This window comes from Oryctolagus cuniculus, chromosome Y, assembly GCF_051225735.1.
Source record: "Oryctolagus cuniculus isolate XC-2025 breed Fujian yellow rabbit chromosome Y, ASM5122573v1, whole genome shotgun sequence".
NCBI lineage: Eukaryota > Metazoa > Chordata > Mammalia > Lagomorpha > Leporidae > Oryctolagus > Oryctolagus cuniculus.
Window position 1 is genome coordinate 2,986,854 of NC_142889.1, and position 285,562 is coordinate 3,272,415.

General features: G+C 54.6%; 3 protein-coding genes across 3 annotated transcripts; 2 read left to right on the top strand and 1 right to left on the bottom strand.

The window, feature by feature from the left end:
• The first annotated feature begins 4,258 nt into the window (after nucleotides 1–4,258).
• LOC149119113 (heat shock transcription factor, Y-linked-like) lies at nucleotides 4,259–190,519 on the top strand. The gene is made up of 3 exons (XM_089325271.1): nucleotides 4,259–4,771; nucleotides 5,201–5,699; nucleotides 190,512–190,519. The coding sequence occupies exons 1-3, from the start codon at nucleotides 4,259–4,261 to the stop codon at nucleotides 190,517–190,519; spliced, it is 1,020 nt and encodes a 339-aa protein (XP_089181397.1).
• A 719-nt stretch (nucleotides 190,520–191,238) lies between these two features.
• On the top strand, nucleotides 191,239–241,624 carry LOC149119114 (heat shock transcription factor, Y-linked-like). The gene is made up of 3 exons (XM_089325273.1): nucleotides 191,239–191,751; nucleotides 192,181–192,684; nucleotides 241,604–241,624. Exons 1-3 carry the CDS (start codon nucleotides 191,239–191,241, stop codon nucleotides 241,622–241,624), a joined length of 1,038 nt encoding a protein of 345 aa, XP_089181399.1.
• A 31,523-nt stretch (nucleotides 241,625–273,147) lies between these two features.
• LOC149119115 (heat shock transcription factor, Y-linked-like) lies at nucleotides 273,148–278,770 on the bottom strand. Its single transcript, XM_089325274.1, has 3 exons — nucleotides 278,258–278,770; nucleotides 277,325–277,828; nucleotides 273,148–273,153 (listed from the first exon to the last, which is right to left on the bottom strand). Exons 1-3 carry the CDS (start codon nucleotides 278,768–278,770, stop codon nucleotides 273,148–273,150), a joined length of 1,023 nt encoding a protein of 340 aa, XP_089181400.1.
• Nucleotides 278,771–285,562: the final 6,792 nt, after the last annotated feature.

Genomic DNA, 285,562 nt, shown 5'->3' on the forward strand with positions numbered 1-285,562 from the left:
GGGACAGGCCGCACTGTTCCTCCTCATCCAGCAGAGCCACTCAGGGCCGGGCAGAGGGCGAGGTTCTGAACCTAGACCTGCGCCTCACTCGTCCAGGGAGGCCAGGCAGCCACCGGCGAGGAAGGAGGTGGCGTTCTGAGCGCGCACTGGAAAAAGTCATTAGCGGCAGTGCAGAGGGCGGGAGGAGGCGCCCTCCGGCAGCTTCCGGGTCGCGTTAGGGGCAGCAGGAGCGCTAAGGGGGTGGGGTGCTGGCGGGAGACTGACAGGTTCCCGGTCCAGTCAGGGGCAGAAGGAGCGCCAAGGGGGTGGGGTTTAGGCGGGAGAGTGACAGGATCCCCGTCCAGTCAGGGGCAGAAGGAGAGCCAAGGGGGTGGGGTTTAGGCGGGAGACTGACAGGATCCCCGTCCAGTCAGGGGCAGGCAGCACCGCCAAGGGGGTGGGGTTTAGGAGGGAGACACACAGGATCCCCGTCCAGTCAGGGGCAGAAGGAGCGTCGAGGGGGTGGGGTTCAGGCGGGAGACTGACAGGTTCCCCGTCCAATCAGGGACAGAAGGAGCGCCAAGGGGGTGGGGTGCTGGCGGGAGACTACAGGATCCCGGTCCACTCAGGTGCAGCAGGAGCGCCAAGGGGGTGGGGTTTAGGAGGGAGACTGACAGTTTCCCCGTCCAGTCAGGGGCAGCAGGAGCCCCAAGTGGGTGGGGTGCTGGCGTGAGACTGACAGGATCACGGTCCAGTCAGTGGCAGGCAGCACCGCCTAGAGGGTGGGGTGCTGGCGGGAGACTGACAGGTTCCCCGTCCAGTCAGGGGCAGAAGGAGCGCCAAGGGGGTGGGGTGCTGGCGGGAGACTGACAGGATCACGGTCCAGTCAGGGGCAGGCAGCACCGCCAAGGGGGTGGAGTGTAGGCGGGAGACTGACAGGTTCCCCATCCATTCAGCGGTAGAAATAGCACCAAGAGGGTGTGGTTTAGGCGGGAGACTGACAGGTTCCCCGTCCAGTCAGGGGCAGGCATGCGAACGCTAAAGGGGTGAGGTTTAGGCGGGAGACTGACAGGTTCCCCGTCCAGTCAGGGGCAGAAGGAGCACCGAGGGGGTGGGGCTTACGCGGGATACTGACAGGAACCCCGTCCAATCAGGGGCAGGCATTGAGCCTAAAGGGGTGGGTTTCTGGCGGGAGACTGACAGGTTCCCGGTCCAGGCAGGGGCAGGCAGGGGAGCTAAGGGTGTGGGCTTCTGGCGGGAGACTGACAGGTTCCCCGTCCAGTCAGGGGCAGAAGGAGCGCCGAGGGGCTGGGGTTTAGGCGGGAGACTGACAGGATCCCGGTCCAATCAGGGGCAGGCAGGGGAGCTAAGGGGGTGGTTTTCTGGCGGGAGACTGACAGGTTCCCCGTCCAGGCAGGGGCAGGCAGGGGAGCTAGGGATGCGGGGTTCTGGTTGACTACGGGCAGCTTTTGGTCCGAGTCAGGAGCTGGCAGGGGAGCCAAGGAGGTGGGGTTCTGGCGGGAGACTGACAGGGTCCCGTCCAGTCTGGGGCAGGCAGGACCGCCAAGGGGGTGGGGTGCTGGCGGCAGAGTGACAGTTTCCCGGTGCAGTTGTGGGCCGGCAGGGGAGCTAAGGCCTTGGGGTTTGGGCGCAGACTGACAGGTTCCTGGTCCAGTCAGGGGCAGGAAGGGGAACCAAGGAGGTGGGGTTCTGGTGGGAGACTGACAGGATCCCCGTCCAGTCAGGGGCAGAAGGAGCGCCAAGGGGGTGTGGTTTGAGCGGCAGACTGATAGGATCCCGGTCCAGTCAGGGGCAGGCAGCACCGCCAAGGGGGTGGGGTTTAGGCGGAAGACTGACAGGTTCCCCGTCCAGTCAGGGGCAGGCAGGGGAACGCTAAAGGGGTGGGTTTCTGGCGGGAGACTGATAGGTTCCCCGTCCAGTCAGGGGCAGAAGAAGCGACGAGGGGGTGGGGTTTAGGCTGGAGACTGACAGGATTGGGGTCCAATCAGGGGCAGGCAGTAGAGCCTAAAGGGGTGGGTTTCTGGCGGGAGACTGACAGGTTCCCGGTCCAGGCAGGGGCAGGCAGGGGAGCTAAGGGGGTGGGTTTCTGGCGGGAGACTGACAGGTTCCCCGTCCAATCAGGGGCAGAAGGAGCGCCAAGGGGGTGGGGTTTAGGCGGGAGACTGACAGGTTCCCCGTCCAGTCAGGGGCAGAAGGAGCGCCGAGGGGCTGGGGTTTAGGCGGGAGACTGACAGGTTTCCCGTCCGGTCAGGGGCAGAAATAGCGCCAAGAGGGTGCGGTTTCTGGCGGGAGACTGACAGGTTCCCCGTCCACTCAGGGGCAGAAGGAGCGCCGAGGGGCTGGGGTTTAGGCGGGTGACTGACATGATCCCGGTCCAATCAGGGGCAGGCAGGGGAGCTAAGGGGGTGGGTTTCTGGCGGGAGACTGACAGGTTCCCGGTCCAGGCAGGGGCAGGCAGGGGAGCTAGGGATGCGGGGTTCTGTTTGACGACGGGCAGCTTTTGGTCCGAGTCAGGAGCTGGCAGGGGAGCCAAGGAGGTGGGGTTCTGGCGGGAGACTGACAGGGTCCCGTCCAGTCTGGGGCAGGCAGGACCGCCCAGGGGGTGGGGTTCTGGCGGCAGAGTGACAGTTTCCCGGTCCAGTTGTGGGCCGGCAGGGGAGCTAAGGCCTTGGGGTTTGGGCGCAGACTGACAGGTTCCTAGTCCAGTCAGGGTCAGGAAGGGGAACCAAGGAGGTGGGGTTCTGGCGGGAGACTGACAGGTTGCGGGTCCATCAGGGGCAGGCAAGGGAGCTAAGAACATGGGGTTATGACTGAAGATTGACAGGGTCCGGTCTAGTAAGGCCAGGCAGGGGAACAAAGGAGATATGGTTCTGACTGCAGACTTACATGTTCCTGGTCCTTATGGCCTGGCAGGGAGGCTAAGAGTGTGGGGTTCTGGCCTCAGACTCACAGGTTCCTGATCCACTCATGGGCAGGCAGGGGAGCAAAAAGTTGGTGTGATGGCCACAGACAGACAGGTTTCCAGTCCCATCAGGAGCAGTCTGCAGACCTAAGGATGTGGGGTTCCTGTTACAGATTGACATGTACAGTCAATGCTACTCAGCACAGCCACAGGAAGTTGGGTTCTGGGCACAGGCTGTCAGGTCTAGGTACCATCAGGGCCACACAGGGCAGCCTCAGGGAGTGAGGTCCTGGCAGCAGACTGACAGGTTCCCGGTGAAGTCAAGGAAGTGGATTCTGGCTTCAGTACAGTAGAGATTGCTGAACAAAGTAACTCCCTGCATCCAAAGCTTCTGTGCTGTAAGCCCCCCTGTGACTCCCTGTATCCAAAGCTTCCATGTTGTATGTAACTCCGTTTTCCTGCTGATGTAGCCCTTTTTCCCTTTAAAAACTCTCCCTAAGAAAGATCGGGGCCTCACTCCTTCCTCTGCTGTGCTGGTTGGTTGGATGGGGTCCCTGTCGCGGCTTGTACTCCTGAATAAACCTTGCTTTTGCAGTTCGGTGTGATCGACACTCTGGGGGTCTCTGCAGGGATCTAATGATCTGGGCACAGCATACTTTTTGGTACCCAGCAGTTGAATTATTAATAAAGACCCTCCACGACATTGAGAAACTGAGGACTGGATGACTTCAATGCTGAACATGATCCAAAGAAAAATTGATTCCAATTGTTCTCAAGCTTTTGAAAACATGGATATTATCCCAGACTCCTTTTATGAGGCCAGCATCACCTAATTCTAAAACCAGACAAAGATACAATAAGGAAAGATAATTATAGAGCAATGTCTGATGAATATAGATGCAAAAGTCCTCAACAAAGTACGATATAATTAAATCCAACAATGTATCAGCAAGAATGTGCATCAGGACCAAGTCAAATTTATTCCTGGCATGCAGGAATCATTCAACTTATGAAAGTTTAGTAAAGAATGTAGCTAGAAAGAAGGGAAAACTTCTAATTTAGGCATTTTATCCATTTTATTTAACCAAAATATTTGCTGCGACAAGACTTTGCAACATGTGTATTGTGTAAATTATCTGTGAATGTTTTATTTTAACTTGTTTTGCAGGGAGGAAAACCAACATTAGGCAGAAAGTCATATTTGCATTGCTAAGAGACAAGTCCTCTTATGATGTCACAGTAACTCAGGACCATGGTGATGGCTGACATCAGCTAGTCTTGTGTAAGTCTACTAAAGCAACATTTGAGGCCTCAGTTCTCAAAACCAGGCAGAAGCCAAAGAAAAATTTATTTGAGATGGCCCAGGTTCCCTCAGAAGTTCAAGGTGTCTCTCCTCAGAGTGGAACAACTGATTCAGAAAACACCACTGAAGCTCCAGGCTGGTATCCCACAATTGATAATGACTTGGATTTAAGGTCTGTAGTTGAAGAAAATGCCTTTCAAGCTTTATCTGAAGGACCCTTGATAAAAAGACCACGCTATACACTTTGTATGTCTGACACCCCAGAAGGGAATGATTTTGTTTCTCTGACCTTTCCTGTAAAACTTTGGAAGATAGTTGAAAGTGATCAATTTAAGTCAATTTGGTGGGACGAAAATGGGACTTCTATTGTGATAAATGAAGAATACTTTAAGAAAGAAGTGTTGGAAAGAAAGACCCCTTTTAAGATATTTGAAACAGACAGCATGAAAAGTTTAGTTCGACAGCTTAACCTTTATGGATTTAGAAAAATACGACAAGATTTCCAAAGCTCTGCATCCCTGACTGACTTTCTGGAAGAAGAAAACAACATACCTGTTTTTAGCAAGGTATTCAACATATTCACTTACAACTAATGTAGGCATCACAACTAAGTTTAGTTTGTACCTCACTTAATATATTTATTTATGGAGTAAGACACAAAGTTTAAAATTAGCTGGATCAACATTAAATTTTTATGAGAAGAAAGTTTGAAATTCAAAAATATAAGCAATGTTACTAGTTATTTTGAATCTTATCAATGAGCTCCACACAAAGAAGTTAAGGTCAGTTTAGTGGAACGGTTATCATATTTAAATGTTTGCTAACTTTTACATTTAGGAATAATCAAGTTTTATTTGTTGTAATTATGTTGAACCTGATATTTTAGATTTAATAATTTTATCTATTCATTTATTCATAGATTGCATATATTCATATATATTAATTTGTGACTCTTGGTTTGAAGTATCACTAAATGCTTTCTCCTTTGGTTTCAGTTACAGTTCTATCAGAATCCAAATTTTAAGCGAGGATGTCCCCAACTTCTAGTAAGAATGAAGCGCAGAGTTGGGATTAAACACACATCTCCACCATCTGCTTCTTTAGTTCACAATCTTGACAAGACATACCACAGTGCAGGCGAGTATGTGCATACTCAAAATCCTAGCTCATCTACAGAAACTAATGAAGAAAGGTTACTTTCAACTTCTACAAATTTAAATGTGCCTCCTACTAGCCACAGAATTGCTAATTCAAATGATCCAGTGACAAGTAATATTTTGACTCCATCATCAACTTTAATTGCACCATCAGTACAATTTGTAACAAATCAACATGCTCTTTTAAATCAAATGACCACTTCTCATAGGCATTCATATAGTACCTACTCTCAAGCACATGGCCATATCCTGAATGTTGTGACAACTACAACTTCTATTTCCCAATTTCAAATATTGTCTCCTGTACAGAATAATTATTTTGGACTGATGGCAAACCGTCCTGTTTTTGCACCTAGACATCCTTCTTTAGCAACAATTGTGGGTCCTTTTTCTAGCACGTTAACAGCAAGCAATCCATGGTTCACTATGCCAATGATAGCTAGTAGAACTGCTGCCTCCCCGCCAATGTCAACTAATCAACCATCCTCAATATACCAATATCCTAATTTTAACTGACCTTCGACTAAATGAAAATTAGACACGGAAAGGTGTTATGTTCATCAGTTCTGAAAAAATAACTGAAATTCTATTACTTGAACAATAAAATGACACGTTCAACTTTATGATTTTTTTTCTTTTCAAAATATAGTTTTATAGTAAATATTTTATATTGACAGGAGGCTAGTCTGCTATTAGTTGTATAGTTTATGAAGTTCCAGTCATTTGATATGAAACTTCACATTGAATATTTGAAAGTTAACTTTATTTCATTTTATATTTTATAAAGAAATGTATTAATACATTGCATTCTCAGGGTCAAAGCAAATGCATTAATAATTGCTAGAACATAATTCTATTCAATTTTTTTAAGTTAGTCTGTTTTTTTTTTTGTAGCTTTTATTTAATCAATATAAATTTCCCAAGTACAGCGTATGGATTACAATGGCTTCCCCCCCATAACATCCCTCCCACCCGCAACCCTCCCCTTTCTCTCTCCCTCTCCCCTTCCATTCACATCAAGGTTCATTTTCGATTCTCTTTATATACAGAAGATCAGTTTAGCATACATTAAGTAAAGATTTCAGGCCAGCGCCGCGGCTCACTAGGCTAATCCTCCGCCTAGCAGCGCCAGCACACCGGGTTCTAGTCCCGGTCGGGGCGCCGGATTCTGTCCCGGTTGCCCCTCTTCCGGGCCAGCTCTCTGCTGTGGCCAGGGAGTGCAGTGGAGGATGGCCCAGGTGCTTGGGCCCTGCACCCCATGGGAGACCAGGAAAAGTATCTGGCTCCTGGCTCCTGCCATCGGATCAGCGCGGTGCGCCGGCCGCAGCGCGCCAGCCGCGGCGGCCATTGGAGGGTGAACCAACGGCAAAGGAAGACCTTTCTCTCTATCTCTCTCTCTCACTGTCCACTCTGCCTGTCAAAAAAAAAAATTAAAAAAAAAAGATTTCAATAGTTTGCTCCCACACAGAAACATAAAGTGAAAAATACTGTTTGAGTATTAGTTATAGCATTAAATCTCAATGTACAGCACACCAAGGACAGAGATCCTACATGAGGAGTAAGTGCACAGTGACTCCTGTTGTTGACTTAACAAATTGACACTCCTGTTTATGGTATCAGTAATCACCCTAGGCTCTAGTCATGAGTCGCCAAGGCTATGGAAGCCTTTTGAGTTTGCCGACTTCGATCTTGTTCGGACAGGGTCATAGTCAAAGTGGAAGTTCTCTCCTCCCTTCAGAGAAAGGTACCTCCTTCTTTGATGGCCCATTCTTTCCACTGGGATCTCACTCACAGAGATCTTTCATTTAGGTGTTTTTTTTTTTTTTTCCAGAGTGTCTTGGCTTTCCATGCCTGAAATACTCTCATGGGCTCTTCAGCCAGATCTGAATGCCTTAAGGGCTGATTCTGAGGCCAGAGTGCTGTTAGGACATCTGCCATTCTATGAGTCTGCTGTGTATCCCGCTCCCCACATTGGATGGTTCTCTCCCTTTTTGATTATATCAGTTAGTATTAGCAGACACTAGTCTTGTTTGTGTGATCCCTTTGACTCTTAGACCTATCAGTGTGATCAATTGTGAACTGAAATTGATCACCGGGACTAGTGAGATGGCATTGGTACATGCCACCTTGATGGGATTGAATTGGAATCCCCTGGTATGTTTCTAACTCTACCGTTTGAGGTAAGTCAGCTTGAGCATGTCCCGAATTGCACATCTCTTCCCTCTCTTATTCCCACTCTTATGTTTAACAGGGATCACTTTTCAGTTAAGTTTCAGCACTTAAGAAGAATTGTGTGTTAATTACAGAATTCAACCAATAGTAATAGAACAAGAAAAGAAAAAATACTAAAATGGATAAAGTATTACATTGTACATCAACAGTCAGGACAAGAGCTGATCAAGTCACCGTTTCTCACAGTGTCCATTTCACTTCAACAGGTTTCCTCTTTGGTGCTCAGTCAGTTGTCACCGATCAGGGAGAACATATGATATTTGTCCCTTTGGGACTGGCCTATTTCACTCAGCATGATGTTTTCAAGGTTTCTCCATCTTGTTGCAAATGACTGGGTTTCATTGTTTTTGACTGCTGTATAGTATTCTATAGAGTACATGTCCCATAATTTCTTTATCCAGTCTACTGTTGATGGGCATTTGGGTTGGTTCCAGGTCTTAGCTATTGTGAATTGAGCTGCACTAAACATTAATGTGCAGACAGCTTGTTTGTTTGCCAATTTAATTTCCTTTGGGTAAATTCCAAGGAGTGGGATGGCTGGGTTGTATGGTAAGGTTATATTCAGGTTTCTGAGGAATCTCCAGACTGACTTCCATAGTGGCTTGACCAGTTTGCATTCCCACCAACAGTGGGTTAGTGTCCCTTTTTCCCCACATCCTCGCCAGCATCTGTTGTTGGTAGATTTCTGAATGTGAGCCATTCTAACTGGGGTGAGGTGAAACCTCATTGTGGTTTTGATTTGCATTTCCCTGAGTGCTAGTGATCCTGAACATTTAGGTTTTCTGTCTTCCTGGTTCAATTTAGGTAGATTGTATGTGTCCAGGAATCTCTCCATTTCTGATAGATTTCCCTGTTTGCTGGCATACAAGTCTGTGAGTCTAATTGGAGATCCTCTGAGAGTAATCTGACGTTTCTCTCTTGCACATTTTAGGATCTTTTCTTTATGTTTCACTGTGGTGAGTTTAATTACCACGTGTCGTGGTGAGGATCTCTTTTGGTCATGTTTATTGGGGGTTCTATGAGCTTCCTGTACTAGGATGTCTCTGTCCTTCTCCACACCCATAAAGTTCTCTGCTAGTATCTCACTAAAAAGGCCTTCTAATCCTTTCTCTCTCTCCATGCCTTCAGGAACTCCTAGAACTCGAATGTTGGTTTTTTCAATAGTATCCTGTAGATTCCCAACAATATTTTTTAGATTTCTAATTTCCTCTTCTTTTCTTTGGTTTGACTGTATGTTTTCCTGTGCTCTGTCTTCTAAGCCCAATATTCTCTCTTCTGTTTCACTGACTCTGTTTTTAAGGCTTTCTAATGTGTTTGTCATTTGATCTATTGAGCTCTTCATTTCATTTTGGTTTCGCCTCACTATCACACTTTCCTGTTCTACTAGTTTCTGTGTTTCATTTTGATTCTTCCTTAAAATTTCATTTTCATGAGAGAGATTTTCAATCCTGTCCAGTAAGGATTTCTGTAGTTCAAGGATTTGCTTTTGAAAACTTCTAAATGTTCTTATCATAAATTTTTTGAAATCTCTATCTTTCATTTCTTCTATCTCATCATCTTCATAATCTTGAATTGGGGTGTCTTGTTCACTTTGGGGGTGCCATAATGTCTTCCTTGATCTTGTTTCCTCAGTTTCTGCATTTGTTGCTTGGCATTGTGGATACTCTTTGGATGCTTCTTCCCTTGCTGTGGTGTTTTTTTCTTGTTATACTATGACTGTATTAAGTGGACTGTCTGCTTTTGATGGAGCCTTAGAGGCTTGAGATAGGTGTGGCCTGAGAGCCTGTTTGGTTCCTCAGGGTTAAGGGTATGCCAAAGGTGACACTCCCAGGTTAGGCATGGTAAATCTCTCTCTTTTTTTATTTATTATTTTTTTATTCAGAAGGGAAGTAATGCTGCACAGCTAAGCAGAATTGAAGGTAGTCAGCGTCCAATCTCTGGCTCCTGTGGGTATAACATTCATCTGCTCTTTCCCAAGGACCACACAGGTAATCAGTAGAGGGATTTGTCTGTGGAGAAAATCCTGAACAATCATACAACATTGAGTGGGAGAGAGGACCATCAGTACACACGGGTTGGGAGTAGAGCCACTGATGTTAGAGTAGAGGCTGTGATTACAAAGGAATGAGGCCCCAAGTGGGCTAGACAGGGTCTAGAAGAGTTACTAGTGGAGGACCTAAGGAAGCTGCTGTCTAAGCCACAAATAAGTTCTCTGATTGAGAGGCAAATAGAACCTGACAGAAGGGGCTTGATAATCTGCTGGGCTTTATGGTCCTGTCAGTTATGAGGCCCAGACTCATCTATCTCTTTACATGGGGTACATTTTAAGAGAGGTGTGAACCTCCTTGGGGAAGGCACCCTGTTGACTTCCATTACCAGCTGGCCTGGGAGGAGAGTTGGCCAGGTAAAGGCAGATGGCATCTCCAACAGGAAATTTACAGTTCTGCCTGTAATGTTGCAGACCCTGCTTGGCCACCCCTTCAGCAGCAGTGGTCACCTTGGAAGCTGGGCTGAGTGAAAGACTTTTCAGCTTAGAGCCAATAAGATCCATGACTCTCACCTGGGTATCCTTCAACTCCAGGGCAGGTCCATTTCCAGTGATCCAACTCTTGGCTGGCAGAGCTGCCAGGGCTCTTAATGAGCTGATTTCTATTAAAGTCCAGGCTTACCTCATTGAAAGCCACTGTGGTGGGCTGGCGCCGCGGCTCACTAGGCTAATCCTTCGCCTTGCAGCACTGGAACACCGGGTTCTAGTCCTGGTCGGGGCGCCGGATTCTGTCCCGGTTGCTCCTCTTCCAGGCCAGCTCTCTGCTGTGGCCCGGGAGTGCAGTGGAGGATGGCCCAGGTGCCTGGGCCCTGCACCCCATGGGAGACCAGGTTAAGCACCTGGCTCCTGCCATCGGATCAGCGTGGTGCGCTGGCCGCAGCGCGCCAACCGTGGCGGCCATTGGAGGCAAAAGGAAAACCTTTCTCTCTGTCTCTCTCACTGTCCACTCTGCCTGTCCAAAAATTAAATAAATAAAAAAAATAACTTATAAAGTGTTACTCAGGTTCTATGTCAATTTCTCCAGGTTTAACTCGTCAACTAATTTTCTACTGCCAAATTTTATGTGCCTGGAGAGCAGGCACTGGGTCTGCTTCTACACCAAAAGACAGTGTATGACATTAGAAAGATAGATCATTAATTAATGTTCAAAAATACACAAGGGTCAATGAACTCATGGGATAGTAGGACTGATGGATAGTTGGACTAGTGGGTGGATGGAAGGATAGTTGTGTGGATGAATGGGTGGTTGTATGTGAGTGGATGAATGGGTGGATAGGTAGGTGACTGGTTGTGGATGGATGGGTAGTTGTTATGTTTGGATGAGTTGGTATGTTCATGAGTGTATGAATGGGTGGATAGGTAGGTGACTGGATTCTTGGATGACTTGATCAGATGGACTGAGAAGAAGCCAAGAAGTCTAGGAGGCTTAGGATTTCATGGAGATGCTTGACAGGATTCTGTGAGAATTTTTCCTCAAGTGGCTAAATGCAGATTTTCTAATCATCACTTAATATATGCAGAGCATATGTATAGAGGGTATTATCATGATCTAAAAGGACTAGAGTAGAAATGGAAGCTTCTAGTACATGTCATAATATGACTGTATTGTAACTTCAAATGATGATCAGAGGGCCCTGGAACAACCTGTCATAAAATAGGCACATCAGATGGCTTCTGGATCTTTAAAGTGGCTTGCTGTAAAGGCACTCTCCAATTGTCAGTCATATACAAAAGTCATACCATGGAATTATATTGAAATACCCTAGAGACCCCAACAATTATCAAGCTGAATAATCTCACATTAACATAGTACTTAAAGAGTTGGAAATGTCTTTCTATATGTATTTACTCATTTAATTTTCCCACCTTTTTGTGAGGCATGCACTAATCTCATTTTACAATGAAAATCGAGCATCAGATAGGTTGAGAGATATGCTTTAATAATGGATAAAACTGTTTACATGAATGAAGTCAAGGGCCATTTGTGTCTTTTCATCCTATATTGAGTGCCTTTTCTCTTTCCTGATACCTGTGGGTAGAGGAAATGTATAGTACAAAGTGCACACTGCAAAATCAATCCATGCAGGACTGATAAGTCAATGGGCAACACTGGGAACTTAAGTTTTTTGTCATACATTGTCTCATGTACAACACATCCCTATTTTTTTCCAGAGAACACACAGGAATGGAGAACAAAGTGTTCCATCCCAACCTCATTATTCTTTTGGCAAACCCAATAAAATTCTCTCCTCCTACAGAATCTGACAGGCACACAGATGAATGCACCAGTTCCTAAAGAAATTCTTTCTTTACTGTTCTGACATACTGAGTGTCCAGGCTTGCAAAATACCAGAGTGGAATGTACCCTGGCCCTTGCCTATACTGCTGCTGGCTCCTGACTTCAGAGCAGCACAGCACCGGCTGTTGTGACCATCTGGGGAGTGAACAAACGGTTCTCTGTCTCTCTCTCTAACTCTGCTTCTCAAATAAATAAAATCTATAAATTAAAAAAAAAAAAAGAAAGAAACCTGACAGAGTACTACAACCAAACCCACAGTCAGTCACAGGCAGGCATGGTCAATGAAAACTTAGACACAGAAAGCTAGAATTAATCAAACCCATACACACATAGCCACTCGAACCTGAGACAGACAAGTCAGAACAAATCTAAAGGAGAGAAAACAGCTCTGAGAGGCAGTAACACAGACGCAGCCATGGGCAATAAAACCTGAAACAGAGAGAAGGTAGAATCAGTTGAACCCACAGACTAACAGACGGGGGTAAGGCCAATGAAACCTCAGACAGACATACAGAAGTCAGAAAGTGGCACAGAGGCAGCCATGAGCAATCAAACTTGAGACAGTTACAGAGAGAGGTAGAGACGGAGAGAGAGGTCTTCCATCCACTGGTTCACTCCCTAGATGGCCACAACAGCCACAGCTGAGCAGATCTGAAGCCACGAGCCAGGAGATTCCTCCGGGTCTCCCATGCGGGTGCAGGGGCCCAAGGACTTGGGCCATCTTCTACTGCTTTCCCAGGCCACAGCAGAGAGCTGGATCAGAAGAAGAGCAGCTGGGACTAGAACCAGCACCCATATGGGATGCCGGCACTGCAGCGGCGGCTTTACCCACTATGCCACAGCACTGGCACCATAAATTTATATTTTTCATTTCATTTCTTATTAATGTTGTGAAGTACACTGCCATTCTGCTGGGTATTTCAATTCAGAATAGTGTTACAATCCCAAGAGAGGCTCTCAGGGAAGTTTCCTGCTCACCCATCCATTCATTAAGCTGCTCAAGCTGCAACCATAGCAAGTTCCTGGGGACACTACAGGACCTTGTGCACTTGCTGCAACCACCTGGGAGACACACAAACCACATGGCTGAATCATATTTGTTTGCCAATCAATGGCAGAAAACTTTAAACAGTAAAATAACATGAGAGAAAACTGTTTATAAAGTTTTTCTCAGAGAAAATGCCTATGACAACTTGTAACCATGCATCTTCCAAATATTCCAAATGAGAACCGGTATGTTCTGAAGACTGTTTGAACTGTGAACACGTGATATTTTTTGTATATCATGGGAGAAAACTTCCTGTAGCAAACGGATAAATGGTACACAGATGATAGAAAAATATCCATGAATGAAAGATATTTGCACTACTATGAGTATGACAGCTCAATTTATGATACCTCACATATAGAATCAATCAACTTATCCATCAACTCATGCTGAATTTTAAAATTCTGTTAAATATACACTATGGAATACTACTCATGCATAAAAAGGAATGAAAGCCTGTCTTTTTAACAAAATGGATGTGACTTGAGATCATGTTGCGTAATGAAATAAGGCAGTTCCTAAAAGACAAATATGTTTTCTCTGATATACAGTACTCAGTGCAAAAACAATGCATAAAAATGAAACTTACATGTTTTTCATTGCTTTTTGAAGCAATAAGGAAATGTCCATCTCAAGCTCACCTTTTAGCTTTGGGTGGTTTGGGAATGGAATACAGGTGAATTCTATAGCAGTATATTATCATTTCAAATCCTTTCTTCTCAGCACCTGCAATCCTCAACTATTTTCTCCTCTCTCCTTGTCTCCTTTACTTCTGCATGTTTCCAACCATGGAGTCCCTCACCTTATTAACAATTCTGTCATCACACCCTGCCTTCTGGGGTTGGGCAGTTCCCTTGCCCTCTGGGAAAAGTGATGCCTTACTGCATTCTGAGATAATAAAGCTCCATTGTGTTCTTGGAAAATGAGGTTCCAGTCTTCTTGTGAAGACTGATGTCCCATTACATTGAAAATGACAGGAAGTTTTGTGTACACAGGAAGAATACCATACTCCAAGTTCAGGAAAAGATTTACAATTTTTTGGTTTAAAAAATTTACTAAGAAGTTAGTTTTCCACTTAAATACTGGATTCATCTGTTTATGAAGCTTAAAACTGGATTACAATGGATGACTGTTATAAATAAAATTTCACCTTTTAACATACTTTTCATAGAGTAAAAAATACTCGATGTACCTTACCATCTTGACAATTTTTCCATGCATGCTAAAGAAAATGGCATCAATTACTATGCTACTTCTTCCAGTTTCAATATACTATTTCTGGAGCCACAAGTCTTATAAATTCAAAACTGTAACATACATCCTTATTTTGAAAACTGCATTTTACAAATGGACTTACAAGGATGAAAACAAATAGTTACAAAAATATAAAAGGTAACAAACTCAGTATAAAAATACTTAAGCTGACACCATTCCAAAGTATATTTTGATCATTCTTAAATGTTATAGAGACCATAAATATATTTCTGAAAGATACAGAACAAGTCCATAGACTATAGAAATTAGTTAAATACTATTCCAGACAAATCTATGACTTTCAATTTTGATTTTCAATTCTGATTAAACATCAATTTCTTGCAACTGTGACTGTCAATGGTAGAAAAGGCATTTCTTTCTCTTTTTTAAAAATGTTTTATTTCTAAGTCTCATTATATAAAAAATAAAGAATTAATATGTCACCTAAGATGGTTCAACATCAATTTTTAAAGAAATATAGTATAGTAAATACATTAAAAAAAAAACGGAATTAAGACAATTTGTTTTAATAAACAATACTCATGGTAAATAAAGTTCTATTCTTCTTAAGTTGATGGTCAAAATTCCCAGTTAATGTCTTCAGAAAATGAAAACTAAATTCAATTTAGATCTGTAAATGAAAAGAAAGAGACCCATGAAGAAATAATTATTGTAACATAGGAATCTCTTCAGGATTACATGTCAAATTCCTTTTAAATGAAATAGATTATACATTAGATTTTCTCAATTCCTATCTACTATTAGTAAAATCTTTCTGTTTCAGATGTTCTACTATGGGAAATATCCTTAAAAGTTCAGTATACCCTTCTGTCCTTTAACAATTAGATGAGGCACAGTCCTACCCAAATCTGTTCTCTGAGTGATTAGTCACAGGAGCAAAATTATATAACCTATAAACCTCCCAGAAAAATGATCCAGAAGTTGTTAGGATTTTAGGTAATGAAGGAAAAGTAAAATCTTATAAAAATGCACAAATCTACCCTGAATCCATGATAGTTACACTTTTGATGCTTGACAAAGAAATTAACTGTTAATACTTTCTACCCTTGGGAATCCATCGTATCTAGGATCTGCAAAGGAAGTTCTGTATGTTTTAAGATAGATTAAGATATATAGTATAAAGTATATATTAAACTTATATAAAACCAGCAGATTACTTTGTGTTTAAAATTTTTTAATGCACATACACAAAGATACTAGCCTTCATAATTTTTGGAAACTCTGGTTATTATATTGCATGAACTTGGTCAAAAACAACTGCAAAAAATCATTTTGTGTTTTTCTATGTGTGCATTGTTTGTGTGTGCAACTATGCAGATTTTTTTTCTGAACTATTTTTGTTGCACTGTGGTAAGAAAAAATCTAGATTGAAATGTAAGCTATATAGTTATTTTAATAGATAAACAGAAAATCAGGATGTTTCATTTAAATTGAGTTAACAACAGAACAGTAGCAAGGCATTCAGTTCTGTGTCCTCATCACTTTTTTAAGTTTGCACAAAATAAGCATGCAACAAGACCAAACCAAGGATCTGGGCAATAACAATGCCTCACAAAGAAATTAGTATTTTCCTATTACATGCTCCATAATATCTGTCTCCACAATCAGGCTTTAAGAGTCTGCAGTAGGGCCAGCACACTGTGGAATAGTGGGCTAAGCTTCTGCCTTGAAGAGCAGTATCCATGCTGCTCCGTATCTGATCCAGCTACCTGCTAATGGCCTGTGAAATCCAGCTAAAGATGGCCCAAGCAGAAGGCCCTGCCACCCATATGGGAGATCCAAATGAAGCTACCTAGACCAGCACTGGCTGCTGCAGCTATCTGCAAATGGAAGATCCTGTCTCTCTCTGTCTCTCTTCACATCTCTTTCAAAATAAGTAAATTAGCCCCTGCACCACATGGAAAAAGCTCCTGGCTCCTGGCTTCAGCTCAGCACAGATGCAGCCATTGCAGACATTTGGGGAGTGAACCAGAAGATGGAAGACCTCTGTCTCTCTCTCTCATACCTCTCTGTAACTCTGCATCTCAAATAAACCTTTAAAAAAATGCAGCAATTTCAGTATCACTAAGTTAGTTCAAACAAAAATCTTCTACTATTTTATTTAACAGAAATATCTATTTAGATACTCTGCTTATACAAACTGTAACCATGCAATATCCACTGGGAAAGTTAATAATTACTTTTCAGAAAGTGCTTGTCCAAGTATAAACACCTAGATTGGCTAGATTGTTTCTAATAATATATTCAAATTCACAGCATTTCCATTATGCATTAAGCACTAAACATTATTAGCAAACACACCCCCTCAACTTTTAGGGTCATGTACTTACATCATCAATGTCTTCATCATCATCTCCAATATCATCAAACTGGATTTCATCATCATCTCCAGGACCAAATGTATCAGTTTCATTGATTTTAGCTAAATAAATAATAAATGCATAAAAAACATTCATTACACAATTAAAATGTTATTAAAATGAGTAACCGCAAGAGTCTTATTATAGGCCAACCTTCCATTCAACCAAAGTTCTGCTATTAGGAGCAAAATATATTGCTTTATGAAGCTATATAAAGCAATCTAACAACAAAATCCCCCAGAAATTCATCTATTCCTAAGTCATTACAACAGAGAATATATGTGCTGCACTTTTGTTCAGTGCAACATAATTTTAATAACATTTTAAAAATTTAACAATTTTAAAAACATCAAATGAGTATGACTAAACAACATGTAGTCACATGAAGTATAAAACATCATGAGATTAAAACAACTAGTTCTACAACTACTGGAGAAACTTAGCAAACCAGAGCAAGATTTAGTCAAATCATGTTTATCATTTAAGAAATAACAGTGACGCACAGCTGGTGCTGTGGCATACTGGGCTAAGCATCTGCCTGCAGCGACACCATCCCATATGGGCACCAGTTCGAGTCCTGGCTACTCCATTTCTGATCTAGCTCTCTGCTCTGGCCTGGGAAAGCAGTTGGAGATGGCTCAAGTCCTTGGGCCCCTGCACCCACATGGGAGACCCAGAGGAAGCTCCTGGCTCCTGGCTTCAGATCAGCACAGCTCTGGCCATTGCAGCCAATTGGAGAGTGAACGAGTGGGTGGAGGACCTCTCTCTCTCTGTCTCATCTCTATGTCTCTCTGTAATTTTGTCTTTCAAATAAATAAATAAATCTTTTTAAAATAAATACATAATAAAAGAGAAAAGGAGGTGCTAGACTAATTCACAGACATCGGCACTTCCTCAAATGCAAAGAATTTCAATTGATTTTCAGATCTTTCTCTGTGTCTCTCCCTCTCACTGTCTGCAACTCTACCTCTCAGATAAATAAATAAAATCTTTTTAAGAAAATGAAAACTATGAGTCGGCTGAGAAATGTTAAATGGAAAAATGCTAATAATGTGTTACTTTGACAGACGTTTATACAAATCCAGGTTTCAAAGTTTTGCAAACTTACAAACTCACCAGAAAGTGTATATATTTAATGTCACAGACAACTCCATGAAAATTCCTTCAACTAAACACAAAGAATGAAAATATCTATGACATAGCCGGCACCGCGGCTCAGTAGACTAATCCTCCGCCTTGTGGCGCTGGCACACCGGGTTCTAGTCCCGGTCTGGGTGCCGGATTCTGTCCCGGTTGCCCCTCTTCCAGGCCAGCTCTCTGCTGTGGCCAGGAGTGCAGTGGAGGATGGCCCAGGTGCTTGGGCCCTGCACCCCATGGGAGACCAGGAAAAGCACCTGGCTCCTGCCATCGGATCAGCGCGGTGCGCTGGCCGCAGCGGCCATTGGAGGGTGAACCAATGGCAAAGGAAGACCTTTCTCTCTGTCTCTCTCTCACTGTCCACTCTGCCTGCCAAAATAAATAAATAAATAAATAAATAAATAAATAAATAAATAAATAAATAAAATAAAAATAAAAAAAGAAAATATCTATGACAGAGTAGATTAATAATAATAGACATTACCATGTTCAGGAAGCTCGCCATATGCCTTCAGACTTCTAGCTTCATCTGCATTGTATTTTAAAATTACGTCTGCTTTGTTATCCTTAGAAATAAACAAACTTGTAAAACTCATAACACTGCACTGCTTTTCTTCCTTTACCCACCCGTACTCTAGTAAAAAATTCTAAAACAAATAGAAAAAAATATATAATTTTAAATAATTAAAAATATAGGACATCTGTAATTTCATCTGAATAAAGTAGGACAGGGAAACAATCTTCTATTTTTCATAAATCACTAAAAACAAGCAGTAGTAACAAAACATCATAATGACATACAAAATATTCAGTTTCAAAAAACAACAAATTATGACTTAAGAACAGGTTTTTGGAAAACTAAAGAGGCTGGGACAACCCTCAAATCCTATAGGAAAACTAGATTGAGTTTCAGGTTCCTGGCTTTGGCTTATTCCAGCTTTGACTGCTCTGTGCATTCTGCGAAGTTTTTTTCTTTTTTTTAAAGATTTATTTTATTTATTTGAAAGACAGATATACAGAGAAAGAGGAGGAGACAGAGACGTCTTCCAACGTTGGTTCACTGTCCAGTTGGCTGCAACAGCCAGAGCTGCACCTGGCTCCTGGATCGTGGAGCTCTGGCTGTTGCAGCCAACTGGACAGTGAACCAACGGATGGAAGATGTCTCTTTCTCTGCTTCTCTCTGTAAATCTTTCAAATAAAGGCCTTTCATTCTCACTCACTGCTTCTGTCTCGGGCTCTCTGTAACTCTGCCTTTCAAATAAATAAATAAATATTTAAAATAAATACATATATAAATAGAAACTGTATTGACCAAGTCTTCTTACAAAAAATAAAAACAAATACACGATTAATAAATTGTAGTAAAAACACTATAGTGTTAAACAAAATGCAAACAGCAGAATGGTTAAAAACACACTGGCCTAGAATTGCCCAACAATGTTAATTCTGTGTTTCCTAACAATTAATGACTTGCTATGGAGGCTGCAACATAAATTTAAACTTAGTTTTTACCTGATACTCTCGGAGACCAATCAAAATAATGTCTGAGGTATTTATCCAAACCTATGAAACAGATTTTACAGCATATTATTTTCATTTGAAGATGATTTTAATGTTAAATGAATCTTTCCACAAAACACATACTACAAAGGGTTTTCCAACAGTTCAGAAAGAAATTAAAAAAGAAATTCTGGTACCCAAAATATGAAATCCACACATAGGAAGTCTCTTCAAAAGTGTTCAAGTGAAATGGATACTATCATTAAACAATGTATACATTTCAAAAGGAATCTATAGGACTTCACATTCAAATTTCTCATACCATTTGCAGTTCTATTTAACTAAAATGTAACACATATACTGAATGAATTACCCATCTCTTTTGTCACTTTTAAAACTAAAAAATTGTTTTTTTCACATTAACATTTAGTTGAATGTAGTACTGTAGAAATCATTTATCATTTCTATATTAACTATCCAGTAAACATTTACAGCTACAATATATAATTCTTTATACAAATAGAATCTTTTGAGAAGTTTAATTTGTGTTCTCAAATAAATAACTGTTTCGTTTTAAGTCTTTGGCAATTTACAAAATTGAACTGCTTGGCAAACAGTTGTATACCTGAAGTAAAGTAATTCTTTGCAGCAAATTTTATAATAAAAGAAATCTATACACCTACCTTCTTTCTCAATTTTCCTCTAATATGGCATAATCGCTTTACACCATCAAAGCACATTGCTTCTAATCGTCCATTTCCCAGCATTTTGATTACTTGTGCATACTCTGAGGAGAATAAAAGAGTTGCAAAAAATGTTCTTTGTTCTCATAAAAATCTCAGTGATTTTTTTCAAGATTTATTTATTGAAAAGTCAGACTTACAGAGACAGAGAGAAACAGAGCCAGACAGAAATACAGAGAGATTGCGCTTTTGTTGCTTTATTTCCCCAAGGGCCACAAAAAACTCTAGGCTGAGTCATTTTCTACTGCTTCTCTCAACCAACAACATCGGGCCCAATTTCAGTAGAAACAAGCCTAGGAATAAGCAATCTGATACAGTGGGCTGGGTTGCCTATATCACATGCCAAAGTCATCACCGCTCCAGTTCTGATGCAGCTTCCTGTTAATGTACCTGATGACCACACAGGAGAGCTAAATGGTGTTCTTGGCTGCAGGCTTCCACCTACCCAAGCCCTGGCTGTTATAACCACTTGTTGAAAGAAGTGGTGGTGGAAGATGTCGTTCTCCATGTCACCCTCTCTCTTTCTCTCTGTGTTTCAAAGAAATCTTTAAGAACATGAGTGCAACAACAAATGGTAGCTCTTTCTCTTTTTCTCAAAAAAAAAGCCATTCTTTAAAAAAATCTGAGCCTGATTTAATTATTGCACATTTGTATATATGAATCTATTACCATACTATACCACAAAAATATGGGCAATTAAAACAATAATTTTAAAATAAAGAAAAAATAAAAATATGAATGATAGCACACAGCAATCTTCTAGAAATAATCAATAAACAAATAGAAGGGAAACAGATTACAAAATCCTCACAAGAGTAAAATTTCAGAACTCTATGACACAATATTGATGAATTTATAATTATATTTTCATTAATTTGAAAACCTAAATTGTGAAGTTTTCACATGTTAGCTGGTCACTTTTCCTGATTTCTGAGTTAACTGTCCAATGTGCATTTTTTTTAAAGATTTTATTTATGGGGCCAGCGCTGTGGTGCAGTGGTTTAACACCCTGGCCTACAATGCTAACATCCCATTTGAGCACCGGATTCTGTCCCGGTTGCCCCTCTTCCAGGCCAGCTCTCTGCTGTGGCCAGGAAGTGCAGTGGAGGATGGCCCAAGGGCTTGGGCCCTGCACCCCATGGGAGACCAGGAGAAGCACCTGGCTCCTGGCTTCGGATGAACGCGGTGCGCTGGCCGCAGCAGCCATTGGAGGGTGAACCAACGGCAAAGGAAGACCTTTCTCTCTGTCTCTCTCTCACTGTCCACTCTGCCTTCAAAAAAAACCAAAAAACAAAAAACAAAAAAAAACTTAAAGATTATACATTAGCTCATAGCTTCTTGTGAATAAAAACTTCTGTGTAACCCTTTCAAATACATAAATCTTTAAAAAAAAGATTACATTTATCTGAGAGGCAGAGTTATAGACCATGAGAGAGACACAGAGAGAAAGGTCTTTTCCGTTGGTTCACCCTCCAGTGGCCAAAGCGGCCAGCGCACCGCGCTGATGCGATGGCAGGAGCCAGGTACTTCTCCTGGTCTCCCATGGGGTGCAGGGCCAAGCACCTGGGCCATCCTTCACTGCACTCCCGGGCCACAGCAGAGAGCTGGCCTGGAAGAGGAGCAACCGGGACAGAATCCGGCGCCCCCACCGGGACTAGAACCCGGCGTGCCGGCGCCGCTAGGCGGAGGATTAGCCTAGTGAGCCGCGGCGCCGCCTTTTATTTTTTTGACAGGCAGCGTGGACAGTGAGAGAGAGAGACAGAGAAAGATCTTCCTTTTGCCGTTGGTTCACCCTCCAATGGCCGCTGCGGTCGGTGCGCTGTGGCCAACGCACCGCGCTGATCCGATGGCAGGAGCCAGGTACTTTTCCTGGTCTCCCATGGGGTGCAGGGCCCAACACTTGGGCCATCCTCCACTGCACTCCCTGGCCACAGCAGAGAGCTGGCCTGGAAGAGGGGCAACCGGGACAGAATCCGGCGCCCCCACCGGGACTAGAACCCGGGGTGCCGGCGCCGCTAGCTGGAGGATTAGCCTAGTGAGCCGCGGCGCTGGCCTTCTCTCTTTTCTTGAAAATAAAAGCTCTATGATCTAATTTTCCTGACCTAAGTTATCATTTTTCTTTTATCATCTGTGGGCCATATTCCCTGGTCTCACATTGTCCAGCCACGCTCGGCTTGCACAGAGCGGGGCGGGGAGACTACAACTCCCAGAAGCCTCAGCGGCGGCGGCGACGCTCTACGTGTGGGCCGTACTGGTCTGAGTGACAGGTAGCCGACCCAATGGCTTCCCCGGTCTCAGACTCCGGACCGCTAAGACGCGGGGTGGGTGTGTGCTTCCTGTTTCGGAGGCATCTGCTCGGGGCGGAAATTCTATATGTAAGAGCTGAGAAAGCTTTCTTTTCTTTCAAAAAAAAAAAAAAGCTGTGAGGCCTAATTTTCCTGACCTGAGCTATCATTTTCCTGTTATCATCTGTGGGCCATATTTCCTGGTTTCACATTGCCCAGCCACGCTAGGCTTGAACTGGGTGGAGCGGGGAGACCACAACTCCCAAACGGCTCAGCGAGAGCGTCGCTTTGCGTCTGGGCTGGACTCGCCTGAGTGACAGGTCCGCAAGCCAATGGCTTCACGCGTCTCAGACCCGGGGGCCAATCAGATGCTGGGTGGTTGCGGGCTTCCTGTTTCTGCGGCTCCCGACGGACGTGGTCTTGAAACAAACCACGTTCAACCCAACTCACTTCTCTCTTTTCTTGAAAATAAAAGCTCTATGATCTAATTTTCCGGACCTAAGTTATCATTTTTCATTTATCATTTTTGGGCCATCTTTCCTGATTTCAAATTGTGCAGGCACACTTGCCTTGTCTGAACGCAGCCCTGAACTACAGCTGCCAGGAGCCCTAGCGGCGGCGGATGCGGCGCTCTACGACTGGGCTGGGCTCGTACGAGTGACAGGTAGCACAGCCTATGGCTTCTCCGGTCTCAGACTCGGGGACCAATCAGAGGCTGGGCGGGCGTGTGCTTCCTGTTTCAGCGGCTCGGAGCGGAAGTGGTGCTGAACCGCATTTCACACAGCTCTCTCCTCTCTTTTCTTTTAAAAAAAGCTCCTTGATCGAGCCGGCGCCGTGGCTCAATAGGCTAATCCTCCACCTTGCGGCGCCGGCACGCCGGGTTCTAGTCCCGGTGGGGGCGCCGGATTCTGTCCCGGTTGCCCCTCTTCCAGGCCAGCTCTCTGCTGTGGCCAGGGAGTGCAATGGAGGATGGCCCAGGTGCTTGGGCCCTGCACCCCATGGGAGACCAGGAAAAGTACCTGGCTCCTGCCATCGGATCAGCGCGGTGCGCCGGCCGCAGCAGCCATGGGAGGGTGAACCAACGGCAAAGGAAGACCTTTCTCTCTGTCTCTCTCTCACTGTCCACTCTGCCTTCAAACTAAGAAAAGAGAGAAGTGAGCTGGGTTCAAGACCATGTTGCCTGCCCCTGACTGGACCGGGATCCTGTCAGTCTGCCGCCAGCACCCCACCCCCTTGGCGCTCCTTCTGCCCCTGACTGGACGGGGAAACTGTCAGTCTCCCGCCTAAACCCCACCCCCTTGGCGCTCCTTCTGCCCCTGACTGGACCGGGAACCTGTCAGTCTCCCGCCAGCACCCCACCCACCCCCTTAGCGCTCCTGCTGCCCCTAACTCGACCCGGAAGCTGCCCGAGGGCGCCTCCTCCCGCCCTCTGCACTGCCGCTGATGACTTTTTCCAGTGCGCGCTCAGAACGCCACCTCCTTCCTCGCCGGTGGCTGCCTGGCCTCCCTGGACGAGTGAGGCGCAGGTCTAGGTTCAGAACCTCGCCCTCTGCCCGGCCCTGAGTGGCTCTGCTGGATGAGGAGGAACAGTCCGGCCTGTCCCGCCCGTGCTGGGCGCGGGCAGGCAGCGTGGCAGAAGACAGGTTCTGGGCTCCTCCTGCGCGTTCCTCCTCCCAGACAAGGGCAGGCAGGGCCAAGCTACAGGGCGAGGTTCTGGCGGACGGACAGGCGGGTACGCGCCCGCTCAGGGGCTGCCAGGGACGTGCGGGACCCAGACCCGAAGCTGCCCGGTCGGGTCCGAGCTGGACATGGGCGGGACGACTGCCGCGTGGTGCGCGCAGACGTCACTTCCCGCGTCCAGTCAGGAGCTGCGAGGGGCGTGGCTCGAGGCGGTTCCTTTCCACACCATTTCCGCCCCGAGCCGCAGAAACAGGGCGACACAACCACTCAGCATCTGATTGGCAACGGAGTCTGAGACCGCGTGAAGCCAATGGCTGCCCGACCTGTCACTCAGACGAGCCCAGCCGCAGAGCGCCCTGCCGCTGAGGCTTTGGGGAGTTGTAGTCTCCCCGGTCCACCCTGTCCAAGCAGAGGGTGGCTGGGCAATGTGAAACCAGGAAATATGGCCCACAGATGATAAAAGGAAAATGATAGCTCAGGTCAGGAAAATTAGGCCTCACAGCTTTTTTTTTTTTTTTAAAGAAAAGAAAGCTTTCTCAGCTCTTACATATAGAATTTCCGCCCCGAGCAGACGCCTCCGAAACAGGAAGCACACACCCACCCCGCGTCTGAACGGTTTGGAGTCTGAGACCGGGGAAGCCATTGGGTCGGCTACCTGTCACTCAGGCCAGTACAGCCCACACGTAGAGCGTCGCCGCCGCCGCTGAGGCTTCTGGGAGTTGTAGTCTCCCCGCCCCGCTCTGTGCAAGCCGAGCCTGGCTGGACAATGTGAAACCAGGGAATATGGCCCACAGATGATAAAAGAAAAATGATAACTTAGGTCAGGAAAATTAGATCATAGAGCTTTTATTTTCAAGAAAAGAGAGTAAACCCCACCCCCTCGGCGCTCCTTCTGCCCCTGACTGGACGGGGAACCTGTCAGTCTCCCGCCTAAACCCCACCCCTTTAGCGGTCCCCTGCCTGCCCCTGACTGGACGGGGAACCTGTCAGTCTCTCGCCAACACCCCACCCCCTTGGCGGTGCTGCCTGCCCCTGACTGGACCGGGAACCTGTCAGTCCCTCGCCAGCACCCCACCCCCTTGGCGCTCCTTCTGCCCCTGACTGGACCGGGAATCTGTCAGTCTCCCGCCAGCACCCCACCCCCTTAGCGCTCCTGCTGCCCCTAACGCGACCCGGAAGCTGCCGGAGGGCGCCTCCTCCCGCCCTCTGCACTGCCGCTAATGACTTTTTCCAGTGCGCGCTCAGAACGCCACCTCCTTCCTCGCCGGTGGCTGCCTGGCCTCCCTGGACGAGTGAGGCGCAGGTCTAGGTTCAGATCCTCGCCCTCTGCCCGGCCCTGAGTGGCTCTGCTGGATGAGGAGGAACAGTGCGGCCTGTCCCGCCCGTGCTGGGCGCGGGCAGGCAGCGTGGCAGAAGACAGGTTCTGGGCTCCTACTGCGCGTTCCTCCTCCCAGACAAGGGCAGGCAGGGCCAAGCTACAGGGCGAGGTTCTGGCGGTAGGACAGGCGGGTACGCGCCCGCTCAGGGGCTGCCAGGGACGTGCGGGACCCAGACCCGAAGCTGCCCCGTCCGGTCCGAGCTGGACTGCCGCGTGGTGCGCGCAGACGTCACTTCCCGCGTCCAGTCAGGAGCCGCGAGGGGCGTGGCTCGAGGCGGTTCCTTTCCACACCATTTCCGCCCCGAGCCGCAGAAACAGGGCGACACAACCACTCAGCATCTGATTGGCAACGGAGTCTGAGACCGCGTGAAGCCAATGGCTGCCCGACCTGTCACTCAGACGAGCCCAGCCGCAGAGCGCCCTGCCGCTGAGGCTTTGGGGAGTTGTAGTCTCCCCGGTCCACCCTGTCCAAGCAGAGGGTGGCTGGGCAATGTGAAACCAGGAAATATGGCCCACAGGTGACAGACGAAAAATGATCATTTAGGTCAGGAAAATTAGGCCTCAGAGCTTTTTTTCAAAGAAGAGAAAGAAGACAGCTGGGTTGAAACACGGTTCCTTTCCACACCATTTCCGCCCCGAGCAGACGCCTCCGAAACAGGAAGCACACACCCACCCCAGGTCTGAGCGGTCCGGAGTCTGAGACCGGGGAAGCCATTGGGTCGGCTACCTGTCACTCAGGCCAGTACAGCCCACACGTAGAGCGTCGCCGCCGCCGCTGAGGCTTCGGGAAGGTGTAGTATCCCCGCCCGGCTCTGTGTAAGCCGGAGGGAATCCATAGACTCGGATGGAGCCTTAGGAACCCAGATAGAGCCTTAGGAACTCGGATGGAGTCTTAGGGACCCGGATGGAGTTCAGAGACTCGGATGGAGCCTTAGGTACCCGGAATGAGCCAAGAGACCCGGATGCAGCACAGAGACTCGGATGAAGCCCAGAGAACCCGATGGAATCCAGAGACCTGGAGGTGGCCCTGTGGACCCGGATGTGGCAATGGGGACTCGGATGTGGCCCGGAGACCCTGGTGGAGCCCAGAGACTCGGATGGAGCCCAGAGACCGGAATGGAGCCTTAGGGACCCGGATGGAGCCCAGAGACTCGGATGGAGCCCAGAGACTCGGATGGAGCCCTGAGACTAGGATGGAGCCCAGAGAAGAGGATGGAGCCTTAGGGACCCGGATGTAGCTCAGAGACCTGGAGAGAGCCCAGAGACTCGAATGGAGCTCAGAGAGCCCGATGTGGCCCAGAGACCCGGATGGAGCCAATGACCCCGATGTGGCCCAGAGACCCGGATGGAGCCCAGTGACCCGGATGGAGCTCAGAGAGCCTGATGTGGCCCAGAGACCCGGATAGAGCCCAGAGACTCGGATGGGGCCCAGAGACCTGGATGGAGCCCAGAGACTCTAATGGAGCCAGAGACCCAGATGGAGCGCAGTGATCCGGATGTTGCCCTGGAGACCCGGGTGGAGCACAGAGACCGGAATGGATCCTTAGCGACCCGGATTGAGCCCAGAGACCCGGATGGAGCCTTAGGGACGCGTATGGAGCCTTAGGGACCTGGATGGAGCCTTAGGGACCTGGATGGAGCCCAGAAACCCGGATGGAGTCTTAGGGTCCCGGATGGATCCCACAGACCCTAATGGAGCCCAGAGACTCGGATGGAGCCTTAAGGACCTGAATGGAACCTTAAGGACCCGGATGGAGCCTTAGGAACCCGGATGGATCCTAGGGACCTTGCTGGTGCCCAGAGACTCGGTTGGAGCCCAGACTCGGATGGAGCCTTATGGACACGGATGTAGCTCAGAGACCTGGAGAGAGCCCAGAGACTCGGAGAGAGCCCAGACACCCAGATGTTGCCCAGAGACCCGGATGGAGCCCAGTGACCCGGATGGAGCCCAGAGAACCCGATGTAGCCCGGAGACCTCTTGGTGGCCCTGGGGACCCAGATGTGGCCCTTGGGACCCGGGTGGAGCCCTGGGACCCAGATGTAGCCTTGGAGGGAGCCCTGGAGACCCGGATGTGGCCCTGGAGACCTGGATGTGGCCCTGGACCCGGATGGAGCCCTGGAGACCCCAATGTGGGCCTGAAGACCCAGATGTGACCCTAGAGATCCTGATGTAGCCCTAGAGACCTGAATGTAGCCCTGGACACCTGAATGTGGCCCTGAGGATCCGGATGTGGTGTGGAGACACGAATGTTGCCCTGGAGACAGGGGTGGAGCCCTAGAGACCCGGATAGAGCCCTTGAAACCCGAATGTGGACCTGGAGGGACCCTGGAGACCCGGATGTGGCCCTGGAGACCCCTATGTGGCCCTGAGGAACCGAATGTGGCCCTGGAGACCAGGGTGGAGCCCTGGAACCCAGATGTGGCCCTGGAGGGAGCCCTGGAGATAATGGATGTGGCCCTGGAGACTCGGATATGGCCCTAGAGACCCGGATGTAGCCTTAGGGACCCGGATGGAATCTTAGGGACTCGGATGGAACCCAGAGACCCGGATGGAGCCTTAGGGACCCCGATGGAGCATTAGGGACCCGGATGGAGCCCAGAGACCCGGATGGAGCCCAGAGACCCGGATGGAGCCTTAGGGACCTTGATGGAGTCTTAGGGACCTGGATGGAGCCCAGAGACTTGGATGGAGCCTTAGGAACCCGGATGGAGCCCAGAGACCTGATAGAGCCCAGATATCCGGATGGAGCCTTAGGGACCCAGATGGAGCTCAGAGACCTGATGGAGCCTTAGGAATCCGGATGGAGCCCAGAGACTTGGATGGAGCCCAGAGAGTGAGATAGAGCATTAGGGGCTCGGATGGAGCCCAGAGACCCGGATGGAGTCTTAGGAACCTGGATGGAGCTCAGAGATACGGATGGAGCCCAGAGACTCTGATGGAACCCAGAGACTTGGATAAAGCCTTAGAGACCTGGATGGAGCCCTGGAGACCCGGATATGGCCCTAGGGACCTGGATGTGGCCCTGGGACCCGGGTGTGGACGTGAGGACCCGAATGTGGCCCTGGGAGAACTGGATGTGGCCCTGGGGACCTGATGTGGACCTGGATGGAGCCCTGGGAGACCCCGATGTGGCCTTGGCAACCCGGATGTGGACCTGGGGGACCCGGATGGAGCCCTGGGAGACCCAGATGTGGCCCTAGAGACCCGGGTGTGGCCCTGGAGACCCCCATGTGACTCTAAGGACCCGGATGTGGCCCTGGGAGCCCGTATGTGGCCCTGGAGATCCGGATGTGACCCCGGAGACCTGGATGGCGCCATAGAGAGCCGGATGTAGTGATGGAGACCTGGATGTGGCCCTGGAGAGAGCCCTAGAGACCCGGATGTGGCCCTGATCATGCTGATGTGGCCCTGGAGACCCAGATGTTCCTGGAGACCTGGATGGAGCCCTGGAGACCTGGATGTGGCCCTAGACCCGGATGTGGCCCTGGAGAACCGGTAATGGCCCGAGACACCTGGATGTGGCCCTGGGGACCCCGATATGTCCCTTGGGGAACCGGATGTGGCCCTGGGTCCCGTATGTGGAGCCCTGGGAGACCCGATGTGGCCCTGCAGACCCGGATGGAGCTCAGAGACCCGGATGGAGCCCAGAGACTCGGATTGAGCCAAGAGACCGGATAGAGCCTTAAGGACTCGGATGGAGCCCAGAGACCCGGATGGAGCCTTAGGGACCCCGATGGAGTCTTAGGGACCCGGATGGAGCCCAGAGATCTGGATGGAGCCATAGGAACCCAGATGGAGCCCAGAGACCCAGGTGGAGCCCAGAGACCCAGATGGAGCCCAGAGATCCGGATGGAGCCTTAGGGACCCGGATGGAGCCCAGAGACCCGGATGGAGCCCAGAGACCAGGATGGAGCCCTAGGGACCCAGATGGAGCTCAGAGATATGGATGGAGCCCAGAGACCCGGATGGAGCCCAGAGACTCGCATTGAGCCCAAAGACCCGGATGGAGCCTTATGGACCCGGATGGAGCCTTAGGGACCCAGATGGAGCCCAGAGTCTCGGAAGAGCCTTAGGGAACTGGATGGAGCCTTAGGGACCCGGATGGAGCCTTAGGAACCTGGATGGAGCCCAGAGACTTGGATGGAGCCCAGAGACCTGGATGGAGCCCAGAGACCCGGATGGATCCTTAGGGACTTGGATGGAGTCTTAGGGAATTGGATGGAGCCCAGAGACTCGGATGGAGCCAGGAGTCCCGGATGGATCCTTAGGGACCCAGATGGAGCCCAGAGATATGGATGGAGCCCAGAGACCTGGATGGAGCCCAGAGACCTGTATGGAGCCCAGAGACTCGGATGGAGCCAGGAGTCCCGGATCGATCCTTAGGGACCTGGATGGAGCCCAAAGACCCGGATGGAGCCCAGAGACTCTAATGGAGCCCAGAGACTCAGATGGAGCCTTAAGGACCTGGATGGAGCCCAGAGACCCGCATGGAGCCTTAGGGATGCGGATGGAGCCTTAGGGACGCAGATGGAGCCCAGAGACTCGGGCAGAGCCCCGAGACCAGGATGGAGCCCAGAGACCCGTATGGAGCCCAGAGACTCAGATGGAGCCAGGAGTCCCGGTTGGATCCTTAGGGACCTGGATGGAGCCCAAAGACCCGCATGGAGCCTTAGGGATGCGGATGGAGCCTTAGGGACCCGAATGGAGCCCAGAGACTTGGGCAGAGCCCCGAGACCAGGATGGAGCCCAGAGACCAGGATGGAGCCTTAGGGACCCGGATGTAGCTCAGAGACCTGGAGAGAGCCCAGAGACCCTGGGTGGAGCCCTGGGACCCAGATATGGCCCTGGAGGGAGCCCTGGAGATCCGGATGTGGCCCTGGAGACCCTGGTGTGGCCCTGGAGACCCTGGTGTGGCCCTGGAGATCCGATGGAGCCCTGGGGAACCGGATGTGGCCCTGGAGACCCGGATATGGCCCTGGGGACCTGGATGTGGCCCTGGAGATCGGGGTGGAGCCCAGAGACTCGGATGGAGCCCAGAGACTGGATGCAGCCTTAGGGACACTGTTGGAGCCCCGAAACCCGGATGGAGCCCAGAGACCCGGATGTGGTCCAGAGACCTGGATGGAGCCCAGAGACCTGGATGGAGCCTTAAGGACTCGGAAGAAACCTTAAGGACCCGGATGTAGCCTTAGTGACCCTGAAGGAGCACAGAGACCCGGATGGAGCCTTAGGGACCAGGATGTTTCCTTAGGGACCCAGATGGAGCCCAGAGATACAGATGGAGACCAGAGACCCCGATGGAGCCCAGAGACCTGTATGGAGCCCAGAGACTCGGATGGAGCCAGGAGTCCCGGATGGAGCCCAGAGACCCGGATGGAGCCCTTAGGGACCCAGATGGAGCCCAGAGACCCGGATGGAGCACTTAGACCCGGATGTGGCCCTGGGGACCAGGATGTGCCCCTGGGGACCTGGATGTGTCACTGCGGACATGAGTGGAGCCCTGGGGAGCCGGATATTGCCCTGGAGACCCGGATGTGGCCATGGGGACCCGGATGTGGCCCTGGGATCCTGGTGGAGTGTGACTGGCTGCCAGTGGAGTCGGGGAGAACCCCCCCAGTGTCACTCAGGGCTGATTGACAGCCACCAGATGACAGAGCCCACCCCCTTGTCAGTGAACGGTGACTGACAGTGCAGGGAGACCCGGAGGTAGCCCCTGGGTTCCTCCACCAGCTCACTCTGTCTTTTGACGGAACAATAAAAATCGTTTAAAATAAACGACTGATACTGTGCCTGGGATGAGTTTATTCCATGAACAGGAAGCAGAGAAAGCTGGGGACGGCCGATTCTAGAATGTTCCGAAGCTTTCTAGAAATTCTGGAACAATCCAGACCATCTTGGATCAATCCAGAATGCTCTAGAATGTTCCGGAGCATACTAGCGCGTTCGCAGGTGGGAGGAGATGGTGAGGCGATCAGGGGAGGAATCATTGTGCAGGAGGGGCGGTTCTGGAATGGTCTAGAACGTTCTGGCACCTTCTCCAAGGGAGGCGTCCTCAGGGTGGACAGGTGTCTGTTGGAGAGAGAGGAAAGCCGAGTCAGCGCCGAGTCAGCGCCAAGTCAGCCCGGAAGCTGCCGCAGCCTCACCTGTGTCGCCCACACGCCGGATGTACTTCTGCGGGATCCCATTCTGCTCCGTGAGCCTCGCGTAGTCCTCCAGCCGGTCGTCATTTATGACTCTCAATTTGACTGTGGCAAGAGTGGGTGCCGACTGAGTACGCTTGATTTAGTGTGAGCCTACTGCATACACTCACTTTAGTGGCTGTATACGCTCACCCCATCTAGCGAGCGCCAACTGTATATGCTAGCGTTAGTGGGCACCGACTGTATATGCCCACCATGTCTAGTGGGCACTGACTGTATACACTCGCTTTATCCAGTGGGCACCGACTGTATCCCCCCTTTCCCTGTATACAGTCGGGCTCAGACTCTCGGGTCGTGGTGCGTATCCCTAGCGGGCACCGGCAGTGTACATGTGTGTGTGAGGGGGGCTCACCCACAAGGAAGCTGAGGCGGCTGGTGGTGCCGCTGGACCCCATGTTATTGATGAAGACGAAGAGCCTAGCGGGATCCAATACGTGGAACTGGAAGGAGGTCTGGCCCTCGACTGTAGGGAGAGAGGTGGGTGTTCTGGATGTGCCGGGGCATGCTGGGACATTCTAGCGCATTCTGGAACATTCTAGAACACTGAGGAACTGGAGCATCCTGGGACATTTGCAGCATCCTGGAACATTTCTGGGAACATTCTCGAACATTCTGGAACACACCGGACATTCCCTGGGGTCGTCTGGAATTGTCTGGAACTTTCCGAAATGCTCTGTACTCACAGTCAGTGGTGTAGATGCCGTCTGCGTTCTTCTGGGCCACAACCGTGTGCGGGGTGCATACCTCGTTCTTCCTGAAGGAGAGACCGGGAACATGGCCACTCGCTGTGGGCTCAACTGCTCCTGTCTGCTCTCCCTCTGGGCTCGCCTGGTCCACCATGGCCTGCTCTTTGACTCTGGGATCGGCTGGTCCTGTCTGCTCTCTCTCAGCTCCATTACTCCCCTCTAGCCCACCTGTTCTCTGACTCTGGGCTCAACTGCTCCTGTCTACTCTTTCTCTGGGCTCGGCTGGTCCACCATGGCCTGCTCTTTGACTCTGGGATCGGCTGGTCCTGTCTGCTCACTCTCAGCTCCATTACTCCCCTCTAGCCCACATGCTCTCTGACTCTGGGCTCAACTACTCCTGTCTGCTCACTCTCCCTGGGCTCGGCTGGTCCCCCCTAGCTTGCTCTTTGTCTCTGGGCTCAACTACTCCTGTCTGCTCACTCTCAGCTCCATTACTCCCCTCTAGCCCACATGCTCTCTGACTCTGGGCTCAACTACTCCTGTCTGCTATCTCTCTCTCTGGGCTCGGCTGGTCGCCCTGGCCTGCTCTGTCTCTCTCTCTGGGATCGCTTGGGCTTGGCGGCGCCTGTCTTCCCCGCTCTGTGGGCTCGATTGCTCCCCCCCCCTGGCTCTCTGTCTCTGGCCTCGGCTTGTCTCCCCTGGCCCCGCCCCTCACTTGACATAGAAGAAGACGTTCAGGGCGTTGCAGTCCTCGTTGCACTCCATCTCGCGGAACAGCATCCGGAGTGGCCCATCCTCCAGGATCATTTCCAGGATGTTGGAGGCCATGGCGGAGGTGCGCCAGGGCCCGGAGAGCTGGGGAGGTGAAGAAATGACGCGCATTAATGATACGGCTGAAGAAACAACGCAAAGTAGTGATGCGAATTAGTGATGCGAAGTAATGATGTGAAGAAATGATATGAATTCATGACGAGAATTAATACTGGGAACTAATGATGCAAATTTATGATACCTGGGCGGGGTCGATGTCCGCACAGGCCACGCCCACCGTGAGGGCGAGGAGGAGAGCCTTCGTCACCGTCATCTTCATCACCATCGTCTTCGTCGTCGTCTGAGCCGGCGGGGACCCGGCGTCTATTTATTGCCAGGGCTGGGGGAGGAGTTGGCGGGGCCGAAGGTTGTGCAAACATCCTGGTGGACACCAGGGACGTTCCGGAACGGTCAGTGCTCCCAGGGAATTCTGGGAGAATCTGTCGTGCGTTCTTGGGCCTTGGAATTTTCCAGAACCCCTGGTGGGTGTTTCCAGGATTCCAGAATGTTCTAGAATGCCCAGGGAATGTCCTTGGAATCGCGAGGAATTCTGTGGAATGTTCCAGAATGTTCTAGAGAGCCCGGCGCACGTCCTCGGGGCCTTAGAATATTCTAGAGCGCCTGGTCTTGGAGTGTTCCGGAATACTGGTGGATGACGTAGAATTTTCTAGAATGTTCGTAGGATGCCCTGGACCGCTTGGAGAGTGTCTTTGGGGTCTTGGAATGTTGTAGAATGTTCCAGTATGTTCCAGAGAACCCAGCGAGCGTCCTGGGGGGTCTGAGACCCTCTGCCGACGTGCTGGAAGTTTCCGCAGCCCCGGTGGGCGCCGGATGTCACGTCAATGTCCGCAGGGCCAGGCCAGCACCAGGACACCCGTCACACCCAGCCGGGAAACTTCTACTCAGACCCGTATCCCAGAATCCCCCCAGACTCACTTGCTGATGTTCTGGTACATTCCAGAACACCTCGGAAAAATTCTAGGGATCCCGGAACATTCTAGAACGTCCTAGAATGTTCCAGAACCTGGAGATATATATATATGTATTTTTTTTTTTACCTTTTTTCGTGCCCAGGCACCCAGATGTGACCTTGAGAGCTCCAGGGAGGTCACTCTAGTTTCTGTCTCTCGATAGGAAAAACCGACTTGACCCGTTCTGCGTTCTGTAATCCTTTAATCTGGTTTTCTGCTCCACTCACTCCACGGCTCAGGCTGGCTCTTCTCTCAGGGAGAGGAGGGTCATCAACATGGCGTGTAGAGCACGCTGGACAAGGCAGATTCATAACTACAAAGTTTGCTCATCTTCTAATACCAAGACCCCCAATATCTCAGTTTTTTTTTTTTAATTTTTTTTTTGACAGGCAGTCAGATCCATCGGAAATGCCTTGAAAACATGGTCGTGTATAGACACGACTTCTTGAAAGGGTTTGCAGCTTCGTCGTCAGTACTGTCTCCTCAGTGACTTTAGAGCAGGAGAGAACAGGACACAGCAGACACTCTGAACAGCAACTTCAGTGAGTGAGTGATGAAGTGCCCAGACGAGGGAGGCGCAGTGGGTGACACGTCGATTCAGAAACGAGAGCAACTAGCCTGGAATTACCATGAGTGTGTTGGCAGAAGAATTAAAACTTGAAATAAGACTCCCGAAACGTACGCGCGGTCTTCACCACCTTGAACGAGTCTTGGTTTTTGCTGATAGGCTCTTTTTTTTTTTTTTTTTCACAGGCAGAGTGGACAGTGAGAGACAGAGAGACAGAGAGAAAGGTCTTCCTTTGCCGTTGGTTCACCCTCCAATGGCCGCCGCGGCCGGCGCACCGCGCTGATCCGATGGCAGGAGCCAGGTGCTTTTCCTGGTCTCCCATGTGGTGCAGGGCCCAGGCACTTGGGCCATCCTCCACTACATTCTCTGGTCACAGCAGAGAGCTGGCCTGGAAGAGGGGCAACCGGGACAGAATCCGGCGTCCCGACCGGGACTAGAACCCGGCGTGCCGGCACCGCAGGTGGAGGATTAGCCTGGTGAGCCGCGGCGCAGGCTTGTATGATTATTTTCATAAACTATGCTTTGAACAGGGACACAAGTGATTGAGCACAAGCCATGCAGTGTCCTCTGAGCCACTCAGTGAAAGCTGAGGGTCTCCGTCCTTTATAGACTTCAAGTTGTGAGCCAGGGGTTAGTGTCTGAAGGCACGCTACATGAAGACGTAGGGAGAGATCACCTGTTGTGGGCCACTTTGTAAAGCACCTTGAATGTCACACACTTGCCATCTGACCAGATGTGTGCACTGTCTGTTCTTCCCTAGTTTCTTCACCCAGCTGGACTTTCACATTCAGATATGGCGGAGAAACCACTCCCTTAGGATCCACTGAGTGCCCCTGACTGGATCAGGAACTGTCGCAGAGTGACAGGTTCTGGGTCAGTCAGGGGCAGGCAGGAGAGCTAAGGACTTGGGGTTCCTGCCGCAGACTGACAGGTTCCCGGTCCTGTCAGGGGCAGGCAGGGGAGCCAAAGACGGCGTTTCTGGCCCTAGACTGGCAAGCTACCAGTCCCATCAGCGGCAGGCAGGGGAGACAAGGAGGTGGGGTTCTGGCCCCAGACTGACAGGTTCCCAGTTCCATCAAGGGCCGGCAGGGGATCCAAGAGGTGGGGTTGTAGTCCGAGACTGTCCGTTTCTCAGGCCAGAAAGAGGCAGTCAGGGGAGCCAAGGAGGTGGGGTTCTGGCCGCAGAATGACAGGCTCTGGTTCCAGTCAGGGGCAGGCAGGGTAGTGTAAGAGGATGGTGTTCCTGCCACAGACATACAAGTTCCCTGTCTAGTCAGGGACAAGCCGGGGAGCTAAGCACGTGGGGTTCTGGCCGCACATGGACAGGTTCCCGGTCCATATGGCCAGGCAGGGAAGCTAAGGCGTTCTGGCTAAGGTTCTGGCAGCAGCATGACAGGTTCCTGGTCCCATCGCGGGCAGTTAAGGGAGCCAAGGAGGTTAGTTCTGGCCACAGACTGACAGGTTCAGGTCTATCAGGGGCAGGCAGGGGAGCTGAGGACATGGGGATCTGGCCACAGGCTGACAGGTTCCCGTTGCTGTCAGGGGAGCCCAATGAGGTGGGGTTCTGGCTACAGAGTGACAGGTTCCTGGCCCCCTCAGGGAAAGTCAGGGGAGCCACGCAGGTTAGGCTCTGGTCGAGACTGACAGGTTCCGAGTCCCGTCACAGGTAGGCAGGGGAGCCTAAGGAGGCGGGGTTCTGGCCACAGGTGACAGTTGCGGGTCCATCAAGGGTAGGGGGGGTGCTGATGGGGTGGGGTTCTGGCTACAGACTCACAAGTTCCTGGTCCAGTCAGGGGCGGGCAGCGTAGCCTACGGAGGTGGGGTTCTGGCCACAGAATGACGACAGGTCTCTGGTCCCATCAGGAGTAGGCAGGGAGCTAAGGACATGGGGTTCCTTCCGCAGACTGACTGACAGATTCCAGGTCCAGTCAGGGGCAGGCAGGGGAGCTAAGGGGTGGAGTTCTGGCCACAGACTGACAGGTTCCCGGTCCAGTCAGGGACAGTCAGAGGAGCCAAGGAGGTGGGGTTCTGGCCACAGATTGACAGGTTCCCGGTCCTGTCAGGGGCAGGCAGGGGAGCCAAAGACGGCGTTTCTGGCCCTAGACTGGCAAGCTACCAGTCCCATCAGCGGCAGGCAGGGGAGACAAGGAGGTGGGGTTCTGGCCCCAGACTGACAGGTTCCCAGTTCCATCAAGGGCCGGCAGGGGATCCAAGAGGTGGGGTTGTAGTCCTCGACTGTCAGGTTCTCAGGCCAGAAAGAGGCAGTCAGGGAGCCAAGGAGGTGGGGTTCTGGCCACAGACTGACAGGTTCCTGGTCTAGTCAGGGGCAGGCCTGGGAGCTAAGGGGTGGAGTTCTGTCCGCAGACTGAAAGGATCCCAGTCCCATCAGGGGGACTCACTGGAGCCTCAAGGTTGGGGTTCTGGCTGCAGACTGACGGGTTCCCGGTCCCATCAGTGGCAGTCAGGGGAGCCAAGGAGGGTGGTTCTGGCCTCAGAGTGACACGTTTCGGTCCAGTGATGCCAGGAAGGGGAGTTAGCTACGTGTGCTTCTGGCCACAGACTGACAGATTCCTGGTCCGGTATGGTCAGGCAAGGGAGCTAAGGGGGTGGAGTTTTGGCCGCAGACTGACTGGTGCCCGGTCCTGTCAGGAGCACTCAGCAGAGACTAGAGGGTGGGGTTCTGGCTGCAGACTGACAGGTTCCTGCTCCAGTTAGGGGCAAGTCAGGGGAGCAAAGAAGTTAGGGTTCTAGTGGCAGACTGACACATTCCGGGTCCATCTGGGGCGGGAAATGAGCCCAGGAGCTGGGCTTCTAGCCGCAGACTTACAGGTACTGGGTCCAACAGAGGCAGGCAGTGGAGCTAAGGATGTGGGGTTCTGGCTGCACACTGACAGGTTCCCGGTCCAGTCAGGGGCAGGAAGGGCAGCTAGGGACATGGGGTTCTGGCCGCAACTGACAGGTTCCCAGTCCCGTCAAGGGCAGGCAGGGGAGCCAAAGTGGGTGGGGTTCTGGCCACAGACTCACGGGTTCCATTTCCAACAGGGGTAGGCAGTGGAGCTAAGGATGTGGGGTTTGGCTGCACACTGACAGGTTCCTGGTCCAGTCAGGGGCAATAAGGGGAGCTAAGGACATGAAGTCTGCATGCAGACTGACAGGCTCCTGGTCCCATCAGGGGCAGCCAAAGGAGCTAAGGATGTGGGGTTCTGGTGGCAGACTTTCAGGTTCCATGTCCGTGTGGAGTAGGACAGGGAGGCAGGGTGGTGGGGTTCTTTCTGCAGACTCCAGGTTCCAGGTCTATCAAAGGCGGGCGGGCAGCTAAGGACGTGGGGTTCTGGCCACAGACTGACAGGTTCCCGGTCCTGTCAAGAGCACTCAGTGGAGCCAAGCTGGGTGGGGCTTTGGCTGCAGACTGACAGGTTCCTGGTCCAGTCAGGGGCAGGCAGGGGAGCCTAAGGAGGTGGGGTCTGGCCACAGGATGACAGGTTCCCAGTTCTGTTCAGGGCAGGCAGGGGAGCTAAGGACGTGGGATTCCTGCCGCAGACTGACAGGTTCCAGGTCGAGTCAGGGGCAGACAGGTGAGCCTCTGGTCGCAGACTGACATGACCCGGTGCTGTTAGGGGCAGGCAGGGGAGCCTAAGGAGTTTGGGTTCTGGAGTCAGACTGGCAGGTCCCGGTGCAGGATGTCCAGGAAGGGGAGCAGATGGAGTGGGGTTCTGCTCAGAGACTGAGAGGTTCCTGGTCCCATCAGGGAAAGGCAGAGGAGCTAAGGAGGCGGGGTTCTGGACGCAGACTGACAGGGTTTCAGTTTTGTCTGTGGCAGTCAGGGAAGCCATGGAGGTGGGGTTCTGGTCGCAGACTGACAGGTTCCCAGTCCAGAACGGCCAGGCAGGGGAGCTAAGGGGTGGGGTTTTGGCGGCAGACTGACAGATTCCAGGTCCCATCAGGGGCAGGAAGGGGAGCCAAGGAGGTGGGGTCTGGCCAGAGGCTGAGAGGTTCTGGGTCCATTAGGGGGAAGTCAGTGGAACCGAGGATGTGGGGTTCTGGCCGCAGAGTGACGGATTCCACCTCCATCAGGGGCAGGCAGAGGAGCTAAAGCGGTTGGTTTCCGGTCACACACTGACAGGTTCCCATCCTGTCAGGGGCAGTCAGCGGAGCCAATGACGTGGGGTTCTGTCAGCAGGCCGACAGGTTCCCGGTCCCGTCAGGGCCACTCAGTGGAGACTAAGGGGGTGGGCTCTGGCTGCTGACCGACAGGTTCCTGGTCCCCTCAGGGGCAGGCAGGTGAGCCAAGGACGTGAGATTCCTGCCGCAGATGGAAAGGTTCCCAGGTTTGGCCACAGACGGAAAGGATCCTGGACCAAAATGTCCAGGCATGAGAGCTAAGGGGGAGTGTCTGGTCGCAGGCTGACAGGTTCCCTGTGCACTATGGCAAGGGGTAAGGTGAAAAGGTCGTTAAGGTGAAGAGGTCCTTTCAAGATAGCCACTGAGGGAAAAAGGTCATGCCAAGATGGCCGCCGAGGAGAAAAGGTCATGCCAAGATGGCCGCTGACCACAGAAATTGCCTGGCACCAGGCCGTGATTGGATGGCTTCTGAAACCACATGGCAACAGAGGAAACCACATGACAACAGAGCCTGACTGACAGCCGGCCGGCCGTGATTGGATGCTTTCAGAAACCACATGACAACAGAGCCTGACTGATGGCGGGCCGTGAGTGGATGGTTTCAGAACCTGCCTGGCACCAAGAGCCTGCCTGGCCACAGGCTGTGATTGGATGGCTTTGGAAACCGCCTGGCCACAGCCTGTGATTGGTCAGGGCCTAGACCGCCCCTTGACTGGATGGGCTGTCTTGGCCATAGAAGCAGCTGTAGCAACTGAAATAAACGAGTCAGTCTGCTGGCTGCCCGCCTCAGGACTGCTCTCACCCGCCTCCCGGCGTCCGTGCGGTGACTCCGCACCTCTTGCCCCCACCACGCTCCTCCTCTCAGAACGCATCCTCTCAGGAAGAAGTAAACGTCCACAGTTTCTTGGCTCACCCGAGTGCCCCTGACTCGACGAACGGGACCCTGTCAGTCTGTGGCCAGAACCCCACCTCCTTATCTGCTCTGCCTGCCCCTGCTGGACGAGGAATCTTTCTTTCTGCAGCCTGGACCCCACCTCGTCTCCTCTGCCTGCCCCGATGGGCCCCGGAACCTCCAAGTCTGCAGCCAGAACCCCACCTCCTCAGCTCCCCTCCCTACCCCAGTGGACCTGGAACCTGTCAGTCTGCCGCTCAAACCACAGCTCACTGGCTCCCCTGACTGCCACTGACGGGACCGGGAAGCTGTCAGTGGACGACCAGAAACCCACTACCTCAGCTCCTCTGCCTGCCCCTGATGGACCCGCAACCTGTCAGTCTCCCGCCAGAACCCCACCTCCTTGGTTCCCCTTCCTGCCCCTGACTGGACCAGGAAGCTGTCAGTCTGCGCCCAAACCCCAAGGCCTTAGCTCCCCTGCCGGCCCACAACTGCACCGGGAAACTGTCACTCTGCCGCCAGCACCCCACCCCCTTGGCGGTCCTGCCTGCACCAGACTGGACGGGACCCTGTCAGTCTCCCGCCAGAACCCCACCTCCTTGGCTCCCCTGCCAGCTCCTGACTCGGAACAAAAACTGCCCGTCGTCAACCAGAACCCCGCATCCCTAGCTCCCCTGCCTGCCCCTGCCTGGACCGGGAACCTGTCAGTCTCCCGCCTAAATCCCAGCCCCTCGGCGCTCCTTCTGCCCCTGATTGGACGGGGAACCTGTCAGTCTCCCGTCAGAAACCCACCCCCTTAGCTCCCCTGCCTGCCCCGCCTGGACCGGGAACCTGTCAGTCTCCCGCCAGAACCCCACCCCCTTAGCTCCCCTGCCTGCCCCTGCCTGGACCGGGAACCTGTCAGTCTCCCGCCAGAAATCCACCCCTTTAAGCTCCACTGCCTGCCACTGATTGGACCGGGATCCTGTCAGTCTCCCGCCTAAATCCCACCACCTCGGCGCTCCTGCCCCTGACTGGACGGGGAACCTGTCAGTCCCCCGCCTAAACCCCACCCCCTTGGCGCTCCTTCTGCCCCTGACTGGACGGGGAACCTGTCAGTCTCCCGCCTAAACCCCACCCCCTTGGCGGTCCTGCCTGCCCCTGACTGGACCGGCATCCTGTCAGTCTCCCGCCAGCACCCCACCCCCTTGGCGCTCCTTCTGCCCCTGACTGGACCGGGAATCTGTCAGTCTCCCGCCAGCACCCCACCCCCTTAGCGCTCCTGCTGCCCCTAACGCGACCCGGAAGCTGCCGGAGGGCGCCTCCTCCCGCCCTTTGCACTGCCGCTAATGACTTTTTCCAGTGCGCGCTCAGAACGCCACCTCCTTCCTCGCCGGTGGCTGCCTGGCCTCCCTGGACGAGTGAGGCGCAGGTCTAGGTCCAGAACCTCGCCCTCTGCCCGGCCCTGACTGGCTCTGCTGGATGAGGAGGAACAGTGCGGCCTGTCCCGCCCGTGCTGGGCGCGGGCAGGCAGCGTCGCAGAAGACAGGTTCTGGGCTCCTACTGCGCGTTCCTCCTCCCAGACAAGGGCAGGCAGGGCCAAGCTACAGGGCGAGGTTCTGGCGGACGGACAGGCGGGTACGCGCCCGCTCAGGGGCTGCCAGGGACGTGCGGGACCCAGACCCGAAGCTGCCCCGTCCGGTCCGAGCTGGACATGGGCGGGACGACTGCCACGTGGTGCGCGCAGACGTCACTTCCCGCGTCCAGTCAGGAGCCGCGAGGGGCGTGGCTCAAGGCGGTTCCTTTCCACACCATTTCCGCCCCGAGCCGCAGAAACAGGGCGACACAACCACTCAGCATCTGATTGGCAACGGAGTCTGAGACCGCGTGAAGCCAATGGCTGCCCGACCTGTCACTCAGACGAGCCCAGCCGCAGAGCGCACTGCGCTGAGGCTTTGGGGAGTTGTAGTCTCCCCGGTCCACCCTGTCCAAGCATAGGGTGGCTGGACAATGTGAAATCAGGAAAGATGGCCCACAGGTGACAGACGAAAAATGATCATTTAGGTCAGGAAAATTAGGCCTCAGAGCTTTTTTTCAAAGAAGAGAAAGAAGACAGCTGGGTTGAAACACGGTTCCTTTCCACACCATTTCCGCCCCGAACAGACGCCTCCGAAACAGGAAGCACACACCCACCCCGCGTCTGAGCGGTTCGGAGTCTGAGACCGGGGAAGCCATTGGGTCGGCTACCTGTCACTCAGGCCAGTACAGCCCACACGTAGAGCGTCGCCGCCGCCGCTGAGGCTTCTGGGAGTTGTAGTCTCCCCGCCCCGCTCTGTGCAAGCCGAGCCTGGCTGGACAATGTGAAACCAGGGAATATGGCCCACAGATGATAAAAGAAAAATGATAACTTAGGTCAGGAAAATTAGATCATAGAGCTTTTATTTTCAAGAAAAGAGAGTAAACCCCACCCCCTCGGCGCTCCTTCTGCCCCTGACTGGACGGGGAACCTGTCAGTCTCCCGCCTAAACCCCACCCCTTTAGCGGTCCCCTGCCTGCCCCTGACTGGACGGGGAACCTGTCAGTCTCTCGCCAGCACCCCACCCCCTTGGCGGTGCTGCCTGCCCCTGACTGGACCGGGAACCTGTCAGTCCCTCGCCAGCACCCCACCCCCTTGGCGCTCCTTCTGCCCCTGACTGGACCGGGAATCTGTCAGTCTCCCGCCAGCACCCCACCCCCTTAGCGCTCCTGCTGCCCCTAACGCGACCCGGAAGCTGCCGGAGGGCGCCTCCTCCCGCCCTCTGCACTGCCGCTAATGACTTTTTCCAGTGCGCGCTCAGAACGCCACCTCCTTCCTCGCCGGTGGCTGCCTGGCCTCCCTGGACGAGTGAGGCGCAGGTCTAGGTTCAGATCCTCGCCCTCTGCCCGGCCCTGAGTGGCTCTGCTGGATGAGGAGGAACAGTGCGGCCTGTCCCGCCCGTGCTGGGCGCGGGCAGGCACCGTGGCAGAAGACAGGTTCTGGGCTCCTACTGCGCGTTCCTCCTCCCAGACAAGGGCAGGCAGGGCCAAGCTACAGGGCGAGGTTCTGGCGGACGGACAGGCGGGTACGCGCCCGCTCAGGGGCTGCCAGGGACGTGCGGGACCCAGACCCGAGGCTGCCCCGTCCGGTCCGAGCTGGACATGGGCGGGACGACTGCCGCGTGGTGCGCGCAGACGTCACTTCCCGCGTCCAGTCAGGAGCCGCGAGGGGCGTGGCTCGAGGCGGTTCCTTTCCACACCATTTCCGCCCCGAGCCGCAGAAACAGGGCGACACAACCACTCAGCATCTGATTGGCAACGGAGTCTGAGACCGCGTGAAGCCAATGGCTGCCCGACCTGTCACTCAGACGAGCCCAGCCGCAGAGCGCCCTGCCGCTGAGGCTTTGGGGAGTTGTAGTCTCCCCGGTCCACCCTGTCCAAGCAGAGGGTGGCTGGGCAATGTGAAACCAGGAAATATGGCCCACAGATGATAAAAGGAAAATGATAGCTCAGGTCAGGAAAATTAGGCCTCACAGCTTTTTTTTTTTTTTTTTGAAAGAAAAGAAAGCTTTCTCAGCTCTTACATATAGAATTTCCGCCCCGAGCAGACGCCTCCGAAACAGGAAGCACACACCCACCCCGCGTCTGAGCGGTTCGGAGTCTGAGACCGGGGAAGCCATTGGGTCGGCTACCTGTCACTCAGGCCAGTGCAGCCCACACGTAGAGCGTCGCCGCCGCCGCTGAGGCTTCTGGGAGTTGTAGTCTCCCCGCCCCGCTCTGTGCAAGCCGAGCGTGGCTGGACAATGTGAAACCAGAGAATATGGCCCACAGATGATAAAAGAAAAATGATAACTTAGGTCAGGAAAATTAGATCATAGAGCTTTTATTTTCAAGAAAAGAGAGTAAACCCCACCCCCTCGGCGCTCCTTCTGCCCCTGACTGGAAGGGGAACCTGTCAGTCTCCCGCCTAAACCCCACCCCTTTAGCGGTCCCCTGCCTGCCCCTGACTGGACGGGGAACCTGTCAGTCTCCCGCCTAAACTCCACCCCCTTGGCGGTGCTGCCTGCCCCTGACTGGACCGGGATCCTGTCACTCTCCCGCCAGCCCACCGCCTTGGCGCTCCTTCTGCCCCTGACTGGACCGGGAATCTGTCAGTCTCCCGCCAGCACCCCACCCCCTTAGCGCTCCTGCTGCCCCTAACGCGACCCGGAAGCTGCCGGAGGGCGCCTCCTCCCGCCCTCTGCACTGCCGCTAATGACTTTTTCCAGTGCGCGCTCAGAACGCCACCTCCTTCCTCGCCGGTGGCTGCCTGGCCTCCCTGGACGAGTGAGGCGCAGGTCTAGGTTCAGATCCTCGCCCTCTGCCCGGCCCTGAGTGGCTCTGATGGATGAGGAGGAACAGTGCGGCCTGTCCCGCCCGTGCTGGGCGCGGGCAGGCACCGTGGCAGAAGACAGGCTCTGGGCTCCTACTGCGCGTTCCTCCTCCCAGACAAGGGCAGGCAGGGCCAAGCTACAGGGCGAGGTTCTGGCGGACGGACAGGCGGGTACGCGCCCGCTCAGGGGCTGCCAGGGACGTGCGGGACCCAGACCCGAAGCTGCCCGGTCGGGTCCGAGCTGGACATGGGCGGGACGACTGCCGCGTGGTGCGCGCAGACGTCACTTCCCGCATCCAGTCAGGAGCCACGAGGGGCGTGGCTCGAGGCGGTTCCTTTCCACACCATTTCCGCCCCGAGCCGCAGAAACAGGGCGACACAACCACTCAGCATCTGATTGGCAACGGAGTCTGAGACCGCGTGAAGCCAATGGCTGCCCGACCTGTCACTCAGACGAGCCCAGCCGCAGAGCGCCCTGCCGCTGAGGCTTTGGGGATTTGTAGTCTCCCCTACAAATCCCCTGTCCACCCTGTCCAAGCAGAGGGTGGCTGGGCAATGTGAAACCAGGAAATATGGCCCACAGATGATAAAAGGAAAATGATAGCTCAGGTCAGGAAAATTAGGCCTCACAGCTTTTTTTTTTTTTTTTGAAAGAAAAGAAAGCTTTCTCAGCTCTTACATATAGAATTTCCGCCCCGAGCAGACGCCTCCGAAACAGGAAGCACACACCCACCCCGCGTCTGAGCGGTTCGGAGTCTGAGACCGGGGAAGCCATTGGGTCGGCTACCTGTCACTCAGGCCAGTACAGCCCACACGTAGAGCGTCGCCGCCGCCGCTGAGGCTTCTGGGAGTTGTAGTCTCCCCGCCCCGCTCTGTGCAAGCCGAGCGTGGCTGGACAATGTGAAACCAGAGAATATGGCCCACAGATGATAAAAGAAAAATGATAACTTAGGTCAGGAAAATTAGATCATAGAGCTTTTATTTTCAAGAAAAGAGAGTAAACCCCACCCCCTCGGCGCTCCTTCTGCCCCTGACTGGAAGGGGAACCTGTCACTCTCTCGCCTAAACCCCACCCCTTTAGCGGTCCCCTGCCTGCCCCTGACTGGACGGGGAACCTGTCAGTCTCCCGCCTAAAGCCCACCCCCTTGGCGGTGCTGCCTGCCCCTGACTGGACCGGGATCCTGTCACTCTCCCGCCAGCCCACCGCCTTGGCGCTCCTTCTGCCCCTGACTGGACGGGGAACCTGTCAGTCTCCCGCCTAAACCCCACCCCCTTGGCGGTGCTGCCTGCCCCTGACTGGACCGGGATCCTGTCAGTCTCCCGCCAGCACCCCACCCCCTTGGCGCCCCTTCTGCCCCTGACTGGACGGGGAACCTGTCAGTCTCCCGCCTAAACCCCACACTCTTGGCGCTATTTCTGCCCCTGACTGGACGGGGAACCTGTCAGTCTCCCGCCAGCACCCCACCACCTTGGTGGTGCTGCCTGCCCCTGACTGGACCGGGATCCTGTCAGTCTCCCGCCAGCACCCTACCCCCTTGGCGCTCCTTCTGCCCCTGACTGGACGGGGAACCTGTCAGTCTCCCGCCTAAACCCCACCCCCTTGGCGGTGCTGCCTGCCCCTGACTGGACCGGGATCCTGTCAGTCTCCCGCCAGCACCCCACCCCCTTGGCGCTCCTTCTGCCCCTGACTGGACCGGGAATCTGTCAGTCTCCCGCCAGCACCCCACCCCCTTAGCGCTCCTGCTGCCCCTAACGCGACCCGGAAGCTGCCGGAGGGCGCCTCCTCCCGCCCTCTGCACTGCCGCTAATGACTTTTTCCAGTGCGCGCTCAGAACGCCACCTCCTTCCTCGCCGGTGGCTGCCTGGCCTCCCTGGACGAGTGAGGCGCAGGTCTAGGTTCAGATCCTCGCCCTCTGCCCGGCCCTGAGTGGCTCTGATGGATGAGGAGGAACAGTGCGGCCTGTCCCGCCCGTGCTGGGCGCGGGCAGGCACCGTGGCAGAAGACAGGCTCTGGGCTCCTACTGCGCGTTCCTCCTCCCAGACAAGGGCAGGCAGGGCCAAGCTACAGGGCGAGGTTCTGGCGGACGGACAGGCGGGTACGCGCCCGCTCAGGGGCTGCCAGGGACGTGCGGGACCCAGACCCGAAGCTGCCCGGTCGGGTCCGAGCTGGACATGGGCGGGACGACTGCCGCGTGGTGCGCGCAGACGTCACTTCCCGCTTCCAGTCAGGAGCCACGAGGGGCGTGGCTCGAGGCGGTTCCTTTCCACACCATTTCCGCCCCGAGCCGCAGAAACAGGGCGACACAACCACTCAGCATCTGATTGGCAACGGAGTCTGAGACCGCGTGAAGCCAATGGCTGCCCGACCTGTCACTCAGACGAGCCCAGCCGCAGAGCGCCCTGCCGCTGAGGCTTTGGGGATTTGTAGTCTCCCCGGTCCACCCTGTCCAAGCAGAGGGTGGCTGGGCAATGTGAAACCAGGAAATATGGCCCACAGATGATAAAAGGAAAATGATAGCTCAGGTCAGGAAAATTAGGCCTCACAGCTTTTTTTTTTTTTTTTGAAAGAAAAGAAAGCTTTCTCAGCTCTTACATATAGAATTTCCGCCCCGAGCAGAGGCCTCCGAAACAGGAAGCACACACCCACCCCGCGTCTGAGCGGTTCGGAGTCTGAGACCGGGGAAGCCATTGGGTCGGCTACCTGTCACTCAGGCCAGTACAGCCCACACGTAGAGCGTCGACGCCGCCGCTGAGGCTTCTGGGAGTTGTAGTCTCCCCGCCCCGCTCTGTGCAAGCCGAGCGTGGCTGGACAATGTGAAACCAGAGAATATGGCCCACAGATGATAAAAGAAAAATGATAACTTAGGTCAGGAAAATTAGATCATAGAGCTTTTATTTTCAAGAAAAGAGAGTAAACCCCACCCCCTCGGCGCTCCTTCTGCCCCTGACTGGACGGGGAACCTGTCAGTCTCCCGCCTAAACCCCACCCCTTTAGCGGTCCCCTGCCTGCCCCTGACTGGACGGGGAACCTGTCAGTCTCCCGCCTAAACCCCACCCCCTTGGCGGTGCTGCCTGCCCCTGACTGGACCGGGATCCTGTCACTCTCCCGCCAGCCCACCGCCTTGGCGCTCCTTCTGCCCCTGACTGGACCGGGAATCTGTCAGTCTCCCGCCAGCACCCCACCCCCTTGGCGGTGCTGCCTGCCCCTGACTGACCGGGATCCTGTCACTCTCCCGCCAGCCCACCGCCTTGGCGCTCCTTCTGCCCCTGACTGGACGGGGAACCTGTCAGTCTCCCGCCTAAACCCCACCCCCTTGGCGGTGCTGCCTGCCCCTGACTGGACCGGGATCCTGTCAGTCTCCCGCCAGCACCCCACCCCCTTGGCGCCCCTTCTGCCCCTGACTGGACGGGGAACCTGTCAGTCTCCCGCCTAAACCCCACACTCTTGGCGCTATTTCTGCCCCTGACTGGACGGGGAACCTGTCAGTCTCCCGCCAGCACCCCACCCCCTTGGCGGTGCTGCCTGCCCCTGACTGGACCGGGATCCTGTCAGTCTCCCGCCAGCACCCTACCCCCTTGGCGCTCCTTCTGCCCCTGACTGGACGGGGAACCTGTCAGTCTCCCGCCTAAACCCCACCCCCTTGGCGGTGCTGCCTGCCCCTGACTGGACCGGGATCCTGTCAGTCTCCCGCCAGCACCCCACCCCCTTGGCGCTCCTTCTGCCCCTGACTGGACCGGGAATCTGTCAGTCTCCCGCCAGCACCCCACCCCCTTAGCGCTCCTGCTGCCCCTAACGCGACCCGGAAGCTGCCGGAGGGCGCCTCCTCCCGCCCTCTGCACTGCCGCTAATGACTTTTTCCAGTGCGCGCTCAGAACGCCACCTCCTTCCTCGCCGGTGGCTGCCTGGCCTCCCTGGACGAGTGAGGCGCAGGTCTAGGTTCAGATCCTCGCCCTCTGCCCGGCCCTGAGTGGCTCTGCTGGATGAGGAGGAACAGTGCGGCCTGTCCCGCCCGTGCTGGGCGCGGGCAGGCACCGTGGCAGAAGACAGGTTCTGGGCTCCTACTGCGCGTTCCTCCTCCCAGACAAGGGCAGGCAGGGCCAAGCTACAGGGCGAGGTTCTGGCGGACGGACAGGCGGGTACGCGCCCGCTCAGGGGCTGCCAGGGACGTGCGGGACCCAGACCCGAAGCTGCCCCGTCCGGTCCGAGCTGGACATGGGCGGGACGACTGCCGCGTGGTGCGCGCAGACGTCACTTCCCGCGTCCAGTCAGGAGCCGCGAGGGGCGTGGCTCGAGGCGGTTCCTTTCCACACCATTTCCGCCCCGAGCCGCAGAAACAGGGCGACACAACCACTCAGCATCTGATTGGCAACGGAGTCTGAGACCGCGTGAAGCCAATGGCTGCCCGACCTGTCACTCAGACGAGCCCAGCCGCAGAGCGCCCTGCCGCTGAGGCTTTGGGGAGTTGTAGTCTCCCCGGTCCACCCTGTCCAAGCAGAGGGTGGCTGGGCAATGTGAAACCAGGAAATATGGCCCACAGATGATAAAAGGAAAATGATAGCTCAGGTCAGGAAAATTAGGCCTCACAGCTTTTTTTTTTTTTTTTTGAAAGAAAAGAAAGCTTTCTCAGCTCTTACATATAGAATTTCCGCCCCGAGCAGACGCCTCCGAAACAGGAAGCACACACCCACCCCGCGTCTGAGCGGTTCGGAGTCTGAGACCGGGGAAGCCATTGGGTCGGCTACCTGTCACTCAGGCCAGTACAGCCCACACGAAGAGCGTCACCGCCGCCGCTGAGGCTTCTGGGAGTTGTAGTCTCCCCGCCCCGCTCTGTGCAAGCCGAGCGTGGCTGGACAATGTGAAACCAGAGAATATGGCCCACAGATGATAAAAGAAAAATGATAACTTAGGTCAGGAAAATTAGATCATAGAGCTTTTATTTTCAAGAAAAGAGAGTAAACCCCACCCCCTCGGCGGTGCTGCCTGCCCCTGACTGGACCGGGATCCTGTCAGTCTCCCGCCAGCACCCCACCCCCTTGGCGCTCCTTCTGCCCCAGACTGGACGGGGAACCTGTCAGTCTCCCGCCTAAACCCCACCCCCTTGGCGGTGCTGCCTGCCCCTGACCGGACCGGGATCCTGTTAGTCTCCCGCCAGCACCCCACCCCCTGGCGCTCCTTCTGCCCCTGACTGGACGGGGAACCTGTCAGTCTCCCGCCAGCACCCCACCCCCTTGGCGGTGCTGCCTGCCCCTGACTGGACCGGGATCCTGTCAGTCTCCCGCCTAAACCTCACCCCCTTGGCGCTCCTTCTGCCCCTGACTGGACGGGGAACCTGTCAGTCTCCCGCCAGCACCACACCCCTTTAGCGTTCCACTGCCTGCCCCAGACTGGACGGGGAACCTGTCAGTCTCCCGCCTAAACCCCACCCCCTTGGCGGTGCTGCCTGCCCCTGACTGGACCGGGATGCTGTCACACTCCCGCCAGCAACCCACCGCCTTGGCGCTCCTTCTGCCCCTGACTGGACCGGGATCCTGTCAGTCTCCCGCCAGCATCCCACCCCCTTGGCGCCCCTTCTGCCCCTGACTGGACGGGGAACCTGCAGTCTCCCGCCTAAACCCCACCCCCTTGGCGGTGCTGCCTGCCCCTGACTGGACCGGGATCCTGTCAGTCTCCCGCCAGCACCCCACCCCCTTAGCGCTCCTGCTGCCTCTAACGCGACCCGGAAGCTGCCGGAGGGCGCCTCCTCCCGCCCTCTGCACTGCCGCTAATGACTTTTTCCAGTGCGCGCTCAGAACGCCACCTCCTTCCTCGCCGGTGGCTGCCTGGCCTCCCTGGACGAGTGAGGCGCAGGTCTAGGTTCAGAACCTCGCCCTCTGCCCGGCCCTGACTGGCTCTGCTGGATGAGGAGGAACAGTCCGGCCTGTCCCGCCCGTGCTGGGCGCGGGCAGGCAGCGTGGCAGAAGACAGGTTCTGGGCTCCTACTGCGCGTTCCTCCTCCCAGACAAGGGCAGGCAGGGCCAAGCTACAGGGCGAGGTTCTGGCGGACGGACAGGCGGGTACGCGCCCGCTCAGGGGCTGCCAGGGACGTGCGCGGGACACAGACCCGAAGCTGCCCCGTCCGGTCCGAGCTGGACATGGGCGGGACGACTGCCGCGTGGTGCGCGCAGACGTCACTTCCCGCGTCCAGTCAGGAGCCGCGAGGGGCGTGGCTCGAGGCGGTTCCTTTCCACACCATTTCCGCCCCGAGCCGCAGAAACAGGGCGACACAACCACTCAGCATCTGATTGGCAACGGAGTCTGAGACCGCGTGAAGCCAATGGCTGCCCGACCTGTCACTCAGACGAGCCCAGCCGCAGAGCGCCCTGCCGCTGAGGCTTTGGGGAGTTGTAGTCTCCCCGGTCCACCCTGTCCAAGCAGAGGGTGGCTGGGCAATGTGAAACCAGGAAATATGGCCCACAGATGATAAAAGGAAAATGATAGCTCAGGTCAGGAAAATTAGGCCTCACAGCTTTTTTTTTTTTTTTTTGAAAGAAAAGAAAGCTTTCTCAGCTCTTACATATAGAATTTCCGCCCCGAGCAGACGCCTCCGAAACAGGAAGCACACACCCACCCCGCGTCTGAGCGGTTCGGAGTCTGAGACCGGGGAAGCCATTGGGTCGGCTACCTGTCACTCAGGCCAGTACAGCCCACACGTAGAGCGTCGCCGCCGCCGCTGAGGCTTCTGGGAGTTGTAGTCTCCCCGCCCCGCTCTGTGCAAGCCGAGCGTGGCTGGACAATGTGAAACCAGGGAATATGGCCCACAGATGATAAAAGAAAAATGATAACTTAGGTCAGGAAAATTAGATCATAGAGCTTTTATTTTCAAGAAAAGAGAGTAAACCCCACCCCTCGGCGCTCCTTCTGCCCCTGACTGGAAGGGGAACCTGTCAGTCTCCCACCAGCACCCCACCCCCTGGCGCTCCTTCTGCCCCAGACTGGACGGGGAACCTGTCAGTCTCCCGCCTAAACCCCACCCCCTTGGCGGTGCTGCCTGCCCCTGACTGGACCGGGATCCTGTCAGTCTCCCGCCTAAACCCCACCCCCTTGGCGCTCCTTCTGCCCCTGACTGGACGGGGAACCTGTCAGTCTCCCGCCAGCACCACACCCCTTTAGCGTTCCACTGCCTGCCCCAGACTGGACGGGGAACCTGTCAGTCTCCCGCCTAAACCCCACCCCCTTGGCGGTGCTGCCTGCCCCTGACTGGACCGGGATCCTGTCAGTCTCCCGCCAGCACCCTACCCCCTTGGCGCTCCTTCTGCCCCTGACTGGACGGGGAACCTGTCAGTCTCCCGCCTAAACCCCACCCCCTTGGCGGTGCTGCCTGCCCCTGACTGGACCGGGATCCTGTCAGTCCCTCGCCAGCACCCCACCCCCTTGTCGCTCCTTCTGCCCCTGACTGGACCGGGAATCTGTCAGTCTCCCGCCAGCACCCCACCCCCTTAGCGCTCCTGCTGCCCCTAACGCGACCCGGAAGCTGCCGGAGGGCGCTTCCTCCCGCCCTCTGCACTGCCGCTAATGACTTTTTCCAGTGCGCGCTCAGAACGCCACCTCCTTCCTCGCCGGTGGCTGCCTGGCCTCCCTGGACGAGTGAGGCGCAGGTCTAGGTTCAGATCCTCGCCCTCTGCCCGGCCCTGAGTGGCTCTGATGGATGAGGAGGAACAGTGCGGCCTGTCCCGCCCGTGCTGGGCGCGGGCAGGCAGCGTGGCAGAAGACAGGTTCTGGGCTCCTACTGCGCGTTCCTCCTCCCAGACAAGGGCAGGCAGGGCCAAGCTACAGGGCGAGGTTCTGGCGGACGGACAGGCGGGTACGCGCCCGCTCAGGGGCTGCCAGGGACGTGCGGGACCCAGACCCGAAGCTGCCCGGTCCGGTCCGAGCTGGACATGGGCGGGACGACTGCCGCGTGGTGCGCGCAGACGTCACTTCCCGTGTCCAGTCAGGAGCCGCGAGGGGCGTGGCTCGAGGCGGTTCCTTTCCACACCATTTCCGCCCCGAGCCGCAGAAACAGGGCGACATAACCACTCAGCATCTGATTGGCAACGGAGTCTGAGACCGCGTGAAGCCAATGGCTGCCCGACCTGTCACTCAGACGAGCCCAGCCGCAGAGCGCCCTGCCGCTGAGGCTTTGGGGAGTTGTAGTCTCCCCGGTCCACCCTGTCCAAGCAGAGGGTGGCTGGGCAATGTGAAACCAGGAAATATGGCCCACAGATGATAAAAGGAAAATGATAGCTCAGGTCAGGAAAATTAGGCCTCACAGCTTTTTTTTTTTTTTTTTTGAAAGAAAAGAAAGCTTTCTCAGCTCTTACATATAGAATTTCCGCCCCGAGCAGACGCCTCCGAAACAGGAAGCACACACCCACCCCGCGTCTGAGCGGTTCGGAGTCTGAGACCGGGGAAGCCATTGGGTCGGCTACCTATCACTCAGGCCAGTACAGCCCACATGTAGAGTGTCGCCGCCGCCGCTGAGGCTTCTGGGAGTTGTAGTCTCCCCGCCCCGCTCTGTGCAAGCCGAGCGTGGCTGGACAATGTGAAACCAGGGAATATGGCCCACAGATGATAAAAGAAAAATGATAACTTAGGACAGGAAAATTAGATCATAGAGCTTTTATTTTCAAGAAAAGAGAGTAAACCCCACCGCCTCGGCGCTCCTTCTGCCCCTGACTGGACGGGGAACCTGTCAGTCTCCCGCTAGAACCCCACACTCTTGGCGCTATTTCTGCCCCTGACTGGACGGGGAACCTGTCAGTCTCCCGCCTAAACCCCACCCCCTTGGCGGTGCTGCCTGCCCCTGACTGGACCGGGATGCTGTCACTCTCCCGCCAGCAACCCACCGCCTTGGCGCTCCTTCTGCCCCTGACTGGACCGGGATCCTGTCAGTCTCCCGCCAGCATCCCACCCCCTTGGCGCCCCTTCTGCCCCTGACTGGACGGGGAACCTGCAGTCTCCCGCCTAAACCCCACCCCCTTGGCGGTGCTGCCTGCCCCTGACTGGACCGGGATTTTGTCAGTCTCCCGCCAGCACCCCACCCCCTTAGCGCTCCTGCTGCCTCTAACGCGACCCGGAAGCTGCCGGAGGGCGCCTCCTCCCGCCCTCTGCACTGCCGCTAATGACTTTTTCCAGTGCGCGCTCAGAACGCCACCTCCTTCCTCGCCGGTGGCTGCCTGGCCTCCCTGGACGAGTGAGGCGCAGGTCTAGGTTCAGAACCTCGCCCTCTGCCCGGCCCTGACTGGCTCTGCTGGATGAGGAGGAACAGTGCGGCCTGTCCCGCCCGTGCTGGGCGCGGGCAGGCACCGTGGCAGAAGACAGGTTCTGGGCTCCTACTGCGCGTTCCTCCTCCCAGACAAGGGCAGGCAGGGCCAAGCGACAGGGCGAGGTTCTGGCGGACGGACAGGCGGGTACGTGCCCGCTCAGGGGCTGCCAGGGACGTGCGCGGGACACAGACCCGAAGCTGCCCCGTCCGGTCCGAGCTGGACATGGGCGGGACGACTGCCGCGTGGTGCGCGCAGACGTCACTTCCCGCGTCCAGTCAGGAGCCGCGAGGGGCGTGGCTCGAGGCGGTTCCTTTCCACACCATTTCCGCCCCGAGCCGCAGAAACAGGGCGACACAACCACTCAGCATCTGATTGGCAACGGAGTCTGAGACCGCGTGAAGCCAATGGCTGCCCGACCTGTCACTCAGACGAGCCCAGCCGCAGAGCGCCCTGCCGCTGAGGCTTTGGGGAGTTGTAGTCTCCCCGGTCCACCCTGTCCAAGCAGAGGGTGGCTGGGCAATGTGAAACCAGGAAATATGGCCCACAGATGATAAAAGGAAAATGATAGCTCAGGTCAGGAAAATTAGGCCTCACAGCTTTTTTTTTTTTTTTTTTTTGAAAGAAAAGAAAGCTTTCTCAGCTCTTACATATAGAATTTCCGCCCCGAGCAGACGCCTCCGAAACAGGAAGCACACACCCACCCCGCGTCTGAGCGGTTCGGAGTCTGAGACCGGGGAAGCCATTGGGTCGGCTACCTATCACTCAGGCCAGTACAGCCCACATGTAGAGTGTCGCCGCCGCCGCTGAGGCTTCTGGGAGTTGTAGTCTCCCCGCCCCGCTGTGTGCAAGCCGAGCGTGGCTGGACAATGTGAAACCAGGGAATATGGCCCACAGATGATAAAAGAAAAATGATAACTTAGGACAGGAAAATTAGATCATAGAGCTTTTATTTTCAAGAAAAGAGAGTAAACCCCACCGCCTCGGCGCTCCTTCTGCCCCTGACTGGACGGGGAACCTGTCAGTCTCCCGCTAGAACCCCACACTCTTGGCGCTATTTCTGCCCCTGACTGGACGGGGAACCTGTCAGTCTCCCGCCTAAACCCCACCCCCTTGGCGGTGCTGCCTGCCCCTGACTGGACCGGGATCCTGTCACTCTCCCGCCAGCACCCCACCCCCTTGGCGCTCCTTCTGCCCCTGACTGGACCGGGATCCTGTCAGTCTCCCGCCTAAACCCCACCCCCTTGGCGGTGCTGCCTGCCCCTGACTGGACCGGGAATCTGTCAGTCTCCCGCCAGCACCCCACCCCCTTAGCGCTCCTGCTGCCCCTAACGCGACCCGGAAGCTGCCGGAGGGCGCCTCCTCCGGCCCTCTGCACTGCCGCTAATGACTTTTTCCAGTGCGCGCTCAGAACGCCACCTCCTTCCTCGCCGGTGGCTGCCTGGCCTCCCTGGACGAGTGAGGCGCAGGTCTAGGTTCAGAACCTCGCCCTCTGCCCGGCCCTGAGTGGCTCTGATGGATGAGGAGGAACAGTCCGGCCTGTCCCGCCCGTGCTGGGCGCGGGCAGGCAGCGTCGCAGAAGACAGGTTCTGGGCTCCTACTGCGCGTTCCTCCTCCCAGACAAGGGCAGGCAGGGCCAAGCTACAGGGCGAGGTTCTGGCGGACGGACAGGCGGGTACGCGCCCGCTCAGGGGCTGCCAGGGACGTGCGGGACTCAACCCGAAGCTGCCCCGTCCGGTCCGAGCTGGACATGGGCGGGACGACTGCCGCGTGGTGCGCGCAGACGTCACTTCCCGTGTCCAGTCAGGAGCCGCGAGGGGCGTGGCTCGAGGCGGTTCCTTTCCACACCATTTCCGCCCCGAGCCACAGAAACAGGGCGACACAACCACTCAGCATCTGATTGGCAACGGAGTCTGAGACCGCGTGAAGCCAATGGCTGCCCGACCTGTCACTCAGACGAGCCCAGCCGCAGAGCGCCCTGCTGCTGAGGCTTTGGGGAGTTGTAGTCTCCCCGGTCCACCCTGTCCAAGCAGAGGGTGGCTGGGCAATGTGAAACCAGGAAATATGGCCCACAGATGATAAAAGGAAAATGATAGCTCAGGTCAGGAAAATTAGGCCTCACAGCTTTTTTTTTTTTTTTTGAAAGAAAAGAAAGCTTTCTCAGCTCTTACATATAGAATTTCCGCCCCGAGCAGACGCCTCCGAAACAGGAAGCACACACCCACCCCAGGTCTGAGCGGTCCGGAGTCTGAGACCGGGGAAGCCATTGGGTCGGCTACCTGTCACTCAGGCCAGTACAGCCCACACGTAGAGCGTCGCCGCCGCCGCTGAGGCTTCGGGGAGTTGTAGTCTCCCCGCCCCGCTCTGTGCAAGCCGAGCGTGGCTGGACAATGTGAAACCAGAGAATGTGGCCCACAGATGATAAAAGAAAAATGATAACTTAGGTCAGGAAAATTAGATCATAGAGCTTTTATTTTCAAGAAAAGAGAGTAAACCCCACCCCCTCGGCGGTGCTGCCTGCCCCTGACTGGACCGGGATCCTGTCAGTCTCCCGCCTAAACCCCACCCCCTTGGCGCTACTTCTGCCCCTGACTGGACGGGGAACCTGTCAGTCTCCCGCCTATACCCCACCCCCTTGGCGGTGCTGCCTGCCCCTGACTGGACCGGGATCCTGTCACTCTCCCGCCAGCACCCCACCCCCTTGGCGCTCCTTCTGCCCCTGACTGGACCGGGAATCTGTCAGACTCCCGCCAGCACCGCACCCCCTTAGCGCTCCTGCTGCCCCTAACGCGACCCGGAAGCTGCCCGAGTGCGCCTCCTCCCGCCCTCTGCACTGCCGCTAATGACTTTTTCCAGTGCGCGCTCAGAACGCCACCTCCTTCCTCGCCGGTGGCTGCCTGGCCTCCCTGGACGAGTGAGGCGCAGGTCTAGGTTCAGAACCTCGCCCTCTGCCCGGCCCTGAGTGGCTCTGATGGATGAGGAGGAACAGTGCGGCCTGTCCCGCCCGTGCTGGGCGCGGGCAGGCAGCGTCGCAGAAGACAGGTTCTGGGCTCCTACTGCGCGTTTCTCCTCCCAGACAAGGGCAGGCAGGGCCAAGCTACAGGGCGAGGTTCTGGCGGACGGACAGGCGGGTACGCGCCCGCTCAGGGGCTGCCAGGGACGTGCGGGACCCAGACCCGAAGCTGCCCGGTCCGGTCGAGCTGGACATGGGCGGGACGACTGCCACGTGGTGCGCGCAGACGTCACTTCCCGTGTCCAATCAGGAGCCGCGAGGGGCGTGGCTCGAGGCGGTTCCTTTCCACACCATTTCCGCCCCGAGCCGCAGAAACAGGGCGACACAACCACTTAGCATCTGATTGGCAACGGAGTCTGAGACCGCGTGAAGCCAATGGCTACCCGACCTGTCACTCAGACGAGCCCAGCCGCTGAGCGCCCTGCCGCTGAGGCTTTGGGAAGTTGTAGTCTCCCCGGTCCACCCTGTCCAAGCATAGGGTGGCTGGACAATGTGAAATCAGGAAATATGGCCCACAGGTGACAGACGAAAAATGATCATTTAGGTCAGGAAAATTAGGCCTCAGAGCTTTTTTTCAAAGAAGAGAAAGAAGACAGCTGGGTTGAAACACGGTTCCTTTCCACACCATTTCCGCCCCGAGCAGACGCCTCCGAAACAGGAAGCACACACCCACCCCGCGTCTGAGCGGTTCGGAGTCTGAGACCGGGGAAGCCATTGGGTCGGCTACCTGTCACTCAGGCCAGTACAGCCCACACGTAGAGCGTCGCCGCCGCCGCTGAGGCTTCTGGGAGGTGTAGTCTCCCCGCCCGGCTCTGTGTAAGCCGGAGGGAATCCATAGACTCGGATGGAGCCTTAGGAACCCAGATAGAGCCTTAGGAACTAGGATGGAGTCTTAGGGACCCGGATGGAGTTCAGAGACTCGGATGGAGCCAATGACCCCGATGTGGCCCAGAGACCCGGATGGAGCCCAGTGACCCGGATGGAGCTCAGAGAGCCTGATGTGTCCCAGAGACCCGGATAGAGCCCAGAGACTCGGATGGGGCCCAGAGACCTGGATGGAGCCCAGAGACTCTAATGGAGCCCAGAGACCCAGATGGAGCGCAGTGACCGGGATGTGGCCCTGGAGACCCGGGTGGAGCACAGAGACCGGAATGGATCCTTAGCGACCCGGATTGAGTCCAGAGACCCGGATGGAGCCTTAGGGACGCGTATGGAGCCTTAGGGACCTGGATGGAGCCTTAGGGACCTGGATGGAGCCCAGAAACCCGGATGGAGTCTTAGGGTCCCAGATGGATCCCACAGACCCTAATGGAGCCCAGAGACTCGGATGGAGCTTTAGGGACCCGAATGGAACCTTAGGGACCCGGATGGAGCCTTAGGAACCCGGATGGATCCTAGGGACCTTGCTGGTGCCCAGAGACTCGGTTGGAGCCCAGACTCGGATGGAGCCTTATCGACACGGATGTAGCTCAGAGACCTGGAGAGAGCCCAGAGACTCAGAGAGAGCCCAGACACCCAGATGTTGCCCAGAGACCCGGATGGAGCCCAGTGACCCGGATGGAGCCCAGAGAACCCGATGTAGCCCGGAGACCTGTTGGTGGCCCTGGGGACCCAGATGTGGCCCTTGGGACCCGGGTGGAGCCCTGGGACCCAGATGTAGCCTTGGAGGGAGCCCTGGAGACCCGGATGTGGCCCTGGAGACCTGGATGTGGCCCTGGACCCGGATGGAGCCCTGGAGACCCCAATGTGGGCCTGGAGACCCAGATGTGACCCTAGAGATCCTGATGTAGCCCTAGAGACCTGAATGTAGCCCTGGACACCTGAATGTGGCCCTGAGGATCCGGATGTGGTGTGGAGACACGAATGTTGCCCTGGAGACAGGGGTGGAGCCCTAGAGACCCGGATAGAGCCCTTGAAACCCGAATGTGGCCCTGGAGGGAGCCCTGGAGACCCGGATGTGGCCCTGGAGACCCCTATGTGGCCCTGAGGAACCGAATGTGGCCCTGGAGACCCGGGTGGAGCCCTGGAACCCAGATGTGGCCCTGGAGGGAGCCTGGAGATAATGGATGTGGCCCTGGAGACTCGGATATGGCCCTAGAGACCCGGATGTAGCCTTAGGGACCCGGATGGAGCCCAGAGACTCGGATGGAGCATCAGGAACCCAGATGGAGCCCAGAGACCCGGGTGGAACCTTAGGGACCCAGATGGAACCTTAGGGACCCGGATGGAACCCAGAGACTCGAATGGAGCCCAGAGACACAGATAGAGTCCAGTGACCCGGATGGAGCCCAGAGACCCGGATGGAGCCCAGAGACCCAAATGGAGCCTTAGGGACCCTGATGGAGCCCAGAGACCCGGATGGAGCCCAGAGACCTGGATGGAGACCAGAGATTTGGATGGAGCCCTGGGACCCAGTTTTAGCGCTGGAGGGAGCCCTGGAGACCTGGATGTGGCTGTGGAGAGCCGGGTGGAGCCCTGGGGAGCCAGATGTGGCCCTGGAGACTCGGATGTGGCCCTGGGAAACCCAGATGCGGTCCTGGAGACCCAAATGTGGCCCTGGAGACCCAGGTGTAGCCCTGGGATTCAGATGTGGCCCTGGAGACCCGGATTTTTACATGGGGACCAGGATGTGGCCCTGGAAACCTGGATGGAGCCCTGGGGACCTGATATGACCGTGGAGACCCGGATGTGGCCCTGGAGATCCGGATGTGGCCCTGGAGACCCTGATGTAGCCCTAGAGGCCCGGGCTTGCCCCTGAGACCCCTATGTGGCCCTAGAGACCTGGGTGTGCCCCTGAGACCCCTATGTGGCCCTGGTAACCCGGATGAAGCCCTAGAGACCCGGATGTGTCCCTGGAGACCTGGATGGAGCCCTAGAGACCCGGATATGGCCCTGAGACCCGGATGTGGCCCTGGAGACTTGGATGTGGCCCTGGAAATCCAGGTGTGGCCCTGGAGACCCCGATGTGGCCCTGGAGACACGGGTGGGGCCCTGGAGGGAGCCCTGGAGACCCAGTTGTGGCCCTAGAGACCCGGATGTGGCACTGGAGACCCGGATGTGGTCCTGGAGATCCGGATGGTGCCCTAGGGACATGGATGTGACTCTGGGGACCGAATGTGGCCCTTGGAGACCTGGATGTGGCCCTGGAGACCCGGATGTGCCCCTGGAGATCTGGATGTGGCCCAGAGACCCGGGTTGAGCCCAGAGACCCGGATGTGGCCCAGAGACCTGGATGGAGCCCAGAGACCTAAATGGAGCCCAGACCCGGATGGAGCCCAAAGACCCGGATGGAGCCCAGAGACTCAGATGGAGCCCAGAAACCCGGATGGAGCCCAGAGACCCAGATGTGGCCCTGAGGAACCCGATATGGCCCTAAGACCCCGATGTGTCCCTGGAGACTCAGATCTGGCCATGGAGACCTGGATGTGGCCCTGGACACCCAGATGGAGCCCTGGGGACTCGGATGCTGCCCTGGGGACCCGGATGTGGCCCTAGAGATACGGATGTAGCCCTGGGGGACCCGGATGTGGCCCTGGGGGACCCGGATGTGGCCCTGGAGACACGGATGTGGCCCTAGAGATGGGGATGTGGCCCTGGAGACCCAGAAGGAGCCCTGGGTACCCGGATGTGTCCCTAGAGACCCGGGTGGAGCCCTGGGGACTCGGGTGTGGCCAGGGGACCGGATGTGGCCCTGGGAACCCGGTTGGAGCCCTGGGACACAGAAGTGGCCCTGGATGGCGCCCTGAAGACCCAGATGTGGCCCTAGAGACCCAGAAGTGGCCCTGGAGACCCGGAATTGGCCCTGGGGACCCGGAATTGGCCTTGTGGACCTGGATGTGGCCCTGGAGACTTGGATGTGGCCCTGGGCACACGGATGTGGCCCTGGGCACACGGATGTGGTCCTGCGGACCCGCATGTGGCCCTGAAGACCTGCGTGTGGCCCTTGAAATCCGGTTGTGGCCCTGGAGACCTGGATGTGGCCCTGGGATACCACAATGTGGCCCTGGAGACCCCAATGTGGCCCTGGAGACCGGGGTGGGGCCCTGCATGGAGCTCTGGAGACCCAGATGTGTCCCTAGAAACCCGGATGTGGACCTAGAGACCCAGAATTGGCCCTGGAGACCCGGAAGTGGCTCTGCAGACCCGGATGTGGCCCATGAGACCCAGATGTCGCCCTGGAGACCTGGATGTGGCCCTGGAGATCCGGATGTGGCCCTGGAGACCTGGATGTGCCCCTTGGAGACCTGGATGTGGCCCTGGAGACCTGGATGTGTCCCTGGAGACCTGGATGTGTCCCTGGGGACCCGGATGTGGCCCTGGAGACCCGAATGTGGCCCTGGAGACCCAGGTGGAGCCCTGAGAAACAGATGTGGCCCTGGAGGGAGCCTTGGAGACCTGGATGTGGCCCTGGGGACCTGGATGTGTCCCTGGGAGACCCAGATGTGGCCCTGGGGACCTGGATGTGGCTCTGGAGTCCTGGATGTGGCCCTGGGGGACCTGGATGTGTCCCTGGGAGACCCAGATGTGGCCCTGGGGACCTGGATGTGGCCCTGGAGTCCTGGATGTGGCCCTAGACACCTGGATATGAACCTGGGAGACCTGCATGTCGCCCTGGATACCCGGATGTGGCCCTGGGGATACGGATGTGGCCTTGGGGATCTAGGTATGGCCCTGGAGACCCGGGTGTGGCCCTGGAGGCAAGGTTGGGGCCCTGGAAGGAGTCCTGGAGACCCGGAGGTGGACCTAGAGACCCGTATGTGGCCCTGGAGACCCTGACGGAGCCCTGGGTCCCAGATGTGGTCTTGGAAACCCGGATGTGGTCCAGGGGAAACAGATGTGGCCCTGGGGACCCGGATGTGGCCCTGTAGACCCGAATGTGGCCCTGGAGACCCAGGTGGAGCCCTGAGAAACAGATGTGGCCCTGGAGGGAGCCTTGGAGACCTGGATGTGCCTGGAAACTGGATGTGGCCCTAGAGACCCGGATGTGCCCTGAAGACCCGAATGGAGCCCTGGAGACACAGATGTGGCCCTAGAGACCCGGATGTGGCCCTGGAGACTCGGGTGGAGCCCTGGGACACAGATGTGGCCCTGGAGGGAGCCCTGGAGGCTCAGATGAGGCCTGGAGACCAGGATGTAGCCCTAAAGAATCGGATTTGGCCCTAAAGACCCAGATGTGGCCCTAGAGACCCAGAAGTGGCCCTGGAGACCCGGAATTGGCCCTGGGGACCCGGAATTGGCCTTGTGGACCTGGATGTGGCCCTGGAGACTTGGATGTGGCCCTGGGCACACGGATGTGGCCCTGGGCACACGGATGTGGTCCTGCGGACCCGCATGTGGCCCTGAAGACCTGCGTGTGGCCCTTGAAATCCGGTTGTGGCCCTGGAGACCTGGATGTGGCCCTGGGATACCACAATGTGGCCCTGGAGACCCCAATGTGGCCCTGGAGACCGGGGTGGGGCCCTGCATGGAGCTCTGGAGACCCAGATGTGTCCCTAGAAACCCGGATGTGGACCTAGAGACCCAGAATTGGCCCTGGAGACCCGGAAGTGGCTCTGCAGACCCGGATGTGGCCCATGAGACCCAGATGTCGCCCTGGAGACCTGGATGTGGCCCTGGAGATCCGGATGTGGCCCTGGAGACCTGGATGTGCCCCTTGGAGACCTGGATGTGGCCCTGGAGACCTGGATGTGTCCCTGGAGACCTGGATGTGTCCCTGGGGACCCGGATGTGGCCCTGGAGACCCGAATGTGGCCCTGGAGACCCAGGTGGAGCCCTGAGAAACAGATGTGGCCCTGGAGGGAGCCTTGGAGACCTGGATGTGGCCCTGGGGACCTGGATGTGTCCCTGGGAGACCCAGATGTGGCCCTGGGGACCTGGATGTGGCTCTGGAGTCCTGGATGTGGCCCTGGGGGACCTGGATGTGTCCCTGGGAGACCCAGATGTGGCCCTGGGGACCTGGATGTGGCCCTGGAGTCCTGGATGTGGCCCTAGACACCTGGATATGAACCTGGGAGACCTGCATGTCGCCCTGGATACCCGGATGTGGCCCTGGGGATACGGATGTGGCCTTGGGGATCTAGGTATGGCCCTGGAGACCCGGGTGTGGCCCTGGAGGCAAGGTTGGGGCCCTGGAAGGAGTCCTGGAGACCCGGAGGTGGACCTAGAGACCCGTATGTGGCCCTGGAGACCCTGACGGAGCCCTGGGTCCCAGATGTGGTCTTGGAAACCCGGATGTGGTCCAGGGGAAACAGATGTGGCCCTGGGGACCCGGATGTGGCCCTGTAGACCCGAATGTGGCCCTGGAGACCCAGGTGGAGCCCTGAGAAACAGATGTGGCCCTGGAGGGAGCCTTGGAGACCTGGATGTGCCTGGAAACTGGATGTGGCCCTAGAGACCCGGATGTGCCCTGAAGACCCGAATGGAGCCCTGGAGACACAGATGTGGCCCTAGAGACCCGGATGTGGCCCTGGAGACTCGGGTGGAGCCCTGGGACACAGATGTGGCCCTGGAGGGAGCCCTGGAGGCTCAGATGAGGCCTGGAGACCAGGATGTAGCCCTAAAGAATCGGATTTGGCCCTAAAGACCCAGATGTGGCCCTAGAGACCCAGAAGTGGCCCTGGAGACCCGGAATTGGCCCTGGGGACCCGGAATTGGCCTTGTGGACCTGGATGTGGCCCTGGAGACTTGGATGTGGCCCTGGGCACACGGATGTGGCCCTGGGCACACGGATGTGGTCCTGCGGACCCGCATGTGGCCCTGAAGACCTGCGTGTGGCCCTTGAAATCCGGTTGTGGCCCTGGAGACCTGGATGTGGCCCTGGGATACCACAATGTGGCCCTGGAGACCCCAATGTGGCCCTGGAGACCGGGGTGGGGCCCTGCATGGAGCTCTGGAGACCCAGATGTGTCCCTAGAAACCCGGATGTGGACCTAGAGACCCAGAATTGGCCCTGGAGACCCGGAAGTGGCTCTGCAGAACCGGATGTGGCCCATGAGACCCAGATGTCGCCCTGGAGACCTGGATGTGGCCCTGGAGACCTGGATGTGCCCCTTGGAGACCTGGATGTGGTCCTGGAGACCTGGATGTGTCCCTGGAGACCTGGATGTGGCCCTGGGGACCCGGATGTGGCCCTGGAGACCCGAATGTGGCCCTGGAGACCCAGGTGGAGCCCTGAGAAACAGATGTGGCCCTGGAGGGAGCCTTGGAGACCTGGATGTGGCCCTGGGGACCTGGATGTGTCCCTGGGAGACCCAGATGTGGCCCTGGGGACCTGGATGTGGCTCTGGAGTCCTGGATGTGGCCCTGGGGGACCTGGATGTGTCCCTGGGAGACCCAGATGTGGCCCTGGGGACCTGGATGTGGCCCTGGAGTCCTGGATGTGGCCCTAGACACCTGGATATGAACCTGGGAGACCTGCATGTCGCCCTGGATACCCGGATGTGGCCCTGGGGATACGGATGTGGCCTTGGGGATCTAGGTATGGCCCTGGAGACCCGGGTGTGGCCCTGGAGGCAAGGTTGGGGCCCTGGAAGGAGTCCTGGAGACCCGGAGGTGGACCTAGAGACCCGTATGTGGCCCTGGAGACCCTGACGGAGCCCTGGGTCCCAGATGTGGTCTTGGAAACCCGGATGTGGTCCAGGGGAAACAGATGTGGCCCTGGGGACCTGGATGTGGCCCTGTAGACCCGAATGTGGCCCTGGAGACCCAGGTGGAGCCCTGAGAAACAGATGTGGCCCTGGAGGGAGCCTTGGAGACCTGGATGTGCCTGGAAACTGGATGTGGCCCTAGAGACCCGGATGTGCCCTGAAGACCCGAATGGAGCCCTGGAGACACAGATGTGGCCCTAGAGACCCGGATGTGGCCCTGGAGACTCGGGTGGAGCCCTGGGACACAGATGTGGCCCTGGAGGGAGCCCTGGAGGCTCAGATGAGGCCTGGAGACCAGGATGTAGCCCTAAAGAATCGGATTTGGCCCTAAAGACCCAGATGTGGCCCTAGAGACCCAGAAGTGGCCCTGGAGACCCGGAATTGGCCCTGGGGACCCGGAATTGGCCTTGTGGACCTGGATGTGGCCCTGGAGACTTGGATGTGGCCCTGGGCACACGGATGTGGCCCTGGGCACACGGATGTGGTCCTGCGGACCCGCATGTGGCCCTGAAGACCTGCGTGTGGCCCTTGAAATCCGGTTGTGGCCCTGGAGACCTGGATGTGGCCCTGGGATACCACAATGTGGCCCTGGAGACCCCAATGTGGCCCTGGAGACCGGGGTGGGGCCCTGCATGGAGCTCTGGAGACCCAGATGTGTCCCTAGAAACCCGGATGTGGACCTAGAGACCCAGAATTGGTCCTGGAGACCCGGAAGTGGCTCTGCAGACCCGGATGTGGCCCATGAGACCCAGATGTCGCCCTGGAGACCTGGATGTGGCCCTGGAGATCCGGATGTGGCCCTGGAGACCTGGATGTGCCCCTTGGAGACCTGGATGTGGCCCTGGAGACCTGGATGTGTCCCTGGAGACCTGGATGTGGCCCTGGGGACCCGGATGTGGCCCTGGAGACCCGAATGTGGCCCTGGAGACCCAGGTGGAGCCCTGAGAAACAGATGTGGCCCTGGAGGGAGCCTTGGAGACCTGGATGTGGCCCTGGGGACCTGGATGTGTCCCTGGGAGACCCAGATGTGGCCCTGGGGACCTGGATGTGGCTCTGGAGTCCTGGATGTGGCCCTGGGGGACCTGGATGTGTCCCTGGGAGACCCAGATGTGGCCCTGGGGACCTGGATGTGGCCCTGGAGTCCTGGATGTGGCCCTAGACACCTGGATATGAACCTGGGAGACCTGCATGTCGCCCTGGATACCCGGATGTGGCCCTGGGGATACGGATGTGGCCTTGGGGATCTAGGTATGGCCCTGGAGACCCGGGTGTGGCCCTGGAGGCAAGGTTGGGGCCCTGGAAGGAGTCCTGGAGACCCGGAGGTGGACCTAGAGACCCGTATGTGGCCCTGGAGACCCTGACGGAGCCCTGGGTCCCAGATGTGGTCTTGGAAACCCGGATGTGGTCCAGGGGAAACAGATGTGGCCCTGGGGACCTGGATGTGGCCCTGTAGACCCGAATGTGGCCCTGGAGACCCAGGTGGAGCCCTGAGAAACAGATGTGGCCCTGGAGGGAGCCTTGGAGACCTGGATGTGCCTGGAAACTGGATGTGGCCCTAGAGACCCGGATGTGCCCTGAAGACCCGAATGGAGCCCTGGAGACACAGATGTGGCCCTAGAGACCCGGATGTGGCCCTGGAGACTCGGGTGGAGCCCTGGGACACAGATGTGGCCCTGGAGGGAGCCCTGGAGGCTCAGATGAGGCCTGGAGACCAGGATGTAGCCCTAAAGAATCGGATTTGGCCCTAAAGACCCAGATGTGGCCCTAGAGACCCAGAAGTGGCCCTGGAGACCCGGAATTGGCCCTGGGGACCCGGAATTGGCCTTGTGGACCTGGATGTGGCCCTGGAGACTTGGATGTGGCCCTGGGCACACGGATGTGGCCCTGGGCACACGGATGTGGTCCTGCGGACCCGCATGTGGCCCTGAAGACCTGCGTGTGGCCCTTGAAATCCGGTTGTGGCCCTGGAGACCTGGATGTGGCCCTGGGATACCACAATGTGGCCCTGGAGACCCCAATGTGGCCCTGGAGACCGGGGTGGGGCCCTGCATGGAGCTCTGGAGACCCAGATGTGTCCCTAGAAACCCGGATGTGGACCTAGAGACCCAGAATTGGCCCTGGAGACGCGGAAGTGGCTCTGCAGACCCGGATGTGGCCCATGAGACCCAGATGTCGCCCTGGAGACCTGGATGTGGCCCTGGAGATCCGGATGTGGCCCTGGAGACCTGGATGTAGCCCTGGAGATCCGGATGTGGCGCTAGACACCCTGATGTGACCCTGGGAGACCTGGATGTGGCTCTGGACACTGGGATGTGGCCCTGGGTACCCAGATATGGCCCTAGGGACCCGGATGTGGCCCTGGAGACCTGGATGTGACCCTGAGGACCCAATGGGGCACTGGAGACCAGGGTGTGGACCTGGAGACCTGGGTGTGGCCCTGGAAACCTGGGTGGGGCCCTGGGTACGCGGATGTGGCCCTGGGGACCCAGGTGGAGTCCTGGGAGACCTGGATGTGTCCCTGGGAGACCCAGGTGGAGCCCTGGGAGACCCAGATGTGGCCCTGGGGACCCGGATGTGTCCCTGGAGACCCGGATGTGGCCCTGGGGACCCGGATGTGTCCCTGGAGACCCGGATGTGGCCCTGGGGACCCGGATGTGTCCCTGGAGACCCGGATGTGGCCCTGGGGACCCGGATGTGGCCCTGGAGACCCGGATGTGGCCCCGGAGACCTGGATGTGGCCCTGAAGACCCAATGGGGCACTGGAGACTCAGGTGTGGACCTGGGGAACCGAGTGGAGCCCTGGGAGACCTGGATGTGGCCCTGGGGACCCGGATGTGCCCCTGGAGAACCGGGTGGAGCCTTGGGACACAGAAGTGGCCCTGGAGGGAGCCCCGAAGACCTGGATGTGGCCCTGGAGACCCGGATGTGGCCCTGGAGACCCCGATGTAGCCCTTGAGATCCGGATGTGGCCCAGGAGACCCGGATGTGGCCCTGGAGACACTAAAGGAGCCCTGGGGACCCCGATGTAGCCCTGGGGACCCAGATGTGACCTGGGGACCCGGTGAAGCCCTGGGAGACCCGGATGTGGTCCTGGAGACCCGGATGTGGCCGTGGAGTCCCGGATGTGGCCCTGGAGACCTGGGTGGAGCCCTGGGACCAAGATGTGGCCCTTGAGTGAGCCCTGGAGACCTGGATGTGGCCCTGGGGGATCGAGATGTGTCCCTGGAGAGCCGGTTGCGGCCCTGAAGACCCGGATGTGGCCCTAGGGACCTGGATGTGGCCCTGGGACCCGGGTGTCGACCTGGGAACCCGGATGTGGCCCTGGGAGAACCAGATGTGGCCTTGGAGACCTTATGTGGACCTGGATGGAGCCCTGGGAGACCAGGATGTGGACTTGGGATGTGGACCTGGGGGACCCGGATGGAGCCCTGCGAGACCCGGATGTAGCAATGGAGACCCGGATGTGGCTCTGGAGACCCGGATGTGGACCTGGAGGCACGGAAGTGGCCCTAGGGACCCAGATGTGGCCCTAGAGACCCGGGTGTGGCCCTAGAGAGCCCCATGTGACTCTGGGGACCCGGATGTGGCCCTGGGATCCCGTATTTGGCCCTGGAGACCCAGAGTGACCCTGGAGACCCGGATGGTGCCCTGGAGACCCAGATGTGGCCATGGAGAGAACCCTAGAGACCTGGATGTGGCCCTGAGCATCCGGATGTGGCCCTGGAGACCCGGATGTGGCCCTGGAACCTGGGTGAAGCCCAGAGATCCGGATGGTGCCTAGAGACATGGATGGAGCCCAGAGAGTGAGATAGAGCCTTAGGGGCTCGGATGGAGCCCAGAGACCCGGATGGAGCCCAGAGATATGGATGGAGCCCAGAGACTCGAATGGTGTCCAGAGAGTGAGATAGAGCCTTATGGCTCGGATGGAGCCCAGAGACCCGGATGGAGCCCAGAAACCCGGATGGAGGCTTAGGGACTGGATGGAGCCTTAGGGACCCGGATGGAATCTTAGGGACTCGGATGGAACCCAGAGACTCGGATGGAGCCTTAGGGACCCCGATGGAGCATTAGGGACTCAGAAGGAGCCCAGAGACCAGGATGGAGCCCAGAGACCCGGATGGAGCCTTAGGGACCCTGATGGAGCCCAGAGACCTGGATGGAGCCCAGAGACCCGGATGGAGCCCAGAGACCCGGATGGAGCCCAGAGACCCGGATGGAGCCTTAGGGACCCCGATGGAGTCTTAGGGATCCGGATGGAGCCCAGAGACTCGGATGGAGCCCAGAGACCTGGATGGAGCCTTAGGAACCTGGATGGAGCCCAGAGATCCAGATGGAGCCCATAGACTTGGATGGAGCCTTAGGAACCTGGATGGAGCCCAGAGACCTGGATGGAGCCCAGAGACCTGGATGGAGCCCAGAGACCTGGATGGAGCCCAGAGACCCGGATGGAGCCCAGAGACCTGGATGGAGCCTTAGGAACCTGGATGGAGCCCAGAGATCCAGATGGAGCCCAGAGATATGGATGGAGCCCAGAGACTCGAATGGTGTCCAGAGAGTGAGATAGAGCCTTATGGCTCGGATGGAGCCCAGAGACCCGGATGGAGCCCAGAGACCCGGATGGAGGCTTAGGGACTGGATGGAGCCTTAGGGACCCGGATGGAATCTTAGGGACTCGGATGGAACCTAGAGACTCGGATGGAGCCTTAGGGACCCCGATGGAGCATTAGGGACCCAGAAGGAGCCCAGAGACCAGGATGGAGCCCAGAGACCCGGATGGAGCCTTAGGGACCCTGATGGAGCCCAGAGACCTGGATGGAGCCCAGAGACCCGGATGGAGCCCAGAGACCCGGATGGAGCCTTAGGGACCCCGATGGAGCCTTAGGGACCCCGATGGAGTCTTAGGGTTCCGGATGGAGCCCAGAGACTCGGATGGAACCCAGAGACCTGGATGGAGCCTTAGGAACCTGGATGGAGCCCAGAGATCCAGATGGAGCCCAGAGACCTGGATGGAGCCCAGAGACCCGGATGGAGCTCAGAGACCTGGATGGAGCCTTAGGAACCTGGATGGAGCCCAGAGATCCAGATGGAGCCCAGAGACTTGGATGGAGCCCAGAGACCCGGATGGAGCCGAGATATCTATGGAGTCCAGAGACTCGGATGGTGTCCAGAGAGTGAGATAGAGCCTTATGGCTCAGATGGAGCCCAGAGACTTGGAGGGAGCCCAGAGACTTGGAGGGAGCCCAGAGACCCGGATGGAGGCTTAGGGACTGGATGGAGCCTTAGGGACCCGGATGGAATCTTAGGGACTCGGATGGAACCCAGAGACCCGGATGGAGCCTTAGGGACCCCGATGGAGCATTAGGGACCCGGATGGAGCACGGAGACCCGGATGGAGCCCAGAGACCCGGATGGAGCCTTAGGGACCTTGATGGAGTCTTAGGGACCTGGATGGAGCCCAGAGACTTGGATGGAGCCTTAGGAACCCGGATGGAGCCCAGAGACCTGATAGAGCCCAGATATCTGGATGGAGCCTTAGGGACCCAGATGGAGCTGAGAGACCTGATGGAGCCTTAGGAATCCGGATGGAGCCCAGAGACTTGGATGGAGCCCAGAGATTGAGATAGAGCATTAGGGGCTCGGATGGAGCCCAGAGACCCGGATGGAGTCTTAGGAACCTGGATGGAGCTCAGAGATACGGATGGAGCCCAGAGACTCTGATGGAACCCAGAGACTTGGATAAAGCCTTAGAGACCTGGATGGAGCCCTGGAGACCCGGATATGGCCCTAGGGACCTGGATGTGGCCCTGGGACCCGGGTGTGGACGTGGGGACCCGAATGTGGCCCTGGGAGAACTGGATGTGGCCCTGGGGACCTGATGTGGACCTGGATGGAGCCCTGGGAGACCCCGATGTGGCCTTGGCAACCCGGATGTGGACCTGGGGGACCCGGATGGAGCCCTGGGAGACCCAGATGTGGCCCTAGAGACCCGGGTGTGGCCCTGGAGACCCCCATGTGACTCTAAGGACCCGGATGTGGCCCTGGGAGCCCGTATGTGGCCCTGGAGATCCGGATGTGACCCCGGAGACCTGGATGGCGCCATAGAGAGCCGGATGTAGTGATGGAGACCTGGATGTGGCCCTGGAGAGAGCCCTAGAGACCCGGATGTGGCCCTGATCATGCTGATGTGGCCCTGGAGACCCAGATGTTCCTGGAGACCTGGATGGAGCCCTGGAGACCTGGATGTGGCCCTAGACCCGGATGTGGCCCTGGAGAACCGGTAATGGCCCGAGACACCTGGATGTGGCCCTGGGGACCCCGATATGTCCCTTGGGGAACCGGATGTGGCCCTGGGTCCCGTATGTGGAGCCCTGGGAGACCCGATGTGGCCCTGGAGACCCGGATGGAGCTCAGAGACCCGGATGGAGCCCAGAGACTCGGATTAAGCCAAGAGACCGGATAGAGCCTTAAGGACTCGGATGGAGCCCAGAGACCCGGATGGAGCCTTAGGGACCCCGATGGAGTCTTAGGGACCTGGATGGAGCCCAGAGACCCAGGTGGAGCCCAGAGACCCAGATGGAGCCCAGAGATCCGGATGGAGCCTTAGGGACCCGGATGGAGCCCAGAGACCCGGATGGAGCCCAGAGACCAGGATGGAGCCCTAGGGACCCAGATGGAGCTCAGAGATATGGATGGAGCCCAGAGACCCGGATGGACCCCACAGACTCACATTGAGCCCAAAGACCCGGATGGAGCCTTATGGACCCAGATGGAGCCTTATGGACCCAGATGGAGCCCAGAGTCTCGGAAGAGCCTTAGGGAACTGGATGGAGCCTTAGGGACCCGGATGGAGCCTTAGGAACCCAGATGGAGCCCAGAGACTTGGATGGAGCCCAGAGACCTGGATGGAGCCCAGAGACCCGGATGGATCCTTAGGGACTTGGATGGAGTCTTAGGGAATTGGATGGAGCCCAGAGACTCGGATGGAGCCAGGAGTCCCGGATGGATCCTTAGGGACCCAGATGGAGCCCAGAGATATGGATGGAGCCCAGAGACCTGGATGGAGCCCAGAGACCTGTAAGAGCCCAGAGACTTGGATGGAGCCAGGAGTCCCGGATCGATCCTTAGGGACCTGGATGGAGCCCAAAGACCCGGATGGAGCCCAGAGACTCTAATGGAGCCCAGAGACTCAGATGGAGCCTTAAGGACCTGGATGGAGCCCAGAGACCCGCATGGAGCCTTAGGGATGCGGATGGAGCCTTAGGGACCCAGATGGAGCCCAGAGACTCGGGCAGAGCCCCGAGACCAGGATGGAGCCCAGAGACCCGTATGGAGCCCAGAGACTCAGATGGAGCCAGGAGTCCCGGTTGGATCCTTAGGGACCTGGATGGAGCCCAAAGACCCGCATGGAGCCTTAGGGATGCGGATGGAGCCTTAGGGACCCGAATGGAGCCCAGAGACTCGGGCAGAGCCCCGAGACCAGGATGGAGCCCAGAGACCAGGATGGAGCCTTAGGGACCCGGATGTAGCTCAGAGACCTGGAGAGAGCCCAGAGACCCTGGGTGGAGCCCTGGGACCCAGATATGGCCCTGGAGGGAGCCCTGGAGATCCGGATGTGGCCCTGGAGACCCTGGTGTGGCCCTGGAGACCCTGGTGTGGCCCTGGAGACCCGGATGGAGCCCTGGGGAACCGGATGTGGCCCTGGAGACCCGGATGTGGCCCTGGGGACCTGGATGTGGCCCTGGAGATCGGGGTGGAGCCCAGAGACTCGGATGGAGCCCAGAGACTGGATGCAGCCTTAGGGACACTGTTGGAGCCCCGAAACCCGGATGGAGCCCAGAGACCCGGATGTGGTCCAGAGACCTGGATGGAGCCCAGAGACCTGGATGGAGCCTTAAGGACTCGGAAGAAACCTTAAGGACCCGGATGTAGCCTTAGTGACCCTGAAGGAGCACAGAGACCCGGATGGAGCCTTAGGGACCAGGATGTTTCCTTAGGGACCCAGATGGAGCCCAGAGATACAGATGGAGACCAGAGACCCCGATGGAGCCCAGAATCCTGTATGGAGCCCAGAGACTCGGATGGAGCCAGGAGTCCCAGATGGAGCCCAGAGACCCGGATGGAGCCCTTAGGGACCCAGATGGAGCCCAGAGACCTGGATGGAGCACTTAGACCTGGATGTGGCCCTGGGGACCAGGATGTGCCCCTGGGGACCTGGATGTGTCACTGCGGACATGAGTGGAGCCCTGGGGAGCCGGATATTGCCCTGGAGACCCGGATGTGGCCATGGGGACCCGGATGTGGCCCTGGGATCCTGGTGGAGTGTGACTGGCTGCCAGTGGAGTCGGGGAGAAATCCCCCCAGTGTCACTCAGGGCTGATTGACAGCCACCAGATGACAGAGCCCACCCCCTTGTCAGTGAACGGTGACTGACAGTGCAGGGAGACCCGGAGGTAGCCCCTGGGTTCCTCCACCAGCTCGCTCTGTCTTTTGACGGAACAATAAAAATCGTTTAAAATAAACGACTGGGACTGTGCCTGGGATGAGTTTATTCCATGAACAGGAAGCAGAGAAAGCTGGGGACGGCCGATTCTAGAATGTTCCGAAGCTTTCTAGAAATTCTGGAACAATCCAGACCATCTTGGATCAATCCAGAATGCTCTAGAATGTTCCGGAGCATACTAGCGCGTTCGCAGGTGGGAGGAGATGGTGAGGCGATCAGGGGAGGAATCATTGTGCAGGAGGGGCGGTTCTGGAATGGTCTAGAACGTTCTGGCACCTTCTCCAAGGGAGGCGTCCTCAGGGTGGACAGGTGTCTGTTGGAGAGAGAGGAAAGCCGAGTCAGCGCCGAGTCAGCGCCGAGTCAGCCCGGAAGCCGCCAAGGCCTCACCTGTGTCGCCCACACGCCGGATGTACTTCCGCGGGATCCCATTCTGCTCCGTGAGCCTCGCGTAGTCCTCCAGCCGGTCGTCATTTATGACTCTCAATTTGACTGTGGCAAGAGTGGGTGCCGACTGAGTACGCTTGCTTTAGTGTGAGCCTACTGCATACACTCACTTTAGTGGCTGTATACGCTCACCCCATCTAGCGAGCGCCAACTGTATATGCTAGCGTTAGTGGGCACCGACTGTATATGCCCACCATGTCTAGTGGGCACTGACTGTATACACTCGCTTTATCCAGTGGGCACCGACTGTATCCCCCCTTTCCCTGTATACAGTCGGGCTCAGACTCTCGGGTCGTGGTGCGTATCCCTAGCGGGCACCGGCAGTGTACATGTGTGTGTGAGGGGGGCTCACCCACAAGGAAGCTGAGGCGGCTGGTGGTGCCGCTGGACCCCATGTTATTGATGAAGACGAAGAGCCTAGCGGGATCCAATACGTGGAACTGGAAGGAGGTCTGGCCCTCGACTGTAGGGAGAGAGGTGGGTGTTCTGGATGTGCCGGGGCATGCTGGGACATTCTAGCGCATTCTGGAACATTCTAGAACATTGAGGAACTGGAGCATTCTGGGACATTTGCAGCATCCTGGAACATTTCTGGGAACATTCTCGAACATTCTGGAACACACCGGACATTCCCTGGGGTCGTCTGGAATTGTCTGGAACTTTCCGAAATGCTCTGTACTCACAGTCAGTGGTGTAGATGCCGTCTGCGTTCTTCTGGGCCACAACCGTGTGCGGGGTGCATACCTCGTTCTTCCTGAAGGAGAGACCGGGAACATGGCCGCTCGCTGTGGGCTCAACTGCTCCTGTCTGCTCTCCCTCTGGGCTCGCCTGGTCCACCATGGCCTGCTCTTTGACTCTGGGATCGGCTGGTCCTGTCTGCTCACTCTTAGCTCCATTACTCCCCTCTAGCCCACCTGCTCTCTGACTCTGGGCTCAACTGCTCCTGTCTACTCTTTCTCTGGGCTCGGCTGGTCCACCATGGCCTGCTCTTTGACTCTGGGATCGGCTGGTCCTGTCTGCTCACTCTCAGCTCCATTACTCCCCTCTAGCCCACATGCTCTCTGACTCTGGGCTCAACTACTCCTGTCTGCTCACTCTCCCTGGGCTCGGCTGGTCCCCCCTAGCTTGCTCTTTGTCTCTGGGCTCAACTACTCCTGTCTGCTCACTCTCAGCTCCATTACTCCCCTCTAGCCCACATGCTCTCTGACTCTGGGCTCAACTACTCCTGTCTGCTATCTCTCTCTCTGGGCTCGGCTGGTCGCCCTGGCCTGCTCTGTCTCTCTCTCTGGGATCGCTTGGGCTTGGCGGCGCCTGTCTTCCCCGCTCTGTGGGCTCAATTGCTCCCCCCTGGCTCTCTGTCTCTGGCCTCGGCTTGTCTCCCCTGGCCCCGCCCCTCACTTGACATAGAAGAAGACGTTCAGGGCGTTGCAGTCCTCGTTGCACTCCATCTCGCGGAACAGCATCCGGAGTGGCCCATCCTCCAGGATCATTTCCAGGTTGTCGGAGGCCATGGCGGAGGTGCGCCAGGGCCCGGAGAGCTGGGGAGTGTAGGACCCCAAAAGCGGTGTCCTCTTGTGACGACCCCAGAAACACAGACTCCAGACCAGACGATGCAATAGAGCAGGAGGTAATTTTTATTTCATTTGCGCAAATGGGCCCCCTACTGCTGCAAGCAGCAAGCAAGCGAGAGGAGCCCCGAGCAGCTATCTCACACAGCTTTTAAGGGGCAAAACCACAAAATTAACATACCATAGGGTGGCGTAAGTTTATTGGGTAACTACAAGGGGAGGAGGTCGTCGAGGAGGAGGAGAGAACAGAAACCGGGGCTACGTGCCCTACGTGTCTAAGCTTGGACAAGGGGAGGGGGTCCTTGAAGAGCAGAAAGGGGTGGCTACGTGCCCTACGTGTCTCGCGGTTTCTTTGTTAAGCTTGAACAAGCACAGGGGAGGGGGCTTATGTGCATACCAGGATGTTCTGTCGCCCTTATCTCTGGCTAGTAGCCCTTATCTCTGGCTAGTAGCTATCTGCTTTCTCTGTGAACTTAGTTTACTCCCCATTTCCCAGGACTGTTTTATTAAGGCCATTTTATGGCGGCTCTCGGCCGCTCCTTTCAGGGAGGTGAAGAAATGACGCGCATTAATGATACGGCTGAAGAAACAACGCAAAGTAGTGATGCGAATTAGTGATGCGAAGTAATGATGTGAAGAAATGATATGAATTCATGACGAGAATTAATACTGGGAACTAATGATGCAAATTTATGATACCTGGGCAGGGTCGATGTCCGCACAGGCCACGCCCACCGTGAGGGCGAGGAGGAGAGCCTTCGTCACCGTCATCTTCATCACCATCGTCTTCGTTGTCGTCTGAGCCGGCGGGGACCCGGCGTCTATTTATTGCCAGGGCTGGGGGAGGAGTTGGCGGGCCGAAGGTTGTGCAAACATCCTGGTGGACACCAGGGACGTTCCGGAACGGTCAGTGCTCCCAGGGAATTCTGGGAGAGTCTGTCGTGCGTTCTTGGGCCTTGGAATTTTCCAGAACCCCTGGTGGGTGTTTCCAGGATTCCAGAATGTTCTAGAATGCCCAGGGAATGTCCTTGGAATCGCGAGGAATTCTGTGGAATGTTCCAGAATGTTCCAGAACACGTCCAGAGAGCCCCGCGCACGTCCTCGGGGCCTTAGAGTATTCTAGAGCGCCTGGTCTTGGAGTGTTCCGGAATACTGGCGGATGACGTAGAATTTTCTAGAATGTTCGTAGGATGCCCTGGACCGCTTGGTGAGTGTCTTTGGGGTCTTGAAATGTTGTAGAATGTTCCAGTATGTTCCAGAGAACCCAGCGAGCGTCCTGGGGGGTCTGAGACCCTCTGCCGACGTGCTGGAAGTTTCCGCAGCCCCGGTGGGCGCGGGATGTCACGTCAATGTCCGCAGGGCCAGGCCGGCACCAGGACACCCGTCACACCCAGCCGGGAAACTTCTACTCAGACCCGTATCCCAGAATCCCCCCAGACTCACTTGGTGATGTTCTGGTACATTCTAGAACACCTCGGAAAAATTCTAGGGATCCCGGAACATTCTAGAATGTCCTAGAATGTTCCAGAACCTGGATTTTTTTAGCTTTTTTCGTGCCCAGGCACCCAGACGTGACCTTGAGAGCTCCAGGGAGGTCACTCTAGTTTCTGTCTCTCGATGGGAAAAACCGACTTGACCGGTTCTGCGTTGTGTAATCCTTTAACCTGGTTTTCTGCTCCACTCACTCCATGGCTCAGGCTGGCTCTTCTCTCAGGGAGAGGAGGGTCATCAACGTGGCGTGTAGAGCACGTTGGACAAGGCAGATTCATAACTACAAAGTTTGCTCATCTTCTAATACCAAGACCCCCAATATCTCAGTTATTTTTTTTTTATTTTTTTTTTGACAGGCAGTCAGATCCATCGGAAATGCCTTGAAAACATGGTCGTGTATAGACACGTTTGCTTCTTGAAAGGGTTTGCAGCTTCGTCGTCAGTACTGTCTCCTCAGTGACTTTAGAGCAGGAGAGAACAGGACACAGCGGACACTCTGAACAGCAACTTCAGTGAGTGAGTGATGAAGTGCCCAGACGAGGGAGGCGCAGTGGGTGACACGTCGATTCAGAAACGAGAGCAACTAGCCTGGGATTACCATGAGTGTGTTGGCAGAAGAATTAAAACTTGAAATAAGACTCCCGAAACGTACGCGCGGTCTTCACCACCTTGAACGAGTCTTGGTTTTTGCTGATAGCCTCTTTTTTTTTTTTTTTGACAGGCAGGAGTGGACAGTGAGAGACAGAGAGACAGAGAGAAAGGTCTTCCTTTGCCGTTGGTTCACCCTCCAATGGCCGCCGCGGCCGGCGCACCGCGCTGATGCAATGGCAGGGGCCAGGTACTTCTCCTGGTCTCCCATGGGGTGCAGGGCCCAGGCACTTGGGCCATCCTCCACTGCACTCCCGGGCCACAGCAGAGAGCTGGCCTGGAAGAGGGGCAACCGGGACAGAATCCGGTGCCCTGACCGGGACTAAAACCCGGTGTGCTGGCGTCGCAGGTGGAGGATTAGCCTGGTGAGCCGCGGCGCCGGCTTGTATGATTATTTTCATAAACTGTGCTTTGAACAGGGACACAAGTGATTGAGCACAAGCCATGCAGTGTCCTCTGAGCCACTCAGTGATAGCTGAGGGTCTCCGTCCTTTATAGACTTCAAGTTGTGAGCCAGGTGTTAGTGTCTGAAGGCACGCTACATGAAGAGGTAGGGAGAGATCACCTGTTGTGGGCCACTTTGTAAACCATCTTGAATGTCACACACTTGCCATCTGACCAGATGTGTGCACTGTCTGTTCTTCCCTAGTTTCTGCACCCAGCTGGACTTTCACATTCAGATATGGCGGAGAAACCACTCCCTTAGGATCCACTGAGTGCCCCTGACTGGATCAGGAACTGTCGCAGAGTGACAGGTTCTGGGTCAGTCAGGGGCAGGCAGGAGAGCTAAGGACTTGGGGTTCCTGCCGCAGACTGACAGGTTCCCGGTCCTGTCAGGGGCAGGCAGGGGAGCCAAAGACGGCGTTTCTGGCCCTAGACTGGCAAGCTACCAGTCCCATCAGCGGCAGGCAGGGGAGACAAGGAGGTGGGGTTCTGGCCCCAGACTGACAGGTTCCCAGTTCCATCAAGGGCCGGCAGGGGATCCAAGAGGTGGGGTTGTAGTCCGAGACTGTCCGGTTCTCAGGCCAGAAAGAGGCAGTCAGGGGAGCCAAGGAGGTGGGGTTCTGGCCGCAGAATGACAGGCTCTGGTTCCAGTCAGGGGCAGGCAGGGTAGTGTAAGAGTATGGTGTTCCTGCCACAGACATACAAGTTCCCTGTCTAGTCAGGGACAAGCCGGGGAGCTAAGCATGTGGGGTTCTGGCCGCACATGGACAGGTTCCCGGTCCATATGGCCAGGCAGGGAAGCTAAGGCGTTCTGGCTAAGGTTCTGGCAGCAGCATGACAGGTTCCTGGTCCCATCGCGGGCAGTCAGGGGAGCCAAGGAGGTTGGTTCTGGCCACAGACTGACAGGTTCAGGTCTATCAGGGGCAGGCAGGGGAGCTGAGGACATGGGGATCTGGCCACAGGCTGACAGGTTCCCGTTGCTGTCAGGGCAGCCCAATGAGGTGGGGTTCTGGCTACAGAGTGACAGGTTCCTGGCCCCCTCAGGGAAAGTCAGGGGAGCCACGCAGGTTAGGCTCTGGTCGAGACTGACAGGTTCCGAGTCCCGTCACAGGTAGGCCGGGGAGCCTAAGGAAGCGGGGTTCTGGCCACTGGTGACAGTTGCAGGTCCATCAAGGGTAGGGAGGGGTGCTGATGGGGTGGGGTTCTGGCTGCAGACTCACAAGTTCCTGGTCCAGTAAGGGGCGGGCAGCGTAGCCTACGGAGGTGGGGTTCTGGCCACAGAATGACGACAGGTCTCTGGTCCCATCAGGAGTAGGCAGGGAGCTAAGGACATGGGGTTCCTTCCGCAGACTGACTGACAGATTCCAGGTCCAGTCAGGGGCAGGCAGGGGAGCTAAGGAGTGGAGTTCTGGCCACAGACTGCCAGGTTCCTGGTCCAGTCAGGGACAGTCAGAGGAGCCAAGGAGGTGGGGTTCTGGCCACAGACTGACAGGTTCCCAGTCCAGTCAGGGACAGTCAGAGGAGCCAAGGAGGTGGGGTTCTGGCCACAGACTGACAGGTTCCTGGTCTAGTCAGGGGCAGGCCTGGGAGCTAAGGGGTGGAGTTCTGTCCGCAGACTGAAAGGATCCCAGTCCCATCAGGGGGACTCACTGGAGCCTCAAGGTTGGGGTTCTGGCTGCAGACTGATGGGTTCCCGGTCCCATCAGTTGCAGTCAGGGGAGCCAAGGAGGGTGGTTCTGGCCTCAGAGTGACACGTTTCGGTCCAGTGACGCCAGGAAGGGGAGTTAGCTACGTGTGGTTCTGGCCACAGACTGACAGATTCCTGGTCCAGTATGGTCAGGCAAGGGAGCTAAGGGGGTGGAGTTTTGGCCGCAGACTGACTGGTGCCCGGTCCTGTCAGGAGCACTCAGCAGAGACTAGAGGGTGGGGTTCTGGCTGCAGACTGAAAGGTTCCTGCTCCAGTTAGGGGCAAGTCAGGGGAGCAAAGAAGTTAGGGTTCTAGTGGCAGACTGACACATTCCGGGTCCATCTGGGGCGGGAAATGAGCCCAGGAGCTGGGCTTCTAGCCGCAGACTTACAGGTACTGGGTCCAACAGAGGCAGGCAGTGGAGCTAAGGATGTGGGGTTCTGGCTGCACACTGACAGGTTCCCGGTCCAGTCAGGGGCAGGAAGGGCAGCTAAGGACATGGGGTTCTGGCCGCAACTGACAGGTTCCCAGTCCCGTCAAGGGCAGGCAGGGGAGCCAAAGTGGGTGGGGTTCTGGCCACAGACTCACGGGTTCCATTTCCAACAGGGGTAGGCAGTGGAGCTAAGGATGTGGGGTTTGGCTGCACACTGACAGGTTCCTGGTCCAGTCAGGGGCAATAAGGGGAGCGAAGGACATGAAGTCTGCATGCAGACTGACAGGCTCCTGGTCCCATCAGGGGCAGCCAAAGGAGCTAAGGATGTGGGGTTCTGGCGGCAGACTTACAGGTTCCATGTGCGTGTGGAGTAGGACAGGGAGGCACGGTGGTGAGGTTCTTTCTGCAGACTACAGGTTCCAGGTCTATCAAAGGCGGGCGGGCAGCTAAGGACGTGGGGTTCTGGCCACAGACTGACAGGTTCCCGGTCCTGTCAAGAGCACTCAGTGGAGCCAAGCTGGGTGGGGCTTTGGCTGCAGACTGACAGGTTCCTGGTCCAGTCAGGGACAGGCAGGGGAGCCTAAGGAGGTGTGGTTCTGGTCACAGTCTGACAGGTTCCTGGTCCTGTCATGGGCAGGCGAGGGAGCTCATGGTGTGGGGTTTGGGCTGCAGACCGACAGTTCCCCTGTCCAGTCAGGGGCAGGCAGGGAACCAAGAGGTGGGTTTCTGGCCGCAGACCAACAGGTTCCCATTCTCCTCGGGGGCAGGCAGGGGAGCTAAGCAGGTGCAGTTCTGGTGGCAGACTGACAGGTTCCTGTGCCAGTCAGGGGCGGGCAGGGGAGCCCAGGAGGTGGGGTTCTGGCGGGAGACTGGCAGGTTCCGGGTGCCGTTAGGGGCGTCAGGAGAGCTAAGGGGCTGGGTTTTGATAGCAAACTGACAGATTTCTGGTTCAGTCAGTGGACCCGCGAGGGAGCAAAGGGTGTGGGGTTCTGGCTGCAGACTGACAGGTTCCCTGTCCAGTCAGGGGTACTCAGTGGAGCTTAAGGGGGTGGGGTTATGGTGGCAGACTGACCGGTTCCTGGTCGTGAATGGATAGGCAGGGGAGCTAAGGGGGTGGAGTTCTGAACAGACTGAGGTTTCCTGGTCCCATCAGGGGCAGGCAGGGGAGCTGAGGATGTGGGGTTCTGGCCACAGACTGACGAGATCACAGTCCTCTCAGGGGCATGCTGGGGAACTAACAAGGTGGGGTTCTATGTGCTGACTGACAGGTGTCCGGTCCTGTCAGGGGCACTCAGTGGAGCCTAAGAGGGTGGGGGTTCTGGCTGCAGACTGACAGTATGGACGGCCCAGTATGGACAGGCAGGGGAACTAAGGACCCTGGTTTCCTGCCGCAGCCTGACAGTTCCAAGTACCGTCAGGGGCATGTGGGGAGCTGGCGAGTGGGGGTTCTAGATGCTAGCTAACAGGTTCCTCATCCAGTCAGGGGCATTCAGTGGATCCTAAGGCAGTGGGTTTCTGGCTGCAGACCGAGAGGTTCCCCGTCCCATCAGGGGCAGGCAGGGGAGCTAAGGGGGTGGGGTCCTGGCGGCAGACTGACAGGTTCCCCGTGCAGTCGAGAGCAGGCAGTGGAGCCTCAGGGGGTGGGGTTCTGGGCGCAGAATGACGAGTTCACAGCCAATGGCTCCCCCCGTCTCAGACGCGGGGACCAATCAGACGCTGGGCGGGCGTGTGCTTCCTGTTTCAGCGGCTCGGGGCGGAAGTGGTGTTGAACCGCGATTCCACACAGCTCTCTCCTCTCTTTTCTTTTAAAAAAAAAAGCTCCTTGATCTAATTTTGCTGACCGAAATTATCATTTTGCTTCTATCATCTGTGGGCCATATGTCCTGGTTTCACACCGTCCAGCCACAGTAGGCTTGGACAGGGAGGAGCGGGAAGACTACAACTCCCAAACAGCTCAGCGAGAGCGTCGCTTTGCGTCTGGGCTGGACTCGCCTGGGTGACACGTCGGGCAGCCAATGGCTTCCCCCTGTCTCAGACCCGGGGGCCAATCACAGGCCGGGTTGGTGTGTGCGTCCTGTTTCTGCGACTCGGTGCAGACATGGTCTTGAAAGGAACCCCGTTTCAACACAGATCTCTCCCTTTCTTGGAAAAAAAAAAAAAAGGCTCTATGATCTAATTTTCCTGACCTAAGTTATCATTTTTCTTTTATCATCTGTGGGCCATATTCCCTGGTTTCACATTGTCCAGCCACGCTCGGCTTGCACAGAGCGGGGCGGGGAGACTTCCACCTCCCCGAAGCCTCAGCGGCGGCGGCGACGCTCTACGTGTGGGCTGTACTGGCCTGAGTGACAGGTAGCCGACCCAATGGCTTCCCCGGTCTCAGACTCCGGACCACTCAGACGTGGGGTGTGTGTGTGCTTCCTGTTTCGGAGGCGTCTGCTCGGGTCGGAAATGGTGTGGAAAGGAACCGTGTTTCAACCCAGCTGTCTTCTTTCTCTTCTTTGAAAAAAAGCTCTGAGGCCTAATTTTCCTGACCTAAATGATCATTTTTCGTCTGTCACCTGTGGGCCATATTTCCTGATTTCACATTGTCCAGCCGCCCTATGCTTGGACAGGGCGGAGCGGGGAGACTACAACTCCCGGAAGCCTCGCCGCCGACCTCGCCCTCCGTCTGGGCTGGACTCACCTGGGTGACACGTCAGGCAGCCAATGGCTTCCCCCTGTCTCAGACCCGGGGGCCAATCACAGGCCGGGTTGGTATGTGCGTCCTGTTTCTGCGACTCGGGGCGGACATGGTCTTGAACCCAGCTCACTTCTCTCTTTTCTTATTTTTATTTTATTTTATTTTTTTAATTCTATTTTATTTTATTTTATTTTTTGAAGGCAGAGTGGACAGTGAGAGAGAGACAGAGAGAAAGGTCTTCCTTTGCCGTTGGTTCACCCTCCAATGGCTGCTGCGGCCGGCGCACCGCGCTGATCCGATGGCAGGAGCCAGGTGCTTTTCCTGGTCTCCCATGGGGTGCAGGGCCCAGGAACTTGGGCCATCCTCCACTGCACTCCCGGGCCACAGCAGAGAGCTGGCCTGGAAGAGGGGCAACCGGGACAGAATCCGGCGCCCCGACCGGGACTAGAACCCGGGTGCCAGCGCCGCTAGGCGGAGGATTAGCCTAGTGAGCCGCGGCGCCGCCTTTTATTTTTTTGACAGGCAGCGTGGACAGTGAGAGAGAGAGACAGAGAAAGGTCTTTCTTTTGCCGTTGGTTCACCCTCCAATGGCCGCTGCGGTGGGGCGCTGTGGCAGTGCACAGTGCTGATGCGATGGCAGGAGCCAGGTGCTTAACCTGGTCTCCCATGGGGTGCAGGGCCCAACACTTGGGCCATCCTCCACTGCACTCCCGGGCCACAGCAGAGAGCTGGCCTGGAAGAGGGGCCACCGGGACAGAATCCGGCGGCCCGATCGGGACTAGAACCCGGTGTGCCGGCGCCGCAAGGCGGAGGATTAGCCTAGTGAGCCGCGGCGCTAGCCTTCTCTCTTTTCTTGAAAATAAAAGCTCTATGATCTAATTTTCCTGACCTAAGTTATCATTTTTCTTTTATCATCTGTGGGCCATATTCCCTGGTTTCACATTGTCCAGCCACGCTCGGCTTGCACAGAGAGGGGCGGGGAGACTACAACTCCCCGAAGCCTCAGCGGCGGCGGCGACGCTCTACGTGTGGGCTGTACTGGCCTGAGTGACAGGTAGCCCACCCAATGGCTTCCCCGGTCTCTGACTCCGGACCGCTCAGACGCGGGGTGGGTGTGTGCTTCCTGTTTCGGAGGCGTCTGCTCGGGGCGGAAATTCTATATGTAAGAGCTGAGAAAGCTTTCTTTTCTTTCAAAAAAAAAAAAAAAAAAGCTGTGAGGCCTAATTTTCCTGACCTGAGCTATCATTTTCCTGTTATCATCTGTGGGCCATATTTCCTGGTTTCACATTGCCCAGCCACCCTCTGCTTGGACAGGGTGGACCGGGGAGACTACAACTCCCCAAAGCCTCAGCGGCAGGGCGCTCTGCGGCTGGGCTCGTCTGAGTGACAGGTCGGGCAGCCATTGGCTTCACGCGGTCTCAGACTCCGTTGCCAATCAGATGCTGAGTGGTTGTGTCGCCCTGTTTCTGCGGCTCGGGGCGGAAATGGTGTGGAAAGGAACCGCCTCGAGCCACGCCCCTCGCGGCTCCTGACTGGACGCGGGAAGTGACGTCTGCGCGCACCACGCGGCAGTCGTCCCGCCCATGTCCAGCACGGACCGGACGGGGCAGCTTCGGGTCTGGGTCCCGCACGTCCCTGGCAGCCCCTGAGCGGGCGCGTACCCGCCTGTCCGTCCGCCAGAACCTCGTCCTGTAGCTTGGCCCTGCCTGCCCTTGTCTGGGAGGAGGAACGCGCAGTAGGAGCCCAGACCCTGTCTTCTGCCACGCTGCCTGCCCGCGCCCAGCACGGGCGGGACAGGCCGGACTGTTCCTCCTCATCCAGCAGAGCCAGTCAGGGCCGGGCAGAGGGCGAGGTTCTGAACCTAGACCTGTGCCTCACTCGTCCAGGGAGGCCAGGCAGCCACCGGCGAGGAAGGAGGTGGCGTTCTGAGCGCGCACTGGAAAAAGTCATTAGCGGCAGTGCAGAGGGCGGGAGGAGGCGCCCTCCGGCAGCTTCCGGGTCGCGTTAGGGGCAGCAGGAGCGCTAAGGGGGTGGGGTGCTGGCGGGAGACTGACAGATTCCCGGTCCAGTCAGGGGCAGAAGGAGCGCCAAGGGGGTGGGGTGCTGGCGGGAGAGTGACAGGATCCCGGTCCAGTCAGGGGCAGGCAGCACCGCCAAGGGGGTGGGGTTTAGGCGGGAGACTGACAAGTTCAGCGTCCAGTCAGGGGCAGAAGGAGCACCAAGGGGGTAGGGTGCTGGCGGGAGAGTGACAGGATCCCGGTCCAGTCAGGGGCAGGCAGCACCGCCAAGGGGGTGGGGTTTAGGCGGGAGACTGACAAGTTCCCCGTCCAGTCAGGGGCAGAAGGAGCGCCAAGGGGGTGGGGTTTAGGCGGGAGACTGACAGGATCCCGGTCCAGTCAGGGGCAGGCAGCACCGCCAAGGGGGTGGGGTTTAGGCGGGAGACTGACAGGTTCCCCGTCCAGTCAGGGCAGAAATAGCGCCAAGGGTGTGGGGTTTAGGCGGGAGACTGACAGGATCCCCGTCCAGTCAGGGGCAGGCAGGGGAACGCTACAGGGGTGGGGTTTAGACGGGATACTGACAGGTTCCCCGTCCAGTCAGGGGCAGAAGGAGCGCCGAGGGGGTGGGGTTTACTCTCTTTTCTTGAAAATAAAAGCTCTATGATCTAATTTTCCTGACCTAAGTTATCATTTTTCTTTTATCATCTGTGGGCCATATTCCCTGGTTTCACATTGTCCAGCCACGCTCGGCTTGCACAGAGCGGGGCGGGGAGACTACAACTCCCAGAAGCCTCAGCGGCGGCGGCGACGCTCTACGTGTGGGCTGTACTGGCCTGAGTGACAGGTAGCCGACCCAATGGCTTCCCCGGTCTCAGACTCCGGACCGCTAAGACGCGGGGTGGGTGTGTGCTTCCTGTTTCGGAGGTGTCTGCTCGGGGCGGAAATTCTATATGTAAGAGCTGAGAAAGCTTTCTTTTCTTTCAAAAAAAAAAAAAAAAAGCTGTGAGGCCTAATTTTCCTGACCTGAGCTATCATTTTCCTTTTATCATCTGTGGGCCATATTTCCTGGTTTCACATTGCCCAGCCACGCTAGGCTTGAACTGGGCGGAGCGGGAAGACCACAACTCCCCAACGGTTCAGCGAGAGCGTCGCTTTGCGTCTGGGCTGGACTCTCCTGAGTGACAGGTCCGCAAGCCAATGGCTTCACGCGTCTCAGACCCGGGGGCCAATCAGATGCTGGGTGGTTGCGGGCTTCCTGTATCTGCGGCTCCCGACGGACGTGGTCTTGAAACACACCACGTTCAACCCAACTCACTTCTCTCTTTTCTTGAAAATAAAAGCTCTATGATCTAATTTTCCGGACCTAAGTTATCATTTTTCTTTTATCATTTTTGGGCCATCTTTCCTGATTTCAAATGGTGCAGGCACACTTGCCTTGTCTGAACGCAGCCCTGAACTATAGCTGCCAGGAGCGCTAGCGGCGGCGGATGCGGCGCTCTACGACTGGGCTGGGCTCGTACGAGTGACAGGTAGCACAGCCTATGGCTTCTCCGGTCTCAGACTCGGGGACCAATCAGAGGCTGGGGGGACGTGTGCTTCCTGTTTCAGCGGCTCGGGCGGAAGTGGTGCTGAACCGCATTTCACACAGCTCTCTCCTCTCTTTTCTTTTAACAAAAGCTCCTTGATCTAATTTTTCTGACCGAAATTATCATTTTGCTTTTATCATCTGTGGGCCATATGTCCTGGTTTCACACCGTCCAGCCACAGTAGGCTTGGACAGGGAGGAGCGGGAAGACTACAACTCCCAAACGGCTCAGCGAGAGCGTCGCTTTCCGTCTGGGCAGGACTCGCCTGGGTGACACGTCGGGCAGCCAATGGCTTCCCCCTGTCTCAGACCCGGGGGCCAATCACAGGCCGGGTTGGTGTGTGCGTCCTGTTTCTGCGACTCGGGGCAGACATGGTCTTCAAAGGACCCCGTTTCAACCCAGATCTCTCCTTTTCTTGGAAAAAAAAAATAAAAGCTCTATGATCTAATTTTCCTGACCTAAGTTATCATTTTTCTTTTATCATCTGTGGGCCATATTCCCTGGTTTCACATTGTCCAGCCACGCTCGGCTTGCACAGAGCGGGGCGGGGAGACTTCCACCTCCCCGAAGCCTCAGCGGCGGCGGCGACGCTCTACGTGTGGGCTGTGCTGGCCTGAGTGACAGGTAGCCGACCCAATGGCTTCCCCGGTCTCAGACTCCGAACCGCTCAGACGCGGGGTGGGTGTGTGCTTCCTGTTTCGGAGGCGTCTGCTCGGGTCGGAAATGGTGTGGAAAGGAACCGTGTTTCAACCCAGCTGTCTTCTTTCTCTTCTTTTAAAAAAAGCTCTGAGGCCTAATTTTCCTGACCTAAATGATCATTTTTCGTCTGTCACCTGTGGGCCATATTTCCTGATTTCACATTGTCCAGCCACCCTCTGCTTGGACAGGGTGGACCGGGGAGACTACAACTCCCCAAAGCCTCAGCGGCAGGGCGCTCTGCGGCTGGGCTCGTCTGAGTGACAGGTCGGGCAGCCATTGGCTTCACGCGGTCTCAGACTCCGTTGCCAATCAGATGCTGAGTGGTTGTGTCGCCCTGTTTCTGCGGCTCGGGGCGGAAATGGTGTGGAAAGGAACCGCCTCGAGCCACGCCCTTCGCGGCTCCTGACTGGACGCGGGAAGTGACGTCTGCGCGCACCACGCGGCAGTCGTCCCGCCCATGTCCAGCTCGGACCGGACGGGGCAGCTTCGGGTCTGTGTCCCGCGCACGTCCCTGGCAGCCCCTGAGCGGGCGCGTACCCGCCTGTCCGTCCGCCAGAACCTCGCCCTGTAGCTTGGCCCTGCCTGCCCTTGTCTGGGAGGAGGAACGCGCAGGAGGAGCCCAGAACCTGTCTTCTGCCACGCTGCCTGCCCGCGCCCAGCACGGGCGGGACAGGCCGGACTGTTCCTCCTCATCCAGCAGAGCCACTCAGGGCCGGGCAGAGGGCGAGGTTCTGAACCTAGACCTGCGCCTCACTCGTCCAGGGAGGCCAGGCAGCCACCGGCGAGGAAGGAGGTGGCGTTCTGAGCGCGCACTGGAAAAAGTCATTAGCGGCAGTGCAGAGGGCGGGAGGAGGCGCCCTCCGGCAGCTTCCGGGTCGCGTTAGGGGCAGCAGGAGCGCTAAGGGGGTGGGGTGCTGGCGGGAGACTGACAGGTTCCCGGTCCAGTCAGGGGCAGAAGGAGCGCCAAGGGGGTGGGGTTTAGGCGGGAGAGTGACAGGATCTCCGTCCAGTCAGGGGCAGAAGGAGAGCCAAGGGGGTGGGGTTTAGGCGGGAGACTGACAGGATCCCCGTCCAGTCAGGGGCAGGCAGCACCGCCAAGGGGGTGGGGTTTAGGAGGGAGACACACAGGATCCCCGTCCAGTCGGGGCAGAAGGAGCGTCGAGGGGGTGGGGTTCAGGCGGGAGACTGACAGGTTCCCCGTCCAATCAGGGACAGAAGGAGCGCCAAGGGGGTGGGGTGCTGGCGGGAGACTACAGGATCCCGGTCCACTCAGGTGCAGCAGGAGCGCCAAGGGGGTGGGGTTTAGGAGGGAGACTGACAGTTTCCCCGTCCAGTCAGGGGCAGCAGGAGCCCCAAGGGGGTGGGGTGCTGGCGTGAGACTGACAGGATCACGGTCCAGTCAGTGGCAGGCAGCACCGCCTAGGGGGTGGGGTTTAGGCGGGAGACTGACAGGTTCCCCGTCCAGTCAGGGGCAGAAGGAGCGCCAAGGGGGTGGGGTGCTGTCGGGAGACTGACAGGATCACGGTCCAGTCAGGGGCAGGCAGCACCGCCAAGGGGGTGGAGTGTAGGCGGGAGACTGACAGGTTCCCCATCCATTCAGCGGTAGAAATAGCACCAAGAGGGTGTGGTTTAGGCGGGAGACTGACAGGTTCCCCGTCCAGTCAGGGGCAGGCATGCGAACGCTAAAGGGGTGAGGTTTAGGCGGGAGACTGACAGGTTCCCCGTCCAGTCAGGGGCAGAAGGAGCACCGAGGGGGTGGGGCTTACGCGGGATACTGACAGGAACCTCGTCCAATCAGGGGCAGGCATTGAGCCTAAAGGGGTGGGTTTCTGGCGGGAGACTGACAGGTTCCCGGTCCAGGCAGGGGCAGGCAGGGGAGCTAAGGGTGTGGGCTTCTGGCGGGAGACTGACAGGTTCCCCGTCCAGTCAGGGGCAGAAGGAGCGCCGAGGGGCTGGGGTTTAGGCGGGAGACTGACAGGATCCCGGTCCAATCAGGGCCAGGCAGGGGAGCTAAGGGGGAGGGTTTCTGGCAGGAGACTGACAGGTTCCCGGTCCAGGCAGGGTCAGGCAGGGGAGCTAAGGGGGTGGGGTTCTGGCGAGAGACTGACAGGTTCCCGGTCCAGGCAGGGGCAGGCAGGGGAGCTAGGGATGCGGGGTTCTGGTTGACTACGGGCAGCTTTTGGTCCGAGTCAGGAGCTGGCAGGGGAGCCAAGGAGGTGGGGTTCTGGCGGGAGACTGACAGGGTCCCGTCCAGTCTGGGGCAGGCAGGACCGCCAAGGGGGTGGGGTTCTGGCAGCAGAGTGACAGTTTCCCGGTCCAGTTGTGGGCCGGCAGGGGAGCTAAGGCTTGGGGTTTGGGCGCAGACTGACAGGTTCCTGGTCCAGTCAGGGGCAGGAAGGGGACCCAAGGAGGTGGGGTTCTGGTGGGAGACTGACAGGATCCCCGTCCAGTCAGGGGCAGAAGGAACGCCGAGGGGGTGGGCTTTAGGCAGGAGACTGACAGGTTCCCCGTCCAGTCAGGGGCAGAAGGAGCGCCAAGGGGGTGTGGTTTGAGCGGCAGACTGACAGGATCCCGGTCCAGTCAGGGGCAGGCAGCACCGCCAAGGGGGTGGGGTTTAGGCGGAAGACTGACAGGTTCCCCGTCCAGTCAGGGGCAGAAATAGCGCCAAGAGGGTGGGGTTTAGGCGGGAGACTGACAGGTTCCCCATCCATTCAGGGGCAGGCAGGGGAACGCTAAAGGGGTGGGTTTCTGGCGGGAGACTGATAGGTTCCCCGTCCAGTCAGGGGCAGAAGAAGCGATGAGGGGGTGGGGTTTAGGCGGGAGACTGACAGGATTGGGGTCCAATCAGGGGCAGGCAGTAGAGCCTAAAGGGGTGGGTTTCTGGCAGGAGACTGACAGGTTCCCGGTCCAGGCAGGGGCAGGCAGGGGAGCTAAGGGGGTGGGTTTCTGGCGGGAGACTGACAGGTTCCCCGTGCAATCAGGGGCAGAAGGAGCGCCAAGGGGGTGGGGTTTAGGCGGGAGACTGACAGGTTCCCCGTCCAGTCAGGGGCAGAAGGAGCGCCAAGGGGGTGGGGTTTAGGCGGGAGACTGACAGGTTTCCCGTCCGGTCAGGGGCAGAAATAGCGCCAAGAGGGTGCGGTTTCTGGCGGGAGACTGACAGGTTCCCCGTCCACTCAGGGGCAGAAGGAGCGCCGAGGGGCTGGGGTTTAGGCGGGTGACTGACATGATCCCGGTCCAATCAGGGGCAGGCAGGGGAGCTAAGGGGGTGGGTTTCTGGCGGGAGAGTGACAGGTTCCCGGTCCAGGCAGGGGCAGGCAGGGGAGCTAGGGATGCGGGGTTCTGTTTGACGACGGGCAGCTTTTGGTCCGAGTCAGGAGCTGGCAGGGGAGCCAAGGAGGTGGGGTTCTGGCGGGAGACTGACAGGGTCCCGTCCAGTCTGGGGCAGGCAGGACCGCCCAGGGGGTGGGGTTCTGGCGGCAGAGTGACAGTTTCCCGGTCCAGTTGTGGGCCGGCAGGGGAGCTAAGGCCTTGGGGTTTGGGCGCAGACTGACAGGTTCCTAGTCCAGTCAGGGGCAGGAAGGGGAACCAAGGAGGTGGGGTTCTGGCGGGAGACTGACAGGTTGCGGGTCCATCAGGGGCAGGCAAGGGAGCTAAGAACATGGGGTTATGACTGAAGATTGACAGGGTCCGGTCTAGTAAGGCCAGGCAGGGGAACAAAGGAGATATGGTTCTGACTGCAGACTTACATGTTCCTGGTCCTTATGGCCTGGCAGGGAGGCTAAGAGTGTGGGGTTCTGGCCTCAGACTCACAGGTTCCTGATCCACTCATGGGCAGGCAGGGGAGCAAAAAGTTGGTGTGATGGCCACAGACAGACAGGTTTCCAGTCCCATCAGGAGCAGTCTGCAGACCTAAGGATGTGGGGTTCCTGTTACAGATTGACATGTACAGTCAATGCTACTCAGCACAGCCACAGGAAGTTGGGTTCTGGGCACAGGCTGTCAGGTCTAGGTACCATCAGGGCCACACAGGGCAGCCTCAGGGAGTGAGGTCCTGGCAGCAGACTGACAGGTTCCCGGTGAAGTCAAGGAAGTGGATTCTGGCTTCAGTACAGTAGAGATTGCTGAACAAAGTAACTCCCTGCATCCAAAGCTTCTGTGCTGTAAGCCCCCCTGTGACTCCCTGTATCCAAAGCTTCCATGTTGTATGTAACTCCGTTTTCCTGCTGATGTAGCCCTTTTTCCCTTTAAAAACTCTCCCTAAGAAAGATCGGGGCCTCACTCCTTCCTCTGCTGTGCTGGTTGGTTGGATGGGGTCCCTGTCGCGGCTTGTACTCCTGAATAAACCTTGCTTTTGCAGTTCGGTGTGATCGACACTCTGGGGGTCTCTGCAGGGATCTAATGATCTGGGCACAGCATACTTTTTGGTACCCAGCAGTTGAATTATTAATAAAGACCCTCCACGACATTGAGAAACTGAGGACTGGATGACTTCAATGCTGAACATGATCCAAAGAAAAATTGATTCCAATTGTTCTCAAGCTTTTGAAAACATGGATATTATCCCAGACTCCTTTTATGAGGCCAGCATCACCTAATTCTAAAACCAGACAAAGATACAATAAGGAAAGATAATTATAGAGCAATGTCTGATGAATATAGATGCAAAAGTCCTCAACAAAGTACGATATAATTAAATCCAACAATGTATCAGCAAGAATGTGCATCAGGACCAAGTCAAATTTATTCCTGGCATGCAGGAATCATTCAACTTATGAAAGTTTAGTAAAGAATGTAGCTAGAAAGAAGGGAAAACTTCTAATTTAGGCATTTTATCCATTTTATTTAACCAAAATATTTGCTGCGACAAGACTTTGCAACATGTGTATTGTGTAAATTATCTGTGAATGTTTTATTTTAACTTGTTTTGCAGGGAGGAAAACCAACATTAGGCAGAAAGTCATATTTGCATTGCTAAGAGACAAGTCCTCTTATGATGTCACAGTAACTCAGGACCATGGTGATGGTTGACATCAGCTAGTCTTGTGTAAGTCTACTAAAGCAACATTTGAGGCCTCAGTTCTCAAAACCAGGCAGAAGCCAAAGAAAAATTTATTTGAGATGGCCCAGGTTCCCTCAGAAGTTCAAGGTGTCTCTCCTCAGAGTGGAACAACTGATTCAGAAAACACCACTGAAGCTCCAGGCTGGTATCCCACAATTGATAATGACTTGGATTTAAGGTCTGTAGTTGAAGAAAATGCCTTTCAAGCTTTATCTGAAGGACCCTTGATAAAAAGACCACGCTATACACTTTGTATGTCTGACACCCCAGAAGGGAATGATTTTGTTTCTCTGACCTTTCCTGTAAAACTTTGGAAGATAGTTGAAAGTGATCAATTTAAGTCAATTTGGTGGGACGAAAATGGGACTTCTATTGTGATAAATGAAGAATACTTTAAGAAAGAAGTGTTGGAAAGAAAGACCCCTTTTAAGATATTTGAAGCAGACAGCATGAAAAGTTTAGTTCGACAGCTTAACCTTTATGGATTTAGAAAAATACGACAAGATTTCCAAAGATCTGCATCCCTGACTGACTTTCTGGAAGAAGAAAACAACATACCTGTTTTTAGCAAGGTATTCAACATATTCACTTACAACTAATGTAGGCATCACAACTAAGTTTAGTTTGTACCTCACTTAATATATTTATTTATGGAGTAAGACACAAAGTTTAAAATTAGCTGGATCAACATTAAATTTTTATGAGAAGAAAGTTTGAAATTCAAAAATATAAGCAATGTTACTAGTTATTTTGAATCTTATCAATGAGCTCCACACAAAGAAGTTAAGGTCAGTTTAGTGGAACGGTTATCATATTTAAATGTTTGCTAACTTTTACATTTAGGAATAATCAAGTTTTATTTGTTGTAATTATGTTGAACCTGATATTTTAGATTTAATAATTTTATCTATTCATTTATTCATAGATTGCATATATTCATATATATTAATTTGTGACTCTTGGTTTGAAGTATCACTAAATGCTTTCTCCTTTGGTTTCAGTTACTGTTCTATCAGAATCCAAATTTTAAGCGAGGATGTCCCCAACTTCTAGTAAGAATGAAGCGCAGAGTTGGGATTAAACACACATCTCCACCATCTGCTTCTTTAGTTCACAATCTTGACAAGACATACCACAGTGCAGGCGAGTATGTGCATACTCAAAATCCTAGCTCATCTACAGAAACTAATGAAGAAAGGTTACTTTCAACTTCTACAAATTTAAATGTGCTTCCTACTAGCCACAGAATTGCTAATTCAAATGATCCAGTGACAAGTAATATTTTGACTCCATCATCAACTTTAATTGCACCATCAGTACAATTTGTAACAAATCAACATGCTCTTTTAAATCAAATGACCACTTCTCATAGGCATTCATATAGCACCTACTCTCAAGCACATGGCCATATCCTGAATGTTGTGACAACTACAACTTCTATTTCCCAATTTCAAATATTGTCTCCAGTACAGAATAATTATTTTGGACTGATGGCAAACCGTCCTGTTTTTGCACCTAGACATCCTTCTTTAGCAACAATTGTGGGTCCTTTTTCTAGCACGTTAACAGCAAGCAATCCATGGTTCACTATGCCAATGATAGCTAGTAGAACTGCTGCCTCCCCGCCAATGTCAACTAATCAACCATCCTCAATATACCAATATCCTAATTTTAACTGACCTTCGACTAAATGAAAATTAGACACGGAAAGGTGTTATGTTCATCAGTTCTGAAAAAATAACTGAAATTCTATTACTTGAACAATAAAATGACATGTTCAACTTTATGATTTTTTTTTCTTTTCAAAATATAGTTTTATAGTAAATATTTTATATTGACAGGAGGCTAGTCTACTATTAGTTGTATAGTTTATGAAGTTCCAGTCATTTGATATGAAACTTCACATTGAATATTTGAAAGTTAACTTTATTTCATTTTATATTTTATAAAGAAATGTATTAATACATTGCATTCTCAGGGTCAAAGCAAATGCATTAATAATTGCTAGAACATAATTCTATTCAATTTTTTTAAGTTAGTCTGTTTTTTTTTTTGTAGCTTTTACTTAATCAATATAAATTTCCAAAGTACAGCTTATGGATTACAATGGCTTCCCCCCCATAACATCCCTCCCACCCGCAACCCTCCCCTTTCCCACTCCCTCTTCCCTTCCATTCACATCAAGATTCATTTTCGATTCTCTTTATATACAGAAGATCAGTTTAGCATACATTAAGTAAAGATTTCAGGCCAGCGCCGCGGCTCACTAGGCTAATCCTCCACCTAGCAGCGCCGGCACACCGGGTTCTAGTCCCGGTTGGGGCGCCGGATTCTGTCCCGGTTGCCCCTCTTCCAGGCCAGCTCTCTGCTGTGGCCAGGGAGTGCAGTGGAGGATGGCCCAGGTGCTTGGGCCCTGCACCCCATGGGAGACCAGGAAAAGCACCTGGCTCCTGGCTCCTGCCATCGGATCAGCGCGGTGCGCCGGCCGCAGCGCGCCGGCCGCGGCGGCCATTGGAGGGTGAACCAACGGCAAAGGAAGACCTTTCTCTCTATCTCTCTCTCTCACTGTCCACTCTGCCTGTCAAAAAAAAAATTAAAAAAAAAAAAGATTTCAACAGTTTGCTCCCACACAGAAACATAAAGTGAAAAATACTGTTTGAGTATTAGTTATAGCATTAAATCTCAATGTACAGCACACCAAGGACAGAGATCCTACATGAGGAATAAGTGCACAGTGACTCCTGTTGTTGACTTAACAAATTGACACTCCTGTTTATGGCATCAGTAATCACCCTAGGCTCTAGTCATGAGTCGCCAAGGCTATGGAAGCCTTTTGAGTTTGCCGACTTCGATCTTGTTCAGACAGGGTCATAGTCAAAGTGGAAGTTCTCTCCTCCCTTCAGAGAAAGGTACCTCCTTCTTTGATGGCCCATTCTTTCCACTGGGATCTCACTCACAGAGATCCTTCATGGAGGTCATTTTTTTTTTGCCACCGTGTCTTGGCTTTCCATGCCTGAAATACTCTCATGGGCTCTTCAGCCAGATCTGAATGCCTTAAGGGCTGATTCTGAGGCCAGAGTGCTGTTAGGACATCTGCCATTCTATGAGTCTGCTGTGTATCCCGCTTCCCACATTGGATGGTTCTCTCCCTTTTTGATTATATCAGTTAGTATTAGCAGACACTAGTCTTGTTTGTGTGATCCCTTTGACTCTTAGACCTATCAGTGTGATCAATTGTGAACTGAAATAAATCACCGGGAGTAGTGAGATGGCATTGGTACATGCCACCTTGATGGGATTGAATTGGAATCCCCTGGTATGTTTCTAACTCTACCGTTTGAGGTAAGTCAGCTTGAGCATGTCCCGAATTGCACATCTCTTCCCTCTCTTATTCCCACTCTTATGTTTAACAGGGATCACTTTTCAGTTAAGTTTCAGCACTTAAGAAGAATTGTGTGTTAATTACAGAATTCAACCAATAGTAATAGAACAAAAAAAGAAAAAATACTGAAATGGATAAAGTATTACATTGTACATCAACAGTCAGGACAAGAGCTGATCAAGTCACCGTTTCTCACAGTGTCCATTTCACTTCAACAGGTTTCCTCTTTGGTGCTCAGTCAGTTGTCACCGATCAGGGAGAACATATGATATTTGTCCCTTTGGGACTGGCCTATTTCACTCAGCATGATGTTTTCAAGGTTTCTCCATCTTGTTGCAAATGACTGGGTTTCATTGTTTTTGACTGCTGTATAGTATTCTATAGAGTACATGTCCCATAATTTCTTTATCCAGTCTACTGTTGATGGGCATTTGGGTTGGTTCCAGGTCTTAGCTATTGTGAATTGAGCTGCACTAAACATTAATGTGCAGACAGCTTGTTTGTTTGCCAATTTAATTTCCTTTGGGTAAATTCCAAGGAGTGGGATGGCTGGGTTGTATGGTAAGGTTATATTCAGGTTTCTGAGGAATCTCCAGACTGACTTCCATAGTGGCTTGACCAGTTTGCATTCCCACCAACAGGGGGTTAGTGTCCCTTTTTCCCCACATCCTCGCCAGCATCTGTTGTTGGTAGATTTCTGAATGTGAGCCATTCTAACTGGGGTGAGGTGAAACCTCATTGTGGTTTTGATTTGCATTTCCCTGAGTGCTAGTGATCCTGAACATTTAGGTTTTCTGTCTTCCTGGTTCAATTTAGGTAGATTGTATGTGTCCAGGAATCTCTCCATTTCTGATAGATTTCCCTGTTTGCTGGCATACAAGTCTGTGAGTCTAATTGGAGATCCTCTGAGAGTAATCTGACGTTTCTCTCTTGCACATTTTAGGATCTTTTCTTTATGTTTCACTGTGGTGAGTTTAATTACCACGTGTCGTGGTGAGGATCTCTTTTGGTCATGTTTATTGGGGGTTCTATGAGCTTCCTGTACTAGGATGTCTCTGTCCTTCTCCACACCCATAAAGTTCTCTGCTAGTATCTCACTAAAAAGGCCTTCTAATCCTTTCTCTCTCTCCATGCCTTCAGGAACTCCTAGAACTCGAATGTTGGTTTTTTCAATAGTATCCTGTAGATTCCCAACAATATTTTTTAGATTTCTAATTTCCTCTTCTTTTCTTTGGTTTGACTGTATGTTTTCCTGTGCTCTGTCTTCTAAGCCCAATATTCTCTCTTCTGTTTCACTGACTCTGTTTTTAAGGCTTTCTAATGTGTTTGTCATTTGATCTATTGAGCTCTTCATTTCATTTTGGTTTCGCCTCACTATCACACTTTCCTGTTCTACTAGTTTCTGTGTTTCATTTTGATTCTTCCTTAAAATTTCATTTTCATGAGAGAGATTTTCAATCCTGTCCAGTAAGGATTTCTGTAGTTCAAGGATTTGCTTTTGAAAACTTCTAAATGTTCTTATCATAAAGTTTTTGAAATCTCTATCTTTCATTTCTTCTATCTCATCATCTTCATAATCTTGAATTGGGGTGTCTTGTTCACTTTGGGGGTGCCATAATGTCTTCCTTGATCTTGTTTCCTCAGTTTCTGCATTTGTTGCTTGGCATTGTGGATACTCTTTGGATGCTTCTTCCCTTGCTGTGGTGTTTTTTTCTTGTTATACTATGACTGTATTAAGTGGACTGTCTGCTTTTGATGGAGCCTTAGAGGCTTGAGATAGGTGTGGCCTGAGAGCCTGTTTGGTTCCTCAGGGTTAAGGGTATGCCAAAGGTGACACTCCCAGGTTAGGCATGGTAAATCTCTCTCTTTTTTTATTTATTATTTTTTTATTCAGAAGGGAAGTAATGCTGCACAGCTAAGCAGAATTGAAGGTAGTCAGCGTCCAATCTCTGGCTCCTGTGGGTATAACATTCATCTGCTCTTTCCCAAGGACCACACAGGTAATCAGTAGAGGGATTTGTCTGTGGAGAAAATCCTGAACAATCATACAACATTGAGTGGGAGAGAGGACCATCAGTACACACGGGTTGGGAGTAGAGCCACTGATGTTAGAGTAGAGGCTGTGATTACAAAGGAATGAGGCCCCAAGTGGGCTAGACAGGGTCTAGAAGAGTTACTAGTGGAGGACCTAAGGAAGCTGCTGTCTAAGCCACAAATAAGTTCTCTGATTGAGAGGCAAATAGAACCTGACAGAAGGGGCTTGATAATCTGCTGGGCTTTATGGTCCTGTCAGTTATGAGGCCCAGACTCATCTATCTCTTTACATGGGGTACATTTTAAGAGAGGTGTGAACCTCCTTGGGGAAGGCACCCTGTTGACTTCCATTACCAGCTGGCCTGGGAGGAGAGTTGGCCAGGTAAAGGCAGATGGCATCTCCAACAGGAAATTTACAGTTCTGCCTGTAATGTTGCAGACCCTGCTTGGCCACCCCTTCAGCAGCAGTGGTCACCTTGGAAGCTGGGCTGAGTGAAAGACTTTTCAGCTTAGAGCCAATAAGATCCATGACTCTCACCTGGGTATCCTTCAACTCCAGGGCAGGTCCATTTCCAGTGATCCAACTCTTGGCTGGCAGAGCTGCCAGGGCTCTTAATGAGCTGATTTCTATTAAAGTCCAGGCTTACCTCATTGAAAGCCACTGTGGTGGGCCGGCGCCGCGGCTCACTAGGCTAATCCTTCGCCTTGCAGCACTGGAACACCGGGTTCTAGTCCTGGTCGGGGCGCCGGATTCTGTCCCAGTTGCCCCTCTTCCAGGCCAGCTCTCTGCTGTGGCCAGGGAGTGCAGTGGAGGATGGCCGAAGTGCCTGGGCCCTGCACCCCATGGGAGACCAGGAGAAGTACCTGGCTCCTGCCATTGGATCAGCGCGGTGCACCAGCCACGGCGGCCATCTTGGAGGGTGAACCAACGGCAAAAGGAAGACCTTTCTCTCTGTCTCTCTCTCTCACTGCCCACGCTGCCTGTCAAAAGAAGAAGAAGAAGAAGAAGAAGAAGAAGAAGAAGAAGAAGAAGAAGAAGAAGAAGAAGAAGAAGAAAGAAAGAAAGCCACTGCAGTGGACTGGCCTGTTGGGTCTCTAATGGCAGATCACTGTACAGAGCTACATTTAATAGGCCTTCCACCCATCTTTACATTGCTTCTGAAGCCTAGCTCTCTTCCTTCCAGTTTTTGTTAAACCAGGCCAGAGGATGCAAGTCAAAGGGGGTGCTCAAGTCCCATCTCAAATCTGTAATTTACAGTCTGTAATTACAGACATGTTCTGATAAAGGTTTATTTCATGCCCATGAGGAAAGCTATGTCCTTACTTTACAACCTTTCTGGTCTGAAAGGGAGATTTTGACTGTTTACTGTGCTGATGGCAAAGTAATCCAAGCGATAAAATTATAATTTAAGCTTTAATTTTGGGTATGCTGTTACAGAATATATTTGCCATCCCTTTTATTATATGTAAAGATCAAATCGTGCATCCTAGAGAGTCCTTCAGTATAGTCAGTTTCCTACCTTGAAGAGAATAGAGAAATAAGGGAGCAAGTCCCAGATCACTTGCTGATGGTAACAATATCAAATGAAAACTTCTATACATTTTAATGATACTTGTATTTGGAAACATCTCTTAAATATCTAACATGGTATAGCTTTTTTAGCCAGTAAATTCAAGCACAAACATATAAAAATGGTGGGGGCTGGCACTGTGGCACAGTGAGTTAAAGCCTTGGCCTGCAGTGCTGGTATCCCACCAGTTCATGTCCTGGCTGCTCCTCTTCTGATCCAGCTCTCTGCTGTGGCCTGGGAAAGCAGTAGAAGTTGGCCCAAGTCCTTGGGCCCCTGCACCCACGTGGGAGACCTGGAAGAGGCTCCTGGCTCCTGGCTTTGGATGGGCGCAGCTCTGGCTGTTGCAGCCATCTGGGGAGTGATGCAGTGGGTAGAAGACCCTCTCTCTGTCACTACCTCTCTCTGTAACTCTTTCAAATAAATAAAATAAATCTTAAAAAAAAAAAAAAAAAACTGTGTTAGTTTCTTTCTACCACCAAGTTTAAAACATCTGATCCAGACTCAGGTCACATGAATCAAAATGTATCTGATTAATTTAGCAGTTTAAACTTATGAGCAATCTTTTATCTATAAGCCAATTAAAACAGAGTTCTTAATCAATTATCCCATGTAGACAAACAATATGTACACACATGTAACATAACATACAAGATAGGACAATAAAGCAGCTTCAGTAATAGCTTCTTAAACTCTTTGTTTTTTAAATTACTAATTGATTCAAATTACTTTCTGCTCTAAGTAGCCTGTATTAACCATGCTTTCTCTGAATTGGAACCTGTAGTGCATTATTGGCTTCATCTGTTTACAGAACCATCCCATAGTACTGAATACAATAGAAGTAACTGGAAAAAGTCCATCAGAAGCTATGGGAGGGCAGCTAAACACAGAATCAACAATGTTTTAGTTTCATGAGCAGAAAATCTGATATATAAAACTGTGGATGACAAGACTTCAAATAGCCATGTTTAAAATTATAAACACATCAACCAACAAGAGGCACTTGCTAACTCCACACAGTATTTTCAAAAGCACCTGTAGGATTTTAGAAAGCATCTAATCCTTTTAGACCTCAGGGCCTTTCTCATTAAGATGACCATTAATTTAGTAACACAAGATCATTAAACTTTTTAACATTCAGACATTTATATCAGTAGCATTTTATATTATAAAACTTAAAATTTAGCACCACTTCACATCTTGACAGTACTTCTAATATAATCCAAATAGCCTGATTAGTTGTGTCTCTCTATGATGAGACATATGTCTTTGAAATTTCCAGGAGCACATCTGGAATTGTCAAAGTGTAAATTTTTGGAATTTTGATTTTTTGAATGACTGTCAAGGATGTCAAGAAAGCTCAAAATCTAAAATATCTGGTTGAAATAAAATTCTTTAACATCATGACATTATATAGACCAAATCTGATCCTTGTTACAAGGTGACTATTCAAATGCTTGGAAAAAAAAAAAAGCACATATTTAAATAACCCACAGCTCTAAATAAAAACTCAGCTATTTTTAAATAATTAGGATTTAACAGAGACATCAAGGGAACATAATAGATAGCTTTAACTCACTGCTTTAAGAATCATATCCTGGCTGGCACCGCGGCTCACTAGGCTAATCCTCCACCTAGCGGCGCCGGCACACCGGGTTCTAGTCCCGGTGGGGGCGCCGGATTCTGTCCCGGTTGCCCCTCTTCCAGGCCAGCTCTCTGCTGTGGCCAGGGAGTGCAGTGGAGGATGGCCCAAGTGCCTGGGCCCTGCACCCCATGGGAGACCAGGTTAAGCACCTGGCTCCTGCCATCGGATCAGCGTGGTGCGCTGGCCGCAGCGCGCCAACCGTGGCGGCCATTGGAGGCAAAAGGAAAACCTTTCTCTCTGTCTCTCTCACTGTCCACTCTGCCTGTCCAAAAATTAAATAAATAAAAAAAATAACTTATAAAGTGTTACTCAGGTTCTATGTCAATTTCTCCAGGTTTATTTTAACTCGTCAACTAATTTTCTACTGCCAAATTTTATGTGCCTGGAGAGCAGGCACTGGGTCTGCTTCTACACCAAAAGACAGTGTATGACATTAGAAAGATAGATCATTAATTAATGTTCAAAAATACACAAGGGTCAATGAACTCATGGGATAGTAGGACTGATGGATAGCTGGACTAGTGGGTGGATGGAAGGATAGTTGTGTGGATGAATGGGTGGTTGTATGTGAGTGGATGAATGGGTGGATAGGTAGGTGACTGGTTGTGGATGGATGGGTAGTTGTTATGTTTGGATGAGTTGGTATGTTCATGAGTGTATGAATGGGTGGATAGGTAGGTGACTGGATTCTTGGATGACTTGATCAGATGGACTGAGAAGAAGCCAAGAAGTCTAGGAGGCTTAGGATTTCATGGAGATGCTTGACAGGATTCTGTGAGAATTTTTCCTCAAGTGGCTAAATGCAGATTTTCTAATCATCACTTAATATATGCAGAGCATATGTATAGAGGGTATTATCATGATCTAAAAGGACTAGAGTAGAAATGGAAGCTTCTAGTACATGTCATAATATGACTGTATTGTAACTTCAAATGATGATCAGAGGGCCCTGGAACAACCTGTCATAAAATAGGCACATCAGATGGCTTCTGGATCTTTAAAGTGGCTTGCTGTAAAGGCACTCTCCAATTGTCAGTCATATACAAAAGTCATACCATGGAATTATATTGAAATACCCTAGAGACCCCAACAATTATCAAGCTGAATAATCTCACATTAACATAGTACTTAAAGAGTTGGAAATGTCTTTCTATATGTATTTACTCATTTAATTTTCCCACCTTTTTGTGAGGCATGCACTAATCTCATTTTACAATGAAAATCGAGCATCAGATAGGTTGAGAGATATGCTTTAATAATGGATAAAACTGTTTACATGAATGAAGTCAAGGGCCATTTGTGTCTTTTCATCCTATATTGAGTGCCTTTTCTCTTTCCTGATACCTGTGGGTAGAGGAAATGTATAGTACAAAGTGCACACTGCAAAATCAATCCATGCAGGACTGATAAGTCAATGGGCAACACTGGGAACTTAAGTTTTTTGTCATACATTGTCTCATGTACAACACATCCCTATTTTTTTCCAGAGAACACACAGGAATGGAGAACAAAGTGTTCCATCCCAACCTCATTATTCTTTTGGCAAACCCAATAAAATTCTCTCCTCCTACAGAATCTGACAGGCACACAGATGAATGCACCAGTTCCTAAAGAAATTCTTTCTTTACTGTTCTGACATACTGAGTGTCCAGGCTTGCAAAATACCAGAGTGGAATGTACCCTGGCCCTTGCCTATGCTGCTGCTGGCTCCTGACTTCAGAGCAGCACAGCACTGGCTGTTGTGACCATCTGGGGAGTGAACAAATGGTTCTCTGTCTCTCTCTCTAACTCTGCTTCTCAAATAAATAAAATCTATAAATTAAAAAAAAAAAAAAAGAAAGAAACCTGACAGAGTACTACAACCAAACCCACAGTCAGTCACAGGCAGGCATGGTCAATCAAAACTTAGACACAGAAAGCTAGAATTAATCAAACCCATACACACATAGCCACTCGAACCTGAGACAGACAAGTCAGAACAAATCTAAAGGAGAGAAAACAGCTCTGAGAGGCAGTAACACAGATGCAGCCATGGGCAATAAAACCTGAAACAGAGAGAAGGTAGAATCAGTTGAACCCACAGACTAACAGACGGGGGTAAGGCCAATGAAACCTCAGACAGACATACAGAAGTCAGAAAGTGGCACAGAGGCAGCCATGAGCAATCAAACTTGAGACAGTTACAGAGAGAGGTAGAGACAGAGAGAGAGGTCTTCCATCCGCTGGTTCACTCCCTAGATGGCCACAACAGCCACAGCTGAGCCACGAGCCAGGAGATTCCTCCGGGTCTCCCATGCGGGTGCAGGGGCCCAAGGACTTGGGCCATCTTCTACTGCTTTCCCAGGCCACAGCAGAGAGCTGGATCAGAAGAAGAGCAGCTGGGACTAGAACCAGCACCCATATGGGATGCCGGCACTGCAGCGGCGGCTTTACCCACTATGCCATAGCACTGGCACCATAAATTTATATTTTTCATTTCATTTCTTATTAATGTTGTGAAGTACACTGCCATTCTGCTGGGTATTTCAATTCAGAATAGTGTTACAATCCCAAGAGAGGCTCTCAGGGAAGTTTCCTGCTCACCCATCCATTCATTAAGCTGCTCAAGCTGCAACCATAGCAAGTTCCTGGGGACACTACAGGACCTTGTGCACTTGCTGCAACCACCTGGGAGACACACAAACCACATGGCTGAATCATATTTGTTTGCCAATCAATGGCAGAAAACTTTAAACAGTAAAATAACATGAGAGAAAACTGTTTATAAAGTTTTTCTCAGAGAAAATGCCTATGACAACTTGTAACCATGCATCTTCCAAATATTCCAAATGAGAACCGGTATGTTCTGAAGACTGTTTGAACTGTGAACACGTGATTTTTTTTGTATATCATGGGAGAAAACTTCCTGCAGCAAACGGATAAATGGTACACAGATGATAGAAAAATATCCATGAATGAAAGATATTTGCACTACTATGAGTATGACAGCTCAATTTATGATACCTCACATATAGAATCAATCAACTTATCCATCAACTCATGCTGAATTTTAAAATTCTGTTAAATATACACTATGGAATACTACTCATGCATAAAAAGGAATGAAAGCCTGTCTTTTTAACAAAATGGATGTGACTTGAGATCATGTTGCGTAATGAAATAAGGCAGTTCCTAAAAGACAAATATGTTTTCTCTGATATACAGTACTCAGTGCAAAAACAATGCATAAAAATGAAACTTACATGTTTTTCATTGCTTTTTGAAGCAATAAGGAAATGTCCATCTCAAGCTCACCTTTTAGCTTTGGGTGGTTTGGGAATGGAATACAGGTGAATTCTATAGCAGTATATTATCATTTCAAATCCTTTCTTCTCAGCACCTGCAATCCTCAACTATTTTCTCCTCTCTCCTTGTCTCCTTTACTTCTGCATGTTTCCAACCATGGAGTCCCTCACCTTATTAACAATTCTGTCATCACACCCTGCCTTCTGGGGTTGGGCAGTTCCCTTGCCCTCTGGGAAAAGTGATGCCTTACTGCATTCTGAGATAATAAAGCTCCATTGTGTTCTTGGAAAATGAGGTTCCAGTCTTCTTGTGAAGACAGATGTCCCATTACATTGAAAATGACAGGAAGTTTTGTGTACACAGGAAGAATACCATACTCCAAGTTCAGGAAAAGATTTACAATTTTTTGGTTTAAAAAATTTACTAAGAAGTTAGTTTTCCACTTAAATACTGGATTCATCTGTTTATGAAGCTTAAAACTGGATTACAATGGATGACTGTTATAAATAAAATTTCACCTTTTAACATACTTTTCATAGAGTAAAAAATACTTGATGTACCTTACCATCTTGACAATTTTTCCATGCATGCTAAAGAAAATGGCATCAATTACTATGCTACTTCTTCCAGTTTCAATATACTATTTCTGGAGCCACAAGTCTTATAAATTCAAAACTGTAACATACATCCTTATTTTGAAAACTGCATTTTACAAATGGACTTACAAGGATGAAAACAAATAGTTACAAAAATATAAAAGGTAACAAACTCAGTATAAAAATACTTAAGCTGACACCATTCCAAAGTATATTTTGATCATTCTTAAATGTTATAGAGACCATAAATATATTTCTGAAAGATACAGAACAAGTCCATAGACTATAGAAATTAGTTAAATACTATTCCAGACAAATCTATGACTTTCAATTTTGATTTTCAATTCTGATTAAACATCAATTTCTTGCAACTGTGACTGTCAATGGTTGAAAAGGCATTTCTTTCTCTTTTTTAAAAATGTTTTATTTCTAAGTCTCATTATATAAAAAATAAAGAATTAATATGTCACCTAAGATGGTTCAACATCAATTTTTAAAGAAATATAGTATAGTAAATACATTAAAAAAAAACGGAATTAAGACAATTTGTTTTAATAAACAATACTCATGGTAAATAAAGTTCTATTCTTCTTAAGTTGATGGTCAAAATTCCCAGTTAATGTCTTCAGAAAATGAAAACTGAATTCAATTTAGATCTGTAAGTGAAAAGAAAGAGACCCATGAAGAAATAATTATTGTAACATAGGAATCTCTTCAGGATTACATGTCAAATTCCTTTTAAATGAAATAGATTATACATTAGATTTTCTCAATTCCTATCTACTATTAGTAAAATCTTTCTGTTTCAGATGTTCTACTATGGGAAATATCCTTAAAAGTTCAGTATACCCTTCTGTCCTTTAACAATTAGATGAGGCACAGTCCTACCCAAATCTGTTCTCTGAGTGATTAGTCACAGGAGCAAAATTATATAACCTATAAACCTCCCAGAAAAATGATTCAGAAGTTGTTAGGATTTTAGGTAATGAAGGAAAAGTAAAATCTTATAAAAATGCACAAATCTACCCTGAATCCATGATAGTTACACTTTTGATGCTTGACAAAGAAATTAACTGTTAATACTTTCTACCCTTGGGAATCCATCGTATCTAGGATCTGCAAAGGAAGTTCTGTATGTTTTTTTTTTTTTTTTTTTTGACAGGCAGAGTGGACAGTGAGAGAGAGAGACAGAGAGAAAGGTCTTCCTTTGCCGTTGGATCACCCTCCAATGGCCGCCGCTGCAGCCGGCGCACCACGCTGATCCGATGGCAGGAGCCAGGAGCCAGGTGCTTTTCCTGGTCTCCCATGGGGTGCAGGGCCCAAGCACCTGGGCCATCCTCCACTGCACTCCCTGGCCATAGCAGAGAGCTGGCCTGGAAGAGGGGCAACCGGGACAGAATCCGGCGCCCCAACCGGGACTAGAACCCGGTGTGCCGGCGCCGCAAGGTGGAGGATTAGCCTATTGAGCCACGGCGCCGGCCGGAAGTTCTGTATGTTTTAAGATAGATTAAGATATATAGTATAAACTATATATTAAACTTATATAAAACCAGCAGATTACTTTGTGTTTAAAATTTTTTAATGCACATACACAAAGATACTAGCCTTCATAATTTTTGGAAACTCTGGTTATTATATTGCATGAACTTGGTCAAAAACAACTGCAAAAAACCATTTTGTGTTTTTCTATGTGTGCATTGTTTGTGTGTGCAACTATGCAGATTTTTTTTCTGAACTATTTTTGTTGCACTGTGGTAAGAAAAAATCTAGATTGAAATGTAAGCTATATAGTTATTTTAATAGATAAACAGAAAATCAGGATGTTTCATTTAAATTGAGTTAACAACAGAACAGTAGCAAGGCATTCAGTTCTGTGTCCTCATCACTTTTTTAGGTTTGCACAAAATAAGCATGCAACAAGACCAAACCAAGGATCTGGGCAATAACAATGCCTCACAAAGAAATTAGTATTTTCCTATTACATGCTCCATAATATCTGTCTCCACAATCAGGCTTTAAGAGTTTGCAGTAGGGCCAGCACACTGTGGAATAGTGGGCTAAGCTTCTGCCTTGAAGAGCAGTATCCATGCTGCTCCGTATCTGATCCAGCTACCTGCTAATGGCCTGTGAAATCCAGCTAAAGATGGCCCAAGCAGAAGGCCCTGCCACCCATATGGGAGATCCAAATGAAGCTACCTAGACCAGCACTGGCTGCTGCAGCTATCTGCAAATGGAAGATCCTGTCTCTCTCTGTCTCTCTTCACATCTCTTTCAAAATAAGTAAATTAGCCCCTGCACCACATGGAAAAAGCTCCTGGCTCCTGGCTTCAGCTCAGCACAGATGCAGCCATTGCAGACATTTGGGGAGTGAACCAGAAGATGGAAGACCTCTGTCTCTCTCTCTCATACCTCTCTGTAACTCTGCATCTCAAATAAACCTTTAAAAAATGCAGCAACTTCAGTATATCACTAAGTTAGTTCAAACAAAAATCTTCTACTATTTTATTTAACAGAAATATCTATTTAGATACTCTGCTTATACAAACTGTAACCATGCAATATCCACTGGGAAAGTTAATAATTACTTTTCAGAAAGTGCTTGTCCAAGTATAAACACGTAGATTGGCTAGATTGTTTCTAATAATATATTCAAATTCACAGCATTTCCATTATGCATTAAGCACTAAACATTATTAGCAAACACACCCCCTCAACCTTTAGGGTCATGTACTTACATCATCAATGTCTTCATCATCATCTCCAATATCATCAAACTGGATTTCATCATCATCTCCAGGACCAAATGTATCGGTTTCATTGATTTTAGCTAAATAAATAATAAATGCATAAAAAACATTCATTACACAATTAAAATGTTATTAAAATGAGTAACCGCAAGAGTCTTATTATAGGCCAACCTTCCATTCAACCAAAGTTCTGCTATTAGGAGCAAAATATATTGCTTTATGAAGCTATATAAAGCAATCTAACAACAAAATCCCCCAGAAATTCATCTATTCCTAAGTCATTACAACAGAGAATATATGTGCTGCACTTTTGTTCAGTGCAACATAATTTTAATAACATTTTAAAAATTTAACAATTTTAAAAACATCAAATGAGTATGACTAAACAACATGTAGTCACATGAAGTATAAAACATCATGAGATTAAAACAACTAGTTCTACAACTACTGGAGAAACTTAGCAAACCAGAGCAAGATTTAGTCAAATCATGTTTATCATTTAAGAAATAACAGTGACGCACAGCTTGTGCTGTGGCATACTGGGCTAAGCATCTGCCTGCAGCGACACCATCCCATATGGGCACCAGTTCGAGTCCTGGCTACTTCATTTCTGATCTAGCTCTCTGCTCTGGCCTGGGAAAGCAGTTGGAGATGGCTCAAGTCCTTGGGCCCCTGCACCCACATGGGAGACCCAGAGGAAGCTCCTGGCTCCTGGCTTCAGATCAGCACAGCTCTGGCCATTGCGGCCAATTGGAGAGTGAACCAGTGGGTGGAGGACCTCTCTCTCTCTGTCTCATCTCTATGTCTCTCTGTAATTTTGTCTTTTAAATAAATAAATAAATCTTTTTAAAATAAATACATAATAAAAGAGAAAAGGAGGTGCTAGACTAATTCACAGACATCGGCACTTCCTCAAATGCAAAGAATTTCAATTGATTTTCAGATCTTTCTCTGTGTCTCTCCCTCTCACTGTCTGCAACTCTACCTCTCAGATAAATAAATAAAATCTTTTTAAGAAAATGAAAACTATGAGTCGGCTGAGAAATGTTAAATGGAAAAATGCTAATAATGTGTTACTTTGACAGACGTTTATACAAATCCAGGTTTCAAAGTTTTGCAAACTTACAAACTCACCAGAAAGTGTATATATTTAATGTCACAGACAACTCCATGAAAATTCCTTCAACTAAACACAAAGAATGAAAATATCTATGACATAGCCGGCACCGCGGCTCAGTAGACTAATCCTCCGCCTTGCGGCGCCGGCACACGGGGTTCTAGTCCCGGTCCGGGCGCCGGATTCTGTCCCGGTTGCCCCTCTTCCAGGCCAGCTCTCTGCTGTGGCCAGGGAGTGCAGTGGAGGATGGCCCAGGTGCTTGGGCCCTGCACCCCATGGGAGACCAGGAAAAGCACCTGGCTCCTGGCTCCTGCCATCGGATCAGCGCGGTGCGCCGGCCGCGGCGGCCATTGGAGGGTGAACCAACGGCAAAGGAAGACCTTTCTCTCTGTCTCTCTCTCACTGTCCACTCTGCCTGCCAAAATAAATAAATAAATAAATAAATAAATAAATAAATAAATAAATAAAATAAAATAAAAATAAAAAAAAGAAAAAAAAGAAAATATCTATGACAGAGTAGATTAATAATAATAGACATTACCATGTTCAGGAAGCTCGCCATATGCCTTCAGACTTCTAGCTTCATCTGCATTGTATTTTAAAATTACGTCTGCTTTGTTATCCTTAGAAATAAACAAACTTGTAAAACTCATAACACTGCACTGCTTTTCTTCCTTTACCCACCCGTACTCTAGTAAAAAATTCTAAAACAAATAGAAAAAAATATATAATTTTAAATAATTAAAAATATAGGACATCTGTAATTTCATCTGAATAAAGTAGGACAGGGAAACAATCTTCTATTTTTCATAAATCACTAAAAACAAGCAGTAGTAACAAAACATCATAATGACATACAAAATATTCAGTTTTGAAAAACAACAAATTATGACTTAAGAACAGGTTTTTGGAAAACTAAAGAGGCTGGGACAACCCTCAAATCCTATAGGAAAACTAGATTGAGTTTCAGGTTCCTGGCTTTGGCTTATTCCAGCTTTGACTGCTCTGTGCATTCTGCGAAGTTTTTTTCTTTTTTTTAAAGATTTATTTTATTTATTTGAAAGACAGATATACAGAGAAAGAGGAGGAGACAGAGACGTCTTCCAACGTTGGTTCACTCTCCAGTTGGCTGCAACAGCCAGAGCTGCACCTGGCTCCTGGATCGTGGAGCTCTGGCTGTTGCAGCCAACTGGACAGTGAACCAACGGATGGAAGATGTCTCTTTCTCTGCTTCTCTCTGTAAATCTTTCAAATAAAGGCCTTTCTTTCTCACTCACTGCTTCTGTCTCGGGCTCTCTGTAACTCTGCCTTTCAAATAAATAAATAAATATTTAAAATAAATACATATATAAATAGAAACTGTATTGACCAAGTCTTCTTACAAAAAATAAAAACAAATACACGATTAATAAATTGTAGTAAAAACACTACAGTGTTAAACAAAATGCAAACAGCAGAATGGTTAAAAACACACTGGCCTAGAATTGCCCAACAATGTTAATTCTGTGTTTCCTAACAATTAATGACTTGCTATGGAGGCTGCAACATAAATTTAAACTTAGTTTTTACCTGATACTCTCGGAGACCAATCAAAATAATGTCTGAGGTATTTATCCAAACCTATGAAACAGATTTTACAGCATATTATTTTCATTTGAAGATGATTTTAATGTTAAATGAATCTTTCCACAAAACACATACTACAAAGGGTTTTCCAACAGTTCAGAAAGAAATTAAAAAAGAAATTCTGGTACCCAAAATATGAAATCCACATATAGGAAGTCTCTTCAAAAGTGTTCAAGTGAAATGGATACTATCATTAAACAATGTATACATTTCAAAAGGAATCTATAGGACTTCACATTCAAATTTCTCATACCATTTGCAGTTCTATTTAACTAAAATGTAACACATAAACTGAATGAATTACCCATCTCTTTTGTCACTTTTAAAACTAAAAAATTGTTTTTTTCACATTAACATTTAGTTGAATGTAGTACTGTAGAAATCATTTATCATTTCTATATTAACTATCCAGTAAACATTTACAGCTACAATATATAATTCTTTATACAAATAGAATCTTTTGAGAAGTTTAATTTGTGTTCTCAAATAAATAACTGTTTCGTTTTAAGTCTTTGGCAATTTACAAAATTGAACTGCTTGGCAAACAGTTGTATACCTGAAGTAAAGTAATTCTTTGCAGCAAATTTTATAATAAAAGAAATCTATACACCTACCTTCTTTCTCAATTTTCCTCTAATATGGCATAATCGCTTTACACCATCAAAGCACATTGCTTCTAATCGTCCATTTCCCAGCATTTTGATTACTTGTGCATACTCTGAGGAGAATAAAAGAGTTGCAAAAAATGTTCTTTGTTCTCATAAAAATCTCAGTGATTTTTTTCAAGATTTATTTATTGAAAAGTCAGACTTACAGAGACAGAGAGAAACAGAGCCAGACAGAAATACAGAGAGATTGCCCTTTTGTTGCTTTATTTCCCCAAGGGCCACAAAAAACTCTAGGCTGAGTCATTTTCTACTGCTTCTCTCAACCAACAACATCGGGCCCAATTTCAGTAGAAACAAGCCTAGGAATAAGCAATCTGATACAGTGGGCTGGGTTGCCTATATCACATGCCAAAGTCATCACCGCTCCAGTTCTGATGCAGCTTCCTGTTAATGTACCTGATGACCACACAGGAGAGCTAAATGGTGTTCTTGGCTGCAGGCTTCCACCTACCCAAGCCCTGGCTGTTATAACCACTTGTTGAAAGAAGTGGTGGTGGAAGATGTCGTTCTCCATGTCACCCTCTCTCTTTCTCTCTGTGTTTCAAAGAAATCTTTAAGAACATGAGTGCAACAACAAATGGTAGCTCTTTCTCTTTTTCTCAAAAAAAAAGCCATTCTTTAAAAAAATCTGAGCCTGATTTAATTATTGCACATTTGTATATATGAATCTATTACCATACTATACCACAAAAATATGGGCAATTAAAACAATAATTTTAAAATAAAGAAAAAATAAAAATATGAATGATAGCACACAGCAATCTTCTAGAAATAATCAATAAACAAATAGAAGGGAAACAGATTACAAAATCCTCACAAGAGTAAAATTTCAGAACTCTATGACACAATATTGATGAATTTATAATTATATTTTCATTAATTTGAAAACCTAAATTGTGAAGTTTTCACATGTTAGCTGGTCACTTTTCCTGATTTCTGAGTTAACTGTCCAATGTGCATTTTTTTTAAAGATTTTATTTATGGGACCAGCGCTGTGGTGCAGTGGTTTAACACCCTGGCCTACAATGCTAACATCCCATTTGAGCACCGGATTCTGTCCCGGTTGCCCCTCTTCCAGGCCAGCTCTCTGCTGTGGCCAGGAAGTGCAGTGGAGGATGGCCCAAGTGCTTGGGCCCTGCACCCCATGGGAGACCAGGAGAAGCACCTGGCTCCTGGCTTCGGATCAACGCGGTGCGCTGGCCGCAGCAGCCATTGGAGGGTGAACCAACGGCAAAGGAAGACCTTTCTCTCTGTCTCTCTCTCACTGTCCACTCTGCCTTCAAAAAAAACCAAAAAACAAAAAACAAAAAAAAACTTAAAGATTATACATTAGCTCATAGCTTCTTGTGAATAAAAACTTCTGTGTAACCCTTTCAAATACATAAATCTTTAAAAAAAAGATTACATTTATCTGAGAGGCAGAGTTATAGACCATGAGAGAGACACAGAGAGAAAGGTCTTTTCCGTTGGTTCACCCTCCAGTGGCCAAAGCGGCCAGCGCACCGCGCTGATGCGATGGCAGGAGCCAGGTACTTCTCCTGGTCTCCCATGGGGTGCAGGGCCAAGCACCTGGGCCATCCTTCACTGCACTCCCGGGCCACAGCAGAGAGCTGGCCTGGAAGAGGGGCAACCGGGACAGAATCCGGCGCCCCCACCGGGACTAGAACCCGGCGTGCCGGCGCCGCTAGGCGGAGGATTAGCCTAGTGAGCCGCGGCGCCGCCTTTTATTTTTTTGACAGGCAGCGTGGACAGTGAGAGAGAGAGACAGAGAAAGATCTTCCTTTTGCCGTTGGTTCACCCTCCAATGGCCGCTGCGGTCGGTGCGCTGTGGCCAGCGCACCGCGCTGATCCGATGGCAGGAGCCAGGTACTTTTCCTGGTCTCCCATGGGGTGCAGGGCCCAACACTTGGGCCATCCTCCACTGCACTCCCTGGCCACAGCAGAGAGCTGGCCTGGAAGAGGGGCAACCGGGACAGAATCCGGCGCCCCCACCGGGACTAGAACCCGGGGTGCCGGCGCCGCAAGGCGGAGGATTAGCCTAGTGAGCCGCGGCGCTGGCCTTCTCTCTTTTCTTGAAAATAAAAGCTCTATGATCTAATTTTCCTGACCTAAGTTATCATTTTTCTTTTATCATCTGTGGGCCATATTCCCTGGTCTCACATTGTCCAGCCACGCTCGGCTTGCACAGAGCGGGGCGGGGAGACTACAACACCCAGAAGCCTGAGCGGCGGCGGCGACGCTCTACGTGTGGGCTGTACTGGTCTGAGTGACAGGTAGCCGACCCAATGGCTTCCCCGGTCTCAGACTCCGGACAGCTCAGACGCGGGGTGGGTGTGTGCTTCCTGTTTCGGAGGCGTCTGCTCGGGGCGGAAATTCTATATGTAAGAGCTGAGAAAGCTTTCTTTTCTTTCAAAAAAAAAAAAAAGCTGTGAGGCCTAATTTTCCTGACCTGAGCTATCATTTTCCTGTTATCATCTGTGGGCCATATTTCCTGGTTTCACATTGCCCAGCCACGCTAGGCTTGAACTGGGCGGAGCGGGGAGACCACAACTCCCAAACGGCTCAGCGAGAGCGTCGCTTTGCGTCTGGGCTGGACTCGCCTGAGTGACAGGTCCGCAAGCCAATGGCTTCACGCGTCTCAGACCCGGGGGCCAATCAGATGCTGTGTGGTTGCGGGCTTCCTGTTTCTGCGGCTCCCGACGGACGTGGTCTTGAAACAAACCACGTTCAACCCAACTCACTTCTCTCTTTTCTTGAAAATAAAAGCTCTATGATCTAATTTTCCGGACCTAAGTTATCATTTTTCTTTTATCATTTTTGGGCCATCTTTCCTGATTTCAAATTGTGCAGGCACACTTGCCTTGTCTGAACGCAGCCCTGAACTACAGCTGCCAGGAGCCCTAGCGGCGGCGGATGCGGCGCTCTACGACTGGGCTGGGCTCGTACGAGTGACAGGTAGCACAGCCTATGGCTTCTCCGGTCTCAGACTCGGGGACCAATCAGAGGCTGGGCGGGCGTGTGCTTCCTGTTTCAGCGGCTCGGGGCGGAAGTGGTGCTGAACCGCATTTCACACAGCTCTCTCCTCTCTTTTCTTTTAAAAAAAGCTCCTTGATCGAGCCGGCGCCGTGGCTCAATAGGCTAATCCTCCACCTTGCGGCGCCGGCACGCCGGGTTCTACTCCCGGTGGGGGCGCCGGATTCTGTCCCGGTTGCCCCTCTTCCAGGCCAGCTCTCTGCTGTGGCCAGGGAGTGCAATGGAGGATGGCCCAGGTGCTTGGGCCCTGCACCCCATGGGAGACCAGGAAAAGTACCTGGCTCCTGCCATCGGATCAGCGCGGTGCGCCGGCCGCAGCAGCCATGGGAGGGTGAACCAACGGCAAAGGAAGACCTTTCTCTCTGTCTCTCTCTCACTGTCCACTCTGCCTTCAAACTAAGAAAAGAGAGAAGTGAGCTGGGTTCAAGACCATGTTGCCTGCCCCTGACTGGACCGGGATCCTGTCAGTCTGCCGCCAGCACCCCACCCCCTTGGCGCTCCTTCTGCCCCTGACTGGACGGGGAACCTGTCAGTCTCCCGCCTAAACCCCACCCCCTTGGCGCTCCTTCTGCCCCTGACTGGACCGGGAACCTGTCAGTCTCCCGCCAGCACCCCACCCACCCCCTTAGCGCTCCTGCTGCCCCTAACTCGACCCGGAAGCTGCCCGAGGGCGCCTCCTCCCGCCCTCTGCACTGCCGCTAATGACTTTTTCCAGTGCGCGCTCAGAACGCCACCTCCTTCCTCGCCGGTGGCTGCCTGGCCTCCCTGGACGAGTGAGGCGCAGGTCTAGGTTCAGAACCTCGCCCTCTGCCCGGCCCTGAGTGGCTCTGCTGGATGAGGAGGAACAGTGCGGCCTGTCCCGCCCGTGCTGGGCGCGGGCAGGCAGCGTGGCAGAAGACAGGTTCTGGGCTCCTCCTGCGCGTTCCTCCTCCCAGACAAGGGCAGGCAGGGCCAAGCTACAGGGCGAGGTTCTGGCGGACGGACAGGCGGGTACGCGCCCGCTCAGGGGCTGCCAGGGACGTGCGGGACCCAGACCCGAAGCTGCCCGGTCCGGTCCGAGCTGGACATGGGCGGGACGACTGCCGCGTGGTGCGCGCAGACGTCACTTCCCGCGTCCAGTCAGGAGCCGCGAGGGGCGTGGCTCGAGGCGGTTCCTTTCCACACCATTTCCGCCCCGAGCCGCAGAAACAGGGCGACACAACCACTCAGCATCTGATTGGCAACGGAGTCTGAGACCGCGTGAAGCCAATGGCTGCCCGACCTGTCACTCAGACGAGCCCAGCCGCAGAGCGCCCTGCCGCTGAGGCTTTGGGGAGTTGTAGTCTCCCCGGTCCACCCTGTCCAAGCAGAGGGTGGCTGGGCAATGTGAAACCAGGAAATATGGCCCACAGGTGACAGACGAAAAATGATCATTTACGTCAGGAAAATTAGGCCTCAGAGCTTTTTTTCAAAGAAGAGAAAGAAGACAGCTGGGTTGAAACACGGTTCCTTTCCACACCATTTCCGCCCCGAGCAGACGCCTCCGAAACAGGAAGCACACACCCACCCCACGTCTGAGCGGTCCGGAGTCTGAGACCGGGGAAGCCATTGGGTCGGCTACCTGTCACTCAGGCCAGTGCAGCCCACACGTAGAGCGTCGCCGCCGCCGCTGAGGCTTCGGGAAGGTGTAGTATCCCCGCCCGGCTCTGTGTAAGCCGGAGGGAATCCATAGACTCGGATGGAGCCTTAGGAACCCAGATAGAGCCTTAGGAACTCGGATGGAGTCTTAGGGACCCGGATGGAGTTCAGAGACTCGGATGGAGCCTTAGGTACCCGGAATGAGCCAAGAGACCCGGATGCAGCACAGAGACTCGGATGAAGCCCAGAGAACCCGATGGAATCCAGAGACCTGGAGGTGGCCCTGTGGACCCGGATGTGGCAATGGGGACTCGGATGTGGCCCGGAGACCCTGGTGGAGCCCAGAGACTCGGATGGAGCCCAGAGACCGGAATGGAGCCTTAGGGACCCGGATGGAGCCCAGAGACTCGGATGGAGCCCAGAGACTCGGATGGAGCCCTGAGACTAGGATGGAGCCCAGAGAAGAGGATGGAGCCTTAGGGACCCGGATGTAGCTCAGAGACCTGGAGAGAGCCCAGAGACTCGAATGGAGCTCAGAGAGCCCGATGTGGCCCAGAGACCCGGATGGAGCCAATGACCCCGATGTGGCCCAGAGACCCGGATGGAGCCCAGTGACCCGGATGGAGCTCAGAGAGCCTGATGTGGCCCAGAGACCCGGATAGAGCCCAGAGACTCGGATGGGGCCCAGAGACCTGGATGGAGCCCAGAGACTCTAATGGAGCCCAGAGACCCAGATGGAGCGCAGTGATCCGGATGTTGCCCTGGAGACCCGGGTGGAGCACAGAGACCGGAATGGATCCTTAGCGACCCGGATTGAGCCCAGAGACCCGGATGGAGCCTTAGGGACGCGTATGGAGCCTTAGGGACCTGGATGGAGCCTTAGGGACCTGGATGGAGCCCAGAAACCCGGATGGAGTCTTAGGGTCCCGGATGGATCCCACAGACCCTAATGGAGCCCAGAGACTCGGATGGAGCCTTAGGGACCCGAATGGAACCTTAAGGACCCGGATGGAGCCTTAGGAACCCGGATGGATCCTAGGGACCTTGCTGGTGCCCAGAGACTCGGTTGGAGCCCAGACTCGGATGGAGCCTTATGGACACGGATGTAGCTCAGAGACCTGGAGAGAGCCCAGAGACTCGGAGAGAGCCCAGACACCCAGATGTTGCCCAGAGACCCGGATGGAGCCCAGTGACCCGGATGGAGCCCAGAGAACCCGATGTAGCCCGGAGACCTGTTGGTGGCCCTGGGGACCCAGATGTGGCCCTTGGGACCCGGGTGGAGCCCTGGGACCCAGATGTAGCCTTGGAGGGAGCCCTGGAGACCCGGATGTGGCCCTGGAGACCTGGATGTGGCCCTGGACCCGGATGGAGCCCTGGAGACCCCAATGTGGGCCTGGAGACCCAGATGTGACCCTAGAGATCCTGATGTAGCCCTAGAGACCTGAATGTAGCCCTGGACACCTGAATGTGGCCCTGAGGATCCGGATATGGTGTGGAGACACGAATGTTGCCCTGGAGACAGGGGTGGAGCCCTAGAGACCCAGATAGAGCCCTTGAAACCCGAATGTGGCCCTGGAGGGAGCCCTGGAGACCCGGATGTGGCCCTGGAGACCCCTATGTGGCCCTGAGGAACCGAATGTGGCCCTGGAGACCAGGGTGGAGCCCTGGAACCCAGATGTGGCCCTGGAGGGAGCCCTGGAGATAATGGATGTGGCCCTGGAGACTCGGATATGGCCCTAGAGACCCGGATGTAGCCTTAGGGACCCGGATGGAATCTTAGGGACTCGGATGGAACCCAGAGACCCGGATGGAGCCTTAGGGACCCGGATGGAGCCCAGAGACCCGGATGGAGCCCAGAGACCCGGATGGAGCCTTAGGGACCTTGATGGAGTCTTAGGGACCTGGATAGAGCCCAGAGACTTGGATGGAGCCTTAGGAACCCGGATGGAGCCCAGAGACCTGATAGAGCCCAGATATCCGGATGGAGCCTTAGGGACCCAGATGGAGCTCAGAGACCTGATGGAGCCTTAGGAATCCGGATGGAGCCCAGAGACTTGGATGGAGCCCAGAGAGTGAGATAGAGCATTAGGGGCTCGGATGGATCCCAGAGACCCGGATGGAGTCTTAGGAACCTGGATGGAGCTCAGAGATACGGATGGAGCCCAGAGACTCTGATGGAACCCAGAGACTTGGATAAAGCCTTAGAGACCTGGATGGAGCCCTGGAGACCCGGATATGGCCCTAGGGACCTGGATGTGGCCCTGGGACCCGGGTGTGGACGTGAGGACCCGAATGTGGCCCTGGGAGAACTGGATGTGCCCTGGGGACCTGATGTGGACCTGGATGGAGCCCTGGGAGACCCCGATGTGGCCTTGGCAACCCGGATGTGGACCTGGGGGACCCGGATGGAGCCCTGGGAGACCCAGATGTGGCCCTAGAGACCCGGGTGTGGCCCTGGAGACCCCCATGTGACTCTAAGGACCCGGATGTGGCCCTGGGAGCCCGTATGTGGCCCTGGAGATCCGGATGTGACCCCGGAGACCTGGATGGCGCCATAGAGAGCCGGATGTAGTGATGGAGACCTGGATGTGGCCCTGGAGAGAGCCCTAGAGACCCGGATGTGGCCCTGATCATGCTGATGTGGCCCTGGAGACCCAGATGTTCCTGGAGACCTGGATGGAGCCCTGGAGACCTGGATGTGGCCCTAGACCCGGATGTGGCCCTGGAGAACCGGTAATGGCCCGAGACACCTGGATGTGGCCCTGGGGACCCCGATATGTCCCTTGGGGAACCGGATGTGGCCCTGGGTCCCGTATGTGGAGCCCTGGGAGACCCGATGTGGCCCTGCAGACCCGGATGGAGCTCAGAGACCCGGATGGAGCCCAGAGACTCGGATTGAGCCAAGAGACCGGATAGAGCCTTAAGGACTCGGATGGAGCCCAGAGACCCGGATGGAGCCTTAGGGACCCCGATGGAGTCTTAGGGACCCGGATGGAGCCCAGAGATCTGGATGGAGCCATAGGAACCCAGATGGAGCCCAGAGACCCAGGTGGAGCCCAGAGACCCAGATGGAGCCCAGAGATCCGGATGGAGCCTTAGGGACCCGGATGGAGCCCAGAGACCCGGATGGAGCCCAGAGACCAGGATGGAGCCCTAGGGACCCAGATGGAGCTCAGAGATATGGATGGAGCCCAGAGACCCGGATGGAGCCCAGAGACTCGCATTGAGCCCAAAGACCCGGATGGAGCCTTATGGACCCGGATGGAGCCTTAGGGACCCAGATGGAGCCCAGAGTCTCGGAAGAGCCTTAGGGAACTGGATGGAGCCTTAGGGACCCGGATGGAGCCTTAGGAACCCGGATGGAGCCCAGAGACTTGGATGGAGCCCAGAGACCTGGATGGAGCCCAGAGACCCGGATGGATCCTTAGGGACTTGGATGGAGTCTTAGGGAATTGGATGGAGCCCAGAGACTCGGATGGAGCCAGGAGTCCCGGATGGATCCTTAGGGACCCAGATGGAGCCCAGAGATATGGATGGAGCCCAGAGACCTGGATGGAGCCCAGAGACCTGTATGGAGCCCAGAGACTCGGATGGAGCCAGGAGTCCCGGATCGATCCTTAGGGACCTGGATGGAGCCCAAAGACCCGGATGGAGCCCAGAGACTCTAATGGAGCCCAGAGACTCAGATGGAGCCTTAAGGACCTGGATGGAGCCCAGAGACCCGCATGGAGCCTTAGGGATGCGGATGGAGCCTTAGGGACCCAGATGGAGCCCAGAGACTCGGGCAGAGCCCCGAGACCAGGATGGAGCCCAGAGACCCGTATGGAGCCCAGAGACTCAGATGGAGCCAGGAGTCCCGGTTGGATCCTTAGGGACCTGGATGGAGCCCAAAGACCCGCATGGAGCCTTAGGGATGCGGATGGAGCCTTAGGGACCCGAATGGAGCCCAGAGACTTGGGCAGAGCCCCGAGACCAGGATGGAGCCCAGAGACCAGGATGGAGCCTTAGGGACCCGGATGTAGCTCAGAGACCTGGAGAGAGCCCAGAGACCCTGGGTGGAGCCCTGGGACCCAGATATGGCCCTGGAGGGAGCCCTGGAGATCCGGATGTGGCCCTGGAGACCCTGGTGTGGCCCTGGAGACCCTGGTGTGGCCCTGGAGACCCGATGGAGCCCTGGGGAACCGGATGTGGCCCTGGAGACCCGGATATGGCCCTGGGGACCTGGATGTGGCCCTGGAGATCGGGGTGGAGCCCAGAGACTCGGATGGAGCCCAGAGACTGGATGCAGCCTTAGGGACACTGTTGGAGCCCCGAAACCCGGATGGAGCCCAGAGACCCGGATGTGGTCCAGAGACCTGGATGGAGCCCAGAGACCTGGATGGAGCCTTAAGGACTCGGAAGAAACCTTAAGGACCCGGATGTAGCCTTAGTGACCCTGAAGGAGCACAGAGACCCGGATGGAGCCTTAGGGACCAGGATGTTTCCTTAGGGACCCAGATGGAGCCCAGAGATAGAGATGGAGACCAGAGACCCCGATGGAGCCCAGAATCCTGTATGGAGCCCAGAGACTCGGATGGAGCCAGGAGTCCCGGATGGAGCCCAGAGACCCGGATGGAGCCCTTAGGGACCCAGATGGAGCCCAGAGACCCGGATGGAGCACTTAGACCCGGATGTGGCCCTGGGGACCAGGATGTGCCCCTGGGGACCTGGATGTGTCACTGCGGACATGAGTGGAGCCCTGGGGAGCCGGATATTGCCCTGGAGACCCGGATGTGGCCATGGGGACCCGGATGTGGCCCTGGGATCCTGGTGGAGTGTGACTGGCTGCCAGTGGAGTCGGGGAGAACCCCCCCAGTGTCACTCAGGGCTGATTGACAGCCACCAGATGACAGAGCCCACCCCCTTGTCAGTGAACGGTGACTGACAGTGCAGGGAGACCCGGAGGTAGCCCCTGGGTTCCTCCACCAGCTCGCTCTGTCTTTTGACGGAACAATAAAAATCGTTTAAAATAAACGACTGGGACTGTGCCTGGGATGAGTTTATTCCATGAACAGGAAGCAGAGAAAGCTGGGGACGGCCGATTCTAGAATGTTCCGAAGCTTTCTAGAAATTCTGGAACAATCCAGACCATCTTGGATCAATCCAGAATGCTCTAGAATGTTCCGGAGCATACTAGCGCGTTCGCAGGTGGGAGGAGATGGTGAGGCGATCAGGGGAGGAATCATTGTGCAGGAGGGGCGGTTCTGGAATGGTCTAGAACGTTCTGGCACCTTCTCCAAGGGAGGCGTCCTCAGGGTGGACAGGTGTCTGTTGGAGAGAGAGGAAAGCCGAGTCAGCGCCGAGTCAGCGCCAAGTCAGCCCGGAAGCTGCCGCAGCCTCACCTGTGTCGCCCACACGCCGGATGTACTTCTGCGGGATCCCATTCTGCTCCGTGAGCCTCGCGTAGTCCTCCAGCCGGTCGTCATTTATGACTCTCAATTTGACTGTGGCAAGAGTGGGTGCCGACTGAGTACGCTTGCTTTAGTGTGAGCCTACTGCATACACTCACTTTAGTGGCTGTATACGCTCACCCCATCTAGCGAGCGCCAACTGTATATGCTAGCGTTAGTGGGCACCGACTGTATATGCCCACCATGTCTAGTGGGCACTGACTGTATACACTCGCTTTATCCAGTGGGCACCGACTGTATCCCCCCTTTCCCTGTATACAGTCGGGCTCAGACTCTCGGGTCGTGGTGCGTATCCCTAGCGGGCACCAGCAGTGTACATGTGTGTGTGAGGGGGGCTCACCCACAAGGAAGCTGAGGCGGCTGGTGGTGCTGCTGGACCCCATGTTATTGATGAAGACGAAGAGCCTAGCGGGATCCAATACGTGGAACTGGAAGGAGGTCTGGCCCTCGACTGTAGGGAGAGAGGTGGGTGTTCTGGATGTGCCGGGGCATGCTGGGACATTCTAGCGCATTCTGGAACATTCTAGAACATTGAGGAACTGGAGCATCCTGGGACATTTGCAGCATCCTGGAACATTTCTGGGAACATTCTCGAACATTCTGGAACACACCGGACATTCCCTGGGGTCGTCTGGAATTGTCTGGAACTTTCCGAAATGCTCTGTACTCACAGTCAGTGGTGTAGATGCCGTCTGCGTTCTTCTGGGCCACAACCGTGTGCGGGGTGCATACCTCGTTCTTCCTGAAGGAGAGACCGGGAACATGGCCACTCGCTGTGGGCTCAACTGCTCCTGTCTGCTCTCCCTCTGGGCTCGCCTGGTCCACCATGGCCTGCTCTTTGACTCTGGGATCGGCTGGTCCTGTCTGCTCTCTCTCAGCTCCATTACTCCCCTCTAGCCCACCTGTTCTCTGACTCTGGGCTCAACTGCTCCTGTCTACTCTTTCTCTGGGCTCGGCTGGTCCACCATGGCCTGCTCTTTGACTCTGGGATCGGCTGGTCCTGTCTGCTCACTCTCAGCTCCATTACTCCCCTCTAGCCCACATGCTCTCTGACTCTGGGCTCAACTACTCCTGTCTGCTCACTCTCCCTGGGCTCGGCTGGTCCCCCCTAGCTTGCTCTTTGTCTCTGGGCTCAACTACTCCTGTCTGCTCACTCTCAGCTCCATTACTCCCCTCTAGCCCACATGCTCTCTGACTCTGGGCTCAACTACTCCTGTCTGCTATCTCTCTCTCTGGGCTCGGCTGGTCGCCCTGGCCTGCTCTGTCTCTCTCTCTGGGATCGCTTGGGCTTGGCGGCGCCTGTCTTCCCCGCTCTCTGGGCTCGATTGCTCCCCCCTGGCTCTCTGTCTCTGGCCTCGGCTTGTCTCCCCTGGCCCCGCCCCTCACTTGACATAGAAGAAGACGTTCAGGGCGTTGCAGTCCTCGTTGCACTCCATCTCGCGGAACAGCATCCGGAGTGGCCCATCCTCCAGGATCATTTCCAGGATGTCGGAGGCCATGGCGGAGGTGCGCCAGGGCCCGGAGAGCTGGGGAGGTGAAGAAATGACGCGCATTAATGATACGGCTGAAGAAACAACGCAAAGTAGTGATGCGAATTAGTGATGCGAAGTAATGATGTGAAGAAATGATATGAATTCATGACGAGAATTAATACTGGGAACTAATGATGCAAATTTATGATACCTGGGCGGGGTCGATGTCCGCACAGGCCACGCCCACCGTGAGGGCGAGGAGGAGAGCCTTCGTCACCGTCATCTTCATCACCATCGTCTTCGTCGTCGTCTGAGCCGGCGGGGACCCGGCGTCTATTTATTGCCAGGGCTGGGGGAGGAGTTGGCGGGCCGAAGGTTGTGCAAACATCCTGGTGGACACCAGGGACGTTCCGGAACGGTCAGTGCTCCCAGGGAATTCTGGGAGAGTCTGTCGTGCGTTCTTGGGCCTTGGAATTTTCCAGAACCCCTGGTGGGTGTTTCCAGGATTCCAGAATGTTCTAGAATGCCCAGGGAATGTCCTTGGAATCGCGAGGAATTCTGTGGAATGTTCCAGAATGTTCTAGAGAGCCCGGCGCACGTCCTCGGGGCCTTAGAATATTCTAGAGCGCCTGGTCTTGGAGTGTTCCGGAATACTGGTGGATGACGTAGAATTTTCTAGAATGTTCGTAGGATGCCCTGGACCGCTTGGAGAGTGTCTTTGGGGTCTTGGAATGTTGTAGAATGTTCCAGTATGTTCCAGAGAACCCAGCGAGCGTCCTGGGGGGTCTGAGACCCTCTGCCGACATGCTGGAAGTTTCCGCAGCCCCGGTGGGCGCCGGATGTCACGTCAATGTCCGCAGGGCCAGGCCAGCACCAGGACACCCGTCACACCCAGCCGGGAAACTTCTACTCAGACCCGTATCCCAGAATCCCCCCAGACTCACTTGGTGATGTTCTGGTACATTCCAGAACACCTCGGAAAAATTCTAGGGATCCCGGAACATTCTAGAATGTCCTAGAATGTTCCAGAACCTGGAGATATATATATATGTATTTTTTTTTACCTTTTTTCGTGCCCAGGCACCCAGATGTGACCTTGAGAGCTCCAGGGAGGTCACTCTAGTTTCTGTCTCTCGATAGGAAAAACCGACTTGACCCGTTCTGCGTTCTGTAATCCTTTAATCTGGTTTTCTGCTCCACTCACTCCACGGCTCAGGCTGGCTCTTCTCTCAGGGAGAGGAGGGTCATCAACATGGCGTGTAGAGCACGCTGGACAAGGCAGATTCATAACTACAAAGTTTGCTCATCTTCTAATACCAAGACCCCCAATATCTCAGTTTTTTTTTTTAATTTTTTTTTTGACAGGCAGTCAGATCCATCGGAAATGCCTTGAAAACATGGTCGTGTATAGACACGACTTCTTGAAAGGGTTTGCAGCTTCGTCGTCAGTACTGTCTCCTCAGTGACTTTAGAGCAGGAGAGAACAGGACACAGCGGACACTCTGAACAGCAACTTCAGTGAGTGAGTGATGAAGTGCCCAGACGAGGGAGGCGCAGTGGGTGACACGTCGATTCAGAAACGAGAGCAACTAGCCTGGAATTACCATGAGTGTGTTGGCAGAAGAATTAAAACTTGAAATAAGACTCCCGAAACGTACGCGCGGTCTTCACCACCTTGAACGAGTCTTGGTTTTTGCTGATAGGCTCTTTTTTTTTTTTTCACAGGCAGAGTGGACAGTGAGAGACAGAGAGACAGAGAGAAAGGTCTTCCTTTGCCGTTGGTTCACCCTCCAATGGCCGCCACGGCCGGCGCACCGCGCTGATCCGATGGCAGGAGCCAGGTGCTTTTCCTGGTCTCCCATGTGGTGCAGGGCCCAGGCACTTGGGCCATCCTCCACTACATTCTCTGGTCACAGCAGAGAGCTGGCCTGGAAGAGGGGCAACCGGGACAGAATCCGGCGTCCCGACCGGGACTAGAACCCGGCGTGCCGGCACCGCAGGTGGAGGATTAGCCTGGTGAGCCGCGGCGCAGGCTTGTATGATTATTTTCATAAACTATGCTTTGAACAGGGACACAAGTGATTGAGCACAAGCCATGCAGTGTCCTCTGAGCCACTCAGTGAAAGCTGAGGGTCTCCGTCCTTTATAGACTTCAAGTTGTGAGCCAGGGGTTAGTGTCTGAAGGCACGCTACATGAAGAGGTAGGGAGAGATCACCTGTTGTGGGCCACTTTGTAAACCATCTTGAATGTCACACACTTGCCATCTGACCAGATGTGTGCACTGTCTGTTCTTCCCTAGTTTCTGCACCCAGCTGGACTTTCACATTCAGATATGGCGGAGAAACCACTCCCTTAGGATCCACTGAGTGCCCCTGACTGGATCAGGAACTGTCGCAGAGTGACAGGTTCTGGGTCAGTCAGGGGCAGGCAGGAGAGCTAAGGACTTGGGGTTCCTGCCGCAGACTGACAGGTTCCCGGTCCTGTCAGGGGCAGGCAGGGGAGCCAAAGACGGCGTTTCTGGCCCTAGACTGGCAAGCTACCAGTCCCATCAGCGGCAGGCAGGGGAGACAAGGAGGTGGGGTTCTGGCCCCAGACTGACAGGTTCCCAGTTCCATCAAGGGCCGGCAGGGGATCCAAGAGGTGGGGTTGTAGTCCGAGACTGTCTGGTTCTCAGGCCAGAAAGAGGCAGTCAGGGGAGCCAAGGAGGTGGGGTTCTGGCCGCAGAATGACAGGCTCTGGTTCCAGTCAGGGGCAGGCAGGGTAGTGTAAGAGGATGGTGTTCCTGCCACAGACATACAAGTTCCCTGTCTAGTCAGGGACAAGCCAGGGAGCTAAGCACGTGGGGTTCTGGCCGCACATGGACAGGTGCCCGGTCCATATGGCCAGGCAGGGAAGCTAAGGCGTTCTGGCTAAGGTTCTGGCAGCAGCATGACAGGTTCCTGGTCCCATCGCGGGCAGTTAAGGGAGCCAAGGAGGTTAGTTCTGGCCACAGACTGACAGGTTCAGGTCTATCAGGGGCAGGCAGGGGAGCTGAGGACATGGGGATCTGGCCACAGGCTGACAGGTTCCCGTTGCTGTCAGGGGAGCCCAATGAGGTGGGGTTCTGGCTACAGAGTGACAGGTTCCTGGCCCCCTCAGGGAAAGTCAGGGGAGCCACGCAGGGTAGGCTCTGGTCGAGACTGACAGGTTCCGAGTCCCGTCACAGGTAGGCAGGGGAGCCTAAGGAGGCGGGGTTCTGGCCACAGGTGACAGTTGCGGGTCCATCAAGGGTAGGGAGGGGTGCTGATGGGGTGGGGTTCTGGCTACAGACTCACAAGTTCCTGGTCCAGTCAGGGGCGGGCAGCGTAGCCTATGGAGGTGGGGTTCTGGCCACAGAATGACGACAGGTCTCTGGTCCCATCAGGAGTAGGCAGGGAGCTAAGGACATGGGGTTCCTTCCGCAGACTGACTGACAGATTCCAGGTCCAGTCAGGGGCAGGCAGGGGAGCTAAGGGGTGGAGTTCTGGCCACAGACTGACAGGTTCCCGGTCCAGTCAGGGACAGTCAGAGGAGCCAAGGAGGTGGGGTTCTGGCCACAGAATGACAGGTTCCCGGTCCTGTCAGGGGCAGGCAGGGGAGCCAAAGACGGCGTTTCTGGCCCTAGACTGGCAAGCTACCAGTCCCATCAGCGGCAGGCAGGGGAGACAAGGAGGTGGGGTTCTGGCCCCAGACGGACAGGTTCCCAGTTCCATCAAGGGCCGGCAGGGGATCCAAGAGGTGGGGTTGTAGTCCTCGACTGTCAGGTTCTCAGGCCAGAAAGAGGCAGTCAGGGAGCCAAGGAGGTGGGGTTCTGGCCACAGACTGACAGGTTCCTGGTCTAGTCAGGGGCAGGCCTGGGAGCTAAGGGGTGGAGTTCTGTCTGCAGACTGAAAGGATCCCAGTCCCATCAGGGGGACTCACTGGAGCCTCAAGGTTGGGGTTCTGGCTGCAGACTGACGGGTTCCCGGTCCCATCAGTGGCAGTCAGGGGAGCCAAGGAGGGTGGTTCTGGCCTCAGAGTGACACGTTTCGGTCCAGTGACGCCAGGAAGGGGAGTTAGCTACGTGTGGTTCTGGCCACAGACTGACAGATTCCTGGTCCGGTATGGTCAGGCAAGGGAGCTAAGGGGGTGGAGTTTTGGCCGCAGACTGACTGGTGCCCGGTCCTGTCAGGAGCACTCAGCAGAGACTAGAGGGTGGGGTTCTGGCTGCAGACTGACAGGTTCCTGCTCCAGTTAGGGGCAAGTCAGGGGAGCAAAGAAGTTAGGGTTCTAGTGGCAGACTGACACATTCCGGGTCCATCTGGGGCGGGAAATGAGCCCAGGAGCTGGGGTTCTAGCCGCAGACTTACAGGTACTGGGTCCAACAGAGGCAGGCAGTGGAGCTAAGGATGTGGGGTTCTGGCTGCACACTGACAGGTTCCCGGTCCAGTCAGGGGCAGGAAGGGCAGCTAGGGACATGGGGTTCTGGCCGCAACTGACAGGTTCCCAGTCCCGTCAAGGGCAGGCAGGGGAGCCAAAGTGGGTGGGGTTCTGGCCACAGACTCACGGGTTCCATTTCCAACAGGGGTAGGCAGTGGAGCTAAGGATGTGGGGTTTGGCTGCACACTGACAGGTTCCTGGTCCAGTCAGGGGCAATAAGGGGAGCTAAGGACATGAAGTCTGCATGCAGACTGACAGGCTCCTGGTCCCATCAGGGGCAGCCAAAGGAGCTAAGGATGTGGGGTTCTGGTGGCAGACTTTCAGGTTCCATGTCCGTGTGGAGTAGGACAGGGAGGCAGGGTGGTGGGGTTCTTTCTGCAGACTCCAGGTTCCAGGTCTATCAAAGGCGGGTGGGCAGCTAAGGACGTGGGGTTCTGGCCACAGACTGACAGGTTCCCGGTCCTGTCAAGAGCACTCAGTGGAGCCAAGCTGGGTGGGGCTTTGGCTGCAGACTGACAGGTTCCGGGTCCAGTCAGGGGCAGGCAGGGGAGCCTAAGGAGGTGGGGTTCTGGCCACAGGATGACAGGTTCCCAGTTCTGTTCGGGGCAGGCAGGGGAGCTAAGGACGTGGGATTCCTGCCGCAGACTGACAGGTTCCAGGTCGAGTCAGGGGCAGACAGGTGAGCCTCTGGTCGCAGACTGACATGACCCGGTGCTGTTAGGGGCAGGCAGGGGAGCCTAAGGAGTTTGGGTTCTGGAGTCAGACTGGCAGGTCCCGGTGCAGGATGTCCAGGAAGGGGAGCAGATGGAGTGGGGTTCTGCTCAGAGACTGAGAGGTTCCTGGTCCCATCAGGGAAAGGCAGAGGAGCTAAGGAGGCGGGGTTCTGGACGCAGACTGACAGGGTTTCAGTTCTGTCTGTGGCAGTCAGGGAAGCCATGGAGGTGGGGTTCTGGTCGCAGACTGACAGGTTCCCAGTCCAGAACGGCCAGGCAGGGGAGCTAAGGGGTGGGGTTTTGGCGGCAGACTGACAGATTCCTGGTCCCATCAGGGGCAGGAAGGGGAGCCAAGGAGGTGGGGTCTGGCCAGAGGCTGAGAGGTTCTGGGTCCATTAGGGGGAAGTCAGTGGAACCGAGGATGTGGGGTTCTGGCCGCAGAGTGACGGATTCCACCTCCATCAGGGGCAGGCAGAGGAGCTAAAGCGGTTGGTTTCCGGTCACACACTGACAGGTTCCCATGCTGTCAGGGGCAGTCAGCGGAGCCAATGACGTGGGGTTCTGTCAGCAGGCCGACAGGTTCCCGGTCCCGTCAGGGCCACTCAGTGGAGACTAAGGGGGTGGGCTCTGGCTGCTGACCGACAGGTTCCTGGTCCCCTCAGGGGCAGGCAGGTGAGCCAAGGACGTGAGATTCCTGCCGCAGATGGAAAGGTTCCCAGGTTTGGCCACAGACGGAAAGGATCCTGGACCAAAATGTCCAGGCATGAGAGCTAAGGGGGAGTGTCTGGTCGCAGGCTGACAGGTTCCCTGTGCACTATGGCAAGGGGTAAGGTGAAAAGGTCGTTAAGGTGAAGAGGTCCTTTCAAGATAGCCACTGAGGGAAAAAGGTCATGCCAAGATGGCCGCCGAGGAGAAAAGGTCATGCCAAGATGGCCGCTGACCACAGAAATTGCCTGGCACCAGGCCGTGATTGGATGGCTTCTGAAACCACATGGCAACAGAGGAAACCACATGACAACAGAGCCTGACTGACAGCCAGCCGGCCGTGATTGGATGCTTTCAGAAACCACATGACAACAGAGCCTGACTGATGGCGGGCCGTGACTGGATGGTTTCAGAACCTGCCTGGCACCAAGAGCCTGCCTGGCCACAGGCTGTGATCGGATGGCTTTGGAAACCGCCTGGCCACAGGCTGTGATTGGTCAGGGCCTAGACCGCCCCTTGACTGGATGGGCTGTCTTGGCCATAGAAGCAGCTGTAGCAACTGAAATAAACGAGTCAGTCTGCTGGCTGCCCGCCTCAGGACTGCTCTCACCCGCCTCCCGGCGTCCGTGCGGTGACTCCGCACCTCTTGCCCCCACCACGCTCCTCCTCTCAGAACGCATCCTCTCAGGAAGAAGTAAACGTCCACAGTTTCTTGGCTCACCCGAGTGCCCCTGATTCGACGAACGGGACCCTGTCAGTCTGTGGCCAGAACCCCACCTCCTTATCTGCTCTGCCTGCCCCTGCTGGACGAGGAATCTTTCTTTCTGCAGCCTGGACCCCACCTCGTCTCCTCTGCCTGCCCCGATGGGACCCGGAACCTCCAAGTCTGCAGCCAGAACCCCACCTCCTCAGCTCCCCTCCCTACCCCAGTGGACCTGGAACCTGTCAGTCTGCCGCTCAAACCACAGCTCACTGGCTCCCCTGACTGCCACTGACGGGACCGGGAAGCTCTCAGTGGACGACCAGAAACCCACTACCTCAGCTCCTCTGCCTGCCCCTGATGGACCCGCAACCTGTCAGTCTCCCGCCAGAACCCCACCTCCTTGGTTCCCCTTCCTGCCCCTGACTGGACCAGGAACCTGTCAGTCTGCGCCCAAACCCCAAGGCCTTAGCTCCCCTGCCGGCCCACAACTGCACCGGGAAACTGTCACTCTGCCGCCAGAACCCCACCCCCTTGGCGGTCCTGCCTGCCCCAGACTGGACGGGACCCTGTCAGTCTCCCGCCAGAACCCCACCTCCTTGGCTCCCCTGCCAGCTCCTGACTTGGAACAAAAACTGCCCGTCGTCAACCAGAACCCCGCATCCCTAGCTCCCCTGCCTGCCCCTGCCTGGACCGGGAACCTGTCAGTCTCCCGCCTAAACCCCAGCCCCTCGGCGCTCCTTCTGCCCCTGATTGGACGGGGAACCTGTCAGTCTCCCGTCAGAAACCCACCCCCTTAGCTCCCGTGCCTGCCCCTGCCTGGACCGGGAACCTGTCAGTCTCCCGCCAGAAACCCACCCCTTTAAGCTCCACTGCCTGCCACTGATTGGACCGGGATCCTGTCAGTCTCCCGCCTAAATACCACCACCTCGGCGCTCCTGCCCCTGACTGGACGGGGAACCTGTCAGTCCCCCGCCTAAACCCCACCCCCTTGGCGCTCCTTCTGCCCCTGACTGGACGGGGAACCTGTCAGTCTCCCGCCTAAACCCCACCCCCTTGGCGGTCCTGCCTGCCCCTGACTGGACCGGGATCCTGTCACTCTCCCGCCAGCACCCCACCCCCTTGGCGCTCCTTCTGCCCCTGACTGGACCGGGAATCTGTCAGTCTCCCGCCAGCACCCACCCCCTTAGCGCTCCTGCTGCCCCTAACGCGACCCGGAAGCTGCCCGAGGGCGCCTCCTCCCGCCCTTTGCACTGCCGCTAATGACTTTTTCCAGTGCGCGCTCAGAACGCCACCTCCTTCCTCGCCGGTGGCTGCCTGGCCTCCCTGGACGAGTGAGGCGCAGGTCTAGGTCCAGAACCTCGCCCTCTGCCCGGCCCTGAGTGGCTCTGCTGGATGAGGAGGAACAGTGCGGCCTGTCCCGCCCGTGCTGGGCGCGGGCAGGCAGCGTCGCAGAAGACAGGTTCTGGGCTCCTACTGCGCGTTCCTCCTCCCAGACAAGGGCAGGCAGGGCCAAGCTACAGGGCGAGGTTCTGGCGGACGGACAGGCGGGTACGCGCCCGCTCAGGGGCTGCCAGGGACGTGCGGGACCCAGACCCGAAGCTGCCCCGTCCGGTCCGAGCTGGACATGGGCGGGACGACTGCCGCGTGGTGCGCGCAGACGTCACTTCCCGCGTCCAGTCAGGAGCCGCGAGGGGCGTGGCTCGAGGCGGTTCCTTTCCACACCATTTCCGCCCCGAGCCGCAGAAACAGGGCGACACAACCACTCAGCATCTGATTGGCAACGGAGTCTGAGACCGCGTGAAGCCAATGGCTGCCCGACCTGTCACTCAGACGAGCCCAGCCGCAGAGCGCCCTGCCGCTGAGGCTTTGGGGAGTTGTAGTCTCCCCGGTCCACACTGTCCAAGCATAGGGTGGCTGGACAATGTGAAATCAGGAAAGATGGCCCACAGGTGACAGACGAAAAATGATCATTTACGTCAGGAAAATTAGGCCTCAGAGCTTTTTTTCAAAGAAGAGAAAGAAGACAGCTGGGTTGAAACACGGTTCCTTTCCACACCATTTCCGCCCCGAGCAGACGCCTCCGAAACAGGAAGCACACACCCACCCCGCGTCTGAGCGGTTCGGAGTCTGAGACCGGGGAAGCCATTGGGTCGGCTACCTGTCACTCAGGCCAGTACAGCCCACACGTAGAGCGTCGCCGCCGCCGCTGAGGCTTCTGGGAGTTGTAGTCTCCCCGCCCCGCTCTGTGCAAGCCGAGCGTGGCTGGACAATGTGAAACCAGAGAATATGGCCCACAGATGATAAAAGAAAAATGATAACTTAGGTCAGGAAAATTAGATCATAGAGCTTTTATTTTCAAGAAAAGAGAGTAAACCCCACCCCCTCGGCGCTCCTTCTGCCCCTGACTGGACGGGGAACCTGTCAGTCTCCCGCCTAAACCCCACCCCTTTAGCGGTCCCCTGCCTGCCCCTGACTGGACGGGGAACCTGTCAGTCTCCCGCCTAAACCCCACCCCCTTGGCGGTGCTGCCTGCCCCTGACTGGACCGGGATCCTGTCACTCTCCCGCCAGCACCCCACCCCCTTGGCGCACCTTCTGCCCCTGACTGGACGCGGAACCTGTCAGTCTCCCGCCTAAACCCCACCCCCTTGGGGGTGCTGCCTGCCCCTGACTGGACCGGGATCCTGTCAGTCTCCCGCCTAAACCCCACCCCCTTGGCGGTGCTGCCTGCCCCTGACTGGACCGGGATCCTGTCAGTCTCCCGCCAGCACCCTACCCCCTTGGCGCTCCTTCTGCCCCTGACTGGACGGGGAACCTGTCAGTCTCCCGCCTAAACCCCACCCCCTTGGCGGTGCTGCCTGCCCCTGACTGGACCGGGATCCTGTCAGTCCCTCGCCAGCACCCCACCCCCTTGGCGCTCCTTCTGCCCCTGACTGGACCGGGAACCTGTCAGTCTCCCGCCAGCACCCCACCCACCCCCTTAGCGCTCCTGCTGCCCCTAACTCGACCCGGAAGCTGCCCGAGGGCGCCTCCTCCCGCCCTCTGCACTGCCGCTAATGACTTTTTCCAGTGCGCGCTCAGAACGCCACCTCCTTCCTCGCCGGTGGCTGCCTGGCCTCCCTGGACGAGTGAGGCGCAGGTCTAGGTTCAGAACCTCGCCCTCTGCCCGGCCCTGAGTGGCTCTGCTGGATGAGGAGGAACAGTGCGGCCTGTCCCGCCCGTGCTGGGCGCGGGCAGGCAGCGTGGCAGAAGACAGGTTCTGGGCTCCTCCTGCGCGTTCCTCCTCCCAGACAAGGGCAGGCAGGGCCAAGCTACAGGGCGAGGTTCTGGCGGACGGACAGGCGGGTACGCGCCCGCTCAGGGGCTGCCAGGGACGTGCGGGACCCAGACCCGAAGCTGCCCCGTCCGGTCCGAGCTGGACATGGGCGGGACGACTGCCGCGTGGTGCGCGCAGACGTCACTTCCCGCGTCCAGTCAGGAGCCGCGAGGGGCGTGGCTCGAGGCGGTTCCTTTCCACACCATTTCCGCCCCGAGCCGCAGAAACAGGGCGACACAACCACTCAGCATCTGATTGGCAACGGAGTCTGAGACCGCGTGAAGCCAATGGCTGCCCGACCTGTCACTCAGACGAACCCAGCCGCAGAGCGCCCTGCCGCTGAGGCTTTGGGGAGTTGTAGTCTCCCCGGTCCACCCTGTCCAAGCAGAGGGTGGCTGGGCAATGTGAAACCAGGAAATATGGCCCACAGATGATAAAAGGAAAATGATAAGGCCGGCGCCGTGGCTCAATAGGCTAATCCTCCACCTTGCGGCGCCGGCACACCGGGTTCTAGTCCCGGTCCGGGCGCCGGATTCTGTCCCGGTTGGCCCTCTTCCAGGCCAGCTCTCTCCTATGGCCAGGGAGTGCAGTGGAGGATGGCCCAGGTGCTTGGGCCCTGCACCCCATGGGAGACCAGGAAAAGCACCTGGATCCTGGCTCCTGCCATCGGATCAGCACGGTGCGCCGGCTGCAGCGGCGGCCATTGGAGGGTGAACCAACGGCAAAAGGAAGACCTTTCTCTCTCTGTCTCTCTCTCTCACTGTCCACTCTGCCTGTCAAAAAAAAAAAAAAAAAAAAAAAAAGGAAAATGATAGCTCAGGTCAGGAATATTAGGCCTCACAGCTTTTTTTTTTTTTTTTTGAAAGAAAAGAAAGCTTTCTCAGCTCTTACATATAGAATTTCCGCCCCGAGCAGACGCCTCCGAAACAGGAAGCACACACCCACCCCGCGTCTGAGCGGTTCGGAGTCTGAGACCGGGGAAGCCATTGGGTCGGCTACCTGTCATTCAGGCGAGTACAGCCCACACGTAGAGGGACGCCGCCGCCGCTGAGGCTTCTGGGAGTTGTAGTCTCCCCGCCCCGCTCTGTGCAAGCCGAGCAGGGCTGGACAATGTGAAATCAGAGAATATGGCCCACAGATGATAAAAGAAAAATGATAACTTAGGTCAGGAAAATTAGATCATAGAGCTTTTATTTTCAAGAAAAGAGAGTAAACCCCACCCCCTCGGCGCTCCTTCTGCCCCTGACTGGACGGGGAACCTGTCAGTCTCCCGCCTAAACCCCACACCTTTAGCGGTCCCCTGCCTGCCCCTGACTGGACGGGGAACCTGTCAGTCTCCCACCTAAACCCCACCCCCTTGGCGGTGCTGCCTGCCTCTGACTGGACCGGGATCCTGTCAGTCTCCCGCCAGCACCCCACCCCCTTGGCGCTCCTTCTGCCCCTGACTGGACCGGGAATCTGTCAGTCTCCCGCCAGCACCCCACCCCCTTAGCGCTCCTGCTGCCCCTAACGCGACCCGGAAGCTGCCGGAGGGCGCCTCCTCCCGCCCTCTGCACTGCCGCTAATGACTTTTTCCAGTGCGCGCTCAGAACGCCACCTCCTTCCTCGCCGGTGGCTGCCTGGCCTCCCTGGACGAGTGAGGCGCAGGTCTAGGTTCAGATCCTCGCCCTCTGCCCGGCCCTGAGTGGCTCTGCTGGATGAGGAGGAACAGTGCGGCCTGTCCCGCCCGTGCTGGGCGCGGGCAGGCAGCGTGGCAGAAGACAGGTTCTGGGCTCCTACTGCGCGTTCCTCCTCCCAGACAAGGGCAGGCAGGGCCAAGCTACAGGGCGAGGTTCTGGCGGACGGACAGGCGGGTACGCGCCCGCTCAGGGGCTGCCAGGGACGTGCGGGACCCAGACCCGAAGCTGCCCGGTCGGGTCCGAGCTGGACATGGGCGGGACGACTGCCGCGTGGTGCGCGCAGACGTCACTTCCCGCGTCCAGTCAGGAGCCGCGAGGGGCGTGGCTCGAGGCGGTTCCTTTCCACACCATTTCCGCCCCGAGCCGCAGAAACAGGGCGACACAACCACTCAGCATCTGATTGGCAACGGAGTCTGAGACCGCGTGAAGCCAATGGCTGCCCGACCTGTCACTCAGACGAGCCCAGCCGCAGAGCGCCCTGCCGCTGAGGCTTTGGGGAGTTGTAGTCTCCCCGCTCCACCCTGTCCAAGCAGAGGGTGGCTGGGCAATGTGAAACCAGGAAATATGGCCCACAGATGATAAAAGGAAAATGATAGCTCAGGTCAGGAAAATTAGGCCTCACAGCTTTTTTTTTTTTTTTTTTGAAAGAAAAGAAAGCTTTCTCAGCTCTTACATATAGAATTTCCGCCCCGAGCAGACGCCTCCGAAACAGGAAGCACACACCCACCCCGCGTCTGAGCGGTTCGGAGTCTGAGACCGGGGAAGCCATTGGGTCGGCTACCTGTCACTCAGGCCAGTACAGCCCACACGTAGAGCGTCGCCGCCGCCGCTGAGGCTTCTGGGAGTTGTAGTCTCCCCGCCCCGCTCTGTGCAAGCCGAGCATGGCTGGACAATGTGAAACCAGAGAATATGGCCCACAGATGATAAAAGAAAAATGATAACTTAGGTCAGGAAAATTAGATCATAGAGCTTTTATTTTCAAGAAAAGAGAGTAAACCCCACGCCCTCGGCGCTCCTTCTGTCCCTGACTGGAAGGGGAACCTGTCAGTCTCCCGCCTAAACCCCACCCCTTTAGCGGTCCCCTGCCTGCCCCTGACTGGACGGGGAACCTGTCAGTCTCCCGCCTAAACCCCACCCCCTTGGCGGTGCTGCCTGCCCCTTACTGGACCGGGATCCTGTCACTCTCCCGCCAGCACCCCACCGCCTTGGCGCTCCTTCTGCCCCTGACTGGACGGGGAACCTGTCAGTCTCCCGCCTAAACCCCACCCCCTTGGCGGTGCTGCCTGCCCCTGACTGGACCGGGATCCTGTCAGTCTCCCGCCAGCACCCCACCCCCTTGGCGCCCCTTCTGCCCCTGACTGGACGGGGAACCTGTCAGTCTCCCGCCTAAACCCCACACTCTTGGCGCTATTTCTGCCCCTGACTGGACGGGGAACCTGTCAGTCTCCCGCCAGCACCCCACCCCCTTGGCGGTGCTGCCTGCCCCTGACTGGACCGGGATCCTGTCAGTCTCCCGCCAGCACCCTACCCCCTTGGCGCTCCTTCTGCCCCTGACTGGACGGGGAACCTGTCAGTCTCCCACCTAAACCCCACCCCCTTGGCGGTGCTGCCTGCCCCTGACTGGACCGGGATCCTGTCAGTCTCCCGCCAGCACCCCACCCCCTTGGCGCTCCTTCTGCCCCTGACTGGACCGGGAATCTGTCAGTCTCCCGCCAGCACCCCACCCCCTTAGCGCTCCTGCTGCCCCTAACGCGACCCGGAAGCTGCCGGAGGGCGCCTCCTCCCGCCCTCTGCACTGCCGCTAATGACTTTTTCCAGTGCGCGCTCAGAACGCCACCTCCTTCCTCGCCGGTGGCTGCCTGGCCTCCCTGGACGAGTGAGGCGCAGGTCTAGGTTCAGATCCTCGCCCTCTGCCCGGCCCTGAGTGGCTCTGCTGGATGAGGAGGAACAGTGCGGCCTGTCCCGCCCGTGCTGGGCGCGGGCAGGCACCGTGGCAGAAGACAGGTTCTGGGCTCCTACTGCGCGTTCCTCCTCCCAGACAAGGGCAGGCAGGGCCAAGCTACAGGGCGAGGTTCTGGCGGACGGACAGGCGGGTACGCGCCCGCTCAGGGGCTGCCAGGGACGTGCGGGACCCAGACCCGAAGCTGCCCCGTCCGGTCCGAGCTGGACATGGGCGGGACGACTGCCGCGTGGTGCGCGCAGACGTCACTTCCCGCGTCCAGTCAGGAGCCGCGAGGGGCGTGGCTCGAGGCGGTTCCTTTCCACACCATTTCCGCCCCGAGCCGCAGAAACAGGGCGACACAACCACTCAGCATCTGATTGGCAACGGAGTCTGAGACCGCGTGAAGCCAATGGCTGCCCGACCTGTCACTCAGACGAGCCCAGCCGCAGAGCGCCCTGCCGCTGAGGCTTTGGGGAGTTGTAGTCTCCCCGGTCCACCCTGTCCAAGCAGAGGGTGGCTGGGCAATGTGAAACCAGGAAATATGGCCCACAGATGATAAAAGGAAAATGATAGCTCAGGTCAGGAAAATTAGGCCTCACAGCTTTTTTTTTTTTTTTTGAAAGAAAAGAAAGCTTTCTCAGCTCTTACATATAGAATTTCCGCCCCGAGCAGACGCCTCCGAAACAGGAAGCACACACCCACCCCGCGTCTGAGCGGTTCGGAGTCTGAGACCGGGGAAGCCATTGGGTCGGCTACCTGTCACTCAGGCCAGTACAGCCCACACGTAGAGCGTCGCCGCCGCCGCTGAGGCTTCTGGGAGTTGTAGTCTCCCCGCCCCGCTCTGTGCAAGCCGAGCGTGGCTGGACAATGTGAAACCAGAGAATATGGCCCACAGATGATAAAAGAAAAATGATAACTTAGGTCAGGAAAATTAGATCATAGAGCTTTTATTTTCAAGAAAAGAGAGTAAACCCCACCCCCTCGGCGCTCCTTCTGCCCCTGACTGGAAGGGGAACCTGTCACTCTCCCGCCTAAACCCCACCCCTTTAGCGGTCCCCTGCCTGCCCCTGACTGGACGGGGAACCTGTCAGTCTCCCGCCTAAACTCCACCCCCTTGGCGGTGCTGCCTGCCCCTGACTGGACCGGGATCCTGTCACTCTCCCGCCAGCCCACCGCCTTGGCGCTCCTTCTGCCCCTGACTGGACGGGGAACCTGTCAGTCTCCCGCCTAAACCCCACCCCCTTGGCGGTGCTGCCTGCCCCTGACTGGACCGGGATCCTGTCAGTCTCCCGCCAGCACCCCACCCCCTTGGCGCCCCTTCTGCCCCTGACTGGACGGGGAACCTGTCAGTCTCCCGCCTAAACCCCACACTCTTGGCGCTATTTCTGCCCCTGACTGGACGGGGAACCTGTCAGTCTCCCGCCAGCACCCCACCCCCTTGGCGGTGCTGCCTGCCCCTGACTGGACCGGGATCCTGTCAGTCTCCCGCCAGCACCCTACCCCCTTGGCGCTCCTTCTGCCCCTGACTGGACGGGGAACCTGTCAGTCTCCCGCCTAAACCCCACCCCCTTGGCGGTGCTGCCTGCCCCTGACTGGACCGGGATCCTGTCAGTCTCCCGCCAGCACCCCACCCCCTTGGCGCTCCTTCTGCCCCTGACTGGACCGGGAATCTGTCAGTCTCCCGCCAGCACCCCACCCCCTTAGCGCTCCTGCTGCCCCTAACGCGACCCGGAAGCTGCCGGAGGGCGCCTCCTCCCGCCCTCTGCACTGCCGCTAATGACTTTTTCCAGTGCGCGCTCAGAACGCCACCTCCTTCCTCGCCGGTGGCTGCCTGGCCTCCCTGGACGAGTGAGGCGCAGGTCTAGGTTCAGATCCTCGCCCTCTGCCCGGCCCTGAGTGGCTCTGCTGGATGAGGAGGAACAGTGCGGCCTGTCCCGCCCGTGCTGGGCGCGGGCAGGCACCGTGGCAGAAGACAGGTTCTGGGCTCCTACTGCGCGTTCCTCCTCCCAGACAAGGGCAGGCAGGGCCAAGCTACAGGGCGAGGTTCTGGCGGACGGACAGGCGGGTACGCGCCCGCTCAGGGGCTGCCAGGGACGTGCGGGACCCAGACCCGAAGCTGCCCCGTCCGGTCCGAGCTGGACATGGGCGGGACGACTGCCGCGTGGTGCGCGCAGACGTCACTTCCCGCGTCCAGTCAGGAGCCGCGAGGGGCGTGGCTCGAGGCGGTTCCTTTCCACACCATTTCCGCCCCGAGCCGCAGAAACAGGGCGACACAACCACTCAGCATCTGATTGGCAACGGAGTCTGAGACCGCGTGAAGCCAATGGCTGCCCGACCTGTCACTCAGACGAGCCCAGCCGCAGAGCGCCCTGCCGCTGAGGCTTTGGGGAGTTGTAGTCTCCCCGGTCCACCCTGTCCAAGCAGAGGGTGGCTGGGCAATGTGAAACCAGGAAATATGGCCCACAGATGATAAAAGGAAAATGATAGCTCAGGTCAGGAAAATTAGGCCTCACAGCTTTTTTTTTTTTTTTGAAAGAAAAGAAAGCTTTCTCAGCTCTTACATATAGAATTTCCGCCCCGAGCAGACGCCTCCGAAACAGGAAGCACACACCCACCCCGCGTCTGAGCGGTTCGGAGTCTGAGACCGGGGAAGCCATTGGGTCGGCTACCTGTCACTCAGGCCAGTACAGCCCACACGTAGAGCGTCGCCGCCGCCGCTGAGGCTTCTGGGAGTTGTAGTCTCCCCGCCCCGCTCTGTGCAAGCCGAGCGTGGCTGGACAATGTGAAACCAGAGAATATGGCCCACAGATGATAAAAGAAAAATGATAACTTAGGTCAGGAAAATTAGATCATAGAGCTTTTATTTTCAAGAAAAGAGAGTAAACCCCACCCCCTCGGCGCTCCTTCTGCCCCTGACTGGAAGGGGAACCTGTCAGTCTCCCGCCTAAACCCCACCCCTTTAGCGGTCCCCTGCCTGCCCCTGACTGGACGGGGAACCTGTCAGTCTCCCGCCTAAACCCCACCCCCTTGGCGGTGCTGCCTGCCCCTGACTGGACCGGGATCCTGTCACTCTCCCGCCAGCCCACCGCCTTGGCGCTCCTTCTGCCCCTGACTGGACGGGGAACCTGTCAGTCTCCCGCCTAAACCCCACCCCCTTGGCGGTGCTGCCTGCCCCTGACTGGACCGGGATCCTGTCAGTCTCCCGCCAGCACCCCACCCCCTTGGCGCCCCTTCTGCCCCTGACTGGACGGGGAACCTGTCAGTCTCCCGCCTAAACCCCACCCCCTTGGCGGTGCTGCCTGCCCCTGACTGGACCGGGATCCTGTCAGTCTCCCGCCAGCACCCCACCCCCTTGGCGCCCCTTCTGCCCCTGACTGGACGGGGAACCTGTCAGTCTCCCGCCTAAACCCCACACTCTTGGCGCTATTTCTGCCCCTGACTGGACGGGGAACCTGTCAGTCTCCCGCCAGCACCCCACCCCCTTGGCGGTGCTGCCTGCCCCTGACTGGACCGGGATCCTGTCAGTCTCCCGCCAGCACCCTACCCCCTTGGCGCTCCTTCTGCCCCTGACTGGACGGGGAACCTGTCAGTCTCCCGCCTAAACCCCACCCCCTTGGCGGTGCTGCCTGCCCCTGACTGGACCGGGATCCTGTCAGTCTCCCGCCAGCACCCCACCCCCTTGGCGCTCCTTCTGCCCCTGACTGGACCGGGAATCTGTCAGTCTCCCGCCAGCACCCCACCCCCTTAGCGCTCCTGCTGCCCCTAACGCGACCCGGAAGCTGCCGGAGGGCGCCTCCTCCCGCCCTCTGCACTGCCGCTAATGACTTTTTCCAGTGCGCGCTCAGAACGCCACCTCCTTCCTCGCCGGTGGCTGCCTGGCCTCCCTGGACGAGTGAGGCGCATGTCTAGGTTCATAACCTCGCCCTCTGCCCGGCCCTGAGTGGCTCTGATGGATGAGGAGGAACAGTGCGGCCTGTCCCGCCCGTGCTGGGCGCGGGCAGGCAGCGTCGCAGAAGACAGGTTCTGGGCTCCTACTGCGCGTTTCTCCTCCCAGACAAGGGCAGGCAGGGCCAAGCTACAGGGCGAGGTTCTGGCGGACGGACAGGCGGGTACGCGCCCGCTCAGGGGCTGCCAGGGACGTGCGGGACCCAGACCCGAAGCTGCCCGGTCCGGTCGAGCTGGACATGGGCGGGACGACTGCCGCGTGGTGCGCGCAGACGTCACTTCCCGTGTCCAATCAGGAGCCGCGAGGGGCGTGGCTCGAGGCGGTTCCTTTCCACACCATTTCCGCCCCGAGCCGCAGAAACAGGGCGACACAACCACTCAGCATCTGATTGGCAACGGAGTCTGAGACCGCGTGAAGCCAATGGCTACCCGACCTGTCACTCAGACGAGCCCAGCCGCTGAGCGCCCTGCCGCTGAGGCTTTGGGAAGTTGTAGTCTCCCCGGTCCACCCTGTCCAAGCATAGGGTGGCTGGACAATGTGAAATCAGGAAATATGGCCCACAGGTGACAGACGAAAAATGATCATTTAGGTCAGGAAAATTAGGCCTCAGAGCTTTTTTTCAAAGAAGAGAAAGAAGACAGCTGGGTTGAAACACGGTTCCTTTCCACACCATTTCCGCCCCGAGCAGACGCCTCCGAAACAGGAAGCACACACCCACCCCGCGTCTGAGCGGTTCGGAGTCTGAGACCGGGGAAGCCATTGGGTCGGCTACCTGTCACTCAGGCCAGTACAGCCCACACGTAGAGCGTCGCCGCCGCCGCTGAGGCTTCTGGGAGGTGTAGTCTCCCCGCCCGGCTCTGTGTAAGCCGGAGGGAATCCATAGACTCGGATGGAGCCTTAGGAACCCAGATAGAGCCTTAGGAACTAGGATGGAGTCTTAGGGACCCGGATGGAGTTCAGAGACTCGGATGGAGCCAATGACCCCGATGTGGCCCAGAGACCCGGATGGAGCCCAGTGACCCGGATGGAGCTCAGAGAGCCTGATGTGTCCCAGAGACCCGGATAGAGCCCAGAGACTCGGATGGGGCCCAGAGACCTGGATGGAGCCCAGAGACTCTAATGGAGCCCAGAGACCCAGATGGAGCGCAGTGACCGGGATGTGGCCCTGGAGACCCGGGTGGAGCACAGAGACCGGAATGGATCCTTAGCGACCCGGATTGAGTCCAGAGACCCGGATGGAGCCTTAGGGACGCGTATGGAGCCTTAGGGACCTGGATGGAGCCTTAGGGACCTGGATGGAGCCCAGAAACCCGGATGGAGTCTTAGGGTCCCGGATGGATCCCACAGACCCTAATGGAGCCCAGAGACTCGGATGGAGCTTTAGGGACCCGAATGGAACCTTAGGGACCCGGATGGAGCCTTAGGAACCCGGATGGATCCTAGGGACCTTGCTGGTGCCCAGAGACTCGGTTGGAGCCCAGACTCGGATGGAGCCTTATGGACACGGATGTAGCTTAGAGACCTGGAGAGAGCCCAGAGACTCAGAGAGAGCCCAGACACCCAGATGTTGCCCAGAGACCCGGATGGAGCCCAGTGACCCGGATGGAGCCCAGAGAACCCGATGTAGCCCGGAGACCTGTTGGTGGCCCTGGGGACCCAGATGTGGCCCTTGGGACCCGGGTGGAGCCCTGGGACCCAGATGTAGCCTTGGAGGGAGCCCTGGAGACCCGGATGTGGCCCTGGAGACCTGGATGTGGCCCTGGACCCGGATGGAGCCCTGGAGACCCCAATGTGGGCCTGGAGACCCAGATGTGACCCTAGAGATCCTGATGTAGCCCTAGAGACCTGAATGTAGCCCTGGACACCTGAATGTGGCCCTGAGGATCCGGATGTGGTGTGGAGACACGAATGTTGCCCTGGAGACATGGGTGGAGCCCTAGAGACCCGGATAGAGCCCTTGAAACCCGAATGTGGCCCTGGAGGGAGCCCTGGAGACCCGGATGTGGCCCTGGAGACCCCTATGTGGCCCTGAGGAACCGAATGTGGCCCTGGAGACCCGGGTGGAGCCCTGGAACCCAGATGTGGCCCTGGAGGGAGCCCTGGAGATAATGGATGTGGCCCTGGAGACTCGGATATGGCCCTAGAGACCCGGATGTAGCCTTAGGGACCCGGATGGAGCCCAGAGACTCGGATGGAGCATCAGGAACCCAGATGGAGCCCAGAGACCCGGGTGGAACCTTAGGGACCCAGATGGAACCTTAGGGACCCGGATGGAACCCAGAGACTCGAATGGAGCCCAGAGACACAGATAGAGTCCAGTGACCCGGATGGAGCCCAGAGACCCGGATGGAGCCCAGAGACCCAAATGGAGCCTTAGGGACCCTGATGGAGCCCAGAGACCCGGATGGAGCCCAGAGACCTGGATGGAGACCAGAGATTTGGATGGAGCCCTGGGACCCAGTTTTAGCGCTGGAGGGAGCCCTGGAGACCTGGATGTGGCTGTGGAGAGCCGGGTGGAGCCCTGGGGAGCCAGATGTGGCCCTGGAGACTCGGATGTGGCCCTGGGAAACCCAGATGCGGTCCTGGAGACCCAAATGTGGCCCTGGAGACCCAGGTGTAGCCCTGGGATTCAGATGTGGCCCTGGAGACCCGGATTTTTACATGGGGACCAGGATGTGGCCCTGGAAACCTGGATGGAGCCCTGGGGACCTGATATGACCGTGGAGACCCGGATGTGGCCCTGGAGATCCGGATGTGGCCCTGGAGACCCTGATGTAGCCCTAGAGGCCCGGGCTTGCCCCTGAGACCCCTATGTGGCCCTAGAGACCTGGGTGTGCCCCTGAGACCCCTATGTGGCCCTGGTAACCCGGATGAAGCCCTAGAGACCCGGATGTGTCCCTGGAGACCTGGATGGAGCCCTAGAGACCCGGATGTGGCCCTGAGACCCGGATGTGGCCCTGGAGACTTGGATGTGGCCCTGGAGATCCAGGTGTGGCCCTGGAGACCCCGATGTGGCCCTGGAGACACGGGTGGGGCCCTGGAGGGAGCCCTGGAGACCCAGTTGTGGCCCTAGAGACCCGGATGTGGCACTGGAGACCCGGATGTGGTCCTGGAGATCCGGATGGTGCCCTAGGGACATGGATGTGACTCTGGGGACCGAATGTGGCCCTTGGAGACCTGGATGTGGCCCTGGAGACCCGGATGTGCCCCTGGAGATCTGGATGTGGCCCAGAGACCCGGGTTGAGCCCAGAGACCCGGATGTGGCCCAGAGACCTGGATGGAGCCCAGAGACCTAAATGGAGCCCAGACCCGGATGGAGCCCAAAGACCCGGATGGAGCCCAGAGACTCAGATGGAGCCCAGAAACCCGGATGGAGCCCAGAGACCCAGATGTGGCCCTGAGGAACCCGATATGGCCCTAAGACCCCGATGTGTCCCTGGAGACTCAGATCTGGCCATGGAGACCTGGATGTGGCCCTGGACACCCAGATGGAGCCCTGGGGACTCGGATGCTGCCCTGGGGACCCGGATGTGGCCCTAGAGATACGGATGTAGCCCTGGGGGACCCGGATGTGGCCCTGGGGGACCCGGATGTGGCCCTGGAGACACGGATGTGGCCCTAGAGATGGGGATGTGGCCCTGGAGACCCAGAAGGAGCCCTGGGTACCCGGATGTGTCCCTAGAGACCCGGGTGGAGCCCTGGGGACTCGGGTGTGGCCAGGGGACCGGATGTGGCCCTGGGAACCCGGTTGGAGCCCTGGGACACAGAAGTGGCCCTGGATGGCGCCCTGAAGACCCAGATGTGGCCCTAGAGACCCAGAAGTGGCCCTGGAGACCCGGAATTGGCCCTGGGGACCCGGAATTGGCCTTGTGGACCTGGATGTGGCCCTGGAGACTTGGATGTGGCCCTGGGCACACGGATGTGGCCCTGGGCACACGGATGTGGTCCTGCGGACCCGCATGTGGCCCTGAAGACCTGGGTGTGGCCCTTGAAATCCGGTTGTGGCCCTGGAGACCTGGATGTGGCCCTGGGATACCACAATGTGGCCCTGGAGACCCCAATGTGGCCCTGGAGACCGGGGTGGGGCCCTGCATGGAGCTCTGGAGACCCAGATGTGTCCCTAGAAACCCGGATGTGGACCTAGAGACCCAGAATTGGCCCTGGAGACCCGGAAGTGGCTCTGCAGACCCGGATGTGGCCCATGAGACCCAGATGTCGCCCTGGAGACCTGGATGTGGCCCTGGAGATCCGGATGTGGCCCTGGAGACCTGGATGTGCCCCTTGGAGACCTGGATGTGGCCCTGGAGACCTGGATGTGTCCCTGGAGACCTGGATGTGTCCCTGGGGACCCGGATGTGGCCCTGGAGACCCGAATGTGGCCCTGGAGACCCAGGTGGAGCCCTGAGAAACAGATGTGGCCCTGGAGGGAGCCTTGGAGACCTGGATGTGGCCCTGGGGACCTGGATGTGTCCCTGGGAGACCCAGATGTGGCCCTGGGGACCTGGATGTGGCTCTGGAGTCCTGGATGTGGCCCTGGGGGACCTGGATGTGTCCCTGGGAGACCCAGATGTGGCCCTGGGGACCTGGATGTGGCCCTGGAGTCCTGGATGTGGCCCTAGACACCTGGATATGAACCTGGGAGACCTGCATGTCGCCCTGGATACCCGGATGTGGCCCTGGGGATACGGATGTGGCCTTGGGGATCTAGGTATGGCCCTGGAGACCCGGGTGTGGCCCTGGAGGCAAGGTTGGGGCCATGGGAGGAGTCCTGGAGACCCGGAGGTGGACCTAGAGACCCGTATGTGGCCCTGGAGACCCTGACGGAGCCCTGGGTCCCAGATGTGGTCTTGGAAACCCGGATGTGGTCCAGGGGAAACAGATGTGGCCCTGGGGACCCGGATGTGGCCCTGTAGACCCGAATGTGGCCCTGGAGACCCAGGTGGAGCCCTGAGAAACAGATGTGGCCCTGGAGGGAGCCTTGGAGACCTGGATGTGCCTGGAAACTGGATGTGGCCCTAGAGACCCGGATGTGCCCTGAAGACCCGAATGGAGCCCTGGAGACACAGATGTGGCCCTAGAGACCCGGATGTGGCCCTGGAGACTCGGGTGGAGCCCTGGGACACAGATGTGGCCCTGGAGGGAGCCCTGGAGGCTCAGATGAGGCCTGGAGACCAGGATGTAGCCCTAAAGAATCGGATTTGGCCCTAAAGACCCAGATGTGGCCCTAGAGACCCAGAAGTGGCCCTGGAGACCCGGAATTGGCCCTGGGGACCCGGAATTGGCCTTGTGGACCTGGATGTGGCCCTGGAGACTTGGATGTGGCCCTGGGCACACGGATGTGGTCCTGCGGACCCGCATGTGGCCCTGAAGACCTGGGTGTGGCCCTTGAAATCCGGTTGTGGCCCTGGAGACCTGGATGTGGCCCTGGGATACCACAATGTGGCCCTGGAGACCCCAATGTGGCCGTGGAGACCGGGGTGGGGCCCTGCATGGAGCTCTGGAGACCCAGATGTGTCCCTAGAAACCCGGATGTGGACCTAGAGACCCAGAATTGGCCCTGGAGACCCGGAAGTGGCTCTGCAGACCCGGATGTGGCCCATGAGACCCAGATGTCGCCCTGGAGACCTGGATGTGGCCCTGGAGATCCGGATGTGGCCCTGGAGACCTGGATGTGCCCCTTGGAGACCTGGATGTGGCCCTGGAGACCTGGATGTGTCCCTGGAGACCTGGATGTGTCCCTGGGGACCCGGATGTGGCCCTGGAGACCCGAATGTGGCCCTGGAGACCCAGGTGGAGCCCTGAGAAACAGATGTGGCCCTGGAGGGAGCCTTGGAGACCTGGATGTGGCCCTGGGGACCTGGATGTGTCCCTGGGAGACCCAGATGTGGCCCTGGGGACCTGGATGTGGCTCTGGAGTCCTGGATGTGGCCCTGGGGGACCTGGATGTGTCCCTGGGAGACCCAGATGTGGCCCTGGGGACCTGGATGTGGCCCTGGAGTCCTGGATGTGGCCCTAGACACCTGGATATGAACCTGGGAGACCTGCATGTCGCCCTGGATACCCGGATGTGGCCCTGGGGATACGGATGTGGCCTTGGGGATCTAGGTATGGCCCTGGAGACCCGGGTGTGGCCCTGGAGGCAAGGTTGGGGCCCTGGGAGGAGTCCTGGAGACCCGGAGGTGGACCTAGAGACCCGTATGTGGCCCTGGAGACCCTGACGGAGCCCTGGGTCCCAGATGTGGTCTTGGAAACCCGGATGTGGTCCAGGGGAAACAGATGTGGCCCTGGGGACCCGGATGTGGCCCTGTAGACCCGAATGTGGCCCTGGAGACCCAGGTGGAGCCCTGAGAAACAGATGTGGCCCTGGAGGGAGCCTTGGAGACCTGGATGTGCCTGGAAACTGGATGTGGCCCTAGAGACCCGGATGTGCCCTGAAGACCCGAATGGAGCCCTGGAGACACAGATGTGGCCCTAGAGACCCGGATGTGGCCCTGGAGACTCGGGTGGAGCCCTGGGACACAGATGTGGCCCTGGAGGGAGCCCTGGAGGCTCAGATGAGGCCTGGAGACCAGGATGTAGCCCTAAAGAATCGGATTTGGCCCTAAAGACCCAGAAGTGGCCCTAGAGACCCAGAAGTGGCCCTGGAGACCCGGAATTGGCCCTGGGGACCCGGAATTGGCCTTGTGGACCTGGATGTGGCCCTGGAGACTTGGATGTGGCCCTGGGCACACGGATGTGGCCCTGGGCACACGGATGTGGTCCTGCGGACCCGCATGTGGCCCTGAAGACCTGGGTGTGGCCCTTGAAATCCGGTTGTGGCCCTGGAGACCTGGATGTGGCCCTGGGATACCACAATGTGGCCCTGGAGACCCCAATGTGGCCCTGGAGACCGGGGTGGGGCCCTGCATGGAGCTCTGGAGACCCAGATGTGTCCCTAGAAACCCGGATGTGGACCTAGAGACCCAGAATTGGCCCTGGAGACCCGGAAGTGGCTCTGCAGACCCGGATGTGGCCCATGAGACCCAGATGTTGCCCTGGAGACCTGGATGTGGCCCTGGAGATCCGGATGTGGCCCTGGAGACCTGGATGTGCCCCTTGGAGACCTGGATGTGGCCCTGGAGACCTGGATGTGTCCCTGGAGACCTGGATGTGTCCCTGGGGACCCGGATGTGGCCCTGGAGACCCGAATGTGGCCCTGGAGACCCAGGTGGAGCCCTGAGAAACAGATGTGGCCCTGGAGGGAGCCTTGGAGACCTGGATGTGGCCCTGGGGACCTGGATGTGTCCCTGGGAGACCCAGATGTGGCCCTGGGGACCTGGATGTGGCTCTGGAGTCCTGGATGTGGCCCTGGGGGACCTGGATGTGTCCCTGGGAGACCCAGATGTGGCCCTGGGGACCTGGATGTGGCCCTGGAGTCCTGGATGTGGCCCTAGACACCTGGATATGAACCTGGGAGACCTGCATGTCGCCCTGGATACCCGGATGTGGCCCTGGGGATACGGATGTGGCCTTGGGGATCTAGGTATGGCCCTGGAGACCCGGGTGTGGCCCTGGAGGCAAGGTTGGGGCCCTGGGAGGAGTCCTGGAGACCCGGAGGTGGACCTAGAGACCCGTATGTGGCCCTGGAGACCCTGACGGAGCCCTGGGTCCCAGATGTGGTCTTGGAAACCCGGATGTGGTCCAGGGGAAACAGATGTGGCCCTGGGGACCCGGATGTGGCCCTGTAGACCCGAATGTGGCCCTGGAGACCCAGGTGGAGCCCTGAGAAACAGATGTGGCCCTGGAGGGAGCCTTGGAGACCTGGATGTGCCTGGAAACTGGATGTGGCCCTAGAGACCCGGATGTGCCCTGAAGACCCGAATGGAGCCCTGGAGACACAGATGTGGCCCTAGAGACCCGGATGTGGCCCTGGAGACTCGGGTGGAGCCCTGGGACACAGATGTGGCCCTGGAGGGAGCCCTGGAGGCTCAGATGAGGCCTGGAGACCAGGATGTAGCCCTAAAGAATCGGATTTGGCCCTAAAGACCCAGATGTGGCCCTAGAGACCCAGAAGTGGCCCTGGAGACCCGGAATTGGCCCTGGGGACCCGGAATTGGCCTTGTGGACCTGGATGTGGCCCTGGAGACTTGGATGTGGCCCTGGGCACACGGATGTGGCCCTGGGCACACGGATGTGGTCCTGCGGACCCGCATGTGGCCCTGAAGACCTGGGTGTGGCCCTTGAAATCCGGTTGTGGCCCTGGAGACCTGGATGTGGCCCTGGGATACCACAATGTGGCCCTGGAGACCCCAATGTGGCCCTGGAGACCGGGGTGGGGCCCTGCATGGAGCTCTGGAGACCCAGATGTGTCCCTAGAAACCCGGATGTGGACCTAGAGACCCAGAATTGGCCCTGGAGACCCGGAAGTGGCTCTGCAGACCCGGATGTGGCCCATGAGACCCAGATGTCGCCCTGGAGACCTGGATGTGGCCCTGGAGATCCGGATGTGGCCCTGGAGACCTGGATGTGCCCCTTGGAGACCTGGATGTGGCCCTGGAGACCTGGATGTGTCCCTGGAGACCTGGATGTGTCCCTGGGGACCCGGATGTGGCCCTGGAGACCCGAATGTGGCCCTGGAGACCCAGGTGGAGCCCTGAGAAACAGATGTGGCCCTGGAGGGAGCCTTGGAGACCTGGATGTGGCCCTGGGGACCTGGATGTGTCCCTGGGAGACCCAGATGTGGCCCTGGGGACCTGGATGTGGCTCTGGAGTCCTGGATGTGGCCCTGGGGGACCTGGATGTGTCCCTGGGAGACCCAGATGTGGCCCTGGGGACCTGGATGTGGCCCTGGAGTCCTGGATGTGGCCCTAGACACCTGGATATGAACCTGGGAGACCTGCATGTCGCCCTGGATACCCGGATGTGGCCCTGGGGATACGGATGTGGCCTTGGGGATCTAGGTATGGCCCTGGAGACCCGGGTGTGGCCCTGGAGGCAAGGTTGGGGCCCTGGGAGGAGTCCTGGAGACCCGGAGGTGGACCTAGAGACCCGTATGTGGCCCTGGAGACCCTGACGGAGCCCTGGGTCCCAGATGTGGTCTTGGAAACCCGGATGTGGTCCAGGGGAAACAGATGTGGCCCTGGGGACCCGGATGTGGCCCTGTAGACCCGAATGTGGCCCTGGAGACCCAGGTGGAGCCCTGAGAAACAGATGTGGCCCTGGAGGGAGCCTTGGAGACCTGGATGTGCCTGGAAACTGGATGTGGCCCTAGAGACCCGGATGTGCCCTGAAGACCCGAATGGAGCCCTGGAGACACAGATGTGGCCCTAGAGACCCGGATGTGGCCCTGGAGACTCGGGTGGAGCCCTGGGACACAGATGTGGCCCTGGAGGGAGCCCTGGAGGCTCAGATGAGGCCTGGAGACCAGGATGTAGCCCTAAAGAATCGGATTTGGCCCTAAAGACCCAGAAGTGGCCCTAGAGACCCAGAAGTGGCCCTGGAGACCCGGAATTGGCCCTGGGGACCCGGAATTGGCCTTGTGGACCTGGATGTGGCCCTGGAGACTTGGATGTGGCCCTGGGCACACGGATGTGGCCCTGGGCACACGGATGTGGTCCTGCGGACCCGCATGTGGCCCTGAAGACCTGGGTGTGGCCCTTGAAATCCGGTTGTGGCCCTGGAGACCTGGATGTGGCCCTGGGATACCACAATGTGGCCCTGGAGACCCCAATGTGGCCCTGGAGACCGGGGTGGGGCCCTGCATGGAGCTCTGGAGACCCAGATGTGTCCCTAGAAACCCGGATGTGGACCTAGAGACCCAGAATTGGCCCTGGAGACCCGGAAGTGGCTCTGCAGACCCGGATGTGGCCCATGAGACCCAGATGTTGCCCTGGAGACCTGGATGTGGCCCTGGAGATCCGGATGTGGCCCTGGAGACCTGGATGTGCCCCTTGGAGACCTGGATGTGGCCCTGGAGACCTGGATGTGTCCCTGGAGACCTGGATGTGTCCCTGGGGACCCGGATGTGGCCCTGGAGACCCGAATGTGGCCCTGGAGACCCAGGTGGAGCCCTGAGAAACAGATGTGGCCCTGGAGGGAGCCTTGGAGACCTGGATGTGGCCCTGGGGACCTGGATGTGTCCCTGGGAGACCCAGATGTGGCCCTGGGGACCTGGATGTGGCTCTGGAGTCCTGGATGTGGCCCTGGGGGACCTGGATGTGTCCCTGGGAGACCCAGATGTGGCCCTGGGGACCTGGATGTGGCCCTGGAGTCCTGGATGTGGCCCTAGACACCTGGATATGAACCTGGGAGACCTGCATGTCGCCCTGGATACCCGGATGTGGCCCTGGGGATACGGATGTGGCCTTGGGGATCTAGGTATGGCCCTGGAGACCCGGGTGTGGCCCTGGAGGCAAGGTTGGGGCCCTGGGAGGAGTCCTGGAGACCCGGAGGTGGACCTAGAGACCCGTATGTGGCCCTGGAGACCCTGACGGAGCCCTGGGTCCCAGATGTGGTCTTGGAAACCCGGATGTGGTCCAGGGGAAACAGATGTGGCCCTGGGGACCCGGATGTGGCCCTGTAGACCCGAATGTGGCCCTGGAGACCCAGGTGGAGCCCTGAGAAACAGATGTGGCCCTGGAGGGAGCCTTGGAGACCTGGATGTGCCTGGAAACTGGATGTGGCCCTAGAGACCCGGATGTGCCCTGAAGACCCGAATGGAGCCCTGGAGACACAGATGTGGCCCTAGAGACCCGGATGTGGCCCTGGAGACTCGGGTGGAGCCCTGGGACACAGATGTGGCCCTGGAGGGAGCCCTGGAGGCTCAGATGAGGCCTGGAGACCAGGATGTAGCCCTAAAGAATCGGATTTGGCCCTAAAGACCCAGATGTGGCCCTAGAGACCCAGAAGTGGCCCTGGAGACCCGGAATTGGCCCTGGGGACCCGGAATTGGCCTTGTGGACCTGGATGTGGCCCTGGAGACTTGGATGTGGCCCTGGGCACACGGATGTGGCCCTGGGCACACGGATGTGGTCCTGCGGACCCGCATGTGGCCCTGAAGACCTGGGTGTGGCCCTTGAAATCCGGTTGTGGCCCTGGAGACCTGGATGTGGCCCTGGGATACCACAATGTGGCCCTGGAGACCCCAATGTGGCCCTGGAGACCGGGGTGGGGCCCTGCATGGAGCTCTGGAGACCCAGATGTGTCCCTAGAAACCCGGATGTGGACCTAGAGACCCAGAATTGGCCCTGGAGACCCGGAAGTGGCTCTGCAGACCCGGATGTGGCCCATGAGACCCAGATGTCGCCCTGGAGACCTGGATGTGGCCCTGGAGATCCGGATGTGGCCCTGGAGACCTGGATGTGCCCCTTGGAGACCTGGATGTGGCCCTGAAGACCTGGATGTGTCCCTGGAGACCTGGATGTGTCCCTGGGGACCCGGATGTGGCCCTGGAGACCCGAATGTGGCCCTGGAGACCCAGGTGGAGCCCTGAGAAACAGATGTGGCCCTGGAGGGAGCCTTGGAGACCTGGATGTGGCCCTGGGGACCTGGATGTGTCCCTGGGAGACCCAGATGTGGCCCTGGGGACCTGGATGTGGCTCTGGAGTCCTGGATGTGGCCCTGGGGGACCTGGATGTGTCCCTGGGAGACCCAGATGTGGCCCTGGGGACCTGGATGTGGCCCTGGAGTCCTGGATGTGGCCCTAGACACCTGGATATGAACCTGGGAGACCTGCATGTCGCCCTGGATACCCGGATGTGGCCCTGGGGATACGGATGTGGCCTTGGGGATCTAGGTATGGCCCTGGAGACCCGGGTGTGGCCCTGGAGGCAAGGTTGGGGCCCTGGAAGGAGTCCTGGAGACCCGGAGGTGGACCTAGAGACCCGTATGTGGCCCTGGAGACCCTGACGGAGCCCTGGGTCCCAGATGTGGTCTTGGAAACCCGGATGTGGTCCAGGGGAAACAGATGTGGCCCTGGGGACCCGGATGTGGCCCTGTAGACCCGAATGTGGCCCTGGAGACCCAGGTGGAGCCCTGAGAAACAGATGTGGCCCTGGAGGGAGCCTTGGAGACCTGGATGTGCCTGGAAACTGGATGTGGCCCTAGAGACCCGGATGTGCCCTGAAGACCCGAATGGAGCCCTGGAGACACAGATGTGGCCCTAGAGACCCGGATGTGGCCCTGGAGACTCGGGTGGAGCCCTGGGACACAGATGTGGCCCTGGAGGGAGCCCTGGAGGCTCAGATGAGGCCTGGAGACCAGGATGTAGCCCTAAAGAATCGGATTTGGCCCTAAAGACCCAGAAGTGGCCCTAGAGACCCAGAAGTGGCCCTGGAGACCCGGAATTGGCCCTGGGGACCCGGAATTGGCCTTGTGGACCTGGATGTGGCCCTGGAGACTTGGATGTGGCCCTGGGCACACGGATGTGGCCCTGGGCACACGGATGTGGTCCTGCGGACCCGCATGTGGCCCTGAAGACCTGGGTGTGGCCCTTGAAATCCGGTTGTGGCCCTGGAGACCTGGATGTGGCCCTGGGATACCACAATGTGGCCCTGGAGACCCCAATGTGGCCCTGGAGACCGGGGTGGGGCCCTGCATGGAGCTCTGGAGACCCAGATGTGTCCCTAGAAACCCGGATGTGGACCTAGAGACCCAGAATTGGCCCTGGAGACCCGGAAGTGGCTCTGCAGACCCGGATGTGGCCCATGAGACCCAGATGTCGCCCTGGAGACCTGGATGTGGCCCTGGAGATCCGGATGTGGCCCTGGAGACCTGGATGTGCCCCTTGGAGACCTGGATGTGGCCCTGGAGACCTGGATGTGTCCCTGGAGACCTGGATGTGTCCCTGGGGACCCGGATGTGGCCCTGGAGACCCGAATGTGGCCCTGGAGACCCAGGTGGAGCCCTGAGAAACAGATGTGGCCCTGGAGGGAGCCTTGGAGACCTGGATGTGGCCCTGGGGACCTGGATGTGTCCCTGGGAGACCCAGATGTGGCCCTGGGGACCTGGATGTGGCTCTGGAGTCCTGGATGTGGCCCTGGGGGACCTGGATGTGTCCCTGGGAGACCCAGATGTGGCCCTGGGGACCTGGATGTGGCCCTGGAGTCCTGGATGTGGCCCTAGACACCTGGATATGAACCTGGGAGACCTGCATGTCGCCCTGGATACCCGGATGTGGCCCTGGGGATACGGATGTGGCCTTGGGGATCTAGGTATGGCCCTGGAGACCCGGGTGTGGCCCTGGAGGCAAGGTTGGGGCCCTGGAAGGAGTCCTGGAGACCCGGAGGTGGACCTAGAGACCCGTATGTGGCCCTGGAGACCCTGACGGAGCCCTGGGTCCCAGATGTGGTCTTGGAAACCCGGATGTGGTCCAGGGGAAACAGATGTGGCCCTGGGGACCCGGATGTGGCCCTGTAGACCCGAATGTGGCCCTGGAGACCCAGGTGGAGCCCTGAGAAACAGATGTGGCCCTGGAGGGAGCCTTGGAGACCTGGATGTGCCTGGAAACTGGATGTGGCCCTAGAGACCCGGATGTGCCCTGAAGACCCGAATGGAGCCCTGGAGACACAGATGTGGCCCTAGAGACCCGGATGTGGCCCTGGAGACTCGGGTGGAGCCCTGGGACACAGATGTGGCCCTGGAGGGAGCCCTGGAGGCTCAGATGAGGCCTGGAGACCAGGATGTAGCCCTAAAGAATCGGATTTGGCCCTAAAGACCCAGAAGTGGCCCTAGAGACCCAGAAGTGGCCCTGGAGACCCGGAATTGGCCCTGGGGACCCGGAATTGGCCTTGTGGACCTGGATGTGGCCCTGGAGACTTGGATGTGGCCCTGGGCACACGGATGTGGCCCTGGGCACACGGATGTGGTCCTGCGGACCCGCATGTGGCCCTGAAGACCTGGGTGTGGCCCTTGAAATCCGGTTGTGGCCCTGGAGACCTGGATGTGGCCCTGGGATACCACAATGTGGCCCTGGAGACCCCAATGTGGCCCTGGAGACCGGGGTGGGGCCCTGCATGGAGCTCTGGAGACCCAGATGTGTCCCTAGAAACCCGGATGTGGACCTAGAGACCCAGAATTGGCCCTGGAGACCCGGAAGTGGCTCTGCAGACCCGGATGTGGCCCATGAGACCCAGATGTCGCCCTGGAGACCTGGATGTGGCCCTGGAGATCCGGATGTGGCCCTGGAGACCTGGATGTGCCCCTTGGAGACCTGGATGTGGCCCTGAAGACCTGGATGTGTCCCTGGAGACCTGGATGTGTCCCTGGGGACCCGGATGTGGCCCTGGAGACCCGAATGTGGCCCTGGAGACCCAGGTGGAGCCCTGAGAAACAGATGTGGCCCTGGAGGGAGCCTTGGAGACCTGGATGTGGCCCTGGGGACCTGGATGTGTCCCTGGGAGACCCAGATGTGGCCCTGGGGACCTGGATGTGGCTCTGGAGTCCTGGATGTGGCCCTGGGGGACCTGGATGTGTCCCTGGGAGACCCAGATGTGGCCCTGGGGACCTGGATGTGGCCCTGGAGTCCTGGATGTGGCCCTAGACACCTGGATATGAACCTGGGAGACCTGCATGTCGCCCTGGATACCCGGATGTGGCCCTGGGGATACGGATGTGGCCTTGGGGATCTAGGTATGGCCCTGGAGACCCGGGTGTGGCCCTGGAGGCAAGGTTGGGGCCCTGGAAGGAGTCCTGGAGACCCGGAGGTGGACCTAGAGACCCGTATGTGGCCCTGGAGACCCTGACGGAGCCCTGGGTCCCAGATGTGGTCTTGGAAACCCGGATGTGGTCCAGGGGAAACAGATGTGGCCCTGGGGACCCGGATGTGGCCCTGTAGACCCGAATGTGGCCCTGGAGACCCAGGTGGAGCCCTGAGAAACAGATGTGGCCCTGGAGGGAGCCTTGGAGACCTGGATGTGCCTGGAAACTGGATGTGGCCCTAGAGACCCGGATGTGCCCTGAAGACCCGAATGGAGCCCTGGAGACACAGATGTGGCCCTAGAGACCCGGATGTGGCCCTGGAGACTCGGGTGGAGCCCTGGGACACAGATGTGGCCCTGGAGGGAGCCCTGGAGGCTCAGATGAGGCCTGGAGACCAGGATGTAGCCCTAAAGAATCGGATTTGGCCCTAAAGACCCAGAAGTGGCCCTAGAGACCCAGAAGTGGCCCTGGAGACCCGGAATTGGCCCTGGGGACCCGGAATTGGCCTTGTGGACCTGGATGTGGCCCTGGAGACTTGGATGTGGCCCTGGGCACACGGATGTGGCCCTGGGCACACGGATGTGGTCCTGCGGACCCGCATGTGGCCCTGAAGACCTGGGTGTGGCCCTTGAAATCCGGTTGTGGCCCTGGAGACCTGGATGTGGCCCTGGGATACCACAATGTGGCCCTGGAGACCCCAATGTGGCCCTGGAGACCGGGGTGGGGCCCTGCATGGAGCTCTGGAGACCCAGATGTGTCCCTAGAAACCCGGATGTGGACCTAGAGACCCAGAATTGGCCCTGGAGACCCGGAAGTGGCTCTGCAGACCCGGATGTGGCCCATGAGACCCAGATGTCGCCCTGGAGACCTGGATGTGGCCCTGGAGATCCGGATGTGGCCCTGGAGACCTGGATGTGCCCCTTGGAGACCTGGATGTGGCCCTGGAGACCTGGATGTGTCCCTGGAGACCTGGATGTGTCCCTGGGGACCCGGATGTGGCCCTGGAGACCCGAATGTGGCCCTGGAGACCCAGGTGGAGCCCTGAGAAACAGATGTGGCCCTGGAGGGAGCCTTGGAGACCTGGATGTGGCCCTGGGGACCTGGATGTGTCCCTGGGAGACCCAGATGTGGCCCTGGGGACCTGGATGTGGCTCTGGAGTCCTGGATGTGGCCCTGGGGGACCTGGATGTGTCCCTGGGAGACCCAGATGTGGCCCTGGGGACCTGGATGTGGCCCTGGAGTCCTGGATGTGGCCCTAGACACCTGGATATGAACCTGGGAGACCTGCATGTCGCCCTGGATACCCGGATGTGGCCCTGGGGATACGGATGTGGCCTTGGGGATCTAGGTATGGCCCTGGAGACCCGGGTGTGGCCCTGGAGGCAAGGTTGGGGCCCTGGGAGGAGTCCTGGAGACCCGGAGGTGGACCTAGAGACCCGTATGTGGCCCTGGAGACCCTGACGGAGCCCTGGGTCCCAGATGTGGTCTTGGAAACCCGGATGTGGTCCAGGGGAAACAGATGTGGCCCTGGGGACCCGGATGTGGCCCTGTAGACCCGAATGTGGCCCTGGAGACCCAGGTGGAGCCCTGAGAAACAGATGTGGCCCTGGAGGGAGCCTTGGAGACCTGGATGTGCCTGGAAACTGGATGTGGCCCTAGAGACCCGGATGTGCCCTGAAGACCCGAATGGAGCCCTGGAGACACAGATGTGGCCCTAGAGACCCGGATGTGGCCCTGGAGACTCGGGTGGAGCCCTGGGACACAGATGTGGCCCTGGAGGGAGCCCTGGAGGCTCAGATGAGGCCTGGAGACCAGGATGTAGCCCTAAAGAATCGGATTTGGCCCTAAAGACCCAGAAGTGGCCCTAGAGACCCAGAAGTGGCCCTGGAGACCCGGAATTGGCCCTGGGGACCCGGAATTGGCCTTGTGGACCTGGATGTGGCCCTGGAGACTTGGATGTGGCCCTGGGCACACGGATGTGGCCCTGGGCACACGGATGTGGTCCTGCGGACCCGCATGTGGCCCTGAAGACCTGGGTGTGGCCCTTGAAATCCGGTTGTGGCCCTGGAGACCTGGATGTGGCCCTGGGATACCACAATGTGGCCCTGGAGACCCCAATGTGGCCCTGGAGACCGGGGTGGGGCCCTGCATGGAGCTCTGGAGACCCAGATGTGTCCCTAGAAACCCGGATGTGGACCTAGAGACCCAGAATTGGCCCTGGAGACCCGGAAGTGGCTCTGCAGACCCGGATGTGGCCCATGAGACCCAGATGTCGCCCTGGAGACCTGGATGTGGCCCTGGAGATCCGGATGTGGCCCTGGAGACCTGGATGTGCCCCTTGGAGACCTGGATGTGGCCCTGGAGACCTGGATGTGTCCCTGGAGACCTGGATGTGTCCCTGGGGACCCGGATGTGGCCCTGGAGACCCGAATGTGGCCCTGGAGACCCAGGTGGAGCCCTGAGAAACAGATGTGGCCCTGGAGGGAGCCTTGGAGACCTGGATGTGGCCCTGGGGACCTGGATGTGTCCCTGGGAGACCCAGATGTGGCCCTGGGGACCTGGATGTGGCTCTGGAGTCCTGGATGTGGCCCTGGGGGACCTGGATGTGTCCCTGGGAGACCCAGATGTGGCCCTGGGGACCTGGATGTGGCCCTGGAGTCCTGGATGTGGCCCTAGACACCTGGATATGAACCTGGGAGACCTGCATGTCGCCCTGGATACCCGGATGTGGCCCTGGGGATACGGATGTGGCCTTGGGGATCTAGGTATGGCCCTGGAGACCCGGGTGTGGCCCTGGAGGCAAGGTTGGGGCCCTGGAAGGAGTCCTGGAGACCCGGAGGTGGACCTAGAGACCCGTATGTGGCCCTGGAGACCCTGACGGAGCCCTGGGTCCCAGATGTGGTCTTGGAAACCCGGATGTGGTCCAGGGGAAACAGATGTGGCCCTGGGGACCCGGATGTGGCCCTGTAGACCCGAATGTGGCCCTGGAGACCCAGGTGGAGCCCTGAGAAACAGATGTGGCCCTGGAGGGAGCCTTGGAGACCTGGATGTGCCTGGAAATTGGATGTGGCCCTAGAGACCCGGATGTGCCCTGAAGACCCGAATGGAGCCCTGGAGACACAGATGTGGCCCTAGAGACCCGGATGTGGCCCTGGAGACTCGGGTGGAGCCCTGGGACACAGATGTGGCCCTGGAGGGAGCCCTGGAGGCTCAGATGAGGCCTGGAGACCAGGATGTAGCCCTAAAGAATCGGATTTGGCCCTAAAGACCCAGAAGTGGCCCTAGAGACCCAGAAGTGGCCCTGGAGACCCGGAATTGGCCCTGGGGACCCGGAATTGGCCTTGTGGACCTGGATGTGGCCCTGGAGACTTGGATGTGGCCCTGGGCACACGGATGTGGCCCTGGGCACACGGATGTGGTCCTGCGGACCCGCATGTGGCCCTGAAGACCTGGGTGTGGCCCTTGAAATCCGGTTGTGGCCCTGGAGACCTGGATGTGGCCCTGGGATACCACAATGTGGCCCTGGAGACCCCAATGTGGCCCTGGAGACCGGGGTGGGGCCCTGCATGGAGCTCTGGAGACCCAGATGTGTCCCTAGAAACCCGGATGTGGACCTAGAGACCCAGAATTGGCCCTGGAGACCCGGAAGTGGCTCTGCAGACCCGGATGTGGCCCATGAGACCCAGATGTCGCCCTGGAGACCTGGATGTGGCCCTGGAGATCCGGATGTGGCCCTGGAGACCTGGATGTGCCCCTTGGAGACCTGGATGTGGCCCTGGAGACCTGGATGTGTCCCTGGAGACCTGGATGTGTCCCTGGGGACCCGGATGTGGCCCTGGAGACCTGAATGTGGCCCTGGAGACCCAGGTGGAGCCCTGAGAAACAGATGTGGCCCTGGAGGGAGCCTTGGAGACCTGGATGTGGCCCTGGGGACCTGGATGTGTCCCTGGGAGACCCAGATGTGGCCCTGGGGACCTGGATGTGGCTCTGGAGTCCTGGATGTGGCCCTGGGGGACCTGGATGTGTCCCTGGGAGACCCAGATGTGGCCCTGGGGACCTGGATGTGGCCCTGGAGTCCTGGATGTGGCCCTAGACACCTGGATATGAACCTGGGAGACCTGCATGTCGCCCTGGATACCCGGATGTGGCCCTGGGGATACGGATGTGGCCTTGGGGATCTAGGTATGGCCCTGGAGACCCGGGTGTGGCCCTGGAGGCAAGGTTGGGGCCCTGGAAGGAGTCCTGGAGACCCGGAGGTGGACCTAGAGACCCGTATGTGGCCCTGGAGACCCTGACGGAGCCCTGGGTCCCAGATGTGGTCTTGGAAACCCGGATGTGGTCCAGGGGAAACAGATGTGGCCCTGGGGACCCGGATGTGGCCCTGTAGACCCGAATGTGGCCCTGGAGACCCAGGTGGAGCCCTGAGAAACAGATGTGGCCCTGGAGGGAGCCTTGGAGACCTGGATGTGCCTGGAAACTGGATGTGGCCCTAGAGACCCGGATGTGCCCTGAAGACCCGAATGGAGCCCTGGAGACACAGATGTGGCCCTAGAGACCCGGATGTGGCCCTGGAGACTCGGGTGGAGCCCTGGGACACAGATGTGGCCCTGGAGGGAGCCCTGGAGGCTCAGATGAGGCCTGGAGACCAGGATGTAGCCCTAAAAAATCGGATTTGGCCCTAAAGACCCAGAAGTGGCCCTGGAGACCCGGAATTGGCCCTGGGGACCCGGAATTGGCCTTGTGGACCTGGATGTGGCCCTGGAGACTTGGATGTGGCCCTGGGCACACGGATGTGGCCCTGGGCACACGGATGTGGTCCTGCGGACCCGCATGTGGCCCTGAAGACCTGGGTGTGGCCCTTGAAATCCGGTTGTGGCCCTGGAGACCTGGATGTGGCCCTGGGATACCACAATGTGGCCCTGGAGACCCCAATGTGGCCCTGGAGACCGGGGTGGGGCCCTGCATGGAGCTCTGGAGACCCAGATGTGTCCCTAGAAACCCGGATGTGGACCTAGAGACCCAGAATTGGCCCTGGAGACCCGGAAGTGGCTCTGCAGACCCGGATGTGGCCCATGAGACCCAGATGTCGCCCTGGAGACCTGGATGTGGCCCTGGAGATCCGGATGTGGCCCTGGAGACCTGGATGTGCCCCTTGGAGACCTGGATGTGGCCCTGGAGACCTGGATGTGTCCCTGGAGACCTGGATGTGGCCCTGGGGACCCGGATGTGGCCCTGGAGACCCGAATGTGGCCCTGGAGACCCAGGTGGAGCCCTGAGAAACAGATGTGGCCCTGGAGGGAGCCTTGGAGACCTGGATGTGGCCCTGGGGACCTGGATGTGTCCCTGGGAGACCCAGATGTGGCCCTGGGGACCTGGATGTGGCTCTGGAGTCCTGGATGTGGCCCTGGGGGACCTGGATGTGTCCCTGGGAGACCCAGATGTGGCCCTGGGGACCTGGATGTGGCCCTGGAGTCCTGGATGTGGCCCTAGACACCTGGATATGAACCTGGGAGACCTGCATGTCGCCCTGGATACCCGGATGTGGCCCTGGGGATACGGATGTGGCCTTGGGGATCTAGGTATGGCCCTGGAGACCCGGGTGTGGCCCTGGAGGCAAGGTTGGGGCCCTGGAAGGAGTCCTGGAGACCCGGAGGTGGACCTAGAGACCCGTATGTGGCCCTGGAGACCCTGACGGAGCCCTGGGTCCCAGATGTGGTCTTGGAAACCCGGATGTGGTCCAGGGGAAACAGATGTGGCCCTGGGGACCCGGATGTGGCCCTGTAGACCCGAATGTGGCCCTGGAGACCCAGGTGGAGCCCTGAGAAACAGATGTGGCCCTGGAGGGAGCCTTGGAGACCTGGATGTGCCTGGAAACTGGATGTGGCCCTAGAGACCCGGATGTGCCCTGAAGACCCGAATGGAGCCCTGGAGACACAGATGTGGCCCTAGAGACCCGGATGTGGCCCTGGAGACTCGGGTGGAGCCCTGGGACACAGATGTGGCCCTGGAGGGAGCCCTGGAGGCTCAGATGAGGCCTGGAGACCAGGATGTAGCCCTAAAGAATCGGATTTGGCCCTAAAGACCCAGAAGTGGCCCTAGAGACCCAGAAGTGGCCCTGGAGACCCGGAATTGGCCCTGGGGACCCGGAATTGGCCTTGTGGACCTGGATGTGGCCCTGGAGACTTGGATGTGGCCCTGGGCACACGGATGTGGCCCTGGGCACACGGATGTGGTCCTGCGGACCCGCATGTGGCCCTGAAGACCTGGGTGTGGCCCTTGAAATCCGGTTGTGGCCCTGGAGACCTGGATGTGGCCCTGGGATACCACAATGTGGCCCTGGAGACCCCAATGTGGCCCTGGAGACCGGGGTGGGGCCCTGCATGGAGCTCTGGAGACCCAGATGTGTCCCTAGAAACCCGGATGTGGACCTAGAGACCCAGAATTGGCCCTGGAGACCCGGAAGTGGCTCTGCAGACCCGGATGTGGCCCATGAGACCCAGATGTCGCCCTGGAGACCTGGATGTGGCCCTGGAGATCCGGATGTGGCCCTGGAGACCTGGATGTGCCCCTTGGAGACCTGGATGTGGCCCTGGAGACCTGGATGTGTCCCTGGAGACCTGGATGTGGCCCTGGGGACCCGGATGTGGCCCTGGAGACCTGAATGTGGCCCTGGAGACCCAGGTGGAGCCCTGAGAAACAGATGTGGCCCTGGAGGGAGCCTTGGAGACCTGGATGTGGCCCTGGGGACCTGGATGTGTCCCTGGGAGACCCAGATGTGGCCCTGGGGACCTGGATGTGGCTCTGGAGTCCTGGATGTGGCCCTGGGGGACCTGGATGTGTCCCTGGGAGACCCAGATGTGGCCCTGGGGACCTGGATGTGGCCCTGGAGTCCTGGATGTGGCCCTAGACACCTGGATATGAACCTGGGAGACCTGCATGTCGCCCTGGATACCCGGATGTGGCCCTGGGGATACGGATGTGGCCTTGGGGATCTAGGTATGGCCCTGGAGACCCGGGTGTGGCCCTGGAGGCAAGGTTGGGGCCCTGGAAGGAGTCCTGGAGACCCGGAGGTGGACCTAGAGACCCGTATGTGGCCCTGGAGACCCTGACGGAGCCCTGGGTCCCAGATGTGGTCTTGGAAACCCGGATGTGGTCCAGGGGACCCGGATGTGGCCCTGTAGACCCGAATGTGGCCCTGGAGACCCAGGTGGAGCCCTGAGAAACAGATGTGGCCCTGGAGGGAGCCTTGGAGACCTGGATGTGCCTGGAAACTGGATGTGGCCCTAGAGACCCGGATGTGCCCTGAAGACCCGAATGGAGCCCTGGAGACACAGATGTGGCCCTAGAGACCCGGATGTGGCCCTGGAGACTCGGGTGGAGCCCTGGGACACAGATGTGGCCCTGGAGGGAGCCCTGGAGGCTCAGATGAGGCCTGGAGACCAGGATGTAGCCCTAAAGAATCGGATTTGGCCCTAAAGACCCAGAAGTGGCCCTAGAGACCCAGAAGTGGCCCTGGAGACCCGGAATTGGCCCTGGGGACCCGGAATTGGCCTTGTGGACCTGGATGTGGCCCTGGAGACTTGGATGTGGCCCTGGGCACACGGATGTGGCCCTGGGCACACGGATGTGGTCCTGCGGACCCGCATGTGGCCCTGAAGACCTGGGTGTGGCCCTTGAAATCCGGTTGTGGCCCTGGAGACCTGGATGTGGCCCTGGGATACCACAATGTGGCCCTGGAGACCCCAATGTGGCCCTGGAGACCGGGGTGGGGCCCTGCATGGAGCTCTGGAGACCCAGATGTGTCCCTAGAAACCCGGATGTGGACCTAGAGACCCAGAATTGGCCCTGGAGACCCGGAAGTGGCTCTGCAGACCCGGATGTGGCCCATGAGACCCAGATGTCGCCCTGGAGACCTGGATGTGGCCCTGGAGATCCGGATGTGGCCCTGGAGACCTGGATGTGCCCCTTGGAGACCTGGATGTGGCCCTGGAGACCTGGATGTGTCCCTGGAGACCTGGATGTGTCCCTGGGGACCCGGATGTGGCCCTGGAGACCCGAATGTGGCCCTGGAGACCCAGGTGGAGCCCTGAGAAACAGATGTGGCCCTGGAGGGAGCCTTGGAGACCTGGATGTGGCCCTGGGGACCTGGATGTGTCCCTGGGAGACCCAGATGTGGCCCTGGGGACCTGGATGTGGCTCTGGAGTCCTGGATGTGGCCCTGGGGGACCTGGATGTGTCCCTGGGAGACCCAGATGTGGCCCTGGGGACCTGGATGTGGCCCTGGAGTCCTGGATGTGGCCCTAGACACCTGGATATGAACCTGGGAGACCTGCATGTCGCCCTGGATACCCGGATGTGGCCCTGGGGATACGGATGTGGCCTTGGGGATCTAGGTATGGCCCTGGAGACCCGGGTGTGGCCCTGGAGGCAAGGTTGGGGCCCTGGAAGGAGTCCTGGAGACCCGGAGGTGGACCTAGAGACCCGTATGTGGCCCTGGAGACCCTGACGGAGCCCTGGGTCCCAGATGTGGTCTTGGAAACCCGGATGTGGTCCAGGGGAAACAGATGTGGCCCTGGGGACCCGGATGTGGCCCTGTAGACCCGAATGTGGCCCTGGAGACCCAGGTGGAGCCCTGAGAAACAGATGTGGCCCTGGAGGGAGCCTTGGAGACCTGGATGTGCCTGGAAACTGGATGTGGCCCTAGAGACCCGGATGTGCCCTGAAGACCCGAATGGAGCCCTGGAGACACAGATGTGGCCCTAGAGACCCGGATGTGGCCCTGGAGACTCGGGTGGAGCCCTGGGACACAGATGTGGCCCTGGAGGGAGCCCTGGAGGCTCAGATGAGGCCTGGAGACCAGGATGTAGCCCTAAAGAATCGGATTTGGCCCTAAAGACCCAGAAGTGGCCCTAGAGACCCAGAAGTGGCCCTGGAGACCCGGAATTGGCCCTGGGGACCCGGAATTGGCCTTGTGGACCTGGATGTGGCCCTGGAGACTTGGATGTGGCCCTGGGCACACGGATGTGGCCCTGGGCACACGGATGTGGTCCTGCGGACCCGCATGTGGCCCTGAAGACCTGGGTGTGGCCCTTGAAATCCGGTTGTGGCCCTGGAGACCTGGATGTGGCCCTGGGATACCACAATGTGGCCCTGGAGACCCCAATGTGGCCCTGGAGACCGGGGTGGGGCCCTGCATGGAGCTCTGGAGACCCAGATGTGTCCCTAGAAACCCGGATGTGGACCTAGAGACCCAGAATTGGCCCTGGAGACCCGGAAGTGGCTCTGCAGACCCGGATGTGGCCCATGAGACCCAGATGTCGCCCTGGAGACCTGGATGTGGCCCTGGAGATCCGGATGTGGCCCTGGAGACCTGGATGTGCCCCTTGGAGACCTGGATGTGGCCCTGGAGACCTGGATGTGTCCCTGGAGACCTGGATGTGGCCCTGGGGACCCGGATGTGGCCCTGGAGACCTGAATGTGGCCCTGGAGACCCAGGTGGAGCCCTGAGAAACAGATGTGGCCCTGGAGGGAGCCTTGGAGACCTGGATGTGGCCCTGGGGACCTGGATGTGTCCCTGGGAGACCCAGATGTGGCCCTGGGGACCTGGATGTGGCTCTGGAGTCCTGGATGTGGCCCTGGGGGACCTGGATGTGTCCCTGGGAGACCCAGATGTGGCCCTGGGGACCTGGATGTGGCCCTGGAGTCCTGGATGTGGCCCTAGACACCTGGATATGAACCTGGGAGACCTGCATGTCGCCCTGGATACCCGGATGTGGCCCTGGGGATACGGATGTGGCCTTGGGGATCTAGGTATGGCCCTGGAGACCCGGGTGTGGCCCTGGAGGCAAGGTTGGGGCCCTGGAAGGAGTCCTGGAGACCCGGAGGTGGACCTAGAGACCCGTATGTGGCCCTGGAGACCCTGACGGAGCCCTGGGTCCCAGATGTGGTCTTGGAAACCCGGATGTGGTCCAGGGGACCCGGATGTGGCCCTGTAGACCCGAATGTGGCCCTGGAGACCCAGGTGGAGCCCTGAGAAACAGATGTGGCCCTGGAGGGAGCCTTGGAGACCTGGATGTGCCTGGAAACTGGATGTGGCCCTAGAGACCCGGATGTGCCCTGAAGACCCGAATGGAGCCCTGGAGACACAGATGTGGCCCTAGAGACCCGGATGTGGCCCTGGAGACTCGGGTGGAGCCCTGGGACACAGATGTGGCCCTGGAGGGAGCCCTGGAGGCTCAGATGAGGCCTGGAGACCAGGATGTAGCCCTAAAGAATCGGATTTGGCCCTAAAGACCCAGAAGTGGCCCTAGAGACCCAGAAGTGGCCCTGGAGACCCGGAATTGGCCCTGGGGACCCGGAATTGGCCTTGTGGACCTGGATGTGGCCCTGGAGACTTGGATGTGGCCCTGGGCACACGGATGTGGCCCTGGGCACACGGATGTGGTCCTGCGGACCCGCATGTGGCCCTGAAGACCTGGGTGTGGCCCTTGAAATCCGGTTGTGGCCCTGGAGACCTGGATGTGGCCCTGGGATACCACAATGTGGCCCTGGAGACCCCAATGTGGCCCTGGAGACCGGGGTGGGGCCCTGCATGGAGCTCTGGAGACCCAGATGTGTCCCTAGAAACCCGGATGTGGACCTAGAGACCCAGAATTGGCCCTGGAGACCCGGAAGTGGCTCTGCAGACCCGGATGTGGCCCATGAGACCCAGATGTCGCCCTGGAGACCTGGATGTGGCCCTGGAGATCCGGATGTGGCCCTGGAGACCTGGATGTGCCCCTTGGAGACCTGGATGTGGCCCTGGAGACCTGGATGTGTCCCTGGAGACCTGGATGTGTCCCTGGGGACCCGGATGTGGCCCTGGAGACCCGAATGTGGCCCTGGAGACCCAGGTGGAGCCCTGAGAAACAGATGTGGCCCTGGAGGGAGCCTTGGAGACCTGGATGTGGCCCTGGGGACCTGGATGTGTCCCTGGGAGACCCAGATGTGGCCCTGGGGACCTGGATGTGGCTCTGGAGTCCTGGATGTGGCCCTGGGGGACCTGGATGTGTCCCTGGGAGACCCAGATGTGGCCCTGGGGACCTGGATGTGGCCCTGGAGTCCTGGATGTGGCCCTAGACACCTGGATATGAACCTGGGAGACCTGCATGTCGCCCTGGATACCCGGATGTGGCCCTGGGGATACGGATGTGGCCTTGGGGATCTAGGTATGGCCCTGGAGACCCGGGTGTGGCCCTGGAGGCAAGGTTGGGGCCCTGGAAGGAGTCCTGGAGACCCGGAGGTGGACCTAGAGACCCGTATGTGGCCCTGGAGACCCTGACGGAGCCCTGGGTCCCAGATGTGGTCTTGGAAACCCGGATGTGGTCCAGGGGAAACAGATGTGGCCCTGGGGACCCGGATGTGGCCCTGTAGACCCGAATGTGGCCCTGGAGACCCAGGTGGAGCCCTGAGAAACAGATGTGGCCCTGGAGGGAGCCTTGGAGACCTGGATGTGCCTGGAAACTGGATGTGGCCCTAGAGACCCGGATGTGCCCTGAAGACCCGAATGGAGCCCTGGAGACACAGATGTGGCCCTAGAGACCCGGATGTGGCCCTGGAGACTCGGGTGGAGCCCTGGGACACAGATGTGGCCCTGGAGGGAGCCCTGGAGGCTCAGATGAGGCCTGGAGACCAGGATGTAGCCCTAAAAAATCGGATTTGGCCCTAAAGACCCAGAAGTGGCCCTGGAGACCCGGAATTGGCCCTGGGGACCCGGAATTGGCCTTGTGGACCTGGATGTGGCCCTGGAGACTTGGATGTGGCCCTGGGCACACGGATGTGGCCCTGGGCACACGGATGTGGTCCTGCGGACCCGCATGTGGCCCTGAAGACCTGGGTGTGGCCCTTGAAATCCGGTTGTGGCCCTGGAGACCTGGATGTGGCCCTGGGATACCACAATGTGGCCCTGGAGACCCCAATGTGGCCCTGGAGACCGGGGTGGGGCCCTGCATGGAGCTCTGGAGACCCAGATGTGTCCCTAGAAACCCGGATGTGGACCTAGAGACCCAGAATTGGCCCTGGAGACCCGGAAGTGGCTCTGCAGACCCGGATGTGGCCCATGAGACCCAGATGTCGCCCTGGAGACCTGGATGTGGCCCTGGAGATCCGGATGTGGCCCTGGAGACCTGGATGTGCCCCTTGGAGACCTGGATGTGGCCCTGGAGACCTGGATGTGTCCCTGGAGACCTGGATGTGTCCCTGGGGACCCGGATGTGGCCCTGGAGACCCGAATGTGGCCCTGGAGACCCAGGTGGAGCCCTGAGAAACAGATGTGGCCCTGGAGGGAGCCTTGGAGACCTGGATGTGGCCCTGGGGACCTGGATGTGTCCCTGGGAGACCCAGATGTGGCCCTGGGGACCTGGATGTGGCTCTGGAGTCCTGGATGTGGCCCTGGGGGACCTGGATGTGTCCCTGGGAGACCCAGATGTGGCCCTGGGGACCTGGATGTGGCCCTGGAGTCCTGGATGTGGCCCTAGACACCTGGATATGAACCTGGGAGACCTGCATGTCGCCCTGGATACCCGGATGTGGCCCTGGGGATACGGATGTGGCCTTGGGGATCTAGGTATGGCCCTGGAGACCCGGGTGTGGCCCTGGAGGCAAGGTTGGGGCCCTGGAAGGAGTCCTGGAGACCCGGAGGTGGACCTAGAGACCCGTATGTGGCCCTGGAGACCCTGACGGAGCCCTGGGTCCCAGATGTGGTCTTGGAAACCCGGATGTGGTCCAGGGGAAACAGATGTGGCCCTGGGGACCCAGATGTGGCCCTGTAGACCTGAATGTGGCCCTGGAGACCCAGGTGGAGCCCTGAGAAACAGATGTGGCCCTGGAGGGAGCCTTGGAGACCTGGATGTGCCTGGAAACTGGATGTGGCCCTAGAGACCCGGATGTGCCCTGAAGACCCGAATGGAGCCCTGGAGACACAGATGTGGCCCTAGAGACCCGGATGTGGCCCTGGAGACTCGGGTGGAGCCCTGGGACACAGATGTGGCCCTGGAGGGAGCCCTGGAGGCTCAGATGAGGCCTGGAGACCAGGATGTAGCCCTAAAGAATCGGATTTGGCCCTAAAGACCCAGATGTGGCCCTAGAGACCCAGAAGTGGCCCTGGAGACCCGGAATTGGCCCTGGGGACCCGGAATTGGCCTTGTGGACCTGGATGTGGCCCTGGAGACTTGGATGTGGCCCTGGGCACACGGATGTGGCCCTGGGCACACGGATGTGGTCCTGCGGACCCGCATGTGGCCCTGAAGACCTGCGTGTGGCCCTTGAAATCCGGTTGTGGCCCTGGAGACCTGGATGTGGCCCTGGGATACCACAATGTGGCCCTGGAGACCCCAATGTGGCCCTGGAGACCGGGGTGGGGCCCTGCATGGAGCTCTGGAGACCCAGATGTGTCCCTAGAAACCCGGATGTGGACCTAGAGACCCAGAATTGGCCCTGGAGACCCGGAAGTGGCTCTGCAGACCCGGATGTGGCCCATGAGACCCAGATGTCGCCCTGGAGACCTGGATGTGGCCCTGGAGATCCGGATGTGGCCCTGGAGACCTGGATGTAGCCCTGGAGATCCGGATGTGGCGCTAGACACCCTGATGTGACCCTGGGAGACCTGGATGTGGCTCTGGATACTGGGATGTGGCCCTGGGTACCCAGATATGGCCCTAGGGACCCGGATGTGGCCCTGGAGACCTGGATGTGACCCTGAGGACCCAATGGGGCACTGGAGACCAGGGTGTGGACCTGGAGACCTGGGTGTGGCCCTGGAAACCTGGGTGGGGCCCTGGGTACGCGGATGTGGCCCTGGGGACCCAGGTGGAGTCCTGGGAGACCTGGATGTGTCCCTGGGAGACCCAGGTGGAGCCCTGGGAGACCCGGATGTGGCCCTGGGGACCCGGATGTGTCCCTGGAGACCCGGATGTGGCCCTGGGGACCCGGATGTGGCCCTGGAGACCCGGATGTGGCCCCGGAGACCTGGATGTGGCCCTGAAGACCCAATGGGGCCCTGGAGACTCAGGTGTGGACCTGGGGAACCGAGTGGAGCCCTGGGAGACCTGGATGTGGCCCTGGGGACCCGGATGTGCCCCTGGAGAACCGGGTGGAGCCTTGGGACACAGAAGTGGCCCTGGAGGGAGCCCCGAAGACCTGGATGTGGCCCTGGAGACCCGGATGTGGCCCTGGAGACCCCGATGTAGCCCTTGAGATCCGGATGTGGCCCAGGAGACCCGGATGTGGCCCTGGAGACACTAAAGGAGCCCTGGGGACCCCGATGTAGCCCTGGGGACCCAGATGTGACCTGGGGACCCGGTGAAGCCCTTGGAGACCCGCATGTGGTCCTGGAGACCCGGATGTGGCCGTGGAGTCCCGGATGTGGCCCTGGAGACCTGGGTGGAGCCCTGGGACCAAGATGTGGCCCTTGAGTGAGCCCTGGAGACCTGGATGTGGCCCTGGGGGATCGAGATGTGTCCCTGGAGAGCCGGTTGCGGCCCTGAAGACCCGGATGTGGCCCTAGGGACCTGGATGTGGCCCTGGGACCCGGGTGTCGACCTGGGAACCCGGATGTGGCCCTGGGAGAACCAGATGTGGCCTTGGAGACCTTATGTGGACCTGGATGGAGCCCTGGGAGACCAGGATGTGGACTTGGGATGTGGACCTGGGGGACCCGGATGGAGCCCTGCGAGACCCGGATGTAGCAATGGAGACCCGGATGTGGCTCTGGAGACCCGGATGTGGACCTGGAGGCACGGAAGTGGCCCTAGGGACCCAGATGTGGCCCTAGAGACCCGGGTGTGGCCCTAGAGAGCCCCATGTGACTCTGGGGACCCGGATGTGGCCCTGGGATCCCGTATTTGGCCCTGGAGACCCAGAGTGACCCTGGAGACCCGGATGGTGCCCTGGAGACCCAGATGTGGCCATGGAGAGAACCCTAGAGACCTGGATGTGGCCCTGAGCATCCGGATGTGGCCCTGGAGACCCGGATGTGGCCCTGGAACCTGGGTGAAGCCCAGAGATCCGGATGGTGCCTAGAGACATGGATGGAGCCCAGAGAGTGAGATAGAGCCTTAGGGGCTCGGATGGAGCCCAGAGACCCGGATGGAGCCCAGAGATATGGATGGAGCCCAGAGACTCGAATGGTGTCCAGAGAGTGAGATAGAGCCTTATGGCTCGGATGGAGCCCAGAGACCCGGATGGAGCCCAGAAACCCGGATGGAGGCTTAGGGACTGGATGGAGCCTTAGGGACCCGGATGGAATCTTAGGGACTCGGATGGAACCCAGAGACTCGGATGGAGCCTTAGGGACCCCGATGGAGCATTAGGGACTCAGAAGGAGCCCAGAGACCAGGATGGAGCCCAGAGACCCGGATGGAGCCTTAGGGACCCTGATGGAGCCCAGAGACCTGGATGGAGCCCAGAGACCCGGATGGAGCCCAGAGACCCGGATGGAGCCTTAGGGACTCCGATGGAGTCTTAGGGATCCGGATGGAGCCCAGAGACTCGGATGGAGCCCAGAGACCTGGATGGAGCCTTAGGAACCTGGATGGAGCCCAGAGATCCAGATGGAGCCCACAGACTTGGATGGAGCCTTGGGAACCTGGATGGAGCCCAGAGACCTGGATGGAGCCCAGAGACCCGGATGGAGCCCAGAGACCTGGATGGAGCCCAGAGACCCGGATGGAGCCCAGAGACCTGGATGGAGCCTTAGGAACCTGGATGGAGCCCAGAGATCCAGATGGAGCCCAGAGATATGGATGGAGCCCAGAGACTCGAATGGTGTCCAGAGAGTGAGATAGAGCCTTATGGCTCGGATGGAGCCCAGAGACCCGGATGGAGCCCAGAGACCCGGATGGAGGCTTAGGGACTGGATGGAGCCTTAGGGACCCGGATGGAATCTTAGGGACTCGGATGGAACCTAGAGACTCGGATGGAGCCTTAGGGACCCCGATGGAGCATTAGGGACCCAGAAGGAGCCCAGAGACCAGGATGGAGCCCAGAGACCCGGATGGAGCCTTAGGGACCCTGATGGAGCCCAGAGACCTGGATGGAGCCCAGAGACCCGGATGGAGCCCAGAGACCCGGATGGAGCCTTAGGGACCCCGATGGAGCCTTAGGGACCCCGATGGAGTCTTAGGGTTCCGGATGGAGCCCAGAGACTCGGATGGAACCCAGAGACCTGGATGGAGCCTTAGGAACCTGGATGGAGCCCAGAGATCCAGATGGAGCCCAGAGACCTGGATGGAGCCCAGAGACCCGGATGGAGCTCAGAGACCTGGATGGAGCCTTAGGAACCTGGATGGAGCCCAGAGATCCAGATGGAGCCCAGAGACTTGGATGGAGCCCAGAGACCCGGATGGAGCCGAGATATCTATGGAGTCCAGAGACTCGGATGGTGTCCAGAGAGTGAGATAGAGCCTTATGGCTCAGATGGAGCCCAGAGACTTGGAGGGAGCCCAGAGACCCGGATGGAGCCCAGAGACCCGGATGGAGGCTTAGGGACTGGATGGAGCCTTAGGGACCCGGATGGAATCTTAGGGACTCGGATGGAACCCAGAGACCCGGATGGAGCCTTAGGGACCCCGATGGAGCATTAGGGACCCGGATGGAGCACGGAGACCCGGATGGAGCCCAGAGACCCGGATGGAGCCTTAGGGACCTTGATGGAGTCTTAGGGACCTGGATGGAGCCCAGAGACTTGGATGGAGCCTTAGGAACCCGGATGGAGCCCAGAGACCTGATAGAGCCCAGATATCTGGATGGAGCCTTAGGGACCCAGATGGAGCTGAGAGACCTGATGGAGCCTTAAGAATCCGGATGGAGCCCAGAGACTTGGATGGAGCCCAGAGATTGAGATAGAGCATTAGGGGCTCGGATGGAGCCCAGAGACCCGGATGGAGTCTTAGGAACCTGGATGGAGCTCAGAGATATGGATGGAGCCCAGAGACTCTGATGGAACCCAGAGACTTGGATAAAGCCTTAGAGACCTGGATGGAGCCCTGGAGACCCGGATATGGCCCTAGGGACCTGGATGTGGCCCTGGGACCCGGGTGTGGACGTGGGGACCCGAATGTGGCCCTGGGAGAACTGGATGTGGCCCTGGGGACCTGATGTGGACCTGGATGGAGCCCTGGGAGACCCCGATGTGGCCTTGGCAACCCGGATGTGGACCTGGGGGACCCGGATGGAGCCCTGGGAGACCCAGATGTGGCCCTAGAGACCCGGGTGTGGCCCTGGAGACCCCCATGTGACTCTAAGGACCCGGATGTGGCCCTGGGAGCCCGTATGTGGCCCTGGAGATCCGGATGTGACCCTGGAGACCTGGATGGCGCCATAGAGAGCCGGATGTAGTGATGGAGACCTGGATGTGGCCCTGGAGAGAGCCCTAGAGACCCGGATGTGGCCCTGATCATGCTGATGTGGCCCTGGAGACCCAGATGTTCCTGGAGACCTGGATGGAGCCCTGGAGACCTGGATGTGGCCCTAGACCCGGATGTGGCCCTGGAGAACCGGTAATGGCCCGAGACACCTGGATGTGGCCCTGGGGACCCCGATATGTCCCTTGGGGAACCGGATGTGGCCCTGGGTCCCGTATGTGGAGCCCTGGGAGACCCGATGTGGCCCTGCAGACCCGGATGGAGCTCAGAGACCCGGATGGAGCCCAGAGACTCAGATTGAGCCAAGAGACCGGATAGAGCCTTAAGGACTCGGATGGAGCCCAGAGACCCGGATGGAGCCTTAGGGACCCCGATGGAGTCTTAGGGACCTGGATGGAGCCCAGAGACCCAGGTGGAGCCCAGAGACCCAGATGGAGCCCAGAGATCCGGATGGAGCCTTAGGGACCCGGATGGAGCCCAGAGACCCGGATGGAGCCCAGAGACCAGGATGGAGCCCTAGGGACCCAGATGGAGCTCAGAGATATGGATGGAGCCCAGAGACCCGGATGGACCCCACAGACTCGCATTGAGCCCAAAGACCCGGATGGAGCCTTATGGACCCGGATGGAGCCTTATGGACCCAGATGGAGCCCAGAGTCTCGGAAGAGCCTTAGGGAACTGGATGGAGCCTTAGGGACCCGGATGGAGCCTTAGGAACCCGGATGGAGCCCAGAGACTTGGATGGAGCCCAGAGACCTGGATGGAGCCCAGAGACCCGGATGGATCCTTAGGGACTTGGATGGAGTCTTAGGGAATTGGATGGAGCCCAGAGACTCGGATGGAGCCAGGAGTCCCGGATGGATCCTTAGGGACCCAGATGGAGCCCAGAGATATGGATGGAGCCCAGAGACCTGTAAGAGCCCAGAGACTTGGATGGAGCCAGGAGTCCCGGATCGATCCTTAGGGACCTGGATGGAGCCCAAAGACCCGGATGGAGCCCAGAGACTCTAATGGAGCCCAGAGACTCAGATGGAGCCTTAAGGACCTGGATGGAGCCCAGAGACCCGCATGGAGCCTTAGGGATGCGGATGGAGCCTTAGGGACCCAGATGGAGCCCAGAGACTCGGGCAGAGCCCCGAGACCAGGATGGAGCCCAGAGACCCGTATGGAGCCCAGAGACTCAGATGGAGCCAGGAGTCCCGGTTGGATCCTTAGGGACCTGGATGGAGCCCAAAGACCCGCATGGAGCCTTAGGGATGCGGATGGAGCCTTAGGGACCCGAATGGAGCCCAGAGACTCGGGCAGAGCCCCGAGACCAGGATGGAGCCCAGAGACCAGGATGGAGCCTTAGGGACCCGGATGTAGCTCAGAGACCTGGAGAGAGCCCAGAGACCCTGGGTGGAGCCCTGGGACCCAGATATGGCCCTGGAGGGAGCCCTGGAGATCCGGATGTGGCCCTGGAGACCCTGGTGTGGCCCTGGAGACCCTGGTGTGGCCCTGGAGACCCGGATGGAGCCCTGGGGAACCGGATGTGGCCCTGGAGACCCGGATATGGCCCTGGGGACCTGGATGTGGCCCTGGAGATCGGGGTGGAGCCCAGAGACTCGGATGGAGCCCAGAGACTGGATGCAGCCTTAGGGACACAGTTGGAGCCCCGAAACCCGGATGGAGCCCAGAGACCCGGATGTGGTCCAGAGACCTGGATGGAGCCCAGAGACCTGGATGGAGCCTTAAGGACTCGGAAGAAACCTTAAGGACCCGGATGTAGCCTTAGTGACCCTGAAGGAGCACAGAGACCCGGATGGAGCCTTAGGGACCAGGATGTTTCCTTAGGGACCCAGATGGAGCCCAGAGATACAGATGGAGACCAGAGACCCCGATGGAGCCCAGAGACCTGTATGGAGCCCAGAGACTCGGATGGAGCCAGGAGTCCCGGATGGAGCCCAGAGACCCGGATGGAGCCCTTAGGGACCCAGATGGAGCCCAGAGACCTGGATGGAGCACTTAGACCTGGATGTGGCCCTGGGGACCAGGATGTGCCCCTGGGGACCTGGATGTGTCACTGCGGACATGAGTGGAGCCCTGGGGAGCCGGATATTGCCCTGGAGACCCGGATGTGGCCATGGGGACCCAGATGTGGCCCTGGGATCCTGGTGGAGTGTGACTGGCTGCCAGTGGAGTCGGGGAGAAACCCCCCCAGTGTCACTCAGGGCTGATTGACAGCCACCAGATGACAGAGCCCACCCCCTTGTCAGTGAACGGTGACTGACAGTGCAGGGAGACCCGGAGGTAGCCCCTGGGTTCCTCCACCAGCTCGCTCTGTCTTTTGACGGAACAATAAAAATCGTTTAAAATAAACGACTGGGACTGTGCCTGGGATGAGTTTATTCCATGAACAGGAAGCAGAGAAAGCCGGGGACGGCCGATTCTAGAATGTTCCGAAGCTTTCTAGAAATTCTGGAACAATCCAGACCATCTTGGATCAATCCAGAATGCTCTAGAATGTTCCAGAGCATACTAGCGCGTTCGCAGGTGGGAGGAGATGGTGAGGCGATCAGGGGAGGAATCATTGTGCAGGAGGGGCGGTTCTGGAATGGTCTAGAACGTTCTGGCACCTTCTCCAAGGGAGGCGTCCTCAGGGTGGACAGGTGTCTGTTGGAGAGAGAGGAAAGCCGAGTCAGCGCCGAGTCAGCGCCGAGTCAGCCCGGAAGCCGCCAAGGCCTCACCTGTGTCGCCCACACGCCGGATGTACTTCCGCGGGATCCCATTCTGCTCCGTGAGCCTCGCGTAGTCCTCCAGCCGGTCGTCATTTATGACTCAATTTGACTGTGGCAAGAGTGGGTGCCGACTGAGTACGCTTGCTTTAGTGTGAGCCTACTGCATACACTCACTTTAGTGGCTGTATACGCTCACCCCATCTAGCGAGCGCCAACTGTATATGCTAGCGTTAGTGGGCACCGACTGTATATGCCCACCATGTCTAGTGGGCACTGACTGTATACACTCGCTTTATCCAGTGGGCACCGACTGTATCCCCCCTTTCCCTGTATACAGTCGGGCTCAGACTCTCGGGTCGTGGTGCGTATCCCTAGCGGGCACCGGCAGTGTACATGTGTGTGTGAGGGGGGCTCACCCACAAGGAAGCTGAGGCGGCTGGTGGTGCTGCTGGACCCCATTTTATTGATGAAGATGAAGAGCCTAGCGGGATCCAATTCGTGGAACTGGAAGGAGGTCTGGCCCTCGACTGTAGGGAGAGAGGTGGGTGTTCTGGATGTGCCGGGGCATGCTGGGACATTCTAGCGCATTCTGGAACATTCTAGAACATTGAGGAACTGGGGCATTCTGGGACATTTGCAGCATCCTGGAACATTTCTGGGAACATTCTCGAACATTCTGGAACACACCGGACATTCCCTGGGGTCGTCTGGAATTGTCTGGAACTTTCCGAAATGCTCTGTACTCACAGTCAGTGGTGTAGATGCCGTCTGCGTTCTTCTGGGCCACAACCGTGTGCGGGGTGCATACCTCGTTCTTCCTGAAGGAGAGACCGGGAACATGGCCGCTCACTGTGGGCTCAACTGCTCCTGTCTGCTCTCCCTCTGGGCTCGCCTGGTCCACCATGGCCTGCTCTTTGACTCTGGGATCGGCTGGTCCTGTCTGCTCACTCTTAGCTCCATTACTCCCCTCTAGCCCACCTGCTCTCTGACTCTGGGCTCAACTGCTCCTGTCTACTCTTTCTCTGGGCTCGGCTGGTCCACCATGGCCTGCTCTTTGACTCTGGGATCGGCTGGTCCTGTCTGCTCACTCTCAGCTCCATTACTCCCCTCTAGCCCACCTGCTCTCTGACTCTGGGCTCAACTACTCCTGTCTGCTCACTCTCCCTGGGCTCGGCTGGTCCCCCCTAGCTTGCTCTTTGTCTCTGGGCTCAACTACTCCTGTCTGCTCACTCTCAGCTCCATTACTCCCCTCTAGCCCACATGCTCTCTGACTCTGGGCTCAACTACTCCTGTCTGCTATCTCTCTCTCTGGGCTCGGCTGGTCGCCCTGGCCTGCTCTGTCTCTCTCTCTGGGATCGCTTGGGCTTGGCGGCGCCTGTCTTCCCCGCTCTGTGGGCTCGATTGCTCCCCCCTGGCTCTCTGTCTCTGGCCTTGGCTTGTCTCCCCTGGCCCCGCCCCTCACTTGACATAGAAGAAGACGTTCAGGGCGTTGCAGTCCTCGTTGCACTCCATCTCGCGGAACAGCATCCGGAGTGGCCCATCCTCCAGGATCATTTCCAGGTTGTCGGAGGCCATGGCGGAGGTGCGCCAGGGCCCGGAGAGCTGGGGAGTGTAGGACCCCAAAAGCGGTGTCCTCTTGTGACGACCCCAGAAACACAGACTCCAGACCAGACGATGCAATAGAGCAGGAGGTAATTTTTATTTCATTTGCGCAAATGGGCCCCCTACTGCTGCAAGCAGCAAGCAAGCGAGAGGAGCCCCGAGCAGCTATCTCACACAGCTTTTAAGGGGCAAAACCACAAAATTAACATACCATAGGGTGGCGTAAGTTTATTGGGTAACTACAAGGGGAGGAGGTCGTCGAGGAGGAGGAGAGAACAGAAACCGGGGCTACGTGCCCTACGTGTCTAAGCTTGGACAAGGGGAGGGGGTCCTTGAAGAGCAGAAAGGGGTGGCTACGTGCCCTACGTGTCTCGCGGTTTCTTTGTTAAGCTTGAACAAGCACAGGGGAGGGGGCTTATGTGCATACCAGGATGTTCTGTCGCCCTTATCTCTGGCTAGTAGCCCTTATCTCTGGCTAGTAGCTATCTGCTTTCTCTGTGAACTTAGTTTACTCCCCATTTCCCAGGACTGTTTTATTAAGGCCATTTTATGGCGGCTCTCGGCCGCTCCTTTCAGGGAGGTGAAGAAATGACGCGCATTAATGATACGGCTGAAGAAACAACGCAAAGTAGTGATGCGAATTAGTGATGCGAAGTAATGATGTGAAGAAATGATATGAATTCATGACGAGAATTAATACTGGGAACTAATGATGCAAATTTATGATACCTGGGCAGGGTCGATGTCCGCACAGGCCACGCCCACCGTGAGGGCGAGGAGGAGAGCCTTCGTCACCGTCATCTTCATCACCATCGTCTTCGTTGTCGTCTGAGCCGGCGGGGACCCGGCGTCTATTTATTGCCAGGGCTGGGGGAGGAGTTGGCGGGGCCGAAGGTTGTGCAAACATCCTGGTGGACACCAGGGACGTTCCGGAACGGTCAGTGCTCCCAGGGAATTCTGGGAGAGTCTGTCGTGCGTTCTTGGGCCTTGGAATTTTCCAGAACCCCTGGTGGGTGTTTCCAGGATTCCAGAATGTTCTAGAATGCCCAGGGAATGTCCTTGGAATCGCGAGGAATTCTGTGGAATGTTCCAGAATGTTCCAGAACACGTCCAGAGAGCCCGGCGCACGTCCTCGGGGCCTTAGAGTATTCTAGAGCGCCTGGTCTTGGAGTGTTCCGGAATACTGGCGGATGACGTAGAATTTTCTAGAATGTTCGTAGGATGCCCTGGACCGCTTGGTGAGTGTCTTTGGGGTCTTGAAATGTTGTAGAATGTTCCAGTATGTTCCAGAGAACCCAGCGAGCGTCCTGGGGGGTCTGAGACCCTCTGCCGACGTGCTGGAAGTTTCCGCAGCCCCGGTGGGCGCGGGATGTCACGTCAATGTCCGCAGGGCCAGGCCGGCACCAGGACACCCGTCACACCCAGCCGGGAAACTTCTACTCAGACCCGTATCCCAGAATCCCCCCAGACTCACTTGGTGATGTTCTGGTACATTCTAGAACACCTCGGAAAAATTCTAGGGATCCCGGAACATTCTAGAATGTCCTAGAATGTTCCAGAACCTGGATTTTTTTAGCTTTTTTCGTGCCCAGGCACCCAGACGTGACCTTGAGAGCTCCAGGGAGGTCACTCTAGTTTCTGTCTCTCGATGGGAAAAACCGACTTGACCGGTTCTGCGTTGTGTAATCCTTTAACCTGGTTTTCTGCTCCACTCACTCCATGGCTCAGGCTGGCTCTTCTCTCAGGGAGAGGAGGGTCATCAACGTGGCGTGTAGAGCACGTTGGACAAGGCAGATTCATAACTACAAAGTTTGCTCATCTTCTAATACCAAGACCCCCAATATCTCAGTTATTTTTTTTTTTATTTTTTTTTTGACAGGCAGTCAGATCCATCGGAAATGCCTTGAAAACATGGTCGTGTATAGACACGACTTCTTGAAAGGGTTTGCAGCTTCGTCGTCAGTACTGTCTCCTCAGTGACTTTAGAGCAGGAGAGAACAGGACACAGCGGACACTCTGAACAGCAACTTCAGTGAGTGAGTGATGAAGTGCCCAGACGAGGGAGGCGCAGTGGGTGACACGTCGATTCAGAAACGAGAGCAACTAGCCTGGAATTACCATGAGTGTGTTGGCAGAAGAATTAAAACTTGAAATAAGACTCCCGAAACGTACGCGCGGTCTTCACCACCTTGAACGAGTCTTGGTTTTTGCTGATAGGCTCTTTTTTTTTTTTTTCACAGGCAGAGTGGACAGTGAGAGACAGAGAGACAGAGAGAAAGGTCTTCCTTTGCCGTTGGTTCACCCTCCAATGGCCGCCGCGGCCGGCGCACCGCGCTGATCCGATGGCAGGAGCCAGGTGCTTTTCCTGGTCTCCCATGTGGTGCAGGGCCCAGGCACTTGGGCCATCCTCCACTACATTCTCTGGTCACAGCAGAGAGCTGGCCTGGAAGAGGGGCAACCGGGACAGAATCCCGCGTCCCGACCGGGACTAGAACCCGGCGTGCCGGCACCGCAGGTGGAGGATTAGCCTGGTGAGCCGCGGCGCAGGCTTGTATGATTATTTTCATAAACTATGCTTTGAACAGGGACACAAGTGATTGAGCACAAGCCATGCAGTGTCCTCTGAGCCACTCAGTGAAAGCTGAGGGTCTCCGTCCTTTATAGACTTCAAGTTGTGAGCCAGGGGTTAGTGTCTGAAGGCACGCTACATGAAGAGGTAGGGAGAGATCACCTGTTGTGGGCCACTTTGTAAACCATCTTGAATGTCACACACTTGCCATCTGACCAGATGTGTGCACTGTCTGTTCTTCCCTAGTTTCTGCACCCAGCTGGACTTTCACATTCAGATATGGCGGAGAAACCACTCCCTTAGGATCCACTGAGTGCCCCTGACTGGATCAGGAACTGTCGCAGAGTGACAGGTTCTGGGTCAGTCAGGGGCAGGCAGGAGAGCTAAGGACTTGGGGTTCCTGCCGCAGACTGACAGGTTCCCGGTCCTGTCAGGGGCAGGCAGGGGAGCCAAAGACGGCGTTTCTGGCCCTAGACTGGCAAGCTACCAGTCCCATCAGCGGCAGGCAGGGGAGACAAGGAGGTGGGGTTCTGGCCCCAGACGGACAGGTTCCCAGTTCCATCAAGGGCCGGCAGGGGATCCAAGAGGTGGGCTTGTAGTCCTAGACTGTCAGGTTCTCAGGCCAGAAAGAGGCAGTCAGGGGAGCCAAGGAGGTGGGGTTCTGGCCGCAGAATGACAGGCTCTGGTTCCAGTCAGGGGCAGGCAGGGTAGTGTAAGAGGATGGTGTTCCTGCCACAGACATACCAGTTCCCTGTCTAGTCAGGGACAAGCGGGGAGCTAAGCATGTGGGGTTCTGGCCGCACATGGACAGGTTCCCGGTCCATATGGCCAGGCAGGGAAGCTAAGGCGTTCTGGCTAAGGTTCTGGCAGCAGCATGACAGGTTCCTGGTCCCATCGCGGGCAGTCAGGGGAGCCAAGGAGGTTGGTTCTGGCCACAGACTGACAGGTTCAGGTCTATCAGGGGCAGGCAGGGGAGCTGAGGACATGGGGATCTGGCCACAGGCTGACAGGTTCCCGTTGCTGTCAGGGGAGCCCAATGAGGTGGGGTTCTGGCTACAGAGTGACAGGTTCCTGGCCCCCTCAGGGAAAGTCAGGGGAGCCACGCAGGTTAGGCTCTGGTCGAGACTGACAGGTTCCGAGTCCCGTCACAGGTAGGCCGGGGAGCCTAAGGAAGCGGGGTTCTGGCCACTGGTGACAGTTGCAGGTCCATCAAGGGTAGGGAGGGGTGCTGATGGGGTGGGGTTCTGGCTGCAGACTCACAAGTTCCTGGTCCAGTCAGGGGCGGGCAGCGTAGCCTACGGAGGTGGGGTTCTGGCCACAGAATGATGACAGGTCTCTGGTCCCATCAGGAGTAGGCAGGGAGCTAAGGACATGGGGTTCCTTCCGCAGACTGACTGACAGATTCCAGGTCCAGTCAGGGGCAGGCAGGGGAGCTAAGGAGTGGAGTTCTGGCCACAGACTGCCAGGTTCCTGGTCCAGTCAGGGACAGTCAGAGGAGCCAAGGAGGTGGGGTTCTGGCCACAGACTGACAGGTTCCCAGTCCAGTCAGGGACAGTCAGAGGAGCCAAGGAGGTGGGGTTCTGGCCACAGACTGACAGGTTCCTGGTCTAGTCAGGGGCAGGCCTGGGAGCTAAGGGGTGGAGTTCTGTCCGCAGACTGAAAGGATCCCAGTCCCATCAGGGGGACTCACTGGAGCCTCAAGGTTGGGGTTCTGGCTGCAGACTGATGGGTTCCCGGTCCCATCAGTGGCAGTCAGGGGAGCCAATGAGGGTGGTTCTGGCCTCAGAGTGACACGTTTCGGTCCAGTGACGCCAGGAAGGGGAGTTAGCTACGTGTGGTTCTGGCCACAGACTGACAGATTCCTGGTCCAGTATGGTCAGGCAAGGGAGCTAAGGGGGTGGAGTTTTGGCCGCAGACTGACTGGTGCCCGGTCCTGTCAGGAGCACTCAGCAGAGACTAGAGGGTGGGGTTCTGGCTGCAGACTGACAGGTTCCTGCTCCAGTTAGGGGCAAGTCAGGGGAGCAAAGAAGTTAGGGTTCTAGTGGCAGACTGACACATTCCGGGTCCATCTGGGGCGGGAAATGAGCCCAGGAGCTGGGCTTCTAGCCGCAGACTTACAGGTACTGGGTCCAACAGAGGCAGGCAGTGGAGCTAAGGATGTGGGGTTCTGGCTGCACACTGACAGGTTCCCGGTCCAGTCAGGGGCAGGAAGGGCAGCTAAGGACATGGGGTTCTGGCCGCAACTGACAGGTTCCCAGTCCTGTCAAGGGCAGGCAGGGGAGCCAAAGTGGGTGGGGTTCTGGCCACAGACTCACGGGTTCCATTTCCAACAGGGGTAGGCAGTGGAGCTAAGGATGTGGGGTTTGGCTGCACACTGACAGGTTCCTGGTCCAGTCAGGGGCAATAAGGGGAGCTAAGGACATGAAGTCTGCATGCAGACTGACAGGCTCCTGGTCCCATCAGGGGCAGCCAAAGGAGCTAAGGATGTGGGGTTCTGGCGGCAGACTTACAGGTTCCATGTGCGTGTGGAGTAGGACAGGGAGGCACGGTGGTGAGGTTCTTTCTGCAGACTACAGGTTCCAGGTCTATCAAAGGCGGGCGGGCAGCTAAGGACGTGGGGTTCTGGCCACAGACTGACAGGTTCCCGGTCCTGTCAAGAGCACTCAGTGGAGCCAAGCTGGGTGGGGCTTTGGCTGCAGACTGACAGGTTCCTGGTCCAGTCAGGGGCAGACAGGGGAGCCTAAGGAGGTGTGGTTCTGGTCACAGTCTGACAGGTTCCTGGTCCTGTCATGGGCAGGCGAGGGAGCTCATGGTGTGGGGTTTGGGCTGCAGACCGACAGTTCCCCTGTCCAGTCAGGGGCAGGCAGGGAACCAAGAGGTGGGTTTCTGGCCGCAGACCAACAGGTTCCCATTCTCCTCGGGGGCAGGCAGGGGAGCTAAGCAGGTGCAGTTCTGGCGGCAGACTGACAGGTTCCTGTGCCAGTCAGGGGCGGGCAGGGGAGCCCAGGAGGTGGGGTTCTGGCGGGAGACTGGCAGGTTCCGGGTGCCGTTAGGGGCGTCAGGAGAGCTAAGGGGCTGGGTTTTGATAGCAAACTGACAGATTTCTGGTTCAGTCAGTGGACCCGCGAGGGAGCAAAGGGTGTGGGGTTCTGGCTGCAGACTGACAGGTTCCCTGTCCAGTCAGGGGTACTCAGTGGAGCTTAAGGGGGTGGGGTTATGGTGGCAGACTGACCGGTTCCTGGTCGTGAATGGATAGGCAGGGGAGCTAAGGGGGTGGAGTTCTGAACAGACTGAGGTTTCCTGGTCCCATCAGGGGCAGGCAGGGGAGCTGAGGATGTGGGGTTCTGGCCACAGACTGACGAGATCACAGTCCTCTCAGGGGCATGCTGGGGAACTAACAAGGTGGGGTTCTATGTGCTGACTGACAGGTGTCCGGTCCTGTCAGGGGCACTCAGTGGAGCCTAAGAGGGTGGGGGTTCTGGCTGCAGCCTGACAGTATGGACGGCCCAGTATGGACAGGCAGGGGAACTAAGGACCCTGGTTTCCTGCCGCAGCCTGACAGTTCCAAGTACCGTCAGGGGCATGTGGGGAGCTGGCGAGTGGGGGTTCTAGATGCTAGCTAACAGGTTCCTCATCCAGTCAGGGGCATTCAGTGGATCCTAAGGCAGTGGGTTTCTGGCTGCAGACCGAGAGGTTCCCCGTCCCATCAGGGGCAGGCAGGGGAGCTAAGGGGGTGGGGTCCTGGCGGCAGACTGACAGGTTCCCCGTGCAGTCGAGAGCAGGCAGTGGAGCCTCAGGGGGTGGGGTTCTGGGCGCAGAATGACGAGTTCACAGCCAATGGCTCCCCCCGTCTCAGACGCGGGGACCAATCAGACGCTGGGCGGGCGTGTGCTTCCTGTTTCAGCGGCTCGGGGCGGAAGTGGTGTTGAACCGCGATTCCACACAGCTCTCTTCTCTCTTTTCTTTTAAAAAAAAAAGCTCCTTGATCTAATTTTGCTGACCGAAATTATCATTTTGCTTCTATCATCTGTGGGCCATATGTCCTGGTTTCACACCGTCCAGCCACAGTAGGCTTGGACAGGGAGGAGCGGGAAGACTACAACTCCCAAACGGCTCAGCGAGAGCGTCGCTTTGCGTCTGGGCTGGACTCGCCTGGGTGACACGTCGGGCAGCCAATGGCTTCCCCCTGTCTCAGACCCGGGGGCCAATCACAGGCCGGGTTGGTGTGTGCGTCCTGTTTCTGCGACTCGGTGCAGACATGGTCTTGAAAGGAACCCCGTTTCAACACAGATCTCTCCCTTTCTTGGAAAAAAAAAAAAGGCTCTATGATCTAATTTTCCTGACCTAAGTTATCATTTTTCTTTTATCATCTGTGGGCCATATTCCCTGGTTTCACATTGTCCAGCCACGCTCGGCTTGCACAGAGCGGGGCGGGGAGACTTCCACCTCCCCGAAGCCTCAGCGGCGGCGGCGACGCTCTACGTGTGGGCTGTACTGGCCTGAGTGACAGTAGCCGACCCAATGGCTTCCCCGGTCTCAGACTCCGAACCGCTCAGACGCGGGGTGTGTGTGTGCTTCCTGTTTCGGAGGCGTCTGCTCGGGGCGGAAATGGTGTGGAAAGGAACCGTGTTTCAACCCAGCTGTCTTCTTTCTCTTCTTTGAAAAAAAGCTCTGAGGCCTAATTTTCCTGACCTAAATGATCATTTTTCGTCTGTCACCTGTGGGCCATATTTCCTGATTTCACATTGTCCAGCCGCCCTATGCTTGGACAGGGCGGAGCGGGGAGACTACAACTCCCGGAAGCCTCGCCGCCGACCTCGCCCTCCGTCTGGGCTGGACTCACCTGGGTGACACGTCAGGCAGCCAATGGCTTCCCCCTGTCTCAGACCCGGGGGCCAATCACAGGCCGGGTTGGTGTGTGCGTCCTGTTTCTGCGACTCGGGGCGGACATGGTCTTGAACCCAGCTCACTTCTCTCTTTTCTTATTTTTATTTTATTTTATTTTTTTAATTCTATTTTATTTTATTTTATTTTTTGAAGGCAGAGTGGACAGTGAGAGAGAGACAGAGAGAAAGGTCTTCCTTTGCCGTTGGTTCACCCTCCAATGGCTGCTGCGGCCGGCGCACCGCGCTGATCCGATGGCAGGAGCCAGGTGCTTTTCCTGGTCTCCCATGGGGTGCAGGGCCCAGGCACTTGGGCCATCCTCCACTGCACTCCCGGGCCACAGCAGAGAGCTGGCCTGGAAGAGGGGCAACCGGGACAGAATCCGGCGCCCCGACCGGGACTAGAACCCGGGTGCCAGCGCCGCTAGGCGGAGGATTAGCCTAGTGAGCCGCGGCGCCGCCTTTTATTTTTTTGACAGGCAGCGTGGACAGTGAGAGAGAGAGACAGAGAAAGGTCTTTCTTTTGCCGTTGGTTCACCCTCCAATGGCCGCTGCGGTGGGGCGCTGTGGCCAGTGCACAGTGCTGATGCGATGGCAGGAGCCAGGTGCTTAACCTGGTCTCCCATGGGGTGCAGGGCCCAACACTTGGGCCATCCTCCACTGCACTCCCGGGCCACAGCAGAGAGCTGGCCTGGAAGAGGGGCCACCGGGACAGAATCCGGCGCCCCGATCGGGACTAGAACCCGGTGTGCCAGCGCCGCAAGGCGGAGGATTAGCCTAGTGAGCCGCGGCGCTAGCCTTCTCTCTTTTCTTGAAAATAAAAGCTCTATGATCTAATTTTCCTGACCTAAGTTATCATTTTTCTTTTATCATCTGTGGGCCATATTCCCTGGTTTCACATTGTCCAGCCACGCTCGGCTTGCACAGAGCGGGGCGGGGAGACTACAACTCCCAGAAGCCTCAGCGGCGGCGGCGACGCTCTACGTGTGGGCTGTACTGGCCTGAGTGACAGGTAGCCCACCCAATGGCTTCCCCGGTCTCAGACTCCGGACCGCTCAGACGCGGGGTGGGTGTGTGCTTCCTGTTTCGGAGGCGTCTGCTCGGGGCGGAAATTCTATATGTAAGAGCTGAGAAAGCTTTCTTTTCTTTCAAAAAAAAAAAAAAAAAGCTGTGAGGCCTAATTTTCCTGACCTGAGCTATCATTTTCCTGTTATCATCTGTGGGCCATATTTCCTGGTTTCACATTGCCCAGCCACCCTCTGCTTGGACAGGGTGGACCGGGGAGACTACAACTCCCAAAAGCCTCAGCGGCAGGGCGCTCTGCGGCTGGGCTCGTCTGAGTGACAGGTCGGGCAGCCATTGGCTTCACGCGGTCTCAGACTCCGTTGCCAATCAGATGCTGAGTGGTTGTGTCGCCCTGTTTCTGCGGCTCGGGGCGGAAATGGTGTGGAAAGGAACCGCCTCGAGCCACGCCCCTCGCGGCTCCTGACTGGACGCGGGAAGTGACGTCTGCGCGCACCACGCGGCAGTCGTCCCGCCCATGTCCAGCTCGGAACAGACCGGGCAGCTTCGGGTCTGGGTCCCGCACGTCCCTGGCAGCCCCTGAGCGGGCGCGTACCCGCCTGTCCGTCCGCCAGAACCTCGCCCTGTAGCTTGGCCCTGCCTGCCCTTGTCTGGGAGGAGGAACACGCAGTAGGAGCCCAGACCCTGTCTTCTGCCACGCTGCCTGCCCGCGCCCAGCACGGGCGGGACAGGCCGGACTGTTCCTCCTCATCCAGCAGAGCCACTCAGGGCCGGGCAGAGGGCGAGGTTCTGAACCTAGACCTGCGCCTCACTCGTCCAGGGAGGCCAGGCAGCCACCGGCGAGGAAGGAGGTGGCGTTCTGAGCGCGCACTGGAAAAAGTCATTAGCGGCAGTGCAGAGGGCGGGAGGAGGCGCCCTCGGGCAGCTTTCGGGTCGCGTTAGGGGCAGCAGGAGCGCTAAGGGGGTGGGGTGCTGGCGGGAGACTGACAGATTCCCGGTCCAGTCAGGGGCAGAAGGAGCGCAAAGGGGGTGGGGTGCTGGCGGGAGAGTGACAGGATCCCGGTCCAGTCAGGGGCAGGCAGCACCGCCAAGGGGGTGGGGTTTAGGCGGGAGACTGACAAGTTCCCCGTCCAGTCAGGGGCAGAAGGAGCGCCAAGGGGGTGGGGTGCTGGCGGGAGAGTGACAGGATCCCGGTCCAGTCAGGGGCAGGCAGCACCGCCAAGGGGGTGGGGTTTAGGCGGGAGACTGACAAGTTCCCCGTCCAGTGAGGGGCAGGCAGCACCGCCAAGGGGGTGGGGTTTAGGCGGGATACTGACAGGTTCCCCGTCCAGTCAGGGCAGAAATAGCGCCAAGGGTGTGGGGTTTAGGCGGGAGACTGACAGGATCCCCGTCCAGTCAGGGGCAGGCAGGGGAACGCTACAGGGGTGGGGTTTAGACGGGATACTGACAGGTTCCCCGTCCAGTCAGGGGCAGAAGGAGCGCCGAGGGGGTGGGGTTTACTCTCTTTTCTTGAAAATAAAAGCTCTATGATCTAATTTTCCTGACCTAAGTTATCATTTTTCTTTTATCATCTGTGGGCCATATTCCCTGGTTTCACATTGTCCAGCCACGCTCGGCTTGCACAGAGCGGGGCGGGGAGACTACAACTCCCAGAAGCCTCAGCGGCTGCGGCGACGCTCTACGTGTGGGCTGTACTGGCCTGAGTGACAGGTAGCCGACCCAATGGCTTCCCCGGTCTCAGACTCCGGACCGCTGAGACGCGGGGTGGGTGTGTGCTTCCTGTTTCGGAGGTGTCTGCTCGGGGTGGAAATTCTATATGTAAGAGCTGAGAAAGCTTTCTTTTCTTTCAAAAAAAAAAAAAAAAAGCTGTGAGGCCTAATTTTCCTGACCTGAGCTATCATTTTCCTTTTATCATCTGTGGGCCATATTTCCTGGTTTCACATTGCCCAGCCACGCTAGGCTTGAACTGGGCGGAGCGGGGAGACCACAACTCCCCAACGGTTCAGCGAGAGCGTCGCTTTGCGTCTGGGCTGGACTCTCCTGAGTGACAGGTCCGCAAGCCAATGGCTTCACGCGTCTCAGACCCGGGGGCCAATCAGATGCTGGGTGGTTGCGGGCTTCCTGTATCTGCGGCTCCCGACGGACGTGGTCTTGAAACACACCACGTTCAACCCAACTCACTTCTCTCTTTTCTTGAAAATAAAAGCTCTATGATCTAATTTTCCGGACCTAAGTTATCATTTTTCTTTTATCATTTTTGGGCCATCTTTCCTGATTTCAAATGGTGCAGGCACACTTGCCTTGTCTGAACGCAGCCCTGAACTATAGCTGCCAGGAGCGCTAGCGGCGGCGGATGCGGCGCTCTACGACTGGGCTGGGCTCGTACGAGTGACAGGTAGCACAGCCTATGGCTTCTCCGGTCTCAGACTCGGGGACCAATCAGAGGCTGGGGGGACGTGTGCTTCCTGTTTCAGCGGCTCGGGCGGAAGTGGTGCTGAACCGCATTTCACACAGCTCTCTCCTCTCTTTTCTTTTAAAAAAAGCTCCTTGATCTAATTTTCCTGACCGAAATTATCATTTTGCTTTTATCATCTGTGGGCCATATGTCCTGGTTTCACACCGTCCAGCCACAGTAGGCTTGGACAGGGAGGAGCGGGAAGACTACAACTCCCAAACGGCTCAGCGAGAGCGTCGCTTTCCGTCTGGGCAGGACTCGCCTGGGTGACACGTCGGGCAGCCAATGGCTTCCCCCTGTCTCAGACCCGGGGGCCAATCACAGGCCGGGTTGGTGTGTGCGTCCTGTTTCTGCGACTCGGGGCAGACATGGTCTTCAAAGGACCCCGTTTCAACCCAGATCTCTCCTTTTCTTGGAAAAAAAAAAATAAAAGCTCTATGATCTAATTTTCCTGACCTAAGTTATCATTTTTCTTTTATCATCTGTGGGCCATATTCCCTGGTTTCACATTGTCCAGCCACGCTCGGCTTGCACAGAGCGGGGCGGGGAGACTTCCACCTCCCCGAAGCCTCAGCGGCGGCGGCGACGCTCTACGTGTGGGCTGTGCTGGCCTGAGTGACAGTAGCCGACCCAATGGCTTCCCCGGTCTCAGACTCCGAACCGCTCAGACGCGGGGTGGGTGTGTGATTCCTGTTTCGGAGGCGTCTGCTCGGGGCGGAAATGGTGTGGAAAGGAACCGTGTTTCAACCCAGCTGTCTTCTTTCTCTTCTTTTAAAAAAAGCTCTGAGGCCTAATTTTCCTGACCTAAATGATCATTTTTCGTCTGTCACCTGTGGGCCATATTTCCTGATTTCACATTGTCCAGCCACCCTCTGCTTGGACAGGGTGGACCGGGGAGACTACAACTCCCCAAAGCCTCAGCGGCAGGGCGCTCTGCGGCTGGGCTCGTCTGAGTGACAGGTCGGGCAGCCATTGGCTTCACGCGGTCTCAGACTCCGTTGCCAATCAGATGCTGAGTGGTTGTGTCGCCCTGTTTCTGCGGCTCGGGGCGGAAATGGTGTGGAAAGGAACCGCCTCGAGCCACGCCCTTCGCGGCTCCTGACTGGACGCGGGAAGTGACGTCTGCGCGCACCACGCGGCAGTCGTCCCGCCCATGTCCAGCTCGGACCGGACGGGGCAGCTTCGGTTCTGTGTCCCGCGCACGTCCCTGGCAGCCCCTGAGCGGGCGTGTACCCGCCTGTCCGTCCGCCAGAACCTCGCCCTGTAGCTTGGCCCTGCCTGCCCTTGTCTGGGAGGAGGAACGCGCAGGAGGAGCCCAGAACCTGTCTTCTGCGACGCTGCCTGCCCGCGCCCAGCACGGGCGGGACAGGCCGGACTGTTCCTCCTCATCCAGCAGAGCCAGTCAGGGCCGGGCAGAGGGCGAGGTTCTGAACCTAGACCTGCGCCTCACTCGTCCAGGGAGGCCAGGCAGCCACCGGCGAGGAAGGAGGTGGCGTTCTGAGCGCGCACTGGAAAAAGTCATTAGCAGCAGTGCAGAGGGCGGGAGGAGGCGCCCTCCGGCAGCTTCCGGGTCGCGTTAGGGGCAGCAGGAGCGCTAAGGGGGTGGGGTGCTGGCGGGAGACTGACAGGTTCCCGGTCCAGTCAGGGGCAGAAGGAGCGCCAAGGGGGTGGGGTTTAGGCGGGAGAGTTACAGGATCCCCGTCCAGTCAGGGGCAGAAGGAGAGCCAAGGGGGTGGGGTTTAGGCGGGAGACTGACAGGATCCCCGTCCAGTCAGGGGCAGGCAGCACCGCCAAGGGGGTGGGGTTTAGGAGGGAGACACACAGGATCCCCGTCCATTCAGGGGCAGAAGGAGCGTCGAGGGGGTGGGGTTTGGCGGGAGACTGACAGGTTCCCCGTCCAATCAGGGACAGAAGGAGCGCCAAGGGGGTGGGGTGCTGGCGGGAGACTACAGGATTCCGGTCCACTCAGGTGCAGCAGGAGCGCCAAGGGGGTGGGGTTTAGGAGGGAGACTGACAGTTTCCCCGTCCAGTCAGGGGCAGCAGGAGCCCCAAGGGGGTGGGGTGCTGGCGTGAGACTGACAGGATCACGGTCCAGTCAGTGGCAGGCAGCACCGCCTAGGGGGTGGGGTTTAGGCGGGAGACTGACAGGTTCCCCGTCCAGTCAGGGGCAGAAGGAGCGCCAAGGGGGTGGGGTGCTGTCGGGAGACTGACAGGATCACGGTCCAGTCAGGGGCAGGCAGCACCGCCAAGGGGGTGGAGTGTAGGCGGGAGACTGACAGGTTCCCCATCCATTCAGCAGTAGAAATAGCACCAAGAGGGTGTGGTTTAGGCGGGAGACTGACAGGTTCCCCGTCCAGTCAGGGGCAGGCATGCGAACGCTAAAGGGGTGAGGTTTAGGCGGGAGACTGACAGGTTCCCCGTCCAGTCAGGGGCAGAAGGAGCACCGAGGGGGTGGGGCTTACGCGGGATACTGACAGGAACCCCGTCCAATCAGGGGCAGGCATTGAGCCTAAAGGGGTGGGTTTCTGGCGGGAGACTGACAGGTTCCCGGTCCAGGCAGGGGCAGGCAGGGGAGCTAAGGGTGTGGGCTTCTGGCGGGAGACTGACAGGTTCCCCGTCCAGTCAGGGGCAGAAGGAGCGCCGAGGGGCTGGGGTTTAGGCGGGAGACTGACAGGATCCCGGTCCAATCAGGGCCAGGCAGGGGAGCTAAGGGGGTGGGTTTCTGGCGGGAGACTGACAGGTTCCCGGTCCAGGCAGGGTCAGGCAGGGGAGCTAAGGGGGTGGGGTTCTGGCGAGAGACTGACAGTTTCCCGGTCCAGGCAGGGGCAGGCAGGGGAGCTAGGGATGCGGGGTTCTGGTTGACGACGGGCAGCTTTTGGTCCGAGTCAGGAGCTGGCAGGGGAGCCAAGGAGGTGGGGTTCTGGCGGGAGACTGACAGGGTCCCGTCCAGTCTGGGGCAGGCAAGACCGCCAAGGGGGTGGGGTTCTGGCAGCAGAGTGACAGTTTCCCGGTCCAGTTGTGGGCCGGCAGGGGAGCTAAGGCTTGGGGTTTGGGCGCAGACTGACAGGTTCCTGGTCCAGTCAGGGGCAGGAAGGGGACCCAAGGAGGTGGGGTTCTGGTGGGAGACTGACAGGATCCCCGTCCAGTCAGGGGCAGAAGGAACGCCGAGGGGGTGGGCTTTAGGCAGGAGACTGACAGGTTCCCCGTCCAGTCAGGGGCAGAAGGAGCGCCAAGGGGGTGTGGTTTGAGCGGCAGACTGACAGGATCCCGGTCCAGGCAGGGGCAGGCAGGGGAGCTAGGGATGCGGGGTTCTGGTTGACGACGGGCAGCTTTTGGTCCGAGTCAGGAGCTGGCAGGGGAGCCAAGGAGGTGGGGTTCTGGCGGGAGACTGACAGGGTCCCGTCCAGTCTGGGGCAGGCAGGACCGCCCAGGGGGTGGGGTTCTGGCGGCAGAGTGACAGTTTCCCGGTCCAGTTGTGGGCCGGCAGGGGAGCTAAGGCCTTGGGGTTTGGGCGCAGACTGACAGGTTCCTGGTCCAGTCAGGGGCAGGAAGGGGAACCAAGGAGGTGGGGTTCTGGCGGGAGACTGACAGGTTGCGGGTCCATCAGGGGCAGGCAAGGGAGCTAAGAACATGGGGTTATGACTGAAGATTGACAGGGTCCGGTCTAGTAAGGCCAGGCAGGGGAACAAAGGAGATATGGTTCTGACTGCAGACTTACATGTTCCTGCTCCTTATGGCCTGGCAGGGAGGCTAAGAGTGTGGGGTTCTGGCCTCAGACTCACAGGTTCCTGATCCACTCATGGGCAGGCAGGGGAGCAAAAAGTTGGTGTGATGGCCACAGACAGACAGGTTTCCAGTCCCATCAGGAGCAGTCTGCAGACCTAAGGATGTGGGGTTCCTGTTACAGATTGACATGTACAGTCAATGCTACTCAGCACAGCCACAGGAAGTTGGGTTCTGGGCACAGGCTGTCAGGTCTAGGTACCATCAGGGCCACACAGGGCAGCCTCAGGGAGTGAGGTCCTGGCAGCAGACTGACAGGTTCCCGGTGAAGTCAAGGAAGTGGATTCTGGCTTCAGTACAGTAGAGATTGCTGAACAAAGTAACTCCCTGCATCCAAAGCTTCTGTGCTGTAAGCCCCCCTGTGACTCCCTGTATCCAAAGCTTCCATGTTGTATGTAACTCCGTTTTCCTGCTGATGTAGCCCTTTTTCCCTTTAAAAACTCTCCCTAAGAAAGATCGGGGCCTCACTCCTTCCTCTGCTGTGCTGGTTGGTTGGATGGGGTCCCTGTCGCGGCTTGTACTCCTGAATAAACCTTGCTTTTGCAGTTCGGTGTGATCGACACTCTGGGGGTCTCTGCAGGGATCTAATGATCTGGGCACAGCATACTTTTTGGTACCCAGCAGTTGAATTATTAATAAAGACCCTCCACGACATTGAGAAACTGAGGACTGGATGACTTCAATGCTGAACATGATCCAAAGAAAAATTGATTCCAATTGTTCTCAAGCTTTTGAAAACATGGATATTATCCCAGACTCCTTTTATGAGGCCAGCATCACCTAATTCTAAAACCAGACAAAGATACAATAAGGAAAGATAATTATAGAGCAATGTCTGATGAATATAGATGCAAAAGTCCTCAACAAAGTACGATATAATTAAATCCAACAATGTATCAGCAAGAATGTGCATCAGGACCAAGTCAAATTTATTCCTGGCATGCAGGAATCATTCAACTTATGAAAGTTTAGTAAAGAATGTAGCTAGAAAGAAGGGAAAACTTCTAATTTAGGCATTTTATCCATTTTATTTAACCAAAATATTTGCTGCGACAAGACTTTGCAACATGTGTATTGTGTAAATTATCTGTGAATGTTTTATTTTAACTTGTTTTGCAGGGAGGAAAACCAACATTAGGCAGAAAGTCATATTTGCATTGCTAAGAGACAAGTCCTCTTATGATGTCACAGTAACTCAGGACCATGGTGATGGCTGACATCAGCTAGTCTTGTGTAAGTCTACTAAAGCAACATTTGAGGCCTCAGTTCTCAAAACCAGGCAGAAGCCAAAGAAAAATTTATTTGAGATGGCCCAGGTTCCCTCAGAAGTTCAAGGTGTCTCTCCTCAGAGTGGAACAACTGATTCAGAAAACACCACTGAAGCTCCAGGCTGGTATCCCACAATTGATAATGACTTGGATTTAAGGTCTGTAGTTGAAGAAAATGCCTTTCAAGCTTTATCTGAAGGACCCTTGATAAAAAGACCACGCTATACACTTTGTATGTCTGACACCCCAGAAGGGAATGATTTTGTTTCTCTGACCTTTCCTGTAAAACTTTGGAAGATAGTTGAAAGTGATCAATTTAAGTCAATTTGGTGGGACGAAAATGGGACTTCTATTGTGATAAATGAAGAATACTTTAAGAAAGAAGTGTTGGAAAGAAAGACCCCTTTTAAGATATTTGAAACAGACAGCATGAAAAGTTTAGTTCGACAGCTTAACCTTTATGGATTTAGAAAAATACGACAAGATTTCCAAAGCTCTGCATCCCTGACTGACTTTCTGGAAGAAGAAAACAACATACCTGTTTTTAGCAAGGTATTCAACATATTCACTTACAACTAATGTAGGCATCACAACTAAGTTTAGTTTGTACCTCACTTAATATATTTATTTATGGAGTAAGACACAAAGTTTAAAATTAGCTGGATCAACATTAAATTTTTATGAGAAGAAAGTTTGAAATTCAAAAATATAAGCAATGTTACTAGTTATTTTGAATCTTATCAATGAGCTCCACACAAAGAAGTTAAGGTCAGTTTAGTGGAACGGTTATCATATTTAAATGTTTGCTAACTTTTACATTTAGGAATAATCAAGTTTTATTTGTTGTAATTATGTTGAACCTGATATTTTAGATTTTATAATTTTATCTATTCATTTATTCATAGATTGCATATATTCATATATATTAATTTGTGACTCTTGGTTTGAAGTATCACTAAATGCTTTCTCCTTTGGTTTCAGTTACTGTTCTATCAGAATCCAAATTTTAAGCGAGGATGTCCCCAACTTCTAGTAAGAATGAAGCGCAGAGTTGGGATTAAACACACATCTCCACCATCTGCTTCTTTAGTTCACAATCTTGACAAGACATACCACAGTGCAGGCGAGTATGTGCATACTCAAAATCCTAGCTCATCTACAGAAACTAATGAAGAAAGGTTACTTTCAACTTCTACAAATTTAAATGTGCCTCCTACTAGCCACAGAATTGCTAATTCAAATGATCCAGTGACAAGTAATATTTTGACTCCATCATCAACTTTAATTGCACCATCAGTACAATTTGTAACAAATCAACATGCTCTTTTAAATCAAATGACCACTTCTCATAGGCATTCATATAGCACCTACTCTCAAGCACATGGCCATATCCTGAATGTTGTGACAACTACAACTTCTATTTCCCAATTTCAAATATTGTCTCCTGTACAGAATAATTATTTTGGACTGATGGCAAACCGTCCTGTTTTTGCACCTAGACATCCTTCTTTAGCAACAATTGTGGGTCCTTTTTCTAGCACGTTAACAGCAAGCAATCCATGGTTCACTATGCCAATGATAGCTAGTAGAACTGCTGCCTCCCCGCCAATGTCAACTAATCAACCATCCTCAATATACCAATATCCTAATTTTAACTGACCTTCGACTAAATGAAAATTAGACACGGAAAGGTGTTATGTTCATCAGTTCTGGAAAAATAACTGAAATTCTATTACTTGAACAATAAAATGACATGTTCAACTTTATGATTTTTTTTCTTTTCAAAATATAGTTTTATAGTAAATATTTTATATTGACAGGAGACTAGTCTGCTATTAGTTGTATAGTTTATGAAGTTCCAGTCATTTGATATGAAACTTCACATTGAATATTTGAAAGTTAACTTTATTTCATTTTATATTTTATAAAGAAATGTATTAATACATTGCATTCTCAGGGTCAAAGCAAATGCATTAATAATTGCTAGAACATAATTCTATTCAATTTTTTAAGTTAGTCTGGTTTTTTTGGTAGCTTTTATTTAATCAATATAAATTTCCAAAGTACAGCTTATGGATTACAATGGCTTCCCCCCCATAACATCCCTCCCACCCACAACCCTCCCCTTTCCCACTCCCTCTCCCCTTCCATTCACATCAAGATTCATTTTCGATTCTCTTTATATACAGAAGATCAGTTTAGCATACATTAAGTAAAGATTTCAGGCCAGCGCCGCGGCTCACTAGGCTAATCCTCCGTCTAGCGGCACCGGCACACCGGGTTCTAGTCCCGGTCGGGGCGCCGGATTCTGTCCCGGTTGCCCCTCTTCCAGGCCAGCTCTCTGCTGTGGCCAGGGAGTGCAGTGGAGGATGGCCCAGGTGCTTGGGCCCTGCACCCCATGGGAGACCAGGAAAAGCACCTGGCTCCTGGCTCCTGCCATCGGATCAGCGCGGTGCGCCGGCCGCAGCGCGCCGGCCGCGGTGGCCATTGGAGGGTGAACCAACGGCAAAGGAAGACCTTTCTCTCTATCTCTCTCTCTCACTGTCCACTCTGCCTGTCAAAAAAAAAAAATTTAAAAAAAAAAAGATTTCAACAGTTTGCTCCCACACAGAAACATAAAGTGAAAAATACTGTTTGAGTATTAGTTATAGCATTAAATCTCAATGTACAGCACACCAAGGACAGAGATCCTACATGAGGAATAAGTGCACAGTGACTCCTGTTGTTGACTTAACAAATTGACACTCCTGTTTATGGCATCAGTAATCACCCTAGGCTCTAGTCATGAGTCGCCAAGGCTATGGAAGCCTTTTGAGTTTGCCGACTTCGATCTTGTTCGGACAGGGTCATAGTCAAAGTGGAAGTTCTCTCCTCCCTTCAGAGAAAGGTACCTCCTTCTTTGATGGCCCATTCTTTCCACTGGGATCTCACTCACAGAGATCCTTCATGGAGGTCATTTTTTTTTTGCCACCGTGTCTTGGCTTTCCATGCCTGAAATACTCTCATGGGCTCTTCAGCCAGATCTGAATGCCTTAAGGGCTGATTCTGAGGCCAGAGTGCTGTTAGGACATCTGCCATTCTATGAGTCTGCTGTGTATCCCGCTTCCCACATTGGATGGTTCTCTCCCTTTTTGATTATATCAGTTAGTATTAGCAGACACTAGTCTTGTTTGTGTGATCCCTTTGACTCTTAGACCTATCAGTGTGATCAATTGTGAACTGAAATAAATCACCGGGAGTAGTGAGATGGCATTGGTACATGCCACCTTGATGGGATTGAATTGGAATCCCCTGGTATGTTTCTAACTCTACCGTTTGAGGTAAGTCAGCTTGAGCATGTCCCGAATTGCACATCTCTTCCCTCTCTTATTCCCACTCTTATGTTTAACAGTGATCACTTTTCAGTTAAGTTTCAGCACTTAAGAAGAATTGTGTGTTAATTACAGAATTCAACCAATAGTAATAGAACAAAAAAAGAAAAAATACTGAAATGGATAAAGTATTACATTGTACATCAACAGTCAGGACAAGAGCTGATCAAGTCACCGTTTCTCACAGTGTCCATTTCACTTCAACAGGTTTCCTCTTTGGTGCTCAGTCAGTTGTCACCGATCAGGGAGAACATATGATATTTGTCCCTTTGGGACTGGCCTATTTCACTCAGCATGATGTTTTCAAGGTTTCTCCATCTTGTTGCAAATGACTGGGTTTCATTGTTTTTGACTGCTGTATAGTATTCTATAGAGTACATGTCCCATAATTTCTTTATCCAGTCTACTGTTGATGGGCATTTGGGTTGGTTCCAGGTCTTAGCTATTGTGAATTGAGCTGCACTAAACATTAATGTGCAGACAGCTTGTTTGTTTGCCAATTTAATTTCCTTTGGGTAAATTCCAAGGAGTGGGATGGCTGGGTTGTATGGTAAGGTTATATTCAGGTTTCTGAGGAATCTCCAGACTGACTTCCATAGTGGCTTGACCAGTTTGCATTCCCACCAACAGGGGGTTAGTGTCCCTTTTTCCCCACATCCTCGCCAGCATCTGTTGTTGGTAGATTTCTGAATGTGAGCCATTCTAACTGGGGTGAGGTGAAACCTCATTGTGGTTTTGATTTGCATTTCCCTGAGTGCTAGTGATCCTGAACATTTAGGTTTTCTGTCTTCCTGGTTCAATTTAGGTAGATTGTATGTGTCCAGGAATCTCTCCATTTCTGATAGATTTCCCTGTTTGCTGGCATACAAGTCTGTGAGTCTAATTGGAGATCCTCTGAGAGTAATCTGACGTTTCTCTCTTGCACATTTTAGGATCTTTTCTTTATGTTTCACTGTGGTGAGTTTAATTACCACGTGTCGTGGTGAGGATCTCTTTTGGTCATGTTTATTGGGGGTTCTATGAGCTTCCTGTACTAGGATGTCTCTGTCCTTCTCCACACCCATAAAGTTCTCTGCTAGTATCTCACTAAAAAGGCCTTCTAATCCTTTCTCTCTCTCCATGCCTTCAGGAACTCCTAGAACTCGAATGTTGGTTTTTTCAATAGTATCCTGTAGATTCCCAACAATATTTTTTAGATTTCTAATTTCCTCTTCTTTTCTTTGGTTTGACTGTATGTTTTCCTGTGCTCTGTCTTCTAAGCCCAATATTCTCTCTTCTGTTTCACTGACTCTGTTTTTAAGGCTTTCTAATGTGTTTGTCATTTGATCTATTGAGCTCTTCATTTCATTTTGGTTTCGCCTCACTATCACACTTTCCTGTTCTACTAGTTTCTGTGTTTCATTTTGATTCTTCCTTAAAATTTCATTTTCATGAGAGAGATTTTCAATCCTGTCCAGTAAGGATTTCTGTAGTTCAAGGATTTGCTTTTGAAAACTTCTAAATGTTCTTATCATAAATTTTTTGAAATCTCTATCTTTCATTTCTTCTATCTCATCATCTTCATAATCTTGAATTGGGGTGTCTTGTTCATTTTGGGGGTGCCATAATGTCTTCCTTGATCTTGTTTCCTCGGTTTCTGCATTTGTTGCTTGGCATTGTGGATACTCTTTGGATGCTTCTTCCCTTGCTGTGGTGTTTTTTTCTTGTTATACTATGACTGTATTAAGTGGACTGTCTGCTTTTGATGGAGCCTTAGAGGCTTGAGATAGGTGTGGCCTGAGAGCCTGTTTGGTTCCTCAGGGTTAAGGGTATGCCAAAGGTGACACTCCCAGGTTAGGCATGGTAAATCTCTCTCTTTTTTTATTTATTATTTTTTTATTCAGAAGGGAAGTAATGCTGCACAGCTAAGCAGAATTGAAGGTAGTCAGCGTCCAATCTCTGGCTCCTGTGGGTATAACATTCATCTGCTCTTTCCCAAGGACCACACAGGTAATCAGTAGAGGGATTTGTCTGTGGAGAAAATCCTGAACAATCATACAACATTGAGTGGGAGAGAGGACCATCAGTACACACGGGTTGGGAGTAGAGCCACTGATGTTAGAGTAGAGGCTGTGATTACAAAGGAATGAGGCCCCAAGTGGGCTAGACAGGGTCTAGAAGAGTTACTAGTGGAGGACCTAAGGAAGCTGCTGTCTAAGCCACAAATAAGTTCTCTGATTGAGAGGCAAATAGAACCTGACAGAAGGGGCTTGATAATCTGCTGGGCTTTATGGTCCTGTCAGTTATGAGGCCCAGACTCATCTATCTCTTTACATGGGGTACATTTTAAGAGAGGTGTGAACCTCCTTGGGGAAGGCACCCTGTTGACTTCCATTACCAGCTGGCCTGGGAGGAGAGTTGGCCAGGTAAAGGCAGATGGCATCTCCAACAGGAAATTTACAGTTCTGCCTGTAATGTTGCAGACCCTGCTTGGCCACCCCTTCAGCAGCAGTGGTCACCTTGGAAGCTGGGCTGAGTGAAAGACTTTTCAGCTTAGAGCCAATAAGATCCATGACTCTCACCTGGGTATCCTTCAACTCCAGGGCAGGTCCATTTCCAGTGATCCAACTCTTGGCTGGCAGAGCTGCCAGGGCTCTTAATGAGCTGATTTCTATTAAAGTCCAGGCTTACCTCATTGAAAGCCACTGTGGTGGGCCGGCGCCGCGGCTCACTAGGCTAATCCTTCGCCTTGCAGCACTGGAACACCGGGTTCTAGTCCTGGTCGGGGCGCCGGATTCTGTCCCAGTTGCCCCTCTTCCAGGCCAGCTCTCTGCTGTGGCCAGGGAGTGCAGTGGAGGATGGCCGAAGTGCCTGGGCCCTGCACCCCATGGGAGACCAGGAGAAGTACCTGGCTCCTGCCATTGGATCAGCGCGGTGCACCAGCCACGGCGGCCATCTTGGAGGGTGAACCAACGGCAAAAGGAAGACCTTTCTCTCTGTCTCTCTCTCTCACTGCCCACGCTGCCTGTCAAAAGAAGAAGAAGAAGAAGAAGAAGAAGAAGAAGAAGAAGAAGAAAGAAAGAAAGCCACTGCAGTGGACTGGCCTGTTGGGTCTCTAATGGCAGATCACTGTACAGAGCTACATTTAATAGGCCTTCCACCCATCTTTACATTGCTTCTGAAGCCTAGCTCTCTTCCTTCCAGTTTTTGTTAAACCAGGCCAGAGGATGCAAGTCAAAGGGGGTGCTCAAGTCCCATCTCAAATCTGTAATTTACAGTCTGTAATTACAGACATGTTCTGATAAAGGTTTATTTCATGCCCATGAGGAAAGCTATGTCCTTACTTTAAAACCTTTCTGGTCTGAAAGGGAGATTTTGACTGTTTACTGTGCTGATGGCAAAGTAATCCAAGCGATAAAATTATAATTTAAGCTTTAATTTTGGGTATGCTGTTACAGAATATATTTGCCATCCCTTTTATTATATGTAAAGATCAAATCGTGCATCCTAGAGAGTCCTTCAGTATAGTCAGTTTCCTACCTTGAAGAGAATAGAGAAATAAGGGAGCAAGTCCCAGATCACTTGCTGATGGTAACAATATCAAATGAAAACTTCTATACATTTTAATGATACTTGTATTTGGAAACATCTCTTAAATATCTAACATGGTATAGCTTTTTTAGCCAGTAAATTCAAGCACAAACATATAAAAATGGTGGGGGCTGGCACTGTGGCACAGTGAGTTAAAGCCTTGGCCTGCAGTGCTGGTATCCCACCAGTTCATGTCCTGGCTGCTCCTCTTCTGATCCAGCTCTCTGCTGTGGCCTGGGAAAGCAGTAGAAGTTGGCCCAAGTCCTTGGGCCCCTGCACCCACGTGGGAGACCTGGAAGAGGCTCCTGGCTCCTGGCTTTGGATGGGCGCAGCTCTGGCTGTTGCAGCCATCTGGGGAGTGATGCAGTGGGTAGAAGACCCTCTCTCTGTCACTACCTCTCTCTGTAACTCTTTCAAATAAATAAAATAAATCTTAAAAAAAAAAAAAACTGTGTTAGTTTCTTTCTACCACCAAGTTTAAAACATCTGATCCAGACTCAGGTCACATGAATCAAAATGTATCTGATTAATTTAGCAGTTTAAACTTATGAGCAATCTTTTATCTATAAGCCAATTAAAACAGAGTTCTTAATCAATTATCCCATGTAGACAGACAATATGTACACACATGTAACATAACATACAAGATAGGACAATAAAGCAGCTTCAGTAATAGCTTCTTAAACTCTTTGTTTTTTAAATTACTAATTGATTCAAATTACTTTCTGCTCTAAGTAGCCTGTATTAACCATGCTTTCTCTGAATTGGAACCTGTAGTGCATTATTGGCTTCATCTGTTTACAGAACCATCCCATAGTACTGAATACAATAGAAGTAACTGGAAAAAGTCCATCAGAAGCTATGGGAGGGCAGCTAAACACAGAATCAACAATGTTTTAGTTTCATGAGCAGAAAATCTGATATATAAAACTGTGGATGACAAGACTTCAAATAGCCATGTTTAAAATTATAAACACATCAACCAACAAGAGGCACTTGCTAACTCCACACAGTATTTTCAAAAGCACCTGTAGGATTTTAGAAAGCATCTAATCCTTTTAGACCTCAGGGCCTTTCTCATTAAGATGACCATTAATTTAGTAACACAAGATCATTAAACTTTTTAACATTCAGACATTTATATCAGTAGCATTTTATATTATAAAACTTAAAATTTAGCACCACTTCACATCTTGACAGTACTTCTAATATAATCCAAATAGCCTGATTAGTTGTGTCTCTCTATGATGAGACATATGTCTTTGAAATTTCCAGGAGCACATCTGGAATTGTCAAAGTGTAAATTTTTGGAATTTTGATTTTTTGAATGACTGTCAAGGATGTCAAGAAAGCTCAAAATCTAAAATATCTGGTTGAAATAAAATTCTTTAACATCATGACATTATATAGACCAAATCTGATCCTTGTTACAAGGTGACTATTCAAATGCTTGGAAAAAAAAAAAAAGCACATATTTAAATAACCCACAGCTCTAAATAAAAACTCAGCTATTTTTAAATAATTAGGATTTAACAGAGACATCAAGGGAACATAATAGATAGCTTTAACTCACTGCTTTAAGAATCATATCCTGGCTGGCACCGCGGCTCACTAGGCTAATCCTCCGCCTAGCGGCGCCGGCACACCGGGTTCTAGTCCCGGTGGGGGCGCCGGATTCTGTCCCGGTTGCCCCTCTTCCAGGCCAGCTCTCTGCTGTGGCCAGGGAGTGCAGTGGAGGATGGCCGAAGTGCCTGGGCCCTGCACCCCATGGGAGACCAGGTTAAGCACCTGGCTCCTGCCATCGGATCAGCGTGGTGCGCTGGCCGCAGCGCGCCAACCGTGGCGGCCATTGGAGGCAAAAGGAAAACCTTTCTCTCTGTCTCTCTCACTGTCCACTCTGCCTGTCCAAAAATTAAATAAATAAAAAAAATAACTTATAAAGTGTTACTCAGGTTCTATGTCAATTTCTCCAGGTTTATTTTAACTCGTCAACTAATTTTCTACTGCCAAATTTTATGTGCCTGGAGAGCAGGCACTGGGTCTGCTTCTACACCAAAAGACAGTGTATGACATTAGAAAGATAGATCATTAATTAATGTTCAAAAATACACAAGGGTCAATGAACTCATGGGATAGTAGGACTGATGGATAGCTGGACTAGTGGGTGGATGGAAGGATAGTTGTGTGGATGAATGGGTGGTTGTATGTGAGTGGATGAATGGGTGGATAGGTAGGTGACTGGTTGTGGATGGATGGGTAGTTGTTATGTTTGGATGAGTTGGTATGTTCATGAGTGTATGAATGGGTGGATAGGTAGGTGACTGGATTCTTGGATGACTTGATCAGATGGACTGAGAAGAAGCCAAGAAGTCTAGGAGGCTTAGGATTTCATGGAGATGCTTGACAGGATTCTGTGAGAATTTTTCCTCAAGTGGCTAAATGCAGATTTTCTAATCATCACTTAATATATGCAGAGCATATGTATAGAGGGTATTATCATGATCTAAAAGGACTAGAGTAGAAATGGAAGCTTCTAGTACATGTCATAATATGACTGTATTGTAACTTCAAATGATGATCAGAGGGCCCTGGAACAACCTGTCATAAAATAGGCACATCAGATGGCTTCTGGATCTTTAAAGTGGCTTGTTGTAGAGGCACTCTCCAATTGTCAGTCATATACAAAAGTCATACCATGGAATTATATTGAAATACCCTAGAGACCCCAACAATTATCAAGCTGAATAATCTCACATTAACATAGTACTTAAAGAGTTGGAAATGTCTTTCTATATGTATTTACTCATTTAATTTTCCCACCTTTTTGTGAGGCATGCACTAATCTCATTTTACAATGAAAATCGAGCATCAGATAGGTTGAGAGATATGCTTTAATAATGGATAAAACTGTTTACATGAATGAAGTCAAGGGCCATTTGTGTCTTTTCATCCTATATTGAGTGCCTTTTCTCTTTCCTGATACCTGTGGGTAGAGGAAATGTATAGTACAAAGTGCACACTGCAAAATCAATCCATGCAGGACTGATAAGTCAATGGGCAACACTGGGAACTTAAGTTTTTTGTCATACATTGTCTCATGTACAACACATCCCTATTTTTTTCCAGAGAACACACAGGAATGGAGAACAAAGTGTTCCATCCCAACCTCATTATTCTTTTGGCAAACCCAATAAAATTCTCTCCTCCTACAGAATCTGACAGGCACACAGATGAATGCACCAGTTCCTAAAGAAATTCTTTCTTTACTGTTCTGACATACTGAGTGTCCAGGCTTGCAAAATACCAGAGTGGAATGTACCCTGGCCCTTGCCTATGCTGCTGCTGGCTCCTGACTTCAGAGCAGCACAGCACCGGCTGTTGTGACCATCTGGGGAGTGAACAAATGGTTCTCTGTCTCTCTCTCTAACTCTGCTTCTCAAATAAATAAAATCTATAAATTAAAAAAAAAAAAGAAAGAAACCTGACAGAGTACTACAACCAAACCCACAGTCAGTCACAGGCAGGCATGGTCAATCAAAACTTAGACACAGAAAGCTAGAATTAATCAAACCCATACACACATAGCCACTCGAACCTGAGACAGACAAGTCAGAACAAATCTAAAGGAGAGAAAACAGCTCTGAGAGGCAGTAACACAGATGCAGCCATGGGCAATAAAACCTGAAACAGAGAGAAGGTAGAATCAGTTGAACCCACAGACTAACAGACGGGGGTAAGGCCAATGAAACCTCAGACAGACATACAGAAGTCAGAAAGTGGCACAGAGGCAGCCATGAGCAATCAAACTTGAGACAGTTACAGAGAGAGGTAGAGACAGAGAGAGAGGTCTTCCATCCGCTGGTTCACTCCCTAGATGGCCACAACAGCCACAGCTGAGCCACGAGCCAGGAGATTCCTCCGGGTCTCCCATGCGGGTGCAGGGGCCCAAGGACTTGGGCCATCTTCTACTGCTTTCCCAGGCCACAGCAGAGAGCTGGATCAGAAGAAGAGCAGCTGGGACTAGAACCAGCACCCATATGGGATGCCGGCACTGCAGCGGCGGCTTTACCCACTATGCCATAGCACTGGCACCATAAATTTATATTTTTCATTTCATTTCTTATTAATGTTGTGAAGTACACTGCCATTCTGCTGGGTATTTCAATTCAGAATAGTGTTACAATCCCAAGAGAGGCTCTCAGGGAAGTTTCCTGCTCACCCATCCATTCATTAAGCTGCTCAAGCTGCAACCATAGCAAGTTCCTGGGGACACTACAGGACCTTGTGCACTTGCTGCAACCACCTGGGAGACACACAAACCACATGGCTGAATCATATTTGTTTGCCAATCAATGGCAGAAAACTTTAAACAGTAAAATAACATGAGAGAAAACTGTTTATAAAGTTTTTCTCAGAGAAAATGCCTATGACAACTTGTAACCATGCATCTTCCAAATATTCCAAATGAGAACCGGTATGTTCTGAAGACTGTTTGAACTGTGAACACGTGATCTTTTTTGTATATCATGGGAGAAAACTTCCTGCAGCAAACGGATAAATGGTACACAGATGATAGAAAAATATCCATGAATGAAAGATATTTGCACTACTATGAGTATGACAGCTCAATTTATGATACCTCACATATAGAATCAATCAACTTATCCATCAACTCATGCTGAATTTTAAAATTCTGTTAAATATACACTATGGAATACTACTCATGCATAAAAAGGAATGAAAGCCTGTCTTTTTAACAAAATGGATGTGACTTGAGATCATGTTGCGTAATGAAATAAGGCAGTTCCTAAAAGACAAATATGTTTTCTCTGATATACAGTACTCAGTGCAAAAACAATGCATAAAAATGAAACTTACATGTTTTTCATTGCTTTTTGAAGCAATAAGGAAATGTCCATCTCAAGCTCACCTTTTAGCTTTGGGTGGTTTGGGAATGGAATACAGGTGAATTCTATAGCAGTATATTATCATTTCAAATCCTTTCTTCTCAGCACCTGCAATCCTCAACTATTTTCTCCTCTCTCCTTGTCTCCTTTACTTCTGCATGTTTCCAACCATGGAGTCCCTCACCTTATTAACAATTCTGTCATCACACCCTGCCTTCTGGGGTTGGGCAGTTCCCTTGCCCTCTGGGAAAAGTGATGCCTTACTGCATTCTGATATAATAAAGCTCCATTGTGTTCTTGGAAAATGAGGTTCCAGTCTTCTTGTGAAGACAGATGTCCCATTACATTGAAAATGACAGGAAGTTTTGTGTACACAGGAAGAATACCATACTCCAAGTTCAGGAAAAGATTTACAATTTTTTGGTTTAAAAAATTTACTAAGAAGTTAGTTTTCCACTTAAATACTGAATTCATCTGTTTATGAAGCTTAAAACTGGATTACAATGGATGACTGTTATAAATAAAATTTCACCTTTTAACATACTTTTCATAGAGTAAAAAATACTCGATGTACCTTACCATCTTGACAATTTTTCCATGCATGCTAAAGAAAATGGCATCAATTACTATGCTACTTCTTCCAGTTTCAATATACTATTTCTGGAGCCACAAGTCTTATAAATTCAAAACTGTAACATACATCCTTATTTTGAAAACTGCATTTTACAAATGGACTTACAAGGATGAAAACAAATAGTTACAAAAATATAAAAGGTAACAAACTCAGTATAAAAATACTTAAGCTGACACCATTCCAAAGTATATTTTGATCATTCTTAAATGTTATAGAGACCATAAATATATTTCTGAAAGATACAGAACAAGTCCATAGACTATAGAAATTAGTTAAATACTATTCCAGACAAATCTATGACTTTCAATTTTGATTTTCAATTCTGATTAAACATCAATTTCTTGCAACTGTGACTGTCAATGGTTGAAAAGGCATTTCTTTCTCTTTTTTAAAAATGTTTTATTTCTAAGTCTCATTATATAAAAAATAAAGAATTAATATGTCACCTAAGATGGTTCAACATCAATTTTTAAAGAAATATAGTATAGTAAATACATTAAAAAAAAAACGGAATTAAGACAATTTGTTTTAATAAACAATACTCATGGTAAATAAAGTTCTATTCTTCTTAAGTTGATGGTCAAAATTCCCAGTTAATGTCTTCAGAAAATGAAAACTGAATTCAATTTAGATCTGTAAGTGAAAAGAAAGAGACCCATGAAGAAATAATTATTGTAACATAGGAATCTCTTCAGGATTACATGTCAAATTCCTTTTAAATGAAATAGATTATACATTAGATTTTCTCAATTCCTATCTACTATTAGTAAAATCTTTCTGTTTCAGATGTTCTACTATGGGAAATATCCTTAAAAGTTCAGTATACCCTTCTGTCCTTTAACAATTAGATGAGGCACAGTCCTACCCAAATCTGTTCTCTGAGTGATTAGTCACAGGAGCAAAATTATATAACCTATAAACCTCCCAGAAAAATGATCCAGAAGTTGTTAGGATTTTAGGTAATGAAGGAAAAGTAAAATCTTATAAAAATGCACAAATCTACCCTGAATCCATGATAGTTACACTTTTGATGCTTGACAAAGAAATTAACTGTTAATACTTTCTACCCTTGGGAATCCATCGTATCTAGGATCTGCAAAGGAAGTTCTGTATGTTTTTTTTTTTTTTTTTTTTGACAGGCAGAGTGGACAGTGAGAGAGAGAGACAGAGAGAAAGGTCTTCCTTTGCCGTTGGATCACCCTCCAATGGCCGCCGCTGCAGCCGGCGCACCACGCTGATCCGATGGCAGGAGCCAGGAGCCAGGTGCTTTTCCTGGTCTCCCATGGGGTGCAGGGCCCAAGCACCTGGGCCATCCTCCACTGCACTCCCTGGCCATAGCAGAGAGCTGGCCTGGAAGAGGGGCAACCGGGACAGAATCCGGCGCCCCAACCGGGACTAGAACCCGGTGTGCCGGCGCCGCAAGGTGGAGGATTAGCCTATTGAGCCACGGCGCCGGCCGGAAGTTCTGTATGTTTTAAGATAGATTAAGATATATAGTATAAACTATATATTAAACTTATATAAAACCAGCAGATTACTTTGTGTTTAAAATTTTTTAATGCACATACACAAAGATACTAGCCTTCATAATTTTTGGAAACTCTGGTTATTATATTGCATGAACTTGGTCAAAAACAACTGCAAAAAACCATTTTGTGTTTTTCTATGTGTGCATTGTTTGTGTGTGCAACTATGCAGATTTTTTTTCTGAACTATTTTTGTTGCACTGTGGTAAGAAAAAATCTAGATTGAAATGTAAGCTATATAGTTATTTTAATAGATAAACAGAAAATCAGGATGTTTCATTTAAATTGAGTTAACAACAGAACAGTAGCAAGGCATTCAGTTCTGTGTCCTCATCACTTTTTTAGGTTTGCACAAAATAAGCATGCAACAAGACCAAACCAAGGATCTGGGCAATAACAATGCCTCACAAAGAAATTAGTATTTTCCTATTACATGCTCCATAATATCTGTCTCCACAATCAGGCTTTAAGAGTTTGCAGTAGGGCCAGCACACTGTGGAATAGTGGGCTAAGCTTCTGCCTTGAAGAGCAGTATCCATGCTGCTCCGTATCTGATCCAGCTACCTGCTAATGGCCTGTGAAATCCAGCTAAAGATGGCCCAAGCAGAAGGCCCTGCCACCCATATGGGAGATCCAAATGAAGCTACCTAGACCAGCACTGGCTGCTGCAGCTATCTGCAAATGGAAGATCCTGTCTCTCTCTGTCTCTCTTCACATCTCTTTCAAAATAAGTAAATTAGCCCCTGCACCACATGGAAAAAGCTCCTGGCTCCTGGCTTCAGCTCAGCACAGATGCAGCCATTGCAGACATTTGGGGAGTGAACCAGAAGATGGAAGACCTCTGTCTCTCTCTCTCATACCTCTCTGTAACTCTGCATCTCAAATAAACCTTTAAAAAAATGCAGCAACTTCAGTATATCACTAAGTTAGTTCAAACAAAAATCTTCTACTATTTTATTTAACAGAAATATCTATTTAGATACTCTGCTTATACAAACTGTAACCATGCAATATCCACTGGGAAAGTTAATAATTACTTTTCAGAAAGTGCTTGTCCAAGTATAAACACCTAGATTGGCTAGATTGTTTCTAATAATATATTCAAATTCACAGCATTTCCATTATGCATTAAGCACTAAACATTATTAGCAAACACACCCCCTCAACCTTTAGGGTCATGTACTTACATCATCAATGTCTTCATCATCATCTCCAATATCATCAAACTGGATTTCATCATCATCTCCAGGACCAAATGTATCGGTTTCATTGATTTTAGCTAAATAAATAATAAATGCATAAAAAACATTCATTACACAATTAAAATGTTATTAAAATGAGTAACCGCAAGAGTCTTATTATAGGCCAACCTTCCATTCAACCAAAGTTCTGCTATTAGGAGCAAAATATATTGCTTTATGAAGCTATATAAAGCAATCTAACAACAAAATCCCCCAGAAATTCATCTATTCCTAAGTCATTACAACAGAGAATATATGTGCTGCACTTTTGTTCAGTGCAACATAATTTTAATAACATTTTAAAAATTTAACAATTTTAAAAACATCAAATGAGTATGACTAAACAACATGTAGTCACATGAAGTATAAAACATCATGAGATTAAAACAACTAGTTCTACAACTACTGGAGAAACTTAGCAAACCAGAGCAAGATTTAGTCAAATCATGTTTATCATTTAAGAAATAACAGTGACGCACAGCTTGTGCTGTGGCATACTGGGCTAAGCATCTGCCTGCAGCGACACCATCCCATATGGGCACCAGTTCGAGTCCTGGCTACTTCATTTCTGATCTAGCTCTCTGCTCTGGCCTGGGAAAGCAGTTGGAGATGGCTCAAGTCCTTGGGCCCCTGCACCCACATGGGAGACCCAGAGGAAGCTCCTGGCTCCTGGCTTCAGATCAGCACAGCTCTGGCCATTGCGGCCAATTGGAGAGTGAACCAGTGGGTGGAGGACCTCTCTCTCTCTGTCTCATCTCTATGTCTCTCTGTAATTTTGTCTTTTAAATAAATAAATAAATCTTTTTAAAATAAATACATAATAAAAGAGAAAAGGAGGTGCTAGACTAATTCACAGACATCGGCACTTCCTCAAATGCAAAGAATTTCAATTGATTTTCAGATCTTTCTCTGTGTCTCTCCCTCTCACTGTCTGCAACTCTACCTCTCAGATAAATAAATAAAATCTTTTTAAGAAAATGAAAACTATGAGTCGGCTGAGAAATGTTAAATGGAAAAATGCTAATAATGTGTTACTTTGACAGACGTTTATACAAATCCAGGTTTCAAAGTTTTGCAAACTTACAAACTCACCAGAAAGTGTATATATTTAATGTCACAGACAACTCCATGAAAATTCCTTCAACTAAACACAAAGAATGAAAATATCTATGACATAGCCGGCACCGCGGCTCAGTAGACTAATCCTCCGCCTTGCGGCGCCGGCACACCGGGTTCTAGTCCCGGTCCGGGCGCCGGATTCTGTCCCGGTTGCCCCTCTTCCAGGCCAGCTCTCTGCTGTGGCCAGGGAGTGCAGTGGAGGATGGCCCAGGTGCTTGGGCCCTGCACCCCATGGGAGACCAGGAAAAGCACCTGGCTCCTGGCTCCTGCCATCGGATCAGCGCGCTGCGCCGGCCACGGCGGCCATTGGAGGGTGAACCAACGGCAAAGGAAGACCTTTCTCTCTGTCTCTCTCTCACTGTCCACTCTGCCTGCCAAAATAAATAAATAAATAAATAAATAAATAAATAAATAAATAAATAAATAAATAAAATAAAATAAAAAGAAAAAAAAGAAAAAAAAGAAAATATCTATGACAGAGTAGATTAATAATAATAGACATTACCATGTTCAGGAAGCTCGCCATATGCCTTCAGACTTCTAGCTTCATCTGCATTGTATTTTAAAATTACGTCTGCTTTGTTATCCTTAGAAATAAACAAACTTGTAAAACTCATAACACTGCACTGCTTTTCTTCCTTTACCCACCCGTACTCTAGTAAAAAATTCTAAAACAAATAGAAAAAAATATATAATTTTAAATAATTAAAAATATAGGACATCTGTAATTTCATCTGAATAAAGTAGGACAGGGAAACAATCTTCTATTTTTCATAAATCACTAAAAACAAGCAGTAGTAACAAAACATCATAATGACATACAAAATATTCAGTTTTGAAAAACAACAAATTATGACTTAAGAACAGGTTTTTGGAAAACTAAAGAGGCTGGGACAACCCTCAAATCCTATAGGAAAACTAGATTGAGTTTCAGGTTCCTGGCTTTGGCTTATTCCAGCTTTGACTGCTCTGTGCATTCTGCGAAGTTTTTTTCTTTTTTTTAAAGATTTATTTTATTTATTTGAAAGACAGATATACAGAGAAAGAGGAGGAGACAGAGACGTCTTCCAACGTTGGTTCACTCTCCAGTTGGCTGCAACAGCCAGAGCTGCACCTGGCTCCTGGATCGTGGAGCTCTGGCTGTTGCAGCCAACTGGACAGTGAACCAACGGATGGAAGATGTCTCTTTCTCTGCTTCTCTCTGTAAATCTTTCAAATAAAGGCCTTTCTTTCTCACTCACTGCTTCTGTCTCGGGCTCTCTGTAACTCTGCCTTTCAAATAAATAAATAAATATTTAAAATAAATACATATATAAATAGAAACTGTATTGACCAAGTCTTCTTACAAAAAATAAAAACAAATACACGATTAATAAATTGTAGTAAAAACACTATAGTGTTAAACAAAATGCAAACAGCAGAATGGTTAAAAACACACTGGCCTAGAATTGCCCAACAATGTTAATTCTGTGTTTCCTAACAATTAATGACTTGCTATGGAGGCTGCAACATAAATTTAAACTTAGTTTTTACCTGATACTCTCGGAGACCAATCAAAATAATGTCTGAGGTATTTATCCAAACCTATGAAACAGATTTTACAGCATATTATTTTCATTTGAAGATGATTTTAATGTTAAATGAATCTTTCCACAAAACACATACTACAAAGGGTTTTCCAACAGTTCAGAAAGAAATTAAAAAAGAAATTCTGGTACCCAAAATATGAAATCCACACATAGGAAGTCTCTTCAAAAGTGTTCAAGTGAAATGGATACTATCATTAAACAATGTATACATTTCAAAAGGAATCTATAGGACTTCACATTCAAATTTCTCATACCATTTGCAGTTCTATTTAACTAAAATGTAACACATAAACTGAATGAATTACCCATCTCTTTTGTCACTTTTAAAACTAAAAAATTGTTTTTTTCACATTAACATTTAGTTGAATGTAGTACTGTAGAAATCATTTATCATTTCTATATTAACTATCCAGTAAACATTTACAGCTACAATATATAATTCTTTATACAAATAGAATCTTTTGAGAAGTTTAATTTGTGTTCTCAAATAAATAACTGTTTCGTTTTAAGTCTTTGGCAATTTACAAAATTGAACTGCTTGGCAAACAGTTGTATACTTGAAGTAAAGTAATTCTTTGCAGCAAATTTTATAATAAAAGAAATCTATACACCTACCTTCTTTCTCAATTTTCCTCTAATATGGCATAATCGCTTTACACCATCAAAGCACATTGCTTCTAATCGTCCATTTCCCAGCATTTTGATTACTTGTGCATACTCTGAGGAGAATAAAAGAGTTGCAAAAAATGTTCTTTGTTCTCATAAAAATCTCAGTGATTTTTTTCAAGATTTATTTATTGAAAAGTCAGACTTACAGAGACAGAGAGAAACAGAGCCAGACAGAAATACAGAGAGATTGCCCTTTTGTTGCTTTATTTCCCCAAGGGCCACAAAAAACTCTAGGCTGAGTCATTTTCTACTGCTTCTCTCAACCAACAACATCGGGCCCAATTTCAGTAGAAACAAGCCTAGGAATAAGCAATCTGATACAGTGGGCTGGGTTGCCTATATCACATGCCAAAGTCATCACCGCTCCAGTTCTGATGCAGCTTCCTGTTAATGTACCTGATGACCACACAGGAGAGCTAAATGGTGTTCTTGGCTGCAGGCTTCCACCTACCCAAGCCCTGGCTGTTATAACCACTTGTTGAAAGAAGTGGTGGTGGAAGATGTCGTTCTCCATGTCACCGTCTCTCTTTCTCTCTGTGTTTCAAAGAAATCTTTAAGAACATGAGTGCAACAACAAATGGTAGCTCTTTCTCTTTTTCTCAAAAAAAAAGCCATTCTTTAAAAAAATCTGAGCCTGATTTAATTATTGCACATTTGTATATATGAATCTATTACCATACTATACCACAAAAATATGGGCAATTAAAACAATAATTTTAAAATAAAGAAAAAATAAAAATATGAATGATAGCACACAGCAATCTTCTAGAAATAATCAATAAACAAATAGAAGGGAAACAGATTACAAAATCCTCACAAGAGTAAAATTTCAGAACTCTATGACACAATATTGATGAATTTATAATTATATTTTCATTAATTTGAAAACCTAAATTGTGAAGTTTTCACATGTTAGCTGGTCACTTTTCCTGATTTCTGAGTTAACTGTCCAATGTGCATTTTTTTTAAAGATTTTATTTATGGGGCCAGCGCTGTGGTGCAGTGGTTTAACACCCTGGCCTACAATGCTAACATCCCATTTGAGCACCGGATTCTGTCCCGGTTGCCCCTCTTCCAGGCCAGCTCTCTGCTGTGGCCAGGAAGTGCAGTGGAGGATGGCCCAAGTGCTTGGGCCCTGCACCCCATGGGAGACCAGGAGAAGCACCTGGCTCCTGGCTTCGGATCAACGCGGTGCGCTGGCCGCAGCAGCCATTGGAGGGTGAACCAACGGCAAAGGAAGACCTTTCTCTCTGTCTCTCTCTCACTGTCCACTCTGCCTTCAAAAAAAACCAAAAAACAAAAAACAAAAAAAAACTTAAAGATTATACATTAGCTCATAGCTTCTTGTGAATAAAAACTTCTGTGTAACCCTTTCAAATACATAAATCTTTAAAAAAAAAGATTACATTTATCTGAGAGGCAGAGTTATAGACCATGAGAGAGACACAGAGAGAAAGGTCTTTTCCGTTGGTTCACCCTCCAGTGGCCAAAGCGGCCAGCGCACCGCGCTGATGCGATGGCAGGAGCCAGGTACTTCTCCTGGTCTCCCATGGGGTGCAGGGCCAAGCACCTGGGCCATCCTTCACTGCACTCCCGGGCCACAGCAGAGAGCTGGCCTGGAAGAGGGGCAACCGGGACAGAATCCGGCGCCCCGACCGGGACTAGAACCCGGCGTGCCGGCGCCGCTAGGCGGAGGATTAGCCTAGTGAGCCGCAGCGCCGCCTTTTATTTTTTTGACAGGCAGCGTGGACAGTGAGAGAGAGAGACAGAGAAAGGTCTTCCTTTTGCCGTTGGTTCACCCTCCAATGGCCGCTGCGGTCGGTGCGCTGTGGCCAGCGCACCGCGCTGATCCGATGGCAGGAGCCAGGTACTTTTCCTGGTCTCCCATGGGGTGCAGGGCCCAACACTTGGGCCATCCTCCACTGCACTCCCTGGCCACAGCAGAGAGCTGGCCTGGAAGAGGGGCAACCGGGACAGAATCCGGCGCCCCCACCGGGACTAGAACCCGGGGTGCCGGCGCTGCTAGCTGGAGGATTAGCCTAGTGAGCCGCGGCGCTGGCCTTCTCTCTTTTCTTGAAAATAAAAGCTCTATGATCTAATTTTCCTGACCTAAGTTATCATTTTTCTTTTATCATCTGTGGGCCATATTCCCTGGTCTCACATTGTCCAGCCACGCTCGGCTTGCACAGAGCGGGGCGGGGAGACTACAACTCCCCGAAGCCTCAGCGGCGGCGGCGACGCTCTACGTGTGGGCTGTACTGGCCTGAGTGACAGGTAGCCGACCCAATGGCTTCCCCGGTCTCAGACTCCGGACCGCTCAGACGCGGGGTGGGTGTGTGCTTCCTGTTTCGGAGGCGTCTGCTCGGGGCGGAAATTCTATATGTAAGAGCTGAGAAAGCTTTCTTTTCTTTCAAAAAAAAAAAAAAAAAGCTGTGAGGCCTAATTTTCCTGACCTGAGCTATCATTTTTCTGTTATCATCTGTGGGCCATATTTCCTGGTTTCACATTGCCCAGCCACGCTAGGCTTGAACTGGGCGGAGCGGGGAGACCACAACTCCCAAACGGCTCAGCGAGAGCGTCGCTTTGCGTCTGGGCTGGACTCGCCTGAGTGACAGGTCCGCAAGCCAATGGCTTCACGCGTCTCAGACCCGGGGGCCAATCAGATGCTGGGTGGTTGCGGGCTTCCTGTTTCTGCGGCTCCCGACGGACGTGGTCTTGAAACAAACCACGTTCAACCCAACTCACTTCTCTCTTTTCTTGAAAATAAAAGCTCTATGATCTAATTTTCCGGACCTAAGTTATCATTTTTCTTTTATCATTTTTGGGCCATCTTTCCTGATTTCAAATTGTGCAGGCACACTTGCCTTGTCTGATCGCAGCCCTCAACTACAGCTGCCAGGAGCCCTAGCGGCGGCGGATGCGGCGCTCTACGACTGGGCTGGGCTCGTACGAGTGACAGGTAGCACAGCCTATGGCTTCTCCGGTCTCAGACTCGGGGACCAATCAGAGGCTGGGCGGGCGTGTGCTTCCTGTTTCAGCGGCTCGGGGCGGAAGTGGTGCTGAACCGCATTTCACACAGCTCTCTCCTCTCTTTTCTTTTAAAAAAAGCTCCTTGATCGAGCCGGCGCCGTGGCTCAATAGGCTAATCCTCCACCTTGCGGCGCCGGCACACCGGGTTCTAGTCCCGGTGGGGGCGCCGGATTCTGTCCCGGTTGCCCCTCTTCCAGGCCAGCTCTCTGCTGTGGCCAGGGAGTGCAGTGGAGGATGGCCCAGGTGCTTGGGCCCTGCACCCCATGGGAGACCAGGAAAAGTACCTGGCTCCTGCCATCGGATCAGCGCGGTGCGCCGGCCGCAGCAGCCATGGGAGGGTGAACCAACGGCAAAGGAAGACCTTTCTCTCTGTCTCTCTCTCACTGTCCACTCTGCCTTCAAACTAAGAAAAGAGAGAAGTGAGCTGGGTTCAAGACCATGTTGCCTGCCCCTGACTGGACCGGGATCCTGTCAGTCTGCCGCCAGCACCCCACGCCCTTGGCGCTCCTTCTGCCCCTGACTGGACGGGGAACCTCTCAGTCTCCCGCCTAAACCCCACCCCCTCGGCGCTCCTTTTGCCCCTGACTGGACCGGGAACCTGTCAGTCTCCCGCCAGCACCCCACCCACCCCCTTAGCGCTCCTGCTGCCCCTAACTCGACCCGGAAGCTGCCCGAGGGCGCCTCCTCCCGCCCTCTGCACTGCCGCTAATGACTTTTTCCAGTGCGCGCTCAGAACGCCACCTCCTTCCTCGCCGGTGGCTGCCTGGCCTCCCTGGACGAGTGAGGCGCAGGTCTAGGTTCAGAACCTCGCCCTCTGCCCGGCCCTGAGTGGCTCTGCTGGATGAGGAGGAACAGTCCGGCCTGTCCCGCCCGTGCTGGGCGCGGGCAGGCAGCGTGGCAGAAGACAGGGTCTGGGCTCCTACTGCGCGTTCCTCCTCCCAGACAAGGGCAGGCAGGGCCAAGCTACAGGGCGAGGTTCTGGCGGACGGACAGGCGGGTACGCGCCCGCTCAGGGGCTGCCAGGGACGTGCGGGACCCAGACCCGAAGCTGCCTCGTCCAGTCCGAGCTGGACATGGGCGGGACGACTGCCGCGTGGTGCGCGCAGACGTCACTTCCCGCGTCCAGTCAGGAGCCGCGAGGGGCGTGGCTCGAGGCGGTTCCTTTCCACACCATTTCCGCCCCGAGCCGCAGAAACAGGGCGACACAACCACTCAGCATCTGATTGGCAACGGAGTCTGAGACCGCGTGAAGCCAATGGCTGCCCGACCTGTCACTCAGACGAGCCCAGCCGCAGAGCGCCCTACCGCTGAGGCTTTGGGGAGTTGTAGTCTCCCCGGTCCACCCTGTCCAAGCAGAGGGTGGCTGGGCAATGTGAAACCAGGAAATATGGCCCACAGATGATAAAAGGAAAATGATAGCTCAGGTCAGGAAAATTAGGCCTCACAGCTTTTTTTTTTTTTTTTTGAAAGAAAAGAAAGCTTTCTCAGCTCTTACATATAGAATTTCCGCCCCGAGCAGACGCCTCCGAAACAGGAAGCACACACCCACCCCGCGTCTGAGCGGTTCGGAGTCTGAGACCGGGGAAGCCATTGGGTCGGCTACCTGTCACTCAGGCCAGTACAGCCCACACGTAGAGCGTCGCCGCCGCCGCTGAGGCTTCTGGGAGTTGTAGTCTCCCCGCCCCGCTCTGTGCAAGCCGAGCGTGGCTGGACAATGTGAAACCAGGGAATATGGCCCACAGATGATAAAAGAAAAATGATAACTTAGGTCAGGAAAATTAGATCATAGAGCTTTTATTTTCGAGAAAAGAGAGTAAACCCCACCCACTCGGCGCTCCTTCTGCCCCTGACTGGACGGGGAACCTGTCAGTCTCCCGCCTAAACCTCACCCCTTTAGCGTTCGCATGCCTGCCCCTGACTGGACGGGGAACCTGTCAGTCTCCCGCCTAAACCCCACCCCCTTGGCGGTGCTGCCTTCCCCTGACTGGACCGGGATCCTGTCACTCTCCCGCCAGCACCCCACCCCCTTGGCGCTCCTTCTGCCCCTGACTGGACCGGGAATCTGTCAGTCTCCCGCCAGCACCCCACCCCCTTAGCGCTCCTGCTGCCCCTAACGCGACCCGGAAGCTGCCGGAGAGCGCCTCCTCCCGCCCTCTGCACTGCCGCTAATGACTTTTTCCAGTGCGCGCTCAGAACGCCACCTCCTTCCTCGCCGGTGGCTGCCTGGCCTCCCTGGACGAGTGAGGTGCAGGTCTAGGTTCAGAACCTCGCCCTCTGCCCGGCCCTGAGTGGCTCTGCTGGATGAGGAGGAACAGTCCGGCCTGTCCCGCCCGTGCTGGGCGCGGGCAGGCAGCGTGGCAGAAGACAGGTTCTGGGCTCCTCCTGCGCGTTCCTCCTCCCAGACAAGGGCAGGCAGGGCCAAGCTACAGGGCGAGGTTCTGGCGGACGGACAGGCGGGTACGCGCCCGCTCAGGGGCTGCCAGGGACGTGCGGGACCCAGACCCGAAGCTGCCCCGTCCGGTCCGAGCTGGACATGGGCGGGACGACTGCCGCGTGGTGCGCGCAGACGTCACTTCCCGCGTCCAGTCAGGAGCCGCGAGGGGCGTGGCTCGAGGCGGTTCCTTTCCACACCATTTCCGCCCCGAGCCGCAGAAACAGGGCGACACAACCACTCAGCATCTGATTGGCAACGGAGTCTGAGACCGCGTGAAGCCAATGGCTGCCCGACCTGTCACTCAGACGAGCCCAGCCGCAGAGCGCCCTGCCGCTGAGGCTTTGGGGAGTTGTAGTCTCCCCGGTCCACCCTGTCCAAGCAGAGGGTGGCTGGGCAATGTGAAACCAGGAAATATGGCCCACAGGTGACAGACGAAAAATGATCATTTAGGTCAGGAAAATTAGGCCTCAGAGCTTTTTTTCAAAGAAGAGAAAGAAGACAGCTGGGTTGAAACACGGTTCCTTTCCACACCATTTCCGCCCCGAGCAGACGCCTCCGAAACAGGAAGCACACACCCACCCCAGGTCTGAGCGGTCCGGAGTCTGAGACCGGGGAAGCCATTGGGTGGGCTACCTGTCACTCAGGCCAGTACAGCCCACACGTAGAGCGTCGCCGCCGCCGCTGAGGCTTCGGGAAGGTGTAGTATCCCCGCCCGGCTCTGTGTAAGCCGGAGGGAATCCATAGACTCGGATGGAGCCTTAGGAACCCAGATAGAGCCTTAGGAACTCGGATGGAGTCTTAGGGACCCGGATGGAGTTCAGAGACTCGGATGGAGCCTTAGGTACCCGGAATGAGCCAAGAGACCCGGATGCAGCACAGAGACTCGGATGAAGCCCAGAGAACCCGATGGAATCCAGAGACCTGGAGGTGGCCCTGTGGACCCGGATGTGGCAATGGGGACTCGGATGTGGCCCGGAGACCCTGGTGGAGCCCAGAGACTCGGATGGAGCCCAGAGACCGGAATGGAGCCTTAGGGACCCGGATGGAGCCCAGAGACTCGGATGGAGCCCAGAGACTCGGATGGAGCCCTGAGACTAGGATGGAGCCCAGAGAAGAGGATGGAGCCTTAGGGACCCGGATGTAGCTCAGAGACCTGGAGAGAGCCCAGAGACTCGAATGGAGCTCAGAGAGCCCGATGTGGCCCAGAGACCCGGATGGAGCCAATGACCCCGATGTGGCCCAGAGACCCGGATGGAGCCCAGTGACCCGGATGGAGCTCAGAGAGCCTGATGTGGCCCAGAGACCCGGATAGAGCCCAGAGACTCGGATGGGGCCCAGAGACCTGGATGGAGCCCAGAGACTCTAATGGAGCCCAGAGACCCAGATGGAGCGCAGTGATCCGGATGTTGCCCTGGAGACCCGGGTGGAGCACAGAGACCGGAATGGATCCTTAGCGACCCGGATTGAGCCCAGAGACCCGGATGGAGCCTTAGGGACGCGTATGGAGCCTTAGGGACCTGGATGGAGCCTTAGGGACCTGGATGGAGCCCAGAAACCCGGATGGAGTCTTAGGGTCCCGGATGGATCCCACAGACCCTAATGGAGCCCAGAGACTCGGATGGAGCTTTAGGGACCCGAATGGAACCTTAGGGACCCGGATGGAGCCTTAGGAACCCGGATGGATCCTAGGGACCTTGCTGGTGCCCAGAGACTCGGTTGGAGCCCAGACTCGGATGGAGCCTTATGGACACGGATGTAGCTCAGAGACCTGGAGAGAGCCCAGAGACTCAGAGAGAGCCCAGACACCCAGATGTTGCCCAGAGACCCGGATGGAGCCCAGTGACCCGGATGGAGCCCAGAGAACCCGATGTAGCCCGGAGACCTGTTGGTGGCCCTGGGGACCCAGATGTGGCCCTTGGGACCCGGGTGGAGCCCTGGGACCCAGATGTAGCCTTGGAGGGAGCCCTGGAGACCCGGATGTGGCCCTGGAGACCTGGATGTGGCCCTGGACCCGGATGGAGCCCTGGAGACCCCAATGTGGGCCTGGAGACCCAGATGTGACCCTAGAGATCCTGATGTAGCCCTAGAGACCTGAATGTAGCCCTGGACACCTGAATGTGGCCCTGAGGATCCGGATGTGGTGTGGAGACACGAATGTTGCCCTGGAGACAGGGGTGGAGCCCTAGAGACCCGGATAGAGCCCTTGAAACCCGAATGTGGCCCTGGAGGGAGCCCTGGAGACCCGGATGTGGCCCTGGAGACCCCTATGTGGCCCTGAGGAACCGAATGTGGCCCTGGAGACCCGGGTGGAGCCCTGGAACCCAGATGTGGCCCTGGAGGGAGCCCTGGAGATAATGGATGTGGCCCTGGAGACTCGGATATGGCCCTAGAGACCCGGATGTAGCCTTAGGGACCCGGATGGAATCTTAGGGACTCGGATGGAACCCAGAGACCCGGATGGAGCCTTAGGGACCCCGATGGAGCATTAGGGACCCGGATGGAGCCCAGAGACCCGGATGGAGCCCAGAGACCCGGATGGAGCCTTAGGGACCTTGATGGAGTCTTAGGGACCTGGATGGAGCCCAGAGACTTGGATGGAGCCTTAGGAACCCGGATGGAGCCCAGAGACCTGATAGAGCCCAGATATCCGGATGGAGCCTTAGGGACCCAGATGGAGCTCAGAGACCTGATGGAGCCTTAGGAATCCGGATGGAGCCCAGAGACTTGGATGGAGCCCAGAGAGTGAGATAGAGCATTAGGGGCTCGGATGGATCCCAGAGACCCGGATGGAGTCTTAGGAACCTGGATGGAGCTCAGAGATACGGATGGAGCCCAGAGACTCTGATGGAACCCAGAGACTTGGATAAAGCCTTAGAGACCTGGATGGAGCCCTGGAGACCCGGATATGCCCCTAGGGACCTGGATGTGGCCCTGGGACCCGGGTGTGGACGTGGGGACCCGAATGTGGCCCTGGGAGAACTGGATGTGGCCCTGGGGACCTGATGTGGACCTGGATGGAGCCCTGGGAGACCCCGATGTGGCCTTGGCAACCCGGATGTGGACCTGGGGGACCCGGATGGAGCCCTGGGAGACCCAGATGTGGCCCTAGAGACCCGGGTGTGGCCCTGGAGACCCCCATGTGACTCTAAGGACCCGGATGTGGCCCTGGGAGCCCGTATGTGGCCCTGGAGATCCGGATGTGACCCTGGAGACCTGGATGGCGCCATAGAGAGCCGGATGTAGTGATGGAGACCTGGATGTGGCCCTGGAGAGAGCCCTAGAGACCCGGATGTGGCCCTGATCATGCTGATGTGGCCCTGGAGACCCAGATGTTCCTGGAGACCTGGATGGAGCCCTGGAGACCTGGATGTGGCCCTAGACCCGGATGTGGCCCTGGAGAACCGGTAATGGCCCGAGACACCTGGATGTGGCCCTGGGGACCCCGATATGTCCCTTGGGGAACCGGATGTGGCCCTGGGTCCCGTATGTGGAGCCCTGGGAGACCCGATGTGGCCCTGCAGACCAGGATGGAGCTCAGAGACCCGGATGGAGCCCAGAGACTCGGATTGAGCCAAGAGACCGGATAGAGCCTTAAGGACTCGGATGGAGCCCAGAGACCCGGATGGAGCCTTAGGGACCCCGATGGAGTCTTAGGGACCCGGATGGAGCCCAGAGATCCGGATGGAGCCATAGGAACCCAGATGGAGCCCAGAGACCCAGGTGGAGCCCAGAGACCCAGATGGAGCCCAGAGATCCGGATGGAGCCTTAGGGACCCGGATGGAGCCCAGAGACCAGGATGGAGCCCAGAGACCAGGATGGAGCCCTAGGGACCCAGATGGAGCTCAGAGATATGGATGGAGCCCAAAGACCCGGATGGAGCCTTATGGACCCGGATGGAGCCTTATGGACCCAGATGGAGCCCAGAGTCTCGGAAGAGCCTTAGGGAACTGGATGGAGCCTTAGGGACCCGGATGGAGCCTTAGGAACCCGGATGGAGCCCAGAGACTTGGATGGAGCCCAGAGACCTGGTTGGAGCCCAGAGACCCGGATGGATCCTTAGGGACTTGGATGGAGTCTTAGGGAATTGGATGGAGCCCAGAGACTCGGATGGAGCCAGGAGTCCCAGATGGATCCTTAGGGACCCAGATGGAGCCCAGAGATATGGATGGAGCCCAGAGACCTGGATGGAGCCCAGAGACCTGTATGGAGCCCAGAGACTCGGATGGAGCCAGGAGTCCCGGATCGATCCTTAGGGACCTGGATGGAGCCCAAAGACCCGGATGGAGCCCAGAGACTCTAATGGAGCCCAGAGACTCAGATGGAGCCTTAAGGACCTGGATGGAGCCCAGAGACCCGCATGGAGCCTTAGGGATGCGGATGGAGCCTTAGGGACCCAGATGGAGCCCAGAGACTCGGGCAGAGCCCCGAGACCAGGATGGAGCCCAGAGACCCGTATGGAGCCCAGAGACTCAGATGGAGCCAGGAGTCCCGGTTGGATCCTTAGGGACCTGGATGGAGCTCAAAGACCCGCATGGAGCCTTAGGGATGCGGATGGAGCCTTAGGGACCCGAATGGAGCCCAGAGACTCGGGCAGAGCCCCGAGACCAGGATGGAGCCCAGAGACCAGGATGGAGCCTTAGGGACCCGGATGTAGCTCAGAGACCTGGAGAGAGCCCAGAGACCCTGGGTGGAGCCCTGGGACCTAGATATGGCCCTGGAGGGAGCCCTGGAGATCCGGATGTGGCCCTGGAGACCCTGGTGTGGCCCTGGAGACCCTGGTGTGGCCCTGGAGACCCGGATGGAGCCCTGGGGAACCGGATGTGGCCCTGGAGACCCGGATGTGGCCCTGGGGACCTGGATGTGGCCCTGGAGATCGGGGTGGAGCCCAGAGACTCGGATGGAGCACAGAGACTGGATGCAGCCTTAGGGACACGGTTGGAGCCCCGAAACCCGGATGGAGCCCAGAGACCCGGATGTGGTCCAGAGACCTGGATGGAGCCCAGAGACCTGGATGGAGCCTTAAGGACTCGGAAGAAACCTTAAGGACCCGGATGTAGCCTTAGTGACCCTGAAGGCGCACAGAGACCCGGATGGAGCCTTAGGGACCAGGATGTTTCCTTAGGGACCCAGATGGAGCCCAGAGATAGAGATGGAGACCAGAGACCCCGATGGAGCCCAGAGACCTGTATGGAGCCCAGAGACTCGGATGGAGCCAGGAGTCCCGGATGGAGCCCAGAGACCCGGATGGAGCCCTTAGGGACCCAGATGGAGCCCAGAGACCCGGATGGAGCACTTAGACCCGGATGTGGCCCTGGGGACCAGGATGTACCCCTGGGGACCTGGATGTGTCACTGCGGACATGAGTGGAGCCCTGGGGAGCCGGATATTGCCCTGGAGACCCGGATGTGGCCATGGGAACCCGGATGTGGCCCTGGGATCCTGGTGGAGTGTGACTGGCTGCCAGTGGAGTCGGGGAGAACCCCCCCAGTGTCACTCAGGGCTGATTGACAGCCACCAGATGACAGAGCCCACCCCCTTGTCAGTGAACGGTGACTGACAGTGCAGGGAGACCCGGAGGTAGCCCCTGGGTTCCTCCACCAGCTCGCTCTGTCTTTTGACGGAACAATAAAAATCGTTTAAAATAAACGACTGGGACTGTGCCTGGGATGAGTTTATTCCATGAACAGGAAGCAGAGAAAGCTGGGGACGGCCGATTCTAGAATGTTCCGAAGCTTTCTAGAAATTCTGGAACAATCCAGACCATCTTGGATCAATCCAGAATGCTCTAGAATGTTCCGGAGCATACTAGCGCGTTCGCAGGTGGGAGGAGATGGTGAGGCGATCAGGGGAGGAATCATTGTGCAGGAGGGGCGGTTCTGGAATGGTCTAGAACGTTCTGGCACCTTCTCCAAGGGAGGCGTCCTCAGGGTGGACAGGTGTCTGTTGGAGAGAGAGGAAAGCCGAGTCAGCGCCGAGTCAGCGCCAAGTCAGCCCGGAAGCTGCCGCAGCCTCACCTGTGTCGCCCACACGCCGGATGTACTTCCGCGGGATCCCATTCTGCTCCGTGAGCCTCGCGTAGTCCTCCAGCCAGTCGTCATTTATGACTTTCAATTTGACTGTGGCAAGAGTGGGTGCCGACTGAGTACGCTTGCTTTAGTGTGAGCCTACTGCATACACTCACTTTAGTGGCTGTATACACTCACCCCATCTAGCGAGCGCCAACTGTATATGCTAGCGTTAGTGGGCACCGACTGTATATGCCCACCATGTCTAGTGGGCACTGACTGTATACACTCGCTTTATCCAGTGGGCACCGACTGTATCCCCCCTTTCCCTGTATACAGTCGGGCTCAGACTCTCGGGTCGTGGTGCGTATCCCTAGCGGGCACCGGCAGTGTACATGTGTGTGTGAGGGGGGCTCACCCACAAGGAAGCTGAGGCGGCTGGTGGTGCCGCTGGACCCCATGTTATTGATGAAGACGAAGAGCCTAGCGGGATCCAATACGTGGAACTGGAAGGAGGTCTGGCCCTCGACTGTAGGGAGAGAGGTGGGTGTTCTGGATGTGCCGGGGCATGCTGGGACATTCTAGCGCATTCTGGAACATTCTAGAACACTGAGGAACTGGAGCATCCTGGGACATTTGCAGCATCCTGGAACATTTCTGGGAACATTCTCGAACATTCTGGAACACACCGGACATTCCCTGGGGTCGTCTGGAATTGTCTGGAACTTTCCGAAATGCTCTGTACTCACAGTCAGTGGTGTAGATGCCGTCTGCGTTCTTCTGGGCCACAACCGTGTGCGGGGTGCATACCTCGTTCTTCCTGAAGGAGAGACCGGGAACATGGCCACTCGCTGTGGGCTCAACTGCTCCTGTCTGCTCTCCCTCTGGGCTCGCCTGGTCCACCATGGCCTGCTCTTTGACTCTGGGATCGGCTGGTCCTGTCTGCTCTCTCTCAGCTCCATTACTCCCCTCTAGCCCACCTGTTCTCTGACTCTGGGCTCAACTGCTCCTGTCTACTCTTTCTCTGGGCTCGGCTGGTCCACCATGGCCTGCTCTTTGACTCTGGGATCGGCTGGTCCTGTCTGCTCACTCTCAGCTCCATTACTCCCCTCTAGCCCACATGCTCTCTGACTCTGGGCTCAACTACTCCTGTCTGCTCACTCTCCCTGGGCTCGGCTGGTCCCCCCTAGCTTGCTCTTTGTCTCTGGGCTCAACTACTCCTGTCTGCTCACTCTCAGCTCCATTACTCCCCTCTAGCCCACATGCTCTCTGACTCTGGGCTCAACTACTCCTGTCTGCTATCTCTCTCTCTGGGCTCGGCTGGTCGCCCTGGCCTGCTCTCTCTCTCTCTCTCTCTGGGATCGATTGGGCTTGGCGGCGCCTGTCTTCCCCGCTCTCTGGGCTCGATTGCTCCCCCCTGGCTCTCTGTCTGTGGCCTCGGCTTGTCTCCCCTGGCCCCGCCCCTCACTTGACATAGAAGAAGACGTTCAGGGCGTTGCAGTCCTCGTTGCACTCCATCTCGCGGAACAGCATCCGGAGTGGCCCATCCTCCAGGATCATTTCCAGGATGTCGGAGGCCATGGCGGAGGTGCGCCAGGGCCCGGAGAGCTGGGGAGGTGAAGAAATGACGCGCATTAATGATACGGCTGAAGAAACAATGCAAAGTAGTGATGCGAATTAGTGATGCGAAGTAATGATGTGAAGAAATGATATGAATTCATGATGAGAATTAATACTGGGAACTAATGATGCAAATTAATGATACCTGGGCGGGGTCGACGTCCGCACAGGCCACGCCCACCGTGAGGGCGAGGAGGAGAGCCTTCGTCACCGTCATCTTCATCACCATCGTCTTCGTCGTCGTCTGAGCCGGCGGGGACCCGGCGTCTATTTATTGCCAGGGCTGGGGGAGGAGTTGGCGGGCCGAAGGTTGTGCAAACATCCTGGTGGACACCAGGGACGTTCCGGAACGGTCAGTGCTCCCAGGGAATTCTGGGAGAGTCTGTCGTGCGTTCTTGGGCCTTGGAATTTTCCAGAACCCCTGGTGGGTGTTTCCAGGATTCCAGAATGTTCTAGAATGCCCAGGGAATGTCCTTGGAATCGCGAGGAATTCTGTGGAATGTTCCAGAATGTTCTAGAGAGCCCGGCGCACGTCCTCGGGGCCTTAGAATATTCTAGAGCGCCTGGTCTTGGAGTGTTCCGGAATACTGGTGGATGACGTAGAATTTTCTAGAATGTTCGTAGGATGCCCTGGACCGCTTGGTGAGTGTCTTTGGGGTCTTGGAATGTTGTAGAATGTTCCAGTATGTTCCAGAGAACCCAGCGAGCGTCCTGGGGGGTCTGAGACCCTCTGCCGACGTGCTGGAAGTTTCCGCAGCCCCGGTGGGCGCCGGATGTCACGTCAATGTCCGCAGGGCCAGGCCAGCACCAGGACACCCGTCACACCCAGCCGGGAAACTTCTACTCAGACCCGTATCCCAGAATCCCCCCAGACTCACTTGGTGATGTTCTGGTACATTCTAGAACACCTCGGAAAAATTCTAGGGATCCCGGAACATTCTAGAACGTCCTAGAATGTTCCAGAACCTGGAGATATATATATATATGTATTTTTTTTTAGCTTTTTTCGTGCCCAGGCACCCAGATGTGACCTTGAGAGCTCCAGGGAGGTCACTCTAGTTTCTGTCTCTCGATAGGAAAAACCGACTTGACCCGTTCTGCGTTCTGTAATCCTTTAATCTGGTTTTCTGCTCCACTCACTCCACGGCTCAGGCTGGCTCTTCTCTCAGGGAGAGGAGGGTCATCAACATGGCGTGTAGAGCACGCTGGACAAGGCAGATTCATAACTACAAAGTTTGCTCATCTTCTAATACCAAGACCCGCAATATCTCAGTTTTTTTTTTTTTAATTTTTTTTTTGACAGGCAGTCAGATCCATCGGAAATGCCTTGAAAACATGGTCGTGTATAGACACGACTTCTTGAAAGGGTTTGCAGCTTCGTCGTCAGTACTGTCTCCTCAGTGACTTTAGAGCAGGAGAGAACAGGACACAGCGGACACTCTGAACAGCAACTTCAGTGAGTGAGTGATGAAGTGCCCAGACGAGGGAGGCGCAGTGGGTGACACGTCGATTCAGAAACGAGAGCAACTAGCCTGGGATTACCATGAGTGTGTTGGCAGAAGAATTAAAACTTGAAATAAGACTCCCGAAACGTACGCGCGGTCTTCACCACCTTGAACGAGTCTTGGTTTTTGCTGATAGGCTCTTTTTTTTTTTGACAGGCAGGACTGGACAGTGAGAGAGAGACAGAGAGAAAGGTCTTCCTTTGCCGTTGGTTCACCCTCCAATGGCCGCCGCGGCCGGCGCACCGCGCTGATGCAATGGCAGGGGCCAGGTACTTCTCCTGGTCTCCCATGTGGTGCAGGGCCCAGGCACTTGGGCCATCCTCCACTGCACTCCCGGGCCACAGCAGAGAGCTGGCCTGGAAGAGGGGCAACCGGGACAGAATCCGGTGCCCTGACCGGGACTAAAACCCGGTGTGCTGGCGTCGCAGGTGGAGGATTAGCCTGGTGAGCCGCGGCGCCGGCTTGTATGATTATTTTCATAAACTGTGCTTTGAACAGGGACACAAGTGATTGAGCACAAGCCATGCAGTGTCCTCTGAGCCACTCAGTGATAGCTGAGGGTCTCCGTCCTTTATAGACTTCAAGTTGTGAGCCAGGGGTTAGTGTCTGAAGGCACGCTACATGAAGAGGTAGGGAGAGATCACCTGTTGTGGGCCACTTTGTAAACCATCTTGAATGTCACACACTTGCCATCTGACCAGATGTGTGCACTGTCTGTTCTTCCCTAGTTTCGGCACCCAGCTGGACTTTCACATTCAGATATGGCGGAGAAACCACTCCCTTAGGATCCACTGAGTGCCCCTGACTGGATCAGGAACTGTCGCAGAGTGACAGGTTCTGGGTCAGTCAGGGGCAGGCAGGAGAGCTAAGGACTTGGGGTTCCTGCCGCAGACTGACAGGTTCCCGGTCCTGTCAGGGGCAGGCAGGGGAGCCAAAGACAGCGTTTCTGGCCCTAGACTGGCAAGCTACCAGTCCCATCAGCGGCAGGCAGGGGAGACAAGGAGGTGGGGTTCTGGCCCCAGACTGACAGGTTCCCAGTTCCATCAAGGGCCGGCAGGGGATCCAAGAGGTGGGGTTGTAGTCCTCGACTGTCAGGTTCTCAGGCCAGAAAGAGGCAGTCAGGGGAGCCAAGGAGGTGGGGTTCTGGCCGCAGAATGACAGGCTCTGGTTCCAGTCAGGGGCAGGCAGGGTAGTGTAAGAGGATGGTGTTCCTGCCACAGACATACAAGTTCCCTGTCTAGTCAGGGACAAGCCGGGGAGCTAAGCATGTGGGGTTCTGGCCGCACATGGACAGGTTCCCGGTCCATATGGCCAGGCAGGGAAGCTAAGGCGTTCTGGCTAAGGTTCTGGCAGCAGCATGACAGGTTCCTGGTCCCATCGCGGGCAGTCAGGGGAGCCAAGGAGGTTGGTTCTGGCCACAGACTGACAGGTTCAGGTCTATCAGGGGCAGGCAGGGGAGCTGAGGACATGGGGATCTGGCCACAGGCTGACAGGTTCCCGTTGCTGTCAGGGGAGCCCAATGAGGTGGGGTTCTGGCTACAGAGTGACAGGTTCCTGGCCCCCTCAGGGAAAGTCAGGGGAGCCACGCAGGTTAGGCTCTGGTCGAGACTGACAGGTTCCGAGTCCCATCACAGGTAGGCAGGGGAGCCTAAGGAAGCGGGGTTCTGGCAACTGGTGACAGTTGCAGGTCCATCAAGGGTAGGGAGGGGTGCTGATGGGGTGGGGTTCTGGCTGCAGACTCACAAGTTCCTGGTCCAGTCAGGGGCGGGCAGCGTAGCCTACGGAGGTGGGGTTCTGGCCACAGAATGACAACAGGTCTCTGGTCCCATCAGGAGTAGGCAGGGAGCTAAGGACATGGGGTTCCTTCCGCAGACTGACTGACAGATTCCAGGTCCAGTCAGGGGCAGGCAGGGGAGCTAAGGGGTGGAGTTCTGGCCACAGACTGCCAGGTTCCTGGTCCAGTCAGGGACAGTCAGAGGAGCCAAGGAGGTGGGGTTCTGGCCACAGACTGACAGGTTCCCGGTCCAGTCAGGGACAGTCAGAGGAGCCAAGGAGGTGGGGTTCTGGCCACAGACTGACAGGTTCCTGGTCTAGTCAGGGGCAGGCCTGGGAGCCAAGGGGTGGAGTTCTGTCCGCAGACTGAAAAGATCCCAGTCCCATCAGGGGGACTCACTGGAGCCTCAATGTTGGGGTTCTGGCTGCAGACTGACGGGTTCCCGGTCCCATCAGTGGCAGTCAGGGGAGCCAAGGAGGGTGGTTCTGGCCTCAGAGTGACACGTTTCGGTCCAGTGACGCCAGGAAGGGGAGTTAGCTACGTGTGGTTCTGGCCACAGACTGACAGATTCCTGGTCCGGTATGGTCAGGCAAGGGAGCTAAGGGGGTGGAGTTTTGGCCGCAGACTGACTGGTGCCCGGTCCTGTCAGGAGCACTCAGCAGAGACTAGAGGTGGGGTTCTGGCTGCAGACTGACAGGTTCCTGCTCCAGTTAGGGGCAAGTCAGGGGAGCAAAGAAGTTAGGGTTCTAGTGGCAGACTGACACATTCCGGGTCCATCTGGGGCGGGAAATGAGCCCAGGAGCTGGGGTTCTAGCCGCAGACTTACAGGTACTGGGTCCAACAGAGGCAGGCAGTGGAGCTAAGGATGTGGGGTTCTGGCTGCACACTGACAGGTTCCCGGTCCAGTCAGGGGCAGTAAGGGCAGCTAGGGACATGGGGTTCTGGCCGCAACTGACAGGTTCCCAGTCCCGTCAAGGGCAGGCAGGGGAGCCAAAGTGGGTGGGGTTCTGGCCACAGACTCACGGGTTCCATTTCCAACAGGGGTAGGCAGTGGAGCTAAGGATGTGGGGTTTGGCTGCACACTGACAGGTTCCTGGTCCAGTCAGGGACAATAAGGGGAGCTAAGGACATGAAGTCTGCATGCAGACTGACAGGCTCCTGGTCCCATCAGGGGCAGCCAAAGGAGCTAAGGATGTGGGGTTCTGGCGGCAGACTTTCAGGTTCCATGTGCGTGTGGAGTAGGACAGGGAGGCAGGGTGGTGGGGTTCTTTCTGCAGACTACAGGTTCCAGATCTATCAAAGGCGGGCGGGCAGCTAAGGACGTGGGGTTCTGGCCACAGACTGACAGGTTCCCGGTCCTGTCAAGAGCACTCAGTGGAGCCAAGCTGGGTGGGGCTTTGGCTACAGACTGACAGGTTCCTGGTCCAGTCAGGGGCAGGCAGGGGAGCCTAAGGAGGTGGGGGGACCGGGCCACAGACTGACAGGTTCCCAGTTCTGTTCGGGGCAGGCAGGGGAGCTAAGGACGTGGGATTCCTGCCGCAGACTGACAGGTTCCAGGTCGAGTCAGGGGCAGACAGGTGAGCCTCTGGTCGCAGACTGACATGACCCGGTGCTGTTAGGGGCAGGCAGGGGAGCCTAAGGAGTTTGGGTTCTGGAGTCAGACTGACAGGTCCCGGTGCAGGATGTCCAGGAAGGGGAGCAGATGGAGTGGGGTTCTGCTCAGAGACTGAGAGGTTCCTGGTCCCATCAGGGAAAGGCAGGGGAGCTAAGGAGGCGGGGTTCTGGACGCAGACTGACAGGGTTTCAGTTCTGTCAGTGGCAGTCAGGGAAGCCATGGAGGTGGGGTTCTGGTCGCAGACTGACAGGTTCCCAGTCCAGAACGGCCAGGCAGGGGAGCTAAGGGGTGGGGTTTTGGCGGCAGACTGACAGATTCCTGGTCCCATCAGGGGCAGGAAGGGGAGCCCAAGGAGGTGGGGTCTGGCCAGAGGCTGAGAGGTTCTGGGTCCATTAGGGGGAAGTCAGTGGAACCAAGGATGTGGGGTTCTGGCCGCAGAGTGACGGATTCCACCTCCATCAGGGGCAGGCAGAGGAGCTAAAGCGGTTGGTTTCCGGTCACACACTGACAGGTTCCCATGCTGTCAGGGGCAGTCAGCGGAGCCAATGACGTGGGGTTCTGTCAGCAGGCCGACAGGTTCCCGGTCCCGTCAGGGCCACTCAGTGGAGACTAAGGGGGTGGGCTCTGGCTGCTGACCGACAGGTTCCTGGTCCCCTCAGGGGCAGGCAGGTGAGCCAAGGACGTGAGATTCCTGCCACAGATGGAAAGGTTCCCAGGTTTGGCCACAGACGGAAAGGATCCTGGACCAAAATGTCCAGGCATGAGAGCTAAGGGGTTGTGTCTGGTCGCAGGCTGACAGGTTCCCTGTGCACTATGGCAAGGGGTAAGGTGAAAAGGTCGTTAAGGTGAAGAGGTCATGTCAAGATAGCCACTGAGGGAAAAAGGTCATGCCAAGATGGCCGCTGACCACAGAAATTGCCTGGCACCAGGCCGTGATTGGATGGCTTCTGAAACCACATGGCAACAGAGGAAACCACATGACAACAGAGCCTGACTGACAGCCAGCCGGCCGTGATTGGATGCTTTCAGAAACCACATGACAACAGAGCCTGACTGATGGCGGGCCGTGACTGGATGGTTTCAGAACCTGCCTGGCACCAAGAGCCTGCCTGGCCACAGGCTGTGATTGGATGGCTTTGGAAACCGCCTGGCCACAGCCTGTGATTGGTCAGGGCCTAGACCGCCCCTTGACTGGATGGGCTGTCTTGGCCATAGAAGCAGCTGTAGCAACTGAAATAAACGAGTCTGCTGGCTGCCCGCCTCAGGACTGCTCTCACCCGCCTCCCGGCGTCCGTGCGGTGACTCCGCACCTCTTGCCCCCACCACGCTCCTCCTCTCAGAACGCATCCTCTCAGGAAGAAATAAACGTCCACAGTTTCTTGGCTCACCCGAGTGCCCCTGACTCGACGAACGGGAACCTGTCAGTCTGTGGCCAGAACCCCACCTCCTTATCTGCTCTGCCTGCCCCTGCTGGACGAGGAATCTCTCTTTCTGCAGCCTGGACCCCACCTCGTCTCCTCTGCCTGCCCCGATGGGACCCGGAACCTCCAAGTCTGCAGCCAGAACCCCACCTCCTCAGCTCCCCTCCCTACCCCAGTGGACCTGGAACCTGTCAGTCTGCCGCTCAAACCACAGCTCACTGGCTCCCCTGACTGCCACTGACGGGACCGGGAAGCTCTCAGTGGACGACCAGAAACCCACCACCTCAGCTCCTCTGCCTGCCCCTGATGGACCCGCAACCTGTCAGTCTCCCGCCAGAACCCCACCTCCTTGGGTCCCCTTCCTGACCCTGACTGGACCAGGAACCTGTCAGTCTGCGCCCAAACCCCAAGGCCTTAGCTCCCCTGCCGGCCCACAACTGGACCGGGAAACTGTCACTCTGCCACCAGAACCCCACCCCCTTGGCGGTCCTGCCTGCCCCAGACTGGACGGGACCCTGTCAGTCTCCCGCCAGAACCCCACCTCCTTGGCTCCCCTGCCAGCTCCTGACTCGGAGCAAAAGCTGCCCGTCGTCAACCAGAACCCCGCATCCCTAGCTCCCCTGCCTGCCCCTGCCTGGACCGGGAACCTGTCAGTCTCCCGCCAGAAACCCACCCCCTTAGCTCCCCTGCCTGCCCCTGCCTGGATCGGGAACCTGTCAGTCTCCCGCCAGAAACCCACCCCTTTAGGCTCCACTGCCTGCCCCTGATTGGACCGTGATCCTGTCAGTCTCCCGCCTAAACCCCAGCCCCTCGGCGCTGCTTCGGCCCCTGACTGGACGGGGAACCTGTCAGTCTCCCGCCAGCACCCCACCCCTTTAGCGTTCCCCTGCCTGCCCCTGACTGGACGGGGAACCTGTCAGTCTCCGGCCTAAACCCCACCCTCTTGGCGCTATTTCTGCCCCTGACTGGACGGGGAACCTGTCTGTCTCCCGCCAGAAAACCACCCCCTTAGCTCCCCTGCCTGCCCCTGATTGGACCGGCATCCTGTCAGTCTCCCGCCTAAACCAAAGCGCCTCGGCGGTCCTTCTGCCCCTGACCGGACGGGGAACCTGTCAGTCTCCCGCCAGCACCCCACCCTCTTGGCGCTATTTCTGCCCCTGACTGGACGGGGAACCTGTAAGTCTTCCGCCAGAATCCCACCCCCTTAGCTCCCCTGCCTGCCCCTGCCTGGACCGGGAACCTGTCAGTCTCCCGCATAAACCCCACCCTCTTGGCGCTATTTCTGCCCCTGACTGGACGGGGAACCTGTCAGTCTGCCGCCAGGACCCCACCCCCTTAGCTCCCCTGCCTGCCCCTGATGGGACGGGGAACCTCTCGGTCTGCAGCCAGAAACCCACTCCCTTAGGATCCACTGAATGCCCCTGACTGGATGAGGAACCTGTTAGCTAGCATCTAGAACCCCCCACTCGCCAGCTCCCCACATGCCCCTGACGGTACTTGGAACTGTCAGGCTGCGGCAGGAAACCAGGGTCCTTAGTTCCCCTGCCTGTCCATACTGGGCCGTCCATACTGTCAGGCTGCAGCCAGAACCCCCACCCTCTTAGGCTCCACTGAGTGCCCCTGACAGGACCGGACACCTGTCAGTCAGCACATAGAACCCCACCTTGTTAGTTCCCCAGCATGCCCCTGAGAGGACTGTGAACTCGTCAGTCTGTGGCCAGAACCCCACATCCTCAGCTCCCCTGCCTGCCCCTGATGGGACCAGGAAACCTCAGTCTGTTCAGAACTCCACCCCCTTAGCTCCCCTGCCTATCCATTCACGACCAGGAACCTGTCAGTCTGCCACCATAAAAAAACCCCACCCCCTGAAGCTCCACTGAGTACCCCTGACTGGACAGGGAACCTGTCAGTCTGCAGCCAGAACCCCACACCCGTCGCTCCCTCGCGGGTCCACTGACTGAACCAGAAATCTGTCAGTTTGCTATCAAAACCCAGCCCCTTAGCTCTCCTGACGCCCCTAACAGCACCCGGAACCTGCCAGTCTCCTGCCAGAACCCCACCTCCTGGGCTCCCCTGCCCGCCCCTGACTGGCACAGGAACCTGTCAGTCTGCCGCCAGAACTGCACCTGCTTAGCTCCCCTGCCTGCCCCCGAGGAGAATGGGAACCTGTTGGTCTGCGGCCAGAAACCCACCTCTTGGTTCCCTGCCTGCCCCTGACTGGACAGGGAAACTGTCCGTCTGCGGCCCAAACCCCACGCCATTAGCTCCCTCGCCTGCCCATGACAGGACCAGGAACCTGTCAGACTGTGACCAGAACCACACCTCCTTAGACCCCTGCCTGTCCCTGATGGGACGGGGAACCTCTCAGTCTGCAGCAGCCAGAAACCACTCCCTTAGGATCCACTGAGTGCCCCTGACTGGATCAGGAACTGTCGCAGAGTGACAGGTTCTGGGTCAGTCAGGGGCAGGCAGGAGAGCTAAGGACTTGGGGTTCCTGCCGCAGACTGACAGGTTCCCGGTCCTGTCAGGGGCAGGCAGGGGAGCCAAAGACGGCGTTTCTGGCCCTAGACTGGCAAGCTACCAGTCCCATCAGCGGCAGGCAGGGGAGACAAGGAGGTGGGGTTCTGGCCCCAGGCTGACAGGTTCCCAGTTCCATCAAGGGCCGGCAGGGGATCCAAGAGGTGGGGTTGTAGTCCTAGACTGTCAGGTTCTCAGGCCAGAAAGAGGCAGTCAGGGGAGCCAAGGAGGTGGGGTTCTGGCCGCAGAATGACAGGCTCTGGTTCCAGTCAGGGGCAGGCAGGGTAGTGTATGAGGATGGTGTTCCTGCCACAGACATACCAGTTCCCTGTCTAGTCAGGGACAAGCCGGGGAGCTAAGCATGTGGGGTTCTGGCCGCACATGGACAGGTTCCCGGTCCATATGGCCAGGCAGGGAAGCTAAGGCGTTCTGGCTAAGGTTCTGGCAGCAGCATGACAGGTTCCTGGTCCCATCGCGGGCAGTCAGGGGAGCCAAGGAGGTTGGTTCTGGCCACAGACTGACAGGTTCAGGTCTATCAGGGGCAGGCAGGGGAGCTGAGGACATGGGGATCTGGCCACAGGCTGACAGGTTCCCGTTGCTGTCAGGGGAGCCCAATGAGGTGGGGTTCTGTCTACAGAGTGACAGGTTCCTGGCCCCCTCAGGGAAAGTCAGGGGAGCCACGCAGGTTAGGCTCTGGTCGAGACTGACAGGTTCCGAGTCCCGTCACAGGTAGGCAGGGGAGCCTAAGGAGGTGGGGTTCTGGCCACAGGTGACAGTTGCGGGTCCATCGAGGGTAGGTAGGGGTGCTGATGGGGTGGGGTTCTGGCTGCAGACTCACAAGTTCCTGGCCCAGTCAGGGGCGGGCAGCGTAGCCTACGGAGGTGGGGTTCTGGCCACAGAATGACGACAGGTCTCTGGTCCCATCAGGAGTAGGCAGGGAGCTAAGGACATGGGGTTCCTTCCGCAGACTGACTGACAGATTCCAGGTCCAGTCAGGGGCAGGCAGGGGAGCTAAGGGGTGGAGTTCTGGCCACAGACTGACAGGTTCCTGGTTCAGTCAGGGACAGTCAGAGGAGCCAAGGAGGTGGGGTTCTGGCCACAGACTGACAGGTTCCTGGTCTAGTCAGGGGCAGGCCTGGGAGCCAAGGGGTGGAGTTCTGTCCGCAGACTGAAAGGATCCCAGTCCCATCAGGGGGACTCACTGGAGCCTCAAGGGTTGGGGTTCTGGCTGCAGACTGACGGGTTCCCGGTCCCATCAGTGGCGGTCAGGGGAGCCAAGGAGGGTGGTTCTGGCCTCAGAGTGACACGTTTCGGTCCAGTGACGCCAGGAAGGGGAGTTAGCTACGTGTGGTTCTGGCCACAGACTGACAGATTCCTGGTCCAGTATGGTCAGGCAAGGGAGCTAAGGGGGTGGAGTTTTGGCCGCAGACTGACTGGTGCCCGGTCCTGTCAGGAGCACTCAGCAGAGACTAGAGGGTGGGGTTCTGGCTGCAGACTGAAAGGTTCCTGCTCCAGTTAGGGGCAAGTCAGGGGAGCAAAGAAGTTAGGGTTCTAGTGGCAGACTGACACATTCCGGGTCCATCTGGGGCGGGAAATGAGCCCAGGAGCTGGGGTTCTAGCCGCAGACTTACAGGTACTGGGTCCAACAGAGGCAGGCAGTGGAGCTAAGGATGTGGGGTTCTGGCTGCACACTGACAGGTTCCCGGTCCAGTCAGGGGCAGTAAGGGCAGCTAAGGACATGGGGTTCTGGCCGCAACTGACAGGTTCCCAGTCCCGTCAAGGGCAGGCAGGGGGGCCAAAGTGGGTGGGGTTCTGGCCACAGACTCACGGGTTCCATTTCCAACAGGGGTAGGCAGTGGAGCTAAGGATGTGGGGTTTGGCTGCACACTGACAGGTTCCTGGTCCAGTCAGGGGCATTAAGGGGAGCTAAGGACATGAAGTCTGCATGCAGACTGACAGGCTCCTGGTCCCCTCAGGGGCAGCCAAAGGAGCTGAGGATGTGGGGTTCTGGCGGCAGACTTTCAGGTTCCATGTGCGTGTGGAGTAGGACAGGGAGGCAGGGTGGTGGGGTTCTTTCTGCAGACTCCAGGTTCCAGGTCTATCAAAGGCGGGCGGGCAGCTAAGGACGTGGGGTTCTGGCCACAGACTGACAGGTTCCTGGTCCTGTCAAGAGCACTCAGTGGAGCCAAGCTGGGTGGGGCTTTGGCTGCAGACTGACAGGTTCCGGGTCCAGTCAGGGGCAGGCAGGGGAGCCTAAGGAGGTGGGGTCCTGGCCACAGACTGACAGGTTCCCAGTTCTGTTCAGGGCAGGCAGGGGAGCTAAGGACGTGGGATTCCTGCCGCAGACTGACAGGTTCCAGGTCGAGTCAGGGGCAGACAGGTGAGCCTCTGGTCGCAGACTGACATGACCCGGTGCTGTTAGGGGCAGGCAGGGGAGCCTAAGGAGTTTGGGTTCTGGAGTCAGACTGACAGGTCCCGGTGCAGGATGTCCAGGAAGGGGAGCAGATGGAGTGGGGTTCTGCTCAGAGACTGAGAGGTTCCTGGTCCCATCAGGGAAAGGCAGGGGAGCTAAGGAGGCGGGGTTCTGGACGCAGGCTGACAGGGTTTCAGTTCTGTCAGTGGCAGTCAGGGAAGCCATGGAGGTGGGGTTCTGGTCGCAGACTGACAGGGTCCCAGTCCAGAACGGCCAGGCAGGGGAGCTAAGGGGTGGGGTTTTGGCGGCAGACTGACAGATTCCCGGTCCCATCAGGGGCAGGAAGGGGAGCCAAGGAGGTGGGGTCTGGCCAGAGGCTGAGAGGTTCTGGGTCCATTAGGGGAAGTCAGTGGAACCAAGGGGTTCTGGCCGCAGAGTGACGGATTCCACCTCCATCAGGGACAGGCAGAGGAGCTAAAGCGGTTGGTTTCCGGTCACTCACGGACAGGTTCCCATCCTGTCAGGGGCAGTCAGCGGAGCCAATGACGTGGGGTTCTGTCGGCAGGCCGACAGGTTCCCGGTCCCATCAGGGCCACTCAGTGGAGACTAAGGGGGTGGGCTCTGGCTGCTGACCGACAGGTTCCTGGTCCCCTCAGGGGCAGGCAGGTGAGCCAAGGACGTGAGATTCCTGCCGCAGATGGAAAGGTTCCCAGGTTTGGCCACAGACGGAAAGGATCCTGGACCAAAACGTCCAGGCATGAGAGCTAAGGGGGAGTGTCTGGTCGCAGGCTGACAGGTTCCCTGTGCACTATGGCAAGGGGTAAGGTGAAAAGGTCGTTAAGGTGAAGAGGTCCTGTCAAGATAGCCACTGAGGGAAAAAGGTCATGCCAGGATGGCCGCCGAGGAGAAAAGGTCATGCCAAGATGGCCGCTGACCACAGAAATTGCCTGGCACCAGGCCGTGATTGGATGGCCTCTGAAACCACATGACAACAGAGGAAACCACATGACAACAGAGCCTGACTGACAGCCGGCCGTGATTGGATGCTTTCAAAAACCACATGACAACAGAGCCTGACTGATGGCGGGCCGTGACTGGATGGTTTCAGAACCTGCCTGGCACCAAGAGCCTGCCTGGCCACAGGCTGTGATTGGATGGCTTTGGAAACCGCCTGGCCACAGCCTGTGATTGGTCAGGGCCTAGACCGCCCCTTGACTGGATGGGCTGTCTTGGCCATAGAAGCAGCTGTAGCAACTGAAATAAACGAGTCAGTCTGCTGGCTGCCCGCCTCAGGACTGCTCTCACCCGCCTCCCGGCGTCCGTGCGGTGACTCCGCACCTCTTGCCCCCACCACGCTCCTCCTCTCAGAACGCATCCTCTCAGGAAGAAATAAACGTCCACAGTTTCTTGGCTCACCCGAGTGCCCCTGACTCGACGAACGGGAACCTGTCAGTCTGTGGCCAGAACCCCACCTCCTTATCTGCTCTGCCTGCCCCTGCTGGACGAGGAATCTCTCTTTCTGCAGCCTGGACCCCACCTCGTCTCCTCTGCCTGCCCCGATGGGACCCGGAACCTCCAAGTCTGCAGCCAGAACCCCACCTCCTCAGCTCCCCTCCCTACCCCAGTGGACCTGGAACCTGTCAGTCTGCCGCTCAAACCACAGCTCACTGGCTCCCCTGACTGCCACTGACGGGACCGGGAAGCTCTCAGTGGACGACCAGAAACCCACCACCTCAGCTACTCTGCCTGCCCCTGATGGACCCGCAACCTGTCAGTCTCCCGCCAGAACCCCACCTCCTTGGTTCCCCTTCCTGCCCCTGACTGGACCAGGAACCTGTCAGTCTGCGCCCAAACCCCAAGGCCTTAGCTCCCCTGCCGGCCCACAACTGCACCGGGAAACTGTCACTCTGCCGCCAGAACCCCACCCCCTTGGCGGTCCTGCCTGCCCCAGACTGGACGGGACCCTGTCAGTCTCCCGCCAGAACCCCACCTCCTTGGCTCCCCTGCCAGCTCCTGACTCGGACCAAAAGCTGCCCGTCGTCAACCAGAACCCCGCATCCCTAGCTCCCCTGCCTGCCCCTGCCTGGACCGGGAACCTGTCAGTCTCCCGCCTAAACCAAACCCCCTTAGCTCCCCTGCCTGCCCCTGATTGGACCGGCATCCTGTCAGTCTCCCGCCTAAACCCCACCCCTTCGGCGCTCCTTCTGCCCCTGACTGGACGGGGAACCTGTCAGTCTCCCACCACCACCCCACCCCTTTAGCGTTCCCCTGCCTGCCCTTGACTGGACGGGGAACCTGTTAGTCTCCCGCCTAAACCCCACCCCCTTGGCGCTCCTTCTGCCCCTGACTGGACGGGGAACCTGTCAGTCTCCCGCCTAAACCACATCCCCTTGGCAGTGCTGCCTGCCCCTGCGTGGACCGGGAACCTGTCAGTCTCCCGCCAGAAACCCACCCCCTTAGCTCCCCTGCCTGCCCCTGATTGGATGGGGAACCTGTCAGTCTCCGCCTAAACCCCACCCCCTCGGCGCTCCTTCTGCCCCTGACTGGACGGGGAACCTGTCAGTCTCCCGCCACCACCAAACCCCTTTAGCGTTCCCCTGCCTGCCCCTGACTGGACGGGGAACCTGTCAGTCTCCGCCTAAACCCCACCCTCTTGGCGCTATTTCTGCCCCTGACTGGACGGGGAACCTGTCAGTCTCCCGCCTAAACCCCACCCCCTTGGCGGTGCTGCCTGCCCCTGACTGGACCGGGATCCTGTCAGTCTCCCGCCAGCACCCCACCCCCTTGGCGCGCCTTCTGCCCCTGACTGGACGGGGAACCTGTCAGTCACCCGCCTAAACCCCATCCCCTTGGCGGTGCTGCCTGCCCCGGACTGGACCGGGATCCTGTCACTCTCCCGCCAGCACCCCACCCCCGTGGCGCTCCTTCTGCCCCTGACTGGACGGGGAACCTGTTAGTCTCCCGCCTAAACCCCACCCCCTTGGCGGTGCTGCCTGCCCCTGATTGGACCGGGATCCTGTCAGTCTCCCGCCAGCACCCCACCCCCTTAGCGCTCCTGCTGCCCCTAACGCGACCCGGAAGCTGCCGGAGGGCGCCTCCTCCCGCCCTCTGCACTGCCGCTAATGACTTTTTCCAGTGCGCGCTCAGAACGCCACCTCCTTCCTCGCCGGTGGCTGCCTGGCCTCCCTGGACGAGTGAGGCGCAGGTCTAGGTTCAGAACCTCGCCCTCTGCCCGGCCCTGACTGGCTCTGCTGGATGAGGAGGAACAGTCCGGCCTGTCCCGCCCGTGCTGGGCGCGGGCAGGCAGCGTGGCAGAAGACAGGTTCTAGGCTCCTACTGCGCGTTCCTCCTCCCAGACAAGGGCAGGCAGGGCCAAGCTACAGGGCGAGGTTCTGGCGGACGGACAGGCGGGTACGCGCCCGCTCAGGGGCTGCCAGGGACGTGCGGGACACAGGCCCGAAGCTGCCCGGTCCGGTCCGAGCTGGACATGGGCGGGACGACTGCCGCGTGGTGCGCGCAGACGTCACTTCCCGCGTCCAGTCAGGAGCCGCGAGGGGCGTGGCTCGAGGCGGTTCCTTTCCACACCATTTCCGCCCCGAGCCGCAGAAACAGGGCGACACAACCACTCAGCATCTGATTGGCAACGGAGTCTGAGACCGCGTGAAGCCAATGGCTGCCCGACCTGTCACTCAGACGAGCCCAGCCGCAGAGCGCCCTGCCGCTGAGGCTTTGGGGAGTTGTAGTCTCCCCGGTCCACCCTGTCCAAGCAGAGGGTGGCTGGGCAATGTGAAATCAGGAAATATGGCCCACAGGTGACAGACGAAAAATGATAATTTAGGTCAGAAAATTAGGCCTCAGAGCTTTTTTTCAAAGAAGAGAAAGAAGACAGCTGGGTTGAAACACGGTTCCTTTCCACACCATTTCCGCCCCGAGCAGACGCCTCCGAAACAGGAAGCACACACCCACCCCACGTCTGAGTGGTCCGGAGTCTGAGACCGGGGAAGCCATTGTGTCGGCTACCTGTCACTCAGGCCAGTACAGCCCACACGTAGAGCGTCGCCACCGCCCCTGAGGCTTCGGGGAGGTGTAAGTCTCCCGGCCCCGCTCTGTGCAAGCCTAACGTGGCTGCACAATGTGAAACCAGGAAATATGGCCCACAGATGATAAAAGAAAAATGATAACTTAGGTCAGGAAAATTAGATCATAGAGTTTTTTTTTTTTTCCAAGAAAAGGAGAGATCTGGGTTGAAACGGGGTCCTTTTCAAGACCATGTCCGCCCCGAGTCGCTGAAACAGGACGCACACACCAACCCGGCCTGTGATTGGCCCCCGGGTCTGAGACAGGGGGAAGCCATTGGCTGCCTGAAGTGTCACCCAGGCGAGTCCAGCCCAGACGCAAAGCCACGCTCTCGCTGAGCCCTTTGGGAGTTGTAGTCTTCCCGCTCCTCCCTGTCCAAGCCTACTGTGGCTGGACGGTGTGAAACCAGGACATATGGCCCACAGATGATAAAAGCAAAATGATAATTTAGGTCAGGAAAATTAGATCAAGGAGCTTTTTTTAACAGAAAAGAGAGGAGAGAGCTGTGTGAAATGCGGTTCAGCACCACCTCCGCCCCGAGCCGCTGAAACAGGAAGCACACGCCCACCCAGCGTCTGATTGGTCCCCGCGTCTGAGACAGGAGAAGCCATAGGCTGTGCTACCTGTCACTCGTACGTGCCCAGCCCAGTCGTAGAGCGCCGCATCCGCCGCCGCTAGCGCTCCTGGCAGCTGTAGTTCAGGGCTGCGTTCAGACAAGGAAGTGTGCCTGCACAATTTGAAATCAGGAAAGATGGCCCAAAAATGATAAAAGAAAAATGATAACTTAGGTCCGGGAAATTAGATCATAGAGCTTTTATTTTCAAGAATAGAGAGAAGTGAGCTGGGTTGAACGTGGTTTGTTTCAAGACCACGTCCGTCCGGAGCCGCAGAAACAGGAAGCCAGCAACCACCCAGCATCTGATTGGCCCCCCCGGGTCTGAGACACGTGAAGCCATTGGCTTGCGGACCTGTCACTCAGGCGAGTCCAGCTCAGACGCAAAGCGACGCTCTCGCTGAGCCGTTTGGGAGTTGTGGTCTCCCCGCTCCGCCCAGTTCAAGCCTAGCGTGGCTGGGCAATGTGAAACCAGGAAATATGGCCCACAGATGATAACAGAAAAATGATAGCTCAGGTCAGGAAAATTAGGCCTCACAGCTTTTTTTTTTTTTTTTTGAAAGAAAAGAATGCTTTCTCAGCTCTTACATATAGAATTTCCGCCCCGAGCAGACGCCTCTGAAACAGGAAGCACACACCCACCCCGCGTCTGAGCGGTCCGGAGTCTGAGACCGGGAAAGCCATTGGGTCGGCTACCTGTCACTCAGGCCAGTACAGCCCACACGTAGAGCGTCGCCGCCGCCGCTGAGGCTTCTGGGAGTTGTAGTCTCCCGGCCCCGCTCTGTGCAAGCCGAGCGTGGCTGGACAATGTGAAACCAGGGAATATGGCCCACAGATGATAAAAGAAAAATGATAACTTAGGTCAGGAAAATTAGATCATAGAGCTTTTATTTTCAAGAAAAGAGAGAAGGCCAGCGCCGCGGCTCACTAGGCTAATCCTCCGCCTTGCGGCGCCGGCACGCCGGGTTCTAGTCCCGGTCGGGGCGCCGGATTCTGTCCCGGTTGCCCCTCTTCCAGGCCAGCTCTCTGCTGTGGCCAGGGAGTGCAGTGGAGGATGGTCCAAGTGCTTGGGCCCTGCACCCCATGGGAGACCAGGTTAAGCACCTGGCTCCTGCCATCGCATCAGCACGGTGCGCTGGTCACAGCGCACCGACCGCAGCGGCCATTGGAGGGTGAACCAACGGCAAAAGGAAGACCTTTCTCTCTGTCTCTCTCTCACTGTCCACTCTGCCTTTAAAAAATAAAAAAAATAAAATAAAATAAAAATAAGAAAAGAGAGAAGTGAGCTGGGTTCAAGACCATGTCCGCCCCGAGTCGCAGAAACAGGAGCACACACCAACCCGGCCTGTGATTGGCCCCCGGGTCTGAGACAGGGGGAAGCCATTGGCTGCCCGACGTGTCACCCAGGCGTGTCCAACCCAGACGGAGAGCGAGGTCGGCGGCGAGGCTTCCGGGAGTTGTAGTCTCCCCGCTCCGCCCTGTCCAAGCCTACTGTGGCTGGACGGTGTGAAACCAGGACATATGGCCCACAGATGATAAAAGCAACATGATAATTTCGGTCAGGAAAATTAGATCAAGGAGCTTTTTTTAAAAGAAAAGAGAGAAGAGAGCTGTGTGGAATCGCGGTTCAACACCACTTCCGCCCCGAACCGCTGAAACAGGAAGCACACGCCCGCCCAGCGTCTCATTGGTCCCCGCGTCTGAGACGGGGGGAGCCATTGGCTGTGAACTCGTCATTCTGCGCCCAGAACCCCACCCCCTGAGGCTCCACTGCCTGCTCTCGACTGGACGGGGAACCTGTCAGTCTGCCGCCAGGACCCCACCCCCTTAGCTCCCCTGCCTGCCCCTGATGGGACGGGGAACCTCTCGGTCTGCAGCCAGAAACCCACTCCCTTAGGATCCACTGAATGCCCCTGACTGGATGAGGAACCTGTTAGCTAGCATCTAGAACCCCCCACTCGCCAGCTCCCCACATGCCCCTGACGGTACTTGGAACTGTCAGGCTGCAGCAGGAAACCAGGGTCCTTAGTTCCCCTGCCTGTCCATACTGGGCCGTCCATACTGTCAGTCTGCAGCCAGAACCCCCACCCCCATTGGCTCCCCTGACTGCCACTGACGGGACCGGGAAGCTCTCAGTGGACGACCAGAAACCCACCACCTCAGCTCCTCTGCCTGCCCCTGATGGACCCGCAACCTGTCAGTCTCCCGCCAGAACCCCACCTCCTTGGTTCCCCTTCCTGCCCCTGACTGGACCAGGAACCTGTCAGTCTGCGCCCAAACCCCAAGGCCTTAGCTCCCCTGCCGGCCCACAACTGCACCGGGAAACTGTCACTCTGCCGCCAGAACCCCACCCCCTTGGCGGTCCTGCCTGCCCCAGACTGGACAGGACCCTGTCAGTCTCCAGCCAGAAGCCCACCCCCTTAGCTCCCCTGCCTGCCCCTGCCTGGATCGGGAACCTGTCAGTCTCCCGCCTAAACCCCACCCCTTTAGGCTCCACTCCCTGCCCCTGATTGGACTGGGATCCTGTCAGTCTCCCGTCTGAACCCCAGCCCCTCGGCGCTCCTTCTGCCCCTGACTGGACGGGGAACCTGTCAGTCTCCCGCCTAAACCCCACCCCCTTGGCCGTTCTGCCTGCCCTTGACTAGACCGGGATCCTGTCACTCTCCCGCCAGCACCCCACCCCCGTGGCGCTCCTTCTGCCCCTGACTGGACGGGGAACCTGTCAGTCTCCCGCCTAAACCCCACCCCTTTAGCGTTCCCCTGCCTACCCCTGACTGTACGGGGAACCTGTCAGTCGGTCGCCTAAACCCCACCCCCTTGGCCGTTCTGCCTGCCCTTGACTGGACCGGGATCCTGTCACTCTCCCGCAAGCACCCCACCCCCGTGGCGCTCCTTCTGCCCCTGACTGGACGGGGAACCTGTCAGTCTCCCGCCTAAACCCCACCCCCTTGGCGGTGCTGCCTGTCCCTGACTGGACCGGGATCCTGTCACTCTCCCGCCAGCACCCCACCCCCTTGGCGCTCCTTCTGCCCCTGACTGGACCGGGAATCTGTCAGTCTCCCGCCAGCACCCACCCCCTTAGCGCTCCTGCTGCCCCTAACGCGACCCGGAATCTGCCGGAGGGCGCCTCCTCCCGCCCTCTGCACTGCCGCTAATGACTTTTTCCAGTGCGCGCTCAGAACGCCACCTCCTTCCTCGCCGGTGGCTGCCTGGCCTCCCTGGACGAGTGAGGCGCAGGTCTAGGTTCAGAACCTCGCCCTCTGCCCGGCCCTGACTGGCTCTGATGGAGGAGGAGGAACAGTCCGGCCTGTCCCGCCCGTGCTGGGCGCGGGCAGGCAGCGTGGCAGAAGACAGGTTCTAGGCTCCTACTGCGCGTTCCTCCTCCCAGACAAGGGCAGGCAGGGCCAAGCTACAGGGCGAGGTTCTGGCGGACGGACAGGCGGGTACGCGCCCGCTCAGGGGCTGCCAGGGACGTGCGGGACCCAGACCCGAAGCTGCCCCGTCCGGTCCGAGCTGGACATGGGCGGGACGACTGCCGCGTGGTGCGCGCAGACGTCACTTCCCGCGTCCAGTCAGGAGCCGCGAGGGGCGTGGCTCGAGGCGGTTCCTTTCCACACCATTTCCGCCCCGAGCCGCAGAAACAGGGCGACACAACCACTCGGCATCTGATTGGCAACGGAGTCTGAGACCGCGTGAAGCCAATGGCTGTCTGACCTGTCACTCAGACGAGCCCAGCCGCAGAGCGCCCTGCCGCTGAGGCTTTGGGGAGTTGTAGTCTCCCCGGTCCACCCTGTCCAAGCAGAGGGTGGCTGGACAATGTGAAATCAGGAAATATGGCCCACAGATGGTAAAAGGAAAATGATCATTTAGGTCAGGAAAATTAGGCCTCAGAGCTTTCTTTAAAAGAAGAGAAAGAAGACAGCTGGGTTGAAACACGGTTCCTTTCCACAGCATTTCCGCCCCGAGCAGATGCCTCCGAAACAGGAAGCACACACCCACCCCACGTCTGAGCGGTCCGGAGTCTGAGACCGGGGAAGCCATTGGGTCGGCTACCTGTCACTCAGGGCAGTACAGCCCACACGTAGAGCGTCGCCGCCGCCGCTGAGGCTTCGGGGAGGTGTAGTCTCCCGGCCCCGCTCTGTGCAAGCCGGAGGGAATCCATAGACTGGGATGGAGCCTTAGGAACCCAGATAGAGCCTTAGGAACTCGGATGGAGTCTTAGGGACCCGTATGGAGTTCAGAGACTCGGATGGAGCCATAGGTATCCGGAAGGAGCCAAGAGACCCGGATGCAGCTCAGAGACTCAGATGGAGCCCAGAGAACCCGACGGAATCCAGAGACCTGGAGGTGGCCCTGGGGACCCGGATGTGGCCCGGAGACCCTGGTGGAGCCCAGAGACCTCGATGGAGCCTTAGGGACCTGGATTGATCCTAGAGACTCGGAGGGAACCTTATACACAAGATGGAGCCTTAAGAACCCGGATGGAGCCCAGAGACCCGGATGGAGCCCAGAGACCCTGATGGAGGCTTAGGGACTGGATGGAGCCTTAGGGACCCGGATGGAATCTTAGGGACTCGAATGGAGCCCAGAGACCCTGATGGAGCCTTAGGGACCCCGATGGAGCATTAGGGACCCGGATGGAGCACAGAGACCCGGATGGAGCACAGAGACCCGGATGGAGCCTTAGGGACCCTGGTGGAGTCTTAGGGACCTGGATGGAGCCCAGAGACTTGGATGGAGCCCAGAGAGTGAAATAGAGCATTAGGGGCTCGGATGGAGCCCAGAGACCCAGATGGAGTCTTAGGAACCCGGATGGAGCCCAGAGATACGGATGGAGCCCAGAGACTCTGATGGAACCCAGAGACTTGGATAAAGCCTTAGAGGCCTTGATGGAGCCCTGGAGACCCTGATATGGCCCTAGGGACCTGGATGTGGTCCTGGGACCCGGGTGTGGACATGGGGACCAGAATGTGGCCCTGGGAGAACCGGATGTGGCCCTGGGGACCTGATGTGGACCTGGATGGAGCCCTGGGAGACCCCGATGTGGCCTTGGCAACCAGGATGTGGACCTGGGGGACCTGGATGCGGTCCTTGGAGACGCAGATGTGGCCCTAGAGACCCGGGTGTGGCCCTGGAGACCCCCATGTGACTCTAAGGACCCGGATGTGGCCCTGGGAGCCCGTATGTGGCCCTGGAGATCCGGATGTGACCCCGGAGACCCGGATGGCGCCATAGAGAGCCGGATATAGTGATGGAGACCTGGATGTGGCCCTGGAGAGAGTCCTAGAGACCCGGATGTGGCCCTGATCATGCTGATGTGGCCTTGGAGACCCAGATGTTCCTGGAGACCTGGATGTGGCCCTAGACCCGGATGTGGCCCTAGACACGGATGTGGCCCTGGAGAACCGGTAATGGCCTGAGACACCTGGATGTGGCCCTGGGGACCCCGATATGTCCCTTGGGGAACCGGATGTGGCCCTGGGTCCCGTATGTGGAGCCCTGGAGACCCGAATGGAGCCCAGAGACCCGAATGGAGCCCAGAGACCCGGATGGAGCCTTAGGGACCCCGATGGAGTCTTAGGGACCCGGATGGAGCCTAGACACTCGGATGCAGCCCATAGACGTGGATGGAGCCTTAGAGACCTGGATGGTGCCCAGAGACCCAGATGGAGCCCAGAGACCCGGATGGAGCCTTAGGGACCCGGATGGAATCCAGAGACCCGGATGGAGCCCAGAGACCCAGATGGAGCCAGAGACCGGGATGGAGCCCTAGGGACCCAGATGGAGCTCAGAGATATGGATGGAGCCTTGAGACTCGGATGGAGCCAGAGACCGGGATGGAGTCCAGAGACCCGGATGGAGCCTTAGGGACCCAGATGGAGCCCAGAGATCCGGATGGAGCCATTGGAACCGGATGGAGCCCAGAGATCCGGATGGAGCCATAGGAACCGGATGGAGCCCAGAGACCCGGATGGAGCCCAGAGACCCGGATGGAGCCCAGAGACCCAGATGGAGCCAGAGACCGGGATGGAGCCCTAGGGACCCAGATGGAGCCCAGAGACTCGCATTGAGCCCAAAGACCCGGATGGAGCCTTATGGACCCGGATGGAGCCTTATGGACCCGGATGGAGCCTTAGGAACCCGGATGGAGCCCAGAGACCTGGATGGAGCCCAGAGACCTGGATGGAGCTTTAGGACTTGGATGGAGTCTTAGGGAATCGGATGGAGCCCAGAGACTCGGATAGAGCCCAGAGATGTGGATGGAGCCTTAGGGACCCAGATGGAGCCCAGAGATACGGATGGAGCCCAGACACCTAGATGGAGCCCAGAGACCCGTATGGAGCCCAGAGACTCGGATGGAGCCAGGAGTCCCGGATGGATCCTTAGGGACCTGGATGGAGCCCAGAGACCCGCATGGAGCCTTAGGGATGCAGATGGAGCCTTAGGGACCCAGATGGAGCCCAGAGACTCGGATGGAGCCCAGAGACCAGGATGGAGCTTTAGGGACCCGGATGTAGCTCAGAGACCTGGAGAGAGCCCAGAGACCTGGGTGGAGCCCTGGGACCCAGATATGGCCCTGGAGGGAGCCCTGGAGATCCGGATGTGGCCCTGGACCCTGGTGTGGCCCTGGGGACCCAGATGTGGCCCTGGGGACCCGTATGTAGCCCTGGGAAACCCGGGTAGAGCCCTGGGAGACTGGATGTGGCCCTGGGGACCTGGATGTGGCCATAGAGACCTGGATGTGGCTCTGGGGACCTGGATGTAGCCCTGGACCCGGGTGGAGCCCTGGGACACAGATGTTGCCCTGGAGGGAGCCCTGGAGACCTGGATGTGGCCATGGAGACCGGGATGTGGCCCTAGACACCACGATGTGGCCCTGGGGGACCCGGATGTGGCCCTGGAGACCCGGATGGAGCCCTGGGGAACCGGATGTGGCCCTGGAGACCCGGATGTGGCCCTTGGGACCTGGATGTGGCCCTTGGGACCTGGATGTGGCTCTGGAGATCAGGGTGGAGCCCAGAGACTGGGATGGAGCCCAGAGACTGGATGCAGCCTTAGGGACACGGTTGGAGCCCCGAAACCCGGATGGAGCCCAGCGACCCGGAAGTGGTCCAGAGACCTGGATGGAGCCTTAAGGACTCGGAAGGAACCTTAAGGACCCGGATGTAGCCTTAGTGACCCTGAAGGAGCACAGAGACCCGGATGGAGCCTTAGGGACCCGGATGTTTCCTTAGGGACCCGGATGGAGCCCAGAGACTTGGATTGAGCCCAGAGACCCGGATGGAGCCCAGAGATACAGATGGAGCCCAGAGACCCCGATGGAGCCCAGAGACTCGGATGGAGCCAGGAGTCCCGGATGGAGCCCAGAGACCCGGATGGAGCCCTAGGGACCCAGATGGAGCCCAGAGACCCGGATGGAGCACTTAGACCCGGATGTGGCCCTGGGGACCAGGATGTGCTCCTGGGGACCTGGATGTGTCACTGCGGACACAAATGGAGCCCTGGGGAGCCAGATATTGCCCTGGAGACCCGGATGTGGCCATGGGGACCCGGATGTGGCCCTGGGATCCTGGTGGAGTGTGACTGGCTGCCAGTGGAGTCGGGGAGAACCCCCCCAGTGTCACTCAGGGCTGTTTGACAGCCACCAGATGACAGAGCCCACCCCCTTGTCAGTGAACGGTGACTGACAGTGCAGGGAGACCCGGAGGTAGCCCCTGGGTTCCTCCACCAGCTCGCTCTGTCTTTTGACGGAACAATAAAAATCGTTTAAAATAAACGACTGGGACTGTGCCTGGGATGAGTTTATTCCATGAACAGGAAGCAGAGAAAGCTGGGGACGGCCGATTCTAGAATGTTCCGGAGCTTTCTAGAAATTCTGGAACAATCCAGACCATCTTGGATCAATCCAGAACGTTCTAGAATGTCCGGAGCATGCTAGCGCGTTCGCAGGTGGGAGGAGATGGTGAGGCGATCAGGGGCGGTTCTGGAATGGTCTAGAACGTTCTGGCACCTTCTCCAAGGGAGGCGTCCTCAGGGTGGACAGGTGTCTGTTGGAGAGAGAGGAAAGCCGAGTCAGCGCCGAGTCAGCGCCAAGTCAGCCCGGAAGCCGCCGAAGCCTCACCTGTGTCGGCCACACGCCGGATGTACTTCCGCGGGATCCCATTCTGCTCCGTGAGCCTCGCGTAGTCCTCTGGTGGGTCCTCATTTATGATATTCAATTTGACTGTGGCAAGAGTGGGCGCCGACTGAGTACGCTCGCTTTAGTGTGCGCCTACTGCATACACTCGCTTTAGTGACTGTATACGCTCACCCCATCTAGCGAGCGCCAACTGTATATGCTAGCGTTAGTGGGCACCGACTGTATATGCCCACCATGTCTAGTGGGCACTGACTGTATACACTCGCTTTATCCAGTGGGCACCGACTGTATATGCCTGGCCATGCAGCCCCCCTTTCCCCGTATACAGTCGGGCTCAGACTCTCGGGTCGTGGTGCGTATCCCTAGCGGGCACCGGCAGTGTACATGTGTGTGTGAGGGGGGCTCACCCACAAGGAAGCTGAGGCGGCTGGTCTTGCCTTTGGACCCCATGTTATTGATGAAGACGAAGAGCCTAGCGGGATCCAATACGTGGAACTGGAAGGAGGTCTGGCCCTCGACTGTAGGGAGAGAGGTGGGTGTTCTGGATGTGCCGGGGCATGCTGGGACATTCTAGCGCATTCTGGAACATTCTAGAACATTGAGGAACTGGAGCATTCTGGGACATTTGCAGCATCCTGGAACATTTCTGGGAACATTCTCAAACATTCTGGAACACACCGGACAGTCCCTGGGGTCATCTGGAATTGTCTGGAACTTTCCGAAATGCTCTGTACTCACAGTCAGTGGTGTAGATGCCGTCTGCGTTCTTCTGGGCCACAACCGTGTGCGGGGTGCATACCTCGTTCTTCCTGAAGGAGAGACCGGGAACATGGCCGCTCGCTGTGGGCTCAACTGCTCCTGTCTGCTCTCCCTCTGGGCTCGCCTGGTCCACCATGGCCTGCTCTTTGACTCTGGGATCGGCTGCTCCTGTCTGCTCTCCCTCTGGGCTCGCCTGGTCCACCATGGCCTGCTCTTTGACTCTGGGATCGGCTGGTCCTGTCTGCTCTCTCTCAGCTCCATTACTCCCCTCTAGCCCACCTGTTCTCTGACTCTGGGCTCAACTGCTCCTGTCTACTCTTTCTCTCTCTGGGCTCAGCTGGTCCACCATGGACTGCTCTTTGACTCTGGGATCGGCTGGTCCTGTCTGCTCACTCTCAGCTCCATTACTCCCCTCTAGCCCACATGCTCTCTGACTCTGGGCTCAACTACTCCTGTCTGCTCACTCTCCCTGGGCTCGGCTGGTCCCCCCTGGCTTGCTCTTTGACTCTGGGCTCAACTACTCCTGTCTGCTCTTTCTCAGCTCCATTACTCCCCTCTAGCCCACATGCTCTCTGACTCTGGGCTCAACTATTCCTGTCTGCTCTCTCTCTGGGCTCGGCTGGTCGCCCTGGCCTGCTCTCTCTCTCTCTCTCTGGGATCGATTGGGCTTGGCGGCGCCTGTCTTCCCCGCTCTCTGGGCTCGATTGCTCCCCCCTGGCTCTCTGTCTCTGGCCTCAGCTTGTCTCCCCTGGCCCCGCCCCTCACTTGACGTAGAAGAAGACGTTCAGGGCGTTGCATTCCTCGTTGCACTCCATCTCGCGGAACAGCATCCGGAATGGCCCACCCTCCAGGATCATTTCCAGGTTGTCGGAGGCCATGGCGGAGGTGCGCCAGGGCCCGGAGAGCTGGGGAGGTGAAGAAATGACGCGAATTAATGATACGGCTGAAGAAACAACGCGAATTAGTGATGCGAAGTAATGATGTGAAGAAATGATATGAATTCATGACGAGAATTAATACTGGGAACTAATGATGCAAATTTATGATACCTGGGCGGGGTCGACGTCCGCACAGGCCACGCCCACCGTGAGGGCGAGGAGGAGAGCCTTCGTCACCGTCATCTTCATCACCATCGTCTTCGTCGTCGTCTGAGCCTGCGGGGACCCGGCGTCTATTTATTGCCAGGGCTGGGGGAGGAGTTGGCGGGGCCGAAGGTTGTGCAAACATCCTGGTGGACACCAGGGACGTTCCGGAACGGTCAGTGCTCCCAGGGAATTCTGGGAGAGTCTGTCGTGCGTTCTTGGGCCTTGGAATTTTCCAGAACCCCTGGTGGGTGTTTCCAGGATTCCAGAATGTTCTAGAATGCCCAGGGAATGTCCTTGGAATCGCGAGGAATTCTGTGGAATGTTCCGGAACGTTCTAGAACACGCCCAGAGAGCCCGGCGCACGTCCTCGGGGCCTTAGAGTATTCTAGAGCGCCTGGTCTTGGAGTGTTCCGGAATACTGGCAGATGACGTAGAATTTTCTAGAATGTTCATAGGAAGCCCTGGACCACTTGGAGAGTATCTTTGGGGTCTTGGAATGTTGTAGAATGTTCCAGTATGTTCCAGAGAACCCAGCGAGCGTCCTGGGAGGTCTGAGACCCTCTGCCGACGTGCTGGAAGTTTCCGCAGCCCCGGTGGGCGCGGGATGTCACGTCAATGTCCGCAGGGCCAGGCCGGCACCAGGACGCCCGTCACACCCAGCCGGGAAACTTCTACTCAGACCCGGATCCCAGAATCCCCCCAGACTCACTTGGTGATGTTCTGGTACATTCTAGAACACCTCGGAAAAATTCTAAAAAAAAATTCTCTTACTCACCTCGTGAAAGGTACGGGCGGCTTCCACATGGCAGCGGTAGGATGCAGGTGTCCATGAGAAAAGACCAGACTGTGTCCGAGGAGGAGGAGGAGGAGGAGGAGGAGGAGCTGGAGTCTGAGTCGGATGCGGAGGTGGAATGCGACCTGAGCAACATGGAGATCACCGAGGAGCTGCGCCGGTACTTCGCGACGACTGAGAAGCACCGAGAAGAGCGACGTGAGTGCGCGCCTCTGTCTCCTCATCCCTCCTCTCTGCCCCGACATTTGCACTCTTTCTTCCCCGATATGTAAAGCTGTTTTATAGCTCCTCGTTTGGGGCACAGGTAATATTCCAAATCTGGCCCTAAGGCTGGGAACGGTGATGTAACGTGTCCGTTGTATTAGCTTCTAGACTTGTTTGAGTTCAAGGGACCTTCAAAAAAATTTATGGAAAAAGGATTGTGAAAAAACTACACATGGACTTCAATCTTTTTTTGCACCAAAATTCCATTCTCTATGAATTTTTTTTTGACAGGCAGAGTGGACAGTGAGAGAGAGAGACAGAGAGAAAGGTCTTCCTTTTGCCGTTGGTTTACCTTCCAAGATGGCCGCCGTGGCGGGAGCTGTGCCAATCCGATGGCGGGAGCCAGGTGCTTCTCCTGGTCTCCCATGGGGTGCAGGGGCCAAGCACTTGGGCCATCCTCCACTGCACTCCCTGGCCACAGCAGAGAGCCGGGCTGGAAGAGGGGCAACCGGGGCAGAATCCGGCGCCCCGACCGGGACTAGAACCCGGTGTGCCGGCGCCGCAAGGCGGAGGATTAGCCTAGTGAGCCGCTGCGCCGGCCTCTATGAATTTTTAAAAGCATGTTTGGCTTCATCTACTTGAAAGGCAGAGCAACAGCAGAGTGGGGGGGAATCTGCTCTCTGCTGGTTACTGGTCCACCCCCCAAATGCACACAATATACAGGGCTGGGCCAGGCCAAAGCCAGAGTGCCCAGGGGACACCCACATTCTGTTTCAGGATGCCAGTTCTAGTCCCGCCTCCACGTCCATTCCAGCTTCTGCTAACGCTCCTGGGAAGGCAGCAGGTGGTGGCCCAAGTCCTTGGGTCCCTGCCACCCACGTGGAAGACCCCAATGGAGTTCCACTCTCCTGGCTTCAGCCTAGCCCAGCCCTGGCTGTTGTGGACATAAGATTGATTGATTGATTTGAGAGGCAGAGTTACGGGGGGGGGCGGGGTTCCATCCATCCACTGGTTCACTCCCCAGATGGTCACAACCACCAGAGCTGGACTGATCCAAAGCCAGGAGCCAGGAGCTTCTTCTGAGTTTCCCACGCGGGTGCAGGGTCCCAAGGACTTGGGCCATCTTCCACTGCTTTCCAAGGCCACAGCAGAAAGCTGGATCAGAAGTGGAGCAGCTGGAACTCGAACCCGCGCCCATACGGGATGCCGGCGCCACAGGCAGAGGCTTAACGTGCTAACACCACAGCCCCAGGCTTATGTCACAGCTTTGGAAAAAGAAAAATGTTGGGCTTATTCCTGCTGTCCTTATCTACAGGTAGGATGACATGTTTTTCCTGCCAGAGATTGGTACTTTTTTAGTGGAAACTATAAGTAAGCATGAAAGCAAACCACAGTCATCTTAAAGGCCATTTGGAATTTTCTGCTTATTTAAAATAAACCGGGATAATTGTCAATTTTAAAAAAAGTGGTGTGAATGAAATGAAAATAAAATCATGAAATGTGTCCTGCAGCCAAAGAACAAAAGGCAGGAGGTAAGTTACGGATATGGTTAACAACCAGCCCTCTTCTTCTGTTTTGCCTTTACCAGGTAGGATTCTAAAGATGTAGGTAATAGGCCGGCGCTGCAGCTCACTAGGCTAATCCTCCGCCTAGCGGCGCCGGCACACCAGGTTCTAGTCCAGGTCGGGGCGCCGGATTCTGTCCCGGCTGCCCCTCATCCAGGCCAGCTTTCTGCTGTGGCCAGGGAATGCAGTGGAGGATGGCCCAAGTGTCGGGCCCTGCACCCCATGGGAGACCAGGAAAAGCACCTGGCTCCTGCCATCGCATCAGCGCGGTGCGCCGGCCGCAGCAGCCATTGGAGGGTGAACCAACGGCAAAGGAAGACCTTTCTCTCTGTCTCTCTCTCACTGTCCACTCTGCCTGTCAAAAAATAAAATAAAAAAAATAAAATAAAGTAAAAATAAGAAAAGAGAGAAGTGAGCTGGGTTCAAGACCATGTGCGCCCCGAGTCGCAGAAACAGGACGCACACAGGCGAGTCCAGCCCAGACGGAGGGCGAGGTCGGCGGCGAGGCTTCCGGGAGTTGTAGTCTCCCCGCTCCGCCCTGTCCAAGCCTACTGTGGCTGGACGGTGTGAAACCAGGACATACGGCCCACAGATGATAAAAGAAAAATGATAATTTAGGTCAGGAAAATTAGATCAAGGAGCTTTATTTAAAAGAAAAGAGAGAAGAGAGCTGTGTGGAATCGCGGTTCAGAACCACTTCCGCCCCGAGCCGCTGAAACAGGAAGCACACGCCCGCCCAGCGTCTGATTGGTCCCCGCGTCTGAGACGGGGGGAGCCATTGGCTGTGAACTCGTCATTCTGCGCCCAGAACCCCACCCCCTGAGGCTCCACTGCCTGCTCTCGACTGCACCGGGAACCTGTCAGTCTGCCGCCAGGACCCCACCCCCTTAGCTCCCCTGCCTGCCCCTGATGGGACGGGGAAACTCTCGGTCTGCAGCCAGAAACCCACTCCCTTAGGATCCACTGAATGCCCCTGACTGGATGAGGAACCTGTTAGCTAGCATCTAGAACCCCCCACTCGCCAGCTCCCACATGCCCCTGACGGTACTTGGAACTGTCAGGCTGCGGCAGGAAACCAGGGTCCTTAGTTCCCCTGCCTGTCCATACTGGGCCGTCCATACTGTCAGTCTGCAGCCAGAACCCCCACCCTCTTAGGCTCCACTGAGTGCCCCTGACAGGACCGGACACCTGTCAGTCAGCACATAGAACCCCACCTTGTTAGTTCCCCAGCATGCCCCTGAGAGGACTGTGAACTCGTCAGTCTGTGGCCAGAACCCCACATCCTCAGCTCCCCTGCCTGCCCCTGATGGGACCAGGAAACCTCAGTCTGTTCAGAACTCCACCGCCTTAACTCCCCTGCCTATCCATTCACGACCAGGAACCTGTCAGTCTGCCACCATAACCCCACCCCCTTAAGCTCCACTGAGTACCCCTGACTGGACAGGGAACCTGTCAGTCTGCAGCCAGAACCCCACACCCTTCGCTCCCTCGCGGGTCCACTGACTGAACCAGGAATCTGTCAGTTTGCTATCAAAACCCAGCCCCTTAGCTCTCCTGACGCCCCTAACGGCACCCGGAACCTGCCAGTCTCCCGCCAGAACCCCACCTCCTGGGCTCCCCTGCCCGCCCCTGACGGGCACAGGAACCTGTCAGTCTGCCGCCAGAACTGCACCTGCTTAGCTCCCCTGCCTGCCACCGATGACAATGGGAACCTGTTGGTCTGCGGCCAGAAACCCACGTCTTGGTTCCCTGCCTGCCCCTGACTGGACAGGGAAACTGTCGGTCTGCGGCCCAAACCCCACACCATGAGCTCCCTCGCCTGCCCATGACAGGACCAGGAACCTGTCAGACTGTGACCAGAACCACACCTCCTTAGACCCCTGCCTGTCCCTGATGGGATAGGGAACCTCTCAGTCTGCAGCAGCCAGAAACCACTCCCTTAGGATCCACTGAGTGCCCCTGACTGGATCAGGAACTGTCGCAGAGTGACAGGTTCTGGGTCAGTCAGGGGCAGGCAGGAGAGCTAAGGACTTGGGGTTCCTGCCGCAGACTGACAGGTTCCCGGTCCTGTCAGGGGCAGGCAGGGGAGCCAAAGACGGCGTTTCTGGCCCTAGACTGGCAAGCTACCAGTCCCATCAGCGGCAGGCAGGGGAGACAAGGAGGTGGGGTTCTGGCCCCAGACGGACAGGTTCCCAGTTCCATCAAGGGCCGGCAGGGGATCCAAGAGGTGGGCTTGTAGTCCTAGACTGTCAGGTTCTCAGGCCAGAAAGAGGCAGTCAGGGGAGCCAAGGAGGTGGGGTTCTGGCCGCAGAATGACAGGCTCTGGTTCCAGTCAGGGGCAGGCAGGGTGGTGTAAGAGGATGGTGTTCCTGCCACAGACATACAAGTTCCCTGTCTAGTCAGGGACAAGCCGGGGAGCTAAGCATGTGGGGTTCTGGCCGCACATGGACAGGTTCCCGGTCCATATGGCCAGGCAGGGAAGCTAAGGCGTTCTGGCTAAGGTTCTGGCAGCAGCATGACAGGTTCCTGGTCCCATCGCGGGCAGTCAGGGGAGCCAAGGAGGTTGGTTCTGGCCACAGACTGACAGGTTCAGGTCTATCAGGGGCAGGCAGGGGAGCTGAGGACATGGGGATCTGGCCACAGGCTGACAGGTTCCCGTTGCTGTCAGGGGAGCCCAATGAGGTGGGGTTCTGGCTACAGAGTGACAGGTTCCTGGCCCCCTCAGGGAAAGTCAGGGGAGCCACGCAGGTTAGGCTCTGGTCGAGACTGACAGGTTCCGAGTCCCGTCACAGGTAGGCAGGGGAGCCTAAGGAGGCGGGGTTCTGGCCACAGGTGACAGTTGCGGGTCCATCAAGGGTAGGTAGGGGTGCTGATGGGGTGGGGTTCTGGCTGCAGACTCACAAGTTCCTGGTCCAGTCAGGGGCGGGCAGCGTAGCCTACGGAGGTGGGGTTCTGGCCACAGAATGACGACAGGTCTCTGGTCCCATCAGGAGTAGGCAGGGAGCTAAGGACATGGGGTTCCTTCCGCAGACTGACTGACAGATTCCAGGTCCAGTCAGGGGCAGGCAGGGAAGCTAAGGCGTTCTGGCTAAGGTTCTGGCAGCAGCATGACAGGTTCCTGGTCCCATCGCGGGCAGTCAGGGGAGCCAAGGAGGTTGGTTCTGGCCACAGACTGACAGGTTCAGGTCTAGTCAGGGGCAGGCCTGGGAGCTAAGGGGTGGAGTTCTGTCCGCAGACTGAAAGGATCCCAGTCCCATCAGGGGGACTCACTGGAGCCTCAAGGGTTGGGGTTCTGGCTGCAGACTGACGGGTTCCCGGTCCCATCAGTGGCGGTCAGGGGAGCCAAGGAGGGTGGTTCTGGCCTCAGAGTGACACGTTTCGGTCCAGTGACGCCAGGAAGGGGAGTTAGCTACGTGTGGTTCTGGCCACAGACTGACAGATTCCTGGTCCAGTATGGTCAGGCAAGGGAGCTAAGGGGGTGGAGTTTTGGCCGCAGACTGACTGGTGCCCGGTCCTGTCAGGAGCACTCAGCAGAGACTAGAGGGTGGGGTTCTGGCTGCAGACTGACAGGTTCCTGCTCCAGTTAGGGGCAAGTCAGGGGAGCAAAGAAGTTAGGGTTCTAGTGGCAGACTGACACATTCCGGGTCCATCTGGGGCGGGAAATGAGCCCAGGAGCTGGGGTTCTAGCCGCAGACTTACAGGTACTGGGTCCAACAGAGGCAGGCAGTGGAGCTAAGGATGTGGGGTTCTGGCTGCACACTGACAGGTTCCCGGTCCAGTCAGGGGCAGTAAGGGCAGCTAAGGACATGGGGTTCTGGCCGCAACTGACAGGTTCCCAGTCCGTCAAGGGGAGGCAGGGGAGCCAAAGTGGGTGGGGTTCTGGCCACAGACTCATGGGTTCCATTTCCAACAGGGGTAGGCAGTGGAGCTAAGGATGTGGGGTTTGGCTGCACACTGACAGGTTCCTGGTCCAGTCAGGGGCAATAAGGGGAGCTAAGGACATGAAGTCTGCATGCAGACTGACAGGCTCCTGGTCCCCTCAGGGGCAGCCAAAGGAGCTAAGGATGTGGGGTTCTGGCGGCAGACTTTCAGGTTCCATGTCCGTGTGGAGTAGGACAGGGAGGCAGGGTGGTGGGGTTCTTTCTGCAGACTGCAGGTTCCAGGTCTATCAAAGGCAGGCGGTCTGCTACGGACGTGGGGTTCTGGCCACAGACTGACACGTTCCCGGTCCTGTCAAGAGCACTCAGTGGAGCCAAGCTGGGTGGGGCTTTGGCTGCAGACTGACAGGTTCCTGGTCCAGTCAGGGGCAGGCAGGGGAGCTAAGGACGTGGGATTCCTGCCGCAGACTGACAGGTTCCAGGTCGAGTCAGGGGCAGACAGGTGAGCCTCTGGTCGCAGACTGACATGACCCGGTGCTGTTAGGGGCAGGCAGGGGAGCCTAAGGAGTTTGGGTTCTGGAGTCAGACTGACAGGTCCCGGTGCAGGATGTCCAGGAAGGGGAGCAGATGGAGTGGGGTTCTGCTCAGAGACTGAGAGGTTCCTGGTCCCATCAGGGAAAGGCAGGGGAGCTAAGGAGGCGGGGTTCTGGACGCAGACTGACAGGGTTTCAGTTCTGTCAGTGGCAGTCAGGGAAGCCATGGAGGTGGGGTTCTGGTGGCAGACTGACAGGTTCCCGGTCCAGAACGGCCAGGCAGGGGAGGTAAGGGGTGGGGTTTTGGCGGCAGACTGACAGATTCCCGGTCCCATCAGGGGCAGGAAGGGGAGCCAAGGAGGTGGGGTCTGGCCAGAGGCTGAGAGGTTCTGGGTCCATTAGGGGGAAGTCAGTGGAACCAAGCATGTGGGGTTCTGGCCGCAGAGTGACGGATTCCACCTCCATCAGGGGCAGGCAGAGGAGCTAAGGCGGTTGGTTTCCGGTCACACACTGACAGGTTCCCATGCTGTCAGGGGCAGTCAGCGGAGCCAATGACGTGGGGTTCTGTCAGCAGGCTGACAGGTTCCCGGTCCCGTCAGGGCCACTCAGTGGAGACTAAGGGGGTGGGCTCTGGCTGCTGACCGACAGGTTCCTGGTCCCCTCAGGGGCAGGCAGGTGAGCCAAGGACGTGAGATTCCTGCCGCAGATGGAAAGGTTCCCAGGTTTGGCCACAGACGGAAAGGATCCTGGACCACAATGTCCAGGCATGAGAGCTAAGGGGGAGTGTCTGGTCGCAGGCTGACAGGTTCCCTGTGCACTATGGCAAGGGGTAAGGTGAAAAGGTCGTTAAGGTGAAGAGGTCCTGTCAAGATAGCCACTGAGGGAAAAAGGTCATGCCAAGATGGCCGCCGAGGAGAAAAGGTCATGCCAAGATGGCCGCTGACCACAGAAATTGCCTGGCACCAGGCCGTGATTGGATGGCTTCTGAAACCACATGACAACAGAGGAAACCACATGACAACAGAGCCTGAGTGATGGCAGGCCGTGACTGGATGGTTTCAGAACCTGCCTGGCACCAAGAGCCTGCCTGGCCACAGGCTGTGATTGGATGGCTTTGGAAACCGCCTGGCCACAGGCTGTGATTGGTGAGGGCCTAGACCGCCCCTTGACTGGATGGGCTGTCTTGGCCATAGAAGCAGCTGTAGCAACTGAAATAAACGAGTCTGCTGGCTGCCCGCCTCAGGACTGCTCTCACCCGCCTCCCGGAGTCCGTGGGGTGACTCCGCACCTCTTGCCCCCACCACGCTCCTCCTCTCAGAACAGGTTCCCCGTCCAGTCGAGAGCAGGCAGTGGAGCCTCAGGGGGTGGGGTTCTGGGCGCAGAATGACGAGTTCACAGCCAATGGCTCCCCCCGTCTCAGACGCGGGGACCAATCAGACGCTGGGCAGGCGTGTGCTTCCTGTTTCAGCGGCTCGGGGCGGAAGTGGTGCTGAACCGCGATTCCACACAGCTCTCTTCTCTCTTTTCTTTTAAATAAAGCTCCTTGATCTAATTTTCCTGACCTAAATTATCATTTTGCTTTTATCATCTGTGGGCCAAATGTCCTGGTTTCACACCGTCCAGCCACAGTAGGCTTGGACAGGGCGGAGCGGGGAGACTACAACTCCCGGAAGCCTCGCCGCCGACCTCGCCCTCCGTCTGGGCTGGACTCGCCTGGGTGACACGTCGGGCAGCCAATGGCTTCCCCCTGTCTCAGACCCGGGGGCCAATCACAGGCCGGGTTTGTGTGTGCGTCCTGTTTCTGCGACTCCGGGCGGACATGGTCTTGAAGCCAGCTCACTTCTCTCTTTTCTTACTTTTACTTCATTTTATTTATTTTTTTATTTTATTTTTTGACAGGCAGAGTGGACAGTGAGAGAGAGAGACAGAGAGAAAGGTCCTCCTTTGCCATTGGTTCACCCTCCAATGGCTGCTGCGGCCAGCGCACCGCGTTGATCTGATGACAGGAGCCAGGTGCTTCTCCTGGTCTCCCATGGGGTGCAGGGCCCAAGGACCTGGGCCATCCTCCACTGCACTCCCGGGCCACAGCAGAGAGCTGGCCTGGAAGAGGGGCAACCGGGACAGAATCCGGTGCTCAAATGGGATGTTAGTATTGTAGGCCAGGGTGTTAAACCACTGCACCACAGCACTGGCCCCATAAATAAAATCTTTAAAAAAATGCACATTGGACAGTTAACTCAGAAATCAGGAAAAGTGACCAGCTAACATGTGAAAACTTCACAATTTAGGTTTTCAAATTAATGAAAATATAATTATAAATTCATCAATATTGTGTCATAGAGTTCTGAAATTTTACTCTTGTGAGGATTTTGTAATCTGTTTCCCTTCTATTTGTTTATTGATTATTTCTAGAAGATTGCTGTGTGCTATCATTCATATTTTTATTTTTTCTTTATTTTAAAATTATTGTTTTAATTGCCCATATTTTTGTGGTATAGTATGGTAATAGATTCATATATACAAATGTGCAATAATTAAATCAGGCTCAGATTTTTTTAAAGAATGGCTTTTTTTTGAGAAAAAGAGAAAGAGCTACCATTTGTTGTTGCACTCATGTTCTTAAAGATTTCTTTGAAACACAGAGAGAAAGAGAGAGGGTGACATGGAGAAGGACATCTTCCACCACCACTTCTTTCAACAAGTGGTTATAACAGCCAGGGCTTGGGTAGGTGGAAGCCTGCAGCCAAGAACACCATTTAGCTCTCCTGTGTGGTCATCAGGTACATTAACAGGAAGCTGCATCAGAACTGGAGCGGTGATGACTTTGGCATGTGATATAGGCAACCCAGCCCACTGTATCAGATTGCTTATTCCTAGGCTTGTTTCTACTGAAATTGGGCCCGATGTTGTTGGTTGAGAGAAGCAGTAGAAAATGACTCAGCCTAGAGTTTTTTGTGGCCCTTGGGGAAATAAAGCAACAAAAGGGCAATCTCTCTGTATTTCTGTCTGGCTCTGTTTCTCTCTGTCTCTGTAAGTCTGACTTTTCAATAAATAAATCTTGAAAAAAATCACTGAGATTTTTATGAGAACAAAGAACATTTTTTGCAACTCTTTTATTCTCCTCAGAGTATGCACAAGTAATCAAAATGCTGGGAAATGGACGATTAGAAGCAATGTGCTTTGATGGTGTAAAGCGATTATGCCATATTAGAGGAAAATTGAGAAAGAAGGTAGGTGTATAGATTTCTTTTATTATAAAATTTGCTGCAAAGAATTACTTTACTTCAGGTATACAACTGTTTGCCAAGCAGTTCAATTTTGTAAATTGCCAAAGACTTAAAATGAAACAGTTATTTATTTGAGAACACAAATTAAACTTCTCAAAAGATTCTATTTGTATAAAGAATTATATATTGTAGCTGTAAATGTTTACTGGATAGTTAATATAGAAATGATAAATGATTTCTACAGTACTACATTCAACTAAATGTTAATGTGAAAAAAACAATTTTTTAGTTTTAAAAGTGACAAAAGAGATGGGTAATTCATTCAGTATATGTGTTACATTTTAGTTAAATAGAACTGCAAATGGTATGAGAAATTTGAATGTGAAGTCCTATAGATTCCTTTTGAAATGTATACATTGTTTAATGATAGTATCCATTTCACTTGAACACTTTTGAAGAGACTTCCTATGTGTGGATTTCATATTTTGGGTACCAGAATTTCTTTTTTAATTTCTTTCTGAACTGTTGGAAAACCCTTTGTAGTATGTGTTTTGTGGAAAGATTCATTTAACATTAAAATCATCTTCAAATGAAAATAATATGCTGTAAAATCTGTTTCATAGGTTTGGATAAATACCTCAGACATTATTTTGATTGGTCTCCGAGAGTATCAGGTAAAAACTAAGTTTAAATTTATGTTGCAGCCTCCATAGCAAGTCATTAATTGTTAGGAAACACAGAATTAACATTGTTGGGCAATTCTAGGCCAGTGTGTTTTTAACCATTCTGCTGTTTGCATTTTGTTTAACACTATAGTGTTTTTACTACAATTTATTAATCGTGTATTTGTTTTTATTTTTTGTAAGAAGACTTGGTCAATACAGTTTCTATTTATATATGTATTTATTTTAAATATTTATTTATTTATTTGAAAGGCAGAGTTACAGAGAGCCCGAGACAGAAGCAGTGAGTGAGAAAGAAAGGCCTTTATTTGAAAGATTTACAGAGAGAAGCAGAGAAAGAGACATCTTCCATCCGTTGGTTCACTGTCCAGTTGGCTGCAACAGCCAGAGCTCCACGATCCAGGAGCCAGGTGCAGCTCTGGCTGTTGCAGCCAACTGGACAGTGAACCAACATTGGAAGACGTCTCTGTCTCCTCCTCTTTCTCTGTATATCTGTCTTTCAAATAAATAAAATAAATCTTTAAAAAAAAGAAAAAAACTTCGCAGAATGCACAGAGCAGTCAAAGCTGGAATAAGCCAAAGCCAGGAACCTGAAACTCAATCTAGTTTTCCTATAGGATTTGAGGGTTGTCCCAGCCTCTTTAGTTTTCCAAAAACCTGTTCTTAAGTCATAATTTGTTGTTTTTTGAAACTGAATATTTTGTATGTCATTATGATGTTTTGTTACTACTGCTTGTTTTTAGTGATTTATGAAAAATAGAAGATTGTTTCCCTGTCCTACTTTATTCAGATGAAATTACAGATGTCCTATATATTTCTTTTTTTTTTTTGACAGGCAGAGTGGACAGTGAGAGAGAGAGACAGCGAGAAAGGTCTTCCTTTGCCGTTGGTTCACCCTCCAATGGCCGCCGCTGCAGCCGGCGCACCGTGCTGATCCGATGGCAGGAGCCAGGATCCAGGTGCTTTTCCTGGTCTCCCATGGGGTGCAGGGCCCAAGCACCTGGGCCATCCTCCACTGCACTCCCTGGCCATAGCAGAGAGCTGGCCTGGAAGAGGGGCAACCGGGACAGAATCAGGCGCCCCGACCGGGACTAGAACCCGGTGTGCCGGCGCCGCAAGGCGGAGGATTAGTCTACTGAGCCACGGCGCCGGCTCAGATGTCCTATATTTTTAATTATTTAAAATTATATATTTTTTTCTATTTGTTTTAGAATTTTTTACTAGAGTACGGGTGGGTAAAGGAAGAAAAGCAGTGCAGTGTTATGAGTTTTACAAGTTTGTTTATTTCTAAGGATAACAAAGCAGACGTAATTTTAAAATACAACGCAGATGAAGCTAGAAGTCTGAAGGCATATGGCGAGCTTCCTGAACATGGTAATGTCTATTATTATTAATCTACTCTGTCATAGATATTTTCTTTTTTTTCTTTTTTTATTTTTCTTTTATTTATTTATTTATTTATTTATTTATTTATTTATTTATTTATTTATTTTGGCAGGCAGAGTGGACAGTGAGAGAGAGACAGAGAGAAAGGTCTTCCTTTGCCGTTGGTTCACCCTCCAATGGCTGCTGCGGCCGGTGCACCGCGCTGATCCGATGGCAGGAGCCAGGATCCAGGTGCTTCTCCTGGTCTCCCATGGGGTGCAGGGCCCAAGCACTTGGGCCATCCTCCACTGCACTCCCGGGCCACAGCAGAGGGCTGGCCTGGAAGAGGGGCAACCGGGACAGAATCCAGCGCCCCGACCGGGACTAGAACCCGGTGTGCCGGCGCCGCAAGGCGGAGGATTAGTCTACTGAGCCGCGGTGCCGGCTATGTCATAGATATTTTCATTCTTTGTGTTTAGTTGAAGGAATTTTCATGGAGTTGTCTGTGACATTAAATATATACACTTTCTGGTGAGTTTGTAAGTTTGCAAAACTTTGAAACCTGGATTTGTATAAACGTCTGTCAAAGTAACACATTATTAGCATTTTTCCATTTAACATTTCTCAGCCGACTCATAGTTTTCATTTTCTTAAAAAGATTTTATTTATTTATCTGAGAGGTAGAGTTGCAGACAGTGAGAGGGAGAGACACAGAGAAAGATCTGAAAATCAATTGAAATTCTTTGCATTTGAGGAAGTGCCGATGTCTGTGAATTAGTCTAGCACCTCCTTTTCTCTTTTATTATGTATTTATTTTAAAAAGATTTATTTATTTATTTGAAAGACAAAATTACAGAGAGACATAGAGATGAGACAGAGAGAGAGAGGTCCTCCACCCACTGATTCACTCTCCAATTGGCCGCAATGGCCAGAGCTGTTCTGATCTGAAGCCAGGAGCCAGGAGCTTCCTCTGGGTCTCCCATGTGGGTGCAGGGGCCCAAGGACTTGAGCCATCTCCAACTGCTTTCCCAGGCCAGAGCAGAGAGCTAGATCAGAAATGGAGTAGCCAGGACTCGAACTGGTGCCCATATGGGATGGTGTCGCTGCAGGCAGATGCTTAGCCCAGTATGCCACAGCACCAGCTATGCGTCACTGTTATTTCTTAAATGATAAACATGATTTGACTAAATCTTGCTCTGGTTTGCTAAGTTTCTCCAGTAGTTGTAGAACTAGTTGTTTTAATCTCATGATGTTTTATACTTCATGTGACTACATGTTGTTTAGTCATACTCATTTGATGTTTTTAAAATTGTTAAATTTTTAAAATGTTATTAAAATTATGTTGCACTGAACAAAAGTGCAGCACATATATTCTCTGTTGTAATGACTTAGGAATAGATGAATTTCTGGGGGATTTTGTTGTTAGATTGCTTTATATAGCTTCATAAAGCAATATATATATTTTTTTTTTTGACAGGCAGAGTGGACAGTGAGAGAGAGAGACAGAGAAAGAAAGGTCTTCCTTTGCCGCTGGTTCACCCTCCAATGGCCGCCGCTGCAGCCGGCGCACCGCGCTGATCCTGGCAGGAGCCAGGAGCCAGGTGCTTTTCCTGGTCTCCCATGGGGTGCAGGGCCCAAGCACCTGGGCCATCCTCCACTGCACTCCCTGGCCATAGCAGAGAGCTGGCCTGGAAGAGGGGCAACCGGGACAGAATCCGGCGCCCCGACCGGGACTAGAACCCGGTGTGCCGGCGCCGCAAGGTGGAGGATTAGCCTATTGAGCCACGGCGCCGGCTCTAAAGCAATATATTTTGCTCCTAATAGCAGAACTTTGGTTGAATGGAAGGTTGGCCTATAATAAGACTCTTGCGGTTACTCATTTTAATAACATTTTAATTGTGTAATGAATGTTTTTTATGCATTTATTATTTATTTAGCTAAAATCAATGAAACCGATACATTTGGTCCTGGAGATGATGATGAAATCCAGTTTGATGATATTGGAGATGATGATGAAGACATTGATGATGTAAGTACATGACCCTAAAAGTTGAGGGGGTGTGTTTGCTAATAATGTTTAGTGCTTAATGCATAATGGAAATGCTGTGAATTTGAATATATTATTAGAAACAATCTAGCCAATCTAGGTGTTTATACTTGGACAAGCACTTTCTGAAAAGTAATTATTAACTTTCCCAGTGGATATTGCATGGTTACAGTTTGTATAAGCAGAGTATCTAAATAGATATTTCTGTTAAATAAAATAGTAGAAGATTTTTGTTTGAACTAACTTAGTGATATACTGAAATTGCTGCTTTTTTTAAAGGTTTATTTGAGATGCAGAGTTACAGAGAGGTATGAGAGAGAGAGACAGAGGTCTTCCATCTTCTGGTTCACTCCCCAAATGTCTGCAATGGCTGCATCTGTGCTGAGCTGAAGCCAGGAGCCAGGAGCTTTTTCCATGTGGTGCAGGGGCTAATTTACTTATTTTGAAAGAGATGTGAAGAGAGACAGAGAGAGACAGGATCTTCCATTTGCAGATAGCTGCAGCAGCCAGTGCTGGTCTAGGTAGCTTCATTTGGATCTCCCATATGGGTGGCAGGGCCTTCTGCTTGGGCCATCTTTAGCTGGATTTCACAGGCCATTAGCAGGTAGCTGGATCAGATACGGAGCAGCATGGATACTGCTCTTCAAGGCAGAAGCTTAGCCCACTATTCCACAGTGTGCTGGCCCTACTGCAGACTCTTAAAGCCTGATTGTGGAGACAGATATTATGGAGCATGTAATAGGAAAATACTAATTTCTTTGTGAGGCATTGTTATTGCCCAGATCCTTGGTTTGGTCTTGTTGCATGTTTATTTTGTGCAAACTTAAAAAAGTGATGAGGACACAGAACTGAATGCCTTGCTACTGTTCTGTTGTTAACTCAATTTAAATGAAACATCCTGATTTTCTGTTTATCTATTAAAATAACTATATAGCTTACATTTCAATCTAGATTTTTTCTTACCACAGTGCAACAAAAATAGTTCAGAAAAAAAATCTGCATAGTTGCACACACAAACAATGCACACATAGAAAAACACAAAATGATTTTTTGCAGTTGTTTTTGACCAAGTTCATGCAATATAATAACCAGAGTTTCCAAAAATTATGAAGGCTAGTATCTTTGTGTATGTGCATTAAAAAATTTTAAACACAAAGTAATCTGCTGGTTTTATATAAGTTTAATATATACTTTATACTATATATCTTAATCTATCTTAAAACATACAGAACTTCCTTTGCAGATCCTAGATACGATGGATTCCCAAGGGTAGAAAGTATTAACAGTTAATTTCTTTGTCAAGCATCAAAAGTGTAACTATCATGGATTCAGGGTAGATTTGTGCATTTTTATAAGATTTTACTTTTCCTTCATTACCTAAAATCCTAACAACTTCTGGATCATTTTTCTGGGAGGTTTATAGGTTATATAATTTTGCTCCTGTGACTAATCACTCAGAGAACAGATTTGGGTAGGACTGTGCCTCATCTAATTGTTAAAGGACAGAAGGGTATACTGAACTTTTAAGGATATTTCCCATAGTAGAACATCTGAAACAGAAAGATTTTACTAACAGTAGATAGGAATTGAGAAAATCTAATGTATAATCTATTTCATTTAAAAGGAATTTGACATGTAATCCTGAAGAGATTCCTATGTTACAATAATTATTTCTTCATGGGTCTCTTTCTTTTCACTTACAGATCTAAATTGAATTCAGTTTTCATTTTCTGAAGACATTAACTGGGAATTTTGACCATCAACTTAAGAAGAATAGAACTTTATTTACCATGAGTATTGTTTATTAAAACAAATTGTCTTAATTCCGTTTTTTTTTTAATGTATTTACTATACTATATTTCTTTAAAAATTGATGTTGAACCATCTTAGGTGACATATTAATTCTTTATTTTTTATATAATGAGACTTAGAAATAAAACATTTTTAAAAAAGAGAAAGAAATGCCTTTTCTACCATTGACAGTCACAGTTGCAAGAAATTGATGTTTAATCAGAATTGAAAATCAAAATTGAAAGTCATAGATTTGTCTGGAATAGTATTTAACTAATTTCTATAGTCTATGGACTTGTTCTGTATCTTTCAGAAATATATTTATGGTCTCTATAACATTTAAGAATGATCAAAATATACTTTGGAATGGTGTCAGCTTAAGTATTTTTATACTGAGTTTGTTACCTTTTATATTTTTGTAACTATTTGTTTTCATCCTTGTAAATCCATTTGTAAAATGCAGTTTTCAAAATAAGGATGTATGTTACAGTTTTGAATTTATAAGACTTGTGGCTCCAGAAATAGTATATTGAAACTGGAAGAAGTAGCATAGTAATTGATGCCATTTTCTTTAGCATGCATGGAAAAATTGTCAAGATGGTAAGGTACATCGAGTATTTTTTACTCTATGAAAAGTATGCTAAAAGGTGAAATTTTATTTATAACAGTCATCCATTGTAATCCAGTTTTAAGCTTCATAAACAGATGAATTCAGTATTTAAGTGGAAAACTAACTTCTTAGTAAATTTTTTAAACCAAAAAATTGTAAATCTTTTCCTGAACTTGGAGTATGGTATTCTTCCTGTGTACACAAAACTTCCTGTCATTTTCAATGTAATGGGACATCTGTCTTCACAAGAAGACTGGAACCTCATTTTCCAAGAACACAATGGAGCTTTATTATCTCAGAATGCAGTAAGGCATCACTTTTCCCAGAGGGCAAGGGAACTGCCCAACCCCAGAAGGCAGGGTGTGATGACAGAATTGTTAATAAGGTGAGGGACTCCATGGTTGGAAACATGCAGAAGTAAAGGAGACAAGGAGAGAGGAGAAAATAGTTGAGGATTGCAGGTGCTGAGAAGAAAGGATTTGAAATGATAATATACTGCTATAGAATTCACCTGTATTCCATTCCCAAACCACCCAAAGCTAAAAGGTGAGCTTGAGATGGACATTTCCTTATTGCTTCAAAAAGCAATGAAAAACATGTAAGTTTCATTTTTATGCATTGTTTTTGCACTGAGTACTGTATATCAGAGAAAACATATTTGTCTTTTAGGAACTGCCTTATTTCATTACGCAACATGATCTCAAGTCACATCCATTTTGTTAAAAAGACAGGCTTTCATTCCTTTTTATGCATGAGTAGTATTCCATAGTGTATATTTAACAGAATTTTAAAATTCAGCATGAGTTGATGGATAAGTTGATTGATTCTATATGTGAGGTATCATAAATTGAGCTGTCATACTCATAGTAGTGCAAATATCTTTCATTCATGGATATTTTTCTATCATCTGTGTACCATTTATCCGTTTGCTGCAGGAAGTTTTCTCCCATGATATACAAAAAAGATCACGTGTTCACAGTTCAAACAGTCTTCAGAACATACCGGTTCTCATTTGGAATATTTGGAAGATGCATGGTTACAAGTTGTCATAGGCATTTTCTCTGAGAAAAACTTTATAAACAGTTTTCTCTCATGTTATTTTACTGTTTAAAGTTTTCTGCCATTGATTGGCAAACAAATATGATTCAGCCATGTGGTTTGTGTGTCTCCCAGGTGGTTGCAGCAAGTGCACAAGGTCCTGTAGTGTCCCCAGGAACTTGCTATGGTTGCAGCTTGAGCAGCTTAATGAATGGATGGGTGAGCAGGAAACTTCCCTGAGAGCCTCTCTTGGGATTGTAACACTATTCTGAATTGAAATACCCAGCAGAATGGCAGTGTACTTCACAACATTAATAAGAAATGAAATGAAAAATATAAATTTATGGTGCCAGTGCTGTGGCATAGTGGGTAAAGCCGCCGCTGCAGTGCCGGCATCCCATATGGGTGCTGGTTCTAGTCCCAGCTGCTCTTCTTCTGATCCAGCTCTCTGCTGTGGCCTGGGAGAGCAGTAGAAGATGGCCCAAGTGCTTGGGCCCCTGCACCCGCATGGGAGACCCGGAGGAATCTCCTGGCTCCTGGCTTCAGATCTGCTCAGCTGTGGATGTTGTGGCCATCTAGGGAGTGAACCAGCGGATGGAAGACCTCTCTCTCTGTCTCTACCTCTCTCTGTAACTGTCTCAAGTTTGATTGCTCATGGCTGCCTCTGTGCCACTTTCTGACTTCTGTATGTCTGTCTGAGGTTTCATTGGCCTTACCTCCGTCTGTTAGTCTGTGGGTTCAACTGATTCTACCTTCTCTCTGTTTCAGGTTTTATTGCCCATGGCTGCGTCTGTGTTACTGCCTCTCAGAGCTGTTTTCTCTCCTTTAGATTTGTTCTGACTTGTCTGTCTCAGGTTCGAGTGGCTATGTGTGTATGGGTTTGATTAATTCTAGCTTTCTGTGTCTAAGTTTTGATTGACCATGCCTGCCTGTGACTGACTGTGGGTTTGGTTGTAGTACTCTGTCAGGTTTCTTTCTTTTTTTTTTTTTTTAATTTATAGATTTTATTTATTTGAGAAGCAGAGTTAGAGAGAGAGACAGAGAACCGTTTGTTCACTCCCCAGATGGTCACAACAGCCGGTGCTGTGCTGCTCTGAAGTCAGGAGCCAGCAGCAGTATAGGCAAGGGCCAGGGTACATTCCACTCTGGTATTTTGCAAGCCTGGACACTCAGTATGTCAGAACAGTAAAGAAAGAATTTCTTTAGGAACTGGTGCATTCATCTGTGTGCCTGTCAGATTCTGTAGGAGGAGAGAATTTTATTGGGTTTGCCAAAAGAATAATGAGGTTGGGATGGAACACTTTGTTCTCCATTCCTGTGTGTTCTCTGGAAAAAAATAGGGATGTGTTGTACATGAGACAATGTATGACAAAAAACTTAAGTTCCCAGTGTTGCCCATTGACTTATCAGTCCTGCATGGATTGATTTTGCAGTGTGCACTTTGTACTATACATTTCCTCTACCCACAGGTATCAGGAAAGAGAAAAGGCACTCAATGTAGGATGAAAAGACACAAATGGCCATTGACTTCATTCATGTAAACAGTTTTATCCATTATTAAAGCATATCTCTCAACCTATCTGATGCTCGATTTTCATTGTAAAATGAGATTAGTGCATGCCTCACAAAAAGGTGGGAAAATTAAATGAGTAAATACATATAGAAAGACATTTCCAACTCTTTAAGTACTATGTTAATGTGAGATTATTCAGCTTGATAATTGTTGGGGTCTCTAGGGTATTTCAATATAATTCCATGGTATGACTTTTGTATATGACTGACAATTGGAGAGTGCCTTTACAGCAAGCCACTTTAAAGATCCAGAAGCCATCTGATGTGCCTATTTTATGACAGGTTGTTCCAGGGCCCTCTGATCATCATTTGAAGTTACAATACAGTCATATTATGACATGTACTAGAAGCTTCCATTTCTACTCTAGTCCTTTTAGATCATGATAATACCCTCTATACATATGCTCTGCATATATTAAGTGATGATTAGAAAATCTGCATTTAGCCACTTGAGGAAAAATTCTCACAGAATCCTGTCAAGCATCTCCATGAAATCCTAAGCCTCCTAGACTTCTTGGCTTCTTCTCAGTCCATCTGATCAAGTCATCCAAGAATCCAGTCACCTACCTATCCACCCATTCATACACTCATGAACATACCAACTCATCCAAACATAACAACTACCCATCCATCCACAACCAGTCACCTACCTATCCACCCATTCATCTACTCACATACAACCACCCATTCATCCACACAACTATCCTTCCATCCACCCACTAGTCCAGCTATCCATCAGTCCTACTATCCCATGAGTTCATTGACCCTTGTGTATTTTTGAACATTAATTAATGATCTATTTTTCTAATGTCATACACTGTCTTTTGGTGTAGAAGCAGACCCAGTGCCTGCTCTCCAGGCACATAAAATTTGGCAGTAGAAAATTAGTTGACGAGTTAAAATAAACCTGGAGAAATTGACATAGAACCTGAGTAACACTTTATAAGTTATTTTTTTTATTTATTTAATTTTTGGACAGGCAGAGTGGACAGTGAGAGAGACAGAGAGAAAGGTTTTCCTTTTGCCTCCAATGGCCGCCACGGTTGGCGCGCTGCGGCCAGCGCACCACGCTGATCCGATGGCAGGAGCCAGGTGCTTAACCTGGTCTCCCATGGGGTGCAGGGCCCAGGCACTTGGGCCATCCTCCACTGCACTCCCTGGCCACAGCAGAGAGCTGGCCTGGAAGAGGGGCAACCGGGACAGAATCCGGCGCCCCGACCGGGACTAGAACCCGGTGTGCCGGCGCCGCTAGGCGGAGGATTAGCCTAGTGAGCTGCGGTGCCAGCCAGGATATGATTCTTAAAGCAGTGAGTTAAAGCTATCTATTATGTTCCCTTGATGTCTCTGTTAAATCCTAATTATTTAAAAATAGCTGAGTTTTTATTTAGAGCTGTGGGTTATTTAAATATGTGCTTTTTTTTTTTTCCAAGCATTTGAATAGTCACCTTGTAACAAGGATCAGATTTGGTCTATATAATGTCATGATGTTAAAGAATTTTATTTCAACCAGATATTTTAGATTTTGAGCTTTCTTGACATCCTTGACAGTCATTCAAAAAATCAAAATTCCAAAAATTTACACTTTGACAATTCCAGATGTGCTCCTGGAAATTTCAAAGACATATGTCTCATCATAGAGAGACACAACTAATCAGGCTATTTGGATTATATTAGAAGTACTGTCAAGATGTGAAGTGGTGCTAAATTTTAAGTTTTATAATATAAAATGCTACTGATATAAATGTCTGAATGTTAAAAAGTTTAATGATCTTGTGTTACTAAATTAATGGTCATCTTAATGAGAAAGGCCCTGAGGTCTAAAAGGATTAGATGCTTTCTAAAATCCTACAGGTGCTTTTGAAAATACTGTGTGGAGTTAGCAAGTGCCTCTTGTTGGTTGATGTGTTTATAATTTTAAACATGGCTATTTGAAGTCTTGTCATCCACAGTTTTATATATCAGATTTTCTGCTCATGAAACTAAAACATTGTTGATTCTGTGTTTAGCTGCCCTCCCATAGCTTCTGATGGACTTTTTCCAGTTACTTCTATTGTATTCAGTACTATGGGATGGTTCTGTAAACAGATGAAGCCAATAATGCACTACAGGTTCCAATTCAGAGAAAGCATGGTTAATACAGGCTACTTAGAGCAGAAAGTAATTTGAATCAATTAGTAATTTAAAAAACAAAGAGTTTAAGAAGCTATTACTGAAGCTGCTTTATTGTCCTATCTTGTATGTTATGTTACATGTGTGTACATATTGTCTGTCTACATGGGATAATTTATTAAGAACTCTGTTTTAATTGGCTTATAGATAAAAGATTGCTCATAAGTTTAAACTGCTAAATTAATCAGATACATTTTGATTCATGTGACCTGAGTCTGGATCAGATGTTTTAAACTTGGTGGTAGAAAGAAACTAACACAGTTGTTTTTTTTTTTTTAAGATTTATTTTATTTATTTGAAAGAGTTACAGAGAGAGGTAGTGACAGAGAGAGGGTCTTCTACCCACTGCATCACTCCCCAGATGGCTGCAACAGCCAGAGCTGCGCCCATCCAAAGCCAGGAGCCAGGAGCCTCTTCCAGGTCTCCCATGTGGGTGCAGGGGCCCAAGGACTTGGGCCAACTTCTACTGCTTTCCCAGGCCACAGCAGAGAGCTGGATCAGAAGAGGAGCAGCCAGGACATGAACTGGTGGGATACCAGCACTGCAGGCCAAGGCTTTAACTCACTGTGCCACAGTGCCAGCCCCCACCATTTTTATATGTTTGTGCTTGAATTTACTGGCTAAAAAAGCTATACCATGTTAGATATTTAAGAGATGTTTCCAAATACAAGTATCATTAAAATGTATAGAAGTGAGCCGGCGCCGTGGCTCAATAGGCTAATCCTCCGCCTAGCGGCGCCGGCACACCGGGTTCTAGTCCCGGTCGGGGCGCCGGCTTCTGTCCCGGTTGTCCCTCTTCCAGGCCAGCTCTCTGCTATGGCCAGGGAGTGCAGTGGAGGATGGCCCAGGTGCTTGGGCCCTGCACCCCATGGGAGACCAGGAAAAGCACCTGGATCCTGGCTCCTGCCATCGGATCAGCGCAGTGCGCCGGCTGCAGCGGCGGCCATTGGAGGGTGAACCAACGGCAAAGGAAGACCTTTCTCTCTCTGTCTCTCTCTCTCACTGTCCACTCTGCCTATCAAAAATAAAAAATAAATAAAAAAAATAAAAAAATATTAAAAAAAAAAAGACAAAAAATGTATAGAAGTTTTCATTTGATATTGTTACCATCAGCAAGTGATCTGGGACTTGCTCCCTTATTTCTCTATTCTCTTCAAGGTAGGAAACTGACTATACTGAAGGACTCTCTAGGATGCACGATTTGATCTTTACATATAATAAAAGGGATGGCAAATATATTCTGTAACAGCATACCCAAAATTAAAGCTTAAATTATAATTTTATCGCTTGGATTACTTTGCCATCAGCACAGTAAACAGTCAAAATCTCCCTTTCAGATCAGAAAGGTTTTAAAGTAAGGACATAGCTTTCCTCATGGGCATGAAATAAACCTTTATCAGAACATGTCTGTAATTACAGACTGTAAATTACAGATTTGAGATGGGACTTGAGCACCCCCTTTGACTTGCATCCTCTGGCCTGGTTTAACAAAAACTGGAAGGAAGAGAGCTAGGCTTCAGAAGCAATGTAAAGATGGGTGGAAGGCCTATTAAATGTAGCTCTGTACAGTGATCTGCCATTAGAGACCCAACAGGCCAGTCCACTGCAGTGGCTTTCTTTCTTCTTCTTCTTCTTCTTCTTCTTCTTCTTCTTCTTCTTCTTCTTCTTCTTTTTTTTTTTTGACAGGCAGCATGGGCAGTGAGAGAGAGAGACAGAGAGAAAGGTCTTCCTTTGCCATTGTTCACCCTACAATGGCCACCACGGCCGGCGCACTGCACTGATCTGAAAGCAGGAGCCAGGTACTTATTCTGGTCTCCCATGGGGTGCAGGACCCAAGTACTTGGGCCATCCTCCACTGCACTCCCTGGCCACAGCAGAGAGCTGGCCTGGAAGAGGGGCAACTGGGTCAGAATCCAGCGCCCTGACCGGGACTAGAACCTGGTGTGCCGGTGCCGCAAGGTAGAGGATTAGCCTAGTGAGCCGTGGCGCCTGCCTGTATGAAGCTTTAAAAGGCCCTGACACAGACTCACTTAAAGGATATCAATGGCTAACAAGAGGGCATCGCACAAAATATCAGATACTATTGTTAGACTGATATAAAGCAACTCTTTTTTTTTTTTGACAGGCAGAGTGGACAGTGAGAGAGAGAGACAGAGAGAAAGGTCTTCCTTTGCTGTTGGTTCACCCTCCAATGGCCGCCGTGGCTGGTGCACCGCGCTGATCCAATGGCAGGAGCCAGGTACTTCTCCTGGTCTCCCATGGGGTGCAGGGCCCAGGCACTTGGGCCATCCTCCACTGCACTCTCTGGCCACAGCAGAGAGCTGGCCTGGAAGAGGGGCAACTGGGACAGAATCCGGCGCCCCGACCAGGACTAGAACCCGGTGTTCCAGTGCTGCAAGGCAAAGGATTAGCCTAGTGAGCCGCGGCGCCGGCCCACCACAGTGGCTTTCAATGAGGTAAGCCTGGACTTTAATAGAAATCAGCTCATTAAAAGCCCTGGCAGCTCTGCCAGCCAAGAGTTGGATCACTGGAAATGGACCTGCCCTGGAGTTGAAGGATACCCAGGTGAGAGTCATGGATCTTATTGGCTCTAAGCTGAAAAGTCTTTCACTCAGCCCAGCTTCCAAGGTGACCACTGCTGCTGAAGGGGTGGCCAAGCAGGGTCTGCAACATTACAGGCAGAACTGTAAATTTCCTGTTGGAGATGCCATCTGCCTTTACCTGGCCAACTCTCCTCCCAGGCCAGCTGGTAATGGAAGTCAACAGGGTGCCTTCCCCAAGGAGGTTCACACCTCTCTTAAAATGTACCCCATGTAAAGAGATAGATGAGTCTGGGCCTCATAACTGACAGGACCATAAAGCCCAGCAGATTATCAAGCCCCTTCTGTCAGGTTCTATTTGCCTCTCAATCAGAGAACTTATTTGTGGCTTAGACAGCAGCTTCCTTAGGTCCTCCACTAGTAACTCTTCTAGACCCTGTCTAGCCCACTTGGGGCCTCATTCCTTTGTAATCACAGCCTCTACTCTAACATCAGTGGCTCTACTCCCAACCTGTGTGTACTGATGGTCCTCTCTCCCACTCAATGTTGTATGATTGTTCAGGATTTTCTCCATAGACAAATCCCTCTACTGATTACCTGTGTGGTCCTTGGGAAAGAGCAGATGAATGTTATACCCACAGGAGCCAGAGATTGGACGCTGACTACCTTCAATTCTGCTTAGCTGTGCAGCATTACTTCCCTTCTGAATAAAAAAATAATAAATAAAAAAAGAGAGAGATTTACCATGCCTAACCTGGGAGTGTCACCTTTGGCATACCCTTAACCCTGAGGAACCAAACAGGCTCTCTGGCCACACCCATCTCAAGCCTCTAAGGCTCCATCAAAAGCAGACAGTCCACTTAATACAGTCATAGTATAACAAGAAAAAAACACCACAGCAAGGGAAGAAGCATCCAAAGAGTATCCACAATGCCAAGCAACAAATGCAGAAACCGAGGAAACAAGATCAAGGAAGACATTATGGCACCCCCAAAATGAACAAGACACCCCAATTCAAGATTATGAAGATGATGAGATAGAAGAAATGAAAGATAGAGATTTCAAAAAATTTATGATAAGAACATTTAGAAGTTTTCAAAAGCAAATCCTTGAACTACAGAAATCCTTACTGGACAGGATTGAAAATCTCTCTCGTGAAAATGAAATTTTAAGGAAGAATCAAAATGAAACACAGAAACTAGTAGAACAGGAAAGTGTAATAGTGAAGAGAAATCAAAATGAAATGAAGAGCTCAATAGATCAAATGACAAACACATTAGAAAGCCTTAAAAACAGAATGGGTGAAGCAGAAGAGAGAATATCGGACTTAGAAGATAGAGCACAGGAAAACATACAGTCAAACCAAAGAAAAGAAGAGGAAATTAGAAATCTAAAAAATATTGTTGGGAATCTACAGGATACTATTGAAAAAACCAACATTCGAGTTCTAGGAGTTCCTGAAGGCATGGAGAGAGAGAAAGGATTAGAAGGCCTTTTTAGTGAGATACTAGCAGAGAACTTTCCAGGTTTGGAGAAGGACAGAGACATCCTAGTACAGGAAGCTCATAGAACCCCCAATAAACATGACCAAAAGAGATCCTCACCACGACACGTGGTAATTAAACTCACCACAGTGAAGCATAAAGAAAAGATCCTAAAATGTGCAAGAGAGAAACGTCAGATTACTCTCAAAGGATCTCCAATTAGACTCACAGACTTGTATGCCAGCAAACAGGGAAATCTATCAGAAATGGAGAGATTCCTGGACACATACAATCTACCTAAATTGAACCAGGAAGACAGAAAACCTAAATGTTCAGGATCACTAGCACTCAGGGAAATGCAAATCAGAACCACAATGAGGTTCCACCTCACCCCGGTTAGAATGGCTCACATTCAGAAATCTACCAACAACAGATGCTGGCGAGGATGTGGGGAAAAAGGGACACTAACCCACTGTTGGTGGGAATGCAAACTGGTCAAGCCACTATGGAAGTCAGTCTGGAGATTCCTCAGAAACCTGAATATAACCTTACCATACAACCCAGCCATCCCACTCCTTGGAATTTACCCAAAGGAAATTAAATTGGCAAACAAACAAGCTGTCTGCACATTAATGTTTAGTGCAGCTCAATTCACAATAGCTAAGACCTGGAACCAACCTAAATGCCCATCAACAGTAGACTGGATAAAGAAATTATGGGACATGTACTCTATAGAATACTATACAGCAGTCAAAAACAATGAAACCCAGTCATTTGCAACAAGATGGAGAAACCTTGAAAACATCATGCTGAGTGAAATAGGCCAGTCCCAAAGGGACAAATATCATATGTTCTCCCTGATCGGTGACAACTGACTGAGCACCAAAGAGGAAACCTGTTGAAGTGAAATGGACACTGTGAGAAATGGTGACTTGATCAGCTCTTGTCCTGACTGTTGATGTACAATGTAATACTTTATCCATTTTAGTATTTTTTCTTTTTTTGTTCTATTACTATTGGTTGAATTCTGTAATTAACACACAATTCTTCTTAAGTGCTGAAACTTAACTGAAAAGTGATCACTGTTAAACATAAGAGTGGGAATAAGAGAGGGAAGAGATGTGCAATTCGGGACATGCTCAAGCTGACTTACCTCAAACGGTAGAGTTAGAAACATACCAGGGGATTCCAATTCAATCCCATCAAGGTGGCATGTACCAATGCCATCTCACTAGTCCCGGTGATCAATTTCAGTTCACAATTGATCACACTGATAGGTCTAAGAGTCAAAGGGATCACACAAACAAGACTAGTGTCTGCTAATACTAACTGATATAATCAAAAAGGGAGAGAACCATCCAATGTGGGAAGCAGGATACACAGCAGACTCATAGAATGGCAGATGTCCTAACAGCACTCTGGCCTCAGAATCAGCCCTTAAGGCATTCAGATCTGGCTGAAGAGCCCATGAGAGTATTTCAGGCATGGAAAGCCAAGACACGGTGGCAAAAAAAAAAAAAAAACACCTAAATGAAAGATCTCTGTGAGTGAGATCCCAGTGGAAAGAATGGGCCATCAAAGAAGGAGGTACCTTTCTCTGAAGGGAGGAGAGAACTTCCACTTTGACTATGACCCTGTCCGAACAAGATCGAAGTCGGCAAACTCAAAAGGCTTCCATAGCCTTGGCGACTCATGACTAGAGCCTAGGGTGATTACTGATGCCATAAACAGGAGTGTCAATTTGTTAAGTCAACAACAGGAGTCACTGTGAACTTACTCCTCATGTAGGATCTCTGTCCTTGGTGTGCTGTACATTGAGATTTAATGCTATAACTAATACTCAAACAGTATTTTTCACTTTATGTTTCTGTGTGGGAGCAAACTGTTGAAATCTTTTTTTTTTTAATTTTTTTTTTTGACAGGCAGAGTGGACAGTGAGAGAGAGAGATAGAGAGAAAGGTCTTCCTTTGCCGTTGGTTCACCCTCCAATGGCCGCCGCGGCCGGCGCACTGCGGCCGGCGCACCGCGCTGATTCGATGGCAGGAGCCAGGAGCCAGGTGCTTTTCCTGGTCTCCCATGGGGTGCAGGGCCCAAGCACCTGGGCCATCCTCCACTGCACTCCCTGGCCACAGCAGAGAGCTGGCCTGGAAGAGGGGCAACCGGGACAGAATCCGGCGACCCGACCGGGACTAGAACCCGGTGTGCCGGTGCCGCTAGACGGAGGATTAGCCTAGTGAGCCGCGGCGCTGGCCTGAAATCTTTACTTAATGTATGCTAAACTGATCTTCTGTATATAAAGAGAATCGAAAATGAATCTTGATGTGAATGGAAGGGGAGAGGGAGTGGGAAAGGGGAGGGTTGTGGGTGGGAGGGATGTTATGGGGGGGAAGCCATTGTAATCCATAAGCTGTACTTTGGAAATTTATATTGATTAAATAAAAGCTACCAAAAAAACCAGACTAACTTAAAAAATTGAATAGAATTATGTTCTAGCAATTATTAATGCATTTGCTTTGACCCTGAGAATGCAATGTATTAATACATTTCTTTATAAAATATAAAATGAAATAAAGTTAACTTTCAAATATTCAATGTGAAGTTTCATATCAAATGACTGGAACTTCATAAACTATACAACTAATAGCAGACTAGTCTCCTGTCAATATAAAATATTTACTATAAAACTATATTTTGAAAAGAAAAAAAATCATAAAGTTGAACATGTCATTTTATTGTTCAAGTAATAGAATTTCAGTTATTTTTCCAGAACTGATGAACATAACACCTTTCCGTGTCTAATTTTCATTTAGTCAAAGGTCAGTTAAAATTAGGATATTGGTATATTGAGGATGGTTGATTAGTTGACATTGGCGGGGAGGCAGCAGTTCTACTAGCTATCATTGGCATAGTGAACCATGGATTGCTTGCTGTTAACGTGCTAGAAAAAGGACCCACAATTGTTGCTAAAGAAGGATGTCTAGGTGCAAAAACAGGACGGTTTGCCATCAGTCCAAAATAATTATTCTGTACAGGAGACAATATTTGAAATTGGGAAATAGAAGTTGTAGTTGTCACAACATTCAGGATATGGCCATGTGCTTGAGAGTAGGTGCTATATGAATGCCTATGAGAAGTGGTCATTTGATTTAAAAGAGCATGTTGATTTGTTACAAATTGTACTGATGGTGCAATTAAAGTTGATGATGGAGTCAAAATATTACTTGTCACTGGATCATTTGAATTAGCAATTCTGTGGCTAGTAGGAGGCACATTTAAATTTGTAGAAGTTGAAAGTAACCTTTCTTCATTAGTTTCTGTAGATGAGCTAGGATTTTGAGTATGCACATACTCGCCTGCACTGTGGTATGTCTTGTCAAGATTGTGAACTAAAGAAGCAGATGGTGGAGATGTGTGTTTAATCCCAACTCTGCGCTTCATTCTTACTAGAAGTTGGGGACATCCTCGCTTAAAATTTGGATTCTGATAGAACAGTAACTGAAACCAAAGGAGAAAGCATTTAGTGATACTTCAAACCAAGAGTCACAAATTAATATATATGAATATATGCAATCTATGAATAAATGAATAGATAAAATTATAAAATCTAAAATATCAGGTTCAACATAATTACAACAAATAAAACTTGATTATTCCTAAATGTAAAAGTTAGCAAACATTTAAATATGATAACCGTTCCACTAAACTGACCTTAACTTCTTTGTGTGGAGCTCATTGATAAGATTCAAAATAACTAGTAACATTGCTTATATTTTTGAATTTCAAACTTTCTTCTCATAAAAATTTAATGTTGATCCAGCTAATTTTAAACTTTGTGTCTTACTCCATAAATAAATATATTAAGTGAGGTACAAACTAAACTTAGTTGTGATGCCTACATTAGTTGTAAGTGAATATGTTGAATACCTTGCTAAAAACAGGTATGTTGTTTTCTTCTTCCAGAAAGTCAGTCAGGGATGCAGAGCTTTGGAAATCTTGTCGTATTTTTCTAAATCCATAAAGGTTAAGCTGTCGAACTAAACTTTTCATGCTGTCTGTTTCAAATATCTTAAAAGGGGTCTTTCTTTCCAACACTTCTTTCTTAAAGTATTCTTCATTTATCACAATAGAAGTCCCATTTTCGTCCCACCAAATTGACTTAAATTGATCACTTTCAACTATCTTCCAAAGTTTTACAGGAAAGGTCAGAGAAACAAAATCATTCCCTTCTGGGGTGTCAGACATACAAAGTGTATAGCGTGGTCTTTTTATCAAGGGTCCTTCAGATAAAGCTTGAAAGGCATTTTCTTCAACTACAGACCTTAAATCCAAGTCATTATCAATTGTGGGATACCAGCCTGGAGCTTCAGTGGTGTTTTCTGAATCAGTTGTTCCACTCTGAGGAGAGACACCTTGAACTTCTGAGGGAACCTGGGCCATCTCAAATAAATTTTTCTTTGGCTTCTGCCTGGTTTTGAGAACTGAGGCCTCAAATGTTGCTTTAGTAGACTTACACAAGACTAGCTGATGTCAGCCATCACCATGGTCCTGAGTTACTGTGACATCATAAGAGGACTTGTCTCTTAGCAATGCAAATATGACTTTCTGCCTAATGTTGGTTTTCCTCCCTGCAAAACAAGTTAAAATAAAACATTCACAGATAATTTACACAATACACATGTTGCAAAGTCTTGTCGCAGCAAATATTTTGGTTAAATAAAATGGATAAAATGCCTAAATTAGAAGTTTTCCCTTCTTTCTAGCTACATTCTTTACTAAACTTTCATAAGTTGAATGATTCCTGCATGCCAGGAATAAATTTGACTTGGTCCTGATGCACATTCTTGCTGATACATTGTTGGATTTAATTATATCGTACTTTGTTGAGGACTTTTGCATCTATATTCATCAGACATTGCTCTATAATTATCTTTCCTTATTGTATCTTTTTCTGGTTTTAGAATTAGGTGATGCTGGCCTCATAAAAGGAGTCTGGGATAATATCCATGTTTTCAAAAGCTTGAGAACAATTGGAATCAATTTTTCTTTGGATCATGTTCAGCATTGAAGTCATCCAGTCCTCAGTTTCTCAATGTCGTGGAGGGTCTTTATTAATAATTCAACTGCTGGGTACCAAAAAGTATGCTGTGCCCAGATCATTAGATCCCTGCAGAGACCCCCAGAGTGTCGATCACACCGAACTGCAAAAGCAAGGTTTATTCAGGAGTACAAGCCGCGACAGGGACCCCATCCAACCAACCAGCACAGCAGAGGAAGGAGTGAGGCCCCGATCTTTCTTAGGGAGAGTTTTTAAAGGGAAAAAGGGCTACATCAGCAGGAAAACGGAGTTACATACAACATGGAAGCTTTGGATACAGGGAGTCACAGGGGGGCTTACAGCACTTTGTTCAGCAATCTCTACTGTACTGAAGCCAGAATCCACTTCCTTGACTTCACCGGGAACCTGTCAGTCTGCTGCCAGGACCTCACTCCCTGAGGCTGCCCTGTGTGGCCCTGATGGTACCTAGACCTGACAGCCTGTGCCCAGAACCCAACTTCCTGTGGCTGTGCTGAGTAGCATTGACTGTACATGTCAATCTGTAACAGGAACCCCACATCCTTAGGTCCGCAGACTGCTCCTGATGGGACTGGAAACCTGTCTGTCTGTGGCCATCACACCAACTTTTTGCTCCCCTGCCTGCCCATGAGTGGATCAGGAACCTGTGAGTCTGAGGCCAGAACCCCACACTCTTAGCCTCCCTGCCAGGCCATAAGGACCAGGAACATGTAAGTCTGCAGTCAGAACCATATCTCCTTTGTTCCCCTGCCTGGCCTTACTAGACCGGACCCTGTCAATCTTCAGTCATAACCCCATGTTCTTAGCTCCCTTGCCTGCCCCTGATGGACCCGCAACCTGTCAGTCTCCCGCCAGAACCCCACCTCCTTGGGTCCCCTTCCTGCCCCTGACTGGACCAGGAACCTGTCAGTCTGCGCCCAAACCCCAAGGCCTTAGCTCCCCTGCCGGCCCACAACTGCACCGGGAAACTGTCACTCTGCCGCCAGAACCCCACCCCCTTGGCGGTCCTGCCTGCCCCAGACTGGACGGGACCCTGTCAGTCTCCCGCCAGAACCCCACCTCCTTGGCTCCCCTGCCAGCTCCTGACTCGGACCAAAAGCTGCCCGTCGTCAACCAGAACCCCGCATCCCTAGCTCCCCTGCCTGCCCCTGCCTGGACCGGGAACCTGTCAGTCTCCCGCCAGACACCCACCCCCTTAGCTCCCCTGCCTGCCCCTGATTGGACCGGGATCCTGTCAGTCTCCCGCCTAAACCCCCAGCCCCTCGGCGCTCCTTCTGCCCCTGACTGGACGGGGAACCTGTCAGTCTCCCGCCAGAACCCCACCTCCTTGGCTCCCCTGCCAGCTCCTGACTCGGACCAAAAGCTGCCCGTCGTCAACCAGAACCCCGCATCCCTAGCTCCCCTGCCTGCCCCTGCCTGGACCGGGAACCTGTCAGTCTCCCGCCTAAACCCCACCCCCTTGGCGGTGCTGCCTGCCCCTGACTGGACCGGGATCCTGTCAGTCTCCCGCCAGCACCCCACCCCCTTGGCGCTCCTTCTGCCCCTGACTGCACGGGGAACCTGTCACTCTCCCGCCTAAACCCCACCCCCTTGGCGCTCCTTCTGCCCCTGACTGGACCGGGAACCTGTCAGTCTCCCGCCTAAACCCCACCCCCTTGGCGGTGCTGCCTGCCCCTGACTGGACCGGGATCCTGTCAGTCTCCCGCCAGCACCCCACCCCCTTGGCGCTCCTTCTGCCCCTGACTGGACGGGGAATCTGTCAGTCTCCCGCCAGCACCCCACCCCCTCAGCGCTCCTGCTGCCCCTAACGCGACCCGGAAGCTGCCGGAGGGCGCCTCCTCCCGCCCTCTGCACTGCCGCTAATGACTTTTTCCAGTGCGCGCTCAGAACGCCACCTCCTTCCTCGCCGGTGGCTGCCTGGCCTCCCTGGACGAGTGAGGCGCAGGTCTCGGTTCAGAACCTCGCCCTCTGCCCGGCCCTGACTGGCTCTGCTGGATGAGGAGGAACAGTCCGGCCTGTCCCGCCCGTGCTGGGCGCGGGCAGGCAGCGTCGCAGAAGACAGGTTCTGGGCTCCTCCTGCGCGTTCCTCCTCCCAGACAAGGGCAGGCAGGGCCAAGCTACAGGGCGAGGTTCTGGCGGACGGACAGGCGGGTACGCGCCCGCTCAGGGGCTGCCAGGGACGTGCGGGACCCAGACCCGAAGCTGCCCGGTCGGGTCCGAGCTGGACATGGGCGGGACGACTGCCGCGTGGTGCGCGCAGACGTCACTTCCCGCGTCCAGTCAGGAGCCGCGAGGGGCGTGGCTCGAGGCGGTTCCTTTCCACACCATTTCCGCCCCGAGCCGCAGAAACAGGGCGACACAACCACTCAGCATCTGATTGGCAACGGAGTCTGAGACCGCGTGAAGCCAATGGCTGCCCGACCTGTCACTCAGACGAGCCCAGCCGCAGAGCGCCCTGCCGCTGAGTCTTTGGGGAGTTGTAGTCTTCCCGGTCCACCCTGTCCAAGCAGAGGGTGGCTGGACAATGTGAAACCAGGGAATATGGCCCACAGATGATAAAAGAAAAATGATCATTTAGGTCAGGAAAATTAGGCCTCAGAGCTTTTTTTTTTTTTTTTGAAAGAAAAGAAAGCTTTCTCAGCTCTTACATATAGAATTTCCGCCCCGAGCAGACGCCTCCGAAACAGGAAGCACACACCCACCCCGCGTCTGAGCGGTTCGGAGTCTGAGACCGGGAAAGCCATTGGGTCGGCTACCTGTCACTCAGGCCAGTACAGCCCACACGTAGAGCGTCGCCGGCGCCGCTGAGGCTTCCGGGAGTTGTAGTCTCCCCGCCCCGCTCTGTGCAAGCCGAGCGTGGCTGGACAATGTGAAACCAGGGAATATGGCCCACAGATGATAAAAGAAAAATGATAACTTAGGTCAGGAAAATTAGATCATAGAGCTTTTATTTTCAAGAAAAGAGAGTAAACCCCACCCCCTCGGCGCTCCTTCTGCCCCTGAGTGGACGGGGAACCTGTCAGTCTCCCGCCTAAACCCCACCCCTTTAGCGCTCCCCTTCCTGCACCTGACTGGACGGGGAACTTGTCAGTCTCCCGCCTAAACCCCACCCTCTTGGCGCTATTTCTGCCCCTGTGGACGGGGAACCTGTCACTCTCCCGCCTAAACCCCACCCCCTTGGCGGTGCTGCCTGCCCCTGACTGGACCGGGATCCTGTCAGTCTCCCGCCAGCACCCCACCCCCTTGGCGCTCCTTCTGCCCCTGACTGCACGGGGAACCTGTCACTCTCCCGCCTAAACCCCACCCCCTTGGCGCTCCTTCTGCCCCTGACTGGACCGGGAACCTGTCAGTCTCCCGCCTAAACCCCACCCCCTTGGCGGTGCTGCCTGCCCCTGACTGGACCGGGATCCTGTCAGTCTCCCGCCAGCACCCCACCCCCTTGGCGCTCCTTCTGCCCCTGACTGGACGGGGAATCTGTCAGTCTCCCGCCAGCACCCCACCCCCTCAGCGCTCCTGCTGCCCCTAACGCGACCCGGAAGCTGCCGGAGGGCGCCTCCTCCCGCCCTCTGCACTGCCGCTAATGACTTTTTCCAGTGCGCGCTCAGAACGCCACCTCCTTCCTCGCCGGTGGCTGCCTGGCCTCCCTGGACGAGTGAGGCGCAGGTCTCGGTTCAGAACCTCGCCCTCTGCCCGGCCCTGACTGGCTCTGCTGGATGAGGAGGAACAGTCCGGCCTGTCCCGCCCGTGCTGGGCGCGGGCAGGCAGCGTCGCAGAAGACAGGTTCTGGGCTCCTCCTGCGCGTTCCTCCTCCCAGACAAGGGCAGGCAGGGCCAAGCTACAGGGCGAGGTTCTGGCGGACGGACAGGCGGGTACGCGCCCGCTCAGGGGCTGCCAGGGACGTGCGGGACACAGACCCGAAGCTGCCCCGTCCGGTCCGAGCTGGACATGGGCGGGACGACTGCCGCGTGGTGCGCGCAGACGTCACTTCCCGCGTCCAGTCAGGAGCCGCGAGGGGCGTGGCTCGAGGCGGTTCCTTTCCACACCATTTCCGCCCCGAGCCGCAGAAACAGGGCGACACAACCACTCGGCATCTGATTGGCAACGGAGTCTGAGACCGCGTGAAGCCAATGGCTGTCTGACCTGTCACTCAGACGAGCCCAGCCGCAGAGCGCCCTGCCGCTGAGGCTTTGGGGAGTTGTAGTCTGCCCGGTCCACCCTGTCCAAGCAGAGGGTGGCTGGACAATGTGAAATCAGGAAATATGGCCCACAGGTGATAGACGAAAAATGATCATTTAGGTCAGGAAAATTAGGCCTCAGAGCTTTCTTTAAAAGAAGAGAAAGAAGACAGCTGGGTTGAAACACGGTTCCTTTCCACAGCATTTCCGCCCCGAGCAGATGCCTCCGAAACAGGAAGCACACACCCACCCCACGTCTGAGCGGTCCGGAGTCTGAGACCGGGGAAGCCATTGGGTGGGCTACCTGTCACTCAGGGCAGTACAGCCCACACGTAGAGCGTCGCCGCCGCCGCTGAGGCTTCGGGGAGGTGTAGTCTCCCGGCTTCGCTCTGTGCAAGCCGGAGGGAATCCATAGACTGGGATGGAGCCTTAGGAACCCAGATAGAGCCTTAGGAACTCGGATGGAGTCTTAGGGACCCGTATGGAGTTCAGAGACTCGGATGGAGCCATAGGTACCCGGAAGGAGCCAAGAGACCCGGATGCAGCTCAGAGACTCGGATGGAGCCCAGAGAACCCGACGGAATCCAGAGACCTGGAGGTGGCCCTGGGGACCCGGATGTGGCCCGGAGACCCTGGTGGAGCCCAGAGACCTCGATGGAGCCTTAGGAACCTGGAGTGATCCTAGAGACTCGGAGGGAGCCTTATACACAAGATGGAGCCTTAAGAACCCGGATGGAGCCCAGAGCATCGGATGGAGTCCAGAGATTCGAATGGTGCCCAGAGACCCGGATGGAGCCCAGAGACCCGGATGGAGCCCAGTGACCCCGATGTGGCCCAGAGACCCGGATGGAGCCCAGTGACCCGGATGGAGCTCAGAGAGCCCGATGTGGCCCAGAGACCCGGATAGAGCCCAGAGACTCGGATGGGGCCCAGAGACCTGGATGGAGCCCAGAGACTCTAATGGAGCCCAGAGACCCAGATGGAGTGCAGTGACCCAGATGTGGCCCTGGAGACCCGGGTGGAGCACAGAGACCGGAATGGATCCTTAGCGACCCGGATTGAGCCCAGTTACCAGAATGGAGCCTTAGGGACCTGGATGGAGCCTTAGGGACCTGGATGGAGCCCAGAAACCCGGATGGAGTCTTAGGGTCCCGGATGGATCCTTAGGGACCCTAATGGAGCCCAGAGACCCGGATGGAGCCCAGAGACTCGGATGGAGCCTTAGGGACCCGAATGGAGCCTTAGGGACCCGGATGGAGCCCAGAGACTTGGATGGAGCCCAGAGACCCGGATGGTGCCTTAGGGACCCGGATAGAGCCTTACGGACCCGGTTGGAGCCTTAGGGACCCGGATGGAGCCTTAGGGATCGGGATGGAGCCCAGATACCCAGATGGTGCCTTAGGGACCCGGATAGAGCCTTACGGACCCGGTTGGAGCCTTAGGGACCTGGATGGAGCCTTAGGGATTGGGATGGAGCCCAGAGACCCAGATGGTGCCTTAGGGACCCGGATAGAGCCTTACGGACCCGGTTGGAGCCTTAGGGACCCGGATGGAGCCTTACGGATCGGGATGGAGCCCAGAGACCAGGATGAAGCCCAGAAACCCGGATGGAGCCCAGAGACTCGAATGGAGCCCATAGACTCAGATCGAGCCTTAGGGACCCGGATGGAGCCCAGAGACCCGAATGGAGCCTTAGGGACTGGATGGAACCTTAGGGACCCAGATGTGGCCCAGAGACCCGGATGGAGCCCAGAGACTCGGATGGAGCCCAGAGACCCAGATGTATCCCAGAGAACTGGATGTGGTCCTGAAGACCCAGATGTGGCCCTGGGGACCCGGAAGTGGCCCTGGAGAACCGGAAAGTGGCTATGGGGACTCGGATGTGGCCCTTGGGCCCCGGGTGGAGCTCTGGGACCCAGATATGGCCCTGGAGGGAGCCCTGGAGATCCGGATGTGGCCCTGGACGCTGGTGTGGTCCTG

What these genes read in the sequence shown, in the direction of transcription:
- LOC149119113 (XM_089325271.1), top strand. Translation starts at nt 4,259, where the DNA reads ATGGCCCAGGTTCCCTCAGAAGTTCAAGGTGTCTCTCCTCAGAGTGGA. An exon ending in ACATACCTGTTTTTAGCAAG is followed by an intron (nt 4,772 to 5,200) that starts GTATTCAACATA and finishes CTTTGGTTTCAG; the next exon opens with TTACAGTTCTATCAGAATCC.
- LOC149119114 (XM_089325273.1), top strand. Translation starts at nt 191,239, where the DNA reads ATGGCCCAGGTTCCCTCAGAAGTTCAAGGTGTCTCTCCTCAGAGTGGA. An exon ending in ACATACCTGTTTTTAGCAAG is followed by an intron (nt 191,752 to 192,180) that starts GTATTCAACATA and finishes CTTTGGTTTCAG; the next exon opens with TTACTGTTCTATCAGAATCC. An exon ending in GACTGATGGCAAACCGTCCT is followed by an intron (nt 192,685 to 241,603) that starts GTTTTTGCACCT and finishes CCACCCCTTTAG; the next exon opens with CGTTCCCCTGCCTACCCCTG.
- LOC149119115 (XM_089325274.1), bottom strand. Translation starts at nt 278,770, where the DNA reads ATGGCCCAGGTTCCCTCAGAAGTTCAAGGTGTCTCTCCTCAGAGTGGA. An exon ending in ACATACCTGTTTTTAGCAAG is followed by an intron (nt 277,829 to 278,257) that starts GTATTCAACATA and finishes CTTTGGTTTCAG; the next exon opens with TTACTGTTCTATCAGAATCC.